Source organism: Aythya ferina (genome assembly GCF_964211825.1).
Source record: "Aythya ferina genome assembly, chromosome: 5".
Classification (NCBI taxonomy): domain Eukaryota; kingdom Metazoa; phylum Chordata; class Aves; order Anseriformes; family Anatidae; genus Aythya; species Aythya ferina.
Window position 1 is genome coordinate 60,257,010 of NC_140301.1, and position 288,358 is coordinate 60,545,367.

The following is a 288,358-nucleotide window of genomic DNA, read 5'->3' on the forward strand; positions in this document are numbered from 1 at the left end:
CTGGTTTTCCTGCTGGAGCACATCCGAATCTCTCTTTTTTTTTGATTCACATAGATGCTGCTTGGGGCAGGCAATCTTACCTTTCTCCCCAGTGCTGGACTGGCCACGTTGCTGTGAGCACACTGAGCAGTCCCTTGGCGGTGGCAGTGTTGCTGCTAATCATGGTGTGGCAGCTCTGACTACAGATCACCGAGCTTCCGAAGGGCTGAGACTACCAACTAGCTCTGTCCCAGGAGAAGGAGGAATTTACATAAAACGAATGTAAACAAATAACTTTCTCCATTCAGACATGTTTCAACAAGGACGAGACAAATCATCTCTAGGGAAATAACTATCAAAATGCTGAAAAAACCCTGTGGTTGTTACAAATAGAAGTGTCTCGCAGTAACAACATGAACCCTAAGGTCTCTTTTACATACACTTTTTGAATTACTATCTTGTGATAGCAGTCTTCGAGGGATGAACAAGCTCTGAAAGTATCCAGAAACAATTTTCTTGCAGACTTTGATTTCGCATATATTTTCCTCTGGCTCCACATTTCAATAGTGCTGATGCTGTATTGAGCCAACCATTCTTTTCCCCATCATTGAGAGAGACCTTTGTCATGGATTTTAATACTGATCCCTTCCAGTCATTTGTACATACGATAAATATTTAAATGACCTTCATGATCATTGTGCTAAGTCAATGATTCCAAAAAGTATTTTATTTGCTTAAAAATATTTGATATATTCACAAGCAGAATCACTGCCTAAATTTACAATCATAATCGTAACAAAAAATTGTAAGAAAAACAGTACAAAATAAACAGCACTGAAAAACCAGTGTTGTGATGAAACATCCAGACTATCACACCAGGCAGACAAACATACCAAACAAAACCTTCAGACAGTGACTGTCAAGCTTTAAAATGTATCTGTCCCTGAAGAATCCGAATCCCCGTGTATGCTGCTCGTACTTTGTGTTGGGTTATCTGTATTCATGGAAGGCAGCTTCACCGACACCTTTGCTGCAGAAACGTGTGAATTTAAATGTGGGACATCTTCTCCTAAAAAAAAAAAAAAGAGCAGAACAAAACCAAATTATTTGCAGTCTACAACAGGTACAACTTTACTGAGTCCTCTCCGTATTGCATCACTTCAGGGAAATACAAAGAGACAGACATCTGCTGCCCGCAGCTTTGGGGCATTTCAGCATGTGATAGTTCAGTCACCTCAGTTCTCTGTATCAGAGAATAAAGGGATGAATATCTGGACATACACAGAATGTGCTGTATTTATATACACATATATTGTATGTACACACACACATATACATACATGATCTCCAGTAGGCACGGAACAACTTCAAACATGTATACGGCTCCCCACAGGAAAAACAAAACAAAACAAAACAAATGAGATCTGCAGACACTAAGAGAATCTCTAAAATCCATCGATATCTGTCTCTCTGTTTGCATCAAACCTTAGAAAACAGTAAGGCTGTTCAATACCACACAGCTTTATACAATCCTAAAAGGCAAAGCAACCTAGGTTGAAGTTATTGGCTACACGTCCCATGAAGAAAAACACCCTGTGAATGTTTCGGCTGCCCAAAACACAAGTAAGAAGCTGTTTTAGCTTTTCCCAGCTCCAGCCCATTTCCCTGACTGCTTATGGAGGACACCAGAGGTGGGAAGGCAGAATGGTGACAGGCAAAAGCTCCTGCATTTAGCCACGGGAAGGAGACGAGGTGCATCAACCCTTAGGGCTGAAGGAGCAAGACGTAAATCAGGCTAGAGAAAAGGTACAAAGCAGGGCAGGAATAATGGCACTGGATGAATAGCATAGCATTCACAGAGCTACAGGAAGAGTATTTGGAGATTTCAGGTATCCTTGGGATATTTATTTTAAATGCAGCAGCTACAAGCAAAACATACACACACAAGTCAGTGTAAAACAGCAAAGGCTCTCCTGGTGTTTGTTCTTATTCCAGTAAGCCATAACAATTCTCCCTTCCTCTATGATAGGCTAGGTAATTAAAACACTATTTTCTCAATGAAAAAAAGTTCTTTCACCCCAGTTAATTATCTACTCTGTCACTGTAGTAGTAATCGGCTTTCATCTGACTTGTAGCGAAGCACGCTTCAAATGACTAATTAAAACAACAAAACCCCACTGCAAAAATAAAGTTTCATTGGGTGTTTTTCATGCTCGAGCAGCTGCCAACAGCCTAGGAAGTCAAACACGAATGAAGCCAAAGATGGTAAAGCCAGTCCACGGTGCACCCTGTGCCAGCATGGGGAGGCTCTGCAGAGGTAGCAGGAGCACCAGAGTATTTTTGTGTCCCCTGAGAGCCACCACGCCACCTCCTTGCCTCGGTGACTTACGCACTTTGCAAGAAGCAACATCCAAAGTTTCACTGCCTAGCCTCGCTTTATGGACTGCCTTCTTCATTACCAGCCCGAAACCCTCCCCAGAGTTTGTGTTGGCATGGGCCCGAGCAAATTAACACACGGGCAGTGAGAAGCCACGAGGAGCTCAGCATCTTCTGAACGTTACTCCAAAGCACATTTACGGTAACACCCCAAAGATGTGCAAGGAACGTATGTGTTTTGCTTTTCCAGAAGTCATTCCATGAGCTTAGTCTGTAACCACGCAAAAATAGGTTATTCAGACCAGGAACAGAAGAAAAGCAAAGGGTTTATTTGGTCAGACGTGAAGCTGACACACAGTAAAAGACGTGGATGTGTAATGCCCAAGGAAGCTCTGTAAATCATCCTAGACGCTAAAGCAACCCTCTGACACTATATGGAGTTTGATGCTTTCAAAGCTTGACTTCGTTCATAATTTCCAGTCATGTCACATTCCATGAGGTCATTGTTTCAACAGCTGTTTTCAGGTTTATGGAAAAAAAAAAAAGGGGTGGGAGGTATAAGAAGAATATTTCCTTATCCCAAGGCTCAGTAGGAACTTCACGAGCATTTGATTCTGGGGTGCTGAAAGACCGTATCATATCAGTCTACATTCTTCTTAACACGTACTCTACTCCGTTTTACAGATATAGTATAGTTCCATTTTTTGATAGATATAAAATGCTAGAAGGACAGAGAAATCAACAGAGTATTTCCATCTGCTTGCTCAACTGAAAAATCAACAGGTCCCACGTTATCCAAACACCCTTAAAGATAAGCTTAAAAAAATACCCAAAGCAAACACTTCCCTTTCTCTAAAGGAAGAAATCTGAAGTATTTGACTTTGTAAGATACACGCAAAAAATACGCAACTTTCAGCACTTTAACTATAAAAAATGATGGGTATCCCATTTCAGCTACTCAACAGCCTCTACTCCATGACTGTAACTTTCCAGGACAGAAAGCTGCTAGTCCTACGCTCTACGTGGGCTCAAAGATGCAACTATGACGTTACTTTCATGTGCACTTTATCATCGTCACCTCTCACTTAATCTACCCTCTGGCATGCACAGCGCAAACGTTTTAAAAAACACTTCCATATATACATAGAGATGTCTCTGTGAAGAAATACACAAACGCTAGCACACTTTTAAATGCTCATATTTATGTTTACGTACGTGTTTTTAAGCATGCATATGTACTGATGTCTGTAGTGGGCTTTTGCTGTACATCAGTGATAGTTTGCACAACCTTTGGCCAGCCCCTTCTTTTAATACCGTGATATTTTATTTTATTTCCCCCCCCCCATCAGAGAGCAGCTCATAACCAATACGAAGTCGGTTTCCTCTTACACACTGAACTTTTCACAGCCGCAGATATGCAAATAGCAATGGTTATAATCTCCTGATATGCCATAAAAATCGCACGGAAAATTCCTCTGCTTACAAAGCAAAGCAAGGCACGGGCAATCTTCACAGCTTTTTCCTCTTTGGAAGCTCTGGAAATACTCAATATAATTCTGTAATCACATACGTCGATGTAGTTATAAAAATTTTCCTTGTTAAAATCCAATAAGTGGAACGCGGGACCTAAGGTGCCCTCCGTTCCTCCAAATTCCCCGTCACCATCTAATAGGATACATTCGTATAAACTGTGAAAGCCAACACCCCTCCTGAGTGCACGAGGGTCTTCGGCTGGTGGAAACTCAGCGGTGACTGGAAACATCTTGGTGACCCTGGGATGGAAAAGGTCAGGTTTCAGATTAGGGATTTGTCCCGGGCTCGGCAATCTATAACAAACTCGTGTACGGTACTAAATTTCCAGATCTTTGTTTAACAGAAACATAAAAATTAATGGTGTGTCAACCATCCGGTGACCTGTGAAGGGAGTTTTTCCTCTACGACGTACCGTCACCCAGCGAGCATGCGATGTGCAAGTGCACCGTGAATGCGTGCCAAATGGAAAAGGAACTGAAACACACCGAAGGGAGGCTTGGTTACCAACACCATATGGCAACAATAAGAACAAAGAAAAATGTTTAAATCTTTCTCTTTAAATTTTTCTATTTGGCAAAATAAAAAGACTAAACAAGTCTGACTTTTAAGCCAAATAAAAACCATGTGCTTTAACTCCTTAAGGTCGGTGTCCATGCGTTGAATAAAACTTCCAATTTTAATCTGTCGGGAGGTAAAGCAGACCCTTATCTCATAGACGATGAGTGCTATCTTCACAGACAATGAATAGTGAGGACCAGGACCCGGGTTATTGTTTCGGTATAAAACCGGAGCTGTAATTACTGTAATTACCTGCATATGACTTCCTGACATTTATAAACAACCAGCACCCCCCAGAACCCTCCCTCTACTCTCTATCTGATGTAAAAACTGAAGCAGCTAACTTCTAGAGCAAGAATAAACTTCCAAGCACATGAAAAAAGGCAACGAGAATGCAGCACTCTCATTCCTTTAACAGCGCGGGGTAATCTCAATGGCTTGTTTCTTCTTCTGCCAGCTTCCAGCTGCTTCACTTTGTTTATTACCGACTTCAAAGTTTCAGATGCTGTCCTGTCCCGACAAATAACTTCCTCCAGATGGCATTATCTCAAGTGTTCAGGGACAGCGGAGCACCTGCAGATCTATAATTCAGCATCTCAAAACCTCCAATTAAGTGCCTTAATATTTTTTTTTCCTCTGTCATTCCCCCCCCTTTTGCTTTTTCCCTATAAAAAAAAGTTCTACATCTGAGATATAGTTGCAAAGACAGAGTTGTCAGAAATTCTTTACAGTAATGACTGGTAAGTAGAAGAATATCTACGAGCCCAAAGATAACTGAACCACTACAAGTAGAAACACTTTATCTGCTCCTCTTACCTGTAATTCAAGATGTGAGATATGTACTGGGGACCACAGTGTGTCCCCAGTCTATTTCTCCATGGATTTCTGTAGGGTAGCAAAAAACCCCACCAACACACTCATTTTCATACCTGCTCATAGAAGTAAACTACCAAGAATATCAACACAAGAAGCTGGATCTTCTGCAAAATCCAAATTATTCCAGCCTTGCTGGGCTGACGTATATTGACAAGAAACACCCATATTTTGATGAAAGCAATTCAGAAGGCTAAAGTGAAAGAGAAAACACACTGCAGTGTCAGTCATGTTACTAATTATAAGGAGCAGTATTTCCAGTCCAGACTCAGGTCTAGCTAGACCCCGTATATTGGCTTCATAACTCAGGGTTTCTGGAATTTAATGGTTTACACAGTTGAAACCTGGTATGGTAAGGGACTGCTCACACGGCCTCAAGATGGCAAAGAATACAACATTCTCAGAAATGAGTACGACCATCAACAGTTTCTCAAATAACCCGGTCGTTTGGACAAAATTATTCTCCATTCATTAGACACAATAGGTCCTCCGCTCTTCCAGCCCTGGCCCGCTTCCACCTTGAAGTCATATGCATATTTCTGTTATTATGGAGATGTCCTTCCTCAGCTCTGCCAGAAACGAAGCGAAAATGTTTAAGCACGTGTGCTTTTTAGGGCAGGGACTCTTCTCGTTGTGTAAGCACATTGCTTACACAAGGCCCTCGGCTGCAGGTCAGACCGCTGGCTCCTGCTAGGACTGAAACACAAAAAGCAAGAGCACAAGATGCTCTGCAAGGGCAGGCGACTCTGTTCTCTATCCCCCAAACAGCCTATCCCCAGCTTAACCAGCTTCATGACAAACAGGAAAGACTCTAGGCAAACTTAGGCCAAATTTCCAGGGCTGAGTTACATGAAAGGGATAGATTTACAACTCAAAGCCATCAGTTATTCTACAAAAATGGACTGACATCTGTAGGGCCGGAGCCAAAAATGTCTGGATCTAAAAGCACGAGTTGACTGCTTGAGCTGAAAAAACACAGTTTCATTCTCAGAGGCTTCAGCCAAGTCATAAACCCCATAAGTGGGCTACAGCCACCAGAGGAGACAGAAAAATATATAGTATGAGTTCAGTCGAAGTTTTGACCTAAACTTGGCAAATTCCATCTTCACATGGTGTAATGTACTTACAGAAACCGTGTGTACTAACGCACAGAGAATAAACACGCACACACACACAGGCTTTTCTTTTTTTTTGTTTGTTTGTTTAAGCCGTAATGTATATCCTAGCCACAAACATTGCTGAAAAGAAAATAAATCAGATCCCGAGTCAGTAAAGGAGGGTGGGACCCAGGCTAAGCAGCTAACAAATATTTCAAAGCAGAATACTTGAAAATGGTTTTTCCTCCTCTCAAGTCTGAGTTCAAGGTTCAGTGGTTTTCCAAAACATGTTATATTCCCACCACCAGCAACACTAAACAGAACAAAAACTAGAAATACATAAAATAAACTAGAACCAGATTTTTCAAAATCCTAATACAGTTGCAAGAGACCGGTAGGGAAGGGCAGACAGAAAGCAGCTCCAAAAACATCTAGGAATGAGATTGCAGAGTTTACTAAATAAATATTTCCTTTTGGTGACTAAAATCTCCTCTACTCCCTGAGATCTGGCATCGTTTGCTCTGCAGAATATCTCATTGTTTAACAATGAGGTTCCCCAGCCATATCTCTTGCTGTTGCTTCCCAGCAAACCACTTCCAAAAGCTGTGTAACGATCTTTCAATATAGCTACAACATTATTAATATGAAGAAGAAATATTAAAAGTCATCTTCAATGGTCCGTATGGAAGCCTGTGTTTTTTTGGACGTGCGAGCAGCTGGAAAGAAATCATCATTTGGGAACTTTTTAGCCTTGCTGCTTCTTGATGGCAACCATTTTCTTGTGGAAGAAGGAGAGGAGGGGGCTGCAGTAAACCTTGAAGCAGCAGGTATCCAAAAAATTGTAATTATTCAGAAGTAAAAGAGACAATGAACAAACAGGAGAAGGAGCCAGCCCATCACTGGTCCAGAGTCTTTGAAAAATCACTAGGAAAACACGTAGCTTGTGCAAGGCTGTGGGGGGAGAGCAATCTCTAAACCCACAAGAGAACCTAGGTAACAGCTGGTGGAGTTGGGAAAATCTGACAAGTGATAATTAAAAAACAAATATCTCCTAGATACTATTTTTTTTTCTACTTTCTGCAAAATCTAACAGGCAAGTGGAAGGGAAGGCAATTTTAAACTATGGTGATATAGAACTAATATATTTAGCTCCATTATTCACACCTTCATGTTTGGGGATCCAAAATGCCAGGTGCTGAAGCAAATTAAAGAAGCCCAAAAGAAAACAGACTTATATGATCGATAGCAGGAACGCAGAGCAAATTGTAAAATGAACTTACGCAGACCTCCCTCAGGATGCAGAATCATCCACTACAGTCCTAGCAGTAGGCCTGGCTCCCCTGAGACCTCCTATCTTTACATATTAATTGCAGTAATACTGCCAGCAATACTGCCTCCAGCTTATCTACATCATACCACAGCGCTAGACATAATAGCATTCAGAGCCTACATGGGGAGTGGCAAGGGAAAAAACCAAAGCACCTATTTAATTCTTGAAAGTTACACATCTTGTTTTTATTTTAAAATAATTAAGCAGTAATTTACATGTGCAATTGGAGCTGAACAAACAAATGCAATCATGTTTCACCATAAATCAGGGCTGCAGCGGGTTTGAAAACGAGCATCTTCCAGGATAATGAACGATGGGTGTCCCAGGGAGGGAATTCCCTAAGTAAATGAAGTTCCCTTATAGGTTTTCATAGTGGCCAGAACACTTTTTGGGTTCCTCCAGAGCCTGTTTCTGCCTCAGAAGTTTTGTTCAGATCAATTTGGCCTAGGCAGGAGGTCACCAGCAGTAGGATGGCTCTCACACAGCCTTTGCCATGCGGTGTCCGTAGCACTCGGGATGTGTGTTCGAGGCAAATGACGATCCCTACTTATCAGACAGGTTCCCTACATCGCAGGTCAAGACCGAGCATGTTCTCTGCCGTGGTGTTTGCACTGCATCTGCTTACTAAACATGGCACGCTCCATTAACTCCTCAGCTACGTGACTATTAAAACAATTGTTAGGAATGTAAGAGAACAACTTTCGGTGAATGTGGGAGAAGTCACAAGCTGCTTTCTGTCACTTGAAACGTGATGGGAGCCCTTGATGTGCTCTCTCTCTCACACAGACAAGAGGGTTTCCTGGGCAGGAGGTTACATCCCCTGCAGCCACAGCAGCAACGCACACCCGGGTCACAATGCAGGCTCTGGGATGGACATCAGGAAGAAAAGAGAGAAGTTTCTGTACCACACGGCCCCCCAGGCTCTGCTGCAGGGCAGAATTTCCTCACTGCAAGTCACTCTCCACAGGTAGTGCAGTCACTAAATGCATCCTTATCATAAAAACTTATAAAAGATACACACAGAACAAAAACCTGTTCAAATAACAACCTTTTTTTTTTTTTTTCTAGATGACCACTTCATCTCGTTGTAGTTCTCTATCCTGAACACTTCCACATTCACACAACCTCATGCATTTGTTTTGGTGATTTTCACTTTCAAAGTCATGGGATTCTCCATATGGAAACAGTTTGCCATTACTGTACTATCCTTACAAAAATGTGCCTTATTAAAAAACCTATACCTACAGCACAATTAATCCAGTTTGGTAATTGCACCTTTTAAAAAGATCATTCCCCCTCCCCATGAAAACAAAGCAAAGCAAGGCAGAACCAATCCAGCCCTATACAGTTAGCATTTCTCTGATTTATTTCAATAAACACTGCAACATCTCTACACACACATTTCCAGCATGCATGTTGACAAAGTCAAAGTTAAAAGACCTCCTTTCGAGCCATTTGTTAAACAGCAGAAGATGGCCACTGAAGATCTTACTATTTATGCCTATCAATTAACTTGGAAAGAAGTATTGGCAATAAGCAATTCTAGGAAGTCTAAGGAGGTAAATAATTTTTCTATAGCTCAAAAAGAATACCATACTAACCTACATAAGTAGGCATACTTTAAAATAATAAAAATATTAAATGTCTTTACTGGAAGATCTGCTGGGAGACACTTAACACACAAATGTCCAGACCCTGTTCTTACAAAGACCATCTAAGCCTTCTCTTGAAATGAATACCAACACGATGACGGGTAACACTGCCTCTACAACCTTGTGCCCTGGACCAGAGACTTGGAAACGTCTGACAGCAAATACCTCTTTTTTTTACAGTGCTACTTTGACATTTGTTAAAGTCTAAAATGTTTAAACTTTGTGCAATAGAAATGAGCATTCTTCCTAAAAGAAAAAAAACAAAGGTGGGGAGAAAAGGAGAGGAGAGGGAAACAAAAACCCAAGCACCTGTTACATGGGAAAGGACAAAAACAAAACCCCTTGGAACATGTGGGAGACTCTGACTGTTCAGGGTTGGAACTAGATGATCTTTAAGGTCCCTTCCAACCTGAGCCATTCTGATTCTATAAAAGAGCTCACAAATAGCTCTAAATCGATAAAGTCATTGAACTGCAGAAACACACTGCTCTACAGCTAGGCAGCCTACTTAGCATACTCCTTAACCCTTCATGCACTTTACTACTTATTTTAAATGACACCCTTCCATCTCTGCTAACTGCTGTTAGAAGCAGGGAAAACACTGCTGATGCTCCCAGCAGCACCGTGCCTCTCGCAGATTTCTGCACTGCCCGAAGGTCCCAACAGCAGCAGTGAAACCAAGGACTGCTGCGAGAGACCCAGATGCTGCTCTGCACAGATCCCTGAGCAGCAGCAGTCCGGCAGGTTGGCTTCTCACCTGGGCAGATGTCCTTCACCTCCAAAACTGCACACACACAAAACTTGAAACTTCGAAGAAGCTGGCTGTGCTACCTGGTGGTGGTAATTCTTTTCCCTGCCCAGCGCCAACTTCCTTCAGAAAGCATTGCTCTCTCTGACAGTCGCTTTTCCCAGTCCAAAGTGGTGGTGCCAAACTTGGCTCGCACTCAGTTCACCAACAGCTTTCTTCACTGCTTTGGGCCGCGTGATTAATATAGCTCGTAAGCAGCCTGAATGAAATTCATTTATCAATTGTCTGGGTTTAAATATTCCTGGCCACGATCTGGAGTGGAAAGGAATGCGTAGGGAAAGCAAGGAGGAGTGTGTGGGAGCGGTTTCCTTGCAGAGGTGCAGGATGTTGTGTGCACCACGATTAGTGCAGGTGAGCAGCACAGGTGCTTGGTCTGTGCATGGTGCTAGAGCACACGCTGCACCTCCTGAATCCACGACTTGTACAGTGTTTGTAGGAAGAGCAATTGTGGAAATTACCCTTAGAAAGCAACTTCTGGCAATGACATAAAAGCAGTTATTTGAACACTCCCCATCTGCCACAATCACACACACTGTGCAGCAGTACAAAACGCACAAAGGTACAAAAACTCCTGAAAAGCTCTGCAGGCCTCGAGTTGAGATGAGCTCACACACAACACACAATTCCACAAAACAGTAGCTGAAGCCTGGGACTTACAAGATTTGCAGGTGAAGAATTAGGATCTAACTTAGTTACATATGTACCTCATGTGCGTGCAAGGCTATACAAAATGTTAATACTGAAGAAGATCATGTATGAGTCATTTTGGTCCATAAGTAGATTTTAAAGGATCTTATGGAATTTAACATCTCTCCAGTAACTTACTTGAAGCCAATTCATTCATATCACATATGTATTACACACATACCTCAACACTCCTAGGTGTAGGAACACTTACTCTGCAAGTACCAAATACATCAGTCTGCTTTCCTGCAGCTTCTGCACACAATCATGGAAGGATCGGAAATTTTAAACACATTATCCATTATTTTCTTTCTTTCTTTCCCTCTCTTAAACATGGGCTATCACGAAAGAACCGATTCCAGAATACACTTAAAATTCTCTACATAGACAAGTTTGGGAACACATTTCCCCTCATGACCATTCTGTCACTAAGAGCTATATGGCTGCACTGCCTGCACAAGAGCAGAAAAGAACATCTACATTAGAGAACAACATTTCAATGTCACTGTTATTTGATATATATATATATATATTTAATCTTTAAGGTCTCTGAGAACAGGGCAGTCTCCTACGACACGGGAAGCCTGGCAGAAAGGGGCCTGGATCACACCTGGAGCCCCTCATGGTTCTGTAATGCAAACTGCAGCACAGTTTTGCTGCCCAGGTTACAGTGAGTTCTCCAGCCCTTCCCTGCTCCTTCAGGAGAGAAATAAACAAGTTAATGCAGACTCAGTGTTCACTGCTCTGTATTTTCAGGGAACTGCTTTGAAAGTGAGTACAGTAGTAGCCAAGGTGCAGCATTATTCATACAACCTACATTTATCATGCCCAGAAAGTTTCCTGTCTACTGCTGGAAATGTATTCTAAATCTGATAAGAAAAATCCCCATTAAGAATCATTTGCTTGTTTAATTTTCACTTATTGAGCTTTAATGTACCATAAAAGTAAGTAATAACAACAGTGCCTTAAATAAATATCGCTTGTCTTGTACTCATTAATGTTTTAGAAGAGCACGTAACTGCCTCTAGATACAGGAAGCCGCTGGAAAATAAAAACTAACCAATCATATAAACCAAAGTAAGAGCTTTAAAGAATTTTTTGTCGAGGCCTGAGTTCAACAAAAATGTATTCTGTTCACTGTACACACGACACCGATGGGAATAAGAGCCAGTTCAAGTTCTAAGTTACCATTACTTGGGTAATAGCTTCAAGCTGCAAGGCACAGCTGTATAGGCCCAGCCAGACAGGCTATCACAGCAATGCTTTGATAGCATGGGGCCCTTAAGTGTCAGGATATAGAAAAGGCAGCAGTTGTTGGCTGTGAAAACAGTCTGATACAAACCAGATGGGGACTTACTTGATGGGCAACACAAAGGAAAACAATTGGCTCATTCAACAAAGTCAGGCCACTGCCCCAGAGAATTAACAGAAGACAATAACAGTCAACCAGAGTTGATGCAAACAAGAAACAGCCATGTGGTTATGGTTTAAGGAATTGTTTCTCCTCAGACTAAACATAAAGTTTTGATTTCTAATTCTTATATTCATTAATTTCAGTCCAGTTTACAAGCACCCTCTTCCTCCAAAGCCGTCCGTGTAATTCATTTATGTAGCACCAGCCTTCACACACCTACTTAAACAGAAAAAAATTACATGACAAAGAAGGCTGTATTAATCTAATGTTTCCTGAAGAATGCCAAGACCTCAGACAACTTTCTGAACTGTGTCAAACAACATTGCAGATGAACAGCACACAGCGTGTTATTAGACACACTAACTCTGAGACATTTGCATGAATACAGCAGTATATTTACCGATTCGTTCCGATTTTAAATGAATAAAGCCCACTCGGTCACATGCTGAGTTACTGGCATACAGATGTCTTCCAGTTTTGTGCAGAGTTCTGTGTTTTTATTTATTTTACTTTCTCAGAAGTAAACTTCAGATCAATTATGTTACCACATAACAGTCTTGTTTGTCAGGCTACAGTGGAAAGTCTATTAAAAAAGCTATTATCAAGCTTTTTTGGAAACAATCACAAGTTTAAAAAACAGCTATTTCAGCCATAACTCAAAAAATCCCCAACCCTTTCAGTTTGAGAAGCATGTTTGTAGAAGATTATGGTCCAAAATCTTAATTGCTCTTGCTGTTTTATTACAGGAAATATAAAAGTGACATGTGCAAAGGTATTTTGATTACAAATTACTTACAGAGATTGCACAATAAGTCAGACCTCTAAGGGCCTTCTGCAATTTCACTCTCAGACTGAAAACATCTGAACTTTCTTTTCATACACTTCAAAATGCTCGCTCTGGCAAGCTCTGTGCTGCAGTGCTCAATATGTAAGGTTGGACAGCACATCCTCGGGGTACCCAAGCAAGCGTACCTACAAAATGTGGTGACGAACAATGTCCTGGATGCCTTAAATCCCATCGTCCTGGGATCCGTCAGCCTCCGTGCACCACCACACATCTCCTGAGTTCCACTACTGCTGGAGATGGCTTGATTCATGGATTTCTGAGCAGTGTTGGATGAAGTAAACATCTTCTAAATATACCACTCTGGCCTACAACGGGTATGCATGGAGACGACTCTTCTCTATTAGTGCTTCACTTCCCATGCAGACTGGCAAAAAGAGCTGAGTTAAAGAGCTGAGTGTATGGCTCTCGTTTAACAGCCAACTCTGGATAGACAGAGCTAGGGAGTTTGTCCTAAAAGGGAGGAAAGGACTTACTGAATTAACAGAGTACGGGGTCAGGGGCTCGCTGTTGTCCTGAGTGGTTCTAACTTCTAGCTGCTGGGGAGCTCGAGCCCGTGAGCACGGTTTTATTTCAGAAAAGACTGTAGGTAGAAAAGGACATTTTTCCTTCAGTTTCCTGCCGTAAGCACGGAGCCAACACTCTAACAAAGCCGTTGTGTGCTGCGCTCTGTCTGAGCTCAGACATCTCTCCAGCAGGACCACGAGGCTCCTTTCCAAAAGCACAGCCAAATTCTTGAACCCTCCGATGAAGGGGCGGGTTGTCACATCGTAGCAGAGAGGATTTCGCCTGCAGTGCTGCTATTATTCATTTTGCACATCATATATATCGGGGTCAGAACGCATTCTTTTTACGTACAGCTGAAACTTTGGCCTGAGTCCCTTCGTTAGGCCCTCTCCAGATTAGGAACCCCAGGAACAGAGCAGCCTTTATCAGCCCCTAACCACAGAGATACCGACTGTCTTAGCCTCGCGTTTAAAAGCAGATGAGAGAGGAGCAAAAATCTCTCTAAATCCCACGTCTGCCTGCACAGGCAAACCCCAATGCTTCTATAGCTCTTGTAAAAATGGTTTTAGACAGCGTTAGTCAGAGAACGCCTCCACAAAGGGCTGTATGCAAAGGCCAGCTGGAGCAGGGGGAGGCACGACTGGCCGTCCATTAACGTGAGGACTCTCAACAGGAAACTCTTTCCCCCCTCTTTTCTTTCTTTTTTTTTTTTAAAAAAACAACTCAGGAAGGAAGCTTCATCTTCAGAAACAAGCGTTCCCTGTGTAATCTCGCTGCTTGCATGCCTCTAGGATCGGTTCCAATTACCGAAAGCAGCAACATGCACTTTAAAGAAGCTAATCGTGTATTTACACTGTAACACAAGCGAGTAAATATTTCCCATTTATTAATTGTGATTTACATAACAGCGCACAATGGCAGCTGTTAAGTAAATAAAACAATTTTCTCAAGATCTGTAATTACGGTTTTAGGGTTATAAAAACAAACTGGAAAAAAAAAACAAAAAACACACACACCAAAAAACAACAGAAATGAAGCAACTGCCAGCAAATTCCATGCCTCGTACGTCCACTGAAGATATGGTGGCCTGACCAGGGACAGAAACTGCAGCTGTTGTGCTGTCTTTAAACCAAACACAGCTCTGCCCAAGTCTTGCAATAGGTGCAGTGCAGAAAACGAGGCCACAGTATGCAGCGCTGAGATGATTGCTGTACTGTAACAACAGAGGTAGGATGCAGATCAGCAGGTCGCACCAGATTAAGCCTAACCTGCTTTGAATGCATAATTTTGACCCAAACCGTAAATGTAATTCTACCTGACTCTGTGTGGCCTGAGAGATGCACATTTTCATTCTTTGCTTATGGTTGATGATGGATTATTTTGCATTACAGACGCGTGCCTATCTGCCACTAAAGAAGAAAGTGTTAATAGAAAGTCAAAGTCATGCTGTACACAAAGAGAAACAGGCACCTCCCTGCAGCTAAAGCGTTGGGGAAAAACACATTTTACAGAACTGCTACGAATTTTGTGTCACACTCAGCGACTTGCACTCAAGTTGTTTAGAAGCGTGCTTAAAAACAGCTCTTCCTGCTTTAAAAGCAAAGCAGAAGCTTTACATTAGAGAAGAAAAACAGTCTCCAAGTGACAAGAGATACACAAAGGTTCTAAATCTAAATTAAGATTTTGAAGGTGTACTTTTTTTTTTTTTTTCCTGAAAGACAGCATTCATGATGAGAACCAGAACACAGTAGCCCACAGACAAAATGTAACCCATCCCCGTTATTTACTACCGTTCCTTGCAAATGCAGCCACCGAAAGCATACTTGAAACAGGTATTTCAGGGACGAGAAACTCTGCTATTTTACTTTCAAAATGAGTTTTATGGAAGATAAAAAGTGCTTTAGCCAAGCCTTACATCTGCACATATTCAACCCTTATAAAATGGAGTCCCACATGCAATCTCGGCAGAGAGCAACAGGTCACACATTACATCTTCAATCTTCACTCACCAGTCCTTACCCCATTTTGAAGAAGAAAGCTACTTTGGCAGACTGCATTTTCTCCCAGTCAGCATGTTATCAAAGAGGAGCAGTGCAATTATTTATATAGTATTCCTGATTCGGAAAACTTCCTAAATAACATTTACTCTAGGGCCTGTTGCCTTACTTGAAAGCTTCCTCTACTCCTAATTCTAAGCAATTAACCTTGACATGGCCTATCTTAACGTGGGCACTGCAAAGATTTCATATTCCATTATGGGCAGTCTTTGTATCACTGTATGGAGAAGAAGGTGATAGAAAAGCCTGGCCTCTGTTCAATGCATAGAATAGGTCTGCTTACTCCTAAAGGATCCACAGAAATGAGTAAAATAAAATACGTAGGTAACTACACTGTTCATGAACATGAGAATTGCCTGTAAGTCAAGCCCTCTCACAATATAATAAGCAGTAAAATTAAAAAAATAATAATGTTACGATTTGACTGTGGACACCAATCATCTAAATATCCATCTTTATTGGCTAGTTTGGTTTTATTAAGAACAACTTCACAGCTATGCCTTGCCTCAGCTAGCAGGGGAAAAATTTACAAAGCATTAAAAAAGAAAAAAGAAACAAGTTTAATGGCTGAGAATGACAGCGTTTGTAAATCCCTCATTCCCTTTATAAAAGAGGTTTGCAGGCAAAGACTGTGGATTATTCATCGCTCGCATTAAGCTACCTCCACACGCTGTATGTACCGTTGTCCTGGTAATTTCTCCTCTACCCAGGCGTTCCTCACACAAACAGCTGGCTCCTTCTGATTTTGATGGAGTGCTTTAAAAAGCTGAACCGAGAGCCTTTGAAGAACAGGTAGAGCTGAAGGGTGTCCAGCTGCCCCTGCCCAAGGCTCAGCACAGCCAGGAAAGCAGAAGCTGTTCATCCTGGTGCTTTTCTCTCAGATGCTTACAAGCCACGAAATTATAAAGGGCAATATCTGCTTCCTCTGCCAACCAGAAAAATAAAACAAACCCTTTGTACTGAGGACTGAAAGCCTACGTTTCTCCTATTACTGTGCTGTAAATGTTTCTTCGAGCTGAAATACGTGCTTGTAATGCTCTTTGTCTTCTTCTGTCACCATTCAGTATCCACACAATGTGTCACCAGCCTTAAAGACTTCCTGGCCTGATACCAGTGCCTTCTAAAAAAGAAATGCAACTTCCACACTACAAAGGAAACGTGAGATAAGAGGCTTTCTGAAATGCCTGCTAACCCAGTCCAGGATGGTCATCCTAAGGGATCCTATAGTGAAACCCACCGAGTGAACCAACTGGGAGTCGGTCTAGCTGAGATGGCTGGGAAGGGTGCTAAGGGCTGCTCAGCCGATCACATTACCACAAAGAGGATGTGTAAAGGGACTTCAGGCCCTATACAACTGAGCAGCACATTCAGGAGAGACTGTTCTGACACCTGTCACGACCTGCTGCAACACACACGGCACACAGAGCAGCTCAGGATGCTCACCTCCCAGCCACACACCAGGTCCTTCTTATAAACCATGGCACAGGGCTGTGGAACCACTAATTTGCGAGAAACTTCTCCCTGCAGAGAAGAGCTAACTGGAAACAGCCCTCAGGCTGATGTAAGCATGAAGTACGTGGGGAGTCTCTGTCCTTAGGTGGCTTGCCCGAGCCCATTAATTTTTTGTGTGTGTCCCCCCTTTATATAAGCAATGTTTGCATGAAAGGGGAAAGCAGGTCAGCCCAGGCGGCTTGCTACCATCTGCTTTTATTCAGAGCTACTCAAGATCAGTGCCAGTGGGATCGGTGCCCATTTAGGAGGTTTATTGTGTGTGTTTATTTTTTGTTCTTTACAATGAAGGCAACAGCAATTACTGTAAGTTTGTAAAAGTGCATACAAATCATAATACACAATACAAAGCTGCTTCAGTCAGATCCCAGCGTGTTTACACATCCTCCACAGGCTGTGAGAAAGGCAGCTTTGGCACAACTATTTGGATAGCCTGGTGAGGAGTGTGTTAGTGTCCAGGAGATCTGAGCCTGTATCAAAGCCATACCTTGCCTGCAATACACAGCACCTCTGATGGATTCACCAGCACATGAGAAATACACAAAAGAAAAGAGCACCGCATTTTAGTTTTGGTGCTTAGCTCCTGGCTGGATGAGCATCAGGGAAATTAGCAACGCTGCGGTAACCTACTTATATGAAATCCCTCTTTGCCACCAGACAGGCTTACAGTAGGTGGATTTGCAGAACTAGAAAGTGGAACTGGTTAAAAAAAAAAAGAAAAAGAAAAAAAAGAAAATCAAAAGGTAGAATGCCAAAGTGGAAATAGCAATTTCTAGCTCTCGGCTGGTATGTTACAATTCTCTTAAGAGTGGATATGCAGCAGCAAGAGGTTCTCTCCTCTTGCTGACGACTCCGCCTAGAATCTGCCCTGCCACTGGAACAAGATATAAAAAACAACCAAAGAATAAACAAACTTTTAAAATTATTTTTTCTAAAGGAAAAACAGAGAGAAATCCACATTGCAGGGATAAAGCAGGGGGTGGGTGTCACATATAGCTTAACAGAGCTGCCTGCCAGTGTGGACTACTTTGGTTCCAGCAGGTAGCCACAAGAGTTTAAAAAGCAAATGCAACTATAAATCTACAAAATTTAAAAACAAAACTAAACTAAAACTAAACTAAAAAAAAAATAAATCAGTAAAATTGGAAGGAAAGTCCTTCACATTATTAAGAAACACTTTAGAACAGAAGATCCAAAGAATCCTCTGGTGTCTCTGCCAGGAGATGCAGACAGCTACACCAGGTATCATATGATATTTTGAGGCAAAAAGGACATACAAACTCCAGAAGGTGCACAAGGATGCTCGATGTAGTATTTCCATGCATTTTTCAGGTTCCCAGTATGAAAAAGGGACCAGTCCAGCATTACTAGCACACCATAACCCCATGTATGAATCAAGTACCAAGCTTATTTGTGTTACTGCCCCGAATTTCATGTTTATAATATATAAAATGTGCTTTGAGGGTTACCACATGTCACTGGATTAGATCACCTGCACTTTTTTAAAATCTAAGCTTAGGGAGAGAATCAGATGAAAATTCCTAAATATTCAACTTGAGCCCCAGTAAACGTGAAAAAAGACAAGTAAAAATCCAAGTATTTCACAGTCTCCAGAGGAAGAAACCCTTTAATTAGTGACGATGTCCGTATGAACGAGTTTTTCTTTCTCTTTCTGCTGAAAAAAAAACAACTGGTGCTGGAATTTAAGTGAAAATTTCTAGTGCTGTGTACAGACCAAAGGAGGGACTTAGCCTCAGCACAAGGCCAGAAGTGCCTTGGCAATACTTGGTAGTGAGGCAGTGCTGTCTCCCTCTGTGCCACTTAAGGAGGCATGCAGTAAGAGGAGAACTCTCAGAAATAATTTCAACTTCTGAGAAGCTGAAGGAAATTGTGAAGTGACCAAAAACCTAATGCATGCAAATCAAAAATGAAAAGGGCCAGTTAAATACATGATGTGCAAAGGATCACAGAGGAGAGGAGAGCATCTTCTTCTTGAGCATGTCAACCTCTAGCAGATCCTCATCCTGCAAGGCAGTATGAGACTGCTTGGCTCAGTTTTCTGTAGTATAAACTTTTTTTTTTTGATTTTCTGTTTTTCTCTCTGATTATTTGTATTTCAATTAATTAAGATGCCTTTTGTCTGAAAAATAGTTGAGGTAATCACTGGGGAAAAAAAAAAGCAAACAGGTATAAATGACACATAACAGATAAATAATATTTACAAAACCTGAGCAATTCTAATCTACTGTTCAAAACACTCTAAGAGCCAAATACTGACTTATGGTAATTCAAACTAGAGACTCTGAAGTTTGTGACTGAGAATTTTACATGGGGATATTATGCAAAATGCATTCGTATTACAGAGATGCACATTTCTAATGCATATAACAGCTATGAAGAAAAAGCTAACACCGCATGAAGAAAAAGCAAATGAGCCCTGTTTGAGAACTGGTGTTTCTGAGCACTTGGATCACCTAAAAGCTACTTAGAAAAAAGGCAGAGTTTCTGTGGGAAACACTGCTCTGTGTTTCCTGACTTGCTTGAATGTAAAATGTATTAACTGAATTATGTCAATGAGCCATCTGATAGCATGGGGAGGTAACTGCATGGGAAAGCCAGAGTCAAAATAATCCAGAAATGAGAGTTCTGAAGAAGCATAGAGAAAAAAAAAATAATCATGTAGAACTCTACAGCACAAACATTTGCTTGTCAAATGGCATAATTATATCTAATTGATTTCATGACTTCAATTTCCAGGTTTCTCCCTCAGAAATTAGTCCAATTCAAGGAACAACGTAGGCTACACAAACTAATCCTACCTGTCAGGTTGTGGTGGTGTTCTGCCTACAGTGTGAAAGAACAGCTCTATTTTGCTTCACTAGCTGCATTTTCAGGGTGCTTTGGACAATCTTTAGCAAAAGTCTTGAAAGAGATTCAGTCCAAAAAAAGAAACAGCAGGATATTACAGAGAAAGTAAACTTTCAATAGAATAGTTGTTAGGGGTTTGACCAAAACAGTTCCAGTTCCAAGAAAAAAAATAAAGACCTTTAGCCTTATCCTAATCTTCTTCCTTCCTATTGAAGCATCTGTTAGATATTTGCCTCATGCCACAGTAGTTTTAAGGAAAAAAAATAACCCCAAAGCTAACTCAGAGCAATTTCTGGCTGAAGAAGAGAGAAAAATATTTAGTTATATCTATTTTTTCAATCCAACATTATGTCAATGAGAACAAAGTAGCAGCCCATTTTTAAAACCAAGCAAAGATTCTGGAAGTTTGGTTGCTTTGTTGTTTTCTTTTTTTTGTTTGTTTGTTTTAACATATATATATACAGAGAGAGATTATTTTAAGGGCTTCTTGCCCTCTTTTTCATTTATTGCACGGATCATCTCCTCTCACAAGCAATTGTGCAATCTCTCTGTGGCAATAAAGCCAATTGCTCAGTCTTCCAATATTACTTTCCCATGTACTTATGGCTGCTTGAATATAATGCACTAGCTAGAGATAAAAAGGAATTATTATCATGGAGTTATGCTCTCTAGGTACATTTTGAGAGTCTGTGCTATAGAAAAAATAATTAAGTGAAGAACATCTACACTTCTTGGTTCTGAGCTGCTCATATTAAAGTTTAAAAATGCTCTGCAGTCAAGCATTGTCACCTGTTCTTTCATTTTAATTTAAGAATTCTGAATTATGCTAATGCAAACCTTAGAAATGCTTGTATTCTGGAGATATGTACATTCACCAACCACAACAATTATTATCATATTAAATTTATGAAGATATATGAAAGACTGGTATAAAGATTAAAGGGTATTATAAAGCCAAAAATACATATGCATGTAGATTATACACTACAAATATATGTTTTCAAACCACTGTCTCCACTATGTCTAGAGAAGGCACACATTTCAATTAATAATACATTCAGGCTTTATTTTCAGTTGTAACTTTCAGGAGACATTACCCTTTCAGGCATGATATTGTAACAGTCCTACTGAACTTCAACTTTCATTAAAGGACATCAATCAACTTTCTTTCAGTAAAAACACATGTTCGCTGCAAACCACAAAAAATTCTTGTACAACAAAAGAAAGTTCTATCGTATATACATTTATGACCGTAGACAAAAGATAAATCAAGCCTTGTCATGTATTTATCGATTAAATAAAGCAAGGGATAATTTACATCCCATTTTAAGTCCAAAACAATTTCTCTTTTCCTCACAACACCCTGAATTCGCACTTCGTATCAGGGCTCCAGATTTTCTGATCTCTACTATTGATAAAACCACTTATCCTTGAAACTCTGAAAAAAAATACCTAAATGATTCTGCCTCTGGAATGCTTCTCCGTTTTCAGGCAAGTACTCATTGTCCCTTGCTATCTCAGTAAAGACAACTATTTGACATGAAGTTTAACAAACAGGGTGCTTTGATCTTACAGTAACAGATGTGCTTAATTTTCAAACGTATTTACTTAAACCCATGTACTCTTATCAAGTTGCAAGTTTTGTCTTTCAAATGATTCTTACTAATTTTTACCCTCCACCTTTTGACTAAGTTCAACGTGGTAAAGCTTACAGGCAAGACCTTCTGCTTAAAGTTGACAGACAGTTGTTTCCATTTGCAAATCCTCTAGACTTTTATTGGCTCATTAAATATGTATACTATGAATGAGATTTAAATTATCCTTGTATATAAATCATCTTTTTTTTCTTTCGAGTTCCTCTCAAAGAAAATTGACTACTGCCATCTTGTGGCCAAACATTTTCATCTGACGATCTTGTACTGTGTTTAATTACCTTGTTTTACACTCCAGGTAATATTTTATTTTAAGATAAATACTCTAGAAAGCAACAGATTTGATAAAAATATTTTATTTCAACTCCAGCTGTCTCCAATGCTTTACTCGATGATACAGACTGGACGTGCTGCCTTGTTAAGACTTTGAGCCAAAGTTGTGGTGTGAAAGCCTGAAGTACTGTGAGAAAGATTACTTCGCCCTTCTTCCTCCTCTCTGACGCTTACTAGGAAGTAGTGGGGTAGAAGAAAAAGAGGAAGACATAACTATAACCACTAGTGAGGAAGACTGCTTTTAATGTTGGGTAAGGTCAATCCTAGGAGGCAGACCTGGCACATAATTTCCTTTTTTGCAATACAGAGGTGATACTCAATTTATTGGAAATTCACTTCCCTCAGACAATTCTGATTTTCTGAACTGTAAAGATGTAGTATGGAAAGAGCCATTGAAACACTTTCCACCAATATTAAAAAAATGAGGTTTTATTTTCATTAATAATTTTATTAATAAATTATATTTATTTTCATTTAACAAATTAAATTTCTATTTACCCACCTTAAAAAACACATTGATAAATGTCTCTACAACAAAAGTTGTACATGCACTAAGGTATGCCACCTCTGTAAGCTTTTCCACTAATTGTGCATGGAAGCTAAGTTTTACATTACTCATACCTTTCTTCTTTATATGTAAACCATGGTTTTGAAATTAGGTTCCAAGTGCCATGACCATAACATTGGCCGAGGGCTTTTCTTACCACTTTTAGATAGCTGAAGCATAATAATTCAGTCAGAATTATAATTCAATTAGATGTTGTTTTGTTTGTTTGTTTGTTTGTTTTAAAGAGAAAAAAAACACACAGAATGGAAGTTCAAAGAATTATTTTTAAAAGGGCTTGCATGAAGAATTTGTCTATGTTATGGTGGAGCAATTATAATTCACATATTGTACACACGCATATTTTTAGATTCCTGTTCTTAGCACTTGCAATTAAAATTGCTATTTCTCATTCTATCACCTCCACAAACTTATTATCTGCTAACATAATTAAGTAGTGCAGTCATATGCATAGTTCATGTTATTCCAACACTACCTTGAACTACAATAAACAAAAAAATTCTCTGCCTCCCATGCAGTATCATTAATACTTTTATCAAACACTGTTAAATAATCTCTAAAAATAGAATGGTTATGCATAGATAGTGGTTTTCTTTTGTGACAGATACATCTGTTACACACTAGCTTGAAACCCATCTTAACCCAGGCCATTTTAACACTGAAAATCTCAATTTTCTCACCTGTGCATGATCCTAATACTTTGTATTGTCTTTCAATTCTCCTCTAGTACCCCTGCATTTTCTCACGCGTGTGAACTACTGCCATCTATCACCACATTATGAGTATTTAGTTTGCAGAACAGCAATTAATGATTCAGTTGACTACATAATATGCACATTGTGAAGCTCTTGACAAATAAAAATTTAAATAAATCCTTAATTGGAAGGATTTTGATGACATATACAGACAGATGCATTTCCGACCTTTTTGGTGCACCCCAGCAATTACCAAAAGTATGTACGCAGATTTGTACTGCATACAAACATTCAGAAATTTGGGAATTTCACAGTAATAAAAACAAAATTTTTAAAATCAGAACTTTAGTATACATGAGTATACAACAACATTTAGAAGTTAAGTGCTTAACTGAAAGAACTGTGTTAGGTTATTGACAATTTACCTTCTTGCTGCATCTCTTCAGACTTCCTTCTCACATGAATTACTCGGGGTCTCACAACTTGTGCATCTCTTTGGCTCTCCTCCTACATATCATACATTAAAATCGTGTCAGAAACCTGATTTTTAATTTAAAAGCACAGTAAAACTATGTGAGGCTTCAAGAAACATTCAAAGAGGTTTTTAAAGATTCATTAAAGGTTATGCACTTGTGCAGCTTCCCTTCAGCTTCAAAAGAATTCAGATCTGAATTAGCTTATTGCAACTCTACTTCCTCTCAACTAACATCCTGGCAGAAGTAGGTATGGCAAAGCGCCATTTAGACCTGAAGACACAGAAGACCTTTAACTCCTACTAGAAGAACGTGGCAGAAAGAACTGAAGATTTCCCTGGCTTTCTTCCATACCCAGGACTTCTCCATGGGTATTATCCTACTGAACAAAAAGGGGAATAAATAACTAAACATTTCAGCACACGTTAGAAAATGCATGCCTAGTTTAAAATGTATTTCCCTGACAATGTTTTTAAACTAATTTTCCTCTCTTTCTTAAATTTTCATGAGGATCTATGTCTGCATCAATGCCTATGGGAAAGCAGTTAATTAGACCCAACAAACACACTGCATGTTGAACAGAGAGACAGCACATTGGCCAAAAATGCTTGTTGTCTTGTGTGCTAACTGTCTGGAACAGTAATTGTGACCCAAGAACATTCCACCACACACACATAGGAAAGATGGAAAGCCCAAAACAGAGTTGTCCTGATTTTGGCTGGGATATAGTTTCTTTTCTTTGTAGAAGCTCATATGATTCTGTAAGACTTAGAACGATGCATGGAGACTTAGAAAACTTAGGCATTCTCTAGCACAGCCAAAATTGATTTAATCAGTTATTCTGTTGATTCCATAAATGAATATAAGTTTTTTAATGGAAATTCTTAAAAAAGATTATATATTTTTTTGCCTATCATAGGGCATTTGGAATCTATGGATAGAATTGCTGTTTGACTTCTGGGAAAACTATACGCCCTGAGAAGCAACAGCATGGGTATTATCTTGAAGACCTGATGACAAAGTACCAGCAGTATTTTGCTCCCCCACACATAAAAAGGAAGGAAAGTATACTTTAGTTCTGCAAGAGAAACTCTCCACAATGAAAGTCAGCCAAAAATACAGATGAAAAGAAGAAAATATATGTCTGTCACACAATAAACATGATGCCAACCATGCAATCAGGGCTTCCTGACAACCATCTCCTATAAGGGGCATCTCAACAGTAATGATAATGCTTGTCATGTACTCAGTGACAGTTTAAGCCAGTGTTGCAGAAATCAGGAGGAACAAAAAGGTAAGCCATTCACTCACTCTCTTCCTCACTGGCTGCATGGCCAAGTTAACACTCGGCACAGCAATGAGCTAAGGTTGGCCAAATTAAGTATACATGCACCTGAGATCAAGCTAGCTTCTCAAGGCACTGTGTGCGTGGATGGACTGGTGAGGACTGGCACAAACTCAGGCACCTCTACAGAACATGATGCTGACCTACTCTGTTCACAATTTGAAGCTGACAAGATTAGAAAGATTTAAGATGATTTTCTGAAAGCAGACAGGTCTAGCCATAAGTCTCATGGAAATGTGCTGGAAGGCCATCAATGCTACAGAACATTAAATGTAAGCAGAGAAGTATACCCATGAGAGTCCATTTGTAATGTCATTTGGTGTTTTTGTTGTGTTTTTTTTTTTTTTTCTTTTTGTTTGTCTCTTTGTAATTTGTGTCTTTTTTTTTTTTTTTAATAAGACAAGCCAAAAAAAAAAAATTTAAACTTAACTGAGGTGCAAGCAGAAGTTGAGAGATAACACAGATTCTTAACCTACAATTATGCATTCCTGGAGGATTTAAAAAAAAAAAAAAAAAAAACACAACAAACACAACATGTCTTTTGAAATACCAAAAATGAAAGCTAATGAGAATACCAAAGTGACAATCCCACTCAAAAAATGTTGATTGTAGAAAAACATTCCAACTTGTACAAGAACATTATGAAAATGTTTTGCAACCGACTTTCTAATAATGAATAGGGGACTTTCAATGATTTAGATTTACCATCTTTGAAATGTTTAGCTACACAATTAGGATTATCAACATTCATAACCCTCCCATGAGCACAAAATGATTTATCTAGAACAGGAGGAGCCCAGCTTCCTCCAAGTCATTCTCTTGCTTCTTAGAGTAAGATCATAGGGGTAAACGGCCACAAGCAGCAGTTCATTCCTATACTGTTAAACAATAAAGGCCTGAAGGGGTCAAACCAAAGATGCATTTAGTCTGGCATTCTGTCTAACAGTGGCTAAAAGCACATATAAATCTCACAAAAGTCCAGTGCCAGAAATGGAAGAGCAGCTAAGGAATTTGGGTAGATAAGAAAATTCCAGTATGACTAAAGTCATTCGTTTTGGAGTGACCACACAGACTTCCCTCCTCGTGACTAGAAAGAATTTATTTGCTCCTGCCCCACAAGAAAACACAATGCTCTTTCTATTGATCAGAATCTGGCCCAGACACCTGTGACACGGAGCAAACAAGTGGTACATGTATGGCTGCTCCACACTGCTGCCCAGAACCTCTCTGAAATTAAGATCCCGTTCAGGGTAGGTTACAAAAACCCACCCAGGCTTTGCCATAATAAATCCTAACGTCCACAAGGTGCCTTCCCAGTTAAATCAGAACAAAGCTCTACAGAACTCAAGGCCCAGCTGGACGCCACCTGAAATATTTTCTCTAGCCTCTCTGCAAACACTACTAAAAGCCTAGTTTTGCTCCTAAATGGATTGGTCTTCTTGCTTCGTGCATAGCCGATAGAATCTTAGTTCAAAGAAAGCAAAACAATGCCTAGAGATGAAAAACAAATTGTGAAATGACTGATGTCAGAGTCAATAACTTGGGAGGAAATCTTTTAAGAAGTTTAAAGTGATTATCACCTTAAAACATTTCATAGAATGACTCATTCTGAACGCCTGAGTACCTCTTGTTTCAAATTGCTTTCAAATTACCTGCTACCAAGTTTTGTTTCTTTTTTTGGAGAAGGATGCACAGATCTAGTGGAGGGTCTCATGAAGCACGGCTTTGTCCCATGCAGGCAGATATTTACTCTGGTTATCACTTATAGGTAGACACATCATAGGATAGCTAAAAATCTAGCCCATGAAAAAATGTGATTTAGAGTCTTACGTGAGGAACACCCACATACAGGAAGAATATATTTTATTTGGGGGAAAACAACAAAACAAAACCACACACACAAAGTTTGGGGATTTGTTTGTTTGGTTTGGAGGAAGGGTGAGTTTTTTATGCCAGCAGGCAAAAAAGAAAAAGAACACAAACACAAAACCCCACCACACTAAGGGTTAGGTGCAAAAATAGGTTTCTAAAGATGAGATATACACATATATACATGTACATAAATTTGTATGTAACATGGGTCATCTTACACACGGTACATTACCATTTGCCTGTACCCTGGCACACAAAAATCAATTATATCAGCTAATTCTTCAGAGTATGTGATGCAGATGTCACTGGGTTCTTCATCATAACTACTGGTACTAAAAGAAGGAAACACACCCTTTACACTCCCTGCCCCTGTTATTTTTGGCTAGTGAAAGGATAGCAAGGATACAAACTTCACCTCAACAGCCACTGATGTTTAACAGAATCCAGTCTCGTCCGTGAACAATCATTCGAAGAAATAAAATAATCTGATGACCTCAAAGCGAAAGAGGTATATACCATTTAAAAACCTCTTTCAAGATGCAACACATCCCATCAGATGACATATTTAAGAACTGCTCAGAAACCAATGGCACAATACAGATCTATCCTCAAAAACAACAACAACAAAACAACAACATAAGATTGATAAATATAAGATATTTTGGGCTATTCTTAATACAGAATATCAGGTAAGGACAGAATGCATCCAGGAACATACCAACCATGGTAAATGTATTATTACTTTTAAACACACTGTGAAGCTTAACACATTAAAGAGCTCGTTTGTACTTTTTTGCCACTTACTATTTAAATTTACCCTTAGTGAGAAAACCATCATCTCTAGGTAACAGCACATATTAATAAAGTAGCAAAGGACTAACTTTACAGATTTCAAGCAGAGATCAACAGGATCTTTCTCTACCTTCAAGTATCCTAAGGTACATCACCATTACTGCCTACCGAACCCTGCTCCTACTATTATAGCCAAAGCTCCTGAAATGCTAAAATCATTGGTTTACAATGCTAAAAATGCTAAAAACATTGGTTTACATGCTGAACCTCTGCTATTACTTCCTTTCCTGTATATTGCACATGTTATTTTTCTATATTTGAAGTACTGTGCCCCTCCACCATTGGCGTAGCCTGTCTGAACTGAGTATGTATACTCCTAGGTCCTGTGAGACTGGTGAAGCAGTGAAGAAGTATGGCAAAGGTAAAAAAGGGATCTGAGCCTAACAGAAAACATATTGCTGGATTCTGTCACAGTAAAATCATTTTTTATTACACACGTGTACCTCACATACAGCTTCCCAGCTGAAGGTGTCACTTCAAACACATCAGTTCTGTGATGTCAGTATTCACACTAAACATGAAAATTAAACATTTATTTTCCTAGGTTTCATTTTGCACTTTCTGACTAGTGATGAAAAGATTATTTGAGTTTACCTGGGAGGGACCCTTTGAGAGAGATGTCACACTGAAGTCTGGTTGGGCTGCTTGCAGAACACGTTTTGAAATGGGTTGCGATTCCAGTTCAGCCATAAGCATTGGACCATGACTTGTATCAGCATCTCCAAGAGTTTCTGCTGAGAGAGAAAAATAAGTAAGAAAAAAAATCCTTGATGAGCTGGAGCAATAATCTCCCAGACAGCTCATGTGACAGGATGTGGATTCTTTTCAACAATGGACATGCACTGTCAAAGAGAATGATTCCCTCCTTACATGGTGCTTCGTATATCCCTCTAATTGTCCTTGTGGGGTAAAAAGAAGAAGGAAATGCATCTCTGTGGAGATCAGAAGAAAAAAATCAGCCTCATCACCTGTAGATTTCTAACATGGCAAGCATTTATTGTAGCTTCAGAGATGTAAAGTTCATGATACCATTATAGGCTTAATGCACTTTACCACACATATTAGAAAGAGATTGGAAAGGCTTCTTCATGAAAATGTTTCACTCTGCTCACTCTGCTGTGTGGATGAAAAGAAACCTGTATATACGTTTTTTTAAAGGGGTAATTTTCTGTATAATCTTGCATTCAGCATGCTTTCACAGCCTGCAAGTGTGTAAAGCATCTTTATGAGAAATATACTGACAGATCATGAACTAACTTTACCCTTCTGCTATCATACAGAGCCAAAGAAAGAATTCTAAATCTAATTAACTACAATTATTGCTTAATTAACTGTAATTATTGTTCATTTTAAATACTACATGTGTCACTTCTCATTTGCATGTTGGTTTTTTATATCCATAACTTCAAGCACTAAAAACAAGGATTTAAAAATGAAAGTTTGCTCATCAAGATGCTGTTACACATCTACATAAGCAACACCTTAAACATCCTACAAAGGGATGTTATGTTTCTATGATACAATAAAGAGGGTGAAAACCTGAAAATAGTCATACACGTACGGTCCCATACAATCCCTAGAATTCTTACAAGATGTGTCTGCAAGTAAGTGATTCATTATGACAGAGAAACTACACTGCAAGGCTCTATGTACAGAGATATACACCCTGAAATATATGAACTTTTATATCAGTACAACGATTACTTCATTTCATCCCTAAAAACAATTCTCAAATGAAATGTTGGACTTGCACCCTAATTGTTGTGGCTGTTGGGACATAGCACTTAGTTCTGACTTGCATTAGACTGAAGGACGTGCAACTTGACAAACCACTGAATGGATACAGAACATTTGGAAGAAAAGAATAAACAATCACTAAGTTTTTTTTTAGAATCTATGTAAATGTCCCAGAGAAGAAATCATAGAATTGTGAAATGGTTTGGGTTGGAAGGAACCTTGAAGGATCACCTAGTTCCAACCCCCTGCCATGGGCAGAGACACTTCCCACTAGACCAAGTTGCCCAAAGCCCCAGCCAGGCCTTAAACGCTTCAAGGGATGGGGCATCCACAACTTATCTGGGCAACCTGTTCCAGTGCCTCACCACTGTCTGAATAAAGAATTTCTTCCTTATACCTAATCTAAAGTTACTCTCTTTCAGTTTAAAGCCATTGTCCCTTGTCCCCTCATTACACTCTCTGATAAAGAGTCCTTCTCCAACTTTCTTGTAGGCCCCCTTAGGTACTGGAAGGCCACTACAAGATCTCTCAGGAGCCTTCACTTCTGAAATAACAGTCCAATCATACCTGCAGTTTGGGCAAGCTGCCCTGGTGACAGAGAACGGAAATCCTGGTATGGTCTGTTCTCAGAGGTCTGAGCAGCTGCATGGTCCATATTAACTGCGTGCCCCATTAGGATTCTCTCTTCTGCTCTGGTCAGCCTAGGTCTTTGACCTTCACTGAGCTCCCCAGCACTGTCATCAGAATCCTGCATAGAACAGCAACATCAGAACAGCAGGTAGACAAAAAAATTAGAAAAAATAATAAAAAAATTATTCCAAAACCAGGCAAACTTAAGTCTATGCAACTAGCATTGAATAAAGGAAGCTAAAACTGAAAAGCTATCGTCTAATTGGCTTTGAAAGCAAGATGTACATTTATTAACACTGGACTGAAAAGAATTGGAGCTGAAGAACACCACTTATTTTGTTAGCTGTGTCCCAAAGTAATAAGAACCTAAGTTATATTTTGGCACAGAAGTCTTTAGCATTACAGATACGTCCGTTGTTGACTGCCTGTAACACTGGAAGCACATAAAAGCTATTGCATGCCTTTGCATAGCATGTCAGAGAAAAACTTTAAAATATGTTTGGATGGCACATAAATGCAGATGGTTCTCTGGCTTCTGACTTTCACAGCTGAAAACAACAAAATAAAACAACAAAAAAACAGTTAACTTGCTTCTATACAGGAAAAAAAAAGATGGCTAACTACACATACACACATGGAATCATTCCAATGCAATACTAGTAACATCTACAAGAGATTCTCTTATACACAGGAAGGTGTGCTTGCACACACCTTGCCAGAATCTGTGGAGGAATTTATTAGTGTCTTGTATGGACAGACTGAACAGTCTGTGGCTATGGGAAAGCCAAAAACCAAATCAGAGATGCTTTTTTAATTGGCAGTGCTGATGAGAAAATGCCATTACAATTACAGTTAGGCTCAGAGTTGACGCTGCAGAAATCTATTCTCTAAGTTCATCCACCAGAGCTCATTAAGCAAAATGAAGACAGACAAACGAACAGTTAAGGAGGCGAGTGAAGTCAGTAATTATTTAAACTAAACTGACCAAGACAGAAGGAAGAAACTGCATATGCACCAGTAAAATCACAAAAGGCAAGATCTGTCCTAAACAAAGGTGCTCATGAACTGTGTTGCTGTATTCAAAATTCACTTCCTTTAAACATTCCTCCAGCTATGTCAGTTAGGATAGACACTCAATCCAAACCACTACTTTCCACATAGAAAATACCTAGATGTGTTACAATGACATTTGCCCTTTGTGATGTAGATGTATTTTTTCTGTTAGTCTGATTTTTTCTGCCAACCACATATGAATATTTTGCGGTTTTGCTCCAAGATCGGTATCAACAGCATATGCAAAAGAGCACGAAAACATTTGCTGATGGTTATTCTTCATAACAGCTGTACAAATGTATTAGGCAGGTAAGTGCAGTGAACTGCCAAACATACCAACTACATCGCTGAAGTGATAAAACACTTCCCTGATGTTCAAAAGGACAAATCTGATATACTGAAACAGTCACATACACACCTAGAAAACAAGGTATGTGTGACACTATGTACAGCTAAGTTATTTGTAGAGACATGTAACCTTCAGTGGTTTCAGAAGTTTTACATGAGAAGAGACAATATAAGTGGAGTCACTTCACAGAATCACAAAATTTCTAGGTTGGAAGAGACCTCAAGATCATCGAGTCCAACCTCTGACCTAACGCTAACAGTCCTCCGCTAAACCATATCCCTAAGCTCTATTAGTGATTCAACTACATTTCTCTGAAGGCAGCATCCATACATTCTCACTAGGGATTTACTGCATCTTTTCTGCATTTTGAGTCTCTAGGATATTTCCCAAAATTGCAGAATCACAGACCGGCTGAGGCTGGAGGCCAACCCCTGCTCAAGCAGGACCACCAGAGCTGGTTGCCCATGACTGTGCCCAGCCGGCTTTTGAAGACGTCCAAGGACAGAGACGGAGCCGTCTCTCTGGGCAGCCCGTGCACAGCACCAAAATGTTTCCTGATGTTCAGAGGAAACCCCCCCAGGTTTTACTTTGTGCCTGCTGCCTCTTGCCATCGTCTTGCCGTCCTGTATAGAGGATGTAACAGTCTGCAATGAATCAAGCAGATGGAAGATAATTTACAGGTTTTGTTCTTGAGTCCCACTCGAGTGTGCAGCACAGGACAGCCACTGGCAAAATCTTTGGTTCATGTAAGAGAAAGAAAGATGCAAGTCTACAGCTCTGGCTGAGGCATCCTCAGCACTGTCAGGCACTTGCGGACACAGGGTTGGGCACTGGACATCTTTCATACCCAAAGTGTGAAATATCACCTCCAGACAGCAAACATTTTTCTGCTGCAATTGAGCCTTCAAACCCACAAATCTCAGCAGCAAGTACCACACGAATCTTTACACTGTGGCAGTGGGTAGGCAGCACCTGCAGGATTTGATGCTCTTTTAACCTTTGCTGAGCTGCTGATCTTCAAACCGATCTTACAGCTGCTGAATTTCCCTCCCCAGAATTGCAAGCGGCTGTTGTTTGTTGTTATACTTTTATTTTACTTAAAGTAAAATAAAGTAAAATAATTTTATTTAACCGCTTCTTCTGCTCAGTGGGCACTGGTCCTGGTGATGCCATGGCCATGTCACAGGGGACAGAATGTTGGCGGTGGCCATGTCACAGGGGGAGCGGCTATAAAAGGGCCGCAGCAGGCCAGGCCGGCCAGTCCAGCCGAGGAGCAGCCAGATGAGTTGGGGCTGAGAAGGGAGAGGAGAGGCCCTTCAGGGCAATGAAGGGCGGCCGCTCCCCTCCAGCTGGTTTTTTATTATTACAGATAGAATCCTGGAAAACGACAGAGCAAGACCATGGCTACAGCCTTCTTCCAGCACTCCGCTGGAGACATGTCAACATTCAACAGGACGGATCCCTGGACTCCATGGCCACTTGCTAAGGAAGGTCAACACCCAGTCCCTTCCCACATTGTGCCGCTGGCACCAGCCCCACTGATGTCAGGCCACATCACAGTGGGGCTGGTGACATGGTGGGCCCAGGAGACGCCTGGTAGTAGACATGGCGGTTCTCTTGTTGCCCGTTCTTGTTTCTCTGCTAGCCTCAGCGCTGGACACGGAGGCGAGCCCATGACACGACAACATTCTACAGGAGAGATCCTTGGACTCCATGGCCACATGATAAGGAAGGTCAACACCCAGTCCCTTCCCACATTGTGCCGCTGGCACCAGCCCCACTGATGTCACGGCCACATCACAGTGGGGCTGGTGACATGGTGGGCCCAGGAGACGCCTGGTATTACACATGGGCAGTTCTCTTGTTGCCTAGCCTCAGCACTGGACACAGACGCGAGCCCATGACACGTCAACATTTGACAGGACAGATCCTTGGACTCCATGGCCACATGCTGAGGAAGGTCAACTCCCAATCTTCCCACATTGTGCTGCTGGCACAGGCCCTGGTGATGTCAGGCCACATCACAGTGGGGCTGGTGACAGGGTGGGCCCAGGAGACGCCTGGTATTAGACATGGTGGTTCTCTTGTTGCCCATACTTGCTTCTCTGCCAGCCTCAGCGCTGGACACGGACACGAGCCCATGACACGACAACGTTCTACAGGAGAGATCCCTGGACTCCATGGCCACATGCTGAGGAAGGTCAACACCCAGTTCCTTCCCACATTGTGCTGCTGGCACCAGCCCCACTGATGTCACGGCCACATCACAGTGGGGCTGGTGACAGGGTGGGCCCGGGAGGGGGGTGGCACAACACACAGGGGTTCGCTTTTTAGTGCTTTTGCTTCTCTGCTAGCCTCAGTGCTGGACATGGACACGAGCCCATGACACCACGCTCCTGGCCGCCTCTCCTTGACGCACCACTGGAGACACATCAATATCCTACAGGACAGTCCTACAGAGGAGCAGATGGTGCCATCAGCTGCGGACAACAATTCTGCAACACCCCATACTTGCTATATGAACTTGTCTATTTGTAACCTGTTCTTAATAAAAGAATTTTTCTTAATAAAATGTAATTTTGAGAACCACTATGAATTGTGATGAAGTATCTTTTAGCTGTTTCCTGCTGATTTCCTGTATGCTGTTCTCCCACAAAGATCAATGGAAACTTAATACCCATTGTTCAGCCATGAGGACATATTTACACTTCAATCCCTTGTATGCACAAAATATTAAACTGTTCCTACACATGTCTAGAATTAATTTCTTTGGGAAGAACTCAAAAAGCTAAAACATTCTATCTTGAAAATAAAATGAAACTGGAAAGCTAACCCACAAAAGGTATTGTTATCCCTTCACAGAATCACAGAATTTCTAGGTTGGAAGAGACCTCAAGATCACTGAGTCCAACCTCTGACCTAACACTAACAGTACCCACTAAACAATATTCCTAAGCTCTACATCTAAACGTCTTTTAAAGACCTCCAGGGATGGTGACTCCACCACTTCCCTGGGCAGCCTGTTCCAATGCCTCACAACCCTTTTGGTAAAGAAGTTCTTCCTAACATCCAACCTAAACATCCCCTGGCGCAACTTTAACCCGTTCCCCCTCGTCCTGTCACCAGGCACGTGGGAGAACAGACCAACCCCCACCTCCCTACAGCCTCCTTTAAGGTACCTATAGAGAGCAATAAGGTCGCCCCTGAGCCTCCTCTTCTCCAGGCTGAACAAGCCCAGCTCCCTCAGCCGCTCCTCGTAGGACTTCTTCTCCAGGCCCCTCACCAGCTTCGTCGCCCTTCTCTGCACCCGCTCCAGCACCTCCATGTCCTTCTTGTAGCGAGGGGCCCAAAACTGAACACAGTACTCGAGGTGCGGCCTCACCAGAGTCGAGTACAGGGGGACAATCACTTCCCTAGCCCTGCTGGCCACACTGCTTCTTATACAAGCCAGGATGCTGTTGGCCTTCTTGGCCACCTGAGCACACTGCTGGCTCATATTCAGCCGACTATCAACCAATACTCCCAGGTCTTTCTCCGCCAGGCAGCTCTCCAACCACTCATCTCCCAGCCTGTAGCTCTGCTTGGGGTTATTGCGCCCCAGGTGCAGGACCTGGCACTTGGCCTTGTTGAACTTCATGCAGTTGACCTCAGCCCATCGGTCCAGCCTTTTCAGATCCTCCTGCAGAGCCTTCCTACCCTCGAGCAGATCGACACACACACCTAACTTGGTGTCATCTGCGAATGATTTCCATCAGGGATTGGGGTGTATGAACTTAACAGTAAGGATAAGCTTGAAACTTCATGAACTTAAGATTTTGTCCGCTTTTGAGTACAATAGTTTCCTTCAATCTTCACATGCTTGTGTTTCGCTTCTGTGTTGCAAGAAAAAGGACAGTAAATTACCTCCAAATAGTGCATTCGTCCTTGTGCAGCAACAGGTGCTTGATTTAATTTGGCTAAAAGGGTCAGGACAGGATCCCTGTGATAGCCTTTATGGTGTCTTCTCACCACCTGCCCTTCGCTGGGAGGATCATAATCCTAAAACAAAGAAACAAAATCCACATAATCCTTGATCCTGAACTTTTTTTTGTAGGAATCTGCATCATTCTTACTTAAGTTCACAATTAAGCTTTTTCTTTACAAAGGAAGTTGTTACAGTTTCCACATTCAGAACCTGTGTCATGATGATCCAGGCATCTAAAAGTAAGCAAAGTGACACACTGCTTTCTTCTTTTACTCAAGAGACACGCAAAGTCTTTAAAAAGCTTTATACCTAAGATTGCAATACTTTGTGAAGGACAAGATCTTTTAAGTCTTCAAGTCCAGAGAACAGTTAAAAAAGTGGTGAATACTTTGACTTCTGAACCTTCCAAGACAAAGCACTACACCATCAGACATCAGATAAAAAAACAGATGTTTTAAGCAGCTTTAACTAACTCAGTCTCAGCTAATCTACTTTAATAAATTAAGCACACAAGCAATTAAAAGATGGCTCAAAACTGAAGCAGTAGAGCATAACCATGTTATACTCTGGTTTAAGTTGTCCTGAAGTTAAAAGCACTAGAAATTAAAATGCATATTAGCTCTCTCTCACCTACAGAATATAAACCTTTCAACTTTTTTTTTTTTTTCTTTTAGAAATTAGTTTGTATAATGTGTTTTTTCTTTTCTTAGGAGCTATGAAATTCTAATGATATTTGTAAGTGTACAGTTTAAAAGTGTAAATTTAAGTTGTAAGTTTGTAAGTGAAAATGCTTAAAGGTCTTCCAATTTACAAAGCTGCTCAAGGCAGACTACCACATGAAATCCATTCCCATCAGACATTTCCTTACCATTTCATTGGCATCTTGTAAAGTACTCATTAAGCTCTCAGTGATATTTGGAAGAGGCAGTCCTCCTTCTGTTAAGGTTGAAAAATATTTTAAGTTAGAAATATTAAAAAATATACTATTTGTATGAAAGAAAGCTAATGCCACTTTCTTCAATCATTGCAACACAGTGCTTTAGTAAATTTGGAAATTGTTGCTACCGGATCTGTAGTGTAAAAAAAGACGTCCAGCTTCCAGAAAATCACTCTTACACTATGCTTTCAATAACAATTTAGTACCACATGGGACTTATGCAAGACAGTTGAAATTATTTTCAATGTTGATTTTATGACTTAGCAGCAGATTTAATCTTTTTTTCATTAGTAAGTTGGTTCATTTCGTTTTTTTGTTGAAAAAGAACAATGTCATCTCTTAAGTTCATCCAAAAACATGAAGTGAAAATTAAAGGTCAGGTTTGTAGTTTTATCTGATCATGTATGAAACGTAATTCCAGTAGACTGGATGAGAATTGTATAAAGAAAAAAATCAAATAATAATAATAATAATAGCCAAATTCCACAAATCTGTTTCATTAGTTACCTCTTGCAGCCAGCATCTGGCCATAGCTGAACACGACCTCCCCTTCTGAGATGGGTCTGTCTGCAGTTTCTGTTTCGGTGAGGGTAAGACTACTTTCCTGTGTGGACTGCTCAGAACTAACTGTAGATGCAGCTGATGGAACCTGTGGTTCACAAGGAAGCGATTCCAAGGGCCTTGGTGATGACTGCCAAGATGGAATAATCAAGGCTTCTGGTTCCTCATCATTAGCCACTGACATCTCACTAAAATGTAAGAATATACACCGTGAACACACCAAAAAGCACTGAACATTACAGAGTAAAAACTTAAATTAATACTGAAAAGAAATTAATTTGCAAGTATTATTTTCAAATGGAAGAGCGCAGCACTTTACAATCTAGTCCAAGAATCAACATGCCTAAATAACATTAACGAATTTCTAGCCATAAATAAAAATTACCACGTGCATTCTATTGAGGCAATAGAAAAGATAAGATGCTAGTAATACAGCTTTAAATTGTCACTACATTTATTACTGATGTGTAACACCATCAGTTTCATGTTTAGAATGACAGTGTATAATGACATCCACATTCTGAGAAAAGTCCTGATTTTACATTTTTCCCAAAATATAAGTTAAGTATTTCAGAAAAAAAATGCTGGTTTATCTCAATGCCTCCTTAAATATATTTTGAGTAGTTCTGTCTACTGGCTTTTTGAGGATATATTTATTTCTTAATAAACAAGAAAACCACGTAGCCTGTTAAACTCACACAGCCCTGGGATGGAGTGGTTCTTCAGCTACAGGACTGGGTTTCTCTTCTTCCAAAGGAAGCTCTGCATCATCCCATGGGTTTGGAAGCTTTGGTTTCCCCATTTTTGCAGCTTCAGAGACCCCCTCTGAGGCAGGAGAGCTTGGCGTGGCTATTCTAGGAGGTGTATTGATAGGAGTGATCACAGGTGTGCCAACAAGACTAGCAGCAGCTGGAATATCAGTTCCTGCATGTGTGAAGCCAAATTGCAGATCAGAAAGGAAAGCAGGAAGTAGCACTTGTAATATTTGTGGTATCTGTTTGATAGTTATGGAGATGAGACTAGATTAAAACTAGCTTCTTTTAAGTATGGTGGTGGCATTTGAAAGAGCTATAATAAAATCTCAATTGTTTACTTCCTTTAATAAGGGAAACTGCTTTGCATTTTAAAAACTAAGCTGCTTTACTTGGAGAGTGTAAATTTGGCTCAAATAACACTAGGAACACAGGAAGGAGCAAAAGACAGCTATTTTTCTAATGTGAAAGGTGGGGGGACTAGGGGAGTGGAAATCATACAGTGTAGCAATGTGCATTATGTTTGAAAACAGAACTGTTATCAGATAGATGTTTGCTTTTTATACAAATTAGCTCATAATTTTTGTATTACATGAGTCCCCACTTGAATCATAGCCTCAAGAATGTTTATCCTGAGAGATAACATGTCTTTGAAGAAGAAAATTAAAGGCAGTAGATTAAAGCATATTTGCTCCTTCTAAAGTTCAATTGTTATTTTCACTACCTGCTTCTTTCATTTTTTCTTGTCCATGAACATCTCCGCCAATTTCTGTAATAGATGGAGAAGACTCCGGAGTTTTGACTGGAGGCAATTCTTTTTCTGAAGGTGGGGTTTGTGGTGGTGTGGCCTGGGGTGTTGGCAATGGAGTAGGCACAAGAGACTCCTGTGGGAAAAAAAGAAATAATAATTAAAAAAAAAAGTAATGAAATTGTTATCTCCATGCAAAACTCCCATCTTCCAAGTATCCCCAGAGTTAGCAGTGGGTGAGGGAGGGGAAAGGAAGGGAGAGAGGGAGAGAGAGAGAGAGAAGTTATCACAAAACAGGAACAGTCATTGCTTGTAAATTATCTTATAAATATCTTAAGTAAATTATCTTATATGACTTTTAAGAAAGCATTTGATACAATGTTCAGTAAGAAAATACATCCTTACATGGACAAAATTGAATTAATATATTTACCACAAGAAAAATCAGTTAAAGGTAAGATTACAAACAATGCAACAGCCAAAATTGTGAAGCACTAAAATAAGCAAGGGAAGAGTCGTGATGTTCTTTTTTTTTTTTTTTTTTAAAAATAAATAAATAAAATAAAATAAATAAAAAACGACGGTGATGGAGATGAATCTGACAAGCAAGTATGCTGTTGGTTCTCATTCCGCCTGCTATGGAGGAACCTGATGGATCTCTCCAGTTTTTTTCCAGTCCTGTTTTCTGGTATTTCATAAAGAAAATGAGATAATCAGGCTAAGGACGGTTTCCAGGCTAGTTTCTGAAGAATAAACCCTGAAACTGAATATTTTTATTAACAACTCTTATGGGAAATGAAACATGCTAACACATTTAGCAGTTCACACACAAACACATGAAATCATGAACTCTGAAGAACCTGGTAGCTAGACTGAAGTTCTAGATAAACAAACTTCACAGTAAAAAATGGGTAGATCACGAACACACAACTACATATTCAAGAACTTCTGTTATAAACTAAGAATAAATGGAAAAAGGGGAAGAGAATAATTATGAATGTACAAGTTAGCCAAAGGATAACCGTTAGAAAGACTGTTTCTAACTAATACTTTCCATCAGACTGTTGGAAAGACTTTAAAAAAATAAAAATGAAAAAAAGAAGGCTACCTGAGATTGCAATAAAGGCAGGCACCCATCACTACTACAGCACAAGGCACTAAGGCAACCCCATCTTGCATACTATATTATTATTAAAAATGTGTATTAGCATATGAGTTACTCATTATCAAGACCAATCTAAAATGGAAAACACAGAAGCATTGCCCATCAGTAAGAGCTGAAAAACAAAATCCATATGGATGACTGTTTTATTTAACCTAATCAAAGGCCAAAAAGGACAAAACTAATCACTAGAAGTAAGTAAATGAATATATATAGTAAAGAGAAAACAACCATTTCACTTAGAGGACATTTCAGTTTAAGTTGGTACCAAAACAGGAAGACTTAAAAGGGCCATTAATTAATTAAGAATGGTAATGAGGGGGGAGAGGTTTCTAAGTATCAGAAGAACAAGATCCAAAGAACAGCCCTCTTTAATCCATAATGGATTGAGGAAGAGCCCTTTGAATGCAGACCTTATACAACACTGGATTGTAGCACAGCCATGCTGTTATCAAAATAAGAGACAGCTGTCATTTATCAAAAGGAACACAGAAAATTATTCTGTATTACAGGAAGCTCTACTAATCATTTAAGTGCTTACTAAAAACTACTGAACTTAAACATTAGAAAGAATTAAAACTTATTTTTACACATATTCACTACAGGCTGCCAGCCCGTAAGACCACAAATATCAATCAGATCAGTTTATTTTTTACTCTTGCAACTTTGCAAGAAAGTAACATAGCTATGTTATATTCAACAAAGTAAGGAAGGTTTTGTCTTGTTGCTTGTTGGGGTATGATACGGAACAATCAGAAAATGCAAATCAGCTTCAGTCTTTTTTTTGGCCATATTAGAATCACCATCCTACCAAGAAACTACCCCTTAGGAGATGGTTTAGTGGGTGACATTGGTAGTAGGGTGATGGTTGGAGCAGATGATCTTGGAGGTCTTTTCCAACCCTTATGATTCTATGAACTTCAGTAGGAGAATTTAAATAAAACACTCTTACCGTTGTAATTGCTGTACTTGGAACAATATTTGTAGCAGCAACTGCTTTCTGAGCCTGCCTGTTACCCAGCATGGTCTCAATTGTCTCGCTGAGAGCTTCGTTTACAAAATGGCTAATCATTTCTGAGTCCACTGGTACACCAGCATCAACAAAGAGTTGAAAACCTCCACCACCTGCAACTTGAACTGGAAATGAAGGAACACAAAGCACACACACAGGCCTCAGTTTTTAAACTTGTGTACTATACCGCAGCCATGCATTATATCCCCTATGAACTTTTAAACATTCCTCTGAAGAAAGTGATTTTTGTACTTTAGAGACAAAAGAAACAACAGTAGAGAATCAAATCAGGGTCACAAAAGAAGCCAGTGAATAGCAGTGACATCATAGGAAAAATGCATTTATCTCTCGTTATCACATTTTTATAAGATTTATTTTCTCTCATTATCACATTTTTATAAGATTATCACTTTTTTTTGGATTTATCTATTAAAAAAAAAGAAAAGCAAAGAAGCATTACAGGATTAGCAAAATGCAATGCACATGCAAAATCTAATTTAGATGGCCAATTTTTGCACAATTATTTGTGCATTTTGTGTGTTTTATGTTGTTGTTTTGCTTTTTAATTTCAGTGGCCTTATAACACTTGCTCAGTCTCAAATTAAAGCATGCTCTTTTGTATAATAAGAGTTTCACTGGTACAGCATAATCTGCTCTTGAGCACAGCTATCTAGAGAACTTGTTAAAATTAGCCTATGCTTGAGAAAATCCATCCTCTGAGAACATTAACTCCTACTTACCAATGTCAGAGGTTACACTCTCGCTGTCTTCCCCCTCTGATGTGCTAACACTGGGCACTGTTTCTTTTTGAACTGGGTACATCTCACTGATAATTTTTGCCATTATTTCTTGTTCCACCCTACGAAAATAAAATGTGTATAACTATCAGTAACCATCAAGACACCTAAAAGGATAGAAAACAGTATTCTTGTCACAAAATATAAGGAAGTTCAAAGAAAAGAGGAGAAGGGAAGAGAGGGGAGGAAAAAAGGGAAAGTATTCTTACAGATTTGTTCCTTCTTTCATACATATTCTCCTGATATTTTGTTACACTGCAACTCACCAATTTATCAACCTGTTTTCTATAGTTTCTCTCCTTTCAATCAGTTTATCCAAAACATCAGAAGACTGCTGAGGAGCAGAAGCCACTGGAGGAAACACAGGACCACTGTATGTTGGCGAGGCAACTTTAAAATGTCCATTAAGCTCTAGAAGAGGCTCAGTGAATTCTGGAATTTCATCCCTCTCCTCTTCCTGATCCTAAAAATAATTAGTAAATTAAATTATAATATATTTTTAGAAGACAATGTCACTGAGGTAACCATCAGATTTTGTTTCTCAAGAAATAGTTGTGTGCATATCACAGAACACAAACTACGTTTTCCCTTCTTATTATGTTGCAGTTAATTGACACGATTCTAAACCTAGCAAATCAGGGTATAAGAACTGCTGGGTAAAATAACATGATTTGCCTTTTATTTCCCACACAGGGCAGGGAGCCAATGGTAATATTAATATGGGATTAATTAACTCATGACATAACTCTGGGGTTTTTTTGAAATACATATTTGAGAAATACACCTCCTTAAAAAAAAAAAAAAAAAAAAAAAAAGAGCTTAGGAAACTTTTTACAGTTACTTGCTGAATTAGTGGGTTTTGTTGCTGGGTTTTGTTGTTTGGGTTTGCTTTTAAAAATTAAACTTTCTGGCCTTCTGGCTGAAAGATACCTTGCCAGAAGTGTGCAGAACAAGCGTGCAGTCATTCAAAGCTCTAATAAAGTTGCCATCACCAAAGCCAGACATTAATAATTTATACGTATGTTCCCTTTATGTTTATAGTTAAACTAACTTAGATTGCTAAAAAGTTAGACGACATTTCTGGGCAACAAATTCACCAGAGATGTTTTGAATTTAACCTTAATGTACGACTCTGTGCTCATTAAATTGTATTTCCCCAGATATCACCTTCCTTCTTCCTCCTGTGTGCACAGAAAGCATTAAGTCCCAAAAAGCACAGTCACCAACCCATCATATTGTACTGAGTGTCCCCTGATGTATGAGAACCTGTATCCATCTCTCATAAAATTAGAAGCAAACATCTCAGAAACTAAAATAATTCTCTATGAAGATTGGGCATGCTAAAAGGAGATGAAGAGCTGAGCCCCAAATTATGAGTGAAAAGCATATTATGGTGCATAAAAAGGCTCACTGTAAATCTACATTTATTAAGAATGATCTCCAACACACAAAGGAAAGAAAGGTTTTCTTTTTTTCTACAAAATAAATTTACTTTTAACCAATAAAAAATTAAATGAAGTACTTAATATGAAAAAGAAAGGAGAGAAGAGAAAAAAATGACTAACAGTTTCCTCTCTTTCCCCAATCCAGCATTAAAATGCTTCTCTCCTACCTTAACATACTTTAAAACTGAAAGGTCAGACAGATTTCCATGACAAGTATTACAACAAATAGCTACTGGAGAGCTTCTGGATCTTTAACGAGTTTAGAGAGTAATATTTTTTTCATATAAAAGCTGTAACTTACAAAGCAGACAAAACAGAGTATGTATATTTGGAGAATCGCAAACAAAGATCTCACAGTCATTCTGTGCATTCATTCAGAAAGAAGACAGTAAAGTTAAACTCAGAATGGCACTGGATGACTTGCAAGCAGATAAGCAGTTCATTCTGTTAGCATGTATGTATTCATAACCATAACTCATTCTGACAGCAAACGTAAAGATGTCTTTGCCCAGTGTTTCATTATGCATTTTCTTCTGACTGCACTACTCCATAAATTTTCTTTGATGCTGCCTATTTAATATAATCTTTTCTGAAAGTATGCAAGATGCAAACATCTGGATTAAATAAACCAAGTACATACAATAAATCTTGCGTATAATTAGTAACTTCTGACAAACTTTCGCAGTTCTCCTGCATTTCTAAATTATGAGCATAAAATATGCTATGTTTAATGGCATACAAATCCAAAAGAAGGTTATATTTACATGGGGGTGATATATGATCTCTGCTGAAATTTTTAAAAAATGAAAGAAATCAGCATTTAATTATAGAGATTGAACATGCACATATATCACCTTGTAGACCAATCCTGAATAATCTGCACTCAAGTCTGCATTTTAACTCCCCGGAGACCGTTGAAAATATCTATCACAATTCCCAATCAAAATATGGCATAAATTAGAAAGTCTTTCAGATACGATTAGAATATTAATCACTATACTTTCTCACAAAGTATCAAGCTTAAATGATATTTCCCAAATTACATTCAGATAATTAAAACAAATGTTTGAGATGATTAGGTAGTATAGAATAATTTAGTTCTGTTACCAAGCATGTATACGTGTAGTCCCTTATAAAAGTTATCCAAAACTTAGTCACGGATTTCTAAAGCAAGTCTCCCAGCAAGGTGAGATTGCATTGCAGGTGCCATCTGTGAAATTCTACCTGAAGAGTTACATGTCTGAATAATCACAATCGCACTGTCCCACAGAGCATTTATTGAAAACCAGGGTTAAGGTGAATATGTTTACTCTGATCCATCCCTGGAGGTGTTTAAGACTAGGTTGGATGAGGCTGTGGGCAACCTGATCTAGTGGGTGGCATCCCTGCCTATGGTGGGGGGTTGGAACTGGATGATCTTTAAGGTCCCTTCCAAGGTGAGCTGTTCCATGATTCTATGATCTCTGCAGGGTACGCATTTTGGGGTGGTATTCAAGCAAAAATACTGAGAAACAAGTCCCTGCCTTGCAATTAGGGAATGTTTAGAAAGAGCAGGATGTCTGCCTGACATAAAAGCCTTGTAAACTTGTTAAAGTTATTGCCAGTTGTGGCTGCTCATGCTTTGGAGACTAGACTCAATGGATGTGTAAGTCTATTTGGGGCTTGTATTAACTGAACAAGTTGGAATAAGACAGTGTCCATGCAAGGGTTGGCGTTATGAAATCTTTTCTGTGCAGACAGTCTGAAGAACTCCTGTAGGTACAACTTGATTGATTGATTAAAAACAAAGAAGCATGTAAAGCAAACCTGTAACAACCCTTTTTGCTTTATTCCACAGATGAATTGTCTTATTATGAAATAAGAGGACCCAACTCAACTGTTTTGGAAAATGTAATTCTGCATCTTTAGATGCAGTTGTCAAAGTTGCAATGGGAGAACAGCACACATCCATCATTGCTTCCTGTGGCAGAACTTGCATTTTACGAGTTGGGACACAGTGCATCTGCCTACAAGAACCAAGCACCCCTTACCAGGGCTATTGCAGGAGAGGAATCAGCCCCAGTGTCCAGGTGTGAAACCCAGCCACTGGAACGACCCTCCAGAGATGCTTTAAGGCTCCATGGGGATGATCTAGGAGAGTAGGGAGAAGGATAATTCCTGAAGGATGTAGGGAAGAATATTTTGGGACAGTACAAAACCTCTTGCGCGTTGTTTACCAGAAGGAACCAGAAAGGGGCTTTCCATTATGTGTGAATATAAGGAGGTCAAAGTACCAGCAACTGGAGTCAGCCCCCAGGGCCTGTGAGTGCTTCTGGTGCCAGCAGTGAGCACCAGCAAGTACCAAGCCAAAACAGCCACCAAGCAGGACAAACAGTTTGGGAACCAGGTAATGCAGGTGTGTGCACACATTAGAGGAGTTACAGTCAGTCCACCCTGAGCTGCTAGAAAGGGGAACGGGATCAGCCCGGTGGTGCTGCCTGAGTGCTGATCTGTGCAGCCACCCGTGTGTGCTTGGATACGTGCACTTGTGTATCACGCACCTGTGTTTGGGCGTGTGCCTATTGGCAATACATGATCAGTCTCTTTCCTGGCTGGACATGGGAACAGGCGCTGCAGAAGCCTTCCTTTTCTCAGGCTGTCCCACTTGGCATCCCCTAACAATTGGTATTTCAGCACCTAAGCAGCTCTTGGATGTGTGTACCTTCTGGTTGGAAAAGTAAAGCAAAGCTTAGGAAAGGGAAATGCCTGGGCCAAGGTCCTAAAGCTTTTCTGTGACATCCATCATTGTAAAAAAATAAATAAATAATAAAAATTCATGCAAATATACACTCTCTACCATTCTAACAGAATTAAGCTTCCATAAAGAGGGAGGGGAGGAGACAACAGGAAGTTATTTTCCCACATAGCACTTTGTGTGCATTCTTTCATGCATCTGAATCGAAGTTATTGTTATAAAATATATTGTTATATATTGTTATAAATCCATTGTTGTATCTTTTGATGTCTTAAGTACTCCTGCCACTCCAGAGGTTGATTTTATGTTTCCACATTGTCTGTATGGGCATAGGCCAAACATGTTTCACTTGGAACGTTTTTCAGTATTGTGGTTAAAATATATCCCATTGCCAAAAATAAAAGTTAAAAGCAATCCAGGAGAAAAATGAAAAAATAAAGAACAAATAACTGTTATTCACATTAAAAAACTGTGTGGGACTTGCGCCCAGCAAGAGGACGAGAGGCAGTGGGCACAAACTGAAGCACAGGAGGTCCCGGCTCAATATGAGGGGCACTTCTTTACTGTGAGGTGACAGCACTGGGACAGGCTGCCCAGAGAGGTTGGGCAGTCTCCTTCTCTGGAGATATTCAAAACCTGCCTGGAAGCTATCCTGCACAATGTGCTCTGTGTGATCCTGCTGGGCAGGGGGGTTGGACCACATGATCTTCAGAAGTCCCTTCCAACCCCAGCTGTTCTGTGATTCTGTGATTTCTTAAAGATCTTTTCTGTGCTAAAAAGAGAAACTTGTCCAAATAGATTCAGTTCCTCCCTTCCAATAATATAGGTAATGTTGGAATAAAAAAAAAAATAAGTCATTTCCCCACTTTGGAAAGAAAAACTACACCTTTAAAATGTTCTAACTAACTGACAAGTTTAAATGATAAATTAATATTTAAAATAAAATCAGCTGTATTCACCTGTAGGCTACAGAGTTAATATTTAATGTATGCTCTAATCCTGGGGTCAGGAGCACATAGAACAGGTTTAAACAACAAAAACAACTGGGGTACATTTTGACTAGAACAGGACAAGTCTATCTCACCAGAAAGAGGAAAAATCACTTCAGTTGGGTACTAGCGAAAGACCAAATTTTCAAGCTCCTGACGACTTGACTTAGACTTAAACACAGCAGGAGACAAAAGCTGCTATCTTCCACAGAGGCAAGATAATACACAAGAGCTGGGTAAGAGCATCTTGCTGCCTTCTGAGGCAGCCTTTCTCAGCTACCATGGAGTTTCTGCTTGTGCTCTTAATCCAGAGAAGTGAAATACAGCCTGGTTCACCAAACTCGAGTGTTTGTCAGCTCCCACTCTGACTGACAAGCAGAGTACTTGTTACCTAAAAAGACTGAACTGTAAAAGAGTATCTCCAATAAATCCATGTCATCGTATTCAAGAAACATCAATGCTGTTAAATACGCACAGACATCCTAACAAGACAGGACATCAAGCAAAACAAAATCTTGTCATCTCTTAATGGGCCCAATGAGGTAAGTAGTACATGTTATATATGTGTATCACTTAAAAAAGGCATTAAAATAATTTCTGACTGAAATGAGATATTATACTACAGCATTTTAGGACCTCCAAAACACATACACATTGTTTTATACTAAAATTTTCTAAAATGGGAACCTCAGAAAATGCTTTCGCATTTTAAAAGTTTCCATCATCTCACTTAAAATCTCTAAGAGCCTCTTATATATGTATTGCACTTAGAGCTTGAAACCGTGAAATCAAAGTGCTATAATCACCAGTGATTTTAGAGGACTACTTCTATTTCTAGTGCATTCTAACACATATAAATAAAAGTTAATTTTAATTTTTACTGTAATTTTTTCAAAGGTCCTTCACTAACATACAGGAATTTGTGATATTATTTATAGCACTGTGAACAGTTCAGTATTGCTCACAATGGGTATTTTTAAAGTTGCTCATAAAGCAAACTAATTTTCTAAACTGTATTTTCCATTATGACAGAATAATATAAAGCAAACAGAAAAACATTTAAAAGGAAAGGACATCTTTGCAATATAATTACCTGCATACCATCGGTAACATCAATTAAATTTGTTCCTGGAAACTTTGCGTCTTCTTCCTCACTATGTAAATCTTCTGCAGTCTTAAAAAGACAGATGGAAATTATTAAGTATCTCATGTTGGCGGAAAAGAAAGAAATGCATTAGCAGGAAAAACTTCATGCCGAGAATGCAGTTAAATTGTCAGTCTTGTCAACAGCCTGAATCCAGGAAAAGTGCTTTATCTATCTTAAAAGTTACGAGAAATTTCTTTGCATAGCATAAAGAGAGCTTATTATAGCTCCTTGTTGTATGCTGACAACTAAACCTTACTGGTACTGAATCTAATGGAGTATCTCACCATCAAAAGCTCTAGGGCAATACCTTTAAATCTTAGTAAAAAAAATTAAATCAGTAACACAAACTACTGCAAAACATAGCATGCAAAAATCTGAAAGTGTCTTAAGCAATTTGCTTATGTACAATTTTTACAGTGTACATTAATAATTAAATTTAAAAATAATCATCGTTATTTTTGCCACTAGTCTCTGTGTTATCCTGTGAATAGCACGACCACAGGACTCCGGAGGACCGAGCTCCTTAAGCCAAAATGGCATCTGAGACACAGAGAAAGCAGAAGGTACAATAACTAAGCAACCAGTACATCTCCATGCTTTCTTCGATTCACACTGTCCAGTCTGTGCGATGGACAAGACAGATGTCCACTGGAAATGTGCCACCCTGCAAATACGTGCCTTAGTTTACAACCTTATCTTGCAAAACACAGAAATAAATATTTTAGTTGAACAAAAGCCTTCGTTATTGCTTAGATTATATTTAAAACACTTTAGAAAAGGTATGTGGAAAGAGAACTGAGGGAAGCAGCCAGCTCCATGGCCTAACCATGTTGTGTCACCCATCCACACATAGAAGAATACCAATGACAGGCTACACATGCATGTCACTAACCACTCAAATATGGCCAAGGAACAGACAGAGGAATGAAAAACATCCTCAGTCTTTATGCGAAAACACTGAAGCCAGTATAAGAAGGACATTACATTGGCCAATAAGCAATTACAGCTCTTAACAAGGCACAGGTTTTCACAATAGCGATTATTTAATCTTGGAAGAGCATCTTGCTACAGTTCTTCATTTTCTTAAACAAATCCCTCACGCTAAATGCTTCAAAAATAACTGCTCCATCTTTCCTGGAACTGGAATTTCCTAATTTCTCTACCTAAAACAAAATATGAGATAATGTTGTAGAAATTTAACATAATTGATTGATTTTTCTTTTTTTAACAAAATTCAACTCACACACTCATTTAGACCAATCAATACCTGGATTACAGCATCAACAGGAGGAAGTGCAGGTTCGGAGCCTGGAGGTACATGGTCTACACTGCCACTGCCACTTGAAATACTGTCAATATCTACATTTGGTAACACCTAGGACAGAACAAATAACCAGTCTGAAAAACTATGTCTTAGCTCAGCTACTATTGTCGAACTTTTTATATTCTTCCACTTCTTTTGTATTATATCTTCCCCTTGCTACTAAGTCACAAAAACCAAAACCAACAACCTAGCCCCAGAAATATTATCTTTTTTTTGTCATGCTACCTGATTCCTTCTGTTATGTAATTCCCTGATGCATGTCTTGCATGTTATGACAGATAAATATAATTATTCATATAGCATGTGTGTTTGCCATGCAATCTATTTCATTTGATCTACAAGCTGCTGTGTAAGGATGGTTGTTGGCTTCATGTTGTCATATATCTGGTATGATAAGATAAAGGGATAATTCTATTACAATGTATCTTGCAATAAAGGCATGTCCATTACAGCATCAACACTTCTTTTTTGGAGAACAAAAATATAAATGATAAATACTTGATTAATTCTTTAGGGGAGTGTGGGGGGTAAATCACTGTACCCATTGAAGAACAACAGGAAAAAGGTATGTGAGTGGAATCCCGTGATACGGTAAGGGGACAAACCCATGCTCTACCTGTGTTTAGCTTTAGTTCTATGTATCATTGTATCATTTGTACCTGAAAGGTGCAGGTAGGCATGTATATATTCTCTATAATTTGAATCCAAGATACTCAACATGTAAGAAACATGAACTTTCTTGACAACAGACTTATGTGAAAATAAGAAAAGACAGGTAAGGACTTCAATGGTTGATTAATCAGGAGTGAAATTCTTGGGTTGAATATCATGCTTGAGAAGGAAGTCTTAAAGGTCAAACCACCCTTCCAAGAAAATTGTCATTTATATTAATACTTTTTTATTCAAAGTTTGTTCTGGCTAGAAAGTCTTATTAAAAAAAAAAAAAGTGAAATATGACATGACATAGAACTATTTTACAAACACATAGCTGACTTACAAAAGAAACAGTTATTCTATTTTGGTTAAATCGTTGTTAAGATGTGACAACTTGTTGGTCCCTCCATTCTGCACATTTCAAATGCTTACAGAAAAATCAGCCACTGATGTCAGAGTAAGTTACTGGTGGATGAGACTGTCTTTATTTAGCACTTATTTATTAAAATAAACAAATAACCATCACTCTTGATACATACCTGCACAGACAACTGAGGTGGATCCTTTTTCTCTGATCTCATCTCTATCACAGCTATGTTTGGTTTTTTTATCTCAACTGGAGGCTTTGGTGGTACTTGAGGAAGAGATGTCATAACTGTAACAGGATGGGGTTTACCTATAACTACTCCAGCAGGCTGCAAGGAGATGTCACTAATTTGGGTTTGACCTAAGAAAAGTTTTAAAAAATGTTTATATATATTTATAAATAAAAATCTCTAAAACAAAATGTAAATTAATAAACTAAGTAAAATTAAATTGTCAGTGTTTTACATGAAACAGACTAAGATCTCATGCACAATTACAGAACAAGCCTGTATTTTACCCATTACCACTGACTAACGCACTATGCTTCACCAAGTAAATTTATGACTTTCTGAGCAAAAACTGTAAACTTGCCACAGCCATTTTTTGCAGCTATTCAGTTTACTTGACTTGGGTGACACCTATTGCTGAAAATAAGAATAACTACACTGTTTTTGTCAGTCAAAAATTACATACCTTGCTCCTCCTCCCCTCACATTTTGTTAACTATATTCAAAATACAATTACACTTAGGTTAGTATCTATCAAATTTTGATTTGAGACTCCCTTTTTTATTTAATAACTATCATCTTTAAATGCTAACGTAATAGTAACCTTTCTTGAAATAAGGCCTGTAAAGAGGTTCTACTGGAAGTCCAAAAATACAGAAGCCGTGAAAATTAATTAGTGTGTTTTGGCAGAAATTGTTGAGCTGAAGTCATGGTAAATGTTGAATTCAAGCCCTAATGATTCAGTTCCTACTTACACAGATAACAAACTTAAAGCCAGAATATGAGCCCTAGAAATTGAAAGCATACTGAGGAAAGTATCTACAGCTATACAAATAATATACACCTCAGCCAGGGTGTAGCCAGATATCCAGCATGAAGAATTAAAAGAACCAGCACATTTCAAATGTTCTCCCACAAACATTTCCCACAAGAAAGGCAGATGTAAATCTCACTATATTTGCCCTCACTCAGGACAAATCACTGACTTGAGAAGATGGAAGTTGCATTTCCACAAAATAGCACATGTTAACCTACACACATCCCTTTTACAGGTTATTTGCTCTTACCTAGTGGAATAGCCATAGGAATTAGGTGACCTTCAAGTGGACCACAGGCAGCTGCTACATCTTTATTTGGACTAAAAAGATATTGATTTTCTTGAGAAAGTGCATATAAAGGATGCTGGGTTTTGGGACTGGTCACTACCTTCTGTGCATGAGAACAAGTCTGCGTTCTTGCTGACTTTACCTTTGTACCTGTAACAACAGCCAGATAATTTGCACAGATCAATGCATGTCCGAACACAGTAACATCACACACTACTAAAATAACCCTTCAGCTGAAACGGCTCCAAATTTTTGCTGTGGAATATGGAGGGAATGAGGGTGCAAGACTAGAAGGGCAGAATCTAATGGTGCTATGTCAGATATCTTAGTATTGACAGTAGTAAATGAGTTAAAATTATAATTTTTGAGTAGCTAAATCTGTTTTAGATAGATAGATATAAAATATCTTAGACCTTTGTTGTTACTAATCATCACCCTTCGTGTATAAATGACCAGTTAACACATCAATAAACACTTTTTAGCTTTGTTCATACTTAATAGATTTCTAATTAATTGAATAATAAAAGTCAATATTTAGGGATAATAAAGATCGATAACGTGACTTTTAAGAACACAGACACAGAATTAAGCCAATCCACCCAAAAGAGTGGCCTTTTAGTGCACAAAGATTATGGGTTATAAGCGTACAAACAAGAACAGCAACTTGTAACTCGTCAATCAGAAAATGCAGATTAGAAACAAGTGTCACTGAGAAAGGTTTTAAGGTCATGTTGGATAAGCAAGGCAACGAGAAATCACAATACAATATTGTGGTCAAGTGGATAAACGTAGTCCTCAGATATCTCATCAAGACAGAAGTAAGGTGGAGCACATGACTTCCATCTGTGACAACACGGCATTCAGTTTTAACCCTGTATCTCTGTAAATATTTAAATAGATTGGGCATTAAAAGACCTTTTTTTTTTTTTTAGGGAAATCAACTGGAAACTGAAGTAGCTGTAAACTGAATCCAAACGCTCACTACAAATCAGGTACTAAATTTAAAGTGTCCCATTTACTTTTGAACTGTAAGGTTACTTCTAGCCACGGGAAGAAGTAATTAAGGGCAGAATTTCTCATGTCTTTAAATGATGCACACATGCCTTTCTTCAAGCATAGATTAGCCAGAAAAATCATTCCTTAGTCAAAGACAAATTACTGGACTCAGTAACATAAATAGATACAGTTCAGTGGCTTGTGATTTAGGAGAGGTCGTACTACATGATCTAACAGTCTCCCCTGGCCTTGAACTTTTGAGTAAAAACAGAAATTGGCAACGTATCTGTAATACCGCCAACTTGTAAAAACAAGGTTCTCACAGTAAGAATGATTAAGTACTGTATACACGCAGCACCTCATTTTAATTGCTTTCAACTTTTCATTTCCCCCTGAAAAGTTTATTTGCACTGGGCAGAAACTAGACATTTAATTAAACTTAGTTTTAAAAAAGTGGTGTTTACATATATTTATTAGTTTGAATTATGCAAGAAAACAACTCCAGCTTTTTTTTTTTCCCCTCTAAGAAATTCTCCCTTGCTCATTAAAGTGTGAATAGCTGGATTTTTTTCCTAACTTTCCAGAAGAAGCCAAGCACTACAGCACTAGTCACTACAGTTTATTTGCAAAGAAAATGGTTGAGAAAGTTATAAAATGACTGAAAAGAGGCTCTCCAGATGGCCATTTCAGTCTTAAATAAACATCCTTATTCTAACAGTAATTTAAAACAAGCTCAGTGGACTGCTCTAACAAAAAAGAGTCATTTAATAAGTCTGGATCTTCCAGCCAATCAAGCTCAAGGCCAACTACTTGCAGTTATTTTAAAGCCTTTTATCACCTGGTGTATCAAGGCTAGGAAGGGAATCTCTGGGTGCAATTCCATGAAGACAGAAACTAACCATGTCTAATACATGCAAGGTTTCTTAAAGAACCTCATGCTTTAAAGTGCTTACTCAATTTTGTTTCATTTTATTTACACTCCTATTATAGAGGAGTAGGGATCTGTTTCTAATTTTATTAGTTATACTTTCCTGCCGTAACTGCCTCTTTCAGAATAGCAGTCCACACAAACATCCAACAATTTTGTTATCATGAGACTCATGTAGAACACTGCAGTATTACTTTTCCCTTTTATCAGCAAGATGCAGGAGAGCACAAAAGTTAAGCAACCCGACCAACTGTCATATAAAAGTCAAAGACAAGCACTGCTGGTATCAAAACAAAGACTGACCTCAGCCTTAAGCCATCAAAGTTAGAAAATTTGGAAATAGGTTAAATATTCATAGGAGCACTATTGTTGTAAATTATATGCCAAAAGAAATTCCAGCTTCTTCCTTTCTTCCCTTAGATAAGGATACAAGGGTGCCTTATTTTGCATCTTGACAGCAAATAAAATAAATGCAGTTTTCTGTAACTGCAGTCTGATGTGAAATGGAGAAGTGATTTTTATGATGGGTTTATTATTGCAAACACACGTGTGGCTGCACCACTGTAGTATGACTTAATGACTTGGAACAGTATTACTTTGGGTAAAGGCTATCCAGAGTTCATTCTGTTTTCAAGCAAATACCTTTTAAACTGTATTTGCCACATTCAGGAGACCTGGAAGATTAAATGCAGCATGGATCCAGTAGGTAGTTTTCTCTTTCATTTACTATTTGCCTCCAACAGAAAACAAGCTAAAACACAGCAACAGCTTATTACAACTGCATGCAATTTGTACCTTTAAATTTCATCGCCACTACCAAATTAAATATGCCAGCAGTAGGACATCCTTAGTGTCAAAAGATCAAATGAACTTCTTAGCATAATTGGATTTATGCGGGGGTGTAGGCAGGGATGTGGGGACAACACCCAACACACTTGTCCTGTCTCTTTACGAGGTATTGTTTCTGAAATGATGAGATTGGGCTCCCTGGAAAGGTTGTGACCTCCAAAAGACAAGAACGCTATAAATCAAGATGAAAAATGTCATCTAGGACTCAGCAAAAGTAGAACTGCTGATTCAATATTTTTAAAGGAGTGTCTGTTCTCAGTCCAAATCTTTGAGGTCACTGTAGTGTAGCATTAGCTATGAGGTTACTAAGTGCTTAGTAACACACGTTTTATTCAAAAATGTATGCACAGAATAAACTAAATTACAGGTGTGCAGCACTGCCAGTAGAGTCAAAAGGAGTGATATATCATACTGATCCTTCAAATGAGCACCGTGTCATTTCCAAAAACAAGGCAGATCTTTCAAGAGAGGTCAAATCAAAAATACAAGCAACAGGACTAGTAGTTTTCATACACTGAGTTTTCCCTATTTTAAAATAAATGAAGTTTTCAGAAGTCTTTTTGATCTTTACCAAGACTACACAACACGTTTTCAAGGGAGTTTTGAGAACTGCAAATACTTTCTACCAATAACACTTCTTCTTCATGGATCACAACTGAATTATACAGCAGTCATAAGAGTGCCAGGAAATCACCTAAAGACTACACTGTGCTTAACAATAGATTCTTGTACTATTCTGAGGATTTGACACTACGGATGTACACCATAACTGAAAAAAATAATAGCAGTGCTAGTCTCCAGAGACTTAAATTCAATGTTTTATACCACACATTTTTATGACCTAAAAACATGGTCTCGTTAAGTGGCTGCCTTTGTCATATTAATGTCTTATTTCATACAGCATATAATATTTTGACAGTTATAATGAAAACACTATTTTTTAAAAAATGTGACAGTAAAGACTGCATCAAGTGTATTTTTCCTGCATGAGTGCCATCAGCACGAGAACAAGAAGTGAATAGGAAAGCTAACAAATACTGCACTCTTTTTCCACTGATGCTCACCCTATAATCTTAATTGTGCCCACCATCACTTTAACTGCCTCTTACATTTAATACAATATTTCCCTTGATGATGATCCCTTATCATGTAATTTGCTTGCTCTCTGATGCGGGAAGAAGAAACTAAAAATCTTTTTTTTTTTTTCCTTCTGCATTCCACTGCTGTTTTCTTTGCTGAGATTTTCTAATCCTTGCTGTTTTGTTGGTATCTTGCAATCTTTTTTACCTCCTAACAATGTGTTAGGATTGTAATCTCTTTTTTTTTTCCATCTCCTAACAACTTTCAATAAAGGAATATCTTGACTATACTCTTTTCTGTACAGATACAGAGAAGAAGAGTAGTTACTCTCCATTGCTTCAGTCATAATGAAAATAACAGTACAACCACTTCAGAAAATTCACTGATTAAACTTCATCCTTCATAACAAGCACTCTAGTTATTAACAGTAACAGTAGTAATGACCTCTAAGTCTCCCCTTAATCCTACACATTAGTTTTTCTGATGGATCTATTACAGATTAATCTTAATCACTGTATTAAGAAACAGTATGTTTTGAAAAGATAACTGGAAAATAAAACAGATCCCATTAAAACAGACAAATTTAAGATGTACAATTTCAAACTGTTAATGATTTGTGAAAGACTCAACAAAAATTACTGAGAAAATTCCAAAAAGATATCAACTGTTTTAAAACCGAAATAAAGACTATTTTTATTGAATGGATGAATCTTACTAGAGGATGCATTCAATTCTACTAACTTAACATAAAGTTTATCTACATTTACCTGTGACAGATACAATTTCATTTCTTTTAATTTAAATATTCCTAACAGGTTTATAAATTAGAATCTTCTGATCTTAACACTTTGTACATAACTAATGAATAAAATTCATTATCAACTAATAACCTTCATCAATTAAACAACAAGTTAGTACAAAAAAAGTTATACTCTGTATTTACATCTGACGAGTAACAAAGGAAGAGTTCTCTCTATTTAGTGAGCTGAAACAATGCTTCTAATTAACATCTTTCAATGTTTTCAGGTTAATAGATGTCATCTTCATCCCAAACAATTTCAATTTGCATTTTTCAATTCACATATTAGAGGTGGAAAAAGCAATATCAGGCTTCTTTAATTTTCCAAATCTCCAAAATTTTCTTAACTCTGAATAAGTCAAGCCAATTAAATGACAAGAGTGGATAAACCTTACACAAGGAATACACATCCCTCACTAACCTTTATCAAAAGCTGGGTTAGTCTTTCAACACACTCAACTTCCAGGCCCTCATGTAATTACTTTCAGCAATTCAGTTTAAGACTTGTGCAATAATAAATATATTTCTAAACTTAGTGAACACAGTAGTGTAAGCATGAATTGGACAATCCAAAATAAGCGAGGTACATGGCAAACCAATCTGAAGACCTGCTGTTACTGTTTAGTTTTGAAAGAGGTATCTTATAACCCTACTGCAATTGCTTAAGCATTAAATTGAAGAGCAAGGAAACATAAAGAACGAGCAGAGAAACACAAGGAATATAAGGAATTCCTAATAGAAAAAAAATGGGAAGGAACACATTGTTGACATTTAGGAATCACTTACCTCTAACACACTCTATCACTTTGGGTCTTTGAATTTTAGACTTGGGAGAGGGAGAGTTGAATCTCAGATACGGTGCTTTTTTAAGTGTGCTACGATGGCCTTGGTAAACTGGTTTTCCATAAACTTGGCTGAGATACTCTTCATTTTGTACCACTGCACTTTGACCAACAGGTTCCTATCACAAAAAAAAAAAAAAGTGTTTACAGTTCTTAATGTATGAAAATTTGAAAACAAGAGTAGTGCTACTAAAGTCTAGGGATAAAAAAAGAAAGAAGCTTTGCAAAATGACATTGCATGCACACATTGAAACTTCTGTATACAGAACACCAACAGCCAGATGAAATAGCAGGTTCTGGATAATCCAAATTTGTAACATAACAATGAATTTTACATTGTTATGCAAGGACAAATCTGGCAAGAAAAAAAAAAATGTACAGGACCATTGTTTTCATTTAAAATTACTAGTCACACAAACATTTTTTTCACACACATTCTACAACCTAAAGCAAAGCAGTCATTACCAAAAAGGAAGTAATTATTTGGGAACTCACATCTGCCCTTTTTTCCTTCCTCTGCAAACTTTCAGAAGAAAAGTAAGTTCTAAAACTCTGTTTGCTCATCTTATCTTCTGCTTGCTTCTGCAATGGCTTAGCTACAGATAAAAGCTTCTTTGTTGAGCATCCTTGAATTTTCTGAGGTTTTGATTTACTTTCTTTATTGGTCTTCATAGCCTTCATGTTCGGGGCTCTCCTGATCCATGGGACCTTTTGATCATATTTCACTTGCTCCATATCATTTCTTACCATTTCAGCCTAAAGATAAAACAAACATAGCAAAAGGAGATTTTATCTTCAAGGCTATCAGAGGAGTTTGTGGATAACTTTGAAGATCTAAGAAGTGGCCTGTTTTTTTATGTTAGCGAGCAACTGCGACCAAGTGATTTTCATTAAGCAATGAATGTTTTTGAATAGAGGCAAATATTGTGTTATAGCAAACTACACACCAGTAATTATAAGCAGTTTTCTCATGTTTTTAAGCTGTGAATGAATCATACTTAATTATCAACATGAAAGAACAATGTGAGATGTAAAAGCATGATGCAAGAAACCTGAACTGATTTTTTCCCCAGCCATACCTGGATTTCTGCACTGATTGCCTTAATCCACTCATCCACAGTCTTTCTGATACGAATCTCCTCCGACATATCTCTGAAATAAAAGAAGGAAATATTTTAGGACAGTGCTTCTTAAATTGCACTGATCCATTCCTAGGAATGTAGCGGAACATGTTCCTTTTCTACAAACATGATAGAAACAAAAACCCAGAACACAGAGAAAGTAGGATTATGCATGTCTACAGTCTCCAAAAGACACTGAGCATACTTTACCTGAACTTCCTAAGCCTAAATCTGTTCTTACATGATGCCACCTACAAAAATTCTCCTGTTGATACATACTAACATTATTACAAAGATCTACGAACAAGTGGAAGCCACATGTCAGTTCCTATTTTGATCAGAAGTTGGTAAAACAGGACTACAAAAACATTTCTACTCAAAAGATAAAAAGCAGATGACAAAGATTATCACTTCTTCTAAAAGATAATTATAGCAGATATCATATCTGAAAGATCTTTACATGAAGAGTCACCTTCCTCAATATTTCAGTTGGAAAACTATGATTGATTGAAATACATGTATTTAACACAACTGACTACCAATTGACAAGCAAAAGTTCAAAAAACAAAAGATCTTCTGTGTGATGACTAATTCTTTAACATTTACAGGCTTACGAAGCCTCTTCAGCTTTGAATGATGACGTTATTCTTTTGTCTTCCTATTACTGCAAATTGTCTACAAAAAGCTAAGTGAGTTTTTTAGTCCCTGCTACTGACAGCTGAACAGTTTGTCCAGTTGTCAGTCTGAGAATTCAGCTTCAAGTTCCAGAGCACAGAACATCCAAAGAAGTAACAGGTACCTATCAAAAAAAATTAAATTCACATCACAAGGTTCAAAAAACATTTCAAGTTTAAGAGTAGCACATTATGACTCCTAAGAAGAGTCAATCAATACATACTTTCTTTCCCCCAGAGAACTGCACTAGTTCTTCAATAAATGGCATTCAAAAATTTGTAAGAGAGGTAATAAAAGGTGAGCATGTGGAATGAATAGTCACACAAAGCTTTGAATAATAGGGTCTAACCTGTTCGTTGTCAAGGCATTAATAAACGAATACATGGCATCCCCATCTTTTGCGCGAATAATGGCTTCCAAATTTTCTTCAAGAACTTTTTTACTGCTTTGAACTCCTCTCAAAATCCTTTCAGCATCCCTCAGTAGAGATTTTGGTGCTTTAACATTTTGAAGGATGGACGGTTTAATGAGCTGACGATGTTCAGGAAGATCAGATGCAATGGCAGGTTTTTTTGACTGAAATTGAAACAGAACCACTACCTTTTAATCAGAGCTTTTAATTCAGTTTGCTACACACTGATCAGAATTCTTATTAATCCATTATCTGTTCAAGTCCCAGCAGATGAGATACTGTCCACGTGTACTATCAGCAGCTTCAATTACTCAAGAATGTCCAGTAGATTGCAAATACATTTAACAGTCAAGTGGGATGAGAACTAAAAGGTCTCAGATGCTGATCTATAACATAGAAACTAGGAGAAGCAATGCAAACAAAGTATGTGAAAAGGTGGCACTTTGGATATATGCAGGAGGTACTACATGGAAATCTATCCACATAATAGTAAAGTATAATTAAAAACATAGTAAAAAACAGAAGTCTGCTAAATATATGCACTCATTTGGCATTGCTGCCCCAGGAAGCACCAGGCAATATATCTAAGTTTTAAGAGCAAACCACCACACCTCAGCATTCACTATTATCCTCTCTCCATTTGTTTTTTAATTTTCATAAGAAACAATGAAGCAACTATCAGCTTTTTACTTATGTATTCTTATGAATTTCATCTCAGTAATACAGATACACATTCAACCTTAAAATGATGTAGACTTGCATATTAGACCCAGAGCATGAAATGGCAATTATATTAGCAATATTAGCATTCCACACCATGCCTGTTCGAGGAGGGAATTTTCTGACTTCTACATCATTCCCTCAAGATAGTTCATGAGGGCTGAATAAGACAAGACAATGAACAAGTTACATCTTACTTTGAGTAATGTAATCTGTACATAATAGCAACTGTTTAAAAAAAAAAAAAAAAAAAGATATGCAATTGTTACCATAGCGTTATCTCATTGCAAGCATATTCAAAACAGATTCAGTACTATACTCTTAAAAAAATAAATTCAAAGTATACCTTAATAAGATCATTCATGTCTGATTTCCATAAATCTGCTTCCTAAAAAGACAGAAGAGATACTGAAATGTATGTAAAAGACAGAGCTGTCAAGGTAAAATCTAGAGTGGATATCCAATCAATTTAAATGGGCACAATGAATTTCTTGTGAACATTTAAACCTCACTAAACACTTCTTTTGGGTTAGAGCACCACCTTCTGATCCATCTCCACCTATCTCACTTACCTCAGACCTTCCAGTTGCTCACGGTAAGTTAGTGGTCATTCATCCCAAGCATTTATTTTGTAACTCTACAGATCTCAAGCAATGAAAAGTCATTAGCTAAGTACCTAGTTGACTCAACACTACATTTGTTGAAGTCATCTTTGTCTTCCTAGTGACATTTTTTCTAAAAGAAAGAAAAAAATTGAAACCATTTACATCCCCTCTTTCTTACCCACCTTTCCTTTTCCTGTCTCACCCTGTTCTTTGCCTATACTAGGGTATGTTATTCAACTGAAGTTTTTAGGAGTAGTGACATGCAGATATTTGTGATGTAAAAGGGGCAAATGACATTGGCTCTCTTACTAATAAGAAAAGTTAAAAATGCCATCCACTAACATGTTACAAAAATCTGTGAAATGGGGTATCAACTGTATCAACTATACTGTAAGACACGATGAGATTAAGCTATGTTTTCTGAAGATACAGCAACGTTTTACATAAAGAAATGGCAAAAAGAGAAAGGAATCTGCTTAAATCATCCCTAATGCTAAAGTACATGAGTAGAACATCAAGCTTTCCCAAATGGAGCTGTTACATCAGCTCTAGCTCTAACATCAGAGGAAGAGAACCATCAGAAAACAAGCACTGAAAATATCCAAATACCTTTGAAGAAAATGAATAAATCTTTTTTTTTTTTTCCCCACTATCTTATATATGGTAGAATGAGTAAGTGCCTCTACAGTACACCATTACCCAGGCTCAAATCCCTTCCACATAAAAACAAAACAAAACAAACAAAAAAAACACTATTTCATGCTATTGTGAACAGATGTCAGTCTTGTAAGTTTTTCTCATCAATTTTTATTCCCCTTATTCAAACTCTGGGACATTCTAACACAATGTACTTTACCTGTACAATGTTGTGCATTTGTTCTCTTAACTGGCCAAGATCTTCAAGTAAATCTTCTGTTTTTTTCACCGTTTTCTCAATCGAACTGCAGTTTTGGAAGGGTCTTTCAAAAGCAGGGCATGAGTCTACATGCAAAGCTGTAGGCCTGATAGGAGAAATACTCGTTATTGTAAGTTTCATGGCTCCTCGCATAGCCCAAAAAAATACGTGACTGACACTGCACATGAACTTACCAAACCTTTATGCAAAACAGAATTTGCTTTTTCATCTTAGGTTACAGACAGGTTACCGAGTTCTCTGTTTATTGCTTAACACCTTGAGCTGTATGCTTGCATTTTGAACAGTGAAACTACATTTAAAATTCAGATCTAGCAGAGCAGCATTTTATCTTTGAAAACCTGTCCATTTGAAACAATTCATATATTTGTTCATACCATCATAAGGCAGTACATCTTTAGGTATTTCTCATTATATTACTGAAATCATGACATCCAACTATTGCCTGAAGAAAAATGTGTTTCAGACTTGATAGCTAAGAAAATTTCTTAACCTATTCTAAAGCTTGGAAACTGATGCTGCTCCTTCCCAATAAAGTATTCTCATACAGCTCCCATAAATAGACAGCTTAGAGTCTCACTGACAAGAGAATTCTGCATAGCCAGCTTCCTCACACTAGCCCCAAGCCACTGGGATAGAAGAAATATGTTCAGAAGGCAGAAAAGCACTCCAAGGGATACCTACTCACCTCTGAGAATGGTGTTACAACCTGCCCACCAACTAGCTTTCATCTGCTTTCAGTATGACAGAAACGCAAAAGCATCACAGAAATGCTTGGGCTCCGGTGTTTTACTTCAAGCATAGCTTTATCAGACTCAAGAACCACCCCAGTGATTCAGTTACATCATCAATCTCGTTAAAATTAACAAACAAAAAAAATCTTCCTCATTTTAGGGTTGTTGCAGTTATTTACCTGTCTACCATGGAATGCCAGCCCGTTTGATCATTGTTTAACGTTGCCCTCTCAGAAGGATCCCTTTGTCTTACTAGAGTTTCTTGAGGATTCAGAATATGCTCAAGAAGTCTCCCTCCACCTACAGCAGAAGAAAAAGTTATGTGTACCGTTAAGTTTGTTCAATACATATAATACTTTCTTTTCATAGAATCACAGAATAGTTTGGATTGGAAAGAACCTTAAATATCATCTAATTCCAGCCCCACTGCCATGGGCAGGGACGCCTTCCACTAGATCAGCTTGTTCAAAGCTCCATCCAACCTGGCCTTGAGCACTTCCAGGGATGGGGCAGTCACAGCTTCTCCGGGCAGCCTGTTCCACTGTCTGACCACTCTCCTAGTAAAGAATTTCTTCCTTACAGATGTAATCTAAATCTCCCATTTTAATTTAAAACCATTACATCTTGTACTATCACTACACTCCCTGACAGCTTTCCTGTAGGCCCTCTTTAGGTACTGGAAGGATGCTCTAAGGTCTTCCCTTCTCCAGATTGAACAACCCCAGCTCCCTCAGCCTGTCTTCATAGGAGAGGTGCTCCAGCCCTTTGATCAACTTTTTCTTTTCCTTTCCAAATATTTAATTATTCTGTAACACCCAACAAGGATAGTAAAAATAACGTTGCTTTTTTTTTTTTTTTTTTTTAATAAATGCTTACTTTAGATATGATAAATCACATAAAAACATTCACACAGATCTATCTTACTGTGCTTGCTTTATATTAGCAGGGTCAAAAAACAGATAAATGAGACCATGACAAGCAATTAACAGAGTCACAGAGGTACATTTTGTCCATAGGGTCACAGATTTGTTCTTCTTCCTTCACCTGGCTTCATTTATTCTTGGGCCCAGAGAACAAAGTGACAGCATTGAAAAAAGACAGACAGAAGCAGCAATCTAAGAAAAATCTGATGAGGACACCAACCAGCATTTTGTCAGTGATGTTACAAGTACAATGCCTGGATCTTTTAAATGGCCTTCTTCTGTCTTAGATCCTCAAGCAATTCTCCTAAACACCAACTAAAAAGGTGCTTTACTTTTTGATGAAATGTTCAAAACCAAGTTTCACACCACTAAATTGATCTCAATTAGTAAAAGAAAATGACTCATTTTGCTTTGCACATACTATTTTAATTACTGTAACCCAGAGACCCTGTGGATGCATTTGTGTGAAAAAAAAAGTAAATTAAGCTGGTGATAACGAAATTCTTGAGTAGCTTTCCCATTTTACATTATTTTATATCATCTTCTTTAAACCTGACAATGAATAGTTATTGTCTTTAACTTTTCAGGTCACAGTATATTTCGGTGACAAATTCTGTCTAAAGCTATAGGATAGCACGGTACTGTCATTAAATCTTTAGTTGGTTATGAGTAGCTGACATTTCCAACATGAACCTTTCCCAAACGCACTTTCCAATATTCTGAGTGTAAGCATCTAAGTGCTAGCAACACAACACCTCAAAAGAGGGAGGAACACACAGAATAAACCCCAGACCATACTGTTCATGCCAGTGAAGGACAGGAGTAACTTACTCACCATACCTTCATGTGTGGATTTGGGAACATTTTCCTTTTCTGTTATAGGGTTTTCTTTCCTTGAGATTTTCACATTTTTTGATACAGGTTCTGGAACATAACTCCGAGGAACTGGTGTCTTTAGAGGAGATTTTTGTGTATGAATGCCACTACTCTGGAATTGACTTGAATAGGCTTCAGAGGGGGGAAAAATATATATAGTTATGTAAACATGTTAAGAATTCTCTTAACATGAAAACAAATTTGGAGAAAAAATGCATGCCAACATTAAGAAATTTTCACAGAAATGCAAAGTAATTTTTTATCTAGTTCTGTAATAAACAGGAAAAAAATGTCGTATTTCCAAGTACTATCATAAAAGGATCAAAGCAAGAAAAAAAACACTAATACTATGAGCTAGCTCAATACAAGCTTCTACAAAGTTTACTTCTCAGAAAAGTTATTTTGTGTAAATCTAGGCCTCACAAACAAAATCAAATTGGTGCAGACTATGCAGTTAGAAAGCACCAAACTCTCTCTTTAATTTAAACTGGAACATTTTCAGAATAAGTGTTTTATGATATATACTATATTATGCTGTGAAATCAATTATACAGAAGAAATGTTTACTACTCTCTGCTAGTGCAGTGTGTAATATAATATTAACTGAAATAAAATCAATGCAAAACTAACACTGACATTAAGATATTAAGAATTTGTCTTCACCTGGGACAGGTGGACCTCTGGTAGAAAATAAATTCTTCTGACATGAAGATACATCACTGTTAGTAAGCAATTGCTGTTCTGCCTTCTCAGGTTGTTTTGTCACGAGACTGGAAGATGGTAGGTGAATTTGCTGTAAGCCACCCATGTTGACTGCAGAGCTAATGAGATGAGACTAAAAGAAAAGATTTATAATGAATTTCTTATACATACATTAGTTTCTCAAAACTCTAAACATGAGCACTTGTCATGTAATCATATTAATCAGATTTTGAAGAAATCAGATCAGATTTAGAAGAAATTAATCAGATTTAGAAGAAAAAAAAAAAGCATTTACAGCAGTCACAGAACACAGATATGGTTGCATATCTCTTCCTTTCAAAGAAGCATGCAAGACTGTCCAAAGAAACAAACTGTAGTTATCCTTAGATTTTTAGTCTGACCAGCTAGTTATTAAATGAAAGTTCCCTCAATTAGCAAAGGTCTAACCAATTTCTTAGCGAAATGTTCTCATTCCCGCAATTTTTGCATTAACTTTCTGCAGACAGAAGCATTACTGGGGGTGAGGGGTGCAGGGAGAGGCAGCAGCAATCTCGAACTGGTAGATTTCAGATTTTCCAGAACCAGAAATAAACTTTTCTTCAAAAAGCTTGTGGCTTATGCACTGGCCTCTGGATCATTCTTTCTTTCTAAAACTAAGATCTAAATCAAATTTTAAAAACAAATGGTTATAATATTAACACTGAGATATGGAAGAAATGATTAAGCAAAAGCTTTTGCCACCTTACATAGATACCTGAATATTCATTTGTTGTTCCTGTAACTTTTCCAAATGCTGGATCCGTTGCTGCATTAAAGTATTCATTTGTTTTTCAAGCTCACCAACTCTTTCATGGCACTGGGGATTCTCATACTGAGTCGTCATATTTGTTTGCCGTTCAACAACACGCTGCAGGTGTCTGTCAGTCTCCTGTAGTTTATGAAGTAATGCTGAAACCGAGTTAACTTTTGCTTCTAAATCATTTTGAACCTATGGAAAACAAACAAACAAACAAACAAAAAACACCTTACTGTACAAGAGGTGCAAGCGTGAAGAGAGCAAAACACCCTTCCCATCATCACGGATGGATTTGCTTCCCAAAAGACACAAAAAAATACCAGTTGGCCTTAATGTCTGGTGGCTTAGCAGTACTACTAAATTCTTCTAAAGGATAAATTAAATGGTCTCTGTCCATAGTCAGCCAAAACCCGCTTGGTCAAATCCAAGTTAGCTTTCTCTGCTGTAATGGTAAGTCTGAAATCACTAGCACAGAAAATATTCAGTTTTCTTTGGTTCTGCCATCAATCACTTCAACCTTCCTTAGAAGATCTATTATTTCAAAGTGGGCAAAGAACTAATATTGCCACAAGCTACTTACTTTGAGAAGCGGAGCTGTGGTAGCAATGGCAGCAGCAGTTGCTGCTGCGATGGTTGTTGCAGAATCAGCTTCCTTGTGTGTTGGCCTGGTGTCTTGAGTAACAGTTTCCTTTCTTTCAGTGGAAGCATTTCCTAAGAGCTGTACCTTCACCTCCTTAAATACAGGAGTATTCTGAGTTCTGTAAAAATAAACAAGTTCCTATAAAAAGCATTGAAAGCAATGAGAAAGCATCAAAATGCCCTCCAAGCAAATGGTTTCCTACATTTAGCACTGGAATCACTACATATATAAGCATTTCTCCTTCATTTCCTTCTTCTTGATATCCAAGAAAAAACAAATTTTCTGATGTTTTAGTATGGCACAAGAAATTTCTTGGGGTTATGTTATGGTTTATAGTATAAAAAGCACTTTCATGTGATGACTGCAACCACAACGAAGGATGTGTTTACAGGTTATATTTTGTGTAGTCTTCCCAAATAATTTTTGAGTTTGAAGATTTCCAGCCTATGGATAAACAGCATATATTCTTATAGGTCTTTAAAAACCTCCTATATGAGTTTGGTACTAGATGGCTTATCCGTTGGAACAAATCTTGCCTGGCTCTTGTATCATGAAAACATTAATTCAAGTAGTTTAAAGACATTACAAAGATATGCAAAATAAAAAAGATATTTCGTGACCCTTGATTGACAAAATAAACTGAAAACACCTTCATAGACAGAAAAATGCTAACAGAGAAAAATAAATGATATATAATAAATAATATAATAAAATAAATAATAATTCTTCCTTACCAGCTATATATATTTTGGAAGAAACTGAGGAAGTATGTACTGTACACACAAAAATAGAACAACACAGACTTACTTTTGCTTTAATACTGCTCTCAAAGCCTCCTTCTGTCCAGTAGCATACTGAGAAATAAAAACATCATCTGTGTGGAAGGACAAAAAAACATTTTGTTAGGTTAACTGACACAAAGCATCTATTGTAGAAGTAGACACAAAGTGTTTTTGAAGTAACAGGTAGGCAGTAAGCTTCAGGTAACATTTTTACATGGTATCAAATGTCGTTATCACTAAAACACATTTTGTTATGCTCTGAAAATGACAATGACGTTACCTTAACTTTGTAAAATGTTAAAGAGATTGCTATATAAAAGGCAGCTAGAGCTCAGACTACCCATTTAGTAAAATGCTGCAAATTTCAACTTGAAATTAATGTAATTAAAACGGTATTTTAGAACTGTGAATGTGTTTTCTCATAGTTGTCATGAATAACAACAAAATATTTTAATAGCTATTAATCATGCTACAAAGTTTGCAGTCTCTCCTGCATCTACTGTTCATTGAGCAGAGGTACTGACCCAAGATGCAGCAGGTTCACAGTTTCATTCCTGCTAATTAGCCATGCTGATAAGCCAGCCAGTTGCTACCTCTGCAAGTCACAGAAGAGGAAACTAAAGTACTGCTTCTTGGCCTTATACAGACGTAACAATTCTTGTTCCTTTTCTCTACCCAGCCACGGATATCCAAGAAACCAAAGGGAACTTTCCCTTATCCAAGGGAAAGGCATCAACAATGCGATTTCCTAGGCAGCTAAAAATATACTCTTTATAGTGTAGGTTGCTTGCAGAACACATACATTTGTAGTTGCAACATTTAAAAATGTAAATTACAATTACCTCCATTTTTAGCAAAGACACCTCTGAATATTTGCACTCAAAATTTTCTATACTGAAGAATATCCAAGATAAAATTAAAGCTTGTTTTCCCTCTAATCAATCTACCTATGAAAAAAGGGCTGTCTCAGTATAGCAACTTGTCTTACCTTTAGGGCTTCTGCTATCTTCCAGCAGCACTGAACAATTTTCTTGTACTGCAGCTTCTTTAGGATAACCCTTCAAAACAAGAAGAGCAGAAAAGCACACATCAAAGCCTGTGGTAACAGGGTAACAGTAGCCAAAATTTTACAAGCAGATGGAATTTCTGAATACCTAAGTATAAGGAATTCCACAGTAGTAACACATGGTCATGAAACAAGATACGTTAAGGCTTACCTCCACCACAGAACCACGTGGGCTTTGTAGTCAAGAACTCACAAGACATTTTAGGAACAAAAAGTACAAACACAATGAATGTATGTATTCTGAGTGCTGATTTAAAAAAAAAAAAAGAAAAAGTATTGTTCTCATTTATAGCCAAAGTAATAGCGAAATTACAAATATTCAGGCTTTGTACCTGATGTACCTAATCTCAAATAATTCCGAACTGGCCATGCTCATAGAATTAAGCTCATGTGCCACTATGGAACTGAAGGGACAGAGATGAATTTCCTTGAAGTGGAAACCATCAATAATCAGAGTCACCAAGGAGTCAGAAAGCTAAATTAGAAAGGTAAAAATCTCTTCCTTAACCATGTTTGATGGTGTTGCATTTTAAAACACTACTGCACCATCCTTTTGAGAACTTTCATTCATCTTACTAAGTCTACTGAGCCATGAGGGGACTTTGCTGCAATCTTTTCACATTGCAGACTCATTTTATCCTCAGGCATGCTCATTACTGAATGGAAGCCCTCTAGACAAGTCTACACGGCATGGAAGACACAATAAATGAATCAAAGAAAAGTTAATCTTTTAATTATAAGCATTAAAGAGTTCCAAATAAACTGATGTCTATTTCAATACCTATGATACGAAGAGGAAAACAAAACAACACCAACGAAACAAGAAGCTTTAGGTTTTTCTAACAAATATTGTGCAATGTGCAACAGCATTTTCAAAGGAGGAATTGCACTAACATTTAAAACTATACCTGGGTATTAACTATGCAACAGGTAGCAGTGCAGTAAATAAATCTCCTCCAAACACTTCAGCAGGAAGATCTGCTAAGCTTTTACAGAAGCTGCAACTTTTTGAGAAAAACACTGTTCTCTTACTCCAAGATTGCAGGAAGCTACAGTAACTTTTCTTACCATTTGTGATACAAACAGGGGCTCTGCAGCAGTTTCTACTGAAGGTAGATGTTCTGGGTGTCCTTTAGCACTTTGGACTCCTAAAATAAAAGCAATTTTATTGTAGTTACCATGATTTTGAATGCATTCTCATTGTCTCTTAACTCAAATCTCAAGCTCTTCTCTGTGTCGTTGAATATCCAAATACAATGACTTTCCTAACACAAATGACCACAGTCATCAACCTGAAACTTCCAAATGTTAACAGATTCTGTGAAACTGGACTATAGGCTTGTTCTACAGTACATTAAAAACTCATTGAAGAAACAGAGCATCTGAAAAATCAACAATGTCTAGTGAAAAATCAAGTCTAAGAATCATAGGAACACAGAAAATTACTTGTTTAGAGAGACAGTAATACTTATATGGCACATCTTACAGAATGACACTGAGTACGGTACACATTTTACTATTGTCAGACTAATCTGCCTTCCTAGCACTATGAAACTAACACCTGTTGAAGCTGTTTGAGCCCTGATCCTCAAAAACTTACAAAAATCCCTTTCTAAACTCCAAAGACTGTAATTTACAAAGACTGTAATTGATTTTTTAAAAGTCAATAAATAAATACAAGGAATAGTGTAGCTGGCTAGATAAGCAGCACTGCATGTGTCAGTTTTGAATTTGAAGAGCACGTGGTACACCACTACAGCTTTTTATATGCTGGGAATACGACATCTTAACTGTAAAATTTGTGACAAAGAAAAGGTACAAAGATTATTTTATTAAAAATAAATAAATAGTTAATGCTACCACAAATAGTTTTTTAAAAGTTACAGCAAAGGATATACTTTTTCATTTTGTTTACATTGTCTACACAAGACTCGTCGGTAAAGACACTTGATCTAGTGGTTAAGTTGTTGAGTTTCACTAAGTTTCCTATATAAGTCCCTGCATACAGATAGTTTTATCCTCTGATGCTAGCTACCACCTTTCCTGCCTAACATATTTTGAAATGTGATGCTCTGATGGCCATGATTTTTTTCTGATTAGACAGACTCTGAACACGGGGTCAGGACTGGAGTTCAGTTCATGGAGCTCTGACCCTGCAGGAGTCACCCTCCACAGGGAAAACACAGTTATAGCTATAAAAGCTAGAGAAAGCAAACACAACCTCTGAAAAAGCGCTGCAAAAATCACAGAATCATTTAGGTTGGAAGAGACCTCCGCGATCACTTAGCCCAACCTCGAAGTGCTGATGTCGACAGGATGAGAAGACGAAATAACTTCCTAAATTATAAAGCGCCATATAACTGGAACCAACGCGGTATGATCCTACCGGGAAGCTACCACACCCGTACCTCGTGCGGCGCTGCCGGCCAGGACATCAGCCGGCCTGCCGCACGGAGCCCGGCCGGGCAGCGAGGCCGGGGGGCCTCTCCCCAGAGCCGCACGGGCGGCGGGGCCGGCAGAAGCCGCTCCGCGAAGCTTCTTCAGAGCGACGGCCACTGCCTGACGGCGGCCGCCGGCCCCCAGGGGCTGCTCGCGGTGGACGCTGGTGGAGCGGACGAGGACGTCGCCGGCCGTGAGGCTGCCCGAGGAGTCTTGGCTGATGCTGGAGTCGCTTTCCCCGTCCATCAGGCTCCCGCAGCGCGGCTCTCGGCGTTTTGCGCCTGGGAATAAAAGGTTAAAAAAAGGATCCGGGCACAACCCCTCAGGGCAGGGCCGGGCCTAGGCCGCGGCCTGCACCCGGTTACCATGGCAACAGCGCCCGGTGCTGCCACTTCCGGCGCTGGGGGGCCGGGAAGGTAAAGCTGGCGGTGGGGGGGGGTCGCGCTCGCAGATTCGCCACGCCTGGTGGCGAATCGGCGGATCCCGCGCCTCTCCCTCCCCTCCCCGCGTGGCCGGCTCGTGGCGGGCGGGTGAGTGCGCGCGCGGGCGGCGGGAAGGGGGGAGCGCTGTGGTGAGGGGACGGGGGGGGGGCGCGGGAATGGGGTCTCTATAAGGGCTCCGGCGCTGTTTGTGGGGTTTTTGCCCCGTTTTGTGCCGTTTCCAGGCGTGTTGAGGCGCCTCCGTGGTGTTGTGCGCTTAGAGCGGGGAGAGGACAAAATAAAAATGAAATTAAAGCCTCGTGTGTGTGGTGCTCGCCGTTGGGTCTCGCCCTCAGTAAAACCCCAGAATCGTGAAGGGTGGAAAAGATAAAACCTTCAGGATCATCTCATCCAGCCTTCCTCCTCTGCCAATGTCACCCGCAGCACCACGTCCTGCCGTTCCCAGCAGTGCTCAGCTCCCAGCGACAAGGTTGAGGGGGAAATAAAAATAAAAATCACAACGCTGGGCTTGTTTAGTTTCCATGGGAAGAGTCCTGTTGACTCAAGATTAGGTAATTGGCACAAATGTTCATTACGTGAGTGGGGAAAGAAAGCACAAGTTCCTCAGTGGAGTTTGCAGCGTGTGTCTCGTGTAGGAACGGCTGGGTGTAAATGGAGGCAGGCTCCTCAGCTGTACATAATGATAATTTTTGGTTATTATCGCTTAGGAGTTGTGTTTGTGAGCCCTCTGCTTCCAAAAGTCTGCAGATACAGCTGGGGAAATCATGTTCTCACCTGTACACAATTTTAGGAGAGCTCTGATATTTGTATTTCTGGCTCCTGGTAGATGATTGACCCATACTTAGCAATCCTTAAACTAACCGCTGCTTTTGTTTAATGAAGTACCTTTACCTTTTTAAAGAGAAGCTGTGACTACCTGGTGATTTCAAGTCTCCATGGCAGCAGCAGAAAGAAATATTAGGAGCGCTTTCCAGGTTCTCAAACAGGGCGGGGAGTTGGGGTTGGGCTTTCACAGAGAATAGGTTTGAACAGGCTGAACCCCAAGTTCTCCTTAATTGTTAATTAGGCTCAGAGAGTCTTATTTTCAAAGTACATCTCTCTTGTACGTAAAAACATGTCTGGAGGAGCACCAGGGCCCTTTGAGAAGGAAGACCCCCCAGCTATTGCTGCTTTCCCCATGATCCAAAGCACATGGACCAGGAGGCCCCCTGACACCATCACCCACTGCCCTTCAGAGCTGTCTGCTTCCTTTGGTGTCAGGTGTTGAAAGGTGCAATGGTGAATTTTGAAATTGCATTTATCCTAGAGGAAAGTAAGGCAGACTGTGTGGGCTTAAACCCAAGGTGTGCTGGAGCTGTTTGAGCAGCTAGGTAAGGAGCTGGGTCCTGTGCCAGTTCTGTTCTGGGCTCTGGGATCACTTTTTTGGTGTTTCACAGGGCACTACAGTCATATAATTCCACTGTCTGCAGTGTAGAAAGTGTAAAATACCTGTAGAGGGACTAGTGCTTCAGACATTTAAAACCAGATAGTGCCATTGGGCTGCTTCGAATCGGAGCTATTTCCCAAGTGTGACAGCTTGGTGGAACTTCAAGCTTGCCAAAGCAGTGACAGAAGAACAAAAGATCAGGTTTGTTATAAACAGACAGTGAAGCAATACACAGTGTGAGAAAACGGCACTGACAGGAGCTGAAGCTTTTTGCTCTCTGTGTTTGGGAGAGGACAAAAGTCTTCTCTGTTCTCAGTGTGTTTTATTTGCCTGTTTAATAATCTCCTTAAAGTGACTTGGCAGAATTGTCTGTTTTTTTGTTTGTTTTTCATTTCTTGTAACAGACTGGGAAATGAGAGTGGAGATGCTATCCATTTTCACTAGTTGTCCCAGAGGATAATCGCGTCCTCTTCTCTTAAAACAAGTTAGAGCTTACATTAACCCAAGTAATGCTTTGTTTCTTCTCAGTAACCTTATTTTGCAGGTTCTTTTTTTAAAAGAATAGCCTGTGTAGTTTATCTACCCATGGTAAATCGTGGTCATGGGGACAGGTATCTTAAATGCAAAATTCATGCATGTTCCTTATCTTCAGTCTCTGAATTCTATCACCACACACTTCCTATGTAGTGATAAAGTGGAATTTTAACAGGCAAATATCATAATTATTCTGCTACTGGGAGGAGGAGGGAGAATGCATACTTGCAAGAGCTCCATAGTGCTGCTTAGTTGCTTGGTTTTCTTTCTCTTGTAGAAGTTTTGTCTTTTTGTTCTTGTTCAGAAGGCTGCTTACCCTCTCCCTTCCCCCCCTACCCCTGCCGAGGGACTGGAATAGTTTAAGCTTTCTAAAACATGGATGTCTGGCTCAAAATTTGACAAAGCATAACGCAAGAATAATTACAAGTTGCCCTTGCTACAGGGCTGGATGAACTCTTCACAATTTACACTTTGGTACTATTTTTATTTCCACTGGCTATAGTGAATAAAACTGAAGGAGCTTGTTCTCTTCAAGGTATAACATTAACTTGTGCTATCATCTGCAAAAGGTCCTGGGTAATATGTAAAATAAAGGAAAAAATGACTAGGTTTCACTGTTCTAGGAAGCCTGGAGGTTCATTTTCAAGCCTTAACTTGTTTACGGTGTCGAATTAGGAATGTGAGCCTTCCTTCAGGATGCTTGCTTAAATTCTTGCATCCCTGGCTGCTCACTCTTCCATTTATATTTGTTTGTTTGTTTTCCTTTAAGGTTGTTCTCACTCCTTTGTGATTTCTTGCATTTAACTTGCTGTATAAAAGACTGGCACATTCACTGTGGTTGAAGGGTTTGGTGAGAATGCAGCTGCACAGCAGCAGTGTGTCTGCTTCTCTGATCCACACTGACCGATTCAGAGTTGTTACTTTTTTATACTTTTTCTTACAGTTTTTACAAATGGCATCTAAAGTCACTGAAATTACAAGGCTAGATAATGTTAGGGCTTGCTTTTCCACCACTCTGCTTTTACTTTGTGTCTGAAAACATTTACGATTTTTTCTCTTCCCTCCATAGTCACTTTAACAGTTTGAAATGCTTAAAAAGTGTTTAAAGGACAGCAGTTCGAGGTAGATCTCTGAAGATTTAGTATCCGGAATTATCTGGGATGTTCTTTTAATTGCATACATTTCAAATAGATAACTTTCCTTCAAGTGGGTGGCTTGAGTTTGCTAGCAACTTTGCCTGTAAATACATTTTGGGAATGTATAAATTTCCATTCTGTTGTAAGATGTTGCAGTCGGGATGTGTGCTTTTGTGCTGAGCTCAACTTGTGTCTTCAGAACAGGTGACTGAATCACAGGCAGCAGAATATGGCTGGACAAATATCAGAAACGGATCAGATCAAGCAGGTAAGATGCTGTATTCACGAGCAGTGGCTTTGAAGATCTTGCGTTGCTTTGTCCCATAGAGTAAAAGCAACAGGGCCTGGAGAAGGAGAAAAGGATCTTTCAGTTGTCTTCTGAGATGAGATTTGTTCTGTAACAACCAACATTTAAACGTCTGACCACTGACGCTGTGTAACATCTGGTTTATTTGAGCACTAACAGCATTTTGTGCCGAATCTAATGACTGACAGTAACATCTTCTAGTGACTTGTCATTTAAATCTTAATGTCACCAGATGGCTCATGAAACTGTGTCTAAGACAAATTGATGTAGATTTTTAACACTCATTGTGTGTTCAATTTTTATTTATAGTTCAAGGAGTTCCTGGGAACATACAATAAAATCACAGAGAACTGCTTCCTAGATTGTGTAAAGGATTTCACTAGTAGAGAAGTTAGACCAGAAGAGGTATGTGAATGTTTCCTATGTTTTTAATTACCTTTTGGTAGAATTTCTGTTCTATGTTCAAATTTCAAAAGTAATTTAGAAGGTTTTGGTCTTTCAACCAGCTAAAAAGCTAGCTAGCAGTCTTTGGAGGAGTATAGGTGTTGTGGCACGCAGCTTCCAAGTGAGAAAGGAAGTGTGCTAGTGGAAGGAAAGGAAATAGTTTGTCTGTAGCTTTGGTTCTGTAAACACGTCCAAAGGTGATAACAGATATTTCTTTGCACCCTAACAGTCTGCTGTAAAAAAAAAAAAAAAAAAAAAAAAAAACCAAACAAATAAATAAAGACAAAACAAACAAAAAAGCCAAATGCTTTCCATGTGTTGCATCATCAGCTACACGCAAATAACGAACCAGGGCCTCTTTAGGTTTTGTCCTTCTCTTTGGTGTATATACACAGAGGAAACTGTGAGCAGTGGCTGCTTCATGCAGCTCTGTGTATTTTATCCTCTGAGCTATCAGAGGAAGTTCTTGTGCAGATGGGTGATAGCTTTAGGGGCATGGAAGTTGCATGCCTCTGCAGTCTGCACCCGGTTCCCCACAGGCAGAATCCTACCTGCGTTTGCTGCATTGTAGAGTCAAAGAAACACAGGCCTGTGAAACCCTGGCTGCTTAATCCAGTTCTCTGCATTGCAGGGAGCTCTGTCGTACAGTCACTTGCAAAAATGATTAGAAACTCATCTGAAAAGATGAGTTGCCTATTTTTATTTATTTATTTATTTATTTTTACCTTTTCTCTCCTGTTGGGAGGCTGTTCCAGCATTTCCTAATTAAGTTGGTTACAAGTCTAATAACCAGTTTAACAACTGCCCCTCAGTGCAGGCAAAAATCACATCTCCTTCCAGCTTTTGTTTTGCTGCACTAAGCAAAGCTCTCCTAGCTTTCCAAGACCGATTTCTTGTTACCCTGATCTCAGTGTCTGCTTTAGTGGAATTTTTCTTGATTATGGGTGGTCAGAGTAATTCTGAGCAAGGTCTTGTCAGTGGCTTTTACAAGCACATTTGGAACTGGTTTGAACTGTACCAGACCTGGCAGAAGTGTTAGGGGCACAACCTCTTTATTTTTTTGAGGGATGACATTTGATTTCTAGCAGAAGATTGTAGTTCTTTCTTTTGCTAAAGAGTTACTAATATTTCTTTGAAAAATAAGGGTTCGTATTGTCTTTTGTTAAAGACTTGGATTCAAAACCAAAGAATGCTCATTGGAGAGGAATTAATTGTAAAGGTTGTTTAGCTCATCCAAAAAAAAAAAAAGAAAATCTTAGCCTCTGATCGTCTGTTTTTTGCTTCCCCTTCTATGATCTGCAAAGGAGCAGTGTTTGGCTGTAGAAGAGCCATCTGTTTAAAAGTGGAGGCTAGGAAGAAATATTCGGGAGGGGAGCTTGTTCCATACTTATCTGTTACGGATTTTCTTGCAAAGCATCTGGCTGTGGCCCCTGCTGGAAACAGCAGACTCGTCTAGATGGGTCACTAGTCTGATCTAATCCCAATTTCCGATTTCGAGTTGTAGTTTCTTATTAAATAGTTAAGACAAATACCACCATGAATTTCCTTTGAGATTCTGCATTTGTTAAAGCAGCTCCTGACCTCTTTCCTTACAGCAGTCCCCAGTGCAAGTCCAGACTTCCCCAGGCACTGTATCACAAATACCACGCCCTCGGGAAGATGTGGCTTGGGGTAGTTCCAGAATTCAGCAGCGTTTGGTTTCCTACTCAGACTTAACTCCTGCTTAACAGGTTTTGCTGTAACTGGTGCCAGGTCGGGCAGAGAGAGAAGAGTGGAACTGAGAGGGTGCTCAGGTTCTTTGTCTTGTTCACTTCCAGCCCTTCTGCTTTTCACATCCCTTTATACTGAGCAGAATCAAAGCAATTTCTGGTTTTCTAGTAAGCATGCAAAGATGTTGTCTTTCCTTCTTATCTGAGTTTGTTGACTTTTACAGTGATAGCAAGGTTTGGAACCATGACACAGAATATCTGATTGGTAGAACTGGAGCTCAGAAATAGATTTCTTAACTTTTTCTCTACAATTACAGAAAAGGGAATAAATATATAACAGTACCTGTGGAATAGGCCTTGTTATTTCTGTCCCTGTCCAGCCTGATGGCTGACAGAGCTTCAGAGGGTTCCTGGTTGCTTCTTGTGAAGGTTAACCAAGCAGGTACAAGAAGAAGGGTAGAGCTAAAAGAAACAAGGTCAAAAAAAGGTTAAACTGAGCTAACACACTGCACCATAGTTGGCTGTCAAAAATAGGTGTTTGTGAAAACAAATTCAGAAAAAGGGAAAACAAGAGAAAAATAGATCTAGTATTTACTGCAGAATGTTTTATGTACTTCAGTTTCACAAGAGCTGTCCGAGGGTAAAATGGTAATATCTCCTAGTTCTAAGATGTTTTATTAAGAATGAATATTAAAAGATGTTTCAGGCATTCCTTGAAAGCTAAACCTAATATTTTCTACAGCACAGAGAGACTGTGACCTATTAAGTCCTCAGCTTGAGACTAAACACAGGTTAGGTGACTGCATCTCATGTCTTACATCCCTGTAGATGATTATATTCTGGGTCCTGTTTAGGGAGGTGGTTGACTTACTGTTTGAAGCTTGCTGTTTTCCTTTTCCTCCAGATGACTTGCTCAGACCACTGCCTACAGAAGTATTTAAAAATGACACAGAGGATCTCCATGAGATTCCAGGAGTATCATATTCAGCAGAACGAAGCTCTGGCAGCTAAAGCAGGACTGCTTGGCCAACCTCGTTAGACAAGAGCCCTCTGTTCAGACTTTGTATGCAGTGCCAGTGTTCATTGGGCAGGAACACATTTTGGATTTTCTACTGTCAAGGTGCATGTCCAGCAACTCCGAAGAGAGTTCTAGATGCTGTTTGGAAAGTGGAAGCCATGAAGGGTCACACATGAAGTTAGCGAGTGTTGGCTGGCAATGGAGTCTGCTTCTGAGGTCCTTCTCACTCTACAATGGCATAATACTGATACAGCCTCTTTCAGGGCCTGCAGGCTGGTATGTTTAAATTTGGGGGGGTTGGGAAAGTTGGATTTCTTCTGTTAGGACTGATTCAGAGGCAAAATAAAAGTGTAATATGGAAATGCACTTTTTTATTTAATTCAAGTAAAATGGATGAACCCGTATGGTATGGTTGTATGTATGTTCTTTCCAAAGATACTTCTTAGGATACTGCTTGAGAGCCACGTTTTGTTTGCAGTCTTATTCCTCATCCTCTCTTAGAGTCTCGTTCGTTTGTTGCTGCTGACAGATAACCAGATTGATAACTTCATTTCAGCAGGGAGGTATTTGTGGATGCGTTGTATCTCTTAACTCAGGAAGAACTTCACTTGTTTCATTACCAGCCACCCTCTCAGAGCCCTGTGATCATTCGGAGCCTCCTGGAGCGCTGGCTGCTGATTATCAGAGCATGGAGCTGAGGGTTATTGCAAACAGCAGTCAACTGCTGCAGCTAATGAGCTCAGGTAGGCAGGGATGCTTTGCCAGCGTATCCCTAGGTTATGTTTGCCTCGTGTTTTACCAGGTCATTCCTTCACAAGTGAAATGAGTGTGTCATTAGCAGCACCTGTGCCCAAGGCAGCTCCTGTGCTCTCCTTGTTTCCCTCTGGGAAGCCTGGGGGTCCTGTAAAACTGGCTTCGTTGCCTGATATAAGTATGAATCGCTCCGAGCACTGAGCTTGCTGGCAGGTTGCTCCTCTCTGGTGGCATTCACGCAACTGAAGTACAAGATAAGCACGGGATGGTGCCTCTCTTGCTGCTGGATGGGTACAGAGAAGTTTGTGAAGACTGTCCTGATAATGTGGCTTTGGTTTGGAAAAAACTGTGCTCTGCTGAAAGGCTCCTGATAGCTGAGATTCTGTAGTCACTGTTAGTACAGTCGGATGACAGCTCATTCCTGTTTCATTATCAAATAGCTGCGTTCTGGAGTACAGAACAGAGGAAAAAATAGAGTGCACTTTCGTCAGTAACCACTGTAACATCCTGATAGCTAGCGCACACATTTTGCTTCAGTTCTCGCGAATAAAACACAGTAACAAATGGAACTGGATGTCAGAATTAGCATGTACATTGAGATATCAAGCAATGAAGACTGAAACAGAACCTGGCAGCTGATGTAAAATAGCTCTTCTATAGGCAACAGCAAGGAACAGAAATGGCAGGAGGCCTGCCTGCGTGCCTTTTTGTTGTTGTTGGCTTGTCTCTAGCTTTTGAATTCCATCAGCAGTTTGAAAACATAATTTCCTGCCTTGCCTCTTTTTGAATTTTTTTTTTCTTTACTACTATAACTCTCAGCTGCCCAGGCTGTGGATTACTGGGCGCTGACTGCAGCACAGTACACCTGCCCCTTCCACTGGACACTGCTCATCTTGCTGCTGTTCAAAGCTGCTCCAGCTCTCCACGGAGATCTGTCTGTATGCCTTTCAAAGGTGGAGGAAACAAATATGCTCGTATATTCTCACTGACGTGTTTTGTAGTATCCACATCACTGCTTTTTCCTACATAGCCCATGCCTTGTTACCTTGGAGATGGCTAACAGCTAATTCTAAAATGGTAAAGGCTGAAAAATAGCCCAAATAAGGCAGCAAGACTGGAAGGTCCAGGTTTTTTTCAAAGGAATAACAGACTAATAACGTCCAGATTGTTTGCTACACTTCGATGATAAACGTTATGGCCCTTAGAAGCAATGCATCCATATTAAATATTTAAGGCTTTTCTTTGAATGTCTAACAAAAAGACTTTTTAAGGTAATATAATTGAAAATATTCCATTTTCTCCTTGCATTTTAGTGTGGAAAGAGAACACTTAATTGGAAGAGTGATTTAAGAGTTTTAAGTTATGGGACTGGAGGATGTTCGTGTCTTTGGGGCAAATTTCCTTGAGGCTGAAGTGAGGAGGATTAAAAAATACATATTTTTTCCCTCATGTTTCAGGTTTTGGGGGTAGGAAGATGTGTAAATATTTGTTAAGACAGATTTATCGTACTAAAGGTTAGGCAAGTATTAGAGAGACTTAGTTAATAAATTACTTTCAGGCTCCCCAGTTTCCTTGGACTCCAGTTTTCAAGCCACCTTAACCCACTGTTATCCAGGGAAAACATACATTCTTAAAATCTATTCAGGCACCAGTTCTCCCTGCCTCTCCCTCCCCATGCTCTGTAAGCAAACAAGGGATTAAAGTGTCGCTGATTGAACGTTTTGTTGATAGCTGCTACCCTGAAATGATCCTGCCTGGATAAAAGCTCTGACTGCAGCAGGAGCAGCATGGTTATACTGACGAGGGTTTCTTTAGTGGATGTCGCAGTGTTCCCACATCTTCAATCCAGGTCTCTGCACCCAAGAATGATGATACAAATATATTTCAGCTTGGAAATAAAGTGCATCAATGTAACTAAGCCCCTGGGGTGGTGCACACAGAGCAACAGTGAAAATGTTCTTAAAAGGTTACTTTGTTTTGCTGAACTTTGACTTCCCTTTGCTTCCTTGGTGAGGCAGCATTACCTGACAAACAGCTTAACTGATGTTATTCGGAAAATGGTGTCCTGTAAGCCTTCGTCACCTGGGTTTGGGGATTGGGAATGATCCACAGCACTGAAAGAGTCGCTCTGTGTTTTAGTGCCTCGCATGCATTTTATTAATATTGCATTATGCATGTATTTATTAGCGTGTATTAGCAAAGGGCTGTAGCTGTTCTTTCCTCCTCAGTACCAGGTTGCTGCCAGTGCTCTGTCCTCAAAAAAACTGCGAAGGCAAAATCAGTATTTCAGGAGTGCCTGGATAGATACCCACTGAGAAGGCTGGGAATGTCTACAAAGGCAAGCTAGGTTAAAATTTTTACTCATAATCAACAGTTTATTGTTTAAGGGATCAAGTCCTGCCCCACCTCCTTCATCACGTCTAGCAGGTCAGAACCTCATAGCCTGAAGATGAGCTGCTGCAATGGTTACAGATTTGCTAACTCAAAGCCTTATCTTTAGATTCAACCATGTGTTAGTCTTTAAAGGATAGAATTAAATTGAAGTACAATTAGCTAATGGTTCATTTAAATTACGTTTGGTATTGTACATCCCAAGCCTCTCTTAAAGAGGAAGATAGCCAAAGGTACAAACATAAGGCTAGATTTCTAGCAGTTGTCCCTTTTGGTTTTCACAAAATGCCCACTGAATTGCAATACACTTCTGTGTGTAAAGTGTATCAGTAGTCACATATCTAACTGCCTGGCTTCTGATAGCACCGCTGTTTATCTTGTACCTAAATGTAGTAGGATTCTGCCAGCAAGATTATCTTGTGTGTATTTTGGGGGTTTGCCTACTGCGTATGGATGATAGATGCAGGTTTTTCAGCTATCCCAGTGATTAAGTGCAATGAGCAGAGATCCCATTTCTGCTGGTGGGAACCTAATCCACACGTTTTCTCTCCCAGCAGAGTATTCAAACCTCCATGACATAGCTTAATTGCGTATATTCTCCATTCTTCCTCTGGAAGAGCTTCAGCTCTGCACAGGATAGCGCGTGCACAGCCTAAATCAGAATAATTATGATAAAAAGAGACTACAGCATAGTATGGTTCCTACCTGAGTTCCTAAATGAAAGGCAACAATAGTAAAGGTAAGGTGTGGCGTGGAGGGTAAGTGAATCACCTTGCTGAAGCATGTTAGTTTAAGTGCAGGAATGGAAACAATCCTGATGCAAAGAGGAGAAAGGATGAAAAATGGAGTGGTGCCGAGGAGGGAGTACTAAGAAAGCTGTGACAAAAGGAGCGCCGGAGTGGAGGTGGGAGGGGACAGAAGGCAACAGCTGAGTAGCCTGCCTAAAAGGGGGTTGATGAGACTGGGCTGGTGAATGGACACTCTTTGGAGGTGACATTCATTGCAGCATAGAACACAGGTCCTTCCTCTTTAGAGGAGCGTTGAACCAAAAGGCTAGAAAATCATGCAATTACTGGTCAGCCCACAGAGAGTGGAACAATTTCAACAGGAAAGGTCAAATAAGAGCCTTGCTGCAGAATGCCCTGTGCATCAGCGGTGCTGGCAGAGTGATCAGATCAATCATCTGGAAGATTATAATAGAGGGTCCTTGAGTTCTTTCAGGGATGGGAGCAAAGTCCTAATTTCTGTAACCCCCACTGAGTGCTTGAGCTCTTAGCTGGAAGGGAGGCAAAGGATGCAAAAGCAATCTTTTGTAAGAAAAGTGAGGGCTAAACAATAATGCCAGGAGGAGTGCGACTGTGACTTCAGTGCAAGGAGGCATTCCTCTCTACTCTTAAATACTGAAACTTGGACTTGGAGAACTGGAGCTTAAGCAACAAGCATTTTCTCAGCGTTTTCTGTTAGCTACATTAGAAAGTCAGCACACAGTACCCAAATGATCTCATTCAAATCTTGGGGAGTCCATTCAGTTCGGCTCCCAATTTCTTGAACAAGTCTGGCCCAATTTGGAAATGTGACACTTAAATTACACCTTGCTTGTACCCAGAATTTTAAGATAGCATCAAAAGGATTCTAAATTGTTATAGTTTTACTAAATATTACAATTAAATATATATATATATTTCACCTGAGGAACATACTTAGACTTTTGGTGTTTGGTTCTTCTTTCGTTAAATAGAGCAGGCAGCATTCAACATTCAAGCTTCTGTAGTTCAGGACTAGGACTGTAAAATGATGGTCCGCTGTTTGCTCAAGATGTCTCAAATATAGAAACAGGTGCAACTGAAAGACACAAGAAACACACTAATTGGTCTTTAAAAAGTCAACATTTTCAAAAAATACAGAATAATTCAGTTGGAAGGGACCTGCAACAATCATCAGGTCCAACTGTCTGACCACTTCAGGGCTAACCAAAAGTTAAAGTGTGTTATTGAGGGCATTGTCCAAAGGTCCTTTGAACCCTGACACCCACAGTGTATCAACCACCTCCAGGACACCTGTTCCAGTGCTTGACTACCCTCATGGATAACAGGACACAATGCTTGAACTGACAGTGGCTGGGTTTTTTATTATTATTCTGTAACTTGGGTCCTCTCTAAAGGAATGGGAGAGGAGTGCTGAGGGAGCTGGGCTTACTATGTAAGTATTTACTAAGGTAGCATACTTGCTATACTGTAATTTTGTCATGTAAGGTGAAGGGGAGATGATTATTTCGATTTTAAATAAAGCAGAAATCCAGTAGGTGGCTATTTCTCTGTTTGACAGATCCTGCCCTTACTGGGGTGTGGGATTAAAGACCCATTCTCCTCACTTTCTGCCCAAGCACGTGATAGATTTGTGTGCACTGTGACTCCAGGGACACTCCAGGAGCCACAGCTGACAGGATTTCAAGCCTCCTCAGCCGCAGGGTGCACTGTAACCACCTTATCGGTAAGGAAAGGGGCGTTGGCCGCCTCTCTGACCGTGTTTGCACAGCAGGGCCTGCTTATCTCTTCAGGAAAAAGCGCCTCTGCCCTGCGGGAAGCAGGCGGGAGGTTGCAGTGCGATGGCGGGCTCTCCCGCCCGCCTCAGGACAGCTTGATCTCGGGGGCGGTGGTTGAAGCCACCTTAGACATGGTTTAAGTCACTTCAGACGCTGCATCTGAGCTCCTGCACCTCCATTTGGGCCTTGAAACACTGCCCAAGCAGGGGCTGAGGTGGTGGCGAGGCTGAGGGAAGGGCGGGAGCCCCGCTGGTAACTGGCCCCTCACGCGTGTGGAGCCTGAGGCGCTGCAGGCCAGCAGGGCCTCCCCGTGCAGGGGAAAGGTCCTGCAGTCAGTGTGTGAGGAAAATCATAATAAAAATACATTCCTACAGCTTTTTATTGCCTTCAGGAGATGTAGGGAGGAGGGCAGAGAAATGCTGCAGGTGACAGAGTGCGGCGGCCTCGCCCTGAGGTGGAGCAGGGAAAGGCAGCGCAGACGGAGCCACTGGGTGTACAGGGCAATAAACTGAAAGGGAAAAGAATGAACAGTGTAATAAATAACAGTTTTAAGAGACTGGGCCTGACGTGGGCAGACAGAGATGATCAGAGGTTGCACTATGAAAAGCTGCACCCCACGTGGTGAGATAGTTCCCCCCCCACACTCCTCTGTGCCAAGTGTAAGCAGAAGGAATCAAGCTTTTTTTCATCTCTTTTTCTTCTTCAAAAATAACTTTAAACCTTACCAATCCCTAGAGGAAGTAATTTTCACAAAATGAATGACCATCAAGAGATACGGTTTTAAGCTGGCCATAGATGTAAACAAGTGGCTTGTTAAAAAAAAGAAATAATCACCCTTGTGCGAAACAAACAATGTATTTCATACGAATTCCACATCTTGCCCCTCCTTATGTAACTGGCATAGCTGGCAGGATCGTGGCAAATTAGGTCAAGCTGTACCCAGATGAGGGATTAGAAACAGTGGTTTAGAAATAGCTGAAGAAACTGACAGGGCTGGAATGGAAATATTGCTGGGCTACTCTGAAAACCAGGGAAATAGAGAGACGGAGCCAATAGCACATAATAATCGTGTCTATTGAGAACAAGGCTCACAATGTGAGTTAGGCAAATGCACTGCTGATAAACATCCTGCAGGTTTTCACAGCTGTAATGGAGCGCTAGTGCTGATTTTCTTTGCTGGCAAACAACGAAATATAGAGAAAGTAACAGTCACAATAGTTGCTTTTTTGTCAAAATGTGTGAGCTGTATTGGTAAATTAAAGCCAAATACTGTAAAACCAAGACCCTTTTTCACCCTCAAAAGCTATTACTATAGGACAAGCAACAGCGTAATGGTAGTACTATTATAAATAGCAGGCAGTTGGAGACCTAAAGCTGAACCAACCAGCACAGTCCCACTCCAGAACAGAAAGTAGGATCTCTGAAAACGGGAAGCAGCAGGAATAGGGGTGAGATAATTCAAAACACAGAGGAAGCCAGCAAAGTCCTATTCTTAGAAAGGTTGAGAAGTGGTCTGCTTTCATAATTAAGATTGTCTTATCATTTCAGTTTTCTTTAAACGACAGTGCAGTGAGTATTCGTCATCAGGCTGTAGGGAGACAACATGGTATAATGACAGATTTTCCCCAAATTTGAGGGCAACAGCTTGGTAGGAGTGTGAGCTAATTATAAAAAGTTTTTTTTTTTTTTTTTTTTTCCCCCTAAGCCCTGGAATTAAAATGAGTCAGTTTCTGGCAACATCCCCATTGGTTACACTGCTCTGTCGTGTTTTACATCTTCAGAGGTAGTCTTTATCCTGCACTTTGTAGCAAATAATAAAATTCCAAGTACAGAGAACTAAAAATAACCAAGGTTTTAGTGCACAGTATCTGCAAAACACAAGGGCACAGTGAAATAAACAGCTCAACATACTTTTAACACACTCGTTTTCTGTTTCAACCTGTGAATCAGTCTTCTAGTCCAACTGTCAGTTTTGTTTCAAGTGATCAAACCAAACATGCTCTTGAAAAAGAGCACAACAGCATTTCTTAGACTTACTTCTTAGACTTTACTGCTGTAAAAGATTCCAGTAAATGCTGCCCAGAAAACCCATTTGACCACCTCAGATATCCAAGAACATTTTTAACAGAGAAAAGAACATTTCATTAGAATTTAACATTGACTTTTCTGTGTGAAATGCCATCTTCTTGACAAAGCTATTTGGAGAAAGAAGGCACTCTCAAGTGGATAGCCTAACTGAGACACGAGCTGAGAATCCAAACATTCCACTTCTCCTTCCAGCTCTACACCAAAGCCATTCTGTGCAATTCTGGTGTCCCTTACCATGTAAAATAAGAATATGAACCCGCTTCAAAAACTGCTGTCTACATTAATCTATTACTATGTATTAAAATAAATTAAGAATCTCAGTCGAACTTGTACAAAATACCTCAAAGTGAGCAAGTGATTTCACTTTCTCCTCTACTGCCATCCTTCAAATTAAAGGTCTTTGCTGCTCCCTGTGAAAGTCAAATGCATTATGTTTCATGAATATACACGCTTTTATTCACTCCTGCTTTTACTTCCAGTTATTACCGTAAGTCTGTAAGACTTCTGTTGAAACAATGCTTTGTTATTTTGTTACGACATCTTTGAACAGATCAGGCAGAAGCAAAGTGATTAAGTGGGTTCTCAAACACAAGCAGTCCGATGGAGGAACCAGAAACAAGGAGATTAAACTGGGTGTTGCCTAACTTACACCTTAGAGATAAAATAAAAACTCATTAGTATACGTATAGTTGGACACACTTTCATGAAAAGAAAGAACTCGAGTAAAGTAGCAAACCTTTTTTTGCCCTTTTTCCTTGCATGCAGAATTTTTGTTTTCTAACTTTCAAATTATCTACTGATACAATCTAAAGTAATAAGCCTGCCAGAAATCTGGTAGTTATTCATATCAGCTGTAGGTGGTAGGGGAAGGTCTGAATTTTCTTAGAGACCTTTATAGCAGTTGTAAGTGTTTGATCCCTTAATCCTTTGCAATTTTGCTACCTCCTAACTAAGCCTGAAATAGCGTGTATCATTTTGTCAAAAACTGCACATTAGGAGGCAGAACAGGGAAGACTGCCAAGAGGGTGCTTTATTTTTGATTGTTCCTGCAAACATGATATGTAATCTCTTGTTTAAAAAAAAATCCCAATTCAGTGTAATCATAATTACTGTGTCCTCAACAGTATGAACTTTAACTCAAGGCATTGGAAAGCACTTTGGAGTTTGCTTTATGGCAACAAAACAGAAATGAATGGATTATAACAGTTAGAAATAAAAGACCTGTTAGGGTCTTGTTGATTTCAATTTTAGAGCAGCATAGTCCCATATTATAATCTGTTTTTCCCTATAGTTTATGACATTAAAAAATATCACTTTAAACATCTACTGAATAATCATGGCTAACTGATATACTTCTTGCCAAAAAGACAGAACTAGGAAACCAGAGACACGTGAGAGGTTTTGCTGGTAAACTCATCCATCTTTTCTTGCTGGTTAACTTTCTCTCAGGATAATAATGTCAATTGTTATTCCAGGGCTCTGATTAGTACTACTGTGAGGTAAGCAAGTGGAAACAGGGAATGGGGAAGAGTTTTCTTTATATGAAGCAGCAGCAATCAGTTAGACTGGATTTCCATGTCTCATGGAAATCTTCCATGCGCTATTTTAAACATTCTTAAGAGATAAGGAGAAGCAGTAAGTGTACATACAGTGAATATCAATGCCAAAACGGAGGTGGCTGAGAGCTCATCCATCATTTATGCATGTTGACTGTGTGTATATATCTGTTTAAACCTTCATACAGTATGTAGACAGAGGTTAGATATCTGCATAAAACATATATTAGTCTTGTTTCGCTGAATTTAAAATTTACTTCTATAAATACCAATCATGGAAGATAATCTGATAGACCGTGACCCTGTTATTTCCTTTAAAATGAGTATTGCTATTTTATTCACAGCTACTAGGAGGTTAACAGTGAAAGCTAACTCTGAAAAAAAGCCTTTACAACAATTCATGGAGAATAATTTCCCTATTTAGATAAGTCTGGACATTTACAAGAACAATCGTTTAAATAAAAATAGAATTTAAAGCCTATGTTTAAAACATAGCCTTTATTAATGCTGTCTAGTGAGCTCCATATTTATCTTACATTGAAATAGTTCTGCTTTGCTTAAGAAAAGACAGAAAAAGTGCAGTTACAAGAGTACTTTTTCTTTAATTTTCTGCGAAAATGGAAGGAATCGGAATCACAAGTTGACAAATGTTGTAAAATGAGATTTCAAGAAACATCAATTTTAGTAATGCTACTCCATCACTAGTGTTTCGTTCTGACTTTCTGCTGTGTGAACCAGAATATCCTGATATACAGTCTAGAGCATCTATGTTATTACTCTACAGCATATTAAACACAGAAAAAGGGGTTAAGAACCCCTTCCAATGTACAAACATGAATAAAAAAATTGATAAAAAATCACTTTTATACATAATGTATATGCAAACTGCTTTAAATACATGGTTTTGGAAGAGTTATTTACAAAATGTATCTGTCTGTGGGACAATCCACAGACAAAGCAGACACAGTTGCTTTACTTTATTGTTGCATCTCAACTTTGGGAGATATAAATTCATTCGGCAGTATAGCAAACACAAGAACTTGTGACAAAGTATCTTAAGGGCAACCCAAAAAATTTTGTTCCTCAAAACAAGGTTAAGTACTAGGACTGCCAAAGTTTCCAAATAAAGTCATAGTTTAATCCAGATGCCCGCTTACAGATCTATATTGTAGAGGACACATCGACGGACCCACTTTTAATACAGGCATGGCCACTGGATAAAACCTCCTGTAAGAGCCATAACTGATAGGTATGTTTTATCGAAAGAGTGAACTAACCTAGATTTTTTTTTCCAATTTTATTAATATTTTAAAAAATACATAAAAATACAACATCCAATGTCTGAATAAATATATTTAACAAGTTGCAAGATACCTTATTTTACACAAAAATTTCAGCTTTAGAAATCTTGTTAAATAACTTCATCGTTGTTATATATTTCATTTTTTGTCTTTTTGTAACAAAATAAAAACTCTGAAATTACATAGAAAAAAGACAAAATATTTTTGTCAAGGGATAAGATAGTCCACTGAAAACCTATTCACAATTCCACTGTAAACATTAATAAACATTAAAATATTTGCATAATTGTGTGCTCAAAAATCCTATAAAAAGTGGAAGACTTATTACAACTGTAGTTTTCAGTCAACTACACTTCCTTTCACAATTTATTTTGTCCCATTTACATCTTTAAAACTGGGCACATTGCTGAACACATACTTTGGCAGTTCTGTATAGCAAGTGCTTCCACAAAGAGGAACTACTCACCAAGAGTCAATATACAGCTCGGTGAAAGTGCAGCAGTTTCTCAGTTCATTTTGATAATATTCTGATGTCTACTTGGTGCACTTGCTCTTCTAAGATTTCCCTAGAACACCTGAATGCTTCATTGGACATAACTTTTCAAATTTGATAAGTGCCCTTTCTCTGCATTAACAAAAAAACAAAACAAAAACAAACACAATGACAAGCATGTCACATTGTGCCTACAAACCTTCAGTTATCAATGAGCTTAATTTCTCTGAACAGTAAATTAAAAAACAAACAAACAAACAACAAAAAAAAGGAGGGTAGGAGGGTAGAACAGATATAGTCCAGCAGTGGAAGTGTGTACAGGATATACTTGGCAATGTCAAACCAGTTGAGTGCTTTCTGTGGTTGAATTTCAGGATTTAAGTCCATGGCAGCAAGTTGCTGGCAAGGCAGAGAAATGTGTATCACCTGCATTCTACAGCAAGCACATTTTGGGGAGGAGAAGACGACGATGGACTCATTCCAGTGTCTGACGAAGCAGATGACATGGACGCTCCTGTATGAGACACTGAATATACAGAACATATCAGCATCAGACTGTCCAAGTACGTATCATAATGAAGGTTTCTGTAGTTATTATATTAAAAAGACCTCAAAGATTTTGCACATCACAGAAACTGATATACTCAGACCATACTTGCAACTAGGAAGTCCAAATTCCCAATGGACAATTATAAAAAAAAAAAAAAAATCAGTGTTTTTGTTACGTTCGAGTTCTGAAAAGCCACAGATACTCTTTCTAAATACATATATATGAACAGAATAAGCATATAACACTTTTTTTCCCCCAAAAAAACAATACTGTCAAACTTCAGTTGCTTCAGATTGTGTATTTGCAAGAAAATGAACATCTCAGGGGAAGCAAAAAGCAAATTTGAAAGTTACCTTCTCTGTCTTTCTTTTTTAATCGCTTTCTTCTCCTGTCTATGGTTGCTACTTCTGACTTCAGAGACATGTAGTACTTTCTGATTTCCTGTAGTTTTTCTTGTAAGAAAGAGATCCTTTCAGCGCTGCTCATATTGTCCAGTTCATCTTAAAAGCGAGAAGAAAAGGAAGAAAAGCTTCATTAAGGTGATCTTAGAAAAATGAATGCAGCTTTCAGAGTATACAAGACGCAGTGTGAAAGATAACACTTCCGTAACACTACACCAAAAAGGCCTGTGACTGATTTAGAATACGGGAATTCACATATTCTTCTTTCAGAAAAAAAATATTCTTGTAAATTCCCTCTAATCCAAGCTCCTTAAATCAGGCAGATAACACTAATAAGAATCATGCTGCCCATGAGGAAAGGCTACACTGTAGATATTTAACTATCCTTCCTAGATGCACTCTTAATGAAAGATCTTTCTTTCTTCTTCTTATCAGTGAAAGAAGGAAGAGTGGCACTCAAAAAAATGTCTTTATCTTCCTTAGTTTTAGGCCTTTTTAAAAAAATGACAAGTGAGAAAAAGAAAAGAAACGCATGATAAAATACACCAAGTAATCTCTTATCATCCTGTTCATCCAATCGCTACCTGTTCAGATTACAATCTCAATTTTAGCAGCATTGACTCCTGAACTTTAATATTTTGATCATGGCACCAAAAACTACATTCAGACTACATTCACTTTTTGGGGGAGTATGAAAGAGTTAGGACTGCAGCGTACAGACGCTTCATAACCCCAAAATTTACTGAACATTACTTAAAATCATCTGGGATCAACAAGCAGAGGAATATGTGCATGTGTAAAAATCACATTTCTGTCTACTTTAAAAAAAGAAGCTGGAAAGCACAGAAATAATAGTGAATGTAGCTAAGGAATTCAAGCATTCACTCTGAAGACTTTGCTGAAGCTTTTCTAAAATATTGAAGATCCTACACCTCAAAATTTATGCTTCACAGTTTAAGAAAAAAAAAATAAAAACTAAAAAAACTAAAAAAAAAAAAAACCAACAACAACAACAACAAAAACAACTTACTGAGTTGAAAACTCCATTTGTGTACTCTAGGAGAAGCATTCTGGTGGTGGTGCTTCTCTCTGTGTTTATCCTTCTCTCCATCTTTGATGTGAGGTGACATCACTCTTGCAGGTGATCGAGAAATCTTCTGTGGTTTGGATGAGTTCATGTGTTTCACAGGAGTACATTTACTGGAACTGTCCAGGACAGGAAGGTCTTCACTGTCACTGCTTTGTCCTGCAGTAAGAGAAATATACTTGACTTCAAAACAAACACTGACATTTTTAAAATGTTATATAAATTACAAAAAGGATTAAGAAAGAACTGCTCCTCCTTGCTCGGAAAATTCCAAAATACACACAGGAAAATTTGAATCATCAGATACAACATGGGCTGAACTCTCAAGTAAACTGATCTTTAATGCAGAAGAGTCAAGGGCTGACCAGGCCCTTTAGTTAAGGAGTAATAATCATTTTTTGCTACAGAATTAATAAGGAACAATGATAAGCTATCCTAAGCCACATATTTTGGGGTTCAAATATAAAGCAGACGCTAGAACTCCTTTTTTAAAGATTAAGACTGTATTAATACAGATAGAACACTTGTGAAACACGACTAATAGCATAAAAGCTTTAACAAGAAACAGAACATTTCAAGCTATAGCATATGCAAACATTTTAGATTCATGAAATACTTTCTATGTTCTACATTAGCTGGAAAATTTCTGAATATTCTATGTCAGATAATTAACCATTTTAGTTTGATATTCAAAATAAAAAATAGTAATAAAAACAACAACAACAACAACAAAAAAAACCACAAAGCTTTCACAAGGCCCAAATATATTGACTCATTCTATTTGGCTTCTTCAAATTTTGATCAAGGTAACAATGATTACCAAAATTGAGGTATGGAAACATAAGTTCCAGTTAACAGAAATATTCTGTCTGTAACAATGAAAGCAGGGGGCCCTATACATGTCTGTATGACAGCACACCCTTCCCCACCACCCCCCTCAGGAATGTACCTGTTCCATTCTTTTCATTTTTGGCTGCAGCACTTGATCGCTTTGGAGTACGCTTTTGTTTTTTTGCCAGTGTTCCACTACTGCTGTCACTGGGTCTTTTTTGACCTACGTGAGGGGAAAAGGAATAAAAATGCACCTCAAATATTTCTGCTACAAACGAAATCTTTTTATAAGCAAGAAAGAAATGTAAAGCTAGAAGACAAAACAAAGCAGTCAATTTTAGCAAAGCAATACCAGACCTAAGATGACTTCAGAAACCATTAAACTGCCTTTCAGAGGCAATGCTCACCCTTCTCTCCGATGTCTCTTTCTTGCACCGCTATGCTACAATTGCTTGACGTGGTACTGGCCTCAAACCCGTTAGCAGACTCGCTTTCGCAGAGCCCCTCTTGAGATTCCTCTGCCACGCTGTCGACTTCAATAGTCATGTCACTCTCACTCTTGATGCTGCGGGACTCATCCTGACTGAGAGTAAGAGGTGAGGCCACTGAAAAGCTTGGCTGGGCAGCAGGGGGTAAGGCAGACGGATTTGAATTTGAAGTATTTGGGTCTGGCTTTTCTGATATTGTGTCTTCGCTACTGCTCTTCTCCTTTTCATCCAAGTCATCCAAGTCTACTTCGTGACAGAGCAAAGTTTCCGGACCAATCTGAGGCATTGCATCATCCTCATCTTTTAAGGGAACGTTATCGTTTTCCTCAGATGGACATTCAAAGTTCTCATTCCTCATCTCTTGACCATGCTGAACTGATTCTGCCACCAGGGATGGCATTTCTTCATTCTCAGTTCTGAGAGACTCTTCAGCGTTCAGCCCTCTACATTCCTCTGCCCCGGTACATTCATTGGTCCTCTCATCAGATACAATATTTGGGACTTCCATCTCACTCTCCCGTCGATTCCTTTTCTCAGGTGATGCCTGCTCTGAAGTTTTCCTTTTCAAAAGCTTCTTATCTTTTGTAGAAGGTTCCATTTCACTTTCAGTAGTGCTGGAAATCTCTTTACAGTCCAAGGAAGACATGTCTAATCTTTCACTTTCTGTAAGAGATTCATTTGCCACATCTTCCTGACTTCCTGGTGAAATCTTTGCATTCTCTAAACAGGAATCTTTTGTCTTGCTCCTTCTCCCTTTTCCTTTAGGTGATTTTTCAGCTTCTCTCTTGATTTCTTCCATTTGTTCTGATTTATTTCCAAAAATCTGAACAATTTGTTCACTTTCTTCAACTTCCAGTTTCAGTGTTTCCAATGGCTGCACTTGACTCCTGTCATTTTCTCTCAGTGCATGAGGGATCTTTGGGCTTTCCTCATCTAGCTTCTCATCATTTAGTTTTTCATTTTTTTCCAGTTCTGAAGTTTCTGGAGAAAATTCTTCATTCAAATTCTTCTCAGATGACTCATCTGCTTCACTGTCAGATGAGCCAGAGTCTGCAAAAATAAAAATAAAAAAAAACAGAAGGGAAAATCACCCTAAATCATCAATTACCATTACTTTTGTCAACTACACAAAAACGTTTACAAGAATTCCATGCTACTAAAATCGATTTACAATAAACAGTTCCAAATTTCAATAACAAACAAAATGTGTATTAATGAATACACTTACTACAGTTCTTATTGTTACTAAAAACCCCTATTAACTACTGTAACAGCAGCAGTCCTATTCCCCAAATTATCCAGTATGAACAAATCAGTTTAGCAAAAATGATTTTACATATTCCAACCACCTGTTTATCTACCTGTAGATATCATCACCCAATCTGACATCAGCAAAACCAAGCAACCAACAACCAAACCAAAACTTTTTTTCACGTTCACCCCTCCAACCAGGGGAAAAAAAAACAAAACAAAACACCTCTCCCACACCACAATATGGACAGTCCATTGCTGAACTGTTGTACCAATCACATACCATTTAAAATGCAAGCACTATTATGTTACCAGATTTTTTCAAGGGACCTGTACTAAAAGGTGTTGATTTCACTTCAGATCTTTCTCACAGAGGCTTAGAAATATCAAAAATATCGTTGTAATTTGTATATATTTAACTCTACTGGATGATGCAGTACTGAGGCTGAGGACTTAATTACCATTATAAAAACTAATATTATACCACTAGATTTGGTCTGTTCAGGATTAAGACTGAAAGGCTGTGGCTAAAGAAGATAGGGTGACTTGCACTGTCATTCCTATGCCATAGCTTGCCTGTGAGCAAATTGTGCTCTTCAGCAGTTTCAGTTCAACTACTTCCTCAGTAAAATTCATGAGGGAAACCAAAAATAAATAAATAAATAGAAACCTCTTTTCAAAAAAGGTACTAAAAAACCTGAAAAACATACACAGGACTGAGATCACTCACCGTTTGATCCTCTATCAGAATCAAACATTCCTGAGCTACGTCTCGTCTGCCTGCGAGGTGTTGCTAAAATCAAAATCAAAAATATTAATTTTTATAGAGTAAAATCTGCACTGAATTTTTTTGTTGTTGTTTTACTGCTTGCACGCTGACTGGTTAAGTAGGACTTCAAAGCTGCTGAAAGCACTCTGTTCCCTGAAGTTGTCATGTTAATGCACTGCATTACATCACTGTTTACATGCACTTCCATGCCAGAACAAGAGTGCATCAGATGTACCTTCTGTTCCATTTGGCAATGGTGAGGAATCTGACAAGTTGTTCCGTGCACTTCTGGCTCCTGATTTACCTTCGCTATTAGGTGTTTTGGATAAAGATGTGTTTGATGGAAGAGTAGATTTCAGAGGCGGCCGCCCTCGCTTTGATTTTTGTTTCTCCTCCTCTTTCTTCTCATCCTTTTCACTGTCTTCTTTATTCTGAGGGAGAGAATTGGGTATTTATTAACGTGAAACCTTTTCTTATTTAACCCTATACATCAGTTAAAAAGCTAGACTACGGACTAAATAATCTTTTTTTAAAATTAAGAACAATCATAATCATAAAGTATGGTACTATAAGAAACTTATTGAAATAATCAATATTACTTTTGTTCTTTTCTTCTGTTTTCTCTTTGGTCCTCCTTTGTCCACAGGCCAGATAATCCGATCAGCTTTCACCCATTCATCATACCTGAAAAAACAAAACAACATACTTTTACTACGGCATATAAAAACTTGTTTGCAATATGATATTTAAAAGACTGAATTACAGAAAATATTTATTAAGGAGAGGTAGAAAAGTAGAGCATATATTTACAAATACAAGCAGTATTTTGGCATTAGAAAGATTAAGTTTCTAATAAATTTGATTATTAATATTCTATTTTTTTCTTCTAATAATAATTTCTAATTTGGCTTCTAAGATTTTAAGAAAATTTGTGAACAGAGGCATGGGGGAAATGTTGGTACAAAGCTCCACATCTCTTGCTTGCAAAGCACGACAAGTCAGGAAAATGAGACAGCTACACAATTTCTGAATAATGTCACATGATATACCAGATGTTGCTGAGGCATGATTTGGTGAAAACAGATAAAATATACCTTTTTTCACTGAGTTTTTAAATTATAGCAACAAACAGAAAGATTCTGAAAAGCGTAAAATATACTGCTAGTGCTTATCAAAATTTCCTGAGTTATTATCAAGGCAAAGAGAAACATGTACATATCTGGGGGAATACCACTCTCTCCTCCCGCCCAAACTTAACGTTGCCTCAAAAATATATTTGCTTAATTTACTTAAAAACTTACGGATTTTATCAATTCTCAAGTTATACAACAGAAGTGTTTTATTTTTATTTTTTTAAATATCACTTGTGATATGTTTGCCTGTATAATCACAATGCTCTTAAAAAAACAAAACAAAACAGCAGTTTCTACAGCAGTATCAGCGTGGCTGCCAAGAGAAGCTTTTGATGATTTTTTTCCTGTAGTTCTCTGTTGCTTAGCTCTCTCCTACCCTCTCTACATGTAACAACCGTTCTTTATAATCACAGTTAACACTGAACGCAAGAATAAATTTTGTTGCCAAAATCTCAGTGCTTGATAATCTTCTAATTGCAGACATTTTCACTGTTCCCAGTGACTCTTATTTAAAAGTCTGATGCTGCTAACGCTAGCTGACACAATAAATTACAGGGATACTCCTGTGAGGAGAGAGGATTACTCACTTCAAGCAGGATGGAAACTTGGAAACATACAAGTCTATTCTGAGATTTCAATGCAACAGCGTCATACCATGAACAAAATTACTACCATTGAAAAATAGAAGAGTCAGATCCTGTTACCATGTTGATAATTCAACTCAGAGGCAAGTCACCGACGATCTTCTCCAGAACAAGAACTGTTTTGGAAGTAATAATCTTTTTAACGAATCAAGAAATGAAATTCAATGTGTTCTCACCTTACATTCCAACCGTAGTAATGAACTAAATATAAAACTTCTCCATCGTCAATTTCAGTGCTTTTAATACTGGCTTCATAAATTTTTTGAGTCTTTCCACGTCCGTATTTTACTTTTACTTTGGTTCCAGTCAGGCAGGGTTCTGCGTCCTCCTCATCCTCTTCACCTTCTGATTCTCCTTTGTTCTCCATTTCCTCCCTGCAGTAAAGTATATTCAAAATACCCACTAATTAGTCACAATCAAAATTTTAACATTTAACTAGCAGAGCCAAGCTTTTTTGCATCCTGCTCTACTTTTAAAACATACTTGCTTTTGACACACTACTTTGTAAAAATTTCGTTTTCATCTACACTTTGATTAATAGATTATAGCTTACTAACAGCATACGGAAGTTTGGATGGCCAAACATGATGTCCTCTCATGGATATGAACACCATTCTACTGCAACAAATCTTGATTACAGCAGTTTTTAACCAAATTTAGGTGTCTACACAGCTTTTATTAGCTACATCTACATCTTATTAGTTATATCCAATATTTAAACACAATATCAAAACATTGTTCCAACAATCAGTCTAACCCATTTTTAGGGTGAACTTAGAATAATGTAAAAGTTAAACTAAAAAAAAGTCCCCAGGAAGGAAAATACTGAAAGACTACGGATTTCTTTTAATACAATATTTTTGCTGGCCCTCAGTGAAAGATGAACTATCCTGTTGGGGCAAACAGTTGAAAGAAAAACAAAGCTGACAAGCACCACCCGTATCACTTAAAAGAAAACTATTTTTGATGTCTTAGTCATTTGACATACCCCTACAACCTGCTACACACCCACACTGTGCCTGCACATTTGAGGCATTTTTGCATGCTATGCTCTACTCCAATATTTTTCTTTGGGCTGCACAGTAACATTTTCTTTAAAATAACTGTTGCTTCCATTCCTCAAACCTCTTTAGCAGAAAAGATGCAATATCCCTGCTTGTAACTCAACAAATCCTATTAATTAGCAACTGTGTCCCACACAGCTTGGCCACATGGATCAGCAAAACAAAGCAGGAAAAACAGCTCAAACAATTAAAATCCTACCCTTGACCACAGACAGAAGTTGTTAGATAGAAGACATCTACTCTGGTAAAAACTCAGACACCCGGTCATAGCTTGTTTTTAACCAGGAATGTAAATCCAATTCAAGCTGTCAAACTTGGTCTCCAGGTGCAATTTTCCCTTGGGTGGTGGTTTTACCCTGCTGGGCAGCCAAACTCCACTACAGCTGCTCTCTCACTCCCCCTCAGAAGAGGGGAAGAATTTGATTAAAGGGTAAAGGAAGAGGGGAAAAAAAAAAACCTAGCAAAGGCCATGAAGAAGCACAGAGAGAGGAAAAAAATAATTCTCTACTTCCCAGAATAAGTGATATTTGGCCATGGCCTGGGACACAGGGACTCAACAGGCGTAGTGGTTGTTTGGGGGGACAGAAGTCTTCGTAACGAGAGCCTCTCCTCTCCTTCCCCTTTCCCACCTTCTGCTGCTGTGTGACATCACGTGGCATGGAACATCCCTTCGGTTGGTTTCGGTGAGCTGTCCTGGTGATGTTCCCTCCCCACCTCTTGCCCACCCCGGGTTGGAGGGAGCCCTGATGCGGTGCCAGTACTGCTCAGCAGCAGACACAACCCTGGTGTGATCCCAGTGCTGTTCTAGCTACAGGTGCAGAGCACAGCACTGCAGGGGCTGCTGCAGGGAATGTTAACTCCACCCCAGCCAGAGCCGGTAGCCCTCAGCACATGGTTTGTTTCCTCTGCTGTCTCCTCACCCATCCACTACTCAGTCACTCAGTCACTGCCTGCCACGTATCTCTATCCCATTCTTTTCAACCTACCTTTAGGTTTCATTCAAACTCTTTTTTCCTCTGCCTTCTTGGCAGATCCTCTCCTACCTACAATACATTTAAGTAACAACAAAACTATGCAAGCTGTAGGTTCAGTGGTCAGCATTAAGCACAGAAGAGGGGCTTTTTTCCATCTGTATTTTAACTGCCCAGTTGCTCACCACCCATATAGCTGCCTGCTCTACTTGGCACCTACACGTACTAGTGTGATAAAGCACAAAGACAACCTTGGCAGGACTTTCACGGAAATGGAAGTGAAAAATACTGCCAGCCGTCTCCCAGAAAAAAGGTCACTCCTTCAAGTATAGTAAACTCTCCGAGCTTGAAATAGTATTTTCTTTTTCCTGTCTGGCTGAGCGAATTAAGGTCTCTGATTTCCACATCTTAGAAACTGGTCAGATCTCCCGCTCTGTGGATACTCTTGCTTGGAGTATGGCTCTATCAGGACACATATATACTTCTAAGAAGGTGCTACAAATTCATTCTTACCTCTCCCTCTGCCTCTCTTCCTCTTCATCTGACTCTTTATCAGACTCTTCCTGTTTTTTAATTTTTTTCTCTTTTTGCTTTGGTGTAGTTTTTCTCCCTAGTGGAGTTTCATTTTCTTTCTTTTCTGCATTCTCAAGTGTTTCCTCTATATCTTTGTTTTCCTTGTTACTGTCTTTTAATTTATCTTGTGTTTTATCCTCTTCACTCTCTCTTTTAGCAGGCGTTGCATCACGGGCAAGTCTTCTTCGTCCCTAGAACAGAAACAAAATTAGAAGTTTTTAAAAGGTACTTTGAGTAGCTGGACAACTGCTGTCTGGCACTGTGACGGGTCCTTGGGGGGGGTCTAGTACAGATTAACAATTTTACTACTAGAACTATCTTTGATAAAGACATTGCATAGTAACCAGAACATTTAAAATACGTTATGAATGCAAGGTTAGTTATTTGGAGGCAATCCAAAGACAACAGTAATGAAGGCACTATAATTATGATTCACAGTAAAACGGTAAATACTTTGAAATCATTCATAAACAGACAGTTGTTGACTGGATTAATAAAGTAATAAAATATATGATCAAGTAATACTTAGTTATTAACAAATTAACATCAACAACAAACAATTAAAAAAATAACTTTGATTCCTTCATCATCTCAAGAACCAATTTTCTCCAAAAAGTTTGTCAAGGTAAAACAAAAAAACAAAGCTAGTGTCATGCCAGGAACTTCATCAAGGCTGATACGGTTTGGAAAAAACACGTTAGATAGAATACAGAATGTAAATCTAAACTTATGTTTACAGAACGTCTTTCAACTAGTGATTTAAAGGCCATATCCTTGTTTGAAAAATTGATTTACAAGAGGTACTTCAGTAGGATTACATTTTAGTTAACAGGATGCTTACAACTTTAACAATTTTAAAAGTTGCATTTTCTTGTCCTTTAGTCACAGTTCTCTTCTAAAGAGCACATAATGACTTTTTAAAAGAACCAACGGGAGTGCTACAGCACCCTAATTCAGTCATATTCAAATACCTTTAAAGTACTCTTGTATTCTTGATCAGGTCCAGTTTCTACCAGCTGATGGGTCACAGCTCTTATCTATGTAACTACTAACACAACCCTCACCTATACAGCATTCAAAGACAGAGGAAGACAAAAAACAACAAAATCTTCCCTCTCCTCTTTTGTCTCTGTACTGTAAAATTGCATGTTTTCTTCAATTAAAAGAGATATCGTGATAAAAATCAACTCAAAGAAACGGGACTTCCTTTGATTCTTTAGGCTGTAGCAGTCCCTCAATATCCTTGCTTCCTGATGCACAGCTCTGAATTCCATGCGCCTGGGGAAATTCCCACCCACAACCAGGATTGTCCTGCTGGGTTTCCCTGTTCTGATGATATACAGCTCTCAGTAGCTCTCAAACTATCCCCGAATAGAAACACGGCTGACATCAACACGGCCTTAGCAAATCCCATAGATGGCTTAGAACACAAAGAAATAACGAAAACCGATTCTATTCACAGGTAGAATGTAATTAACAACTGAACACCAACTCTTCGTTCACTGAACACTGTCCTACGCTCTCATACAAGCACATTAATTCAAATGTACAGTTGCTCCACAAGGGAAAACTCATTATGTAAACTGTTCAGTATACAAAGGGGTTTTGTTAAGTACTAAATAGAAATCAGTTCGAACTACTTACCCTTGGGGATCTTAGTTCTATTTCTTCTTTTTCACTCTCACTGCTGGAATAATTTTCTTCTGCTTCTTTTTTTACTTCTGTTGGAGGCATTTTTTGCTCCTCTTTCACACTTTCCTCCATTGGTTCCTCGTGTTTCTGTATGTCTTCTACGACTTTTGGTTCATTGTGATGGATGGTCCTGAACTGAATGTTTGCCGAACGGCAGTACTCTTCAAAACCATAAAGATACCTATAGGTAGAAAGAAAGTTTTGTTTACATGTTTCACCTTGTGTTTTTTAATTCATTGGAGTAAAAAAAAAAAAAAAAAAAAAAAAAAAAAAAGCTCTTTTTCTGCTTGTAGGGAAAAGCAGGAGTAGTAACTTCAGGAAACAAAAATGCCAGAGGAGGTTCTGAAATGAAACAGTTCTGCACACAAGTCAAGCAGCAAAAAGGAAAACTCTGCATGTACACACAGGTGCTTCTCACACATTTAACTTCATCTCTGTCCAATTAAGAACTCATGACAGTAAAGCTTACGAATATGTACACTGTTTTGCAAACGTACACTGACAGCTAAGATCAGCCCAGTATTATAATACGGGCATACAAACAAGTTACCACATGGTAACAAATTGTCGTGCATCAGCTTGTCCTCTGGTAACTGCCTGTGTACACACTCTAATCCAGCTACAGGTGAGAGAAGTATGAACTAGCTTATCCCTCAAAGAATAAGTATGTAAATCACAACACACCATCATGTGTTCATACAACATCATTACCTCCACTGTAATAAATAAATATGTGCAACATTTCTATTTTTTTTTTTTATCATACATACTCTTCTCTGTAAATTCAGACCTTAAATATGTGCCCGGTTCAAATCCCACTGAAGACAGTCTAAATATTTTCATCAACATTAATGTGAGTTGAGTCATTAGCCATCCCTATTCAATCAGCCAAATTTTCCTAGGTTCGAGTCAAGAGAACCTCATTCTTCCCTTTTGCTCAAAAACCCCAATCATTTCTTGCTCAAACTTTCAGGAGAATAAATAATTAAAATTATCTTTATTTAGAAAACGAGACTGAAAAATGTAATTCCTGAAAGGTTTCCGTTTCAACAGTTATAACCTTACTGAAAACTAGAGGTCAGAATAAGAAGTGTTATGCATTTTCAATCACAGTAGTAATTTTGCTACTCAATACCGTCACATCACCATAGCAATGTACATCGGTTATGCTCTAAAGCTATTATTCCACAGATGCCACACAAAGATGACATTTAAACATGCTGCCTGAAACACATCTTCCTCTACCAACATTTGTGAGGAAGTTAAAGAAACTGGTATAAAATTCTGCTCACAGCATGCAGAATCTACAGGCTTCTTCAAAGAGCATGCGACTGAGATCAATAACCACAAATTGCAAAGCTGAGTTTGCCAAAACCTTTTTGCTCCTAAATAACTGTTATATTCTGAAATGGCAGCATCACCTGCTGAAAATAAACGCTTCTTGATAAGAAAATGAGCAGGATTCTACTGTATTACAGCAACAAGAACTTATCCAGTCCTGACCACTCCTCCTTTTCTCTGTCATTTCAATCCTTGGCACTGGAAAACGCTCAAAACTCCTCATTAACTGAAGAATGTCAACTACTGTTTCATTAAACTAGCAAAAAGTGCTTAAATATTGTACAAGTAATTAAAAAAAACAACAACTAAGAATGTTTTCACCATTATACAATAGGAGAACTTACTTTCTATAAGCAGTTTTTACATTGTAGGAAGCAGCCGAGTTCAAAATAGGAATGCCAAGGTCCATATAAATTTGCTTCCATACAGCTCCGCTCTCAATCTTTGGTGGGGGGAAAAAGAAAAAAAAAAAAAAAAGCTAAGTTTTCAGTTTTTGTTTACCAAGAACATTAAGGAATGACACTTAACAAAGACACAGTTCACGATCTTTAAGAAGGATGAGACATGTTTAGTTTAGGAAACATCTGACACTTACATTGTCACACCCACCCTGCTGATATACCAGTCTAAATAGTTTGAAGAGATTAAGGTCCTTGTAGCCCAGAACAGGTGGTTTGTTGATAGGAGTACCTAAATAAAACAAAGATAGAAACAAAATGTTATCACACAGAACAGAAAACTGCTTTTTCCATTCATACAGCACCCACTTGATTACCTGGATACACACTCTTCACGCTTGACACCTCTCTACATTTTAACATCTCTCTTTAATAGTTCTGTATGTTGCAGTTCAGTAGTTTCCAACCCCTCTTTTGGATACATCACATATTTCTGACTGTTTTATTAGCATACTGCCACCAGCTGCTTGATAACTACGATTTCTTGATCTCCTTTCCAGTTCTGTGCGATAATCCCTATCCAACTGGCTGCATCCCACTGTTCCTCTCCTGAGGGTGGGGGCAGGCAGAATTGCAGCAAGCTCTGCAGAGTGCCTGATAAATGCTGGAATACAGCAACGTGTGAAGACAGTAACTCAAAACACTGTGGTCTGAAAGGAATGGGAAAGAAGCAGAAATGCTGAACTACGAAAAGAGACTCAGGCAGAACGTGAAACAGCACAGTCCTAACAGGACATGAATATCTGGGACAATTCTGAGTCAAATTCTTTCCTTTTCTCAGATGAGTGGGAATTATATAAAAAATAATAATTTCAAAAGGAGAAACCAAGTGACTGGGGAAAGCAGCTGCCTATGTAGATAGTATTCATCCCAGCAAGGAGGAACATCAAACCTCTTTCCTGCTGCTTGTCATTTTCCTTCATCTTCATGCAATTGTATTTGGAATCTTGAAAATAACTTCATTTGGGAATACTGGCATGGTTATATGAATCAAAATATTCTTAATGAGAGAAGAGAACGTAGAACAAATCTGGTGGGAACACATGTTGCTATAAGAGCAGGAGGGAAAAAGGTCAGGGAGAAAGACCCTGTCCTGAAGAAGACGTGCACATTGCTCAATCAACATGCTAGCTTAAAGAACAGTTTCTACACTGGAACTTCAAATTCAGTGCACAAATGCTTTCTTCTTTCTCCTCTGCAGATCACTGGCATCATCTCTCTACTTGGTTTGTAGTAGGTTTGGTAAGTGTTTAAGAAAGGGAGCAGGGAAGAAAGAAAACAGAAAAGGGGGAAGAACCAGTCTACCAGAAGTATAGATTTTACACCACCAACAGTTTTCTTCTTATTATTATTATTTTTCCTGAAATAACCTGTCTTGGAAGAATAACAGGCTGTCTCTAAAAACACTGGTTCTACACAAATGGCCTCACAATGCTGTACTGCAGTATACTCTGCCATAATACATGATCTGTGATAAGCACCTGGCAATATTGAACAGACTTGGAACTCTTCCTTTGTTATTGAGTGGTTGAGAAGAGACCTCATCCATAGGGATGCAGAGCCTCTTTAACAAAGTTAACTTGATGTTTTATTTTCACTTTAAAACCCAAGAAAATGTTGTACTTTAAAAGGAAATAAAGGAGAAATATTCTGACACTACATGCATCCCACTGTAGTGTCAGTCCCATCACAACTTCAGATATGAACAGCTTATGTAACAGTTCTCCCAAGTCAGCAGGTACATCCTGCTCTCTGCCTATACACTGCATGTGTACTACCAATGGATGTCTTACCCCACGACTTTAACTGCTCCAATTTATAACAGTCTCACCTAATTCTGTAAAGAAAAGCATTTAAAATACACTGTTTTCTTGTTCTAGTTACTGGACAAAGCAGAGTTTTGTTTCTTCAGGTGAGGATCATGATTAAGACAGTTCTGCAAGGAGCTGAAGATGGCACATCTCCTATTATCTGCTGGTTGAATTTCATCATCCGTGAATAGCTGCCTCAGGTTCCAGCCTGAGATTAACAGCAGCAGAGTTCCCAGCCGTGGCTGTCACAACAAGAAATCAACCAAGAGTTCATTTAACAGCGATTGTTAACACAAAAAAGGTTTTGTAAAAGCAAAACAAAACCAGAACACCTCAGGGAGGATTTCTGTTTCCTTTGTGCACTGTGCTTCAAAGTATTTGAAGTAGATCTACCACATGTGAAAATGGGGAAAAGTGTTTTTCCTTGACCAGACTGCCTCTTACTCTTGGTTCACTGATATAAGAATATGCTTATAACAACATCCATTACATTTCAAGATACTTTTAAAGCTATCAGAAAAAATGGACTAAAGGTTGTTGTTTGTTTGTTTTAAATAATTAATTTGCTATTACCTCTGTCTTCCATAAACTTATAAAGCTGTTGGAGGAAGTTGTCCCTCTCTTCAGGATCAAGCTCTTCCTCGGGCTGTGAAAACAAATGCAGTCATAATGAAAACAAAGCATGCAAAGTAACAATTTATTTGTACAAAAGCAAAATGGCAAAAACTAAATCAAAACCACTTTCCACTTGGCCCTATACCGATGCAATGGCGAAACATCCAGAAGACAAAATCTCCTCAGGAGACTGAAGCACGTACCTCAAGAGGAGAAAAAGGAAGTGCAGGTCAGAGAAAACCTCAATCCATGACAGAAAGAGCACAAGTGTGATCCTCAAAATGAAAATATAGCTAATATCTGATTCTAATACAGACAAGATCTCTTATTTACAGGACTGGAGCAGTTCACAGGAATGCTACTTTTTTTTTTTTCAAGCTCATATTTGGAAACACATTTACAGTCACTTCCACAATTTCCTGACCATGTATCTTCTATAATTTAGTATTATAAACACCTGAATCTTATCTTTAAAACATAAATCCTCAAAGAGAGAAACTCTTACAAACTTTATAGGAAGTAACCTAAACTGTGTAATAGAGATTTTATTCTTTGCAGGTGAAAATAAAGTAAATTTGGGGATGGGAGGGAAGGAGGGAAGACAGAAGGCAAGACGAAATAATTTCTACTTATCTATATAAACTTAACAGCATTCTGAAATTCTAGCAGAGGCCAAAAAAAAAAAAATTTTTTCCCTGCAACACTTTACGCATGCCACATTCTTCCTGCCAGCCTGGCAATCACAGGGATTGCTGGTGAGGCAGTTTGCTCAGGGAAGACTGCAGCTGTCTGAAAGGAAAGACATACAGTACGTGTCAAAAATCTTACCATTACATTATTAAAAATAACAGCAAAGTCACACGCAGTTCCAGAAGGAAACCAGAACAGTAACTTCAGTTTCAGCCTTCTCTGCATTCAATAAACTTGAAGCTTCGAGGCAGGAAGATATGCAGTGAAATGTAAATGTATATGCTACTGCCTTGTTAACCAGAAAGCGATCTGCCAAGCATCATGAATTTCAGCCCTCTCTGCTTCAGCGAATTCTAAGCTTCAAAGCCCAACAGGGATCACCTGTAGTCAGGCAGAGACAGTATCTGTTTCTCATTTTCCCATTTCTTCTTGTGAAATAATTTGAGGAAATTAAATGAAGAATCAGAACATTGTACAGGATCGTCTCCCATTTACTCATGCTGTGTATTATACAAATTACATAAAGAGAAACAGTTATCTCAAAAATTATGTTCTTCCAGGTTAAGCAATGAATTATTGCTATAGAAACCACAGCTTTTTTTTTCCTCTTAACAATCTAGACTGTGAACCAACTTCACGATCGAGAAATTTCTAACAGCTACTGTAATGTTTACTGACTGAAGTCAATACAACTCACACCACACTAACTCAATCTAAATAACAGTAAACATTCAGAAATATTTCTGAATACTTGAACTCGAACCATTTCTTTTACGTGGGCATAATGCCAAACCAGAGCTGTAGGTCAGAACAGCAGAAATGGAGGTTAGGAATAGCATTCTTGCAGACAGAGCGTTAACCATTTCACTGACACCACGAATTTTCACCTGAAGAAGAACAAAAAGGGAAAGATGAAAAGCTTTTGCATCCTTATAGAAGCAACAGCAAACTTGCCTGCAGTATTCATTCACCTATGTGAGACATCCTGACTGCTGCACCTCCTTCTCTCTGGTGACAGCATGAGCGAGGCTGGCACCCCTTGACCCGGAGAGTCTGACTCGTGCCTGGTGCCCACGCCAGGGAAGACACCGACTCCTCCTGAGAGGTGACTTGAATATGACCTGAACGCTATCCCCAGAGGAATAAATCATACTTTTTTCCGTAGTGACCAAAATTTGTTATTTAAGAAAAAGAGAAAGAGATGAGAAACTCACCAGAGAGATCAACCCTTCACATACATTATTATTGCAACATTGAGACACACGGATTTTATTTTTTTTAAAAAGAGATCATTTTTTCATCAAGGTCATCTATTTCCTATTTGTACCTGGACACAGGACCTCCCAGGGGGAGGTCCACTTTGTGTTTCCAGCAAGCACTGGGGTGACACTGCTCCCCTCCCAAACTCACTTCTGTATCCAGGCACTTATCCCCATTTTAGGTTGGGCATAAGAAAGTTCACAGTGATGATTCTTCAAAATCAGTTTTCTTTAGAGCATTCTGACTCTCCATTTTATTTTTTCCCTATATAGATGTTGCAAAAAAGGGAGACACTACCCAAAGGTAAGTGCAAGTGAGGCAAAACAGTATGAAATTTTTAAGTGGCAGGAGTTCAAAACGAGACCTTTTTGTTGTTCATCCAATATCTGTAACTAAATGCAATGTGAAAAAATTTGTTTTGTTTCGGGGCAAGGCACATTTGAATTTCATTAAAAATAAATCAGAATGACCTTTTTCGGTAATAATTAAAAAACCGAACTATTTTTAGGGTGCTTGAGATGTTGATCTTCCTTTCTCACTAGCAGATCGCATCAGTTAGAGAATACTGTAAACACTGAAAAATGAGAGCAGCAATAAAAACAGGATCTCTGTATAATGGATTTCCCATTTCCATTTCATATGACCTTCCAAGTAATACTAACAGCACTCATAAGTATCTTGTAAAAGTATTTGGTGGTTCTTGTTATCAAAGTAAGCACAACATAAAACCCACTGAAACTTGCAGAAAACTTGTAATTGGTTTTGCTTCATTTGCTTTCAAGCCCCTTTATTTACCAGGAGCTTTCCCTCTATTTTTAGTGTCATTTTAAAAAAGAATATAGCTCTATTACCCTGACTCATCATTTACTCTCCAGGAAGCTGTTAAATCTTCTGTGGATGCTAACCTGTGGAGCTGAGTGGGAGCAGAAAGGAAGAACCAGTTTGTTTTACAAAACAAAGAACAAATCCCTACCTACATGATATGCTCAATCACCACTGAGCCGAGGTACCAGGGACAGATCTTTCTTTTATGTTATTAATGGCTGACAATGCCATAAACTCGTCTGAAAGAAATGCAGTCGAAGAGGGAGAACAATGTGTGCAGGATCTGGAGTTCAGAAGAATACACCACCAAGATAAGGTGTCAGAATTAGCGTAATTGTGTTGTTTCAGAGTATTTAATTGCGTTTGTCACTTACATATTTGCTTTCTAACACTTGAGTTGGAACGCTAATTAAGGAAATGAAAAGAATTAAACTGACTGCAACAAGTTAAAAGCTTTATACCATGAGATGATGAGAGAAGTCTTAAAGCGTTCATTTCTACCAGGAAGAACCAAGAATCCAACCATCCTCAGCAGCAGCTCTCCTAGGAGCTGCACCTCAGCTCGTAACCTCTTCACTCCCCTTTGAAGAATATTCTGAGAATGGCTGTGAGCACAAAACTGGGAGCGAGAAATTCTTTTTTAAGAACATTTGCTCATGGTATCACACAGGCCGTGCTTCACAGTAGCCAAACTCCTACACATGCCCGTTTCAATTTTTATTTTTATTTTTTTTAAATGCACGGACCACTTCTTTCCAAAGGCCAGACTTTGTTAACTTTGAAGATTTTCTTACACACACATAGGTTGCAGCAGAAATGCACAAGTCAGGTAAGGCGTTACCTGGTCTCTCAAAGTCACTGAAGAGAGACGACTACATGGGAAGCAAGAACTAATTAGAAGTGTGAGTATTTTAACTAACAGGTGACCACCACTGGTCATTTGGAGGAATCTCAAGACCCCTAAAACACACCATGGATTTCATACACTCATCCTTCTTTTACGAACTTAGTGCTAATGAAATATATGGTAACGATTATCGTGAGAAGTCAGATCCTTGCTTATTTATTTGCAGAATGGCTACACTGGAAGGTATAGCAAGGCATTTTCCTTGCTCAAAAATGTAAAGCAATTCTGACTGCTGTTGTGATAGAAGAACCCTAAATGCTTTACGTTAATGCACACTATTAAACCTACTACGCACGTGTCTGTCAGGTGACAGTCAAAATGAAGAATGAACGAAAATTCCCCTAACCACACACACGGAGGTGCTACAACTCGTTTTTTTTTTCAATGGCAAGAGAAGCCTGGAGATAAACTAGCTAGATTATTTTTTTTCTGACGATGTTCGGGATGTTCAATTAGGAGGGGATAATGTGAAAGAAGAAAAAACTGCTACTGAAGTGACAAGTTGGAAGAGCCTTTCCAGGAAGGAACCAGTTCTACCAGTAAGACAGAAATCCCCTTTCCCAGCTTGTGCTGTTATGAGATACAGTTTTGAAACTTGCAAAATTCAAACTCTGAAGAACAAATTCCTCCTTACTTTCATTCTGATCTTATGTAAATACGTCTATTAAGAACTAGTACTGAAAATGTATTTCAAATAACTGTAGGCTGAAACCTTGATTCCTTCAGAAACGGAAAGGCCTACAACAGGAAGACTGAGAGGACCAAATGTTGCCTACATATTACCTTGTAAAATGGCTAGCTAGTATTTAATTACTTAATCCCCAGAAACAAATAGGTGTAATTTCTTCCCTGACAGAACAACTTAAGTAGAAACAAATACAGTAATATATGTAATAGGACTTATAATAAAAATCAAGTAATACTCCAAAAGCTTCTATTTCCATGTGGAGATATTGGAATTCAGATTTTTTCCTTCCTTCTAACTGCAGTGTATTATTTGACTGCCAAATGTGCCCTGAAAACACAGCGATCCCTCTTATTCTGCCATGTTGAAAACTGGATAAAAACCAAGATATACCCAGATTCTTATCTGGAGTCAACCCAATAGAGTGATTTTTAAAAAACTTTTGTTTGATGAAGTTTTTTTTCTACAGTACCTCCTCATTTTTCATCTTTTGTGACAAAAGCAACATCTGTTCTGTTACTCAAACCTCACATTGTGAATCAAAAGCAATCCTGAGTTGCATCATATGTTGCAATTATTGCCAAAAATCCAGCCATTTGAACATGCTGAGCAACTCACTGTAATACAACCCTTGTTAAAGCCAATGATGAGCAATTTTCACGTTTTCCTCCGTCACAGTCAACTCTGGGCCACCCAAGTCAGTTACTAGCAATTAGGATTGGCATCTCACCACCATCACCATATTGTTCCCATTCCTCAGAATAAGAAAGACATCACAGAAAACCACGTAAACCCTGAAAATAATAATTCTAATCGTGCTAATTCTACCATACTCTGCATATTTCATGGAAGGCAGCATAATTAGAAAGACAGTCTCTGTCAAAACAAAGTTACAGATTTTAACCCAGCTACTGGAAAAATAGTAGGATCTATTATCACCAGCTACAGCAGGTCTCTGCTCCATTACCATTATAAAAGATTCTACTCCAGAAAAGCAGGATCCCTTCCATTCTCACAATTAGGCTCTTCTGCCTGACTTTATGCTCTCATTATATATTAAGTAGGCCTGGGTCCGTTTGATTGATGTGATGAAGGCCTATCATGGCTGGTCAGCAGCAGGCCAAGCCTTGACAGCAAAGCTGCTGTGTATTTCAGACAGTGGGAGCGCAGGGCGTGGAGGAAAAAGGAGCATTTTTGAAAATCTCCGTCACATCTTCAGCTACATAGCACCTTGCAGTTCTAAAACAAAAGGTTTGCTGAGAGTGTTCTGGCAGAGGATGGACAGAAGCTGTTTTGACCTTGATAATAAAGGAGAAACTTTACAGAAGGTAAATGCAAAACGTGAGTAATTCAGCATTTTCTGTGAAATACAGGCAAGGCAATATCATTCATTTGACAATTCTCTTTGCAACTGATATCACTGCCCTTCTAAGGGAAAAGAAAAAAGGAAATTATGACAAATTCTTGAAATGATCTTTAACTGCAGTATCTAGCTTGGCCCACGATTAAAATAAGATTATGTATAGTAACAGTTGAATCAGGAATTTGATTGAACGGGCCAGAATGACAGTTCTGCTCTTACAATCTATAAAGATTAATATCTATCCCCTGCTACATGGCTTCAGCATGAAGATGCTCACCTTATTTTTCTATCTCTGCCTGTCACCTGGAATTAATGGATTCCACAGCTTTTCCTATCAGCACACCTACCTGCCTGGAATCCTTTGCTTCACTACTTTACGTTTAGATTATTCCTTAAAAATATCCTTATTTCTTTTATAGAAATGCCTTTTTTTTTTTTTTTTTTTTTTTAAGAAAAGCCACCAAGCTTCCCCTCCCCCTTCTTTGTTTGAAACACACAGCACTTTTATGCAATAGCCATGAAAAATGATTTTAAAAACAAGTACGAGAAAACCAGTATAGCAATCCCTGATTTTTAGTGCCTGATATTCTGCAATTTTAGCCAACGTTAATACAAACAGACCAGTACAGACTGCAACAGTTCACACCCTGCAAAATGTGGCCTATTCAGTCCTTTTCACTGCAAACAGAGGAAAAAACCCAAAGGTTTTTTACATTCTACACACATTTAGCCTTACATTTATCTAACCAGACCAGCATTTTCATATAGACATCCACTCCATTTTGCAGAACACTGTTATTAAGGCATAAAATTAACACCAAAAATAGATTCTTATTGTCTTTTTTTTAACGTGGAATGATCTACCCTGGTTGCATGCTCCACCAGACAGTTCACAGATCAGAAAGCTGTAAAATCTACCTCAAACCCCCATTCTCAACGAAAATGTTAACATCACCGATTAAAACACAACGTCCTTACCTATGAGCTGCATTCTTTCAAATGTAAAAATGCTTTTATTTCCTTTCTATCTAATCTGCCCAGTGCCTGGACATAATTTCAGCCTGCCTTCCAAATATTTCCTTGCTTTCTCTCGCACTGCACGGCATCCGCAGTTACACGGCATTACTTACATTCTCTTCCATATAAAAAAAAAAAAAAAAGAAAAAAATCAGACATTACATGAAAGGGAAAAAAAAAAAAAAAAGAAAAAAAAAAGAAAGAGACAGCCCATTTCAAAGCATCTGGCAAGCCTCCCCTGGCAGGCGGCCAAGCCTCGGCTAAATCTTCCCTCTCCGGGCGAGCATGCTCACTGGAAACCAACAGAGTGTTGCTGAGGCAACACCGTAGGCAGCCTCCAAGTATGAACAGCCATTCTGTTTTCGCTGTGACAAACCGCATACTACAGGGGAAGTGAAAGGGAAACGATATCTGACCTTCCTCGGAAGACAAACTTCGCCGTGTTTTTTGCGAGAAAAGGACCAAACGTTGCCAAGTGCGCTGTGAAAATTACCAAAAAAAAAAAAGCACCACAAAAAAACGCACCCAAACGCAACCAAGGATGCCCTGCCCCCTCACCACACGCTTTATTTCTAAATTTAACATTGAGGTTAAAAACAGGTAGCAGAAATAAAAGGAAAATATGCAAATACATTTTGTTGACATGAAACCGTCATCAGAAAGGAGCAACTCAAAATATTCCAACACAGAAAAACATTTTACCATAAGTTTCAATTGAACATTAACCAGAATATTCATCCACTTTGTCCCATTCCTAACCTGTAATATAACCTGTAATGTCGAGGAGAAAACCCACTGTGACTCACTCACTAAGGTAAGTACTGCACTGATTTCAGTGTCTTAGAAAGCAAATAGCTTTACCAGCCATTACGCACTCCCTCACTCTTTGTCAAGCTTCTATTTTTGCATCAATAGTTTAATTCAGCCTTTTATCAAACTAATTTTCAGAAACAAGCTACTTTTTATGTAAACTACATATGAACTACAGAAGAAAAAAATACAAAGCTACTTTTATTTACAACTAAGATTACTACTATTTGGTTCAGCATCAATTTCTTCATGTTTCTCTTTCACCCAGATTCTTTCTATCACTCTTCTCCACTTTTAACTTTTTATTTCTTTACTTTACGTACTTCTTTACCTACCAGATAATAGCAGGAAATCTACCACTGTTCACAAGTACCAACAAAGAGGATGGGAGTAAAGGGAAGATGAACAGGTCTAAAAACATGTTGAAGTGAGTAAGTCTGAGGGTAAAATGTTGGACGCACACATTACTCTATTATCTTTGAGGAATGACTGAAATTGTCCAGACTTACCGTTACTTCTTCATTTTTCTCTTCTCTTTTTATTTCCTCCTCATCAGTTTCTGCCGTAGCTCCTTCTTCATCACTGCTAGAGGATTCCATAATTTCACTTATGTCCATTTTCCAGTTCCGAGGAACAGTCTTTGTGTTGAGAAACGTGCTTGCTTCCTGTAGCCCTACAGAAGAAAGGGCCCTGTTTTTACCTCATCCGAAGTATTCATAGTCACAAAGCATTTTTAAGTTTCATGTTCTTGTACATTTCAATGTTAACTTAAACCAAATGATGAAGTAGGTACTTCAGTTTTAAACAATCAGTCTACATGCTTTATATTTCAAGACAGTCAAATTTTAAAAATCAAGTGCCAGTAAATCAAGGAGCTTAGATTGAGAATATCCATCTGTATTTTCAAGGCATATGTCCTCACGAACACTAGTAAGATTTACACCTGTTTATTTACAGAGCAAAGACAATCACCTATACTTATTCACATATGTTCTGTGCAACTGTGAAGCTGTTCTATTTCTGTATGAAAGTAACAAATACTGGAATAAAGCTACGGGAAAAAAAAAAAAAAAAATCACAGCTAAAGTACCATAAATTTCTTTGTTGTTTTCAGAAGTTATTCATGTCATAAAGTTTAGACATACACATATTTTGTTTAAGAGAACTGTGTTGGAACAGAGAAAAAAATAGTAAGGAAGTGATGATATGAGGAAAGGTCGAACTTGTACAATGGGAATACCCCAAATTATTTAATGAAGAAGAATCAGAAGAGCATCCAAAAGAGTGACATACTGCAATGAGCCATTCACAATATTTCTGGAGAAGAAAATATTTAACAATGTATTTTAACAGCTGCTGATAAATAGTAGCCTTCACAAACTTGTCGGCACCCTTCTCGAAACCATTTTTACATTTCATTCTTCAATGTCCCTCACAGCCAACTATGTTCTGCATTAAAAAAAAAAAAAACAAAACAACACAATCCTTTCTCCAATTTACCTTAAACTTCTGGCTGCTCTGAAGTTCCTGTACTCTGAAATAGTTATTAAGATATATAGGAAATCTTAATCAAACCACCTCACACTGTCCTCCTTGAATTATGTTAAATCATTACTTGTAAAGGAGCTGTTCCACACCTTGACCCAAAATGGAGGAACTGTTGGTGGCAGTTTTTTGGTTGTTGTTTTTTTTTTTGTTGTTGTTGTTTTTTTTTTAAATACATGTTTTAAGTTTTTTTCCTTAAAAAATGTTACATTTTGAGGTGCAACTGGAATGAATAGCTCTACAATTTTTAGAATGATGTATATTAAGGTGAGAATCTGGCCTTTTACAAACTCACTAAAAACATGAATATTGTAGTCACATCATCCAAGCATTCAGAAAAATCAACCTCTGTAATTATACTCTTAAACATTAATCACAGGCTATTCACAGAGGCTATTCTAATAAAGTTTACACCTTGATGCCTGGGTATTTTTCACAGAAAGACAAAGTGTTTTGAGCTATAGCACAAAACTGTGGTTTTAGGAGAGGTAACTAAATATTCCATTGTTTAATGACATTTCAAATACTGTACCTTCAAAATATTCTCTTCAATTTGCATGAATTTGCAGCAGAACAAAAGAAGAAAGTCAAATCAAGTAACACTTTTACTAGTTGCTCTATTAATATGGCAGCTGTATCCACAGTTTCTCTAATTTGTCACATTTAAAATTGTTTACGAAATATCCAAGAGCATTCATCTCAAAACAACACACGGTTACTAATTTGCAAAAGGTAAATTACTATTGTATGAGGTTTTTTTTTGTTTTTGTTTTTGTTTTTTTTTTTTTTTATAATCTAGAATTTATTCTAATTTACCTTTTTTAGGGGAGGACTCGGATTTTGGTAAGTTTAGAGCATCTAATTCTTTGATGTCTTTTCTTGCTACTGAGTAACTGAAAAAAGAAGAAGGTTCAGTTATTTTCATAACAGTAAAGCAAACACAGTAAAACAAGTGTTTGACTTAGAGAAACAGCAATCTCTAAAAATTATTAAAATTTATTATTTGCTTTCAAGCTCCTTTCTAACAACTAAATGCGTAGGGCATTTGTCATTGCAAGCCAAAATATAAGATTCAAAACCAGGACAGTTTCCAGCATTCCTCTGAAATTCAGAGGCTAAAAGAACTCTCATAATTAAAATTAAGAAAAGTTCATAAAGTTTCTGTATCTAAAGAAAAAAGAAAGAAGCACAAATTTGCAGTTAAAATACCCGACACGGGCTGAAAACACTTTCCAAATTTAAAATACTCACACCATTCAACTGTTGCTACCCAAAATAGCAATTGAGTTAAAAGGCAACAAACCCTCAATTTTCAAAATGCATTTCTAATAGCACAAAAGAACAGTGAAGCCAAACTCACAGTGAAGCCAAACTCATGAATCTGCACTGATACATGGTTGACGTTTGTTTTTAAATTACAGACGTGCTTCCATAGCAAAATATATGGCAGCTGCTCTGTTCCAAAGTTATAATAAATATTCAGTTACTGAATTACTATAGAAATGCTAACCAACCTGCAAGGAAAGACTTACAAGTGAGTTATTATAATAACATTTTTTTTCTTCTTTCATTATATTCAGAAAAACTGGAGTAAAACCTCAGGAATTGGAGGCCGCCATTTTCTGAAGTTAAAGCCATAATACTATGGGGAAAAGAGTAAAACAGAGCAAGGCTGCTTATTTTTCCAGTAACACTCTACCTTTGGCATTTAAGGAACCATACGAATCTAGAAGGCTGATGATGTAAGTCTACATTAAGAGACAAGACTGAAGAAAGCCTTCAGCTACCTGCAACATGTTTCACTAACCAAAAATTCACATTCTAGTCAACATCAAGACTACTAAAAATCACAACCTGTTCACTTTGAAAAAGAGAAAGAGGGGGACAGGTGGCCTTCACCAAGGATGTTAGTTACAATATGTTGAGACAGATGCATTAGAAACGCTTTAAAAAGATGACAACAAATAAGGGGAAACAGCTTTGAAAAACAGATTTGGTATTCTTTTGAATATGTTATTCCTTAAGTAACATGCATCCCTCTCTTTCTCTCCTCCTTCCACCCACCTTTTTTTTGGAGGGTGGGGTGGGTGGATGGAGAGGGAACGTGAAAGGTAAGATTAAAAGGACCTTTCTTTCTTTTCCCTAAACTTTTGGTGCAGATTCTATAAACATTTTAATTAAACAGTTACTTTACATTCCCTTCTTTAAAAAAAAAATCATGGATTAACCACTTTTTGATTTTTTCCATTTAAATAGCAATGTGTATCTGGGCATTCAAGGTAATAGGACAATCAGATATTGAAACTACTACAATAGGGGCCTGTAAAGTTGTAATAACTAATTGTTAGAACCAAAGCACACACTTTGCAAATACATTATAGAATGGGAAACACTTAATGTTAACAGCTGTTTTTTTGAATTTGTTGATTTTAAAGACACCAAAACTGTACCAATCTGTAATACAAATGCAATGTAAAGGGTAAGATGGGGAACATAGAAGAAATGAGTTGGAAATGACTACGAATGACAAGGGTTAACAAAAAAAAATGTATTTCAATTCTCTTAAATTGAAATCAGTCATTAACCAGGTATATTTCTCAAAACATGCAATACTTCTAGCCCTTAAGTGGTAAGCCATTTGCTTGCACTTTTCAGTAAGAAACAGCAACAGTCTACAAGCAACAACGTATAAAATTGCACCCTTTTGGAAATTTTGGAAAAATGTTAACATCTTCAAAAGGAATGTCTTATAAAAAAAAATAAAAAATTGGTAAGTCTAATAAAAGTTAGCTATTACTTACAATTTGGAATCTGCAAAGGATCGAACTAAACACTGGTCCTTTTTCACAGTGACGTCATCATTACAGCTGGGAGATACAACCTGAAGTTTCAAATAAAACACTTTTTTTAAGCAAAAAAAAAAACACACACCAAAAAACCTTATCTTGAAAAGAATGACAGCAGGAAAATAGCTGTTTTCCTGTTTCTTCTATCATAGTTCCCATATCTGAGAAAAGAAACATACTTCAATATGCATTACTAAAGCCAACAATAACAAATTTCAAGAAGCAGTTTATCTCAAACTATTTATTTACTCTGCTTGTCATGTACAAGCTAGAATAGTTTACTATTTCAGTTGTAAACTCCAAAAGTACTCTACAGGGGTGACATCATGGAATCCTGTTCATGCACTCAGCTTTTTTCTCCCGTTTGTATAAAAACTGTTTAAAGCATCTATTTAAAATGGAAAGTCACAAACCCACTTATTTTATACCAGCGTCTGATCTTTAGCACTCAAACTGAGAGCTAAGTATCTTTTTTTTCTTTTTCAGGTGTGAATAATGTTAACCAGCACAGATTTCATTGTTTCACAGCAGTATCATCTCCAGATGTCTAAAAATGTGATAAAAATGCATTTGCAGTATTTGTACTACCACAAACACGTTTACATTCTATTCTAGGCCATGTATGGACAAAAACCATGAAATGCAGATTGATCTACCAGGATTCCGTGGAAGCTGTGCCACCTCATTCCAACACGGCAGAAATTCATCCCCAAACCACAAAAAGACATTACTGGTTCTCACCAAGCAAAGAACACAGCAGGTACACAGCTTCTAAGTAACTTAATCCCTAGCTGGAACCATGTGAAGTTAAAATCTGCCATTAGTGAAGGGATATACAGCAACCAGAACACTTATAACACCACCACATTTCACATTTTTAACTGTGGTATAGTTGGCTAAGGCAGTGTCAGCTACTCACCCTCCATTACACTGTAATGTTCTTTAAAGGAAAAGAAGACAACTAGCCAGTGATTAGTTCATTACCTTTTGATCTTAGATTTACGTAGGGATTAAAATGTTAAACTAAGTTGGAAGATGGCTATAAGCCAAGCCCTTTCCAGCTAAGGAAAACAAGATTGAAAATAAAGGACTATGGTTTACTCAATTAAGTAAATGAAATCTGTAAAAGCTAGTGAACAAAACCTGCCTATCTGTTTAATATTCCAAGTACCTTTTTATTTAAAATAAACACATCCCTGATGGATGACAGAAGATGCATATTCAGCTTGTCTAATAAACTGAATACTAAAGCTGTCTAATAAAAGTTTACTAAAGAAATCAACTTTTAATATACATCTATAAACTTTTTTGTGCTTGTAAACAATCTGCAAAGTGTCTGTCTTTACAGTACAAGCCTAGTCTCTCAAAATTATTCAAAATATATTTAATATTAGTAATAGCAATGAACAGCTGTATCCTACATTGACTACTATTTTTATTTGACTGTCAATCTCTAGAGCTAGAAAAACTGGAGATTCACATAAATTTAAGCATGAAAGGAACTAATACTTAAACTGAAAGTCTAAGGAAAAAGGCAATCATTAAACACGAAAAGATAAAAATTCCACTGCACTTAAAACTCATAAAACTAGTTGCTCTTTAACTGCCTGGGAGCACAAGTCCTAAGTTACTCTATTTTTAGTAGAAAAATATCTTTGCATACCAATCATTTTATGTTCAGTTTTGAAAGACTTAAGAGCCACTAAACTGTAAGTTATACACAGATGATCATCTTTACTCTCCTACTGTTCACAGATACTGCAGAATATTCAGATTTTTAGAGAATACGAGCAGCAGAGCTTAGCCTGACTGCATTCACAACTTTGCTACGAAAGTTGTGAATTCTGCAAACTTTCCTATCCAGGAAAAGCACTATAAGAACAACGCAACAAGTCAGATGTCATTCTTGTAAAAATAAAATAAATTAAGTAGTATGACATCAGAGATGTCAATGCTTTAAATCACTTACCAATGCTGGATACCAGTCTGACTTCTCAGAATTACAAGTCACAGTCACAACTTTGCCAAGCAATTCATCATTGAGACGCCTTTTATCTTCATCCTCTTCTTCACTACTTTCTTCTTCCTTTTCATCTTCAGTACTGAATTATTAAAACACACAGTATTTTAAAGTTTTCAACTGAAGTTCACATTTGAGAGCAAATACAGCTTACAGCCAGATCTTACTTGCTCTTCTGCAAAGCTTCACAAACATAATTTTAAGAGCTGAAATTGCTTGAAATATTCTTGAATATTAAGTGATCTTAGAGGAATTTGGTAGAAAATCTTTCCAAGTAGTAGCATTTTGCAAGAGCAGATGTTGGAATTGGAGGCATGAATCAGGTTTGATTGTGTATAGATATGAAACAAAGAGAAATAGTCTCTACCCTTAAAATTTAAAAGCATCTTTTTTCCTACTTTGTGCAGTATAAAGAAGGTTAAAAAATCCTATGTATCTTGACAAAAAATTCCTATTATATGAAAGAAGTATAAACATTCTGAAGGCTACTACAAGGGAAAAAACATCAATTCTCTGTTACTGCTAAGATATGAACACATCTAAATGAACTGAATTAAGTCCATAACCTGTGCATGCAGATTGCACGATACAGCTTTCAGACCATTACAGCTTCAATGGTACCACTACAGTTTTAGCAAAGGACTCCAAAAGAAAGGAAAGCAACAGAGCACTATCAAAACTCACACAGGAATAGAAGATCTCCTTCCTCTATTGGATTTCTTCCCAATAACTGGAGTTCCAAAGTGCTCTGGGTTGGTTAGTGGTAGCTGGTCAAGTGTCTACATGGAAAAAGAAAAAATAATTTGCCATTTCTTATTATATCAAAAAGCAAGCTTGTACTACTTCAATGTATGTTCATCGCCTTACCTCACTTTCTGCAAAGTGCCTTTCTCCCTTCAAGCATAATGAAGTTCGTCTCAAGGTCCTTTCATCACCATCATCAAAAACTAGAATGAAGTCAAGGAAACACAACGGCAGATGATGATCAGATCTCTTTCCCAAGCTGACAAAACAAGTCAGCTACTATTTATGTCACAATTTAGAATATTCTCTAAAACATGATTTCAAAGACCTTCATTTTAATGTTTCTTTGGTTCACAAACAAAAGGAAGGGTGGTATTCAAGATTCAGTCTCAGAACATATAACATTTTCACAAAGAAGTTCAATTTTCACAAAGTCAGTTCAAAGTAAGGCTTCTGGAGGCAACAGTCTCAGTCTAATTTAGACGTCCTACTTATCAATACGTTGCACCTCTTCATACCATAGCCACTGGCTGCACAACAGTTACTATTATCTAACAATCTTCCTTAATCTATCCATTTATTTCATACCTTCTTCATTTGAATTATCTATCTTCCTACAAACAACTCATCAAAAAGACAAATCAATGAGAAGAATTACAAGTGTGACAGTTTTTGCTACACTGTCAGTAATGTGCTACCAACAGCCTGAGAGTACGAGAAACTTGCAACCGCAGGTCTGACCGATTTAGAAGGAATACAGAAAGAAAAGTCAGACAAACATGAGTTTTAACAGATAAGGATAAGTCAAAAGGAAGTTCCATCAATTTATAATGTTCAGCTGAAGAAGTCTAGGATACAATGAGTTTATTACAAGCTTTGGCCAAGAAATGTCTACTCTTTAGTAGGTTTAAATAAAACATTTTCACAAAGATTTCCTTTAAGAGAAGAAAATATAATAGTCCCCCCATTCCCTCCACCTCTATCCCAAAATATTATTTTAAAGATTTTTAAATGGTTCGGTACCTGCAATCTTTAGTCAGCAATGATATTCCTTCTAACTAAAGTAAGTCACAGAAAGAGTTTGTATTTTAAGATGCACAAGGTATTTTGGCAGTCCTACATCCCTCGGTTCTGGTTCAGACCCCTCTGTCTGAGCCACACAAACAAGGAGAGCTGAGACCAGGTGGCTGCAGTCTGCCATTTCAGTAAGGTAAAAGTTTATTTGTCCGGGTCAAAGTGCGGAATACAATTCTATATTTAAACTACTCGAAACATGCTTTGTTCAGTAGTGAACCTTTTTTTGAAAAAAAGTAAAGTTTTAAAGATTGTTGTGTTTATCAATACAATAACTTTGACTTACTTCCACTAAAAAAAAAAAAAAAGAAAAAAAGAAAAAAAAGAAAAACCATGGTCTAGCAGGAATATGGAATACACAGGTATTGTTAGCAGGAACAGTTCGGTTACAGCAAGAAAAACAATTTGTCAAAAAAATTAATAGAATAGCCACTTTCTCATAATCTTAGATTAAACCCTTACACTGGAATAATGCTACAGTAATAATTATAGAAAAAGGTGTGAGTACAGATTCGGTTACACTTACAGCTTATCTTAGCTTCAAGGTTCCTACCTCTTCGGAGTAGAGATACTGCTGTGCCATGTTCCACTACCAAATAATCTTAATGGCTTCAACCATAAAATAGTAAACATGAAGCAATTAACTTTTCCCCCTCCAAAACGCTAATATTTAAAAATAACAACAGATAGCTATAAGCCTAATTAGCTATACTAGTCAATAATCTTTTCAAAAACTTTAAAATTAAGCAACCATGAAGACCTGTCAACCAAGTGTCAATACACTACTCTCAAAATCCTCTAGTTTGGTTTACAGCTTCAGGAAACCACCGCCGATACACTTTGCACTAAAAGGGAAAACAAAACGAGGCCTTCCCCTCAAAAATATTTTATGGACCCTGCAGTGCTTGGCATTTCTCATTGGTCTAAAGAGGTTGAAAAGCAGATTATCATTATCCTTTACCAAACACATTCTGAACTTCAGTCAAAGGACTCATAAATTTTCAGAAATTTTAGGGGACAAAAGTCTGGGGATTAGAAACAAGTTACTTTATTGGAAACCGCAAACAGAGACTGATACATGACAGCGAAGAAAAAAAAAAAAAATCCGCCTAGTTTCTCCCCACTTCCAGAAGCTCTATTTAATTAAAACTAGTATAGTATACGAAGAAATCAAGCAAACCTTTCATAAACTGGAACAATTTTCAAAAACAAGGAAAAGGCATGAGAGGGCACTACTATTTTTCATGTTTCAAAGCCATGCTTATTAATTGCTTCAAGGACAAAAGGAAACTTTCTTTGACCAGACAAGATTTTCTTTGATACCTAAGAAATTTCTACAGCAATTTCTGTTGTGGACATACGCAACAGCATTTGCAGCTGATAGCATAGTTGGACAACTCAGAGGAAGGCAATATCCTTGCAGAACAACAACGTACATTATAGAAAAGCATAAAGAGGCAAAAATTTCCTTAGCGAAATTAGCCATCGTGTTTTATATGATGTCAACAGAGGAAGGATGGGATGATTTTTCTAAAAAAAAAAAAACAACATCAAAATATCATTTAGTTGCATTTCTAAAGTGAGGCAAAACAAGTCTCACAAATTAACTGCGATAAACAAAATATTTTGTAATTGTAGCTACTTTAAACTTCACTCCCTTTCAGCGAAAAGTATTTAAGTCTTACTTAAAAGGTAACCAGAACCATGTCGATGTTGTTAGCACCTTTAATATATATACACCTTTCCAAAACTAAGTAAAGGCCTTGTGGTTTCCATCTCATTTGCTATTTATGAAAACTCTACTTCGCAAGATGTGCTGCTCATATTGCTGCCACCCTTTGCACGACATTTTAAAGCAAGTCCGAGGGGCTTGTCTTTTCAACAGACAAGATGGTATATTAGGGATTTCATGAATAGGTGAGACAGCAGAGTGGTTTTGGCTATTCAGTACGTTGACAGTCTGACAGCAGTCATGGTAGAACTTAATGCACTCAGGATATGGTATAAGCTGCAAATTCCTTCCACTGTTAACCACACCCAGAAGTAAAAGTGCTTAACTCTAGTTAAAATGCTTAGTACTAACAAAGACAAATTATAAAATTGATAAATTAATGTTGAACAACCTGTATTAATTGTATAATTATATATATTGTACAATATATATAATCTATTATACAATATGTATATTGTATAATAATACAATTAATTGTATTAGTATTACTGCTTTTTCATTTCCCAAACAAGTTGTTGTTGTAACTCCAAATTCTCTGAAATTCTACAACTTGTACTCCCTAAGGAAGACTTTACTGAACAGAATCAGTTGTGTAAAGGAAGGAAAGAAATGGGGATGGAAGACAGGGAGGTATCTCTCCATACACATGTAATGTAGTCATCAGAGGACGTGTTTACAGGGCCTTATTTATCGTAGAAGAGGAACTTACAGTCCTGTCCTTCCAAAGAAGCAAGTCAGAAAAAGCAGAAGCCCTTTACGTACCACTGTTGCCTAACCTCAGTGGGCACGTACTTGTGGTGATGGGGTGCAGCAGCAGATACGTCTGGAGAGAGAACGACAAGCACGAGCAGGAACCTAAGCCTGCTACTGAAGAGTCAGTCTAACAAAGTAGAAATGACAGGAGGTGAAGCTGGATAGAGGCCTTTCTTCCAATATGTGTTATTTAATGAAGAGCTCCGACAGAAGGAAAAAAAAAGATGACTAAGCAGCACGGCCTGGAGAAACTGTCTCTGTTATAACGTTTGTTCTAGTTCCATTCCCAAGATGCCCTATGTGGAGTTGAATATGCTCCATATAGAACATGTAAACAGGGAAACAAAATGGAAAATGCAAACTTTCACTGCATCCTTGTCAATAACAACAGGAAATGAACAGCAATCTTTTTTTTTTTTTCTACTTGTGGAAGCCTAGGCAAGCCAAAGCTGTGACAGAGTAATGAAACTCTCCACTGAGAATCAATGCAATACTTCCAAAGTGCTAGTAATTTGTGAGCTATCTGAGATGCTACCCATGAAGGCATCCACAACCCCGTGAAAGCTTTGTAGCTTTTTGTTTTTCAAGCGTGCAAACAATATGGGAAGTACCAGGATGAATATTTCTCAGTTGATTAAAAACTGAGTACCTCCAAAATGCTTTAAAGTGCAACTTTCCACACCCTCTGGACGAGCTCTGTAGAAGGCCTGTATGTGCCTACATATGCCATTAACAAAAATAATATTAATCTTTTTCTCACAAAGATACTGTCTCAACATCTGTTCTCATTTACTTAAAGAGAGAGAAAAAGCAGAACAAAGCAGGAGACTAGTGATAACATCCTCATAAGAGTTACAATATTACTCGTACATAGAGTGATCACTCTTACCAGAACAAGGCAGTCTTGTAATAGACGAGAGAATATGGAGAACAACCCTCAAGGCTGCATCTGCTTGCTGACTTCAAATCCAACAAGTTCTGGTACTGTTGTTGCCCAAAGGAGGAGAGGTTCTATACAGCATAGCAAGTACTTTTATCTCGTTTCCCCCCTCCCACTGAAAAATCTTTAAGTCTCCCAAGACAACAAAGATGCACACCAACAAGTGGAAATTGTTCCTGTGTCGCTGTGCACACTTGGTTATTTTTAACAATGACAAAATAATACTTTGTGAGCTACCAGAGATGCTATCCATGAATGCATCCATAAACCTTTGAAAGCTTTGTAGTTTTTGTTTTTCAACTGTCGAAACAATATAGGAAGTTCCAGGATTCAGGCAATACTTGTTGAATGACCTTGGAGCCAGGGATTACGCTAATCAATGATTCATCTTTGTAACAAGACGCTGCAGAGTGTTGTGCTACCGTAGAGACTACAGAATTCAGTGTTTTGTTTGTTGTTTTTTTTTTTTTTAAAGAAAACTATTTTAAATGAGCTTCAGTTTGTTTGCAGAAATGTATAGAAATGACTGAACACACCGAAGAACGAACTTGGAGAGCACTCATATAAAACTATGTCCTCACAAAAGCCTACTGCCTGAAACTGTTTCTTATTTCCTGAGATGTTACAGTAATCTTACTATTGTAACATAGAAAGAGATTTTGAAAAAATCTACCTCCTGAACATGCCTGAGTACAAAACGTGGTGCTGCTATTCTTCTTTCAGCTTCTTCAGAAAGCAAGGAACGCAGTTTTCTATGTGCCCATAATCCATGATATGCCCCATATCCAGGTAAATATGGGATTTCTTCCAAATCCACCCAAGCAACATTTTGGAGATAAAAAGAGTAAACTCACGGGAGGTGAGGGAAGTCCAGAGCACCGGCTAGGTGGGGACAACCGGACAGTTCCCCTGCCACACTCGTCATTTAGGATTCCGGGATGACACACACACAGCCAGAGGATGAAGTGATGCTTCTGGGATGTAGTACTCAACAGGATGCAGGGAAGGCAAACTGGTCGAACCAGCCACACAAACACGACCAGCGCCGCGCACATACTACGAGAAGCGTGCTGTGCTGTTGATGTTACAAAAAGACAAACTGGCAGGGATAAAATCAACTGTCTGTCGTGGCTCTGAGAGCTTTTCTAATCCTTCATAAAGGAATTAGGGAAGTTAGGAGCTTCAAGTTGTAGTGGAGACAGGACCAAGTGAATTTTTCATTTAAGCAGAAATATCCCCACTCAAGAACAGGTGAGGAAAATACGACAGACAGATAGCTCCTGTTACTCCTGCTACTGAAAGTCCTGGGACATCACAGTTCATTTTATGAAAAACATTTTCAGATCTGTCAACTGGAATTTTAAAAACCCACAGAACATATTTAGCACCTGTCATCTCCGTCACCTGCCCTCCTAAGTGTGATACCCCTGGGTGACACAGCCTGTGGCTCACGCTGTGCTTCATTTCCCCAGCAACTCGTGCCACCCCACACCTCGCTTGCACAAGGACGAGCATCAGGTGCCCAAAACTCCTCCCAGCACACTCACTCAGCCGACAGCATTCCCTGCGAACCCTGCAGCGACCACAGGCCAGGAGGAAGCCACCACCACCACCACAGGAGCCTGGAGAGCGGCAGCAGGAGGAGCTGAGGGCTCGTGGAGGTCTCAGAAGCGGTGCCCAGCCCACAGCACAGCCAAAGCTGGGTTGTGGTGATGTACAATACAGAACCAAAGCCAAAGAGGAAAACCCTTTTGGCTTTTCCTCTCATGGGGCATTGAAAAGAACGAGAGAAATGATTTACTATTTATAATAAAATATTCTGTCATTTCAGGTTAATTTTAAAACAAAAAAAGACATCATACATGAAAGCCTGAAAACCATAGTTCTCAAAGACAAAAAAAAATCGTGTTCTCTTGCACTCTGACGTATAAGCCCTACTGTGGACAGCAAGGTCTGCTAGAAACTGCAAATACCCCTCAATATTTTTAATTTCCTATTTCCCTTTCATTTCAAGGGAAAAATAATAGTTAGCTACACCTTTTCTCTTTCTTCAGAAGAACTTTTCCATGCCTTTGTCTCTCAAAAGACAAGGCACAAGGCTTGTACGTATACAATGTATTTGGTCTGTTTTTTTTACTTCCATTTAAAGTTGCAGGTATGGTTAAATTACACATCCTCAACAACAGATCTAAGCACACGCACGTTGCTGGCCTTAGCCTTGTCAAAAGAAAGATGATACTTGTTTTGATGAGACAAGAAAAAAAGGGTTGATTTAACAGCAGCTCTTCAGATGCTTCCTGAAAATACTGTTTTGTACTTTTATATAAAAACCACATTGCTTTCCCCTCTGAAAAGTTTTATAAAAGTACTTCCTTAAAGAACATATACACAGGGGTTTCTGTTTTCTGAAATTATGGTAACAATTCTAAGATTCCAGAGAAGGTTACGGATGGAAAATATAACCATGTACTATGTTAGGTGTGGCCCATTTTCTTTCTTTCCTTTTTTTTTTTTTTTTTTTTTTAAAAGTTATTTCAGACATTATTGCAGTATTTACTTGCAGCATTTTACAATTTAACAGAGAATCAGGTTGAATTACTGCTTGCTGAGCGTACAATCTAACATGGCTCCACTGAAAACAGATCTGATGGACTGTTCTAATGCTGTATAATTATCACCTAGTAAAATATTCAGCACTTCAAAAGCATCAAGGCAGCACTTCAAATTTTTTAAGTAAGTTCATTTAAAATAATTAAGTTTGAAAAGATTAAAACATCCAACCAAGCCATTTGTTGCTCACAGAACTTAAACTGCTATTAGTGTCATCCCTCTTTACATTCTGTTGAGCAGACGAGAGGGCAGAGACGTGTGATGGAGTTCTCCAGACATTGCTAAACTTTCACTCCAAAAAGCTTTTGTTCCTCTACCTGCTTATACTTCTTTACCTGCTTAAGCTCTTAAAGAGCTGACTTTTGAAGGTATTTCCACATCACAGTTGAAAACTTCAGTGACTAAATGGCTACAGAAACACCATTACTATGCAATAAGAGGTGAAATAATTCCACGGCAGCTAGCAAGGAAAGAAAACGTTGATGTATTTTGGACAGAACACTAGTAATAGACAGGAGATCTACAGTTAAAATAGACTTATCGACATTGTGTCTCTGTTGTTATTGGTGACAAAGTAGCCGACCACAGCAAATTATTTATTTATTTATTAACGAGTATTTATTACTGATTTCTCTATCCTCATCAGACTACTTTTAAATCACTGCGAACAAGATGCTACATAAAACAGAAAATAAATAGCACAGGAAAAGCGCTACTTAAAAGCAAGCTTTCCCTTGTGCTTTCCAACTCAAGCCTGACCACATTCAAGAAAACATTCTCGAACTGGAAAAGCTGTTTAATCCACTTCCTTTCAGCTTTTAGCTTTGACTGAATCAGTCAATAAGACTGCCAAGTAGTATGGCCACCATCTATTAAGAAGGAACCAATTCAACTCTGTTTACTTGACAGCAACATAAACACACACTCAATATCTATCCAAAGCTTTCTACAAGGATACAATGGGAGAAACAGCCTAAAAATAAGGCTCATTTTTCACACCTCAATGTTTCCGTACTCAAGCTAGAGCATTTCCCCAACTTTAAAAGTTCAAGTAACCACGTTATTAAGATACAAACTTCATAAACTGCTTCATCTGGACATTACCTCGGCTTTTAATACCTATAAACCTGCAACCACATACTGCTCATAAAAATGTTCTTAACATCTAAATACAATTCCAGTGTGTTACAATTGTATTTTTATAGTCAAAGGTATATGTGCTCTATGTGCCATATTACAGTACTGCATGTTAACTTACCATAGAATTACTTAAATCCCCTTCCACTCCTAACAGTTCCAAATTTTGACAAAGTCCTAGCAGTCTTAATACATTTGCATATGGAAAACATAAGACCTTATTTTCTCTATTCTAGCTGTCAAAAGATATTTCTCCAGCGGAAAAAAAAAGGATAATAAATCAAGCCGTGCTTTTGAGTTTCCGAGGAACTGCAGTTAATAAATGTATAAGGTAAAAATCACGACATGCATGATTTATCTGTTATTGTAGAGTGTTCAAAAACTTGTTAAATCTAAACAACAATCCACTAAAACAAGGCAAAATATGTATTCACACTTCAAATTATCCACTCATCAAGTAAAGATTTTTGACAGAAGCGTTCTGCTCAAAAGAAAAAAGGAAACAGACAAAAACCCATCCCCCAAAACAGGGGATTTGAAATTCACCTGTCAAATGAAAAATAATTAAATTTATCTGACTTCTTAAATCAATTAAAAAATAATTTTTAATCACTGAAGTGGGAATGTGGTTGGTTTACTGATTTAAATTTTCCAGGTCAAATTCAGATTTAGGAAAAAAAACAACTATCAAAAACTAAAATAAGGAAAGTTTTCAAAACGGAAATGCTAATTCATTAACCATAGAAGTATTAGTGCAAGAAAGGTGTTTCTTATCTCTTCTGCACCTGCATGGCAAAAGTCTCAGACTTGCACAGAAAAGGTCCAATGTTCTTCACCAAGTATGTTACATCATAGGGCAAGGCCAATCAGGTTTAAAAACTGCACTCCAAAATAAGCCTGCCTTTTCCCCCTGACCTGACACACACTACAATTTTAAAGCTAAATCTAGAATTTTATAGCAGTGGTATATAGTTGAAGGAAATTTACAGAATCACAGCATGGCTGAGGTTGGCTGGGACCTCTGGAGGTCTTCTGGTCCCACCCTGTGCTCAAACAGGGCCACCCAAAGAATGGGTTCCCAGGACCCCACATCCAGGAGGCTTTTGAAGATCTCCAAGGAGGAGATTCCACAACCTCTCTAAGCAACCTGTGCCAGTGCTCTGTCACCTGCACAGTAAAGAAGTGCTTCCTGATATTTGAGATAATGACATATGATGATATGAATATGCAAAGAGCAGTGGGGTTTTGTCAACTGATAAGTGGACTGGCTTACATTTAAAGTGTGCAATAATAATAATCACGTTGCGATAAATCCTTCCGAATTACTTCTATTGATATTGTGAGTCTTATCCTGATCCCATCAGACTATGTAGTCTCGCCTACTGCAATGGAAAAGTTGGACTACTGAAAATACCTGCCTTCTAACTTAAGGAAAAAAAAAAAAAGGCTACTGAATCAAAATAATCAACACGTCATGCTGTATGGGATGCCTCAGCAGGGTACTGAAGAATATAAAGTAAAACCTGAATACATTCTATATATAACGCAGCTAGTAAGAAGAAACAAATACCAATTTAAATTTACAAGTACCTATCTCAAAAGCTGTGGACAAAATTAGAATGTACAGTGTTTCCTCTCAGCCGGGTACTTCCAAAACTATTTGATTCAATTACTGGGGTTTTAAATACTTGCTTATCTAGGATTATTACTTGAGTGCTGCTGGCTGTTGTCTTTCTACTTTTAAAGCTATTGCAGAAAAATCTAGATATCGTAACGAACAATTCTAATTATGGAAAATAATGAAGTTTCTCTTGCAATAAATCCACATTCAATTTTGAAATTTCACGGACCAGGCATTCTGGAGGTTTGTTTCCATAACTGAGAAACGCATGAGCATTCAGCACAAAAGGCAACGCTGTTTTCTATTTTACTTTAGATATACTCATTACTTGTTAATGATTTAAACCAATGGTTAATTTCAAGTTAAAAAAGAATGTCGTCACTTTTCTATTAAAGGCAATTCCTTAAAAGAAAATAAAAATCCTTTCTTCTGTTTTTTTCGTACAAAACGTGACCCTCAACTCTACACAAAATGGAGAAATCCCTTCAGAACACATAGAAGCTACTGGTAGTACTAATGTTTTTCACGTTTATGAGATTGCATCCAGTGAAAGAATGCTTGCATGTCAGTCATCTATTACATGTCACGAGTTTTCAGCTAGAACTGGATTTTTTACATTTATGTCTTAAAATCTGCAAAAACTCTCTCAAATTCTAGTGAGTGAAACCAGCTTCAGTATACAGACATTGTGCCAAATAGCACTTGACTGCTGAGCTCTGCAATTATCTCTGCAACAGCCTCCTTCCCCATCAAATAATTACTATTCTATTTTAAAAGGAAAAGCACAACAAGACCTGGAAGACAAAGTCCCTTCCAAAATCTCAGCTTTTACGACACAAGATATAATTACTTACATTATTATCTATAATTAGAAATACATTGTTCAAAGATTAGAGGCCATAAATGAAAACATGTGGCTACTCACCTACAGTATACCAACTCGCATCTGTCAACTTGCTGATAACAGCTTCTTGGAAGGATCCGTCAGGCATTTTTGTTTCAACCATTGCACCGACCTGCAGAAAGGAGTATCTCAAGGTTACGTATAATCTCTAACTCAAATAATGGAGGTAAAACTCATGTAAGCATGAATTCTTCCACTAAGCTGGTTTGTTTGTTTAAGATGCATTTTAGCTGTATGTTACTCTGTGAAATGTAGTCATATGGCTGGTAGGAACAAAGGTTCCTAGGCATAAAAGCTGAACTCTAAGTAGACAGTAAAGCAGTAAGGAACTTGGAACATCTACTTTCAGCGTGACTTTCAAGATATAATAGAAAGCTAATTGGAAATAAATATTCAACTATTCAATCAAAGTAACTGGTACTTTATTATTGATGTGCATACAATCATCACTGATTTTTATAGTTTAAAACACTTATACCGTTCTCTCTAAATTCAAACATGTTTATTCACTGTTGTACCATCAGCTAGATCAGAATCTAAGGATCAGCCTACAACATGTGTTAGTGTTCTTGCATTAGCTACAAAGAAAAATACAAAAAAGGTGATCTATAAGGAGCTCTACATGCAGTCGCTGCTCTATAATATAGCTGTTCTGGTAGAAAACTGTTTGGTATCATAAGAATACACATCAACATGTATTTTTTATATAAAATACATTAACTACTTTAAAAACGCTTTTAGAACAATCCTATTTACTATTATCTAGCAGGCTTGAATTCAGCTTCATGGAATCAAGATCTCCATTACTTACCAGAAGTTTAGAAAAAACAGCCTGTGTGATACTGTTTGCGTATGAAATATTCTACAAAGAAGCGTTAACAGCCTCCAAACATTATCAGAGTTGATGCTAACAGTTCAGAATCAATCTGATTGAAAGTAGTGGGCCACCTCCTGTTGATTTCAATTCTGTAGATCAGGTACCCAGATAAACACCATCAAAACTTTCAATTTTACGAATCAACTTCGTTGATTAAGAAAAAAAAAAAAGGCATGCAGTATACATACTCTTAGAGGTCCTTTCACTTGATCATCTTGCACTAACTGAGTTGAGTTATCCCCCTTCAGAACCACCTGAAAGATATCCATAAACTTTTTAATACGTATCTTATTTTTAATGGTAGATAAGAAGCAAATGAAAGGGTAATAATAATTAGGAAAATAAGATCTTTATCAATCAAACGTACTCAAACATTATTGAACGCAAAACCTTTGGCGTGGCTGATTTTACTCACAGGAAGCCCCAAGTATCACACTTAACACTCAACTTGAAACATCATAATTCAAGAAAATCAAACACCAGGTGTATCAAGTTTTTGATGCAAGTTTGAATATCAATGCAATCCAGGGTATACCTGGAACCGGGTCTGCAGGCCACAAGATTAATGGGCTTTTTCTCTCTCTCTAATTGTAGCACTTCATTAACAACACATTGTTTGAGTACTGAACTGCAACCAAAATACAAAGCTCTCTATATTAAAACATATCAAAAATAAAAAAAAAATCTTTGAACTGACCACAATACCACCACCTCTGCTATCTCAAACAAGAGAAAGTTTCTATGGTAAAGATGTGAACCAGTAAAAGTATAATTAAAATAAGGATCAGCTACACTGCAAGTAAGGCATGTTTTTTGATTTAAAATCCTGTGTTTTGAGAGAGTAACACTGATGACACAGAATGAGCATAAGCCTATGCAATTTGAATCCCTAAGTTTGCAGAGACTTGGATTTAGAAACATTAAAGACAAATATTTAATGGTAATTGTTATTAACTGCTTCTCTGCCCTTTTCTGCAGCAAAAAGAGCTACTTAAGTGTCAAACATGTTTTAATCAAAAATTCCTACTTCTTTTCAGGATCCAAAAATTCAAGGAACTTCCTTTCTACCTATAAAGATGCCCAGTTTTATAGCTCCCTCATCATTCAACCACAGGCTACATGGCAGCTGCATACTAACATGCAGTTTGTAGTAATATGAATTCCAAACAATAACACAGCTCATGCCGTTTTTACTTTTTTTTTTTTTTTTTTTTTTTTTTTATCAGCACTGAGATAAATACAGGTAGTTCTGCTACTCAGGAAGAGACTGCTGGACTGTTTGGACTTGGGAAGTACGCCGGGGTGTGCCCACACACTCTTAATTACAATATCAGGCTTAGCTTGCTAAAACTTCAATTGTTATTTTACAACTGAGATACAGTGACAAGAATTTCCACCAAGTCCTATACTTACAAGTCTTTCCATGGAGCAATAAAGCATATTAAATACTTTAAAAGCTATAGAGTAAAAGAAACTCACACCCATGAACAGTCTAAATGCTCAGATCAAAGAAATAGATACAAAAATCAAGGATATCACACAAGGAAGGGGAACACATTGCTTCCTACAGAGCATCTCGTTAACACCGATTTCAAAGAACATTGCAAATTTCTAGAAGTACTCATTAAGAACAGGGGAAAAGACTGAAATATCTGAATAGTTTTTTTTAAAATTAGACTTCTTTTCATGATTTAAGAAGAAAAAATGATACGATCTATATATGTAACTGAAGAGACTGATAGCTTGTTCTACTTGATCTAAGCATTAAAGCACGTGAAAACTTAGATGTGTTCTAAAAAGCTTTCAACTCTATTTGGTAAGTTTTATTGGGTCGCTAGTGCCTTATTTACATATCCTGGACAGTAGACTAGAAAGTACGAAGTGGGAAGAATTTGAGAGAACAAAGTACAAGCACAACTTCTATATTTACTTTGCATCCTTAACTTCTATTTAACTAGGTTTTATTCTTGTTTTCCCACATTAGCATTAACAATAGTACTACAACATCAAAATAATGACTTTCTGTTTTGGTTGTTTTGGCATAAGACCTGTAAATGTAAATGAGTACTAAGTGCCAGTTCTAGACTGGCATAGGAGCTCAGCTACAGCTAAAGGAAACTACTTCAAAGGCGGTAGCAAGGTGCTCAAAGCTAACAAAGTATCATCCTGAACACTTCTAAAACCTGACCTAAAACACTAACCATTGCCATATTTTTCATTCTAACCTTGATTTATTTTGGCATTGTCTCTTAAGTAAAACTGACAATGTCAGCTGGAAGGAAATGTAATTTTTGCTTCTGAAGAGTCTGCTCTGTCTCTCATTACACATGTAAAGCCATAAGCCTCTATTCGTAACATCAAAACTGATTGCTGTGAAACTGATGCATTCAAAACAGAAGACAACCGTGATCAGGAAGTAAGTAGCACAAATAGGTAATTTCTAAGCCCGTTCCTGCTGAAACAGGAGTGAGCTCAAAAATTTGGAAACAAACAAACAAACAAAAAAACAAAAGGAAAAAAAAAACAACACATGAAAATCATAACTGCACCAGCATTTAAGTGTTCTTAAAATTCATATACTAGATTGATGAACATTTCCTAATCTTCAGGATTTTGATCTTTTCTAATAACCCTTTCAACACAGTGTTTTAATAACACCACCAAGAAGCACAGCATACTACCTTGACTTTCACAAGCCTTTTCACTGTCTTAATCTTTGCCTCACAGAAGGCACCACGGTACTTGGCACTGACATCAGTTCCCACTGTCAGGTAGGCAGGCTCATCCGCTGCCTATTAAGAAACAAAAAATAGGAAGAAAGTTTAGCTCTTAATTATTTTTACAGCTATAGCACCAGATATTTGATTTTTCATCTCAACTTTGAGACTTATTGATCCTTAAGTGATAAACAACGTCAGCAATCAGGCTGCTCTTCCCATAATAATTAAAAGAAAACAACAAAAAACAACAAACAAACAAGTTACAGGAAGTTTTGTTTCACATAGTGTCGCCGACCCGTGAATCTGTCAGCCTAATAACTCTCCTAAAAATATCTTTGAGACTTTTAAATTGGTATTTCAAACATCTTCTTAAAAAACAGGGTAATAATGTATAAGAATGACAATTAATTCAAGTTACTCTCGTACAACATACAAAAGGAAAATACTTCAGCTGCAGACCTGCAGTACAAAAGATAGCTGCACTTTTCTCAGCTATAAGCAATTCAACGACACAGATTATTTAAAGCATTTGAGACTGTTATCATCCCAATACCTACAATTAAGTCTGTACCATTCTATATATAGGACTTTTTTTTTCCTCCTGTGGACTAAAAGGAGGCCTCTAGAGAAATTCGCTCTGCTCTTTCAAACAGTTGTTAGCTGTTATTCTTTTTCCTTTTAGACGCCTTTATGAAAGTTCAGCCGCTTCTGCGTTTTGAGAGGAATATTTGTCAATGTGTTTTTTTTTTGTCTTAATCTGGGTTTATTACTTAACGTTTCGCTTTACGGTGCTTGTAGCAACAGATCGGCAAGGACAAAACCCCCGTGCTGAACACGTCCACCGAGACAGGAAATCAGCGTGGAATATTAAGACGCTGCTTTGTTGTTGTTGTCTAATTGCTATTATTTCTGAAACTCGGAAGCCAGGAAAAGTTTTTTCCCTCTTTTTGCGAGTTATCCTGTTAAGTTAAGGCTACGTAGGATGAGAAAAAAAAAAAAAACACCGGCAACAGCAGAAGAGAGGACAAAAGCTGTGGTTTTGCGAACTTGCAACAGCAGCGGCTGCTGCTACAGGAAGCGTTTCGAGGCAGGAGCCCGAAGGACAACAACTCTGAGGCACGGTGCGGACCCTCAGCTCGGGGCTCCCTCCTCAGCTCGGCGAGAGAGGCAGAAGCGAAGCGAAAACCTCCAGAGGAGGAGGAGGAGGAGGAGGAGGGAGCCCGTGAGGCAGCTCACCTTCATCTTCGGCCGTTACGTGAGGGCTTCCAGCTCCGGGACTCCTCTCGGCCGCGGCCAGGGGAAGGGCTGCAAGACAACGAGAGCGGCTGAGGGGCGGGGGGGCTGCCCGTGAGGGGGCGGCGGGGGAAAAAAAAAAGGGGAAAAAAAGGGGGAAAAAAGCGTCCCGGGGCCGCTCGGTGTGTCACGGCGCCATTGCTCCCGCTCCCGGAACCGCACGGGGAGGCTGTGGGGGGGGGAACCGGGGGGGACCGAGGGGGAACCGGGGGGGACCCGGGGCCCCGCCGCCGCCTTCCCCGCCCCTCCCAAGTTTGGGCGCCGCCGCCTCCAAGCTTCGGGATCCTTGTGGGGGGGGGGCAGCAACGGGCGGCCCCCACCTCCGAGCCCCCCCCTCCCTCCCTCCCTCTCTCTCTCTATGGGGACGGAGCGGTGGAGTTGTGCCCGCCCGCCCGCCCCGGTTTCGCTCCGTACCTGGAAAGTGGGAGCGAAGTGGGCAGCGCCCGCCTCAGCTCGGCTCGGTTTGGCTCGGCTCGGCTCGGCTCTGCCCGGCTCGGCTCGGCTCGGCTCGGCCCCGCCGCGACGACGCCGACACCGCCCCCCCCCGCCCCCCCTACCCGTGAGCGGCGGCGCTGAGCGCGGCCCCGCTCCGCCCCCCCCGGCCCGCCCGCCCGGACTGGCAGCGGCCGGGCAGCGCCGAGCCCAATAACAAGCTGTTGAGCAGAATCCGGCCTGCTCGAGCTCCCATTGGTCCCTTCCTCACGCCCCCCGGGGCTCTGCCCCGCCCGGATTGGGCGCCGCGGACGGCGCTCCGATTGGTCGCAGTGAGGACGGCGAAGGGTATTGGTCAAGCGTCGACGCAGGTAGAGGCACGCGGACTTTTGATTGGCTCTCCGACAGGGAGCGACGCGATTGGTGGCGGTTAAAGTGAAGTCACCGAGCCCCCCGCGGCTGATTGGCGGGAAGCGGAGCCGGATGCGCCTCCGAGCGCGACGATTGGCTGCGACCGGGAGGCGAGGAACAGCGGCGGCGCGACGCGATTGGCTGGAGCCGCCTCCGCGAGCCGCGCAGGGGCGGGGGAACGAGGAGAAGGGCGGGGCGGGAAGGAGGAGGGGGGGGGAGGCTGCGGCGGGCGCGGCGCGGCGCGCATGCGCAGCGGCGCCGGGGCTGCCGGCGCCATTTTGTGCGCGGCTCCTGCCCATTTTAGGCGGCCGCGGGGCGGGGGGGAGGCGGCGGCGCCGCGGGGCCGGGCCCGGCTCGGCCCTCACATGGCGGCCGCGGGGCCCCCTCAGCGCCCTGGGGCCTCGTCACGGAGCGGTTTCGGCGTCTCCTCGGCGGTTTGGCGGTGAAGCAGGGAGGCTACCGGGGAAGGGAAGCGGCGGTGGTGGCGGTGGTGCTGCCTCTGGTGGCGGCCGCCGGGCTGTGAGGCGGCTGCAGGTAGGGGGCGGTTGGGGGGGGGGGAAGGGGGCGGTGTGGGGGTAATTGGTCGTTACCGGGGTCTGCACCGCCACAGGCTGGCGGCTCCCGGTGCCGGTTACTGACAGGAACCAGCTCCACGCGGCCGTGCTCGTGTTTTAATGGTCTTGGCCCTGTGTGTGAAGCCTGGTTTGTGCTCTGATTGAGCGCAGATCCGTTATTTTTCCTCACATTAAAGAAAATCTATCTGATTTCAGTAGCTTTTTCAGCTACATCCGTACCTTAGGCTTATTTAAAGCAGCAGTGATAGCATCTATCAGTATCATCTATCGTAATTACAAAGCCTGTTTTGCCAATGCTGCAATAAATGGATTGTTAGCTTATCTGTATCTTCCGTGTGAGATCTGATTTAAAGATTATTTTATTTTTAAACTAAATTTGGTATTCTAGGAAGCAGCAGGCAAAGAGACAGTTCTCTACTGAGCTTAAGTGGCACTTAATACAGGTAAGCCCTAAATCTCTAGTAAGGGTTAATGCATGCAAAGAATGCTTAGAATTGACTACAGATCATGTCTAACATGTTAGAAGCATAGCTCTGGATTTCTGGTGTGTGGATCCTGGTTGTAAAGATGCTTGAAGACATGCACAAGTTAGAGGAAGGCTTGGGGCGTTTCTTTTAATGCTGAGGGAGTTTTGATTTTTGTGGTGTGGTTCCAGCTGATGCAGTGAATAATCTGAAGAGCAGTCAATTATTTAGAATACATTAAACTTAACTCTGCTGGTAGCAAAACTTTGAGACTTTATTTTGAATGTAAACGTACGGTATCTCTGTGGATTGTATTAGCTGAATCATGACTTCAGACTGTAAGATTTTGGAGCAACGGTTTATATCTCTGTATTAAGTACAGTACCACTCAATAAATAAACTTGTGACAAAACTAATCAGTCTTGTTTCTGATTTCTAGCAGAAAAACTCTGTCCACCTGGGTGTATCTGTTGCAGCTGGCGTGCCTAGGAAGCTCTTGGCACATCATCCATCTAACTACTGTGAGCAAGCTTTTTTTCTATATAGTTAGTCATCAGAGGAGGTGACTTGTTCTTTTATGGCATTTAAAGCACCTAAGAATGTCTAGCTAGGCAGCACACCAGAGAGCATAAACATTCACACGCAGCTTGGGGATGATGTCTGGTATAATGGAATGAAAAAGCTGCACTTTTGGCACGCTGGAGACAACTCCTATTTTTGGTTTAAAGTAACTTTTCATTGAAACGTGAACTTCCGAACTCAGAGCAGGACTATGATATTGAGGTTTTGCATCTAAAAGTATGTCAGTGTGAACTAGCCCTTGAGAATTAAATATAGCCTGGCTATACCGTATCCTTGCAGTTGTGCCCCTTCCCCCCACCGTGTGATCTCTTACAGGGAAACAGTTGACAGGAGTGGAAAAAATGAGCAGCAGTTTTCTGGTGCGAGCCACTTTAACTTTACAAAGCTAACACTTGCTTTTGAGTTATAGTATGAAACAATCAGTAGGAGTTTTTATCTAATCTCTCTGTAAATAGACGCGATAAAAGAAATAAAAATATTTAACACCATTGTTCAAAGCAGGGGCACTTGTATGATGTGTGCTTTGTTAGCACCAAAGGCCTTGTGGGACAGAATAATCACCTTCTGGGTGTGTGTTTTGTGCTTAGTTTGTGCAAAACAACACTGAGGCATCAAGATACCCTAAATTCATAACTGGTCTTGATGGCTCAGTCCTATAAGTAAATTAGAAAAGTTAATGTACTTCAAATTTCCTTGGTGTCATAGTTGCAGAATTCACAGGGAAGTTGTTCAGCCTTGCATATATGCGGCATTCAATAGGAAAAAGCAAACGCAGTAATTTGTCTTGCAATTTCCTTAGTACTATGAGTAGCATCTTAATATATTTTTTTTTGAGTGTGGATTCCTTAGGAAAAGAGAGTATAATGAGAAGAGATTTCTGGGATAAGTAAGGTGTTTTAATTCTCTTCAGTAGTCAGACACTGCTCTCGATGTACTGCATTTACATATAATTAGAAACTCAATATGTATACAATCACGGCCAAAACATTCAAGGAGTATTAAAAATACTGATTCTTGTTCTAAATTGAGCTTCTCTGTATATAATGAAACACTATGTTACTTTGTTCAACTTCACAGATGTTCAGGGACTGCCAGCTTCTTTTACTTTTTGTTTCTAGTGTTTAGTTCTTCTTTTTTAGATGCCCTTCCCCTTGGTGTTTCTGTGCTGCCAGTAAATAGGCGATATTTTTCCAGCAGTGGTTGAGCAAGCATCTGCCTTGTGGTTCAGAACCTGTCTGTGTGGAACTGCTGAATTTCTGCACAAATGAAGGTCAAATGTGTGCTCTGACTCTGGAACTGGCTCAAAAGAGTGTGTCAAGGAGTTCTGGAGTACTTAGTATACTTTTATAAGGGGAAAAAAAGGGGGGAGGGAGAGGAACAAACCCCACAGAAAAGCGATGACACCAGAAAGATCAGTTCTTAATAGCTGCATCATAAAAATGAAAGGTCAAACCTTTCCTACTCATGGAAAAAGTTGTGCTTTACTGCTCTCAGCAGCAAGTTCCTTCATGTTTATAGATATAAATAGAGATAGGTAGATTAAAAAGTGTATATTATATTAAAAAAAAAAATAAACTATTACCAACTGCTTTGCTACCCCAGCACTGGCACTTTCTTGTTCTCATACCCAAAAAAAATGGGTATGCAGTGATCCAAACAGAAATGTGCATGCTGTCTTTGAATGCTTAGTTGTGAGTGTTGTTGGAGAAAGCGTAGCAACCCTTCAACCTGAATTAGTGCATTACATTCCCCAAATCTGACTGGTGGGTTCTTGAACCTGTTGGAGGTGTGTTTTGCACCAGTACAGTAAGTTCTGGATGTGAATAATCATGAAAATACTTCTAACGTAGCGTTTTGTATGAGGGGAGAGGGAAAAAAAATCTGAGTCAGCTTTCCTGTTAGCTCTGACCCAGCTGTAGTACTCGCTTTGCAGTTTCTCCTTCCAGGAGAAACAGGAGTAAAATGCTGCTATGTGCTCAGCTTGTCAGAGTGTATCTTGTTAGTGGCTTCAGGGATCTCCAGGGAGAAGCGGCCCCGCTCTTCCTGAATAAACTACATCCAGACTCTGTTGTGCTTGTGGCTGCACTTTGTAACTACAGCCCTGCGTGCTATAAGATGTGTGCAGAAACTAGTGACACATCGGCTGGTCTGCTATTAGCAGCGTAGTACCAAGAGAAGAAGTTTGAGTTCTCAACTGATGGAGCTGCTGCTTTCATCCTAGAAGCTGAAGACCTGTGCAGCAGCTGCCGTTTCAGTGTGGCGGAGAGCTTTGGTTGCCATCACCTGGATCCCAGTGATCAGTCTGTCCTCCAAAACTTGAAGTAAGTGCTTGAGATCAAGCATGGGTTCAGTTACTGCTCTGGGTGGTAACATTACTTCACGTGGCTGCTGAAGGAGAATGTTCCTACGTACATTTTCACAGGCTAACTGGTAATTTAAATGCCAGGAGTAAAGGTGAAAGATTAGATCTAGCTGTCATTCACGCGTAATCAAACTTTGTTTCAGCCTTCCATATAACTTGTTTGCAACAGACACAGCTTGGTACTAGAAATGTATCCTGTGTGTATATCCACATGGCCTATGCCAGTGCATCAACCATTTTAGCACAGTAAACCGAATGAACACAGAGTTAAAATAAAACTAATTGATTACCAAAGCATCTCTACTGCATGCAGCTTTTTCTTTGCCTGGGCTCCAATATGTAGGCTCTATTGTTGGTCTAAACAGTTTACCTGTGCAATTTTTGATCTTTCAAAGTGAGAAGAGACGTTCTCTATGGGATTGGAAGAGTTGTTCTCTGTAAATATAGTCAGTCACTAGTCTACGGAGAAAATATGGTTTTAGTGTTCCTGAAATAAACTCAAGTTGAAAACTCCTTAAACTTGCATGTGAAACTCTACATGCTCCTAACACTAATACTTCCTAACAGAGTCAAATCTTGTTTATAAATAGTAGAGCTTGAGTAGCTTCCCATCTAAATCAAACATACAGGGTGAGACTTGAATGCAAAAACTGCTCTGGGGAATTGTAGTTACATAATTTAAACTTTAACATTTAAATGAGTTTGCATGCTGTGTTTGAAGAATCTTACTGCAATCTTCCAAATAAGTTAAATTTCTGGTAGATTATACTCCTCCTCAAATACTGAACTTCTGGTACCTGCTTGGGAGCAACTACAGATTCACTTCTTCAGCTTTTGGTGAAACCAAATTGGGAGCAAACATACACTGAGTGGGTGTCTGTTGTTCATATTGTTCGTATCTAAGATGTTGACTGATGCTGAAGTTGGAGAGCTAAAATCAGTTCTTTTTCTTTCGGTAAAGAGAAGTAACTCCAGCTGAATTATTTTTCTCAATACCTGTGTTAGAATATTGAGGACAGTGGTTTTTTTGCTCTCAAAGTAATTTTCAGAGTGATTTGTCACAGCCAGTCTGAAGTAGGAGTCCTCCTTGCTCATGCTACCTGTTGCCAGTTTATATCCTGACAGGCTTTTTTTCCTTCTGCAGAAGGACTCGTTTAAGAAGCATGAGAGGAAATAAAACTTAAAAGCTGTGTTTTCACATGCACAGGCTTCTTCTTGCTCTGTTTGGATTTTTACTAAGACATGTTTCCATACTTGCAGAGGAAGAAAATACTGTTCTAATACTGAAGGTGAGTCCTCAGACATGGTCTACCCACCCGCACAGGTGCCCCCTCCAAGCCTGTTGACTAAAATGGGGGGATTTTCAGATGCAGGGTGTCAAGCACCATCACCCAGCTGGCTCAGGGCTAGGGCTGCACGCTCTCTCCTTGTCACTGTTCCAGAAAGCAATGTGTATGCCACTATTAGTATGCAGCCCAGCAGAAAGAAGCAAAACTACTTGTGCAAGCAGGGATATTCAGCAAAAGAAAGCCTGTGAGGGCAGTAGTTATGCCCTTTCTTCTAGGGCTTTTACTTGTCCAAATTAGTTTAATCACTTCTGGTTAATTTACTTTTCAGCCTCAGCTAACAAGAGTGCAGTTCGTCAGTATTGATTCTTTTCTAAAAGCATTAACGCCCTCAGTCTTTTGAATTAAATGTTATTAGCTGTAAGTAGCTGCTGTTAGTGAGAATCGCTTTGGCCAGTGATTACCTTCTGATTTTCCTCCTGCTTAGGCCTTTTTTCCAAAGCGACTCTTTCCCTTTGTGTATTTTGCTTGAAGGATATTATTAGTGGTAGTTAATTTCCAAGTGGTGAGGGAATTAGCTGACCAGCCAGCACTGTGTTAGCACAGTTAAGCTGTGAATTAATTGCAAGATCACACTGTTTGCAGGAGGCTGGTACCTGCAGGGGTAAGCTTTCTCCTGTCAGGAGCTGCAGTTCTGCTGTGCATGCTGCCACCCCATTAGTTAAAACCAGCACAGTGTAAACAGAATCGCTGAAATGAGCTGTGTTGTGTTGAGTTACAGAACTGTCAAGGAACAGAATTTGTGACTTCTTGTGAGTTTAATTAGTTTGGGTCAATGAAATGTGTCTTATTAGTGTGGTAGTGGTCTCCTCCTTGTGAGCAGCAAAATGGGTACAAACTGGTGTGAGAATAGAAAGGAACATTTGGGCTGGGTGGAATGGTTGCTTGTTAAACTGGAACTTTCCTACTGGAAACAAATCAAGCTATGCTTTCATCCAGCTTCCCGAGTCAGTATTTCAGATTTCTTCTATTCCTGATGCATTGAGAAATGGGCATGGGGGAAAAAATGCTTCCTAAAGTGGTGATCTTTTTAGTGTGGAAATGCATGGAATGAGAGCTGAGACTGAGCTTTATGTAAGCATGCTGTTAAAGTCACCTCACACTTCCTCTGCTGCTGTTGGAACCTGTTAACGTAGTCTCCTTCCTACCCCCAAACAATGAACACAGCAGATTCCTGCTTTTTTGAAAGCTCTGCGAATAAAACTTTAAAAAGCTTCCTGGAGTTAATTTAACCATTGCTTTTGGTGTGTGTGTGCATGTTCAGAATGTATCAGCTTCTGGGTGGATTCACTGTTAAGTTAACCTACCCTTAGGTAATAGAATGGTTTGGGTTGGAAGGGGTCTTAAATATGAGCTGATTCCACCCTCCCGTGGGGACATTTTCAATCTGTTGCTGAAAGCGAAAGTGACTCTGAATGCATGCATCTGGGGCTTGCAGGCTATACACGTCCTATCAAATGATGTCTAACTTTACACAATAAACAAAACTTCTTTCTAAATTTTTACTTGTCTTGTCTTGTGGCAACCAAAATGTGTTGTTTTTTTTTTTTTTTTTTTTGGTGGGTAGTTCTTATATTGTCTTTAGGGGAAACTTCAGGGGATTCCTCTTTTTCTTCTGTATCTGATTATATGCACATGTTTGGACTATAAACTATGCCTGGCTGCTGCCTGCTTTATTCTAGTTGTCCATTTTTGGTTGGCACAGCAATTTGTAAGAACCGTTTTTAAACAACTGTTTCAGAGTCCTTTAATAGCAGCGTACTGAAGATGAAGAGCACTGCATGGTGGTTTAGCCCTCCTGGAAATGGGAGACTTGGTCTGAACTCGGTTGTAGGTCTGGTGTTCTCAAATACTAACATGTATTTATTGGATAGACAGCAAGGCTACACCCCTACCTCTTCTGCAGCGTGGTTTCTGCAGCTCTGTAATTGGGCATAAGTAGATGATCATCTAATATGGAAAGTTAGGAGCAGTTAATGTCTCAGAATAGCTCCCAATTTGTAGGTAAAAGTAACTTCCTTGCTGTACGTAACTTGAAAAACTGGTGGGTGGAGGAAAAACTAGTCCTTGTCTTAGAGACAACTGAAAGGAAGCAAGGGGGAGCAAACACTCCTTACTGAATTTTTGGTGGTGGTACAGCCTCAAAATTGTCATGACAACTACACCTATTTTTCTCTTCAGTATCTCGAAGTTCTGCATGATTTGGGTGACTGCAAAATAATGTACGTTATTTTGCTTTCCTGCTGATAAATGCTTAAGCTATGTTGTGGAAATCATTGTTTTGTGTCCTGTTGTATGGTTACAGTTCTGTCTTAAGGAGGAGACTTGCAGTATCACCTATGTAGTTAGACCAAAGCTCCTTCCTTAAGGGTGACTTGGACTGCAGAGCCAAATAGCATCTCAAGCGTTACTGTGTCAGTAACTTGGGACTTTTAACCTTAGGCCAGCACGCTATTTTTGGTTATGAGAAGTAACAAGCGACCTGATGCTTGGCACGCTCCTGATCCGCATGGAATTAATTGTTTCAAGTGCTTTTCTTCTGAGTCAACACCAACTATGGCATAGTAAGAGGTATTAGGGAGATACCCTCATGTATATCTATCTGCCAACCTGGATTTTATGGATGGGTTATGTCTGAGATGTTCGAACAGCTCAATCTTACCTTGCTTTAATCAGTAATATCAGTCACCTTTAATGAAGATATTACCCAAAACACTTTTTATGGCCACGTAAATCAGTACAAAACTGGAATTTGATTACCCTGATGGTACAGCTTAGATCTGATTTTTGAACACTGCAAGTGAATTTGCCTATCTAAAATCTGTTTTGGTGCAGTCATGGAGATAAATGTAAACTGGATGGATTACTTTTAAACTTGTCACCTGCAGTCCCCTTCATTTCCTCAAGCAAGGCCTCTGTACGTGGACTCGCTGACTAACCGATTGTAACAGGGAATGTGACGTACCCAGTTGTACTAAATATCAGAGCAGTGATTCATCAGGTGCTGAACAACTATCAGTGGGTGTGTGAGACGTGAGAGGCAGGATTATACTGCACATCCGTTCTTGTTCATTGCTAGATCTATGTATTTCTTAAACCTTCCTGTGGTGGAAGGATGACTTTAAGCTAAGAGATGAGTTGCTCTGTACAGTCTCTTTTCTGTTGTGCTGTTAGGGCATGTGCTTTGGGTCTCGAGCAACAGTATTTGCCATGAATACTCTGAAGTTGTGTTCCAGCATGGCAAGAACTACAGTTATGCATTCCAAGTGCGGATCTGACTTTCTGCTCTATTATGTATTCCCATAAATGGCCAGAGCCCAGACCAAGAAGGTTACTTGTTAAGCCCACAGCAAGAAATGCTGCCATGGTGTGGGCTAATTAGGCTCTTCTGCTAAATTCAGAACTGAAACTTCCCAGTACTCCTGGCAGAAACATTCAAAATGAGTGCTAAGAATCACCTCTTGCTTATTTAAGCCTGTGATTCAGAAATTTACCTTACCATGGACGCATTTTTTAGCCTTGCAGTGTACTTCTGCATTGCAATGTTAAACTCAAAATCAACCATTTTCAGGCCTCTCACGGAGTGTCTATAACACAGCCAGATACTTGTTTTTTCCAGGCCTGTATTTAAGAAATGGCCCCTACTAAAGGGAAGTTTTTTTTCTGTTGAGATTTTTATACTCTCTCTTTTTCTGTAACAAATTTGTTACAGATTTTTTTACTGTAACGAATTTATTTCTGTAACAAATCCTTGTGTATGTGATGATCTTGCATCTAGTTTTAGCCCTTCTCAAGCTTAGCTCCAACCAAATGATTTGCCTCAGCTCTGTATGTTTAGAAATAAGACCTGGTCTTCATTTAAGCAAAGTTTAACAATGCTGTGCTGTCCTACAGCATTTGCAAGTTTTTATGTAGTTGGTGTTGCCATTTTCTTCTCTTGGAAGACTTCTTCCTCTGCTCAACTTACTGTTTGACACAGCAACAACACTAATTCTTAGCAGCAGAATCCACAAAGGCTGGCATTTAGCCTATCAGCTGTAGACTAAACTAGTGAAAAGTGATACTGCACAAATGTATATAATTGTGTTCTCAAGTAACATGCTTCAAATTAATAAGGTATTAAAGTGCAGTGTTGTCTCACTGGCTATCCCAGCGGGCACTTCTGCAGCTAGGTGAAGGCTACAGCAGTAGCTGTAATGAGTTTGCAATAGTTTTTCTGCTGAAATGAGGATCCTTCTAGCCTAGAAATGAGTTCTGAAGTTCCACAAGCCTTATTGCTCAAAGGTAGCAATTCTTAATGCATTGGAAGCCTGCTAGGTTTCTCCTGTTTTCCTTTTAAATGTTAAGGAAAATTGTATTACTAAAACAGTGTGTTCAGTAATTACTTCTCCTTCTTATTTTTACTGCTTCTGAATAAATGCTAATATACTTCCCCCAAAAAGATCCTTCTAATTCTTGCCTTATCTTTTCCCCATCTGGGGCCAATAAAAATAAGAGGAGTGGCTTTTTTCCTTGCTAGAGCTGAAGGTCAGTTCTCTGTGATAACTTAAAACCTGACAGTAACACTCAGCTTGGAATTGTTTAACTGAACGTTGCCATGACAGGTAAGTTCACTGGAAACATGTAAGCTCTTAAATTGCTTCTCATTGGGCTTTTCTACACAACAAGCAACAAACCAGAGCATGCTTTGTCAAAGGAACTTCTGTTCTCTGATAAGTATCCACTCTGAAACTTGAGTAGGAAAGTGGCTGTGTTCCTGCCTGTATCTTAACATGGTGAAATATTTTTTTCATGCAGGACTGATATTGTTCTTCTCACTTAAAACAGAAACTGAACTTGTATGGCTGCTGTACTTCCTCGGCCTAGTTCTGAATGGCTCTTACTAAAAGGATTAGAGGGACACCTGTAGCCATGTAAGGATGGCTTTTAATTTCCATTCAGCAATACTTCAGGTGCAGAATAAAGACAGCCTGAAGAGAATCAAGGAGTCCTGTTACATATGGTGAGTGGAAGCTCAGCCCTCAGCAAATGCTTTAGACTGCTGATTAGTTCCCTAACTGGCTCTCACTGACTCAAAGAGCTGAATCAGCAGCAAGCTTCAGTAGTAAATTCCAGCTGAATGCAATACAGAACTAAGCCCTGACTCAGTGTAACAACTGCACTGTTGCCTCAGGAGACAATGCTGACTGAAGCTATCCATCATGCTCATCATTCATGTCCGTGCAGGGAGGCCTGACAGTTCTAGCAGAGTTTGAAAGCTGTGCCTGGCAGAAGCAAAAGTTCATGCAGCTTGACTGCAGCAAACATAAGCTGAGATGGTCATTCTGCACTGATGCAGACCCATCTATCTCCATTTTCTTTCCCTTGCCAAAAAAAAAAAAAAACAACTAGCTGTATCCTATAATTCCTTTAGAAAAGAGAAAGCAGAAGCACAGAAAGATAAAAACTAGGAGGAAACATTTTAATAGGCTTGTCATTACTAATATGTAGTACTGAAGCTGAGGCATTTGATTTGTTAGCGAAGTGTGCATTTTTGGATTAAACATGACCTCTGAATTTTAATTTAATGTATAAGACTTGCATTTAGAGTTTTAAAGTGGTGAATAGGCCTTGTCTTTGAAAACTTTGAAGTGACTAGACTAGATACTGCCTCTTTTCCTAGGAAAGAGGAGGGGTGTGGGAAATGGGCAGGAAAGCTTGTTTTCAGTTCCCGGGAAAGTTAACTATTGCTTCAGAACTGATTTAAGTAACCATAGCTGAATAAAGCTGTGAAAACTTGAACTGAACTTTTTTTTTTGTTATTCCAGTTACACAGCTTAGTAGATCTCAGCCTTACAACTTAACACAAGCACTGGTGTTCAAGTGCTTCACATTGTTTATTTTTCCTAGTGTGGTCTTAACACTTCAGATTAAAGCTTTTTCTCCCCCTGCGTTTCTGTTTGTTATACAGGCTGTTTGAAGTTGTCAGCTGGGTATATCACTAAAACTGGCAGCTTTTTTTTTTTTTTTTTTTTTACAGCTAGGTATGTTGTCTCCTGCCAAGCAGAATCAGGGACTATGGTGACAGATGAACTTGATTAACCAAGATCATGACTTGCAGGATTAACCAAGTTCTGCTGTTTGCTAAACTAGGTAATGTAAGCAGGAGACTCATCAGATTTCTAAGCAGATGACTTTTTCAGTACCTAGCCTAGCTCAAAACTTTGAAGTAAGAGGAAGCAACACCAACCTGATAACATCTTTCCTTCTAGTGGCTGTTTTGAAGTACTGTACAGTTTGGAATACAGTTGCCTCTTGATAACGCTGACCTACACTATATTGAAATAACAGCTAGCAGACAGTAAAATGGAAAATTTATTATTAGTGCAAGTTGGTCACTCAGGTTTTTCCAGCAAGTACACAGTAGCATCCCATGCTTAATACATTATAAACAAACTTGTACTAAGTTTAAAAAAAAAAAAGAAGTTGAACTTGTCCTGAAGTAACAATGTGTTACATATTGTCATCGTCTGATTCATCTTCCTCTTTCAAAGATTCCTATTTAAAACAAATTGATGAAAAGAATAGTTTAATGGCTGTTCTACAGCTTGCCTGGAATAAGCAAAGGGAGTTGTGCTGTCGCTTTACAATCCTCTCAATCTGTACAAAGGTTGGTATTCAGCAGGCTAGTTCCTATTTTTAGGAGTTTAACACTGAGCACCATTACCACTTCTAGAACAAATATAAAGCTGTTAAATGCTGGGGGGCTAGCTATCTCCAGCTGCTTGTCTTTTAATAAGTCATGTTGACTGCAATAACTTTACCTTTCCTACTCACGCCATTATTGAAGAGGAATATATTTACTTCTGAAAGAGAAATAACTGTGCAAACCTCCTGAAGTATAGTTTTTAAAAGAGTTCTCTAGATTACACTGCAAAAGTCTCAATTCTCTCTTCAGAATATCAGCTACTACATAAGTGATGCATGACTCTACATTTTCCAGCCATCACAATGCTGGCATCCTACTGTGGATTGATTCCATTCCAGCTTTGGCTAGTGGAACCCTGAGATGGCAACAATGTTACTGTCAACAATGATACAACAAAAGATGTTGTATCTTACCTTGGCGTACTTTTCTGCTTCTTCCCTTATGTCTTTGGGAACAATTTCATGTTTTCCACCGGTTACTGCAAATAAAAAGAGGTGCAGTTGAAGCAGAATTCATATAGAAACCTTGATGTACAGAAAGAAGTTAAAAAGCAAATATTTTACTTCGGTTACAGGAACTTAGATTTTTGGTGTTTATAGAAATTTAGAAATCCATTACCTTCTCCAACCCAGCTGAGTTCCAACTCAAAAGCTTTATCTTTAACTTCATCGTGAACTATGTAGATTCTGTAAAGAAGTAATATTAGAACAGATTTGTCAACACGTCAAATATACTCTCTTCCTTTCACAGATTTCTTGTTCTGTTGAAATAACTGTTCTTACAGTTAATACATGCTCTGCTTTCTCCCTCACCCTTCCCTTATGTGCATCCCCCACAAAAACAAGAGCACATCAGAGTATTCTAGGGTTGTTAGTATAATAGGATGTTAAATAACTTGCATTTTAGCTGTATTAATCTAGTTGAGATGCTTAAGTTATCTTAAACAGGACAGCGGGCCCTTTATAGAAAGTGATATTTAGAATTCAGATACTGCAGAACCATGGCAGCATCGTCTGTTCCTGCTGGATCAGTCCCAGCAGCATCATATATTTCTCCTGTAAATCTTAGTTTACACTTAAGACTAAATCTGAACATCATCATATCTTGTATCTAATTAGCAACCTGTACATTGAGCTCTCCATCCTGACTGCCATGCTTACAGCAAATGCTAACTTCAGGCTTTGTTTATTGAGAAAGCAGTGCTCCTTAGCTTGTTTCAGAGAGCATGAAGCCAAAAGCTGAATGAAACCAGCTATTTCCATCGTCACAGAAAGCTGGGAGACGAGGGAAGAAGTAAGGATGCCTCCAGTGACACAATAACTACTTCTAATCAAAGTTTGATAAAAGTATTGTGAAACAAATATATAGGAGAACAAAGTTAACGTGGGTGTCCAAGGAAATACTGTATGCTTACCTTCTTGACACCCCTGTGTCGCTGTCAGACTGCACTTAATGATAACCTACATGATCCACCTACACCCTTTCTTAGGTGTTACACTGCTTACAAGCTTTATGCAATAAAGTGTACTACCATGAGCTCTTGAAGAAATCATTACTTTGGACTCTGGCAAGTACTTTGGGATTTAAAAAAATTATTAAATTGTTTGGTATCTTGCTAAATGCTACTAGGGACTAGCTTTAAGCTAGAAGAAAACTCAACTGTACCTAGAATTGCTGTTAAGTTTTGAGCTGAGGCTGAATTAAAGAACAGAAGGCTTCTGAGCACTTGAAAATCTGTGCCTCTTTTGTACGGTTTTAGAATCAGTCCTTGTTAGGTTTCAAGAAGAGTCCACACATTCTTTCCTTTTGCTGCTACCACGATGGCCTCTGACATAACCTGCAATAAACTCACAGGCTGCAACACAAACGATGGAAACATTTGTTCCTTCCTTATAACCTTCTAAGTAATAGCCATAAAACACCTGAGATCAGTATCAGATGTGACAAGCACAGACATGTCTCTGGAAAACATTAAGCGTTGTAGGTAGCTGAGGGATACTTGTATTTGTTTGAAAATGATAATTTACAAAGTATTTTCAAGATTACTACTGGCCAATTCGTGCACTACCTAGCACGTTTTCCTGGTCTCTTTTCTCCCCTTACTAGTATGTGATTTGCACCATGCCGCTCAGTCAGCATGCTATACTCTGAGTTCGTGGAATGGCATTAGCAAGTTCAGGTGATGTCACTGATGCATCATCTTAAATTGCATCAGTAAACAAACTGCCCTGTAGGTTAGCAAGTTCAGTAATTCCCGCATCTTCATGTGGTATGAACCTCATCAGTGAAATGAAAACAGCTATACCCCGTAAACCTCTTTAAACAAGGAGTTTACCGTGTTTCTTTTTCAAGCGCTTGAATCTTTTAGGAAAATAAGAAGGCTACGTCAGAGACCTCAGTTTCATTTTTGGCCTGCTACTTCATGTCTGAAGCCCCAGGTGATTGAACAATCTGCACAACACAGTATGCACCTCTTCAGGACCAGGACACTGAGTTTCTCCCAGCTGTCACTTAGTTTATATATTTTAAAACCAGTGACTATGTTCAGACAGTTTAAGCTTTAACCCACTGCTGCTACAAAACTGCACCTATAACGAGTAGCAGAGATAACAAGCATATTTTTTGCATCCTTTGTCATTTTGCAGTATTTGGGTAGCATGTCCCACTTCACAAGAGGAAAAATAGTAATATACTAGAGTCAACGTGAGCACGCATCTAAGAGAAGTGAAACCTGGTACTACATTTAAAAGGAACAGTCTCAGTTTGAAACCGTAGCAAGTTCAGCAGTACCAATTTTTGTCAACTTGGAAAAACAGGTTGGAGACTTACATTTTCGCAACCTCTTTAACAACATCACGGCAGGTCATTTCCTTCATCTGTGGGCAAAAAAATACACAGCTTAAGAGAACGTCCAGTTTTTCATTTCCACAAGGCCAGAAAATGAGTGCGCACATACCTAATGGGCCTGCTGTTATTCTCTACAAGTGCATCTTTCACTTTTGTTCAACCTACTACATGCAAGCCATTCTTCCAGTGAATAATTTTATACTTGAATGTTCCTTAAATAAAATGTGAGTGTGAAAGACTCCCCACTTTAAAGTACTTACCATCGGGGAGCTTAGAAACTGAACAGCTACCTGTAACATCATCAAAGCTTGACTCATTCTTAGATGCTTTCTGATAAACTACTGTAAAATACCCACATGTACAGTATGGAGGAGGCACTATATTTTCACATGCAACATCCACACTCTTTCTAGGTAGCACACTAATACTTTAGCTCTTACCAACATACTGTTGCAAGCAAGTCTGACTTGTAAGTGATGCCCAAGGAGGGGAATACTGGTAGGGTGTTAACAACCAACTGCATGGCTGAGCAAGGTATCAGCAACTCATTTTGTATTTTGTCACTGCTACCTCTCAGTCTTCTGACAGCTTCATAGTTAATCAGAATAAAGTCTCATCCCAATTTCTGTGACAAACGCATATTCTGCAGATCAAATCTCTTACCAGTCAACTCTTTTGGACCACTGTATTTCATTAATGCAAGTTTGTTTCAAAGTTATTTCCTTTCTCAATGTTTCATTTGCACCAACCAAATAAACATCAGCTGTTGATCTATCACTCACAAAAACGCCCCTGGTGTTTTTAATTGAAACCAATGGGCCCTCAGACACAGGATACGGACCAATTCGTTACACATTTTACTGACACTTTCCCTAGCATAAAGTGATTTTCAAGTTCAAAGTTATTTCTGTCTTTTCCCATTATTTACACTGAGCTCAGAGTAAAACGCACTACTTATGTAGTTTACCATCTCTGTCAGACTTTCAAAAAGTTTTCAAAGCTCCTGTACAGAAGTTAGTTTTGAGACATGGGTGAAGGACGTAAGACGACATCAGTTTTTTGTTCACGTTGAAGCTCGCTGCACTTTCTAGGGGTAAAGCACACGCCTGAGTAAGCAGCGGGCAGGGAAAAAGGAACATGCCTGGTCAGACGGACGTGCCATCATATTTGCATTCCAAGAAGTTTCCTAAACAGACATTCATTGTGCCAGCCCTTACGCTTGTGACACTCAATCTGTAACGCAGCCGCTGACACTCTGCTATTTACAAGTACAATTTGCGTTACACGAACATTTAAATGACCACGTGTGTTTATGCGTATGAACTTGGCAGTGAACCAGGAAAACCCAAAGGTCTGTTACCATCATGCACATTTACAAGTCAAAACTTGGAGGTTCAGTTAATCTTTTGCCATGATCCTTTTCCCATCCTAGATAACATTAACTCTACAGACAATAATAGGAAACACCATAATGGTTTATCACAGGGGTTAATTACAATTATGTCTATATACTAAAAGATTTTAAATAGTATCTGGAGATGTTTGAGAAGCACTGTAGAAGAGACGAAAAGATTCAAATCCTCTCCATGTGATCACAGGTTTTCCTGCAGCTGAAGATTAGGAAGCGCTTGCGTAACACGCAATAGGTGTGATCCCTGCAGTGTTTTTCACTTGCAGCGTAAGCTGCACACAAGGGTTTCGCATGCTGCGTCCCCTCCCAGATACAGCCTTTGCTCCACAGTACCTGTAAGGCGGGTTTTAAGGTTTTGCCTACATGCATGCCTCTAACTTCCCACCCATAGTCATTTCTTCCATGGGTGAGAGTCTTAGTCAATAGGCAAATCACCCCACACAAGCTCGTGCGCATCTGTCTTCCCACTTCAGTTTTGTCACTCGATCAGAAATTCATCTTAGCAAAATTAACTCTGCCCTGGGAACCTGCCCAGTTTACAGTTAACAAAAAGCATCAGCATGCAAGACTGCGCTTGGTTCACACTGCTCTGACAGGATCACACGCCTTACTGAAGGCATTCTGCAAACAAGCCATTGAATAAATCAACGCAGTTGTGCTGTGTGGCACACCACTCTTCCTTGTGCTACACTTCATAGGAAACACTAATTAGCTGCACGAATATCAAGCAATAAAGGTTTTGAAAATCCCAGCACTGCAGAGAAATTTTTTTAGTAAATTATCTATTACTCAGCATATTATCTTTATGTCAGTTTGCACACGTGGAAATTGAAAGAATGATTTCTCAGATGCCATGATTCCAGTATCAAGATCAGATCATCCTATAGGACTCCAACCTTTACTTTGGTGTTAAAGCACCTGTCCACATTCAAGATCGAATGAATCGTGTCTAGGAATATTTTCAATTTTCCTGTAATTTTTCAGAAATGGACTATTCTTAAGACTGTAACAACCAGATGAACTTGAATTTTTCAATGAACAGCTGTGATGTACTTTTGTAGATCAAAACTATAAATAACACTCAAAAATTACAGTAAGAATTAATAAGAATTACAACAAACAGGCCAAGAGCAGAACTGTCCCATGCTGTCTCTGGTTCCAAGCGATTCAAATACTACAACCCAAGAGGAGGACAGAAGTCTTCCAGGGTTCCAACCTAACTCTAAGTCATCTTAAGGCACACTGATACATTTTGGTCAGCTTCTCTCCATGGACCAGTTTCACGTAGCTAACTGTCTACACGCTCATTCAGAAGGCTATGAAACAGCTTCTCAGCGTGCATCCGCAGAACTTTCTTGTAGCACTTCACAAAATTAATTACAGTATTGCACAAGCAAGAAATGCTGAACAGAAACTGCCCTTTTTGTTGTCCATGACAGCACGCCACATAGTTTATTCCCTCTAGCATTCACAGCACTAAAGTCCTCTTCATCAGATATAACAGATGTTTTGGGGAGTGTATTACAGTCAGCAACAACAAGCAGCTAGAGGAAAGGAGAAGAAAAAGGAAGAAAAGGAGAAAAAACAGAAAGGGATAAGAGACAGTACCTCAAGATCAGCTAGCTGGGAAACACTGTCTTAGCTGGCAAGGATTTTCTTTTTCTTCATTAACATTTTCAAGTCATAATATTCCAGGGGTTGCTCAGTATTCTGCAGTTTCATTCACTGTCCTTAATGAGACCAGCTTTTTTCAACTTTTTAAAGAAAAAGATCATCTAAAACCTTTGGGAAAAAAATAGATACACCACCCTGTACAATGCTGCCCTAAGGCTTTCATTCACAACTAGAAAACTTTATTGTGTTTTTATATGAATTCAATGAGTGTTTGCTGGCATGCATGGCAGTGTATGGTCATGCTTCCTATTTAAAAAATGTGGACTCCCTATGGACTACCCGTTGCCCAGGGGCAAGACTTCAGAAATATTATAATTGAGGCCAAAACGATCTACAAGATACTTCTTCTGCTTCTCTTGTATCCTGCATATGTTAGGCATCCAGAAAAGTAATAAGGTAGGAATATTTGCCTTGAAATGACAGAATAGAACTAGAACATCATACCTGAAGTTTTTCAATTTCTGTTTTTGCAGCCTGCCTGGCTTTACCAATGGCACACCCCCAATAACCCTATAGAAAAAAAAAAAAAAAAAGTTTAGTTAAATACTATGTCCTCTACAGTTATTATCATTACATATGTACCCCCCAACCCCACTCCCATAATAATAAGGCAAATACACCATAAACCTTGGTATTCTGTTTCAAGTAAGATTTCTAAACTGGAGAACAGAATCCAATTACTAGATTAAATACTGCCACCATTGACAGAAAATTGCTCAGTAGTTGCTCTGGGCAGAAACAAGTCTGTTCAATTTGTTGCAACAGATCATCTACTGTAATTAAAAAGAAAAGCAAACTAGAGAAGTTCCACGGTGTGTGTGTGTGGGGGGAAAAATCAAACACAAAAACCCCACCTACCATGAAAATACATTGAAGTGTAAGCACGTAAAATTGAGCACTTTTGTTCCTCTCAAGAGTTACACTATTAGACATATTGAAATTAAAAAAAAAAAAAAAAAAAAAAAGTACCATCCTGTGTGTAACACAAAGCTGAAGAGACAAAGAGAAGTACCCATTTTGATTTGACTTGCTGTTAGCAGCCAGCATCAGAGCAGCAGCCCTTGTTTATCTAAACCTCTCTCATACACAAAGTATTTTGTGAATGGGGCATCACTACAATACTCATTTTTTTGGGGGTAACGTGTGGGGATTTTCATTGGATATAACCAGGTAGAATGAGCTACCAAATTTCTGAGAGACAAGCTTTAAAAAATGAGTTTCATGGAGACTGTGCTACTTCCAATAAATAGACAGTGTCTGTTTAACAAAGGCATGCAAAAGAAAAAAAAACACAACAGCTCTGTTCATCTTAGGCAGCGATCCACTGGAGATCTTCCCAGGGGAAGAGAGCAACAATTAAGAGCACTTCTGGAATGGCACTTACTGGTTTCCAAATTAGGAGCTTTTAAAGGGGGAACTTACACTAAGATGGAAATATTTCTGACACACTCACGTATGAAACTCCCGATGGATCAATCATGTACAGCTGTGCACCATCATCGTTATCATAGGACCCCAACATGAAACTGATTGAGAAAAAAGGGAAATTAGAGACATTTCTTCTACCAACGCACACAACTATGAAGACTAAACCACATTTCCTACATTCTTCTTGGTGCCTAACTCCCTCTGTTCTGCTCCATTCTATTAAGTGAACAGCTTAGGGTGATCACGACACCAAAGTGCATGCAATTTGCAGGAAACATTTTACTTGATCTGTAACTAGACAGCAGATCTCAGCCTATCAGTCCTTTTGTGCTGTAGCTGCATGGCAGCTCTAACCTCTTTATCTCTGAGGGTAAGCAGGATGATCACAGAGGAAAGTTCTGCTTTCAGGACTGCCCCAGATTTAACTCTTTAAACTGCCTCAGCTTTAAAACTGAAGGACAGACAAGTGATCCACCTAGAAGCTTGGTGTTCCCTCATATGAACACGAATTTTATCCCATAAATTTTTCCACACATACAAAAAAGGAGGGATCTGTTTACAAAATGACTCCTAGGTTACTAACACCAAGTTTGAAAAAGACTTCGGCTGGTCTAACTAGTTCCAGCAGGTGTGAAACAAGATCCTTACAAACATTTTCAAAAGACTTACCTGCAACCGAAAGGTCTGACGGCGCTGTACAGAGTGTATGCGTGCACGTACATGGCCACTCTGTCCGCAAGATGCTAAGTGGAAACAAAAATTAACGTCTTTATTTGAAGGAATAAGTAAGCCTCAAGCAGCAGAATTTAATTCTCAGAGCCAAGACAAAGAAAACAAAGAACCCTACAGAAGCTGTGCCCATTTCTTACCTTCAGTGGGATATCATAGCCGTAGTTAGATCTAAAGTTGGAAGCCTCTTCTCTGGCTATGTCTGCCAAAGAGCGAGCATCGGCCAGAAGTCCTGCTACTGCCTGAAATGAGAACGCCGATCAGCTAGCCCAAACATTTCTTACAGAAAACTTTTGAGAAGTCTAATCACGTGACTTAACTAAGATCTTTACTGAATTCTACGTATTAGTTATTACAGCTGAGTTCAATCAAGCCATGTCAAGATGATTAGATTCTAACACAGTATAGAATTTTTCTCTAGGAAAAATTAATAACTAAAATTATCTTCATTTTAAGTAGTGTCTTCTGATTTGCCAGGACTATATTAATCCAAGCAATATTTCATATTTCATATGAAGTATTGATATTGATATTCATATTTCATACGAAGTATTCGTAACGTGAGTATTAACTGCCAACATGTCATGTATTATACATGACATATAGTTTGGTGTAATACTTCACATAACACTTCACAAGACATCCATAGCAATGTCCTTTCTTTGTCCCCGTTTTGTATGACAGCCTAGATTAGAAAAAAAATCCAGTTCTCTCCCCGATACCGGTGACATCACCAGTAAATACAGCTTCGTGTATTTTTGTCACCCAGCTGCCACTACCTGGTGTCATCCTGACATCACTGGTACGGATTAGCCAGTAATTGGTGTCAGCCTTGACAGAATTCAGCTGACTCTCAGACCATTAAGAAGGAAAAGAATCTTGCACTCAAGTGCTATTGCAGCATTTTCCCTCTTAACACACCTCTTTTCTTTACTACATAAAAAAAACAGATTTATGTTCATATTCGAGTTTGAGCAACTGGACTGCTGAAAAAAACTTCCAAGGAATTTTTAACAGCCTCAAAACATGTACAAGTTTTCTATTTTACATTTAGAACTTTGTGTGCGTGCAATCAAGAATAAATTACAGGAAAATAGTCAAAAACTCTATAGCATTTTTATGTAGACACAAATCTTAGCATAACTTAATATCTTCATTAGTGATTCTCAGGTGTATCTATTTCTCCTTTTGAGCAGGAAGTCCCTTTCCGATTATGAGAAATTAAATTGTAACTCACCATTCCAACGTGTCGGTCAACATTGAAGAGACGTTTATTGGAACCCTCCTCGTACAGCTTGGACAGAACCAGTTTCTCTACCCCAAAGACGACGCCATCCTTGCATCTTATCCCAATTGCTGTACTGAAAGACAAGAGAAATGGAAGTCTCACACAGAACCAAACCGTAGTGTAACTAGTGATGAATTCACAAAATACTAAAGCTACAACATAATTTCCACAGAAGTAGATCTGTTACAACCCCACAACTGAAGACAACAAGGGGGAGGAGGGGGAAAACAGCAGACTAAGCACATCAGTATTTCCTCAGAGGAAGGTAGAGCTGGCTGACAAGTCCCCACTCAAACGTTTCACTGATCCTTATTTGGCACTCGGGTGAGCCAGCCCATGCCTCGCTAATCCATCAGCTTCTTGTTGCTACCTCGCAGTTGGGGTTTTTGCCTCACAGCTTTCCCTTGCATGTACTTGAAGGAAGACAGACGCTCCCAGAGAAGCTGAAGTAGCTTTCAGAGAACTTGTATGTCCTCAAGTTCTTGATGAATGCAAAGAAGGCATCAAAAATTAATGAGGCTTTGAGCACGTCAGGCTTTCAGTGACTCAGTTTGCATCCAGATTTTGCCCCAAAGCATAGGATTTTATTGCCTTAACACAGATGAGCAATTTTACTGTCTTCTTTTGCATTCTGCACAAGATGCCCACTCCTACCAAACTGCAAAGCAAGCACAAGCTGTTATTCTACTTTTATGCCTAATTTGATGCCTTGTAAAACGAAGCTAAGGACATTGTTGCTTAAAATGACATTAAAATTAGTTCCATCTGCAATGCCATCATGCTTGGCTAATCCAATTACATCGCTTTAATAACGGCCATCCAACAAGCAGCAATGCAGGCAGTGGTATCTTACCTACTGTTCTCCACAGCTTTCATTGCATATTCAACCTGAAACACTCTGCCATCAGGAGAAAACGTCGAAGCTGACAGGTCATACTGAGGAAGAAAACGCGGTACTCAGCAAAAGGGTGTTATTACAGCATCCCGTTATTTTCAGAGCAGGTCTATTTAAAAACATAAGACTGACACTTGTGGGACATTTGTGGGGATTAAATATTATCAGGAGGGTACTCCATGCAGTGCAGTGCAGGAATCACAGAATCAATAGGGTTGAAAGGGACATCCAGGATCATCTGGTCCATTCCCCTACCACCAATGTCACCCCCTAACCCATGTCCCCAAGCACCAGGCCCAACCTTCCCCTGAACACCCCCAGGGACGGTGACTCCCCCACCTCCCTGGGCAACCCGTCCCAACGCCTGCCTGCTCTCTGAGCAGAAATGTCTCCTCATTTCCCACCTCAACCTCCCCTGGCACAACTTGAGGCCATTCCCTGGTCCCATCACCGGTTACCTGTGAGCAGAGGCCGACCCCCAGCTCCCCACCCCTTCCAGGTACCTGCAGAGAGCACCGAGCTCTGCCCTGAGCCCCCTCTTCCCCCGGCCTTGCTCTCCCCGTCCCCGCGGGCCCCAAACCCGGGCCCGGCCCCACAGCCGCTGTGGGAGCCGCGGGCCCAGCCGTGACTCAGCACAGCCCCATCCCCTCGCTCCCCGCTCCCCTCGCAGCCTCCCCGGGGCCGCGCAGCCTCCTCCTCCCGCCGCCCCCTCCCGGTCCCGGTCCCCGTCCCCCCCTCCCCTCACCCCGGTGCCGATGGAGCTCATGGCGGCACCACAGCCCGACCGAGCCCCCTCACGCTCCCCACCGCCCAACAAGCCGCGCTCCCATTGGCCAAAACTACGGCCTGGAGGAAGGCTGGGCGGGAGGGGCGGCGCGGCGACGTCATTCCGAGGCAGCGCGCATGCGCCTGTGCGGCGGTGAAGGGCAGGCGGTGGGAGGCGCTCCCCCAGCGCCCGGCTAGCTCAGTCGGTAGAGCATGGGACTCTTAATCCCAGGGTCGTGGGTTCGAGCCCCACGTTGGGCGGCGGCTTTTTGCCTCCCCTTCATCGAGGTCAGGGTGTGTGTAATTATGTTAATTATCGCAGTGAGTGCTGCGTTACAGCAAAAGGGAGAGGATGGGAAGCTGCTCAGGCCCCTGCTCCAGCCACCAGTTGCTCCTGCAGGTGCAGCACCCAGCAGTGTCCTGCCAACAGCGCCCAGCCAGGCTACAGCAAAGCCTCAAGAATGGCATCAAGTAAAGCTCTGAGAACCTCTGGATTTTTTCAGCATAACTGCTGCAGTCAGACACGCTTTATGAACTCAAGAAGACTCCTGGTATCCCAAATACTTGCTGAAAGCTAGGTCCAGGTGGAGCAAATTCACATACTCCATAGTTCTTCCCTCACAAAGCTGTCGCCCCTGAGTTTCCGTGCCAGAAGCCGAAAATCCTGAAGTCTTCCAGCCAGCCATGCAGGCATCAGCCTTGGGAGCAGGGTTAGGGCAGAGCTGCACACCGCACAGCAGGGCCTGCTACTTGTGTGCAACCCAGCAGCACTTGGTGTCGATGCAGGAGAGAGAGAAAGGAGTGGGTAAGCTGGAACAAGAGCAGTTAGAGCGAAGGTACTGAACCCATAAGAAAATGAGGGGAAACACTGGTATTTCAAGAATCTGCTCAGCAACAAGCACCCCCAAGGATATTAAACCATTAAACCACTGGAGGTTTACAGAAGCAAGCAAGAAAAGAACTCTGAGAAATAAAAGACTGCAAATACCTCACAGTATGGGAATGCAGGCAGCTATCGATAGTGTTTAACCCACCGGCCTGAGTCCAGGCTGTGGCCTGAGAGGTAAAACCCCACAGTGCATTTTGAAGAACCCATTTCTGTCACAGCAGACTCTTACTGTCCACAAGTTGCCACGGAAAAAACTCCTGTGCATGGTGATCACAACCTGCTTCACCTGGGAACCCAGTGCTTGGACCGGAGGCTCTCATGTCAGTTCAAAGAGGCACCGGCCAGGCCCCATCGTGCTCTGAGGGCTGAGAAATCACCGCTAAAAAACAGCTTCGTCCCGGGAATGTAAAACAAGCACTGAGACCTGCTCACGGCGACGTCTGTTTATTTTCCTGCTTCCTGTACGACAGCCAAGCAGCTCATCTGAAGTAGGAAGAAGGAGATTTAAAGATACAGCTGCCAACACCACTGGAAAGAAATCCTTTGTTCTAATGCTTATCGGACTGTTACCAACCAGTAAAATCTCCCCCGTGACAGATTGTAACACTTTAAGCAGTGATTCCTTTTTTTTTTTTTCTTTAATTTCAAAAACAGGAGATGTTTCTTTTTATCTTAACTACCGTGTGTCAAATAACCCCACATGCTAAAATAAAACATCTGAAACAGAACGGCAAAGTCATGCAGAAGCTTATTTAAATGCTGCCTCTTGTTCAGGTTCACCACCAGAATATTTCTTTTAACATATGCTTAAATTTTAGAAATGTGCTATGAGAACCCCAGCAGGTAGTTAGCAGGCATCATGGGGAAATCAGCTACAACAAGCATCTTTCCCAAATACGGTGTTTATGTCAAAATGTACATCATTTCCTGGAGCAATTAACTCTGTAGTGCATTTTCATTTAATACATATTGTTGCAGTACAATGAGGTTTTAATATTTCTGATGGGAGAAAGGAGGGCAAAGGAGTGACTCCTGAACTGGGCATTTCAGTAACAGGTTCAAGATTTCCTCATACGCCTGTTCATCATTCTTACACGGTTCAATCCTTCCTTGGAGGAGAGGCACTGGGGGAGCTGTTAGCTGAGAATTACAGGCAGAAGAGTTCTCTGCTAAAACTCTGCAAGCAGGACTCTCTGTGCAGGGGAAATATTGTTCCAGCACCTTTGCTAAGCAGCCCCAAACCAGTTCCTAACAGTCCTCACAGGTGATTCAAGGGTGGAATACTTCGTACAGAATGTGGCAGAAAAGCTTTGACAGGTGTTTCCCAATGGAGCCTGTCCGTTATTCTTCTGAGCAAACTTTAAATCAAAATATCTTAAAACAAATCTCAACCATGTCATTTACTGTACAAACAGAACTCAGTAAGCTACACCTCATCACTACACATTTTTTCAGAAGAGGACAGAATAGCGTAGTAGTTGCCAAAGTTAATTTTCTGAACAACAACCGGACATGGTTTTAAATACAGCGTTAGTACGTAGCATGCTACTACCCAAAACCATCCACATTGGTCATACTGAAGTGTTACATAAATTACTTAATACAAAAAAAAAAGAGTTCCCAATGTGTGTGTGCGTGTGTGTACTTGAAATAGATGAGGAGAATCCTTGCGCAGCACTTAGGTGCTTATTTCTCAGTGGAGAAAGCCCTCTTCATCAGCGGTGGGGGAGCTTTTCCAACATCAAACATCATTTCCAGTGGAGGATTATTGAGACAGCACCAGTCAGGTATGCGGCCCGTCTGGCTGTAATACTCTTTGGACACAGAGCGGCTCCCAAGGATGTCCTGAAGCGCTCCAAAAATGGCCCCTACATTGAGAAAAAAAAAAAAAAAAAAGCATTTATTTGTTGTACTGAATTTCTTTTCCTACTTCTCATCACAAATCTTATTTATTTTGGACAAAGCTGAAAAAAATAAAGGAATGAAAGGCTCTAGTCACTTTCCTTTTTAGTAGCCCAGCCAGTATCAAATTGCTTCCAATAATGTCCTTTGAAACTAAGTGAAAACAACAAAAAAAAAAATAGTTTCTGCTGAGAACAAACTGGCCCAGTTGACCCCCTTCTTATAATAAGCCTTCTACAAGTTTTGATGTTAAGCACTTCAAACAAACCCTCATGCGTTTAAGGAGATTTCCTCTCCCAAAAAAGGATGCAGCACAAGAAATTCCCCCAAGCTGTGAGAAGATTTAGAGCACAGCGGCTGATTAGCACTGTCAGTGAAAGTGTCAGAGAACTTGGTGCATATAAATCATTCCTGTTTGCTAATCCTAAAATGAGACTCAAAAAGTTTTGAAACTAAAATATGATAAACACGTACCAAAAGTATACGGATATAAGATCAAAATGAGTTCCTCATACATAACAGATGGTCTCAGCTTACTAACCAGAAGTTTAGAGAAGCAAGAATTCTTTCCAGTCTGAAAATCCTCCTGGAAAGAGTTGCTAGCAATGCAAAGCCCTTCTTGACCATGCTTTTTTCCCTGTCCTGTCTGTATTGCATCCAAACTCCACTGCACAGTTGAAGCACTTGTTATTGGCACCCTGGAGCTTCAGAGGCAGGTTAAGAGCCCTGCCACAGCTGGCAGCTCCTCGTTTTTCAAACAAGATCTTCGTGCAGGCTGCAGGTCTCTCTCTGCTCTCCCTAATTTCTTCACTGGTGCCACCCCATGGCAGTAGCCATGCACTGCACTCGAGTCAACTCAGCGCTGGTTCAAATTGCACCGTCACCTGCTTAAAGCTCCCACAAACCTCGGTGCCATTCTGCCCTCCAAGTGTCCCCGAGGGAGCTGCAGTCTGCACGATTTCTTCCAGGAGGGCAGAACAATTCCACAGAGCTCAGGTGCAGCTCACTTTCAATAGTTCACCTAAATTTTACTGCCCTTTATTCATGACAAATCCCACCCGGGAGGTTTGTTTATCCATTTTGTACCTGTGCTTAACAATCATTTTCGTTCTTACCTCCCAGCCACGCCACGCAGTTAGGTTTGGCAGGCGGAGTGTGAATTCTGAAGGTTTTAGTGGCGAGCGCTTCTTTGTATTTTGGTTTCTCTACCAGGTACCTGATTTCAGCCATGAGTCTGTGCAGGAATCCTGGCAACATGGCAGTGCCGCCAATAACAACCAAGTTCTCTGCCAGCTGCTTCCTGGTGTCTATTGGACACTAAAGCAAAAGAGAATTAAAACAAAAAACACATTAAAAAAACCCACAACACTCATTGAAATTGCATGTGTAAGCATTCAAAGGTGTCTTAGTAATTCAGCTAGATTTCCTATGCATTTCAATCACTATTTTCTATTACTTCTCTGAAAAACAATCTACATCATTTTCTACCCAGACTTTCCAAAAAAAACAGGCTCAAGGACCTGCCCAGCTGAGGCTTGCATGAGCGTGCCGTGAGTCACTGTAAAGCCCTGTAGCTGAGACGGGCCAGGACAAGAGAGGACAGAGGTATCGGTGACTGATTCCCCTGAGTTCTGGGAGAAGATCTGCCAGAAGAGACACACAAAACCTCAACCAGTGCTCTTGGAGAGAAAAGCGTTAAACGTGAGCTTGACTCTTTTTAGCTTCATACAGGAAAAAGATGCTACAGAAGCCTCCGTGGCAGAAAAGCTAGAGCTTGCCTTTGTATCAGTTAATCCAACACGAAGACACAAAGGCACAAGAAAACCAAGCTTTGTCAGTTCTGCCCTTCAACAAGCAGATTTGTACAGTCCCTTTGAAAAAAATCCATTGCCAGAGCTCTGTGCTCCTCTTGTCCAGCAGAAGAAACTGGACACTTTTTGACATTTTTAAAATTTAACATTTGTCTTTGAAAGCCAAAGAACGATGCAAGGTAAAGGCCTGGAGGTAGAGAGGGGAGGGAACAGATCCAGGAACGGATCTTGTTAAACGTCAGGAGCTGTAACTGAAATGGTTGTCATGCCATCAAAGTCTGTCACTCTCCAGTAAAATAAGTCTCAGCGAACTAATTTAAATGACATTAGTAACTACAGGAAGGAAATGAAATTTACAACGCATCATAATGAAAATTTCCATTTATTTTGGTTTTCTAATCATTTTTTTCTTAAATCTAGTTAGAAATAAAGTGTTTGTATATGCTGAGAAAACTTTCCATAATATTTCTAAAATACTGCCTGTAACAGAGATGCCCAAATTCACTTTATTCTATCCAGGTAAATAAGCAGTCTGCAGGAAGTCTAACTGTGAGCAAAACACCTTGAAAAACGAAGAAATAGAATACCTGTTACTTTGGTTCAAGCAGTGTAATTCTTGTACCAACAAGGCATTAGCTACTCCTTTGTCTGTATGCATATAGGTATGTACAGAGCTTCACCACCAAAATAAACGCAAGCTAGGTTCTCCCTTTTGCTGAGGAACAAGCACTGCATTGCTTCTTTTCTCGACTGAAAGCTGTTCTAAATAAATTGCTGTACACCCAGGAGTACGAAAACAATCACAGAGCGGATGACACACCGTGCCTTGCTGCCCCACAGTAATTCATCATGTGGCAGAACCCGAGGAGTCACGCTGTGCTGAGATTTTGAAACCAACTGTAACCTGCAGTCAGGGGGGCATCACACTAAAAAGAAACATCTCTAAGAGCAGGTTCCCTAACTCTGGAGACGCTGGAGCAATTGTTTAGAAGATAAAGATACCTGAATGAGCGAATCTAAGATCAAAGTGGCAACAGATGTCTCTTCATTATCCTGTTCAAACAGTATTTCCACAACTGAGTCTCTGTTGAAAGGACAGGAAATGAGTGTTAATGAGAAGCAATGCTACACCATGAGCTAACAGCAGGGCTGGAAATAACTACAGACTTCCTGCCGACAGCACATCACAGCTTCTTCTGTCATGCAGCGCATGCACCAGGCAGTGCCAAAGGGGAGGCAACAGTCTCATTCACTCCACTTAAACCTGTCTCGCCATCATGCTTTCATGCTCCATTTCTGTTTTCCCCCACCCCTCTCATCTGCTGGCTCATCTTCAGTTGTGAGCTCTTTGGGAAGCAGAAAGTGCTTCCCAAATGCAAGTGCTTCATTACAATTCAGTTTTATAAAGATTTATGTGCTCTCAGAGTCAAAACAATGTCCTCCTAAAGACAAACGCTTCACTACAGTATTTCTCACCTGATGGGGCCAACTACATGGAGAATCTTTTCTCCGTCTAAAGGATAGTCCACATCTGGAGGTGGCGGAGGACGCTAGAAATAAAAACACGAGCATTGTTTTAAAGGCCAAAATGGCTACGTCCACTTCAAAAGACCAGGATAAGTTTCATTCTCCACCCACCTCAGCACTGCCATCAATGTTGAACTTGGCTGCTTGGATCTTCAGCCCACGCTGGAGATCACTCACAAAACAAGTGCGAACTTTGTAAAAGAAAACAAGGGGCAGAAGAGAGACTTTGTTGGAACCTTTCATCAATAAAACAGACAATGCTGCTCAACTTAGAGAACACATTTTAGGCTCTGCTGGTAGAAAACAAAACAAAACAAAAAAGCAAACAAACAAAAAACACAACACAAGCCTCTACACTTCCATCTGAATTCAGATGTATCTAGATCATAAATTTGAATGAAACTGACACCAGAACTATGTAAGAACAGGCAAGATTTCTTTCTCAAACAAGCTACTTAAGATTTGAAGACAAAAGATGCTATTAATCATGTTTTCGGTTACCACAAGGTGGCAGAGATTGAATTCCACTGTCAAACACACCATTCCTGGTCTTGCACTATGGCTTCAAATATGACATAGTTTTTTTTGTTTTAAACCATCATTGATCATGTATTTTTCCTAATGCAACTGTTCAGCTTCCTAAGAAATCCAGAAGTTTTTTTTTTCTCTAAGCAGCACTGACAGACCACGATTTTATTTGTATGCCTACTACTATTAATTTGTGCTATATTAAAAGAATACAATGCATATAATAATAATAATATGCATATAATAAGAATCTTCTTCATAAATGGTTGACACAGAGAAACAACCCTTAATACACAAGCAATCCTAATTTCAACCCTAACACATTATTATCTGATTCTAAGAGATTCCATCAAAACCAGAACCAATCAGGAAACTGTGTTCCAAGTCCAGGAATTAGAAAAGGAGCTTCCATTTGACAAAGCACCAGCTGTATTTCAGTTATTTTACATTTCACTGATGGATTTCTTCCTAATTTGGTCCAGAAGATAGATATTAGTTATCACCTTCTGCAATTATAACTATTTTTATATCACATGAAACATTACATAGGAGCCCATTTAAGTTCTGCCTAAAGAGATATCTTATTTTCTTTTGATGTAAATGTAGTCCTCAACTCCTCCTGCCTACTTATTAACATATCAAGATGTCTTTTATACACACTTGATTTTTTTTTTTGCAAAGTTAATCTTGAGGCAAATAGACCCTTTGTTAATTTCTACACAAAATCAGTTTAAAACATTCATATTTCATGATATTAAAATTACTTAAATGTTGCATTTACAAGCAAAACATTTCTACGATGGGAATTTTTGAAATTAGATCTGCTAACTTTGTACCATGTGCAGTGCAGGCTGTACACATTCATACACAAAGTGTTGGTAGTTAAAAAAAAAAAAAAAAAAAAAAAAAAAAAGCAACACCAAGTTAACCTGACCTGCTGATCATAGAATATATAATTGTGTTAACACTCCTACTGCACTACTCCACCAAAATATGAGCTCTCTGGACAACACAAAGGCTAAACCTGAAAGAGGATTTCAACGTGGTTTTCTGTTCGCTTTCAAAGAGGGAGAACAAGGCAAGTCCTTTTGGTAGGTAAGAAATACAATAAACAGAGAAGCCAAAATAAGTACCTGAATACAAAGTTCTGCGTGCTTGTTATTACCATTCTCTCCTCTGCTGCACAATTTAATAAACTAGAGCTTCACAAAATAGAAAGTTTTACCTTTTATATCTTCTACTATGTCTTCTGGAACGGAGCCTGCAGCAAGAACAGAAAAATCAGTTAGAACAAAAATTTTTCAAGTAGAAAGAGAATTTAACAAACTAACTTTGAGTTACGTTTATGACAGTTCCACTTGGACAGCAGCCTTTAAAGATTTCTAAGTAGAAGAATATAATGAACAGAAAAAGTTGGCCTACTCTCAAAAGAGACTGAAAAAACACCACAGACCTTTTATCTGGGCTTTCATTTAAACTTAGTGTTATGAGTAGCTTACTAGAGAAGTAATATACTCATTTAATATGGAAAGAAATCATAAGAGATGATCATGTAAGATACGATGAATACTATATGCATATCTTTTAATTCACTGTCAGTATTAATCCCCTTTCCCCAGTGCAAGCTCACAGCACTTACACTGCAGCAAACAGACCTTACCCATCACAGACGGAAGGCTTTGTCCTTTGGCTAATCCTGTATCAACTGTGCACTGTTCCAACAACTGATATTCCAGCTCCCTAGAACATTGCAAATTAAGTTAGGTAAAGGCAGCTATTAACTCGGGACAATTCTCTGTATTATGCTTAAGGGACACTATTGACTCCCTTCAGCTAGATTCTTTTAAATACAGGCTGAAGTAGATCAGGTTTCCACAACTTTTACTACATCAACAAAAGCCACAAAGTGGTAACTTAAAAATGGAATACTGGCATAGCAGCAGCTATGATTTAAGTAATGTTCAGTAGGAATCTTTGGTCATTGATCAAAGGGTAACTTCCACAAATCAATCAACAGTAGCCTGGGATGTGTAACGGTGAACTTACTTGTGGATAGCCTTTCCTCCCAACGGCAGAGAACCCCAGCAGCTCAGAATTGGAATTCCCTCATATATCTACACGAAGATCAGGAAATTCTCCTTTTTTGGCACAAGTTTTCAGTCTGCTGGAACTGCTGCTTCTCCCCAACATTTTCTTACATTAGCTACCTTTCTCCAAAACTAAATACTAATATATAAAAAATAGAGTCATAAACCACCTAAGAATCCCATACCACCTTTCCCAAACTTCAGTGGAACACAGACTTAACACGTCAGCTGTGAAAAGATTCCCCAAGTCATGATATCTTATAACTAAAAGCTGCATTGGCCAATCTGTTTGTATTATTTTTTATTACACTTGAAAGCCTATAAAATAGCAGCTTGTCATAATAGCTTTACTGCTGAAAATTTTCGTTCTGTATTATTAAAGGATACAGGCAGCACCAAGCTTTCTTTATATCCGCAGTCCAGCACCATGGCAGAATTGATCCCAAGTGTCAGGAGAGACATCAGATGACTTGGAGCAAACAATACAGAAGGTACCTACATGGAAACCAAGAGGGCAATTGACAGGAGAGGGAAAAATACAACATAAAACACCTAAAGCAATGATGCTTTCCCTAAATGTTATATTAAAATCAAAATCCAAGCAATTGTATCTTGAGATATAAATTTTTAGTTTAGTTTTTAAGGTCGTGTAGTAATTAACAAATTACAACAGGATAGTAAGATCTATATTCATCTATTTCATGGTACATACAAGGCACTTCAGTAATATTTTATCTTGGAATGGACTCATAAGGAAAGTGTTAATTATGGAATTAATCTTAAGTCATAGTTCAGATTTCCTATTGTCATTTGAAAAGAAATTAAAGAAACAAACATGACTACTTGAAATGCTGCATAAAGATTTGAAGATGTGATTAAAGGTGACAGAAAAACCATGAAAGCGTGCCCTACAACATTCTGTGCACACAATCTCCCAGAAGAAACGATTTAAAATGCTTTTCCCAAAGCTACGTGGAAACTCAAGTCATGATTACATAAGAATTACTTTCTTCCCCTAGAATTCTACAAAACGAATTTCCTAGACTGTGACTGTTCCTTTACTGAATATCATGCCTTGAAGCATGAATTAAAGAAGCAATTTCAATAAAGCCTGCATTAAAGGGCAACATTACTGGTGCTTGGCCCAGAGACAAGTTATAATATTGACCGTGTATTAAAATGCCACTCTTATGCGTTGCACCAGATGGAAGTATTAACCAGAGAGAATTAACCTCACTTCAGTATTAACTGGCTTCTTAACATGCTACAAAGCCTCTCCATCAAAATATAATTCTCCAAGTCATGAGTCACTTTAGACAACCAAGTCTGCGTGCATTTGCTTTATTGGGGACATTTTTTTTTCCCCAGAAAGGGATTTGAGACAGAAGGACTGGGACAAAAACACATACAAGTATTTCAGTGAATTCAAGTCAGAAAATTGTATCCATCACGGGAAAGAATGATGCAGAATTTCAACTTCAGCTATTGAATTGTGTTGTGGAATCGTCGTGGAGGAGCACTGCAGACAAACTACTTTTACTGCTTTTTATAGAAGAATTTCAACTTTTGTTCTATTTGAATTGGAAAAGTTATGGAACCACCTTCCAATACATTTTACTTTAGAACTAAACAAGAGTTAGGTTCGGATTTTTCTTGACTCTATCAAAAAGACTCATTAAGCTGAGGAGATAATGAATTTCAGGTAAGCTCTCATTTCTAAATGAGTACAGCCAAAGATCATGTGCTAGACAAAGATATTGACTCTGATAAAAGTCATGGGATTTGATGACAGAGCACTAAGAAGTGTTTAAATATAAATTCTGGCTTCCGGCAGGGCTCAATAGAAATTATTGGATCTGTCTGGAACAGCATGATGTGAGCTGTATTTTCATACAAGCCAGAGAAACCTTTCATATTCTTAATAGCTGCTGGTTTTTGCAGCCTTTTTAAGGTGCTTTAGTTTGATCTCCAAGCTTCACCTCCCCAGATGACCATCAGATTTTTTTCATCTTCTTTATCTCTCTCTCATTCTTCTGGCGTTATTTCCATGTCTTTGTCCACATACGGTAGTGATCATCAGTAAGATTTCTACTGTAAAGTGCTACACTTAGCACATACAGTAGTTTAGTGAAACACATACCTCAAAATGCTTGAAAAGGACTCTTGTGAGTGTGTCTCTGAAGTGTGAAGGGCAGAGGACAGATTCTATGATCACAACACGACGGTCTCTGGGATTCACCAGCAGATGTCTGAAAAAGGCAAGATGTGTAAAACAAAACTGGCAAGTTTATGCGCATATTACAAGCCCTACCTTTATATTCCGTTCTGCTGAAAATCATAATTTGCATTTAGATAGCATTTTCCATGGCAGATCTAAAAGTCTTGTTCCCAAATTTAAAGTATAAAAAACAAATTCCCAATAGAAAGTTAGGAAATCAAGTTGTAGAAAGCATGTAATAGAGCTCTCTGCCAGCAGCCTGTAGCTATAAAGGTTATGCATTTCTAAAGCAACATAAAGAAATGCAAAAATAGGCATGCACAGTAGTCATTAATGGCTTGTCCAGTGTTATACAGTATAGCCATAAAAGAGAGGGTACAAATGTCCTGATTTCAATTACAAATCAATAATAAGGGATACAAAAAAGTACCCAACACTGGAGGTCTGAGGCACAGACATTAAGTACTCATTTGCTGCATGAGCTGCATAAAAGTACAGACTGGAGATAAAGAGAAAATTACCAGCTCCGAATTCATTATTCACTGATACTAAAAATACAATAAAAACATGTATTAATCAGGCAAGAGTGTCCTATATGTTAAGATTTCTCCTTAAAACCATGGTGATGTGGCAATGAGTTCTGCACTGATGTAGGATGAGCTTCCGTCTTACCAAAATCAGTACAACTCCTCAGGTAATGACTTCCCCATCTACTCCTTTATGAGTTCCACAGTTAAAAGGCAAATTACCAAACATATTTTATTTCTAGAGAGAAACTGATGCTGCAGACCCCTAACTCTTTGTAATATAACCCAAATCTCAGCACCACTAAATTTCTCTGACAAGAATACAACCACAAAGCTACCTGCAAGATCTTATATTTTCCTACTCAACTAGACAGAAATCTATAGTGACACCTGAATACCTCTAGATGCACTCAGAAAAAAGCTGCAGAAGGCATGAATAATTAACATCCACATTTCCCTTACCTGAAATACAACATATGAATAAATTCCTTCAGATATGAATATAGCTCTTCTGTATTAATATTATACTGGACAACTTTGATAGGCTGCGAAGAAAAGAAATATCCATCGTCAGCATAAATATTAGACATAGATATATTTCTTTTGATATGATCAACCATACATCTGAATATATATAAACTGATACATATAAAGAAATACTCACTCTTGCCTGTTTTGCTGTATGTACTTAACAATGCACCTCACAATTCACCCTGTAACTAAACTCTGGAGTTTATTCAAACTCATTTTTCATACTGGTAACTTATCTCAACATTACTTTTCCAAAGCTGCCATTCTCTACTAAAAAAGAGCACAGGCAAAGAAATGTCTCAATAAATGCCCAAAATAAGACACATGAGCAATGAGTACCAACTTACACATATTGGTATCACACTTACTTGTATCTAGTTACAATATTTAATAGCAGCTGTTATAATGAAAAATATCTGATGATGAACAGAAGACATACCTGAAAATTCCCCCTGAAAATTATAGCATACTAAACATTGCAAAACTAAAATAGTTTACCTTAGGGACATCAGGTTTCTTTATTTCACTAGGAATAATGCATCTTGGTCCTGTTTCTCCTGCAAAACCACACCTAAAAGAAAACATGGAAAACTTTATCATTGGAAGTCACTATTAGCAGACAAGCCTATGCACCGAAGAGTAATTAATTAGGAGAAGTTTTGTAACTGCAAGGAGGTTTTACATATGACTTTTCTATCTAGTTATTTTGAACGAGAATGATCGTATACCTCTTTATTGACTCCCTCTCAGCTGCATTAAGTGAAATACCTGTAAGGACTGTAAAGCTCAACTTTGATGTGCCTCCTAATTTCCACTGAATATAACTTTTTGTTGACAACAATCCCCTACAACCTTCCTTGCCACCTATTAAATTTCCAGAGTACCTTCCTGTGTCCTCCATATCAGCCCAGTTTTCACTGAAGCTCTCAGTAAACACAGGCAGCACCAAGTCATCATGTCCTCTTTAAATCCTCACTTTTTGTGATGTTAATTGAATCTCAGGATGGTTTGGGTTGTAAAGGACCTTACAGTCCCCTGCCATGGGCAGGGACCCCTCCTGCCAGCCCAGGCTGCCCCCAGCCCCATCCAGCCGGGCCTTGGGCACTGCCAGGGATGGGGCAGCCACAGCTCCTCGGGGCAGCCTGCACCAGGGCCTCAATGCCCTCAAAGTAAAGAATTTCTTCCAAATAGCTAATCTACAATCCCCTCCTTCGCCCTGCTGGCTGCACATTTGGCAGAAACAGAAGACAGACTTGATGACCGCAATCGTAAGGGTCCTGCAGCCCATTTCACTGCTGACCAGCACTGGCCCATGGACACTTTTTTCCAGCTTGTTTTATACTTTGCAATGCACTCCCTTTACAGGTATCCTGGGTGATTTTAGGCACTACCACCTCCTGATGGCTGGTCACCACTGCAGGACTCCTGACAAAACACAAGAACTCAGCATCCAATTTAGATACAGCACAACAATACAAATAGTAACAACTCCCAAATGAAATTCTTGGAAACCTATTTGGTTTTCATAAATGGATTACACCTTAAAATACATAGGCAGCATGGATTGTAGAAACCATATAAAAAACAAAAGAAAATCAAGATTTGATTAAGTACAAATGTCAGAAGAAACAATAGTAGAAAACACTAGTAGAAAGCTAGAAACTGCTGGAATTCAAGTACTTTTAATACAAAAGTCCCAGTGTGTGCATAGGGTTGCATTTACCTGTCACCCTAGTAACTTCTGAACTTTCTGTTAATTTCAGTCATACTTAAAAACAACAGGTAACTCACAGGTAATGAAATTACCACCACTTCTGTAAGAACAAAGGATGGAAACAGACCCTAAGAACATGCTATTCAAGGGAAATGCTTTTGTATGAGAATATGGGATAAAAGTACAAAAGCACCCCAAATTTGGGAAAAGCCTGTGATCAGTGACATGACAAAGCCACAGGAGGCCACTCAGGGAGTTACTTGTCTCCACCTGGGCTGGGTTTTATTAAATCCTTTCCACAACCAGTGACCTCCAGGTAACAAAGCCAGGCCTCAAGCATGTAATTATACAAACATTTCAAAAAAAAAAGCAAGTACAACGTAATACAAAAACACGTCTGGGGATGAAACCCTGCTCCTACAAGTGTACCTCATCGGGGGGGGTGAGACAGCACCAGGATTTTGAGCAGGTAAATGCCCCAAAAGAACAAAGACAAGGGTCTATTAAGAGATGGTTTTGTTGCAATGTAATGTTTTTTGTTTGTTTGTGTGTTGTTTTTTCTTCCTTTTGTGCAAGGCTCCTGAAACCTCAGGGCCACTTGCAGCCTCTTCTGGCCCGGGACACGGGGGGTGGCTCTGCAACACCCGTGTGCGACGTCGCTTTTTTAATTTTTTTAACCCAAAACACGAGATCGGAAAGCAATGCTGTGGTCGGCTTTACACAAAGCAAACCGCCATAGGAAGGGGGTGGAAGGAAAAAAAAAAAAAAAAAACACACCAAGCTCATTATTTACTGATTATTTCTCCCGACAGCGGGCACCGGAAGCAACCGCCCGGCGCCAGGACCGCCCTGCTGTCGCGACATGGCCTCCCCGGCGAGTCGCGACAGAAGCGGGGAGGGGGGGACACTCACTTGGTGAAAGCCTCGCCCAGGTCTATCACCACGGCGGTCTTCTCCCCGCCGCTGCCCAGCCCCTCGTAGAGCGGCATGGCGGCTTCCCCTCGCCTCCCACAGCCTCGCAATGGCGGAGCCTCCTTCCTTCCTGCCTCCCTGTCTCCTTCCTGCCTCCTTCCTTCCTTTCTCCCTCCCTCTCCACACCGGGGCCGTCCTTCTCCCCGCCGCTCCGCCCCGCAGCCCTGCCCGGCCGGCCATGGGGGTGTCAGTCCCGGGTAGAGGAGGCTGAGGAGGACGCCTCATGGCGGCTCCCTCATGGGGAGCTGCGGGACAGGAGGAGGGCAGGAGAAAGCTGAGGATCACGGAGTTGTTTGGGGTGGAAGGGATCTTAAGGATACGTAGATCCATCCCTCCTGCCATAGGCAGGGATAAATGAAGGAAATTATAGGAAGCTATCACTTAGGAGGCTATTAGGATGGCATGTAAATGTACCGAAGTGCTAGGTGTAACCCTTTAGGATACAATAAGCCTTGATCTCCAACAGAAATCAGAGGTCTGTCATGGAAAAACAACGGCAAAAATCAAATAAACAAAAAATCGCCATACCTCCTCACTGCTGTAACAGACCTGTCATGGAAAACAAACAAACAAAAAAACAAACCACAACCAAACAAGCAAAAACATAAACTACACCTCTTTACTCCAAGAGAATGATAATTAGGAAGTGAAGATAAGAACTCGCAAATATACCAAAGGTAGAAATACCAAACCCCACCATGCTACCCCATGCATCCAGGACTGGGTTGCCTCTGCCTGGTGGCCGCAGGTGGTGAGCCCTGGTGGGAGTTAATTGATAAGACCCAAGTGCTAAAAGTTTAATTTGATTTACTTCTATTTTAGTTATTTTCATGAAAGTATATTGTGCCAGTGCAGTTAGGGTTTGCCTACATCAGCTTTTTATTTATGTATTTATTTTAAGGGGTGAATTACTGTTCAGACTCAATCGTAGAGCCACATCAGCATTTTGCAGAGTTTGTGAAAACACTCTGTTGCCTCAAGTCCTCACAAAATAACAAGCCACTGAAACCAAGATCTTACTCAGTTTTAGAGAATATAGAAATGTATATTTTGTATGTGTGCAAGTTTGTATATGATCATATATAATAAAATACTTTGACATAGTACGGAGGCTTTAACTCCGTCAAGGTTAAGAAATGATAAGTTGTTCTAAATAATCCTAAATCTTTGTGTTGTAGGTAGATGCCAGCTCTGCAGTAGGTAAGCTTGGTCACCACTTTCTGTTTACAAGCTACTTGACGTCTCTGAAATATGCAGCCTTGCTTTGATGGTCTTGGCATTTCTGGTTAGTAAGAGCCGTGTCATGAAAGCCTCTTAGTGTGAGTTTGTGTGAATGGGTTCTGTAGGTACCTACCGGTGTGGATGGAGGAGCTGTTACCCAGAAACAGACCAAAGAGAGGAAAGATACATGCTGAAAGGCAATATGTGAGTCTGCAAGAAGTAATACAGGACACCAAGAGTTTGCTGCATCTGCCCAAGGTCCCCAGCACACACTGACATCAGCAGCAGCTTGTGTAAATCCACCAGCATCCACAAAGGCTGCGCTGTGCTGAGAGAGACAGCAGGATTATCTGTACACCCAAAGAAAGAAGGTGTCCTTTGACAAGCTGTCATTTTCTGGATAAACAGCTGGGCCTTCCAACTGTTGATCCAGCTGGAAACCTATGAGAGCAAGTGTGCAAGTGAGTGAAGTTTGTCATTAGTTAACTACTAATAGTCATAACAGCGTGGCACTATAAATAGAGCTTAATTAATAAAAGGTGTTCTAATGAATATTGGTTGTGATATATGACTTCCTGTGACTTGATTCCTTTTCTGGGAAAAGGGAATTTATAACAGATGTTGGCTAGTGTGATGCAAATCTGGGATCACTTGAGAAAGAGATTCCTAAGGTAACGTTTATCCCACTACCATCAACAACCTCCTTTCCCCTACCCATTAGCTCCTTTCCCCACAATAACCAGATTTGTAAAATCAGCTGCTCTTCAGGCATTTTTATACATGCCCAGGAGCGTCGGCATGATCACAACCCCAAAAGATCTGTCATAGGGTATTTGTACCAAATGAATGCGTGGGACCCATTTCATTTTTCAGGAAAATGAAATAAATATTTTTTTTTAAATAGTGAAAAACTATGAACTGGTGGGTTGTGGTTTTGCTCATGCCAGATAGGCAAGCAAAAGAGACTGAAGTGTGTATATGCAGCAAGGGCACTCAATGAAGTGAGATTTCAGCGTAGGCTGTTGTCACAGTGAACTCAAGGGCTTGTACTAGCGTGCTCTGTAGCCCCAAACGCAAGCTATGTGAGCTGTGAGCTGCTGTTAGTTTCTAGATGCTTTTCATGTACTTTGCCGGAGTGCTGTTTGTCCCACATCCACCCTTTCTATTTAAGATCTGTGAAGGTGGAGCTGTGTGGTAGAGTTGGACGATAAACGGGAATGATGTGAGACACCAAAAGATGTGTCAGCAAAAGATGCTGCCACCATCTGCTCTATCGCCTGAGCAAACCTCAGCACTGGCCCGTTGTTGGACTAGCAGCTCTGCAAATCCCTGAGCTCTTCTGCTCCTGTCACAGCCCTGGCACCTGCCCCCCTTCTGGCTGCCCTAAATGTAACTGGGTCACAAAGTGGAGTTGGAAATATGGAGCTGAGAAGGTCCATGTGTGTGGAGAAGGACTGGAAACTTAAGGAGCTGAAGTACTTGGAGCGTCCTGGAAGGGTTCTGTATATTTTGAGGAAACACAAGGAATACAGGCACTGCAGAGGGAGTGCAAGAAAGGTGTAAAGAAGGGGAACTCTACAGTGACAAACCCAGGGGAAACTCCTCGCAAAGCCTGTATATTCCTCATAAAGTCTGTATATCTTTTGTTCAAACTCTGTCCCATAATTCAGTATAAGCCCCTGCACTCTTCATACGACCATTTTGATATCCTGTCGGCTGCTTCTTCTTGGCAAGGAAAACTGAGGAAAAGGAACAAGCTTGCAGTGGTGATGTGGGATGCGGGAACAGCAAAGGGACCAGCACACAACCAGTGGGCTCTTGGAGTAGGAGGAAGCACTGCCAAGGCAGCAGAGGAGGATGCCAACACATTAAAAAATAAACAAACAAAACCCTGTAGCAATTAAATGCTCCAAGACCCGATTCAAATTGCCTTCTGATTTTGTGTGTTTTTATGTTATTAACATTCTTCTTATTATATTTTATAGTTACATTATATGCCCTTCCAAAATATGGAAATGCAGCTGACCTTTAAAGCATATGCAAACAGCCTTGCCTGCAAATATGTTTAAATGTCATTCTCACAACAGAGCCTTAGCTCTACCGTGTCTGAGCAATACCCCAGTGTACCAAGAAGCCACGTTCAGTTAGAATTATCCCTGACTGAACTGGGCATTTTATGCCAGATGCTTTTCTCTCTTCGGGTTTCCTGTCAGGAAAATGATCCTGGAATTCCCAAGCTCATGTACTGAGTGCTGCCTGCTGCCCCGGGTTCTTCTGAGGACAGTGGGAGGAAGCCCGCGAGGTTGCTGGGCCTGTTGAGAATGCGCTCATGCTGATGTGTGAATTTTCATTCTTTTAAATTCCGTATAATGCTCCTGAATATCTCTGTGACAGGGATCTTCTAAAGATGTAACCTAAAATACTTAATGTTGAGGCTCTTGAAATACTTGAAGTCTAAAACTGGGACTAAAAAATTAAATAATACGTGGTTAATTTAATGACTGATGTCCAATCTGAGCATGATGTTTTCATGACCATTTTTAGCCCCATATCTCACCTGTTTATGGTGTATTACTGTGTCATAATTATGCCTACAACATGTCTATGTTCTATATTCAATGTTTTATGTAAAAAAAAAATATTACTTAGATATGTTTTAGAGGTCACAGGCTCTACTTGAAATATATAGCCCATTGCTTTCTCCTAAACACATTATCGCTGGGTTAGGAAAGATCAGAGCTTGCTGCTAATCACATCACTGCCTTTATAGCCCATTGGAAATCTTTCCTTAAATTACATTAATCAATCACAGTTAACACGAGCTCTGAAATGCAAGCTGCAGCTTAGAAGTGGCTTAATTTAATGGATGGTCTTCCCAGAGCCTAGCAGTTATTGATAATAGAAGCCAGAGAGCCTAGAAGTGTGCCAGTGTTTCATAACAAAATCTATCCACATCGTGCTGGTTTAATCAAGGAAGCTGCTTGCATAATAATGTGGAAAGCACGCTCGCTATCCCGAATATGTAACTGTTGAAGAAACAGATGGTGATGCTGGCCCATAAGAATCAGGCTATAAATACATTCAAGATAACAATATAAATGAAAATAATTATTCACAATCTAAGGAGATGGTAGGACAATTAAGCCTGCTGCTAAGCAGGAGGTTGAGGGGAGGAAAACACAGGATCTCCTTAACGCAGTAAGATGATGTTCCCTGAATGCAGCCGGCTCCTATAACTCTTGTTAAGTAGTGGTATGCTCTGGCATGCAGGGAAGAGCTTGCATAAATATATAAAAATACAAGGAATGAATTGTAGCCTATTGAAATCAGTGAAAATTCTCCAGTTCATATCAAGTATATAAGACACTTCTTTTGGCTAGTGGAGTGCTTTTCATTTTTTTAAGACTGTTAGTATTCAAGCCATTGGCAGAAATAATCTTTTTGAATATCTTGCAGACAAGTTATTGTCACAAGCAGCACTGGGCACTCGTCTGCGGGGAGCGGTGGTGAAAGCGAAGCTGGTGCCTCAAGGTGGCAGCTCAAGAACTGCCCTGGAGGATTAAACGGGAGCAGTTTTCATAAAGAAAATGACTTTTCTGTATGAGTCCTGAAACACGGCAGCTCTTGGATGAATTAATCCCCACAGTGCCCTTGCAAACATTGCAGGCATAAAGGAATGTGTCCTCCAGCGTAAACACTGCAGGCCCAAATGGGTAGAGCACGGAGGCACCTTGCCCAACTAATATTCTGCTGCCTTTAGTGCAGAAATGCCTATCTGGACCCCCGCAGAGACTCAGATTTCAGTAAACCCCTATGCATGTTTCATTGGCAAAGCATAATTTTTTCTTGGGCACAAAATAAACAGTCCTTTGTGTCCCCACGTTGGATGGCTTTGTTTGTGTGCTTGCCTTTAAGCCTTCTTAATCCTTATATACCAGCTAACTGAGTCACGTACCCATTTTTTTCTCAAAGAATCACATAGTTGCATACTTAGGGGCAGCTTTAAGCACAGTATAAAAGCAATTGCTCAGAGATACAGTCTAGTTCCTGGAGCTCACAGTTCCTCACCTTCTCCCAGCACAACTCATGGAAATCCACGTATCTGTTTTCCAAAGAGGGAAAGAGGAAGAAATCCCACAGTCTTTCTACCGCTTGGTGCTTTGTGAACAGCTGGAACTGGTTCCTGCTGTAGGATTTCATCTTAATTGTTTTTAATATTAATTTCCAATAAAAATATAAATATATATTTTGCTCATAACCACCCAAAAAGTTGTCTGCATTGCTCTAAAAATCCCCCCAGTGGAGGAATAATGAAAACACTGATGGTGTCTGGATTGAAACTGTTGTTTCCCAATAAAAAGCAGCCGGCCTCCCACCCAGGCACCCTGACACCATCAGCCTGCCCATGGCAAAGCCCCTGTTCCTCCTTGGGGTTGCCCACTCCAGCCCTTCTGAGTTATTTTAGTAAGGGCTGTACCCCAAGGGATGGGGTGGCAGGGCTGAAACGTGGGCTGCAGGATCCTGGGGATCCAGGTGCTCGGTTTAACCTCAAGTTCTGGGAAGCAAAACAAAACTTAAGTTTTCAAAGTGACTCCGTTTAAGATTATCAAGAAGCAGGGAGTTTAATGTCAGAACACTGCTTAGGGTTAGCTTGCTTTGGGGTGGCGTGTCAATTGCTTTTTTTATTATCAGCCTAATTTCATAGTGGAGTATGTAGGACGGGGGAAAAAAATATCCAAGTGCTACAGGGAATTGACAGATGGTTCACGTTTTAGCTGAGGCTCCAATATGCATGGGGACGGCTTCTTCAGCACTTTATTTCTGGGAAAATTGTAACAGGCAGTGCACTAACTGCATTGATTTTGTTAAAGGGTATGGAGAAGAGTGAGGGTTGTACAACATTCAGTTATGGCCATGAGCACTGGTCCTCCTGGGCTGTATTCCCAGAGCAACTGAGACTGATTCCAGCGACCTTGGACAAGTCAGCAAAATCGTGGTTCTGCCCTTAAAAGTGACTGGGTAAAAATGGCACTCTCCTACTCAGCAGATCTGAGCGCTGTGTGTGCTCCAAGTCACATCTGCTGACTTTAGTGACAAAAATAAGTTTTTTTATGGCTTTCCTGCTCTCTGAGCACTGCAGAATCGCAAGAGCTGGGAAAGCAGAAGCTGGATCCTGAGCCTTCCTGTAGGATGGATTGCTAAAAATTACAGTCAGCAGTGGGGCTGCTCTGGCATTGCTTGGCCTTGCACAGCTTTTGTTAGTGCCAGTGGTGATGAATGTGGAAGAAAGGGATCTAAGGGGATCCTGTTGATTCAGTTCTGATTGCAGATCACATTTACTGGGTTTGCAGTTTAAGGTAAAAAATAATAATAATAATAATAATAAAATCTGTTCATCTGTAAGATGATCACATTTCAAATAGAACCATTGGTTGGCCATAAACTTCCTCATGTTTTTCAAAGTGGGCTTGTTTTACACATACCTCCCTGCCTGTAAGATGTGGATACTGTTCTCACTTTCACACCAGCCTGATTTAGACTCACTGTTGCGCTGTTCCAGTGACTCCTGTTTAATGGGCAGAGTAGGTCCCCTTAAACAGGTGCTGCCAGCTGATATAAAGGTGGATGGTGAAGTAGAAATACAGACGGAGGTGTGCGCTGCTTTGTGTGCTGAATGTCCCCAATATTCAATTTGGGAACATTGTTCAGCAGAGAAATTAGTGTTAACTATTTTAAAATTGCCTTTACCTTCTGTGGCATGTCCTGACATACTTAGGATACCTGGCAGAGTCTCACCACAGATGTCAGGAGCTGCGTTGTAAGATGCGGTAAGCTGCTGTCAGGACAAATGATGTTTCGGTTCATGTTGTACATACACATACAAAATGTGCCTTCATGTAAATTTTGAGGTGACCCAGTCTGTTAACTAGGACATGTTATTTGTACTTCTGGGGCTGAGCAATAAGGCTGCAACAGGGATGTCATCTTCTGAAGAAATCTGCTGCATTGTGTTATTGCTTCCTACAGCAGGGGTTGCTATTATAATACCATGCAGATCTTACAGGGGACTCTGACAAAAACTACGTATTGCCATTTCCATTTTACAGAAGGAGAAATGAAGGCAGAGAGCAACAAAGGTGAGTTTTGAAAGTCATCTAACAATTCAGAGCCAGGGATGGGACAGGAGTCCCGTGCTATTTTTATAGCTGTGCTACCCGCATGGAAGAACAAAACAGCTTCCATCCCTCTGAATTTCACCTGAGCCTGTGGGAAATCGTTCAAGGGTGAGACCAATAAATAGAGGCTGGAACTGAAGTGTCTCTAACCAGAGCACTGGTAAGAAGGGGAAGGAATGGAAATTTCTTAACTTGCTTTGAAGTTGGGTGGGTTTTGCTTGGTTGCGTGTATGCTCTGCAGCATACTGAGCTGAGCTAAAAACCAGCATTTCCAATTAATAAACCATAGAAATGAATAACAAAGCAGTGCTCCTTGTTGATTTCTGAGCTGAATTCTGCCTGTTCCATCGTGCATCCTTCCATCACGTTTCAGTCTGCAGAATTTTTGTTGATCGTGCAGAAACACATGATTTTGGCAGGTTATGCAGGGTAGAGAAACTTGCAGTGTATGGGGAATTTGCAATTTCAGATGGGGGAAAAACAGCTATTTTGGTTACAGTGTTTATCAGTGAGATATTTAACCTTGGCAGTACACAGTGATGGTCTGGGTGCAGAGTTGGTTACCCAGAGAAATGACGAGGGGAAAGCAAAAACCTCTCCAGTCTGGTAAGAACTTTAGAGAACAGCAGAGCATCAGCTACACATGCTTTACAATTTTAAAATTGCCCCCATAACTTTAAAGGTTAGAAGAAAAGTGGAACTGGTTGAATATAAACCCCTCATTTGCACTTACAGGTTCACACCAAGGGTGAATTTTGTACCTACTGAAGCCAAGTCTCTGGCTACAGCCTGGTGGCCTCCTAGCCAGCAGCTCTGCTGTCTGCGAGGGGCATCTCCCCCTCCCCGTACACGGGTGACTGAGCTGCCTGTGATCAATCCCTGAACCACCACAACGTGCACTGCTGCGTTTTAAAAGAAGCCCTCATTGATTTCAGCTTGCTGTAAGGTCTTGCTACATGGGTAACTCCAGAGCTGGTGCCCCCTCCGTGTCTGAGCCATCCCCTCTGCTGAAGCAGAGCCCTCAGCCAAAACGAGATGAGGAGAATGAAGATAAACCTGCAGAAAGTTTTGGGTCCCTAATCTGGTGTTGAATGGTGTTTAAAATGGCCACAAGAATGCAAAACTTATCCTTTTTTTTTTTTTTTTTAATGAAAGATTTTGCAGCACTAGAAATATTAATTCATGAATAGCTTTCCAGATTTTACGATTCATAGCTGGAAAGCCAGAAGTGACTGTTCCAATCACTTTGTGTGACCGTTTACTCCACCAAACCGAGCTCTGGAGTTCCTTTTGATGCCTTTTTGCAATGGCTGCCTTTACTGCTGATCCAGGCATTTTTACACTTTATTTTCAACTTATGCAGAGGTTAGCAATATTACTCTGAAAGAAATTGCCCTGACCTACAACAAATCTGTCTCTTAAAGTTTAAATACTGGATGCAGAATGCTTAGCAAAATGAATTGGGTTGCTTCCAGTTTGGTTGAATTCCAGTAGAAAACACTGTGTAAAATTAGATAGGTAAAGCACTGGGGGAGTGTAGCAAAGAGAAGAAACCACTGATATAAATGGTAGTTTCAGGAGCACAACACAGAGGAAAAAACAACTGTCAAACAAACAAAAACAGAGCATTTATTGGTGAGGAATAGCTCAGTTTTCCTTCATCAGTTATTTATTTGGAGAGCCAAGTGTTTGGCAGGTGCAAGCAGGTGAAATCTCACTCCCACCTGAAAAATGAAGCCTCATTTTATAGATTATTATGAGTGGAAGCACAGAAGAATTTGCTCATTTGCTTCATGTTCATAGCAAAGTCAAGATTTTGACTTTCCTTGTCATCTCCTGCATTATTTCTTTATTCCCTCCTAGCTATCCCCCCCCCCCCCCCCCCAGCCTCTCTGCCCCAGCCCTTTCCTCCTCTGGAAGATTATTTTTCGTCTCTCCTCACCTGCCCCTGCCCAACGAGAAGGGTTTGCACCTGCTGCAGCACCGCTTCCAATGACTCATTGCCCAGGAGCATATAAAATCCTGGGAGTGCAGCTGGGTCCTTGTGGTGCCCCTGATGCTTAGCTGAGGGGAAGGGGAGAAGCTGCTTTCTTCATTTTTTGGAGACAAGGTATGAAATTGTTAGTTGCAGTAATTCTCTGCTATTTGATGAAGAGAGGGTGTGTACCTTGGGAGCTGGTGGTGTAAAGGTTTTCTATTTCTGATGATGGTTCGGCTGCAGGGATCCCTGTGGAAAAAACATCTGGGAAGAAGAAAGCAGGAGTAAAATTGTTTTGTTTTGTTTTTCCTCCCTAGCCAAATAGGTGTTCAAAACAACAACAAAAAATGAAACAAGCCCTTTCTAATATGTGTATAGGTGAGGTATTGTTTTCTTTAAAAAAAAAAAAAAAAAACACTCTGCAGAGAGAGTGTTAGGGGAAGGTGACCTCTGAAGCTGAAGATAGTGGAGGAGCATCTCTAATGGGTGGAAAAGTGCTAACAGCACTGCAGGCCTTGCTTTTAGGTTTTCTTGCAAGCCTCCTGCAAAGAGAGGGCACCTGCCTGGTTGGGTTTGGACCCTGGCTCTTGTAGAGGAGTTGGAAATCAAGCCAGTGCTTGGTTTGTGTAGGGTGTGGAGCACTGGGCTGGATGCGAACTCCCTTCAGCAAGGAGTGAATAGCAGGTGGGCAGTGGGTGACCTCCCTCAAGCAGCCTTAAGGGGTGCAGGCAGCCCTAGGACACGGTCTTGTGTTGCAAGCCCTAAATAATTTTTGATTTTGACCCTAAAATTTTGATTTCCCAAAGCAGTCATAGAATGCCTTAAGCTGGAAGGGACCTTAAAAATCACAAATATCTAGTTCCAACCAGGGGGAAGGGATGCTACCCAGGGCTGGAGCATCCCCAACCTCTCTGGGCAGCCTCTCCCAGTACCTCCCCATTCTCTGAGCGAAAAACTTGCTATTTTCCCCTTTATTTCCTCCAGCCCTCACTCCGGGCGGGGTGCAGCTGCCCTTTGGGGAAGGGGCTGGGGACCCCCCCGGGCTTCAGCACGACGGCTGCGCGGCTCGGTGCTGGCAGGGCCGGGCCTGCCTGCATCCATCCCTCCCTCCCTGCCTCCATCCATCCCTCCTTCCATCCTCCTCCTCCTCCCCAAGCGGGGGCGGTGTCGCGGCCGCGCCGCCCCGCCCCGGCCCCGTGCGGCCCCGGGATGCTGCGGGGGAGCGCGGCCAGGAGCCGGGGGACCGGGCGGAGCTGCTCCGGTGAGCCCCGGGACATTGTGGAGGGGGGTGGCTGTGATTTTTGGGGTGGGAGGGTGATGGAGGGTGGCTAAAAAAAATAAACAAAACCCCCTTTGTTCTAGGGGAGGGGGTGGGAGGTTCACTGTGTTCATTCATTTTAATTATTTTAATTGATTGGCGTTGTCTTGCACCCGTTTTGTTGGGGGGGGGGCAGCGGGGCAGCAGCACCCTGCTATGGAAAACCCAAATTGGGGCTCGGGGGTGGTTCAGTCGTCGTTGTGGGGGGGTGTGTACCCCCCTGCTGTGCTCTTGGGGCTGCTCGGGGGGTCTCCAGGGAGCCCCGGTGGGGGGCAGCTGGGGCGGGGGGATCTGCGCTGCCCTGCGGCTATGGCGGGGACAATGGGACGGGGCCGCAGCGAGCGGCTGTGCTGGGTGGCATCGGGGCTTGAGCCACCCTGAACCCTGTTCCCTCACCGAAAAGCTAGATCAGCCCTAAAAATGGCCTGATGAGGTTTACTTGGTGTTTAAAATCCTCACCTGCAGAGAGTTGCGGTCTATTGTGTGGGCTCGCTGGGCACTGAAATCTCCGAGTGTTTCTTGCTTGTTGGAACCCCAGTGCTACCTCCCTGTGCCCGGTGAATCCAGAGAATGACATCTCTGTGCCTTTGCTGTTTGAAAACTGTTCCACCCTTTGGGCTTCCCCTTAAAACAGCCCTCCTCCAGGTCCTTTTAATCGCTCAGCAATTCTGCACACCTCTGACTTGTGCGGTGCTGGGGACCTGGCGCGGGTCAGAAGCCCTGAAGAAGTGCACAGCTTTTTGCTCTCAAATCCAAGCAGGGACTGACATAGGTGGTCTGTGCCCTTCTGAACAAAGCCATCGCTTAATGGCCGGGGGGAATAATGCCTGAACCATGTCTCTCACTTCTCAAAGAGCTGCTGCTGGAACACAAATGCTCCGAGTGGAGGTAATGTATTATGTATTAAGGTGCCTCGCTAGGGCTGGCAGCAAGCTGGCTGTACTGAATAATCTCAATTCTTTGCTTATAGCAATGTGTCCTCAAAGCTAGAGGAAGATGTGTGCCCTTCTGAGTGATACACAGTTGTGCCTGTGGTTTTTGCTCACCCAGCTTGGGCTGTGTTAGTGGCTGGCATGGGGTGGTTATTGCTGGGGTTTTGTGGTGAGCTGCTGGAGGTGGCTGAGGTCTGTTTATCTGAAGTATGTGCTCTAAGAGCACCGGTCTGCAATTCACTTGATTCAACTGGATGAGGACAATGTAAGAGGAAATGAAGGCATTTTTCTCAGCTTGTGCTCAAAAGTAGGAGTTGGAGCTCTGCGGTGTTGGATCATTTATCTGCTGGCTTTTGCATTCAGCACAAGCAGTATGGCTTGGATAGCATACATTAGCACTCCAGTAACATACCACTCGATTGCTGGTGGTTACTTGACTTGGACACTTTGGCTAAATCTTTGCATTAAAAGATTTTCAGTGTTTTTGTCCAATTTCCCATACCAATTGGTGGAAGAATTGCAGGGCAGAGCATGCTTACGACTGTTCAACTGGTCAAAGCTGGCATATCCAAGCGTGTACTGGAGGTGCAAAAGGCTGTGTTCTGCACAGGCTGGGCAGTGATGTGTCTGGAGCTGACCTGTTAATCTTCTGTGCTCTGCTATGTGATGTATGCAGCCTCTTCAGCTTTGGAGTACAAGTGTTCTCTCTGTGTGGGAGAGGGATTGCTAGAACAGGGTTATTAATTCAAGTGACTTAAAAGGCTGATCCTCTTCTCTTGCTGGTTCAACAATTTGGCAAGTTCTGGCTATATTTTCCTGACAGCAGAAAATAACAGCAAATGGTTTTCTTGGGTGTTACATCAAGTAAACTGGACAAAACAGTGGAAAACTGTCTGAGGGAATGGCTGCATGCAGCTGGGTGGAGAGGGAAGTTTAATCCATTGCAGTGTGCATTCATGGATTGCTGCTCCATGTCAGGAGCAGCTATTGAACTAGATGAATCTGTGCTTGTCCCCTTCAAGCCTGCTTTTGGAGTGATAATAACAGGTTGAGGTTCCTCCTGAGCTCGCTTGTGTCAGGCTTCCTGAGGGCTGACTCTACAAATGGGTCTCTAAACTTGATGGAGGGGAGCTGATGGTTTAATAGCTACTGCTAAGGCTAATTGTATGGAGAAAGGAAGCAGCCTGCTTCAGGAAGATCTAGCTGGGTCTGTGAGGCTTGTCACCATGTGAAGCATTTGTATTTATTGTCCCCCAGCTTGGTGACTAGCCAACAATAGCAGGCAGTTCTTTGTCTGAGCATCTCTGAAAGATGCCCTCCAGTTCCAGCGCTTTTTTTAGCCTAGCAGCCCTTTGTGCTTCTTTCCAGCTCACCAGGAGTTAAAAAAAAAAATAAAAAAATTCTGTGCTAAAGGTGAAGCTGCTTGGCTCTCTGCAGCTGTGCTGCCTCTGCAGACAGGGGGATGGCATCTCCTGGGATATGCTTTGTGCAGGGAAGTAGCTGGTTGGTGTCTCCTGCCCCCTGGGTGTGCTTCCTACTTGGAGTGAAGATTAGTTTTCCCCAGAGCCTGACCACTGCTTGATAGCTGTCCTCCAGGGCTTTAGCTTGGAGAATGCCAGGTGAAATCTGGGGATGAAGAGCTCCTGCAGCATGAAATACTGGGTTATCCCCAGCTTCAAGCTAGAAATGAAATACCTTAAGCCCACGATAGCAGAGGTGCTGGGTCAAAGCAGCATGCTCCAGCTTGCTTTCTCTTGGTTAGAGCAGGCTGATGGTACAGCCAGACAGGAGGAGAGATGTGTAGTCCAACAGCTTGGGTAACAGGCTGCTGAACACCTCTGTTCAGCTGCTAAATCCTGGATCACTTGTATCAAGTGGGAGTACTACAGCAAGGTGTTAAACTCTGTTTAAGTAGATAGCTAGGTCACTACTGTTCATACACTGTAATCCAGCCTCTTCCTAAAGTTAAGTAGATCTTAAGCTCTGACTAATCTTCTTTGAAGCATGAACTTGTGCCATTATCCTGCAGCAAGCTCTGTGCCACGGTCTCTGGATCTTATTGAGTGCAGAGGTCTAGGTTAGCTTAGATCTAGATGTTGTGGATTTCCTGAGCAAATAACTTTCCACTGCTATCTCTCCCCTCTACAAATGCAGTGCTTTTCAGCCTGGGAGAAGCTGCATGAGGCTGTCTGAAGTTCCCCAGGAATTGTGCTGTCAGGCTTGTACTGAGCGCTATCCATGTAGTGGGTAAAAAAAAAAACACCCCTTGATATTTCAGTGTCTGATCTCAGCTGTCACTTGCTAAAGGGGTGTGAGGTGAATATCACTTAAATTCATACAGTGAGGCTGATGCATGTTACTGAGCACTACTCATTTGCAGAATATATTCTGAGTTCTTTTGAATTATGAAAGCATGTAAAGGACTAACATGGAAGAATTGCTGAATACTATCAGTTTTCAACTATATTCCCCTCAGGGTGGAGGAGATGGATGGGTGGCCACCCATTCTCTGGGGAAAAGAGCTGCTGAAAAAGCGGGAGGCATCTGTGCTGTTGCTGGTGGGACAGCTTCTTGGTGGCTTCTGCTTGGAGCCTGAGCACCTGGTGCATGTGTGTGGCCTCTGACAGCAATTTACTCCAGCAGCTCCAACTCCTGATGAACAGGGCTGTGAGGAGAATGGGGGAAAAATGTCTCTGCCTAGGAGGCTCAATCAGATAAAGTATGCAGTAGTTGACTCCAATGAGCTGTTTTGGCTGGTAATGCTGAGGTTATTGCATGTGCTACAGCCAGGTGTATGGATTGTAAGGTGCATACCCCTTGTGGGGGCCTTCAGCTGGAGGAATCTGTGGAGTAAGAGGAACGCTCCCTGATGGGAATGCACAAAGAGCTGAGTGACCTATTATTATAAGCTTTCTAGTATCCTGGTTGTGTCTAGCTGATTGGATACATACAATAACTCCTTCCACAAGAAGAGACAAATATACATGAACAGCAGGACTCCGGGTCTTTGTGTCAGATGCATTAGCACAAACGTGGTATTTCTGAAGTCCTTCACCCTGTGGCAGAGGCTGCCTCTTGCACAGCATCACCAGGTTGTGTGACAGGGTATGGAGGGATGATGCACCCTTGTGTAACAAAGCAGTGCCAGGCAGCTTGCTACTGCACTGTGTGCACAAATGTAAATAATATTTACCTACATTTTGGGTGTGGAGGAGTATAGCAAGCTGGGGAAGATGACTCATCCTGGTGTCCATGAGCAAAGGTAACCTTTGCCTAGTTCCATGAGGACCGAGGGTGGTTCTGACAGCCACAGCTTTTCCTCACTAGTATCCCTTATCCCCCCTGCAGCTTGAAGGGAAGAGTAGTTCTTACAGGCAGGATTTTCCATAACAGGTCAGCCCTGACAAGCCTCACATCTCCTTTCTAGACTTGGTGAAGGACAAACATCATCAATGGTTACTTGCAAGTCTGATGCCTGCTGGGTGGAGCATAGCATTCCATGGGGGCAAGAGCTTGGCAAGGTCTGGATCCTCAATTTGAGATTTTGGTTTTGTCTACTTAAGACCTTGAATTGGTAGAATTAGGAAGGTATTAGAATTGGTAGGGTTAGGAAGAATAAAATTAGACATGGGGATCCATCGATTGGAATGTGTGGGAGGGATCTGCACAGAACTGGCCATGGACTTCCATAACCTTCTATTGACCCCATGCCCTGAGTAACCAGATGATTTTTCAAACATGAACATGTGTAATCTGGGTTTCTTTTCTCCCCTTTCTAGGTCTTGCTTTTTGGACTTGTCAGCCTTGTGGACTTCTGCACACACATCTGTTCAGCGATGAGTAGATCAATAGGATTTAACATCTGTGTGGTCACCTGCTGCATCTTGCTCCTGTCCTCCAGGCCACCATGCCTTGCCTCTCCGCTCCCAGAGGAGAGCGATGTGACAAAGGTCCAGCATGGCCTGTGGGCAGGGAATGGGGTAGAAGACGAATGGACAAGCATGCCAAACTTAAATAACCTGGGCCCTTCTGAGCAAACTGCCTCTGAAGAGCCGTCAGGAGTGTCAGCAAAGCCATCTGGGATGCCCTTAGATGAAGCCTTCACTGCAGGAGGAGAAATGCAGCCTGTAAGCCCAAGCCATGTCTTCCTTGGCAGCCAGAGCCTGGGTGTTAGCACCCCTGCTGGGGCAGTGGCTGCTGAGGAAGAGAAGGAGCTCAGCCCTACAAAATCAGAGCTGGATGAAAGCGGAGAGTTCAAGGCCATGCTGACCACAGCTGTGACCACGCTGAACCCCTCTGTCCAGGAGGAATCTGTCAGCGGCCCCATCAGCAAGGCCACCACAGAGGACTGTGAGGTAGGGCAGGGCTCTGCCAGCCTCTTGGCAAACCCCCTCTCTGTGACAGCAGCAGCAGAGGAGGGGACAGCAGAGAGCAGCCTGCACCCCTCAGCTGCACCCCAACCCCACAGTGAGCGGATGCCTACGCTGCACCCCAGCACTCCCAGCCTGGAGATGGTGAGTGACCACCTCATCCCAACCCCACAGGCCTCAAGTGCAAGCTCTGAGGTAGGAACACTAAAAGTAACCACAGGGAGCACTATGAGGCTGCTGTCTGCACGAGGAACCACTGCTGCGAGCCACCCGCTTGTGACCACTGAGGCCTCTCCACATCTGGAGGCAGATGTGGGTGCTGGGCAAGGAGAGCTGCCCACCACAGCTAGCACCATCACCGGCCACCCTACCAGCTCCATGCTGCCTGACTGGGATGACACAAAACCGGGGAATATAAGTCAAGGGGGAAGCATGCAGTATGAGGAGGTGGGAGAGGACCGAGTGGCAATGGAAGCATCCCAAACCCCCCTGGGAAGTGAGGAGGAGGATGTGGTGAGAGTGGTGCCATCCCCAGCATCTGCCCCACCAACTCCAGGGCTTGCCAAGGAGAGCAATTGCACAGCTCCAGCAGTGCATGGGGATGGTGAGCTGGTCACTTCCACAGCCAGCAGCGATGTTCCCCTCACAGTGGACTTGCCAGGTGTAGATACTGCTGGTCTGAACTCTCTGGAAAACATAAATGTGGTCACAGCAGAGGAGAAGAGCATCCCTCCATCGCAGCCAGAGGCTGTTGTGATGACAGACGCATCTGATCTCTCTTCTACTCCGGAAAGCTCAATGAAAGGTAAAAACCTGCTTGTTAACAGGCACTTGCTTCTAAGTGTAGGTTTAGGAGGGATGCTCCTGTGAGTCTGTGCTTCCTTTCATCGAGATAAAAGCAAAGAAAGGTGTGATCTTCCTACTTGCAGCAGAGGTGGGACACGCCTTTAGGGGAAAGGCTGTGAACTTCTGTTTGGTGGTAACAGCTTGAATGGGTAACTTGCATCCATCGCCTACTCCTGCTGTAGGGTGTTTCTGTACCCAGAGCACAGGCTGGCATGGTCACTTGGGTGCTACACTGCCCCGAGCGATGTGAAGCCACTGCTCTGAGCTGCCTGCTCTCCTCCTCACGCTGAGAGGACAGCTTTAGCATCAAACAGGCAAGCTGGGCCTCAAAAGGCTGTGGTAGCTGGGGATGAAAGATATGTCTGAAGTTCCTGGTTGTCTCCTTGCCCTTGAGCAAAGCTGTGGCCAGGCTCTGACCCTACAGTGCTTGTGCTGCCCTACCTACATACATGGCACCTTCAGCCCACTGACAACACTTCCACTTGTGTTTAAAACGCTGGGGAAAATGTTTGGGCAGTTGTGGGGCAGCAACATTTCTAGGCTGGTGAGGGATGTGAGCTGTGGCTTAGGACTCTGTTTTAATTGCTAGACACTTCTAAACTTGCCTTTTTGGTTGCAGGGGCAAAGGGGAGGGCAAGGGCAAGCTTCCCCTTGCTGCATCCAGCAAATATAGCTCTTGCTGTAAAAGATGGAAAGCTAATTGCATGCTGGTGCTGAAAATAGACCAATTAATTTCTAGATTAATTTATAACCACTTGACTTGTCAGCAGGTTCCCCTGTGCTATTCCCAGGTGTTGGGGAAACAGCAGTTATCAATAAGACTTGTGTAGTGAAAATAAACCCTTCCACAAAGCTGGAGTTTAGCTCTAAGAACTGGCCACCAAAAGTACCCTTCTGGCAGCCTTGCTTGCTTTGAGGGGTGTTTCACCATGGGCCTGTGGTGCTGTATTCAACAGTAGGTCCACTTGTCCCTAAGGGCTGGCTAACCAAGTGGACATACTCTGCTGCTTTCCCTTCTGTTATACAGGGGGTCTCTTCTGTTTCTACACTGTAAAACAGCTACACCTGCTGCTTGCACCATGGCTTGGTAAATGTTAATGTATGGGGTTGATCCTTCAAGTGTTAATTCTGTTGCTGCCTGATCACAAACCAGCAGCTGTCCTATGAGCTGGTGCTGATGCTTGTTCTTGCTGTAGGTGCTACTCAGGAGGTGACAACTGCTGCCCAGGAGGCTGATGCTGCTCTGGCTGTGACGCTGGCACCCGCTGCTCCCCAGGGAACAGGAGCTGCAAGCCTGCCCCAGGAAACCAGTGGGGAGGACACCCAGATGCCAACTGCTCCTGGTGCCACCCAGATGCTGACAGCAGCTGGCAGCTCCACAGCAAAGCCTCCTGATGTGGAAGGTAGGGTTCTGCTTCCTGCTCTGCAGGCTTGTTTCCCCCACAAGACACAACACTACATCTGGAATCAGTATCGATGCTTAGACACTGAAATCTTAACACACAGCATCCAGACTCAAACTTGCTTTTTTCCTAGCTTTCTGCAGGCTGCATCTAGCCTTGGGCTGCTGCTGAGTTTTGACTGTGCAGATCCATCATGTTGATATACACCAGCAGAGCAGAATTTTTGCTCCAAATAACAGTGAAGTAGAGATCTTAGAAATACCAAGCAAAACCTCCACATCTATTCTTGCTAACAAGTTGACTTTTAGCCTTAATCATTTAAGCCAGCTCCTATTTGTGGAGGGATTACTTCTGGTTTGATGCTCAATCTAAAGGAGCAAAGAAGTTTAAGGCTGGAATATGAAGTGGTATAAGGGGGTTTTCTTGTGAGGATCTAGCTCACACTGAGCAATAATGAGTTCTTGATTCTGTTGTGTTCAGGGTTGATGTAACTCATACAGACATAATTTAAGTAGTTATATTCCTCCAGCTGCTGCTTACTAGCTTGGTGTCACCTTGAGAGGTATGTGTAGGAGCCCTGACAGGAGTGTAGCAAGGGTTCCCTTGGCACAAAGCTGACTTTGAGATCAGTTCTGTTGTAGTCCCACTGCAGTGAAACAGCTGCTGGGCAACTTTTCTGGTAGTTCTTATAGTGCAGAGCATCAAAGGAAGAAATTCATTTGCAATGTATCCCTTACAGTAGGGTTGCTCTGCAGGGGAGAGAAGGCTCCTCCAGCAATTACCACTAATTTGCTTCTGGGACTTAAGAATTAACTGAATTTGTGATTCTTTGTGGTAAACATGTAGATCTGTCACTGGTTCTGAACTCACCCAGTGTCTCAGTGCTCTGACCCTGCTGTGGGTTGGTGTCTGGCAGTCCTCAAAGCAATGGGAGTAATTCCTAGCTGAGCTCTCACTGAGGGGGAACCTCCTGAGCTGGCTGTCCTGGAGGAAAAGCTTTCATTACAGTAAAGTCACTTAAACGTATCAAAAGATGCAAGTATTTGAGCTGCGAAGCTTTCATTAAGGGGCTTGTTCTTAAATGGTGATTTTAATAGTGTTGTGCCAAAATGCTGCTGCTTCTTGTCCCATGTAGACTTTGCAGATGTGATCCTGGTCACCAGCGAGACGACTGCTTCAGCTCCTGGCGGGCCGTCTGCTACACAGCCTGGATATACAGAAGGACCATCCAGCAGAACCATGGTCCTGGTAACTCCAGCATCAGTGGCCTCTTCTGTCAGGAGGACAGCTCTTCCAGCTGTGAGGAAGATCAGCACGGCTGTAACCTACGGGCTGGACCGGCTGGAGTCAGAAGGTACTGCTGCTCCCCAGCCAAAAAGGCAGGAGGCTTCGTGTGGGGAGGCACGCTTCCCCTGACAGCATGGGCTCCCCAGTCGGTCTGTCTGGCACACGGTTATGTGCGTATGTTGCTGTTCCTAATAAAGTTGTTGGACAACCTGTCCCCTTTCCAGGTGGTACAGGAGGCTAGCAGTGAGCAGTGTTGTGGAAGATGTCTGAAATTCAGGTGGTTGTGGTGGGAGGGGTGGGCTTTTCCTTGGAGGGGGAGCTGCAGTGGGGTCTGGGTCTGTGCACCACTAACTGCTGGTGTGTGCAGAATCTCTGTACCAGGCAGGCAGTCACAGAAACACGTTCAGACAGTTGGAGAGGCCCTGCCAGACTGCTGAAGCCCTCACCCCAGATGGGGGTGCTCAGCAGGAGATGGATGCCTGTGTTCACCATACCAGAGCAAGTGGTACAATATCTGTGGTCTTCATGTATCTGTGCTAGGAGGGGTAAAGAATGCAGCCCCTTTGAGATATTTTCCCATCTTGGCACTGCCTGCTAAGCTGTTCTCCTACCCCTGGCTCCTCTAGTTGTACCTCACCCCTTGGTCTCCCTTCTCTTAAACTACTTTTGCCTGCTGCTGGGTTTGGAGTCTCTGCTCCCTGTCTGCTGGCCTTCAGGTGCTTGGAACTCAGTGATGCAAATTCTTTCTCGATGGGTATTTGACAGACAGGTTTTTGAAGTGATTTCTACTCTGGAGCCTGTCTGCAACTCAGGCCTGATATTTCTTCAGCTCATTTTTAACTTTCCTGTAGGGAATTGCTTCACTTGTGCTTCTTGCTCTTTCTCCTACTTAAACTCTTCTCTGCTTGCTCATCCATCTACAATTTTGCACTCCAGTGTCTGGGCTGACACCACCTGGCAGGGATTAATCTTTCTGCCTGTTTTGCTCCCCTTCCTTTATCTTGACCTTCTCCTGCCTTCATATTTTACTGCAAAGGTTGGCAGCCCTCCAGGGGTGGCATGCCAGATGGTATTTTTCCTCTGAATAGAGGTAGGGTGCCACAGACAACAGCTAATCAGCATCTTTTCTCCATGTGAAGCGATAACTTTAACTCCTGGTAAGTTTAGAGGGCAGCAGAAGCAGGGAGCCCTCCCTGCTGCATGTGTGAGATGCTGCAGCTCCTGCCCTTTGTCAGGCTTGCTTTGACTCCTTCCAGGAATTACAGCGTATGCTCCATGCCCTGATGAATCTTCCTTGCATCCAGCAATGCAGGGATGTGTCCCTGATGGTGGCAACAGGGGGAGAGGGAGGTGTGATGAAAATGTGATCTTTGGGCTGGGAAATAAGGTCCCTGCTTAGCCAGGGCTGTGTGATTCAGGAAGCTAAACAGTTTGAGTCCTCTGGGATCTCCTGTGGAAGCCTGGTTTTCTGCACTAGAAGATAAGAGGATTTCTGTTTTAACTGCACACTGGTCCTCCTGTTAATGAGGCTTTCTGCATAGCCTTAAAAAAAAAAGCCTTCCCATACATAGGACTAACTTTTTTTTGCATTCCTGCTAAGCTTTCTTATGCAGCTGCAGGCCTGCTTACTCTGCTCTTGAATATGCCCCCAGCCCCTCTGAGGGCAGGTGCAGGCTGTGGCTAGGACCAGCTTTCCTAAATGAGGGCTCTAACTGGAGCCTGTGGGTTTCTTGGCTCTGAGGCAAGGCTCTGCAGGTACCTGTCATCCAAGGTATGTGGTGCTCTTTGGCATGCTGTGTGTTTTTTGACAACTGGCACAGCTTTTTGTGGTCTAAAACTCTTCATAACAACCTGGACTTTAGTGCAGTGAGCCAGAACTTTCTCTGGTGTCAGGGATCATCACCAATCTACGTCCTGTAAAATGGGACAAATACCACTTGGGGACAGGCTTTCTGCCTGGGGATGCTGCTGCTCCAATTAAGTACAGAGGAAACTTTGGAGCTGCAACTGTTTTTTCTAATATTTCTTTTTTCTAATGGCGATTAGTGGATACCTCCCTCACATGGTGGAGTGGTGTATGGAAGTTTGGTTTTTCTTTTTGATCCTTTCTGAATTTCAGTACCTAGTGCTTACTCAAATATCTATGTGCTGCCACAGATGAGATGCTTGGGAGTGCTTTCCTATGGAGCTCCAGCCCAGGCTCTTGGATGTGAGGTTGGACACCACTGCAGGTGTACAGTGGAGTCCCCAGGGACAGACTCTGACCCTCTGCAGGGAGGCTGTGCCTTGCTGACCTGTGGAAGAAGTGCAAGGAGCTGAGTGAGATCAGCTGGCCTCCCAGCCCTCAGTGGGGCTGGCTGCTTTGCCTGGTTCATCATTAAATATGGACTCCTGCTGTGCAGCTAGTGTGGTTTCTTGGGGACCATCTGTGCTAAACTGCCTGCAGTTAATTGCCTCAGTATATTCACCTGCCTGGCTTGGATGCAAAACTGCTTTTTTATTTTTAAAAAAAAAAACAACTCAAGTTGCACAGACAAACATGAGGTGCTTTGAATAGCTTTCTAGATGAGCTTATCCTCATCTCTAGTGGACTCTGGAGAGATTAGTTGAGTACCAAACGTCTTCCTACCTTGACTGTGCGGTGAGACTGGTTTTACTTGCCCTTCTTAGCCAAGGAAATCCTATAAAGGGATTACAAGGTATGGGAACAGGACACAGCAGAGGATGAGCCTTACTTGTCTGGGAGACTTAATTCTATGTTTTGTTCCTGTGCCCAGAACTTGAGCATCTCTCTGGGAAGCTTAACATTGTAGCTTTCTCTGTGGGGCTGTTAGGGTCCAAAGAGAAAATCTAGCTTAACTTGCCTATTCAGGACCACTGTGTAAACCTCCCAACACACTTCTTGAAATGGCTCTTTTAAAATGAACTATTTTACTTCAGGACTAGATTCCTTGGCCATAACATCAGCCCTGTGCAGGGATGCTGTACTCCTTCAGCATGGCAGCACTTGGCAGATATAACTTCCCCAAGTGGCAAGCAGTCTGTCACAGTCTCTGTTCTGCAAGGTCCTTGCAGTGTTTAGCTGAAGCCCTTGAGGGACAGAGCACAACATCAGCTGGCTCCCCTCAACTCATCAAGCAGCTTCTGTCACTGGTTCATGCAGGATGTGACTTGGAGATGCATTGGAGCAAAGCAGAAGATCCTAGGAGAACTTTGTAGGTCATGTTATCCTGTGCTAACCCTAAACCAGCAGGTACAGAACTGGCCTGGTGCTAAGAGTGATGACTTGCCCATCACAACCTGCATCCAAAAAACAGTTCAGTGTGGACAGCTTGCAGCACTGCTGCCTGTGGCTGTTGGTGAGGGTGGGTTTTCTTGCATGCTGCCACCTTGCTTAGGCAGCTGGGGGTGGTGGTTGTGAAGCAAGATGTGCAGGGCTGAAGGAGGCAATATCTTGATATTCATCAGACTGCAAGGTTTAATATCTTTGAGATGCAGACATGTCAGTGCTGGGTTGCCTTCCTAGGCTGCTTCTCTTTTAACTTGCAAGTTCTTCAGCTGTTAGACTCCTGCATGTTAGACCAACCCTTGCCACATCTAAATTTAACAGTGAAAACCAGCCCAAGTTCAGTTCTGCCCACTCCCTGCAGATGAATAAGCTCCAGCTTGGCCCACCCCAGTATTAACTGGGGATTTAGAGGCTGTTTACTTGTGTCTCTCCCTCCATCCCAAAAACACCACAATCTGGTTCTTACTATATTCTTTTGGGGGGTTTTAAGGGTAATTAAAAAGAAGGGTCTGTTTTTGGCAGGCTCATATGCCCATTGCGTTTTTCATGCACTCCTTCAAAAAAAAAATTCCAGATGACTACAGCAGTGTGTAAGCCCTCAGCTGGTTTCAGTTCAGTCATCTAGGCTGCTTCAAGTATAGCTGCTGGGGTTGAGCTGCTTTCACAGTTCAGCTTTTCACGTAGGCTGCTGGATGGGGAAGATACTTGTAGAAGATGCTCTACTTAGTGCCTGTTGTATGGTGTCAGGAACATCTCTGAAAATAGGCAACTTAAATTTTCTGTTCTGGAGGGAGGAGAATGTAGTCATAGCTCTTGAATAGAGGTGCTCCTGATTAATCAGGCTGGCTCTCACCATGTAGCTGGCAAAGTCCTTGTCAATAGTGTGGAGGCATGATCCCAGGGCTGGGAAGGCATGCTGAGAAACTAAGGTTCAGCCAAGAGCTGTGTTGGGTGAGTCTGAGTGTTTAAGTATGGAGATGAAGTTCAGCTGTGAGTCAAGGCTGAGTAACTGCCTCAGGGTGGAATTTCACCTTGCTTTTCTTGGCAAATAAATTGAGCATGGTTCCTAACACCAGTTTGTGCTGGTGTGAAAGTGCAAGAAGCAGTAGGGTTGGGTCTGTTGTACAGAGTCACTTGCTGGTGGTAGCCACCAGAGGAGCCAGGTACAGGCTCAGGAACCTGTCTTGAGCAATGGGGAGGCTGCACTCCTGGGTGTTGTAACATAACTTAAGGGAAGTGTTTCCCTCAGACTGCTCTAAAAGCTTTCTGACCTCTATAGGAAAACACAAAACACCAGTCAGTTGGTAGACTTTTTTTTTTTTTGGATCAACCATCTAACAAGTACCAGGTCCCTGCTGTGTAGGACAGCCCACAGTGTTCCCTGTGAGCTGCTGTATGCCTGCCTAATGCAAAGTCCCTCAGCTGTACTGAGACAAGGGGCTGGACCTGCCTTTGATATTAGCAAATCCAGTGTCCTGCACTTGTAGGGAACCCCTTTGCTGAATCTTGGCTGCAGGTTTAATTCTTATGCTTTGACTACAATAAAGGCTGCTCCAGAACAGGGTCAGTATGAAGCTTTAGGTTTTGACCTTATATTCATGACATTGTAATGATGTCCCCTTGGTCTCTGGGTTTCAGTGTTTCCTGTCACACTTCGCTCTGATCTATGTACCTGTATTTATCCTTCCAGCATACAGTGGGGCTTAGCTAATTTCAGTGAGCTCTCCTATTCTTCCCCTTTCTCTACCTATTTTTGGCAGTTCTGTGCTTCCACTTGGTCTTATTCCTGTGCAGAGACATCCAAGCTGTGCATAATACTTAAAAGTGAAGGCAGTAGTTGCCTTTATTTGGGAAAACACTTCAGAACTTGTAGCTTACATCTTTTTTTCCTTAAACTTTATTCTTTAAACTTCATTCTTCTTACTTCTGAGCTGTGTTGCAGTACATGGAACCATTTTTTGGATGTGAAGAATAATTCTTAATGAAAATTAAGGCTTTGAGTGGATCACCATTGTGTGGATTAAGACATGCCTCATTAAATTTCTGCAACCCCATTAAAAATTTAAATGAGTTTGCAGGGGTGTAAATAAGAAGGGTACTTAGCCCAGCATGTTAACTAGCCTGATACGATCATTTGGGTATCAACTACATTGGCAAGAATTTGAAGATTTAAGAGAAAGCACATGCAAGATGAACTAGTAACTAAATATTTAGTACATACTTCCTATTGCTTCTAGTATATTCTTACTAAGTAAGAACTGTCCCTTTGGTGCAGGTTGACCTTGATGTCTTTCATGGTAGATGATAGTTCATCCCTGATTCTCCTTTGTAGTGAAAAATTGGGGAGGAAAAAAGCTGTGACAGCTTTTTATATCAAAACCAAGCCTTTTAATATTTACCCCAAGTACATTGTTTGACTGAAGCACCAGCAATAATCAAATCTGGTGATGTTTTGTTTCATGAAATCAAGGGGTGTAGAGGGTGATCAAGCCCTTAAAGTCAGAAACTTTCAGGTAAGCAGCTAAGAGGATGTTAGGCTAGTTGAAGGATAGCTAGAAGAGGAGCAAGGAAACTCCTGCTGCATGAGGCCTTGTTGGTGACTCCCTGCAGAGAGAGGCAGACATGGGCCCAGCTGTCCTGCTCTGCTGCAGGTGTGCTGGCAGCTCTAGTTTAGCTAAAACCACAAAAAACACATCTCTTCTTAAGTGACTGGGTATGCTAAAGGAGATGCACTTTATGGCTTTGTACTTCCAAGTACAAGAAGTTTGTATCTGCTGTGCTGCTTATTTTTTAAGAGCAACTCCTGTATGAATTGCTAGGAGTGGTTTAATGTCACTGCTTTTTCTCAGATGTCTGGGAGCTAGCACGTCTGTCCAGCTCTCTGGCAGAAAATAAGCTGCATGCTGTCTCCTTTTGAGGAGGAAAGAGTCTTTGTTATTGTGTTTGCTCTGGTATGTTTGGAGGCGTGATCCTGGTTGCCACTGTTCTGCCTCCTGCTGCTTAGATGGCCTGGTTCAGTCTGATCCTCTCTGCTTGCTGTTCTGGCCAGGCTATGCTTGAAACTTTTTAACTTTATCTGACTTCTTATTTTGTCCAAGAAAATTAGAGTTCACTTAAACACCAGCTAAATGTTGTAGCTTTCCCATGCTTATCTTTCAGCTAGAACAAAAATGACGAACCCCCTACAGTGGCTATTGAATGGTAGTTGGAGTGTGTGGGTGAAAGTTTTTTAATTAGTTCTTGTTTTCTAATCTGGGGATTAGTTCACCCTCACAGCTTTGGGGAGGCAGATTCAGGTAAGGAGGTGTACGGCAGTTTCTTTTGAGGGCTTTGCAAGGATCACTTCTATCAAATTTCTCTCTGGAGCCACTGATGCTTGGGGTCCATCAGCACATGTAGGAGGCTTGCTCATGAGGCTTCTCTGTGGAGCTTTGGGCATCAGGTGCAAGGCAAACCATGCTGAACTGCTTTAGCTCTCTCAAAACCTCTCTGACAGTTTATAGCCTCTGTCAGGATAATCCTAGAGCTTCATGTTCAGTGGCGTGAAGCTCTGACTAGAAATGAGTGGAGTGGGCTTGCAGTCATCCTACCTTATGGCATTGGATAGGAATTGAGGTAACTGGTATCCTGGAGGCTGTGGCCCATAATAACAGATCCACCCTCAGTCCATGTCCTAGATCCGTCTGTGATGGATCCATGCTGATTGCATCCATGGATTTGCCTAGAAAATGAAGCTTTAACAGCCCAAGAGTAAAGAAGGCATTTAATAAGTAGTGTAGTTGAATTAGAGACTTCTAAAGAGGCACCATCAAAACTTTCAGTGTGATTAACATTTCTGCTTGAGACCTCTTTGGGGTAGGGGAATGCCATGTTCACAGCTCTTTTCACTATAAAAGCATTTTGTTGAGAGAAGTAAACTCTCTATTTGTCTTCCTCTGGTCTATCCACTTACAGGTCACAGTAGTTAAATCTGGACTGATTCACATACCCTCATTTGATTAAAATTTGATAAACCACCTTTTTTAACTGGTTGGCAGCTCAGCAACTGCCTACCCCAGACTAGAGGAGCTGTACTGCAGTGAACTAGTGAGCTAACTTGTTAGTCAGTACTGTTTATTCTGCAGTATTCATCTTTTTTCTCTAAAATAGCACTGCGTTGCTAAATCTACTCCTTAGCCTGGCTCAGTGTGAAAGCAATTTTGTGGTGAATGCTGCTGGAAATACAGCTTTTAGGAACGATCATTTCTGATCTTAATGCAGAAGCAGACCCATGGTCCCTGCTGCACATTTTTGCCTTTTTTTCCCCTCAAGAGCTCTTTTTTCCCCTCAAGAGCTTCTTCAGTGAAGCCTCAGCTTCACTGCAATGAGATGAACCAGGACTGAATACAAGTGTGAATTGCCTCAGATTTGGGTGGGGGTAGGTTAGGATCAGAATCCAATCTCTCCTTTTACTGTTTTAGCAATGTCATAGGGCCCTCTGCTGGGGACCAGTTTCTGCAGAGTGGTTTTTGGCAAGTGACGAAGACATTCTGGAGCTCAAAAAAAAAACACCACAAGTTCAGCGCTGCTGCCCTGTTGCCTCTCCAAGATGTAGCAAGAACAGAAAAACTTGGAATGTTTACTCTCCTCTTGAAACTTAGGATAGTAGTAGGGTTAGTGCCCTGCCTTGTGAGATAGAATCTCATTCAACATATGTGTTCTTCCCAGTATTCCCTTTCCTCATCTGTACAGCAGGCCAGGTGTTGAATTCCTCCTGTGAACACCTCTTCTACAGAAAAACATGGCTACAGTCATGTAATGAGTCTGCAGGCACCCTAGGCAGCTTTATGTGGGAAGTAGTTCAGCTAAACCCATCTATCAGGACAAAACCCCTGCAGATTTGTGCCCAGTGCACCCCTGGGCACTCATACCCAGCTCAGGAAGCTGTCTGGGCAAGGGCAGAGCCCATCTTCTGCCAGCCCTCCCCTTCCATGCTGGGTTCTGTCACAACTGATTGCTCTTGGCAGCATTTTGGAAATATCAGATGGTGACATTATTACTGATCACAGGAAAGCAACAGATTAATGATGAAAGTTCTCCTAGAAAGGTCTTTGTGGATTGATAGTCAGCTGTGATCATAAAAGCAGTGCAGAAAATGAGCTGTATTCCAACACTGCAAGTACATGGGCAGAAAAGAGCTGGTGGAGACTTTTTAGTGCCTCTTCCTTTTCTGGCAAGAGAAGGTAGTCATGGGCCTTCCTAACCCTATCCTTATTTACACAGCTCTGCTTCCTATGTTGTGTGTGTGACCAAGGCCCAGTGCTGCTGTGTGGGTGGGAGTGGATGAGGGCAGAAAATGAGTTGTGGGGTGTGTGCCACCTTTGTCTCTGGGGCAGTTGCAGATGTCAAAGCAGCCCCTGGGTTCCCTGATGTGTGTTGTTCTCAGGTACCTCATGCAGGTAGGTGTTAGGTCTCCTTCAGCTCTCTGCAGCAGTCACTCAGCTCTTGGGCTGCTTTGCTTGGTGTTGGCACAGGAGGGGGCTCCGCATGCTCCACCTTCTTGAGAAGTTATGCAAGAAGTGGGCTCACAGCTAGAAACCAATTAGCATTGGCTTCTGATTAATCACAACATAGTTGGCACTCATTAGATGCTCTTAGGCACTCAGACCCTGTGGTGTTGGGTAACAGATAAAACTGCAGCCTAAGAGACTCTTAATGTTTGGTGAGAGTGTTGCTGCTCAGGGAATAGTAAGATATTTCTCCTGTGCATGAAATCTGACAAATAATGAGTTCTAAAGTCTTCTAAGGAATAAAAGCATTTGTAAACGTTAATGGAAAATATCTGAACATCCATCTTCAGTGCTGGTATCTTCACCTCAAAGCCCCGCTCACTACAGTGGGGTTATGATAAGGGTGCTTCTGTTCCAGCTTGTTACATGGTGTTATACTTTTTAAAAAAAAAAAAAAAAAAAAAACTCTGTCAGTGCCTTTGTAGCCTGTTTCCACTGCTGGGAGGGCTGCTGGTACATTCCACTGCCTTGCTGATGGTGTCTGTCAGCAGCTTGGGCTTACAGCAACTGTCCTGTGCTATTACTACTGAATAACGTGGATCTACTCCTGCTTTGGGGGAGCGTGGCTTTCTGCAGCTGTATGAAGACTGTAAAGAAGTACAAAGCTTGGCTGAAGCCATCTGTGGAGAATGGAGGGGCTGTTCCCCCTTGGAAGGGCCAGGAGGAAGAACTGGCCCAATGCTCCCCTTGTCATAGGATAGGTCCTGGGTCCCCACCCTTCTTTACCTAGGGGTTGTGCGGGCACAAAGGACTTCTTGCTACTGCAGGCTAGCCAATCCCATGCTGTGGATTTTATCAGGGATGCTAATGAATCAGCCCTGACCCCACAATAAAGCCCAGCCATTGTTGTTTTGCTGTTTCTGCACACTATTAATAAAGGTATTTTTCACCAAACAGTCGTAAAAAATTTTTATTGTCTCAAATTTGTTTTCTTGGTGCTCTCTTACACCTTCTCCACAACCAAGCACTTCAATGCCTGTTACAGGTTTGTCAGGTCCTCTAAAGCCAAAATCTTTGTCAGATGAAGCTGGAAACTCATTTTTATGGGGATTCCTGCTGCTTAGGTTGCACTGTTATCACAGCAGGGAGGTGTTAAATTTCTTGATTTTTTTTTTTTCCCCTCTCTGTGTCAAGGAAGGAAAAAATGAGCCCCTGTTACAGAATACATTGCTTATTTAGTCTGTCAGGGTGGCAAATTTTACATTGAATTACACATTTACAAATTTACATCTTGAAGATGAGACTAATTCTCTCCTAACTGATTTATACCTTCTCCTTAATCCAGGAGAAACTGTGGGCATCTTGGACTGTGTTTTGGTGCTGAAGCCCTGGGCTCACAGGGAGAGGAGATAGGATATCATCTCTCCAGGGCTTTGTTAGATTCACGTTGTGTGTCACAAGTAAAAGTTAGAATTTGATGCAAGCAAAGAAAGTATGAGTTGCTGTGTGTGGTGTGCATGTCTGCTGTAGTGGGCAAGGGGCCACCTGTGACTAGTGCCAGGTGTTCAGAAGAGCTCATACACCTGCTTTGTACCCAAGTGCCTGGGTTGGATAGACTCATGCAGCCAGGAAAAACATACTTGCATTTTTTTTTTGTCAGAATTAGTGCCTTGACTGTGAGATACATTTCATTGTACGTTTATCTTGCTTCCTTTGCAAGAAGAACCTTAGCCAAGAGTTGCAAATATACACAAGCACAATACACAAAGTAATTCACAAGGGGTTGAATGTGAAGGTGGAAACCCACGTGCCTTCTGAATCTGCTGGCCTTTCTGGTTTTGGTCCTTTCAGTCTCTTGTTAACTTTGAGGCAGCTGCTGAGGGCTCTGAATGTCCAAGGAGGGTGGTTTAGGAGAAACGTAATGTTGTAAAAAGGCTCTGGTCTGAGGCATAAACCTGCAGCTTTTGGGGTTCAGCTTTGTGGTGTGTGCACCCTTTCCTATCCCACAGTACTGTTGGGTGCTATGTCTGTGCCTGCCAGGTTCCTGGTGTGCCTCTGCACCTGAAATCTTGACATTTGTGAAGTTTGCCTTTCTTTAGAAGCATTAATTCCTATTTGTGACCACCAAGTGGTGCTCTGTGCTGTACCTTGCAGGAAGGCAAGCTGTTAGCATTTTGGGATGGGGGGTTAAAAAGCTGTTTTCAGGCATGTGAACGAGCTATAGAGAAGAAAAAGAAGCGAGTCAAGAGCCCTTTTTTCCTCCTTGCCGTGGCTGTGCTGTGAGGGTTATGCGTTATTCTCATCCTTATGCTGTGGCTGTGGGATGATTGATGTGGCTGGGTGATTTAGATGTGATAAGCAGCCTTGGCACTTCGATTCAGGCGTTCAGCTTAACTGCCTGCTAGGGTTTGGAGGTGCAGAGATGGATATCTGCTCCTTCAAAATTAGCTCCTGGCAGGTGCCTCCAATTAGCTTGCTAAAATCACAAGAACCTTCTGAAAACATTGTTCCAAGATAGTTTTTCAGAGATAAAATCTGATCCCTGTTTTCTCTTGACTGCTTTTTCATCCAGTCCATCTAGGGAAAGTGTGTTCGTGGTCCCGTTCTCCAGTGTGCTGGCTGTTTAGCATCTTTGCTATTGAAGTTTGGAAATCTTTTGTTTATAGCTGTGTTGCTCTCAACAGAGGCAAAAGACCTACTTTAAGTCATCTTTGCAGGTTTCCTACAAGCGCTCTGGTTGCTGTTCTTGTGTGTACAGAGGCTGTGTGTTTTGTATGGAAACATGCAGCTTGAGAGAGAAAATTCCGACGTTGGTTTGAAATGATGGGCACATTATAAGACAAAAGCTGTCTGTAAAATGTAATGGGAATTTAAGTGGCGAACTACATCCCTGCAGCCTCCATTAGATGCTCTGCATGGTGTAATTGTTTACAGGAGCGATCATTCCTTTCCAAATACCAAAAGACATGCTGTAGCAGAATGATGCAGCGGAATTCAAGTAGCAGCTCATTTGTATGAAATGCAGGGCTAAAACTGAAAGGTGGCAAGAGGAATTGTCCTGTCTGGTGAGCTGGAAAAAAACATGCAGTGCTTTAAAGCAAATTTTTTATTGGAAGGAAAGGAAATGCTATGTAACAGCACTGTGAACTCCTTGATTTTATGATGTACATTGATTTCTCTAGGTGTCCTGATCTCTGAAATAAAGGCCATCTCCCCCCGTTAATTAGTAAGCTGGATAGCCACCAATTAAATAGATCCCCCCAAGTTCCCTAGTTATTTTCTTGGTTATTTTGGGGAGCAGCCTTGCTGGAGTGCCACTGCATCCCAGAGCAGAAGGGAAAAGGGTGAAACATCACACAATTGATAAGGTGCAGATTGCTTTACTTACAACAGGTTCGACACATCCAGCCCCTGGGGTGTCCCACCCAAGCTGCTCCAACGTATTGCTCTAACTTATTGCACCCCTTTGGCCGTGTCATTAGTTGTTAATTTGGTCTTCGCCCCCCTCCCCAGCTAAACCAGCTCCTCAGCTGCTGGGTGATGGCTCTCCAAGGTTGGGTGCTCCAGGAATTTTTTGTTAAAGGGCTGAGCAGAGCACTGTGTAAATTAGGTAAAGTGCATGAACGTTATGCATTATTTTTTAGCTTTGAAAAATTAACCGCTGAAAATTCAATTATGTCATTATTCCAGGCGCTGTTTTTTCACAGTGGGTGGTTCCGTTAGTAGCTATTAAATAGCTTGGACAGAACTTGTGGCTTCAGAAGTTTTTGAGACTTTATAACTAAAAGGGAAGGCACAACATTGCCTCTGAAGAGGTGGTAGCAGCAGGCTGTCTCGGTGCTCGTTGATAGAGATGTAAGAACCTTCTGCCTTGTGGGACCTTTCCTGATGCTATTTTTGTCTTTCTCTGTCCAGAGGGTGAGGAAGAGGAAGAGGATGAAGAGGAGGAGGAAGAAGAAGAGGAGGAAGAAGAAGATGAAGAGGACAAAGACATAGATTCGATGGATGAAAGCTTGGAAGGTGACACAGAGCTGCCGGGTTTCACGCTTCCAGGCGAGACCTCCCAGGAGCCCATAGCTGGCCTGGAAAACCCTGCGGCCCAGCTGGCTGGGGTGTCCTACCAGGTTCCCGATACCATCGAGTGGGAGCAGCAGAACCAGGGTCTGGGTAAGAGGAAAAGTCCCTTCTTCCCTTATCCTCATGGTGGACATGTCTCTTGCTCTTCACTTTGCATGGGACATCCTGTTGTGTTGATGGCCTCATGGGTTGGCCTTCAAGCTCTGTCGCTAAACACAGAGCAGGAGCATTTCTGAGGAAACCCCGTCCCCCAGTGACGAACTGGGATGGGTCCCAGGTGATGTGCCCTGAGGTTTTAGTTCGGGGAGAGCCTTTCTGAATACTCCAGACCTGTTCCTTCATTCCCAGAGCTTAGTGTTGTGTGGCTCTGAGGGTGGAAAAATAAATACTGCTCAGGTGAGACTCCTGGGGAAATTTCAGCGCCCTTTGCCTGAGTTGGGTTGGTGCAGGCATATGAGTCCTGTGAGGATGAAGCAAATAGAGTGGTTGCTAATCAGCCCATTGCTAGTTCAGCAGCATTCTTTTATGTGCCATTTTTCTGACATTTCTTCAGTGTTGTATGCCCAGGCATGGGACCCCGTGGTGGTTAAGCAAGACAGACCTACAAGGCCTGTATAAAGCTTTATGTAGTTTATTCCCACTGTATGTATAGACCCTGTGCTTTATGGCTGGACTAATTTATTCTGCCTAGAATTAGCTGATTCCTGTTTGCATGTGTGCTGTCCATCTGACGTGAGTCAAAGCTGGTGTGGGACAAGGTAGAATTAGCCCAGTTTGGGTACTTGGGAAGGGTACTGGGATCATTTTGTAGCAAATTCAATTTCCAAGCCACACTCCATCAAAAGCAGGGGGAACCTTTCAGGTGAATCAGTGGGAGCTGAACCACGTCTGTAGGGAAAGTCTCTGTGTGACTAGTAGTGATCTAGCTGTTTTGAGAGGCTCATCAAACACAGAAACCCCAAAACTCTTATATGTTGAGTTATATCAACTGTCACCTCCCCTGGATTTATAAATGTGACATGACCTGATGTTTCTCCCTATGTAGTCCTATTTCCAGCCAGCTTGAGTGATATTGGCTTCCTTTGAAATGAATCAAAGAACGTATTTCAAGAGCCCTGTGGGAGCGTTGCCCTTTGTGGGCTGAGTTTGCATCAAGTCTGGTATCTCCCTGTCCCACTAACTCTTGCCTGAAAAGCATTGTTTTGGGTGGTTCATGTCAGATCTGCTTCACATGTCCCATTGTGCCACCAGGCTGGACAGGAGCTGTGTCAGGGGAATAATTCTAATATTTAGTGGCTCTCTGGCCGGCTTTGGCAAGCTGGATTAGAGAGATACGTGACAGTGCTGGGAGGAAAAGCACAGGAAACACGGGGTTATGATGCCCATCAGGTACCTTCGTAATGAGGCAGGAGAATAAGCAGCGGCCAGAGGCTGAAGGTACCCTGGTGTGCAACAAACCTCCCTGCCTGGGGAGGCTTTAATAACTATGCACAGAAAATAAGTGGTGCTGGGCTGTGAAACAACATGTAGCTTTAACACTCCTTGTGTTGTTATTTGTTAGGAGGGGTCCTTATCCTAGAGCAGGATGCTCCTTACGGTATCTTTTTCTGAACGTATGGGACCCAGTTCTGTTTCTGATGTTTATTATTACTGCATCCTGCAGCCTTCATCCTCTACCACTTTTTCTCTTTCTTAGACCTTGGCAAGGTTGTCTTTCCAAAAATTTCAGACTTCGAATGCGTTGACTGTGCAGCAAAACACAAGGTTTTTGTCCCTCACATGTATTTTATGTACCCTCATGCAAATTGGAGGAGCCTGCTGTGAGGTCTGTCACGTTAGTTCAGCTGCAAAGCGCCAAAGCCCAGGCACCTGAAGGACTGGGCAGGTGTGAATTTCTGCTTTCTGTGTAAGTGCCTCACTGAGTTATGCATCACTGCTTCCAAATAGTTTGGCTTGCCTTCATTTTGAAGCTGTTGCAGTCTGTGCATACTGCCATGAGGGAGGGGGTGAGCAGAGCTCATCCTCAGGGGCTGGGTGGGACTTCTGTGCTGAGATGGTGTGGAGAAAGGAGGGGGAGCAGTGGGATCACTCTATACTTTGACTCACCTCTCTTATTCTACTAGGTAAACACTTTCATAAAGAGCCATTTATTCTTTTTCTGGCTAGATGACCTAAACGTCTTTTTGATATCGGCTCCTTCCCCATCTAGAGTGTGCTTATGTGCTCATCTTCCCCATCTACAGTGCTCCTAAGAAGAAGGGAAATTATCTGTGCTTTAGACAGAGGCACAAAGAAAACCAAGGACTTGCATCAGCTCACCTGGAAAACCCAAGGCCACGCAAGGAACTGAACCCAGGTGTTCACAGTGCCCTATGCTGGGAGTGGATGGGGAGCAGGAGATACCAACAAGGCTGGAGCATCTCCACGGCAGATGTGAGCGGTGCTGGGCTCCTTCTCCCCTCTTCCCACTTGTGCCAAGTGGGTTTTTTTTTCTTAGGTCCCTTGTCCAGGGTGAGTGTGCACAGCCAGGGCTGGTGCTCTGTGTGTACCTGGTCCTGGCTGCATGCTTCTTTATGATGCACATTAGCAGGGGTGCTCAGAAAGGAGAACAGACAGGATGGAAAAAAATATATAGCTTGTGCCAGCAGGAGGTGGATTGTTAAGAAGAAAAGAAATACCCCAAACCTGACAAGAGGCCAAAAGAGCTGCCCACATCGTTCTGCTGGAGTGTGTGGAGAGACCAGGCGTACTGTGAAGGGCTTGTAAAACTTCAGATGTGCTGGACACGTGCATAGACTCTTTGAAACCCTTTTTCTCTAAGTGCTTTTCTTCCAAAGGTAGCTCTTTGAAATCCATTTCCTTTAAGTGCTTTTCTTCTACAGCTAAAATTAACTTGACTTTCATTTTAAGACAGCTTCATAACCACTGTACATCCCTAGTCACAGCTCTGGAGAAGGGAGGACTGCAGTTTTGAATCCATCTGGGCCAGGGCACGCTGCACCTGCCTGTCTCAGCCCACGGTGAGTCTTGGGAGTGGGCAGGGAGGTGCAGAGCTCTTCCCTGGGATCCACAAGCAGTGCTGAGGAGTGAAGAATTTCCCATTCTGCGCAAATGAAATATGGCTTAGAGGGGAGGTTATTCTGCTTAACCTGGGATATGGCACAGTAAGGGAAGTCCTGAAGAAAGGTAACAGTACCCAGCGAGGTACAAGGTAAGGGTACACCAGAGGAGACAGGGCAATGCAGTTCTGTGACCAGGACAACGTGGATTTGTATACTTCATTTTGCAGATTATTGACTCAATATCTTGCAACAGATCCTGTGAAGTTACTGCAGTCTGCTTTATTAATGACTGGTTTCTCTAGGAGATAACTGAAGATGTTTCTGCTGGAGTAAATTACAGTACACACACTGCAGTGAATTTTTCTACCCCTGTGTTTGTTTCTGTCACTGTTCTGCTAAATGGAGAAGAGGAATGGGTTTGTTTCTTCTGGATTCTCTTTTTTCTTTTGCTCCCTAAACATCAAACTTTTACAGTTGGCATCTTCCATCGTTTAAATGCTTTGCACATACATCCTTCTCCTGGGGTGCATCTCTTCTCTGGCCTTCAGAATTTTGAGATTTAACTCTAAAATCCATAGCACAGAAGAGTCCAGAAGTATCGGAGTAGCTATACTCAGGTCAGTTATTATTGAGTTTACTTTGATAGCTGACATGCCGAAAACCCCTAGAGAATGAGTGACTTGATCCACAGACAGCTTGGCAAAGCAAGAGACAGTTTGGATTTTTGTAGTGGTCAATGAAAAAATGCCAGAGAAAGAGGATCATTAAAAATGTCAATTCTGGGAAGTCAGATGGTCCTACATTAACTCCAGCTGAGCAAAAACAATTTATATCCACCAGTGATGAGGCTGTCAGTTTTACAGTACATCAGTTGACTCTCTAAATGGCAATATTTAGACCAAAAAAATAGAAGCTGATCCTCCAAACGCTGCTCTGATGGCCTGTGTCTCTGGAGAAGGAAGGTCTGAATATGCTTTGGGATCTCTGTTGGTGTCCTGTTCAAATGCTTTGTCTCCAGATATTGCTAGCAAAGGACATGTTGGCAGTACTTTGGGATCCCTCTGAGATGACCTGTCTGCTTTTTTGATTCGTACCTGGGTGGCATGTAGCAGGTGAACACAAACTGTTTGGAGAACTATCAGAGGGGCAGGAAAACTGGGCTTTCTGGGAATGAATAAAAAATTATCATTTTTTGGTCCACAATCAGGTAGGGGGAGGAGGACTGGGGCAATTTGCTAATCCTCTAACTTTGCTGCTTTGGGGCTTAAAGTGAGTTTGCTTTGTGCATTCAAAACATATGGAGTTGTTTGGAGCAACACTGGGATTTGCTTCTTGAGGCTTACAGGGTTGTGACTTTTTGAATACATGGCTCACATCATCTACGTAAAGGGTTATGGTGGAATTTGGTTCTTAAAGATGTTGACTGAAACCCAGCAGTTGCTTATCCTAAGCCACCACTAATATGAGGTAACAGTAAACAGAGGAGAAATGGATTTGAACCAAAAACATTAACAGAGGAACCTGTTGTTGTGCTCAAAATCTTGTTTTATGGGCAGAGAGAAGGCATATCTCATCTATACCTAAAACCAAGAATTTACTGCTAATATAATTGAAATCTTAACTATCTAATTATTATTAGACTAGATATAGCTATTATAACAGGAAAAAAAAGAGGAAATAATTGTGTTAGTACAACTGCTGTACCTACACTTCTTGGTTTCTGTGCCTTTTCCTGGTGTTATGCTCACCCTTCCCTCGCATCTGTTAGCATTAAGGTCAGTGGCTTCATTCTGGGGTTACTGGTGGGCTCGTTAGCGTGGGGTCAGCAATCTCTGCAGTCCTTTGCCTGGAGGAATATAATGTTCATGTTGATAGTTCCTTCTTCCTCAGTCTAGGATACACTTAAAGTCATTTTTATGCGTTTACTGACACAATTTTTCATCTTGCCCTTTCTTTATTGATCTGCAGCTCCATATTACATCTCAGTTAGCTATTTATGGTGGCTTTTATGTATTTTAGATACTCTTTATGTTCTCTTTTTTTATCCTAAAACATTTTTGTCCGGGTCTATATTTCTTTAGCTGACCATTGACGTGTTGCTTATGGACAGGGGGACTCCAGTGCCAGCACTCCCCTGTCTTATGGCAGAACTCAGCACTGTATCTCCATTACCTGAGGATTTTTTTTCATGCCTGGCATGTGTTTTCCCATATGGAACTGTTATGTTAGAGTCCTAAAACCATTCAGTACTACACAAAAATAAACAAAAGTAAAACATAATAGCCATAGGCACCATTGGGTAGAAAAAAAATGCTGCTGCAGCTAAATCAAGAAAAGCAAAGCTGTAGGTAGGTCAAGGAAATTTCAGACAGCCTGACAAGCCTCCATCCTGAGGCCTTACAACCTCATAGCAAGGCAACAGCAGTACCACGTTACAGGGCTATGTGATCGTGCTGCAGCTCACGAGAAGTCCCATGAGTTGCTAGATACCACAGCATCTGTTACTGGTTTCCATCTGCCCATGTAGATATTGTACACGGAGGAGTTTGGACCATTGCTGTAGATGGGAAATTAAACATATTAAAAAAAATCAGCAGAGTTATAGAAGTTATGAAGTGTGTCAACATCATTCTCAACATGCAGTTTCCAGAATATACACCCAGTCTTTGTTTTGTGTACTTGTGTGTGTGATCTTGGTTTATACGATAATGGAAAGCCATAAAACTGTCTCCGTTATGCAAGTGCCTTGTCGCTACCTAATAAACACACACTATTGGAAGCACGTGTATTTTTTTTTAAGGAATAAACATATTTGCAGCTCTGACTAACAGAAAATAGCTGTGTTGCAGATCTGTGGCTGCAAATTATACTACATAAACCATGCAACCTATATCACTTTGATTAGTGGTGGTAAGGCAGAACAGCAGCAGCAGAGTAGCGGAAGATGGTAAAATTTTGAAATGACATTTTTACAGGAAGCTGGGATTAATGCTTTTGTGGGCAAAAATAGCCAGCATTAGGCAGACAGAATCTGAGACTCACAAGTTAGTGTGTTCTTTAATTGCTGCCCCAAATGGATCTATTTTAAGCACTCTTACAGCTCGTGTTATTGGAATATCAGAGGGCCTTTTAATCTTTAATGCATTTATCTTCTTAATTACCCTGGGGAGGTTATCCACCTCTTACAGGTGCCAAGGAAAAACATGGAGAGGCCAAGTGACCCCAGCGGTTTCACAGGGAGCCTTTAGCAGAGCAGGGATTTGTGTCGGGTGCAGGAAGAAATGCCTGGGCATCGCCGTTCTCCGGCTGATGTGCCTGAGGAAGGACTTTGCACCTGCATTTCTCCCTGGATAAAGTACAAGGGATCACACATGGGAGAAAATACACTGGTAAGACGGAGCCACCATTCCAACAGAAGGGACCGAGCACACAGAAGTCCCAGATGAGAGTGGCTGACAGGAGCCAGGATAAGCAGCAGCTGCAATTCGTGGTGTGTTTGTTCAAAGCGTGGCTGCTCGCAGCAGTCCTGCCCTTTTAGCTTTGCCCCATGTGTGTTTATGGATGTTTTGTTGCGCACAGCATTGGCCACGCGAGGTCTGTCTTCCAGACGGCTGCAGACTTAAATGAGCAGTCTCGGCGATAGAGATGATTATTTTTACTGTCTTCCTGGGTGCTTCAAGTAATTTATACGGTTCCATATGCTCCTCACTAGCTTCTCTTCCCTCTCCAGATCGGTAATAAAGCTCCCATCGTCAGCCTGTGCATGAATCTCTGGTTTCTGTTCCTCGTAAGGATGTGCGCTGTTTGGAATTACTTCGTTTTAACTGTTTTAAGAGTTTGCTCATGGTTTTACCTCAGTCCTACAGCAGGCTAATATTCAATCAGGCTTGCCTTGTCAAGGGAAATTTTGCATCCAAATATCTCTCAGCAACAGCGATCCTCTTTCCTGGCTTGTTGTGACATACGCTTTTATAATGACAGAGCAGCTCCCAAAAGAGAATAATTCACATCAGTCAGCCTTTTCTTGTTGTCAAATTTCGTCCTGAAGTGCTTTAAGGATCGTGTCTGCTGCGTTTTTACATCTGGCACAAGGCTGCTGTGCCACCGCCAATGCAGCCTGCGTGTTTTAAAGGTGAGGAGCTGGCAGTGCCACGCTCTTCCTATTGGGAGCTCTTCTGACATTGTCCTCAGAGCAGAAATAAAGACCAAGAGAAGGCGGTAGCAATGAGTGGAACAGAAGATATGAGACTTGGTCACTCATACCCAGCTCTGGAAGCAAACAGCTGTCAGAAACAGGTGAAATAAAGCTTGCGGTAAAAGAAAGTGTGCCTGCAGTTTATCAAAAGGAAGGGGAAGGCAGCAGGGGCCTTTCTACACAAACTTCTAGCAGGAAACTTCAAGCTGATATTTTAGCCCTGACGTTTTTGCTGGCATATGTTGAGAAACAGCAGCACTGTCACCTCCTCTGATACATCACTTTGAAACAGCAGCCCTGCCATGAGCCTCTAGTTAAAACCATCTGAGGGTAAGATTAGCTAAGCCTACTCGTTATCAGTCCTCAAGTACTGCCCCCAGGAGCTGGGGGCAGGTGTAGAGGGCATTATTTTTTTGGCTCTGCCATCCTCCTCGCCCAAAGTGTGGGATCCCACCAGCAGCTGAACGTTTTGACCTTCTCCAGCTGTCTGGCTCCATCCATCCATTAGTGGCAGTCTTACAATTTGGATGTGTCTGCCTTGAAGCATGGCTCGGCACTTACTACTCCAGGTAATTTATCTGAATTTTTAATTTTCTGCCTGAATTAAGGGGTAAGGTCCATTAGCCAGTGCACTGCTCTGTGCTGCAGAGGCTGGAGCAGCCCAGCACCACCTGTGCGTGCACGGTGCTGTCAGCTGCTTTGGCACAGTCTGTCCATCCTGCTGTCTGTCAGCCCTGCTGTAACAGAAACCCAAGTGTCTCGGCTGTCTTTTTAATCTGCAGTAATCCCGTTCCTTCTCAAGTCTGCACTTTCGGTGTGTCACATTTCAGCGTGCCTTGCCTCGCCCTCTATCCTCCGGCTTTTATATGTCAGAAATCCGAGCTCTGTTCAGGCAGAGGAGATGGCGTTCAGCCCCCTCTCCCACTGGGCTGCAGCAGTCACTTAGCTTGATCGAAGAAAAAAAGGCAGGCTAGCAGCTCTCCCTGGGTCAGAGTTATTAATTTGTGCTTGATGTGCTCATCTAGGTGGCCTTCGCCTCATGAAACGAGACTTGTCCTTACGTTGGAGAAGTCAGATTTATTTTCTAGTAGCGATACATATATACTACAGTGCAAAAAATCTGTTTTCATGACATTTCAGCCCTCAAAAAAAAAAATAAATGGAGAGAGGGAATGTAAAGCTTCGTTGGCCTTGAATTTCCTCTCCTCTTCTGGGGATTTGCGTCAGAGCCTGATCTTTTGGGTTAAAACGTAGCTTCCGATCGCAGAGTGATAAGAGAAAAATGGAGGAAAAGAGCTCGTTGTGACTAGTACCAGGAAGAGTGATGGTAATTTATTGAGAAGATGGTTTTAAAATATTCCTTTCTAATGAGAAAGTAGATATGTTCTCTCTCCGCTTGGGCAGTGCAAGCCACAGATGACTGATGCTAAACTTGCCTCCCCGCTGGTGTTTGCTCAAATTAAGATGACTTGAGGATCAAAGGAGATCTAAGTTCCTTCCTGGAAGGATGCTCTCTTGATAAACATATAAATCCTGCCCTGCCTGAGAGCGAGTTAGGGACACGTACTGGAAATAAGTAAAGTGCTTGGATTTTGACTGACAATAAAATAATTACCTCAAACTGCAAGCAATTGGTGTTTTGCAAAAATGCTGTGTATCAGCATTAATCACCAAGAGGGGTCGATACGGTGAGAATTACTGGAGGCTTTTGCTTCCTTTTATTTTTTTTTGCCTTGTGTTTGAATAACTCTAATCACAGCCTCATCCAAGCCTGGGATGTAATAAAGGGTTTCAGCAGAGCTGTTCCCAATAACCTATCATTTCTTTTAATATACTGGCAATGCCATCAGTGCCTGAGGATTTATTAATGTGAAGCGAGCCCAGGAGCTCTCCCAATTTTCTCCATTTTGTTCCTTTTCTAGGCTGCTTCCCCCACACCTCCCCTGCTTCCCACTGACTGCACAGGCCAGTTTTGCAGTTTTGCACGCCTGGGGTCGTGATGTTCTTTCTGTGGTGTGCTCAGGGATGGATCTAACACCCATGGGGGATCTCAGAGGGCTCTGGGTCACCTCCCTCTCCCCACACCACCCGTATGGCCTGGCAGGTGACAGCCTGCCAGGAAAATACCTTCCTCTTGGGTATTTCTTCTATCTGGAAAACGTGGCTAAATGCAGTTTCTTTTTATTTTTTTTGGCTGTAGGGAGTGTTGTGTAGAGGATTGAGTGAAGCATTGGAGTGAAAGGAGAGCCTTGATGAAGAGATGTGCTCTCCCGTAGCTGGAACACATTTCTGGGGATGCTATTTATGAGGGGTGGGTTTCACTTGGTTGTAAATAATATGCTGCTGATTTAGGAGATGTTCTGGGGCTTATTGGGGCAGGGATATAGTCCTCCAATAGGTATCTGCTGCCTAGAGCTGGCGTCCCCAGACCTGAATCACCTGCTGCAGGGAACGCACGCTTCAGTGGTGCTAACTGACAGCAGCAATGAGTAGTTATTAAGCACTGAGTAGTCACTAATGTGTGGGCTCTGAAGATGGATATGAGGGTTTAAAAAGCCAGTGGAACTCATAATTCTTCATGTATTCTGAATCTGCTTCAAGGCATCCGTTACGGCGCTCGCTCTCGTATCCCATTCTGAAGACAGCAACACTGGGACAGAGAAAAACCGTGTCATGGGCTCGGTATTTCTGTGCACGACCCTGTGGTTCTGCAGGCAGGTAACAAGGGAGATTTACAAATGAGGCATGCATGCTCCAGAGCCCGGCTGGAACCTGTTTTGCTCCTCATGACCTGATGGTCATTTGCCTTTTCTTTCCCTTCTCTGCTTTGTGGTGCTTAAACCCAGGCTCTGCTAACGGGGTCCTCAAGGGCTGGAGCTTTCCAGGCCCTGGGTAGCGATGCAGAGCTTCTCTCCTGAGTCACCTTGAGCTTGGGATGGGTGGGTGTGAACACTCAAAGTAAATATCCCTGCTGAATCACGGAAGAAAACAGGATTTATTTATGCCTGGGTGAGGAGGAAAGCCTAGAGAACGTTTCCAAAACAGATCCTTGAGAAACTTTTAGGGACAGTCAAATTCCAGGGGGGGGGAAATTTAAGCTGAGAGTTATTTTTATTGTTAGTCCTATCACTGTAACAGTGAGTTGGGATGGTCATCTAGAGACTGGGTTGGCAGGGAGTAGAAATTAAAGCAAATCCTCTGCTCCAGATCCTCTTGAGAGAACCCTGGCCTGGTGGGATGGGGGGGAAAAAGGAGCAGAGGGCAGAATAACAGCCATCATTCTGACCATAAATAATCTGTGTCGTTCTACCCATCTAGATGGGGATGTAGTAAAGCTGGAAAAGGTACATGGAAGAAGAACTAAAAGGCAACCAAAAGGATAGCCTGCTCTCCTCTGCTTAATTTCAGAAAGAAGTAGTACCACTTCTTTCTTATGTGACCTTGAGCAAATCCCTTACTTCTCCTTTTCCTGAGTCCTGGCATCCATAAACAGGCTGGTATCAGTGCTTCTCTGTGGTTTGTTCATTCAGGTTCTTTAGAGCAGATACTGTCTCTCTTTATGAGTTTATAGAGCATTTATTACATGAATATAGCATCTCAGGTGGGCATTCAGCACTTACAACGATAGGAATAATTCACCAGAAATTCCTTTGTTTTCTCTCTGTATTATTTTTGGCTGATAAACAAAAATATTGATAGCTGCTGAGACAAAAGTGTGTACTGAAGCTGGCTGAAGAGGCAACGTGATCAGCAGTAAATGGCCACGGGCTGGAGAGTGAGCCAGGGAGGTGTCCCTGTGAGTTTGCCCTGCTTTTGTGCTGTCTGGTGAGCGTTCAGGGATGGGTTATGTCGTGAAGCTGATCCAGTACAGCCGCTCTCATGTGCTTTTCCTTCAGCACAAGCTTTGCCCTGAAGCCCTTAGCCTTGTTCCAAGGACAGAAACCCCAGCAACCAGCTGGTTTTGCTCGCTGCAGGGAGATGTGACTCAGTAACCCAAGGCACCTCCCTAGGCTCTTGTTGTGCAGTGTCTTTCAGGTTCACAGAGCTCCACATAAAGCATTGTTATTCGGAAATCAGAGGCGTGAGCCTGTTGATAATTTAGCTCAGGGGCCAGACGTGCAGCAGAGTACAGACATCAGTGCGAGTTCATGTCGTCCCCTTCCCTTGCTGAGGACTCATTTTTGTATTTGGCTGCTCTGCCTGCAGTGCTTGTGACTGTCGGGCTGAACTAATTCCCCTCGCAGCACAGCCAGGATCATAACTTGAGTCCTCAAAGCAGAAAAGATTGTGCACTAGCACAGAAAGTAGTGGCCTTTCCAGCAAGGCACCAGGTAGGCTTTCTCTTCTCTGTTTCACAGTCTCATTCTCTGTCATGGATATTTGGATGGAAATTTTCTTGTATGCATAAAATGCCTGTGGGTTCCCATAGCTGCCTAGGTTGTGGGTCCAGAAGCTTGTCCTGTGACGTGTGGTCTGTCAGCTCTTGGCTTTAGTGGATCTGTTTGTTATCTCTTAGAAAATGGCTTTTTCAGTAAATTTCTCAGTAAATGTACAGATTTATAAATCGGGATGTTGTGATGAACTGGTTTGAGTCAACAGTTCACCTGGTCTGTCGATCAAACCTCTAACTGGGTTTGATCAGTAATTGCCTGAATCTGTCAAGCAATTCACAGCATTACAGGACAAGGCCAGTAATTTATCTTTCATGTGTAGAATTACATTTCAGAAGTGCTCAGTGGTTTTACTCTTTCTGTACCTACAATGATTTGCAGATTTTAGGTGATCCAGAGAGGTTTTGCTCATGCTGTGGAAAAGGAAATCTTTCCCCAAGAAATTCCCTGTGCATATTGTTTGCTGTTTTAAATGAAGAAAAAAAAAAAAAAAAGAAAAAGAAAAAGAAAATGCAGTCCAGAGCTCTCCTGACCAAGGGGCTGTGATACTTACAAAACAGCCAGAAGAAAATTCTGTCTCCTAACCTGTTTTTTTTGGCTTTGTGTATTTCTGAAATGTGCTGTTGGATAATAATTTCCTTCTGAGGGAAGGCTATTAGCATTGACTTTGAGATTAGAGCTTGCTCACTGACTTACTTGCAGGATTTTGCGAGACTTTTTGGAAGATAAGCGAGCAGCCCCCTGCTTGAAGCCTGATGAAATGCCTGTGTCTTTCTCCAGGCTGATTACTTTTAGCATGTAATGTGGAGATTTATCTGCACACCGGGAGACACAGACTCCTGGCAAAAGTCTTTTAATATTTCGTTGTGCCTTTCCCTGCTGCTGCTTCTTGTCTTTTTTGACCTTTGTTTCCTCCTCTCCCCTTGGTGGGCATTGCTGTGACCTTACAACCTTCCAGCCCAGGGGTGAGAGTTTCCTGCAGTGAGTTCAGACAAAGATCTCTCTGCTTGCTCAGGGAATGAGTTGAGTCTCTGCGTGTGATGGAGCACATGAGCCGGACACATCCCATCATCTGACAAGGACCTGGTGGTCTCAGGAGGAGTGTGTGCCCCACAGCTAGGAGGGAAGCCCCCTTTGAGCTCTGCCCCTCTTCATGTCTCACCTGGTGAGCACGAAGCACTGGATCAGCACGGGCCGAATGAGACCTGCCTGCTGCAGGGGGCCACAGAGGAGGAGGGAGCCTTGATCAGCCCCTGATACACCTGTCAGGTGAACAGCAAACTTTGTTCCACTTCATGTTGAGCTGCACAGAGTGGCCATCAGCGTTTGGACAACAACCATTTGCTGCTGCTTTGAAAGCAGATTAAGTTGTGAGCTTTATCCAGATAATTTCATGAAGGTTCTCGCATGTCAAATCGCTTCCTTGTTATTTGAACAGATGATGGCAGCAAAATCAGGAGTTATTCAGGAATGTTCATTTTCCAAAATGTCTTCTTAGAGCCTCATCTCATTGCTGTCCTCATCAGAGAGTGGTCTCTGCCCAGCTCCAATCAGGGTAATGCCCTTTCAGTGTAAGTAAATTGTTAGAGATTATCTTAATCTGCTTGGAGAAACACCAGATCCATTAATTTCTGAGCAGAAGGATTGGGGCAGAAAATGCCATAAAGCATCCTCTGACAACTATGATTTTGTGTTGAGGCATTTTGAAGACCAAGGACACAACCATCAATGTAAACAGCACAGGAGCATCCTATCCTGTTTGCTGTATCCCTGTCCTCCTGGGCAGATTTCTCTTGTGAAAGGCTGGCATGGGTAAGACCAGGGGAGCTGGTGTGCTCTGCAGATAGCATTGCTCTTAAAATTGCATCTCTTTTTGTTATGAAACACATCTTGATGCTCTGAGAGATGTTTTCTGGGGAGCTGGGTGGGTTTGCCACCATTCAGGCTGAGCTCTCCAGAGGGAGCACCAGTGACTGTGTGCCACAGCAGCAAACCCCAAGGAGACTGGAGTCACCCAGACTTTTATCTAACCTCTCAGCTGGGCAGGAACAGTGCTCTGTGCCATTACTGAAATGAGTGGAAAATGCAGATAACAGACAATCTGAGGATGAATTAACCCTTTCACTTGTAGGAGCATGCAGAGCTGGCTGGGAGGTGATGATAAGTTTTCAAGGTTCATCAGGTGATGAACCTTGCAAACTTCAACAGGATTTTGGGACATACATTTCTCCGCAGAGCTTCACCCATAACTGGCTAAAGGTGCGAGGCCAGAAGGATGTGGAGGTAGGGCTGGTGCTTGGTCTGGAGTTTATTGTCTCCAACCAGGGCACCTCTGTGTGCTATAGGTGCAGTCTGGGGGGGAACCAGGAGGTGCAGGCCCTGTTCCACTGTCCTCCACAGTGCTGAGGCCTGCCAGAAGGGCCTTCCACCATCAGCCCCCTGGAACCAGGCCTGCATGTTTGGAGGTTGAATTTGGCCTCATGCTGGTTCAAAACACCAAATAAAAAAAAGCTGCAGCCTCCCAAGGTGTATACCTTAAAGTCGCCAGTGCAGCCAGAAATGAAAATTGCTCCTTTCCCTCAATGCACTCTCTTTCAGAGAATTTTTAGTGTGAACATATTTGAGATCAGACATCTCCCCACCATGAAAAGGGAGCTGCCTTCTCCAGCTTTATCTACCAAATATATTTGGGGCTCCTTCATTTGGATAACCCGTCATCAAGGCTGTCACGTTCTGCCTCCCAGCAGAGTTTTCATCTGTCAGGCTGGCTTTATCGTCAGCCGGCACAGGCTGAGTGAAACCATTTTGGTGATTGTCATCGTGTGTGTGAGTCATTATTACAGAGAAATACCCACTGACTTTGAGCACTCGTTGCCTCGCGTGGCCCAACTTGCAATAAGAAGCTTTGCTATTAGCTGGATGGGAATTGTCATCTAGGTAATTTTGTTATGACAGTAAAAAAGGGCTTTGGGTGAGACTGGCAGAGCTCAGCACTGGTCTGAACCTCTTGGTGTTGAAGTAGAAATTCCTCTTCTCAGCTGGAACAGGATTACAGCTGTGCTCGAGATATTTGCAGATTTTGGCCCTGCTTTCTCCGTTGGCCTTGGGTCTTCCTGCCTCCTTTTGGCTGTAGATATCCAAATCCTGTATTTGGATCCATCAGGTCTGCACTCCCAGTCAGTAGATGAAGATATCAGTGCTTGCCTATGTTAGAGAACTGTTGTGAGTGCAATTAATAGAGCTGCAAAGCTGAAAAGTGGTGGAAGAGCTAAATACCATAACGTAATGAGACCTCATTCACAGTAAATGGTATGAAAAATGATTTCTTGCAAAGAACAACGACTTGCTATGGCTTCTTAGTTTAATTGTAGATGCTTGATTCTAATTTGTTGTTTGTCTTTTCCATGTTAATGAAGTTTTAGACATAATTACTGTGCTGATGGCAAGTGCGTTATCATTTTCTAAACGAGGTTTCCAGGCTTGTTCTGGTCAGTGCTATAGCAGATGTTGCCACAGTCAGGAAGATGATCCCCAAGCCCCATTCACAGGCATATTGCAGACAGTTTAGAAACATAGGATCAGAAAATCATCTAGGCTGGGAAAGACCTTCAAGATCACCAAGTATGACCATCAGCATGACCTACCAAGTCCCATCACTAGGCCCTGTCCCTCAGTGCCACCACCTCACATCTCTTAAATACCTCCAGGGATGGGGACTCCTCCATTTCCCTGGACAGCCTGTCCCAGTGCTTGACCACCCTCTCCATGAAGAAATTATTTCTAATACCCAATCTAAACCTCCCCTGGCGCAACTTGAGACTGTTTCCTCATTTTGCTTGATCAAGGCTAGGTTTGACTCCCACTGGTGGGGATGGGAAAGTTTCATCATTTCTGGGCTTCTCTCCGTGGGGTGGCAAAAGGCAATTTTGCCACACCACTGAGAAGCTTTGGTGTGATGAGAGGGAGGGGTCTCAGCTCACTGACCTGAGATGCTGGTGACCACCTCACTTCTCTGTGTTGGGCAGCCATCCCATCCCATTCTCCTCTGCTGGCAAGCTCCATCTCAGAGCTACTTTGAGGTGTGGTCAACGCAACGAAGAGAGCCTTGTTGCTCTGGGAATGAGAAGCCTTTCATTTTCTGGTCTTGCGTGTCCATGGTCCCTTTGTCCCTGGAGCAACAATTTAGCTTTACCTTTCTCCATACCTCTTCTTCCTGTCCTGGTGCTTGCAGGATGTACTTACAGAAGTCAGTGCTGTTCTGTGCTGTTCCTTTTTTTTTTTTTTTTTTTTTTTTTTTTAATGGCTGAATAAGCAAATCTGCTTGTTTTTTTACTAAGAGAGTTTCTGCTTCTGCGTCCTAGCACTGAGACTGTCTGAGCCTGTTACAGACATCTGTACGTGGCTTTTCATTGCCCGTTAGGGAACGTGGATGCAACTCTCAGAAATACCATGGGAAACCCGCAACAAGGAGATGCTTTACAAATATCATCAGGGTTCAGCACATCTCATGGGCCACAGGCACGTGCTCACTTTCAGGACAGATATTCCAGTGCAGAGTGTGAGGGTATGATCCTCAATGTCAGGATATATAATGAATTAGCAATTTATTTCCCTCCAACCTCCCCAAATGGGGCAAACCTTCACTCCTTTCCATACTCTCAGCTCCTGCTTTTTGGAGAGCAAGCTGAGGGCCCAGGAGATGGCACACAATGTGTCTGAAGCAGGATAAATCTGCTCTCAGTTATCCCAACCCAGGCTTGTTTCACAGGCAGCCTGTGAAACACGGCAGGCCTGACAAGGTGTGAGGGCTGCCAGAGCATTAACTGCAGGCAGGCATCAGCGCCGTGCCTGCAGCAAGCAGCAGTGCCTGCCAGTGACAGCTCCAACTGCCCTCGTTTGGGGATGCTGAGCGTTGTGGTGCAGGGAAAGGGGCATGGATGTGTGGGTTTCTGCAGGCATGTCCCTGCTGAAAGCCTCGAGCAGGTCCTGCAGCTGGTGCTTGGATCCATTTTGGCTTTTCCAATCAATCACTGGATGTCCTGGAGCTGCTTGTTTTGAGACAGCAAAACTGAAAGCATCGCTCGTCTCACCATGGGGAGAGAAACCCTGCCCCTTGGTAGTAATGCCATCAGTAAGGCTCTAGGACACAAAATCACAAAATGGGATAGAGGAGCTGTGTCCTGCCCTTATCCCAGCCATTTCCTCCTGTTTCAAACACCACGGTGTTTTCTGCTCAGCTTACACCTGGTGTATTTACACCTCATTTGTGGTGTTGCAGCAATTGCAGTTGGCTCAGAAGTGGGCTTAGAAATTGTGACCGTACCTAGGGCTTGTTCCTTTTCCTGCTTTCCTGGGATGATGTCTGATCTTCTCTTGCATGCACCTAATTTCAGAATGGTCACATCCCTCAGCACCTCTGTGGACTTTACCACTGAGGAGACCTGTCCCATGGCCAGCCCAGCTTGGAGAAGAACAGGGCAAGGCCTTCTCCTCTTGTGCTCCTTGGCAGCCTGGTAGGACCTCTCCGCAGGAGTGTTTGGTGACAGTCAGAGTCACCATGTCCCCACAGCCCTGTGAGTTGTCTCCCTTTACTGCTGTGTCCTCTCGGGACAGTTTTGAGTTTGCATTCACCAGCAAAGCACACCACGAGCAGGAGCCCTGGCCGAGGGGTGCTGCCTGCTTTTCCCTTGCGCCCTCAGCTCATGCTGGCCCGAGAAGCAGCAGAGAGGTGCAACAGCTCCGTGCTGCAGGGTGGTGTTTGAGACATGGCAGTGCCTAGGTTTGCTTGTTCTGCGCTATAATTTACTTTGAAAAATTGCTTGAAAACGTAATACTGACATGTGGCGTTGCTAGATATTTCATCTCGGTGGCGATTAGCGACAGCAAAGCTGAAGGCTTTGGCACCATCTCTGCATATCAGGAGGCTGCTGAGCAAGACGTTCCTTTTTGTTAGAGCTTGAGATGCTCCTTTGTGTTGTTTATGATTTGGATCAGAAGTTTTTAAATTTTTGTACAGTTGTAGCACTACATTATATATTTTTTCTCTCTTTTGCACCTTGTGATTCTCCTGTCGCATTCAAAGAGAAATCGTTTGGAGAGATTAAGTGATTGCTGAGTCTCTGCAGGTATGAGTTGCCCATCAAGACTCCAAGCAAAAAGTAATTTAAAAAGTCAGCCTTTACTTGACTCGATTATTTATTTGTCCCCTTTTAAATGACTTGTGAATTTTACCGTAAGTGGAGATGGATATTGACCATTTGGGACTGAATATATAAGGTATATATAAGACCGTATACATATGGTCTTCAGCCAGGGTCATGTTGACCTTAGTGGACAGCAGGTAAGGCCCTATGTGCATTAAATGAAGCACTGTCTTTTCGTGGACCCTTCATTTCACCAGGTAGGAAGTTCGTGCACAGATTGATGAGTAGCAGCTGTGTGTCACCTCCTCTCTGCAGCTGGGCTTCTCCTGGTGCCACGCACAATTCTTAGGTTACTGCAGGTATCACTGGACACCACAGGCAAACACCTGGACAGGGCACATCCCCTGATTGAAATGATGCAGCTCTGCTGAAGTTAGTGGAGTTTCACCACTTAGGAGAAGGCCGAGTGTGGTCTGTTACCCCCTCCTGGAGCAGGAGTGAGGACAGGTTCCATTTCTGTATTAAGCACTGTCACAGGTAACATGAGTAGAGCCACTTTCTGAGCAGCAGAGCTCTTCTCTCTTCGGTCCTATATTTATAAGACAATTTGCTTCTCCCTGCAAGCATTTGTTAAAAACTTCCCTGCACGTTCTGCGTTCAAGAGTAAGCACTACCGTGTTCTGTCTGAGTGCATGCTAATGAGAGCAGGGAAAGGTCAATACATTTGTTTTTCCTTAGCACCTGAGATACTTTGATACTCAAACTAATGGCCTCCTAAAGAGCATTTGTTTCTGAATAACACGGTCTTACTGTGATTTATGTGGTAGATTTATTTGTGTTGTATTAGCTTCCAAACCCTAAAACATCCCACACCAAGACGGCGATATTACAGTAAAGACCATTAAAATATGTAAGAAGAAGAGTCTGACACAAGCAAGAGAAACAGAAAAGACAAACTAAACATTATCTGGTATGCCCGTAATATTCCCATGGTAAGGATGGGAAATGGAGTAGCAGAGATTAATTTACTTGCCTGCGGTTATACAAGAAGTCAATTGCAAGGCTATCGAACCGGTGTCCAAGCCAGGAACCTTAAGCCCCTTTTTGGCTATTTGCAGCCCAGGAGCGTTGCATCGCGGTGAGAATCAGTTTGGTTCTCGATGCACAAAGAATTTGCAATCAGATTTTTTTTGTTGTTGTTAGCAAATGTTGGCAAATACATCTTCCTCTTGTGACTAGCACTGCACACTGCTCGGTCTGCTGATGTTCCGTAGTATTTGCATGAACATGAGTCTCTGAGATAATCAGATTTTATTTCGAGCATCTAATCGATGCTCAGGGCTTTGTGGTTTAATTACTAGAATAATTGTTTGCTGAAAACAGGGTTCGATATCTATTTTTTCCTTTGAAAGTCAACTCCATCATTTTTATTTCCAGCCATTTAGTACTTTATTGATCTTTATGTCATTTCATGACAAGCGCTGCATCTTTCCAGCCAAAATAAGAAAAATACATCCTCTGTCTTAAATACAAAAATGGAAAGTACCCCATTTCAGTATTGCTTGCTGCGGGCAGATCACTCATACAGCGTCCCCAGGAAAAATGATTTTGAAAAGTACATTGGCTCTAAAAGGAAGGAAAAAAAAAAAAAAACAAGCCAAGATTTTTTTTCAGGACCTGGTGAGTATGAGACTTAAACTGAGGTACAGAGAGAAATTTTGCTGTTTAACTGCTCATCCTTTAAGATAGTTAAGGACGTGTGAGGAAGACATGGGAGTTTATGTGGCTTGCATTTCGAGAAGGCTGAAGTGAACGGGTGGAATGAGGAGCAGCATGGCCAAAAGACCTCTCCTCTCCGTAGACAGGAGGAACACGTGGCCTCAGCTCAAGGTTTTGAAGGTACTCAGCCCAATAACAGTGCCTGTTCTGCTGCTGTCCCGCAGTAGCAGAGGGATGCTGTGAGAGCAGAGGGAAGATGCGTGGGGCTCTCTCCAGCTGCAGCATCTCTGGCTTTTTCGCTCCCCCCATCACAGCCACCTGACATTCAGTTTTACTTTGCAAAAACAGACTGTTGCATGGGAACTGTGAAAGTTACCTTGGTCAATTCAAAGTTTGCCTGGCAGCAGTTTATTTTTTTTTTTTCCAGAAAAAAATAAATGATAACTGTTGATTTGACTCTTTGATTGTCTGCCTTTCAAGTCTTTTTAAATCGGGCATGGAGAGAAATGCATTCATCAAATTTCCCATCAAGTAGAAATAGTTTTTCTTCTGGAATTAAAAATATGCTGCCTCCCAGCAAAATGCCATTTTCTGTATTATTTATTTGTGCTAGTAAGTAAATTGGTCTTTGTGTTTCCTAAGGAAAAGGAGCTGGTGCAGTCTTGTGCCATTAAGTTGTCAGAGCTGAGCAGACGAAGCACGGAGCATTTTTGCAAAATTGTTCTCTGTAGCCTCATTTAGCAGAAAGTTTTACCTGAAAGAGATGAAGTCTGTAAGGTAATAGGACAGATTGCCTGGTGTCTCCAGACTGATTTAAAGCAATCAATCTTTTCTTTATTTTTATACTTCCTGCACAGGAACGAGGTGCGGAGCTTGGGGTTTGTGTGTGCCTCTGGGTATGTCAGGGAGGGAGGAGAGCTCCCTACAGCAAGCTGCGGGCTCTGGCACATGCCACGGAGGTGTTGCAGGTTCTTTAGAGGACTGTAACATCCCATTTCTCAAAGTCTTAAGGTTAAGGACAAGGTTTGCTCCTTCTCCCCACCACCCGTTCTTAGCCCTGGCTGGGAGCAGCACCAAACCCCAGCCATTTGGTGACGAGGAAGAACAGGGTGATGAGCAGACCTGGAACAGCTGAATACATTTGTTTTAGAGAAAAAAGTGCTGGTAGAGTTGTGCTGAGCTGCTTTGGCTTCAGGGCGCAGTGAATTCCTCCCCTGCAGTGACACACACCGGTACATATTTTAAATGCCCACGTCCTTGCAAATATGCCAAGCTGGTCGTTTTGTTCTCTACAGCATCTGCTGCAGCGGGGGTCTTGTTCTGAGATGTCTTACCTGGGTTGTGAGCTGATAAAAAAGAGCTGGGTGAGGGAGGGAGGCCCGCGCTCTGTCTTCAGACAGAGGTGAAAGCAATTACCAGGAGCTGTTGGAGCAAAATTGTTTCATGCCCTGACAGAATACAAGTGGCTGATATTTTCTGATATCTCAGAATTAAACTTTGTGCAGGTCTCCCAGCCTGTTGCATCTGAGGAGGTACAGATGTAATTGTCAGGTCCGAATTTTGTTGTAAGCCATGCAGGCGTTCCTCAGGCCTTTTCACTGCCCTTTGGGGCACATGTAGGAACTCGAGTGCCACATTTTCAGGACTGGTCTCTGTGGTCACGATGGAAAATCGTTGAAAGAGAAGGTGCTGGATGTGCAGATCAGTGTCACCATGCAGTTCTGGGATGAAAATGTAAACTCTGGATCTGAAAATGCAGTGGGGTGTGCCGGGCAGAGGGATAATGTGCTGCTTTGTCATGGAAAAACAGAGTCGCTTTAGATGATTAAAAAAAGGAGTATGAATAAAACAAGCTGATAAAATGGAAGCTAAAGTGACAAGATAAAATAGCAGGGCCTCCAAGAGAGGAAGGGAGAGCTGGAACTGGTGGTGTGAGGGCACAAATTATTGATCGCAGTCATCACCAGAAGGTGCAGTTTTTGCATTTTCTTATCTGGAGAGGGGAGGGAATGAATGAATGAACAGCATCATTAAGCAGCCTTATCATTGCGTTGGAGTGGATAATTAGGCAGCGAGGATTACTACAAGTTGACAAAGCATGCAGCCCGGAGGCCTTGTGCTCCTGATTTCTGCGGGCAGCGGTGAGGGAAGCAGAAAAAGGCTCTGGTGAGGTCTGGCAGTGTGTTACAGCGGGTGGAAACACAGAGCCTGGCCCTGGCACCCTGCAGCCTTCGGGTCTGAGGTTCAGAAGGCCTGACCAACAGAGAAGGATGTATTTGAAGGTGAGCAGTCCTCCGAATAGCAGAAAGAAGTGAGTTTGTGAGCAAAGGCCACCCATAAGATTGAGGACAAGAGAGCCCAGCTATTAGCTGTACCGATGGACCCACTTTTTTCCATGGTGGGGATGTGTGGTAGCCACAGGAGTCTCTGCAGAGGACGCGTTTTGTGTGTTTTTCCCAGATCTCCCATCTCCTTTTGGACATCCTCTCTCCTTTTGGGTTGGAACAAGTTATGTGGAACAAGGCCCCTTCTTGCAGGGCTCTGCTCTGCAGGGCTGTCAGGTGAGGGTGCTGAGAGATCCCAGGGCACAGCACCGCCAGGTCAGGCTCTTCCCTGGGAGGAAAGCATCAGGCTGTGGTTGAGACTTGCAGTGAATATGTTCTGTCATACTAAACCAATTTTATTTTTTTTCAGTCAGAAGTGACAAATACTGGATTTTTGCTTGAAGTGAATCATGCAAATTCTTCGCTGCTGGAGGACCTTTGCAGCTGAACTTGCAAGCAGCTTCCAGACCTCTCCCTCTATGATGCTTTGTTGTAAATTATATCTGATCACTCTCTTTATATATTTATACTTTATATTTATATTTATTTATATCAGTAGTTTGGTTAAGCTCACTAAATCTAGTCTTATAGGGGATGCAAAGCTGTGGGATGCAGAGGGAAGTTGAGGGACGGTAACGCACACTCAGAAATATCCTGAAGGTGAATAATCTGTAGTCTTAAACTGCTCGTTTTTTCCTCTGAAACCACAGCTTAAATCAGTGGGAGGAAGCCCCGGAGGTGCAGGTGAGGCACAAGGAGCTGCAGCCCCCTCCAGGGAGTCAAGACAGGGGATGAGGTGGGAAGAGGTGCTAGTAGCTGATGGGTGAGGTGTGGTGCATTTACCTGAGATGTCCTGCTGCAGGCCACTTGCTGAAGGATGGCTAGAAGATGTGTACTAGAGCAGAGAAACTCACCCCGGGCCACCTGGACCTTTGGGTTTCTGATGCAGAAACCAGAGCCATCTCCTGCAAGGGCTGGTTTGGATTTGTAGCATCTTAAAGTCCAGGGGTGAAAGGAGTTGTTGGACCTCATTTAGTGAGCATAACTTCCCTGCTGTTGGCACCGTGGCTTCTTAATAGCTGTCTGCAGGCTTTTGAGGGGTAAAAATGAATAAAAATAGCCCCGTGCAACTGTCTGAACTCATCCCGGGCTGCTCTGATGCCAGTTCCAGACGTGCTCTGTGTTTGGCACAGGCATTTCACCCCCTGTGCAGCTCACTGCTCAGACTTTTTTTTTTTACTCAGATTACCTTTGTCGGTGATCTGAAGCTGTACGTTATTTAAAATTCATTCACAGAGATGCAGACATTATATAAATCACTGAGAAAAGGTCAGATTATGCACATCGTTTTCAGAAGGGCTCCACACTGGTCTAATTCAACTCCCTGTGAAACCCAGGGCTCAAAATTCAGCTGAGACAGTTTGTACTGATCATGATCCTTAAAATGCCACAGGATAGGGCTGGCACTGCAGGCCCATGTTAGTAATTTCACACCCCGAGGCTGTTGCCGTTTGTTCAGGACATTCAGTGTCTGGGGAAGGAAAAAAAAAGGGGGGGGGGGGGTGTGATGAAAAACACATGGAATGGAGTATTGTTACTGATTATTTGCCTGGCCTCATTGGCAAGTCTCTTGGTGTTCTTGGAGAGTGTTTTGTTTCTCTGAGATGATGCCATCCGCAGTGTTCCTCTTCCAAGGCTAAGTTCAGAATATTAATTATGTATAATTATCCCTAATGAGAGGCTGCAGTCCAGATTTAACTGATGGTAGCCATTTAGCATAGATATCAAGCCTAACTTGAAAAAGTGCCTTATTTCCTCCCCACACTTAGCGTCCTCATGTATGGGAATAATTGGAACAGAAAGTGCTCGGTTTTAATGGCACCGTGCTTTGTCATTTCCTCAAAGGTGTTAAAACAATTCTGTGCTTTAGTAGCACTGCGAGTGTTTGTAACGTGCTCAATGTAATGCTCACTGACTTGTCACAAGATCCAGCCAGCCAGCCCGGTGCTTTAGGCTGATTCCCGAAGGCATCTGACACGTGCTCTATCCTGCTGAAAAGGAGGTTGGTTTTAATAACAAGCAATTGTATAAATAGCACGTTTGGGTTCGTACCGTAGCATCCGTCAGTCCCAACAGATGTGCTGCTGTTGTTCTGTGGAGCAGAGGGGAATGAAGCCAGAGCTTGCGTTTGGTGAAAGCAAGGAGTAGAGTGTCATTAGATCATCCCCTGGTGGAAATAGCAGCCCTACACGTGAACTGTCAGAAATACTCGGAGCTAATTGCTGCTTTAGAGGCTCTGTTGTTGTTCAGCTATGAGAAAGCAGGAGGGCTGCTGATGAGATCACCGATCTGACACAGTTACGGTGAAAGGCACAAAAACAGGCTCTGTGCTTAGCTTGAGCCGGGGCCAGGTGGGCATCGTGGCAGCTTTAGGTGGCTCTGTGCACACACCAAGGGTACACGTGTAGCTGTCCATACGTGTGCATGGAGGATATCAGTCAGGAGCTTCCGAACATGCGGTGCAGTTTTGAAGCTGTGGTTGTTGCTGTGTGCCCCTGAGCCACTGTCGCTGCTCCTGGGAGCCTGGAATACAGCACAACAGCATCGTTAAAAAAGGAGAGTCATCAGAAGGCTCTTTGGTAAGAGTTTTGGGATGGTTTCCTTTGGTTTGGGGTATTTGTGGCACCATGGGTTAGTCCATGCAAGTCAGGACAACTGGTAGGAAGAGTTGGTCAGATAAGTCCACTTGTCCTCTTCTAGTGCTGTGGGTGTCCAAGTATGTCTCCTTGGTAGTTTTTTTTTCCCCTTAGTTACCTTCAGAGCTAGGTGACTTTGTGTGTATGCTCCTCTGCCTGTTTCACGCTTTTTTTTCACCTCTAGATAATTTAGGATCCTCTGGTTGGAAAGTGTCAAGCTACTGACAGTTAAAAAAGGGAGTGTTCAAGTTCCTTCAAACTTGTTCAAATTCATAGTTTGGTTCAGTGGTGCTGATGTCTGGGCCGAGTCTTATTACTTCCTTACGGCTGTGCTGCTCAATATTGTGTCAGAGACATAAAAAGGTAATTTGCTGACGGCCTTGGAGCTGCACCCTCACAGCCGTGCTGTCACGGCAGAAGGATGGCTACCCTGAGTGGCACACCAACAGGCAGGCTCCAACGCTGCTAACAAAAGCTCTGAAGAGAGCTTCTGTAAGAAAGCAAGCTTGGAAATGGGTCTCCAGCCATAAACAGCGTGTGACGTTTGGGATCTGATGTACCCTGGGAGAAATAACCCTCAGAAAGACATTGGTGCTGCCGAGATCCCCCCTTGTGCCTGTAGCAATGTCCTCCTGGAGCACCAAGGATCCTTCCTTAGGGCTTAAAGCACAGTTGCTGAGCCCTGATACCTTCAGCTCTTTGCTTGAAACAAGAGCTGGTATCTTAAATGCTGAGCATTTGGTCCTCCGTGCTGTGCAGGCAAATGCAGAGCTGCTGCTGGAATCACTGCCAAGCGCCTGCAGTTCTCTGAGATCAGCTTAATATTTCATCCCCAAGTAGATGTCATTAAAGGCGTTTAATTCTCGGGTACCATATTTCACGGGTCTCAAACTGACTGTTAGAGCTGAAAGTCTCCGTGATGGCAGCACATTTTTTCCTTGGTTTAGTAGTGTAGCACCTCCAGTGCTCTCCCAGTCCTCAGGTGGTACCTGGTGACTTCCCCAAGCAGGCAGTCGCTGCTTCCAGAAGAGGAAGGGAATAAAAAACAGGGAATAATACTTATTTTAGGCATTTCTACAGGCTTATGTCTAACAGAGAGAGCAATATCTACACAGAGCTGGCCAATGAAGGGTCTGGCCATGCCATAAAGTGATCTCCTTATTAACCATCCCAGTATGTGTATGGGAAGTACTGGTTGGAAACCCCCAACCTGAAATCCCATTTCCTGGATCCCAATTCCTCTTTTAATCACTCTGAAGATGTGAACTGCACAGGCAAAAGCAAGCTTCTTGCCTGCCAACTCACATAAAGAGTTTCTCTTGTTGATTTGCTGCATTTGCTCTTTTTCATGAACAAAAGAGGAAATCTAATGAAAAATGTTATCAGCTTGTCAAGTTAATTAGTGTCTATTTCAATGCTTTCATTATCATTTGTTACTAATTAATATAAGTAACATGATTACAGCTTTTTTGTCTTATTTTTCAGTGAGAAGCTGGATGGAGAAGCTGAAAGATAAGGTAAGAGGCTCAGTGTTTCTCTCAATGACTTTAAAAGCAAAGCCATTTTCACTTGCAGGAATAAATAAGCTCTTGCCAGCACAGTTCATTATCTCTACAAAGATGAGTGAGAAGGGGCTTAACATTTTCTCTGGGAGACAATGAACCAGATGCTGCTGCTGCGTGTACTGGTGTAAATCCACAGCACATCCCTGATGAGTAGCAGCTAGGAGCAGGACAGGGGACAGGGGTGTTTGAGGGACCTCTCTGCACCAGAAGGTCACTTTGCACTACCAAAGTTACATTTTTTATTGCCCTCTAATTTGCCTCCACCCCTTTTCTTTAAGACCAAGTCTTGGCTGTGCATTGCCGCTGGGTCTCCTGCCCTCATGCAGGAGGAGCTGCAAACTCCTGGAATGACAAAGAGTGAACACAGGAAGACTGAAAAGATACCAGCTCCTGATCTTTTCTCCCTGACATTACAGAGCGGTGGTACGTGGAATCAGGACTTGTACCAGGCACAGACTCTGATAGATTTTCAGGCTCTGCTACCCTAGGGCAAATATTAACATTTGGAAATGGTTGTGAAACCTTCCAAATGCTATGTTGACGATGGCAAAGCAGTGAAGCTAGAAATGAGGTGACAGGAGTGTTTCTAGACAAGAACATTTTGTAATTCAGCGGGGCTTAGAAACTCTTGAATAGGACCAGAGTTAATATAGAAAAAAAAACAACAAACTCAAGGAATGATGACTCGATAGGAAACTTCAGCCCCTGAAAACACACGGCTAAGTTTGAGCAGATTGTCACCCAGCAAGCAAAGACCTCCAGTGTCACCCCCAAAAAATTTCAGCAGCACCAAGTCTGAAAAGAGAGCAGGGCTCTGGGCATCTGTTTCCAGGACTGGGGAGTGGAAGGGTTGAGGAGGGTTTCTGCCCAGCCCTTGTTGAGTTGGTTTTCTGCCTGCAATAGGAAGGAGGCATGTCTAGCACCATCTTTGCTCAAAGCAGAGCATCTTGGCCTGGGATTCAGCCAGAGCGAACGTTGAAAGGACAGAGAATGGTTTTCCTGGTGAAGGTAACAAGCAGACACCAAGACGGGGTGCATGCAGCCTGCATGCGTGTCACCCGCTCACTTCGGGCCTACATGGCCGGCACCACACAGGCTTGGGGGCATCGGGTGTCTTCTCACTGAAGCCAGAGCTTTCACTTCGTCCCTTTTGGCATCTTTTTGGTCACCTCTTTCTTTCCCCATGAGCTGGGTGCATGTTCCACTCACCAGAAGAGTTGTTCTGTAGGGCCTGAACCTCTTGCAGCGTTGGTATAACCAGGGATCTGTTGGAGTCCTCTGACCAGAGAGACATCTCCCTCCTGTAGGGTATGGCAGACACCTGGAGGCGGATCTTTCACCTTGCTCATTTTCCTTAATCATGTTTTTCTCTTACAAAAGCCCAACAAAACCTACTCACATCACTCACAGATTAGCCTGCTCACCCCGATTCCTCATCTTCCTTGTTGAGAGGGGACGGTGTGGTCAGTGTGGGACCAGGAGCACGGGGCAGTGAGCTGATAAATATCTCCTGTCCCCTGAAAACGCTGTGCAAATGTTGTCTTGGGAATAGAAAATAAAGGACATGAGGTTCCTCTGAAGTCCTCTATTGCTGTTATCTCAATGTCCAGCAAAGCCAGGAAGGTTATGGTGATGGATTGGGGATCCTAAAAGCATCCCTAGGGTCTGTAAAGAAATGTTCTCTTCCCCATGGGCAAGGGGTAAAAAAAATGGCTTTGGAGCTGCCTGTGAAATGAGATTTTGTATCAAGCAAGTGCAAAAGCCCTCAAAGCTTGGGCTACGTGACGCGAAAGGGCTGGGAGGACGGGCCCTGCACCTGGCTCACATCGCAGGCATTTGGGGTATAAACCAATGGCCCAGCTGTGGGGGAAATGCTGCAAAAGGGGCATCTGCCGGCCAGGCTTGGGAAGGGCTCACGGGCAGACAGGAGAATTCACCGTGTTAAAAGCAGCGATTTCTGGTACGGAAACTCAACTGGGCAGCAGCTAAAAAGGCGCTGCCAGCCTCCCCTCACCGCCTGTGCCAGCAGCAAAGTTCCAGAAATAGCACAACCCACGCTGCGCTAATTAGGTCACCCAATTAAGGCACCTTAATTGCCTCATGGAGATGCAGCCTTTTAGCTGTGTTCTCCCTAACCTCCTTTTTGGGGACTGGGGTGCCACACACAGCTCCCCCCAGCATCACGGGGAAGCTGCGGGATGCAGCCGAAGGCCTGAGCCCTCCAGCTTTGCAGTGCAGGCACAAAGATGTTACTATTTAAAGAGCCGAGCTCTGGAGGGGTTTGTGAAGGCAGAACAGCCCTTGTTTTCATCTGTGTCTGTCCCAGGTGAGAGCAGGTATTTTCATTCTCCAGATAAGCCTGTGAAGCTAGGGCAGCACGCACTGCCTGCCTTTGTTTTTCCCACTCAGCGGATTATGGAAGAAAAGCAATTACAGCGTCAGCATGTGTTGTTAGGTCGTCTTGCAGTTTGGGAATGCAGATGAACACAGTTGCGAGCACTGGACTGAGTCTTGCTAAGAGGTGCCTGGTAATCCTCTGGATCGCGCATCTGTCCCTCGGCAGGTGTAAAATCTGATTTGGGGTGTGTAGGAGGAGAAGGGTAAAGCCTCAGAGAACGCCGCTGCTGCAGCGTGAATGAAGGCAGCACTGAGCAATTTGGCACTTTAGAGCTTGGCTTAATTTTCATTTAAACAGTAAAGTAATGATCACGTGGGGATATTTTTGGAAGGATTTTAAATGTTTACAAATTATTTGTGCTATATATATATTTATTGACATTTTAAACTCTTGGCAATGCAAACGTATGGATCATAACTACTGCATTAAGGCTGATTTGCATCTGCTCTGCGACAAGACCAGCTGCAGGCATGAGTGCCCCCCCACAGCCTTGTCCTGCTCAAAGTGACCCCTTCCCATGCAAAACAAAGTTGTTTGGTTCACAGATTTTGAGTATGAAGCCAAGGGGGCTCCGGCAGGTCCTGGAGCACTCACTCTCCCATGAAAGGTATCTCTGGGGAGCATGGAAGCTCCATAAATCTCAGGGTATATTTAGCAGTTTGGTTGTGGTTAGGCAAGTTCTAGCAATAAGAGCTGGCCAGGAAGACACTGCTAAGTGTATCTGCAGACACGTCACCCCGGCACTCGCAGCTCCATGCCAAAGGGGGCAAATGCTGAGCTCTCAGCTGTTGGAAAGAAGTATTTGCTAGAAAAAGCAGAGCATGAGTGAGCAGTTGTGGTAGCCATTCAGGTCCTGCTGTGGGGCTGGTTTGAGGCTTTTTTTGGAATCCTGGGAGTAGATCCCATCCTATGCGGGTGGGAGAAGGACACAAATACAGTGAAGTCTGATGAAAGCGTAGGATTGTGTTGCAGTCATAGAATCTTTAAGGTTGGTAAAGACCTCCAAGATCAGCAGGTCCAACCATATTTTCCACCTGGATTGGTGGAAAATACCTCTGAAAGGATGCTGTTGTGATTGTTGCTCTGCTTATTTCTTTCCAACACAGGCAGGATACATGTCGGGGATGCTGGTTCCTGTAGGAGTCGGGATAGCTGGAGCCCTCTTCATCCTCGGAGCACTCTACAGCATTAAGATTATGAATCGCCGGAGGAGAAATGGCTCGAAGAGGCATAAAAGAAAGGTAGAGCAACTGCAAACAAAAACCACCGACCTGTTCCCACCACTCTCCAGTTAACTTTCGGTTGTAATGTAAGAGCCAACTGGTTATGGAGAGTGGTTTCTCTGGGTTGAAGTGCACTGGACTTCTCAGTTGGAGTACTGGGGGAGGGATCCAGACACTGCTCATTTCAGTTTGCATATTGAGCTCTTTAATGTTTCTTTTCTTCCCCTAGCAGAGGGAATTTAACAGCATGCAAGACCGAGTAATGCTCTTAGCTGACAGCTCCGAAGATGAATTTTGAATCGAACTGCAGTGCCCTTGTGATATCCAGTGACTTTTAAAAGGAGGGAGGGGGAGGAAAAGAAGGAAGGACTTTCTGCTGCATCGCTGCTCTCAGCCACCCTGAACACCGAGCAGTGGTTGGTACCACCCCGGCGAACCAGGCATGCTATGCTCTACGTGCACCACGCAGTGATGTTTGTTTTGGTACCGTAGTGAGATTTCACATTCGCACCCGGCGCCTCATTCAGATCCGCAGTGCATCTTGTTACAGCGGGAGCTGATCTATACGGATGATTATTCTCCTATTACCCCGGTGTACTATTTCGGTCCTTGGCTGGCAGTAATCTAATCATAACAATTGCTCTCACCTAACCTGGGAATGGAAATCTTTGCTGTGAATGACTTCTGTCCAATTTGTTAATTTTAAATGTTACATTACCTGAGCTAGAGTTCATTAGTGCTGAGATTAGCTGCTCTGCTTAATTAATGAGTTATCCACTTGAACTGTATCCCTCATCACCTGAGAAGTGCCCAAGTACCGTGTTGTCGATACAGTTTGAAGCACATTTCTACGCTCTGTTCCCTGATTCCCGCCCCTTCTTTTACAAGCCCTCCCTTCAGCTCTGCTCCACGCTTCTTGGAAACACACGGGAATGGCCTCAACACTTGATTCACGACAAAAATCTTAGTCCATTTTCAACCAGCACTGTCTGTTACAGCACAATAAATACCAGCGCTCACGTACTGACGGGTAGTCTTGCATGGATCTCTTAGCTTTTGTTCAGTGTGCAGGTAGGTAAAAGGAAAGACGGGGCAGAGGTTTCCTCAGCCTCTGCCCCCTGTTTGTAGGTACTAGTGATTGCTTCACCCCTAACCCAAGGCTTCGTTCACACAGCAGTGGAAGCAGAGCGTCTGCCTCCTTTCCCAACTGCGAGTTGCGTTTTCAGCCCCTGAAAGCTTTGTGAAACCTTTGAGAGAGCTGGTGGGTCTTGTCTCTGTGCCACCAAAAGCAGGAAGGCACTGAAAGTGGCTGAGTTGCCGAGGTGCCAAGGGACTCATGGCTGATGGGGGGATAGTTGGAAAGCAGCGGCTGCCCTGGCTGGAGGATCTGGTTGAGGTGCGAACTTGGGGGAAGAGATGAAGCTGTAGGATGGATGGCTGCAGAGGGCTGTGGAGGTGAAGCACGGGGTGAGGGCGAGCCTCCGTGCTGCTGGCACCAGGGTGCAGAGGGGGACAGCCATTTCCTGGCCTTCCAGGAACAGAGCAGAGGAAGGTAATGGTGCTTTGCACAGTCAAAATAGCTAAAAACAAAGGGCTGCATTTCTTTCACTCTCTTGCCGGTTGTGCAATGACTCTTTAATCTTACATTTATGCAAAATATTCATGTTTCCAAGGTGGAAATCACTGTTCTGTGGGGAACCATCCTTCACACAAGGAACAGCGGCTGTCACCAGAGGAGACTTGATTAAAGAAAAAAGGTCAGCCAGCATGTGTGCTGAGACAAGTCCCGCCGAGTCTTGGAGGAGGTGTAAGTGTGTCTGAGGAGCACCCACGCAGGGCTTCATCCTTTGTAAAGGTGAAGAGGCCTGTCAGGTTGCAAAGACAGATGTAGGTGAGGGTAAGCAAACGTCTTGTGGGTTTGGGTGGTAGAGACAACACTCAGAAGACCAGACCAGAAGAGCCTTAAGCTCACTTCTCTCTTCAGAGGGTCAGGGTCTCGTGGGCATTAACTCATCAGATGGATGTTCGGCTCTAGACAAGCAACACTCTTCAGAGCCCAGGGCCTTCCCTGTAGGCCTTCTCCTCACATCCAGGGAGAAGGCCAAGTAGGACAGCCTATATTCCAAATGCTGCTACCAATGCTAGTCTTCCAGCCCAGGAGCTATGCGAGGCCCTCACGTCCATCCCACTGAGTGCGTGGGGAGCAGGTTGGGGGAGGCAGAGGACAAAGCTGTCCCTCAGCACACCGAGCTGTCTCCATTCCCCTATCCCTCTAGGACAGGCTCTCCCAGCCAGGGCTCCCTTCTCCTCTCTCCCTTCTCATTCCTGAAAATTCATCAGCAGGATTTTGCCTTGCAAAAAGCAGCCCGGATCTCCTGACAGCCGCTGACTGGCAGCCCACCGTTCAGTCCAAGTGCCCCAGTCCAAAGCTGAAACCTCTTCTATCACAGGTCCAGGCTAACAACTTTCCTTCTGGACTGATCTCTTCTTGTTTCCTTCTCATTTCTAAATCTCTTAGAGCCTGGAGATGGTTGGGAGGTGTTAACAGCCCAGTTAGCATTGCTTGTTGTCCCGTCTTGGCAGCTGGGGTTTGGGGAACCAGGAAACATTTTCCCTTGGGCTTTTTGATGACATGTCCCTGACAGGGGTTGTGAGGTGGAGTGACTGGTCGTCCCTTCCACTCTGCTTGAGATCATGTCCAGAAAAGCTCCTGAGGTACAGCACCAAGCAGACAAGACCACGTAGGCAGCTGCAAGGTGCTTTGAGGAGCGTGGCCAGGCAGCCTGGGAGGGTGCATGGTGGCTACGGGCACTACCCTGCCTGTGTGAGGGGGTCTGTCATGGAGCTGGGCAGGCCGAGGCCTCTGCATGCCTGAAGGAGAGACCTGAGCTAAATGCTGGGAAAGAGGAGCTGCTGGTAATGCTGCCAAATAGCACCACTGAGATCTGAACAGCTGGAGATCAGCTTGGTGCAGCAGCAGCCTGTGAAGGGCGGCCTCCTCTCACTTTCCTGCTAAGGGTAACGTGTGTGAGGCTTGTGATAACCGCACATGTTGCGTTCGTGGCCGACAAGACGCCCGGCTCCTGGCCAGCGAGGAGGAGGGATGGCTGAGTGAGGCACTGATCTGAATGCAAACACCGCAGCCGTGGCAGAGCTCTTTGGGCGGGTTGTCAAACTGATGGATGGGAAAGGCTGCTGGGGAGGCACCGCGGCCTTTCGTTGTGCTAATAAATCCTCAGCTCGGGGAACGCTAACTTTCCACAGTGGCAATCAGTTTCACTCTCTCTCTTCTCCCTCCCCAACGTAACAAATTGAAATTAAAGGCAGTGCTGTCTGTCAGAGGGACAAAGGTGGTGTCTGGGTGCATTGGCCGGCTGTCCTGGTGTCTCTGAGAGCGAGGACATGGTGTGGGGGGCCGTGAAGCTGGACATCAGCAGTGCCATGGGTAGGCAAGTTGGAGCTAAGTGGGATGTCCAGCCAAATGCACAGCTCTTGGCTCTGCAGTCTGTGCTGGAGCCCAGTTTGTGGGCTGGGAGGGCTGCCCAAAAGCTTTGCTTATGGTCCAGCTTCACTCGCAGGCCTGGCTGTGGCTCTGAACACTGCTGTGCCATGGCATCGCTCCCAGGTTTGTTATCCAAGGGCATGGTGCCTTGGTTGGGAGCTGCTGCCCTCACAAGTTTTCTGTTTGCCAACTTTATGGGCAGCTCAGCAGTGCAGAGAGCTCCCAACCAACATCCATTTGAAGTACAGGTGTTTATAATAGTTACTTTTGGTTAGGCATCTGCCCCAGAGGCTGGATGCTCCCCACATCTTCCAGTTCAGTTCTCCTTGGAGTGGAGGCAAGAGGGACAGCCAAAACCAGCCGCAGGTGCCAGTGAAACATGTAGGAGCTTTTGGAGTACAGACAGGGTTTTCTGCAGTGCCCCTGACGTCAGTGAAATTTCTGCAGGTCCTTAAAGCACAAACATCTCCCAGCTCTTTCTCCTCTCATCCAAGGCCAGTAGACTTTGGACCAGGCTTTTAAAAATATTCTATACGCAGTTCCTGGGGTTACATTCATTTGCCTGAAATTGTCAGGTTGCTGATGGGGCAGGGAGAGGGTTTCAGGTGGGAGCTGAAGCCTCTGGTCTCATAAAGCACTACTGTTTAATTTATACCTCTGCATTTCTAAAATAAACAGCCAAACAAGCAGAATCTTTTGAAAAAAATAGAGTACAAAGCAAATCAGCAGAGAAGTGCCCTCTGGCCCTGCATGCTCCGTGCTGGGCGACCCACGAGATGCTGAACACAGAGGTGGGTCACGGCACTCCTAATGCAGCCTGAGCCCTGCACTAAGGCACAGCTGCAACGCCGACTGTGCTGCAGCAATAACCATCTCCTGACTTGGCACAAGACGAGCAGCTTGCCTCTGTTTCCCTGTGGATGCCCAGTTTGGGATTTCCTGATAGCACAAGCCAGAATTTGTTGTAGGCGTTGCGCCACCCCTTCAGCATGTCCAGCCCCATCTCCAGCAGGAGGAACCAGCCTGCCTGGGGTGCAGATCTTGCCCTGAAGTGGTCCTGCACCCCACAGCTGCTGGTTTTTTAAAGGTGTCTCCAAGGCCAGATGTTCACCCTAGGTGAGGTTCCTTTGGACTGCACTGCTTCCATAGAGTGATATTAGCAGTCCTTGTGCTTTCTTGTGGTTTTCTATTTCGGACGAGACCAACTCCTCATACTGTAACTATGGAATGTAGCACTTTGTTAAATTAAAACATTGGAAAATAAAAAGCTGTCCATCATAGCTGACTTTAAGCACCGTGTCTCCCTGATCTGTGGTTCATTGCATGTGCTGTCTCTCAGGTAAAGCTGTAAAGTGATTGCTTGGAGACCCAAATGTTACATTTCTTCTTCCACGTTTGATGCAAGGTGTAATGCTGGGCTTGCAGTGGGGTACACTGAGGAGTGTCAGCCTGGGATGTTTTGGGTAGGACGTTTACCTGGAGGTAGGTGTCGGCTTTAGGCTACAATGAGTAACACCCCAAATTCCTCTGGCTGGATTTCCAGTAGCTGTAATGGGACCCAACACTGACATGTGTATGATGTAGATCTTTACATATAGCCAGAAGTTTCTTTGTCCATATCAGGACACTTTTTCCTGCCTGGTTTGACCCATGAACAAAGGTCAGTGCACAAATCTTTCAAAACCTCAGTGATATGGTATGGTTGAGCCTGGAGTTTCAGATGTAGGTGCTGTGAATGGCTCAGAGAAGCACAGTCTGACTGCAGATGAATGTAGTCTCATGCACCTCCACGTATGTGCCATCCGAGCAGAAGCATCAGAAAAGCTTGAGAGAACTTGTGGAGCGAAGCATGTGTATTTTCTGTAATGAAAAATGGTTTGTACAAAACAAGAAACTCCCAGGGAGACGTCCACGTGGGGATTGAACCAGCCCAGTCTTTGTTAATTGGTAGCTGCCAGAAGCAATCTGTGTATTCATGAAGCTGTTTGCTGCATTGCTGACTTTTTCCGATGAAAAAACAAAACCTGCCGAAAGAAGATAAACAATGACAATGTTCTTTTTTATTTATTTTTTTCCTATAGGTTTATTCCCTAAGGGAATGACTCTGCGATCACACTGCCTTGCTGTGAGCCTCTGTCTGTCTATCCATTAGGTGTCCTCCTAATGCCCCTGACTGCTGGCCAAACCACGGATTTTAGGGGACAGGTCATTTTAAAACAGCCCCCTTATTTCTCCCCCCCCCAAAACCATGTGTAGAGCCATTCTGAGGCCACAGAAAAAAATATGTTAACAAGGTTATATGTGCTCTGGTGGAGGGGACGAGCTGGACCTCCCCTGCACTGCTGGTGTGGGCTCCCCGGGGCTGAGCAAAGCCCAAGGTCACGCTGGAATGGGTCTAAGTCAATCACGAGCATGTGGTCGGCTGTGAGGCCACGATCGATGCAGAGCAGCATGGACAGCCCAGCCTGGGGGTGTTTAAATCCATGTGTTTTGGAAGGACAAAGCAAAAGGCATCGCCTGCCTGCTCTGCTGGTGAACCCTCTCGTGGGCTTGGGAGCCCCGTGATGCTCTCCCAGGGGTACGGGGGCAGCACAGCCGCTGTCTGCAAGGAAAGGGTTTGGGTCTGAGCTGGTTTTCCTCCAAATTCAGTGCTCGGGGGACAGATCCAGGGGGAGCTGGGTCAGGCCAACGTGGTGGCTCCTTTCCATGGGTGTTCACAGCTTTTGCTTGCAGCATCCTCATAGCAGAGCCCACGAGCTTGGCAGGAAAATATATTTCCAGGGGTTTTGGAAAGGGACTGACAGGTGGGAGTTCACTCAAGATGAATTTTCCAGGTTTTACATGCAGAATGGGACTGCATTCATTCAAAATGTCTGGAGCTGCAGGGGCTGCAGTCATTGAGGATCGTTGCTAATGAATTCATTTTCACCTGAAGCAAAGAAAACGGAGTTGGGCTACAAGGAAAAAGCTGATATTAACAGAGTTTTGCTGCACTTCAATTTTTTCAATTTTTTCTTTAACAGAGAACAGATTGGTAATATGGTAAAAAAAAAAAAAAAAAAAAAAAAAAAAAAAAGGTTAAAAACAACAACAACAGCAATGCAAAAAATGTGCCCCTATTCATGTAAATTAAGAAATAAATCACAAATTTCTGCAGGAAAATTAAAACAGCTGCTATTACACAAGCAAAGTCTAGATGATGAGATCATTTGCCAGGGTCAGGGTGTAATTTAGACCTGGGATTTTGCAGTCAAAATATTTATTACTGGGTTTAATCATACATGAAACGTGGAAGCTGAAAATCCTTATTTTGAATAACTGATTGACTAGAATTTTTATTATTTTAGTTATTTTTCTAAGTTTCATTGCTACTGGTCGCTATGCCCTTTAAAATTCATTTATTTGCCTCTGGAGATTGTGCCCATGGGTTTTGCTTTTTCCTTGCCTGGGTCTGGAGGAGCCAGCCCCAGAAAAGGGTCCGTGAGCCCCCTCAACCCTCCTCGTGAGGGCATCTTCCAGGCTGCTCCCAGCACAGCCGCCTTTGGTCCACTCATGTTGGGCATCACAGAGGCTCTTTGAGGCCACAGTGGCCACCACCACCCCACCTTTTGCCCCTGGCCCTATAAAAGAGGCCCCCCTACAGCTGGCCCATCACTTGCTCAGCTACTCGGTCCTCTGAGAGCCTCTGAGGCAGGAGGAAGGCTAGAGAAAGGAGCAAGGCGAGTGGCAGCCCTCCTCGGTGTGAGGCCCACAGACATGTATCAGAGATATCACTGGCACCGCGGCGATACGAGGAACAGGCCGGCCCCTCAGCCATACAGCAGCAGGGGGCCTGGGCCTAAGTGTTTAAGTGATTATAGGTGGCTAATTTCTTATATTAAGAATGAGTTTCTGTATCTGAGTAATTGGTAATGACAGGTATGGAGAAGGCTGAGGTACTTAGCACCTTCTTTGCCTTCGTCTGCACCAGTAGATGGGCTTCCCACGTCTTTCATTTCCCTGAACCCATAGATGGAGGCTGGGGGATCAAAGTCCCTCCCACTGTAAGTGAAGAGCACATTTGAGACCAGCTGATGAATCTAAACAGGTACAGGTCTGTGGGACCTGATGACATGAATCCCAGGGTCCTGAGGGAACTGGCTGATGGAGTTGCCAAGCCTCTCTCCATCATAGCTGAAAAGTCCTGGCAGTCAGGCGATGCTCATGGTGAGTGGGAAAATGGAAACGTCATGCCCCTACTCTTCAACAATTAAAACCAAGAATTGGACAAAGAGCACTCTGCAACAGTTAAAACAATTAGGACACATTCCTTCTCAGCAAGAGTGGTCAGGCATTGGGACGGGTTGACCAGGGAGGTGGTGGAGTCACTGTCCCTGGGGGTGTTCAAGGGAAGGTTGAATGTGGTGCTTGGGGACATGGTTTAGGGGTGACATTGGTGGTAGGGGGGTGGTTGGACCAGATGAAGGTCTTGAAGGTATTTTCCAACCTTATTTTTTCTATGATTCTATGACTTACCCTGCATTTATGTGCACTTAGCCAAATTCAGGGCCTCTGATGTATTTTTTTTTTTTAGATTATTTACATTTTGTGTTTTTAATACTGAAAAATAGCAAATGATTCTTTTCCAATCCACCGCCTGATTGCTTTTCCGTTTCACTCCAGCCAGGTTAAATCTCACTTGGATACAGACTGAAACTTGACTGTAGTAAAATGCATCACGTCAGGGCTCCGGTGAGAGAAGGCTGTGCTGGGTACATAAAACTTTTCTGTGGGCATGCATGTCTCTGGCTTCTCTGACCCATGTGTTTGGGTGGGCTACATCAAAATTGGTGGCTGAGGGCTGTTCGGACGTGTCTTCAAGGAACAATCCTATCTGTAAGAGGCAAGTGAAGCTTGTCTGTAGGCAGTGCAGGATAAAAGCACTTTGCAACCTGCCTTGCCAAGTGTAATTGTTTTTAAAGCCAAGCTTAATCTAAAGAATGACATTTAATCTCCTCTATGGGGGGTAATATACTCAGGTGCTAAATGGGTTTCTGGATGAGGCTGCTTTACAGCCCCAGAGTGCTAAGGGAGGAATAATGATGGGGATGGCACATCCGTGTGCTGTCACACCAGGCCTGTTGGTGTGCTGCTGAAGCAGCCGTGCTTCCCACAGCACTGGGACGAGGCAGCAACCACTGCTGTCTGCACAGGGACCTTTGGGGTGAGCTCCTGGGGCAGAGCGGCTCCACCAGGATGAGGTGCACAGACACAGAAGTGGCTGGGGCTGAGCCTGCAGGTGGGAAATGGGTTGCAGAGAAGGTGCCAGTGTGGATATCGGTGCATAAATCAGTGGTGCGGGATCTGCAGGCACAGGGAGAGATGAGGACAGGACAAATCTGGGGTAGTGAGGACATGCTGGTGCTGTCTCTGTCAGGAGAGAAGGGATGGAGACAGGAGAACCAGCAATGCAGGAGGCTGGAGGGGATGTCCAGGAACAGCCCAAGAAGCTGAAGGCAACCAACATCCCAGTAGGTGACCAAAATAGGCCAGAAATATCTCAAATAAATAATAAGGCTAAAAGGCAAATGCCTTTTCCCCACACACTGGAACAGGAAGAGGAAGCTGCTTAAAGCCTTGCTTCACCTGCATGAAAAGAAAGCTGCTCTGTCTGTAGTGACACCCTGGGAGGTGCTGTCACACGAGTGTCACCATCACCGTCCCTGTAACCTTGGGGAGTCCGGCTGTGACACATCGCTGAGCTCTGTGGGTGGGACAAGGCCGTGGAACAGGCGGTGGCCCTGGTGCCACATGGTTGGAAAAATAAATAAATAAGTAAACAAATAAATAAGTAAACAAACAAACAAACAAACAAATAAATAAATGTAAATATATTATATATACTACTAATAAAGCAAAACAATAATAATAATAATAGCAACAACAATAATAATAAATCTAGTAGAAGTAACCCAAGTCCATCCTTCTACCCAGAAAAGCAGTGAATTGCTAAATGCTCGGTAGTGGTGGATGCTCTAAAGACATCCCTCTAAAACTGAAACTGAGGAATGTGGTTTAATAGCATTAAAAACAGAAGGGTAGTAAAGGGATTTGGCTGCATGCAAGCTGTACAGTATCTATTTAAAATGAGTTTTTAATTGGATATTTGTTTTGCAGTCAGTTTACTGGGATTAAAAATACGTGGTATTGCCCTGAAACAGTGAAATGATCACTTTGTGTGTAGGAAGGAGATGAGGCAGTGGAAACTCTAAGCCAAAAGTAACATATATTTTTGGATGGCCAAGCATGGACTTTCATGAGAAAGGAAACAAGAAAAGCATCCTCCTATTTACCATTTACCTTCCAGCAAAGCAAAATGCACTGAGCCACGCTGCTGATTGCCTGGATTTTGCAAGTGAACTTGAACACTGCACGTGCTGCCTGATGTCACCAATTAATCAAAGTCTGGGCTCACCAAACCCAGGACACTGGAATGGAGCAGCAGTGTTTTTGGTGGTGCTGGGAAACATTTGTGTGTCCGTGTGTGTGCAGGAGGCACTGCTAGTGCGAGGTGCCTGGAGGCCAGAACAGCACAGCCGACTGGTATGGGGGGAGCTAACGTTAAGCGAGGCTAAAAGCCAAGCCAGCTTGCACCCAGATTCATTGTATGTTGGTTTAGTAGACAGAGAGGATGTGTCCTTGACAGTAGCAATGCCTGACAGCAATTTGGATCAAGGCAGAGCATCCTGGCAGGTCCTGCTCTGCCCGGGAGGAGGGAACCCAGTTTGGGAATGGTGAGTTTTCCAGGGGCTGTCTCTGCTTCCCAGAGAGCAGCGGGCTGGAAGCACTGCAGGCTGCTGTTCACATACTGGAGAGGCTCCAGCAAATTCATTTCACCAGCTTCATGCCTCAGTTTCCCCTCTTTAGGTGGGAGAGTGGCTCACACGTGGAGCTCTGACAGTCACTGCTGCAGGGCAGGCATTGCGCCTCAGTGGAAACAGCGTTGTGAGACAGAATGGCTTTTCTCCAGGGTTTGCTTCTTCTTCTCTGATATATTGAGGTGTCCAACGAACACTCTGAGCAGAGATTAACTTTCTTTTTGCCTGAAGCTCATGTCCAGCTCATCAGGGACAGCGAGAGGTGCAGAGAGCAGCACCTCCCGTCCCACACCTCCCACGCAGCCTTTCCTCCTCTGAGAGGAGCTGAAGCAACAGATGAGACTTGGGCACGGCAGAGCCCGCAATAATTTCTCCAAGTCCCTTTGCCTGTCTGGTTCCACTCTGTGGATCATTTAGCGTGAAGAAAGCAATTTTTTTGCTTTTGATACTGGAAGCAGCCAGGAGGGTAATTGGAGCCTGGAAGGAGCGGTAGCTATCAAGCAATCTCAGCCCTTGCAGACCTCTGATGCTCTGTAAAACTCAAAGGGGAGTTACAATTACTGCCTGGTGCCCTGCGCGATGATTTATCTTGGAGCCACATGGAAGCAAAATCTCTCTGATCTGTTTTGTTGTGGCTTTTCTTTTTTTTTTTTTTTTTTTTTTTTTTCCCCGTACCTGATCAGGATGCGTTATATCTCAGATTAAAGGGACTTTTCTTTCAAACGCTGCAAGGAAAAGCTGTGTGCGGCTTTTGATTATCCTGCCCTTTAAAATAATACCCCTGATGAGATGGAAGTTGTTGTAAGTGCTGGTGTCCTGAGCAGCTGGAAGCTGAACTGGGATTGTCTGATAAAGGATGACAAAAGGACCAGGTTCAATGGATCTTTTTAAGCCCTTTTCATCGGAGATGATGATTCGGAAGCTGGGGACTGACCTGGGATGCCGGAGACGAATATTCAGTTCTTCACGTGGCTGTGGATGCTGCGTGAGCTGCATTGACCCTCTCTAAGCTCAGGTCTCCAGCTTTTGCTCTCTGTAGACTCCTTCCAACACATCAGGGGGTTTGGTGAATGACGGAGGGTAACTTCAGTAGCCCTGCAGTGATGTCCTGGAGCAGCTCTGCAGGCAGGTGCTGCACGCCCCATGGCTGGACGTCGAGGTGCACCTGCCCAAGGAATGGCACCACGCTTCACCTCGGAGCCAAAATAGCATTAATCCACTGGAAACAGCCAAGCCGCTCTAAACTTGACATTTTCTGTCCTTTTCATGTGGTATAACAGCACATCACAGGCTGCACGGGAAAACCCTCTCAGCAAGTGGTGGTTCCAGTGCTGGGAGGATCGTGCCCGTGATGTCTCTGCCTGATGCTCCCCCCAGCTCCTCTCTCCTACCAGCTGCTTTTCAGGGGAAAGATTGAGGCTGAACAAAATCTATCCTCCCACTGCTTCAAGGCAAGTGGGACCCTTTTCTTTGCTCAAAAGCACAACTTTCAGATTTGCTGGGTCTTGCTTAGGGAGGGAGAGCTTGGATCTGCCCTTGACTTCTCCACCTCGCTCCACAGCAGCTCCTGGCTGGGGATCCCAGCCCTGCTGTGGATGTGGCTGATCTGGGACCCATTGAGGTGATGGGGAGGCAGTGGGCACAGCTGTCCTCTGCAGGAGGAGAAACTGGGGAATTCTTGCCTGGATGACAGAGAAAACCCTTCAGCCCTGGGTGGACACATTGGCACGCAGATCTACCTGGTGGCTAAACAGCGCCTCAGCTCCACCATTTGATGGCAACCCATCGGCTGCCCCCCGTTTTGGACCTTTTTGCTCCATTGTTCCCCCAGAGAGGTTCTGGTTTGGGATGGGGACACTGCTGCAGGACACCAGCAAAGAGCTGCCATGGCTCGAGGCAGCCACAGGTGCCATTCACACTGCCCTTGCAGCACATCTCTCCACTGGGGGTGACTCTGGGGCCTGAATCATTAATTTAATGCTTTATTTAAAAGCACAGAGTCCTTAAAGGGGAAGAAAAAATGGCTGCAAGTGCAAAGATCTGCTTGACACAGACGAAAAGAGGCATCTGGCTGCCCATAAAGAACATGCTGTCCGCTGGTAGAGCCTATAGATCAAATGCTGCTGTGACCCACCCTGCTCTGACAGCTGATAAGCCCTGAGAGCATGCATATTAATTCTTTAAAATAAATATTCTTGCTCCTTCTCTGAAGGCAATTGGATTTTTGCCCTGGACTGTGACAGAAGGAGGATGTGCTCTGCCTGCAGCTCCTTGCAGAAGGCTGCCTGGGCAGGAGGGTGACGCAGCAGGGGCTGCAGGCACAGGCTGGGCACAGACCTCACTTGTGTCTGGCCACAAGAAGTCGCATGGCCACCAACTGGCAGCTGCCTGGTTGCCCTCCCACACGTGTCCAGGTATATCTCAGCCCCCATCCCACTTGTGCCTTTTTTCAGAAAAAAATTGAAGTTCACCAGAGCTAAGGCTCCTTGGCTCCTTCACACTTCATTAACCAGCACAGCTCCGTCAGCTATGATGGAGAGGACACAATTCTCACTAGCAGAGACCCAGCTGGGTGTTACTGTCCCAGTTGCTTTAGGGAAAGATTGTTCTGCCCTCAGCTGTGGCTGGTTAAGAGCAGGGTGCTTGAAGAAAGGCAGGACTTCAGGACTGATGTAGCCAGTGCTTGGTCCTCCCTGGAGAAGACTTAAAGCTGAGCTCTCCATTTCCAGATTAATAAAGGTGGATTTTCAAATTCCCTTTTTTAAGCCCATGTTAAGCTCTTCACAAAACAGTCTCTATTTCAAGCCTGACAAAGTGTCTTCGTGCTGGCTGTTTGGCCCACCAAAAATATTTAAAAACCAAAAGAAGACAACTTTCTCCAGCCCCTGAATTGCAAACTTAAAAAAAATAAAACAAACAAACAAACAAACGAAAAACTCAGGGGAAGAACATCTTTTAATTTTGATTTGAGCTCATCCTCTCTCCTGTTACGAATCCCAGCTGTTCCTGCGGACACAAGAGCAAGGCCCATCACCACGAAGGCTGAAAGCAGCTGAAGTTCTCCACAGACCTGCTCTGGGTGCAGGACCTGCTGCTTTCAGAAGCCCTCCCAGGATCAGGAGAGCCCCAAGTCCTGAGCAGTAAGGCACAAGCTTTCTCTGAAGCTAGTGAGTAGTAATGTGACCTTATGTAGATGTATCTATGAAACACCCATGCAGCTTTCTGTCTTACTCAGGGAATTTTTGGACAGCCTCTATTTTCTATGAAAAAAAAAAAAAAAGAAAGAAAAAAAAAAAAAAAAAAAGAAGAAAAATCTGGTTTATGCACTATAAGTAGTAAATAAACTTTTTAATGAGGAATTTTTCCCACTTTTAACTTTCTTTTCTGTACAGGGTTGAGAACTTTGCACTAGGCACATGCAAACTTGCCAGCACTGATCAACAAAAAGAGCAATAACGCGAGGGGGGAGCAGCTTTTGGTCTTGGGATCCCATGTAATGCTTTCCTGGGGAGCTGCAGCGTGGCAGTGCTGCTAAATATTACAGATGGCTCTCCGCTGATGAAGCTGCAGCTCCACATCAAAAATTAGTATCTCTCTCCTAAGCTGTCAAGATCCATGCACGCATGTGCTGGCACGGTGACTTAATGAAATAGCTGGCTTAACTAAGCGTGTTTAGGGACTGATCCAAAGCCTGTTTGAAGCAGTGCATCTCCCGCATGCATGTGAATCATCTCTGCTGGCACTTCCAAGCTTTATGGCCAGCAGCAAGAGGAAGGGCATCTGGTAGTCTCTGCAGCCAGGCAGCAGGGCTCAGATCGTGCTATTTAAATCAGAATGTCTCATGTGCAGGGCCCAGGGGCTCCTCGGTGATTAAGCTGCTAGTGCTATTAACCATGAAAGGCTGCTCTGCTTGGGTACCTCGCCTGAGCTGCACTCTGGTAACAGCCAGGTAACAAACTTCTTTATCACCAGGTGTAAATAGGCTCTGTGTTGTTGGCCGTCCTCTTGTCTTCACTGCTCGTGGCAGATGTGCCAATCCATCCTGCCTACACCCTTGAATAAATGCTCCTGAGAGTGGAAACAAAATAAAAGCTGATTTCATGTTTTCTGAAATTAACAGTGGCTTTCGTGTACACCTTCCTTGGTGGTGATCTGGTTAGTGGTCTCTGGCGATTTCTGGCTTAATAGGCCTAGAAGGGAAAACGTTGGGAGTTGAGCCTTAGATTGATATTTCTGAAGGAAAAAAAGCAGGCCTGGAATCAAAATGGTGTGAGCAAGCGCTTTCACTCCAGCCCCTCAAATTCTCATCACACGGCCCTCAAAGGCTGCCCTGTTCTGCATGCAGATTGACATCTCTCTGTAATTGCCTTGGGTGGAGACCGAGTGTAAAATGCTCCAGCTGGGGGAATTTCAGCCTTAGTGCTTTACCTGGTCACAGGGCTGCTGCTCCATGGGGCAGATGCAGCCTGTGGGGAGGACAACATGAAGTTTTTGAGGACAAGAGCTGTTGCTTGTCTCTCTCCCCTGGGGAAGGGAAAGCTGTGGGCTGGAGAAAATCCTTGTCCACTGCTCCACTCCAGCTGGAGTTGGTCTTCATCTTCACTGGGGAGGCAGACAGTGGCAGCTTCTCAGACCAAGCTCGCACCAAGCATTTCACTGGCAGTGCTCCTCTGTTTCCAAGTGCATGCTCTGTCTTTCTGCCTCTCCCTGCATTTTTGGAGGTCCTGTGTCCTTCGAGGTCTCCCCATCCTGGTGTGAATTCCTGGGAGTTGAGGTTTCTCTGCTGGTTTGGAGGTAAGGGAGCCAGCACGTGCCAGGGCTGTCTGCCTCTGGAGAGCTTCAGGAGTACAAGGTGGTCTTATGGCCAGTTGCCAGTGTCTTGAGATTTCCACTTGGGGTAATTTGGTAATTGGGGTAATGTTATCTTGAAGAGGAAGAAGAGATTATATTTTCCAGGGAAACTCATAGAAAAATTCAGTTTAGCCAGGGCTGTGAATGGCTGGGCTGGCAGGAGTCCCAGGGGAGGTGAAAGTAGCAGTGAGTGGGCAATATTGTCGTGTAGGGGAGCATTGAGAAGATGTGGTCAGTGATCCAGGCGCTGTTTCTGAAAATCACCATACCATTTGAAAGCCACAGCTCTATTAGACTTAGTGGTGTGTCTGGAACACAAGTCCTGTGAGGAATGGCTGCAAAGAAGGCTGGCTTGTAGAGTGGACGTGTTGTAACTTCAAATCACCACTGTGGAGCCTAAATGTGATTATCATAGTAAGACAGGGTAGGCAACAACTCTTTACATCAGATTGTTTCCTGGAAGCTGCAATAATATTCTTGATGATTTTCTTTAGAATGGCTGGAGACAGTCTTTTTTCCTGCTGAGGTTTCACCATGATAACTTCAATAAGTTCATGGCATTACTCCTGATTGCTTTTGGTTAAGTAAAAGGAGACTTGGCTGCAGCACTACCAGCATGTTTCTGTTAAACAGCCTTAGGGCTCTGGTCAATTCATAATGGAAAGGAATGCCATTATCTGTATTTTATAGATGGAGACAGTCACGTTTTGGTGCAAATCTTGTTAAATATCCAGTCCAGTGGTAAAGCTGTAGGCTACATCACTTAACACACATATGAAGATTGAGAATATCAAACTGGTGTATACGAAGTAGCATTTCTGCGTTAAAGTTTAAGGGGCTGTAGCAGTTAAATCAAAGATCAGCTTTATTCAAATGCACAGTAACTGGAGCAGGCATAAAATTGCAAACAGGTTTTCAGAAATGTTGTCCAGGGGTGGTTACGTGCTGTGATGATTGATGGATTGAATTCTAAATACTCCCTTTGGGTTTACTATAAGCTGCTCGCACTTATTATAGTTCTACTATATTTAATTTTGTTATCAAGTTAATTGTGTTTTCCCTAAGAGCTGCAGCAGCCTGCTGTGTATTACAGTGTCTCTGCCAATGAACTGCTCCACTTATTGACTAATAACTGGCTGTAAGAATTTCCTTTATAAATGCAGTCTCCTTAAATGTTTCTGATAACACAGTCTGCATAAAAATCTTTCTGGCTCCTTATTCAGTCCGCCTTACTCTGAGCACTGCAATATTTTGAATTACTTAAAGGTTTATTGCCCCTTTGTCATACTTACTATCAGTATCTGAACTCTAAATATAAAAATTACAGGTTTGAGAAAGCCATTGTAACTGCTTCCAAACCTCCCTGGCGCAAGGGAACCTTGAAACAAAGACTGAGAAAGATGGGCTTTGTCAGACCGTGTGGTGCTGCTGGGGAAGAAGTGTGAGCCTTCTGTTTTCAGCCTCTGTCGGAGTTTCAGTAATGTTTTTGGGGCATTTCTGAATGTTTGACCAAGTAATTCACAACTTTAATGCAGTGTTTATACCACCCACCCCACTGTGAGTGGCTGGTTGGGAATGATGCCCCTAAAACCCTCACGTTTTGAGCAAAACGTACTCAATTGCTGGGAAAGAAGATCACATTGGGTTCCTGCTGGAGGAATTCAGCCTGTTGCCTCGAGTATCTCACTCAACTGTGACTTACACAGTCAGCCTTAGTTCATTTTCTTGTGCTGGTAGATATTTTGATGTTAATTGGAGAGATACCACAAACTCCCTCCTTGTGCTTTGCTTTAATATGGTTCTTTCCTTCCTTATTGCTTGTGAGTTCTGTCATTCCCCAAACAGTGCTGGGATGTTTTCTTTTGGTTGTATGCTAAATGCTTCAAATCTGCACATACGGTCCCTGTGGAGGGTTCTGTTTGGCAGCTTCTGTTGGAGAAGTAAGAGGAGCAATAAGCTGGTGCTGGCCACCATCTGTAGGGAATTAACCTTCCCCTCTCTTTAGAGGAGTAGTTGTCATTTGTGTGCTTACCCACTGACAATTTGTAGACAAAGCCTTTCAGTTCAGATCAGAACACACCAAAGTCAGGCTTTAGCTATTACAAGGTGCTCTCTGACTTCAGCAAAAGCTACTGACAGTCACAGAAGATTTCTGAGCCTCCGTGTCAACTGTTTTGTTCTTGTCTTAGATTTTCTCCCTCCCCTGTTGTTTTCTTCCTCCCGGACCGCAACACTTCAGAAGTGAGACCTGTCTGGACTCCTGCATTTGGCTTCTCCAAGTAAGATTTTATTCTGTGGTACGTTTTGATTGGTTTGGTTTCAATCCCAAATGAGGGTGGGGTAAAGAACTCATTCTTCTGAGAAATGGATAAACTCACTGTGAAAAGGAGGGAGCCAATCTGCCACCACTGTACTTACTTCTCCTAGGTGGATGGAGGACTGAACCCATGCTGCTGGTGAGTGCCCAGATTTTTGCTTAGAGACTTTTTTTTTTTTTTTTTTTTTTTTTTTTTTTTTTTTTTTTTTTTTTGTGCCCCAACGAACATTTTCTTATTGTACAGAACAGCTCTAAGAGAGAAGACCAGCCAAGACTCGTGTCACTATCCTGGTGGTTGGGATGATTTGGACATGGGATACGGATGTGTAAGTCCCCACATCAAATCAAAGAGATTATTTACATATGCAAGCCCAATTTAACAAGCCTGTTGTCCAATCTTGGTATGGATTTATTGTATGTTAAGAGCAATACATTAATCCCAGACAGAAAAGGGTTGCTCTCAGTAACATGCTTCAGCTTTTGGCTAGCCGTGCAGAGGTCAGGCAGTTGGACAGGATGATCTTTGTAGGGCCCTTCCAGCTGAACTATTCTATTTTATTCCTTAAATTCAGTCCTGTCTTATACCTTGCCCTTCTGACTGGTGGAGGGCCTTTCATTTGTCCTTACATGATGTGTACTGTAAAGGCATTAACTGAAGCTTGCTCAGCTACTGTATGCAGCCATAGGTTAAGTCGTGCTAATTGGAGTGAGCAAAGCACTGAACAAAGCGTCTGCTCCTTCCAAGAGCCAGGCTGGCTCGCTCTCTGCCCAGCCTTGCATTGTACGTCTGGTTTCTGAGCATCCTTCTCTCAGTAGTGACCCTTGCAGCTCCACACTCAGGATTTTCTGTGGCAAGGAGTGAGGTACTGGTGTGTCCCTGAGGAGCCAGATCCCAGTCTAGGGATGAGACTTAATGACAGGTTGTAGCAAAAAAATACCTTCTGCTGGCTGTGTCACATCTTTCTGGGTGCCAGTTTCTGGCATGATCTTGTGCTCTTTCCTCCTCTTGCCACCCCATATTCCAGGTAAGAGGCACGGCATCACATTCATGCCTTGTTGTCTGCATGTCACCCAATGCAGACAAAACAGAGCAGCTCCTGCCTGCAGCGTGACAAGGGGGCTTTGATCATTCCCACAAAATTGGGGTTAAAATGGAGCTCAAAGCCTCCTCTCTTCCCTTGTGCTGTCTTCACCAGGGCTATGGCTGTCTCGTATTTGACGTTGTACCTTTGGCTGCTGGTTTTGATCACCAGATGCTGCCGTTCAGCCCCTGCTCGCAGTGCATCCCACAGACTGGAACGGGCATTTGCTGGCTGGGGATGCTAACTCTGCTTCATGGGTCGGCTGCTGAGGGCCTCGGCAGTGGCTGGTGCAAGTGAATTTCTTCTTGGGCAACACAAATTGTCAGCTAGACAAGGGTCTTTGTGGAGCTGGTCTGGAGACTGGAGATCTGGTGGTCGCTCCTGCCCTCCATCCCCTGCTCACACATTGCCCTTGGCTGCCCAGGCAGCTGGAGGGGCTAGCTTACTCCTTGTGGGTCAGGAATGAAATTCTGCAGTGAAAGTAAATCATTCTCTGCCCCTGCTGCTGGCAAACTCTGCCTTCTAACCTGTAGGTTAGAAAGCTTCTAATGCTTTTGGATGTAATGGGGTGGAGGGTCTGCCTCCCTTTGCTGTAGGATTGAGTTGAGAGTTAGCACCTCTGGATGATGGGGTACCTCCTGGTGATGCCCTGGGTAAGAAGCATTGGAGATGTTTAAAGGAGAAATGTTTGTTTATTTATTTATTTATTATTATTTTTTGTTATTTTTACAGGTAGCTAGCAGTGATGCTTTGTACTCTTACCACCTGTATCACATTGGAGATCAGGCTAGAGGGGTATTTGCCTACAGGGAAACCTGATTAACCTTGGCTGTGCCATGCTTTAGACCTACAGGATCCACAAGCTACTTACAAAGGAGAATACACTTTTAACAGGGTTTAATAAGCTGAGGTTCTATATAAAAGTTTCCCCCCCAAACAGTGGGAGTAACTGTCTATTTGGACGAGTCACTTCAGTATTCTCCATCAGGAGAAATTTCAGAGGCAGGATATCTTCTAAAAAGCATGCAGCAGCTCCGGCAGCCTGTGAGGCTGATGGTGATGCATGTGGATGGGTGAAGTCTTCTGGCCTCTGCCACATGCTATGGATGCATCTTTGTTTTCCATCTGGGGAAGCCAGAGACAAAAGGACTGAAAATTTGGCCTAAAGTCATGCTGGCAGCGAGACGTTTCTTCTGAGCCACAAGTCATGGAAATTGTTGTGTTGCTTTCAGAGATTTTTGTTTGGAAATGTTTTTGTTTAATCTTCTTTCAAGCGCTTATTCGGCTCTGATCCTAAAAGGTAGAAATCTATTTGTGGCTGTCACCAAAGCGCCTTCTCCTCGGGGTGGTAAACATGCAAAGCAAGAACAAATGGCAAATAAAGGATCTTCAGATATTGAGGTGATAAAATATTAGATAATGTTCAAAGATAGTAAACACAGAGCAATATGTTGTTACCAGACATTCACAAGGATGAGCTCTTAAGTTAGCAGCAGCAATTCAGAAAAGAGGTCTTCAAATGGTAGCAACATCTCTGAAACACTTCCAGGCTCTGCAGCGCTCAAAAATCAGAACAGCATGGGAGGGATTATTAGGCAGGAATAAACAAATCAGAAAATATCTTTGGGCTTTTCTGCACGTTGACAGCGTGGCTGCGTTTTGCATTGTGTGCAGTTCTGCTCCCCTGCCTCGGAAAGGACAGGCAGAGCTAGGGAAAGGCACAGCGAAGGACATCAGAGATGACTAAAGATATGGAACAAGATCTGTGCTACAGGGGAAAAACTCTTCAGCTCGGGACAGCGATGAACATGGGGTGAATATGATGGAGGTTTGTAAAGGCAGCAGTAGCACGGAGATGAACTGTTAAAGACTCTTCTCATAGTGAAGAGACTAAGGGGCACTAGTGAGTGATCTGGTGGGAGGCTTTAAAGAAATAAAAATGAATTTCTTCTCACAATGTGCATATTTATGCAATAATACGTTGCTTTAGGACTTTGTTTATGGAAAAGCCTACAGGCATTCACAAAAATGAGGGAAGAAAAGTCATTTAAGATACAGCTAAGCAGTCCTGGAAAAATGTCATGCCACTTGTCTTAGGCGTTTGGACAGGCTGGGACAGAACAGCCTCTGGAGCTGGCTTTCTCTGTTGATTACAGGAGGAATACAAAGATTTGGTTCAGTCTAGATGTGTACATTTTGGACAGCTAACGGAAGATGTGATGATAATTCTCACCATCTCTGACAAATTCGCCTTGGAAATGACTTGGCCGATGCTCGTAGGAAGAAAAATTCTCTCAGCTACAAGGCGAAGAGCTCAACCCTGATCAAACAAGGCAGCAAGAAGCTGAGCTTTTTTTGGCCTAATCCTGGCAAAGCACAGGGACAGCAGTCAGTGCCCTGAACAGAGGTGAAGGAGACCCAGAGGGGAGCAGGATGAGATGGGGTGGCTCCAGGGGCAAGAGGGGAGAAAACAGACTGAAAACAGACTGAAAACAGAACTTGGGCAAATTCCTTCAACAACTGGGGCTGTTGTCTCTGCATCTACTTCCCCACCTCTGAAAGGAGGGCAGCAATGCTTTTTGATGTTAGCAGTGTGTTGAGAAGATCAAGTCAAAAAAGTGACTTTTGCACTTTGCAAAGCTCCCAGTTTCTCCTGTGATCAGTGTCCTAGAAAAGCCCCATGGGGAATTATTCACTTTCAGCTCGGTGCAGAGGTTTGGTGCTGTGTGGAGAGTAAGGTCTCAGCTCTCACATACACCACGTGTGGAAAAATAGTGACTTGGTGTCTTGTCAGCACCTCCGGGAGATAAGAGACCTGCAGGAAAAATGGAGTGCTGGTGTGTCGTGGAGGATGGAGCCAGAGGGATAGGTACAGGCTGGTCTTGAGGGTGTGCTGCTTACCAAGACGTGTGGTAGAGACAAGAGTGGGGATGGCTCTGAGTCCACATCAAGGTGTATGGCAAGGGTGTAGGAGGAAGAGCCATGCTCTGAACTAGGCATAAATAATGCAGCTTTTGGAAGTGGAGCACCTGCGCTGGGGATTTGTCAGAGCCATTTTGTAACAGCTGGGGTGGGTGTGGGGCACGGATTTAACAGGTGGATAAAGCACATCCAGCACAGCCCTGATGCCTGGTATTTCGGAACTTTTTAGCGCTTGACTTTGTGACCTCAGCAGTAATGGATGGGTTCTCAATGTAATAAATTGAGAGGTAACAACAGAAAGGTGAGGCACATGGCATCACCTTGAAATGGAAACATTTGATTTATACCACGGCGAAATAGCTAGCAGGGAGGCAGCTTATTACAAACAAAGGAAAAGGACTGGAAGGCCTTATCCTTCGTGTAGAGTGCCAGGGACTACTCGTTACTGCTCTAACTTTCAACACTGAAATACTCACGGCCTTGGGATTAGCAAGCTTATTTTTCCTAGATGTTATGCTAACAAATATGTCAGTTCCATGTTACGCTTCCAGCAGAAACCCAGTGCAGCTCTGGCTGAGATGGGAGCAGGTTTCCTGCCCTGCAGCGTGACTTTTGTCAAATACCATTGGGGTATCGTACAACAAAAGCCCTTCTCTGGGGCCAGTGGGCTCTGACACTTTCTCAATGAGGTCTGTGCCACACCAAGTATCACTTTTGTCTTTAAACGCCAATGTTACCAACAGCATTCGATGTGATGCAAGGATTTATTATTTGAAGCAGAAAAGTAACACCACCAGACACCGAAAGCAGTCATGGCAAGTTGCAGTACTTTGGAAAACAGAAGAAAGTGCTATGATTTAAAAATAATTTATTTATCTAAAGACAGTAACAGCTGGCTCTGGTCCTGATGGAAGGTTTAATAATTTATGTGATGAATAGTGAATATTTCTGACGTTATCCAGGTCAGTATTTCAATATGATAGTTTGTTCTGGCTGCAGACTATGTTGGTCTGTGCTGATATTTGACAAGCCTGTTAGATATATGAGCCGCACTCCGATCATGTAGATACCAAAGACCATATTTAAATGACTGCAATGCATTATAGGGGGTTGTTAAAGGAAGAACTCGATCACCATTTTCCTTCTGACCCTATTGGATCGCATTTTATCATAGCTTGCATAATAAAACTGAACTAACTAGAACTGGAATTGGGTATTGTGGTGAAGAGGGAGTAAGAATTACTTTTTTTTTTTTTTTTTTTAACATCACAGCATCTAGGACCATTTTGCTGGTGCTCTGGGGCTGGATGGACTCTCTGTTGTGGGGTGGCTGTCATTTTAGGTACAGGGTGGTTACAGATGGAGCTGATCTTCCAGCTGGGAGAAAAACTGGATGCGACGACCTCCTGAGATGCTGTTTCAGGTGCAGCTTTCAATGGCTTCAGGACCTGGGAACCCTGGGGACAGCCTCTGGCTCTGGAGGGGCACACCTGGATCAGGTCAGTCCCCAATTCATCAGCGTTGGCTCCAGGCAGAATATATTCAGGGCTCTGGAAGGGATATCCCTGCCTGTGCTTATTGGTGCCAGGCAGCCTGTCTCATTTTCTGCTGCATTTTATACATTTTATGCATTGTTTGACCAACATAGGCCAAACAGGCCAGGAGGCTTCATTATAAATAAGGATGTCAGGATGAAAGGATTGCCCAGCAGTCTGGAAAGCTCTTTGATGCGATGTCATTGAGAAGAGGAGAATGGCACAGGTACACTGGGATCTTCCCTCCAACAGCTGAAGCACTAAAATTAAAATAGCAGCCAGTTAGGTGATTCTGTAGGAAGAAATGTGAATTTTGAAATGGCCATGGAAGCAGAAAAAAAATAACAGCAGAAAAGTTTGGGTAGCATGAGGTGTCTCTGCAGATGCAGAAATAAATCTCCCAATAGCAGAGCTCAAGCAGAAAGGTCAGAGGCAGCCATAAAACATGTGGTGCCATCTGGGACAACCTGGATTTGATGAGAAAACTGGCCGCAGAAGGGATCTGCCATCTCTCTCAAGCTTTCTCCTTGGACAGGGTGATAAATTTTCAAAAAGGCAGAGCCATGTTAGGTGTTGGAAAACAGCACTGGGACAGCTCTGCCTTTGGTACGAAGTAATGGCTGAAAAATTGCACCAGCAGAGGGAGCGGGACACCAGATTTCTTTCTTACAAATGCACCCAATCTGAGGAGTTTCCTCAAATGTTAAAAACCATACTCTGCCCTCCGATCACTTACAGAAAGTGTTAGTTGATGAAGCTTGCTCCCACAGCTACGAACTAGCTGCCAAGGTGGGAAATGTGAAGTCTCAAATTATGCATTGCAGAAAATATTGTGGAGAGGACTCAGAATGGTTTAGGGAAGGGTCAGCCCCTTCCAGATTATCTCCTATCACGAGCAATCCTAGACTTGGGGCATATGATAGAAATACACCTGAATACTCTGGTGACGGGGCTGCATTACATGAGGAGACCTGGGCAGGGAGGCTGTCAAGGTGCTCACATGCTTTGCAGGCTCTTTGGCTGTGATGCAGTGTTTCTACAGGGACAGGTCTGTGAGGTCCCTATGGAGAGGGGTCGGGGCCGTCAGCTCTGCTTGGTGATGTGACAAAGTCAGGGTGCTGGCGCTGGGCAGGGAGGACTGCAATCTGCTTGACTTAGCCCAGCACGGCAAGCAGATGGAAAGAAAAGCTAAAACCAACTCACCTTCACACGTGGTTCACGCCCTAAGAACCTCATTCCCAAAAGCAAAAAGGTTCAGCTTGCATCTGTACCTCCCCAGACTGCTGTACCCAGCATCCCGAGGCAAGCAGGGAAAGCAGAAATCAGCTGAGGTCCACTCCCAGGTCTGGGGCAGCTTGCTCTCTTCACGTAATGATGTTTCTAACTGGATGGCATATTTTAAAGGGAGTTGTTCACACAGAAACACGCACGCTTAGCCAACCTGAGTGCTTGCCATTGGCCTCTGCTGAGTTGTGCTGCTCTGTAACCTCCCAGGTGCAATTCAGACAACTCAAGGCATGCAGTCAGCAAATCTGTCATGCTTGGGACGATGCAAGAGCCTGCTCTTCTGGCTCCTGGAAGCGTGCATGACTCAGGATGAAGTGTCGCTGCCCTTAGAGGCATCGGGATGACTTTCTTTTTTTTCCAAATCAATTTGCACAGGGACCAATTACGTAGTGATGACACTGAGGGCTTCGTAGAAACCTTTAGAGATATCTGGGATGTGCTACGATACACTGCATGGTGGCCTGCTGCCAGCACAGAAGCGTACCGTATCCTTGGGTCCCCTGTCAGCCCTCTGTGTTCTCAGACAACACCAGATGATGATGTTCAGGTCACCGAACTGAGCCCTGATCCACATTAAGAACGAGCTTTTGCCTTCTGGAGTGAAAGTGCAACGTGTGTGATGGGAAACCGGTCACGAAGGGTCCCTGGGGAGCAGCTGCGAGCTCTTCCCCAGGAGCTGGCTCTGCAGAGTCCCAGGGGCGCATTGAGCTGTGTCACCCAGCTGCTCAGTCCTCAGGAGGTGATCAGCAAGGCGACACCTCTCTTTAGGCACCAAGTATAGATTCAGCGAGGGCATCAACAGGAGCTGAGGCTCCATTTATCCTCCCACAGGAGCTGGGAAGCCCAAAGGGGCACGACTCATCTCGCTGCAGGGGTTGTCACATTGTTTATTTAAATTCCTTGTGTTTCGGGGCGAACCTGGGGAGGAGCTCACCTTCTCCAGCACGAGATATGTCAGAAGGAAGGAGGCAGAGGACAAGATCTTTCTTTTTGGCTCAGCTGGCCACAACGGGGAGAAGCCTAAAGGAATTGGCTTGACACAGGCAGGGAGAAGGGTGGGAAGGAGAAGCTGAGGACAGGCTCGACAGCTGCTGCTCAGGTACATTAGGTATCCCTGGGGAACTTTTAGGGGTTATAGAGCTGATCTGAAGCCACCACAATCTGTACGGCGATGCCACATGAATAAGCCTCGTTCCATCAGCATCTTTTCTATGCATACAGAGAGCAAGTCTCTGCCACCAGGAGGTAGTAGAGATTTTAAAGTTTTTGCATGTCACTTTTTGTGAACTCTCTTATCTCCTCAAAACACCATCTGGGAACCTTCATAGGTGCAGATGTACTGAAAGGGCCAGGACTTTTATCATCCACAAGAAAGCTGTTTTGTAAGGCTGCCCAGGGTTGCAGATTTCTTTTGTGAGTTGCACAGACTGCTGCTTGTTGTGGGTCTCGCTGTGCTTCCTGCTGATGTCAAAAGCAATTGAAAAAGATGGCACAGAAGATTGCAGGACAGAGGAAATTTCAGACACTGAATCATAAGCTCAGTATTGACCTGGCTGCCAGCCATCCTCTTCCATGGCAGTGCCTCAGCGTGCTCACTTCCTAGTGGCACCAGCCCTAATTCCAGGGATGGGGAGAAGTACCCAAAATCTTACCAGACGTTCTTTCAATCAGTGTGGCTCTCATCACAGCTGATTTCTGAGTCACACTGTAGAAATCAAATTCCTCCGTGCCTCCCAAACACTGCAAAAAGATTGTTCAGAAATCAAATCCTGGCTTGAGTGGGAAGGGCAGGAAAGTGGTTCCTTGGAAATAGCAATATAGATTTATTTAAAAACAAACAAACCATTAAAAAACAATGTCTTTACAAACAGATGTTTCCTTTCCCAGTCCTACCACTGCAGTCAGCCTGGAAGCTGAATGTCTCGCTGTACTCTCTCTGCCCTGCTTCTCACTGCCCCCAACAAAGCTCTTCTGTGGGTCTAAATGCCCACAGCTCTCTTGAGAACAGCAGAAGAACCTGGTTGTGGCTATTCATAAGAGATCACTGATCATTCTCAGACCTTGCAGAAGAGGTTGAATTTGGAAATGTAGAGCAAACCAGCCCATCAGCTGCTGTAAATGAGCTGTAATGTACTGTAATGAGCTTAGCTGTCAAAGAAACAAGGCAAAAAGCAGTATTTTGCAAAAATGAGTCTTTTCTTGGCATCTTGACCCGTGGTCCATGATGTAGAACACAGCACCCGTGTGCTATTTGCATTTGTATGGAGTCTTGTAACTGAGAGTAGTTGAGAATGAGCAGGGGTGACGTGGATGGTCCTTAGGGAGCAAATACCTGCAACAGCCAGTTGCAATTTCAACAGCCTCCCCTCTTCCCCAAAATGCTGGGGGCCACCAAGGTGAGAAACAGCTCTGCAGAAGGGGACCTGGGAGTCCTGGTGGACACCACGTTGAACATTATTCAGCAATGTGTCCTTGCTACTAAGAAGGCCGGTGGTATTCTTGGCTGTATTTGGCAAAATATCTCCAGCAGGTCAGGAGAGGCGATCCTTCCCCTCTGGTCAACACTGGTGAGTGCTGGGTCCAGTTCTGGGCCCCCCAGTACAGGAGTGACCTGGGCATGCTGGAGAGAGCCCAACGAAGGGCCTGGAGCTGCCCTGCTGTGAGGAGAGGCTGAGGGAGCTGGGGCTGCTCAGCCTGGAGAGGAGGCGGCTTGGGGGGATCCTATCAATGTCCATAAATACCTGATGGGAGGGTGTAAAGAGGAGCCAGGTTCTGTTTTGTGGTGCTCAGTGCCAAGATAAGAGGCACTGGGCACAAACTGGAGCAGGTTAGAGGTTCCATCCAACCACCAGGAAGCATTTCTGCCCAGAGGCTGTGGAGTCTCCTCCATGGAGAGCTCCAAACAGCCTGGATGTGGTGTTAGGCACCCTGATCGGGGTGGCCCTGCTAGAGCAGGGGGTAGGACAGATGCCTCCACAGGTCCCTTCCAGCCTGTGATTCTGCGTGACTCTGAGAGGCTCTTCCCTGTTTCCCCTCTCTTTGCAACAAACATCAATATATTGACAGTGTTCCTGCTAAATAAACGTTTCCAGGAAATGATTGAGAGCATGGGCTCCGAGGAGTAACTGCCTCCCTTCGATATTTGCAAACAAAAGTAATGACTGCTGTGAAAGCTCTTTCCTTGCTAGCTCTGGTTATAATCATTGTACAGAGCTGGGGGCTTGCATTTTTGTACATCCTGGGAGCACGCGCTACCTCCCGCTGCCTCTTAGTGCCCCAAGTGAGTCAGAGCTGGTCCCCTTCCAGGAGTGAAAGCCACAGCCAAGATCGGGATCAAGAAGGCAGTACTGTTTTCTAGCACACGTTATCACTGTTACAGTGTCTGCACAGACACATCTCACTTACTGGCCTCCTCTTTATTCACATTTTCTGTTTTGTTCAGTTCTTGTCTTTGCTACTCACTCCCATTTCTCATTCTTGTTCTTCAGCTTTCCTTTTATTCTGCTGGCAGCTTTCTTCTCCATCCTTAATACCATCTTTGCGTCTTAGTTTCACAAAGAATTAATTGTTGCTTGTCCTGCTTCCCTTCAATGAAATCAACTGGCATTAAAAAAACTGCCTAGCTCATGGCCAAATCAAAACCTTTTAATATTTGGTGATGCTCTGAAATATTTTGGAACTGGCCCACAAATTTTGTTCCAAGCTGGAAGCTCCCCAGCTTGCAAACAGAGGGGAAAAGCTCTTAAAACCAGGCTTCCAGCTTCAGGCGTATTTACACTAAATGGTTTCATATTGTCAATGAGTCCTTTCTGACCTTGATGTCAACACCGAGACGAGTCCATTCCTCATCCCTCGTGGGTGTGAGGCTGAGTGAGGAAGAACTGGACAGGCTCCAGTGACTTCTGTGGCCACACCACTTAAGAAAATTAGAGGACAGACTCATGCTACAGACCTTCTGTCCCCTATCTATGGGGCCAGCTTCTTCCCATTTATGCTGGTTTTACACCAGCACAACCTCAGGGACTTGTCGGAGAGGAGCACTGGGCCCATAACTCGCAAAGTAATTTTATTGTAATGACAGAAGTTATATTTGCCACGACTTTTTAAAGATTTGTGTTAAGTTGCAGTCCAAGCTGAATGGACACGTTCTTGTTAAAAAAAAGCCAACAGGATATTGGAATGAAAACGATTAATTTGGAATGGTCAACTTGCAATTAATTTTTCATTTAAAAGAGTCATTTTCCTTTAAACATTCCTCAGTGCGTTGCAGTTTTTTTTCATTTTTTTCAGATGTTCACCAGTTCATAGGTGAGCTGCGCTCAGAACGTAACAGGCATGGACAGACCAAAGCTGCCTGTGTTTTTTGTAGCTCACGGCTGATACCAGCTGGGGCCAGAACCTCCTCAAACAGCTGAGGCAGCAGGATTGGTGCTAACCTCTGTGTGTGGATGGAGATCACCCCTTTCTCTTGCTTCGGGTGGGCTGGGGAGGTGCGTGGAGATGGAAGAAGTGGGGATGGAGAAGGGACCTGGCTTGGGAAGCAGGTGGCAATCCCCAAAGCCTGTTGTTGATCTGCTTTAGGCAGATCTCTCCAACTCCAAGCATTTTTGCTGTCTCTCTTACCCCTTGTCTTTCCCTAAAACCATCGGGATATATTCGATGTGGGGACCTACTAAGCTTTGATCACTGTTGGGTCTTTAGGGTATCCTGCAACGTAAGGATCTGAAAAGGAAGAGATGATGGTTCTTGTCTCATGGAGAAAGCAGCAGACCTGACGTGGTCGAAAAGCAGGCAGATAAGGCAAGGTCTGCTTCTTCAGGCTCTGCTCGTGTGAGGATACTCACTATTTCATGAGTCTTCACAGTTCCAGCACCATCTCAAGGGATTTGAAAGACAGCTGTGAAATATGCCCAGAACCTTGTTCCTTTCTATTTGAGGCTGTCTGGGAAAGCTGTGAGCAGCAAAAAAAAAAAAAAAAAAAAAAAAAAAAGACACTGAGACTGTCTGTCTGCAGACTCAGCAAGATGATCAGGAGACATCTACATTGTTCTCTCACTTGAGATGTTATTTTTGCAAACATATGGCCTGGAGCTAAATATGGTGGGGTTTTGTTTGTTTGATTGTTTGTTTTGTGTTTCTTTGAAAAAACACGGCCAAATTCTGTGGCCATTAACGGTGTAAGCCTTTTTCTTTCTCTAGAGAAGGATTTCTATTTGTACAGAGTGGGGGAAATTCAACCTGCACAACACCAAGCTTCAAGTTAAATTGCTGCTTTTAAAGTTCTTTCTTGGATTTTAGGCACAGAGTGGTAAAAGTACACATCTCTCTGCAAAATCACTTTGGCATATTTCTGCATCTAGAAACTCTGATGGGCCTGTTAACTTGAAAAGATGAAACAAATAAGTTCCCATGTGTCCCTAATCATTTAAGTGCCTATTTTTTTTTTCCTCTTTCTTTTTTTTTTTTTTTCTTTTTCTTGGTAATAAATGGTAGTTCATACATCTTACTCAGCTGGGCTTCCTCTGCACTCCTTTAAATGTAACTTGAAAAAAGCCTAATTGCAGAAAAAGCAATCTGCTTTATTTTTTCTTAAAAGAAAAATCATCAGCGTAGTAGGAATTCAGAAACGATACAAAGCTGCAACTCATTATAAGCTTTCAAAGAGACAGAGGGTACCACTGTGCATCTATTGCATAGAGTGGTGTTGGAAGGCAACCACAGTCAGGAGCAATTTCAAGAATAGCTTTGCTTATATTATCATCTAGTGATGCTTAAACATGCACAGCATGTCCTTGAAAGACTCAGGATAAAAAGAAGAGAGGAGATGAAAAATTAAGCCAGAACTAAGGCATTTGGAAAGAATTTGAAGCTTAGAGTTGTTTCTGGGCATATTAGTTTAACCTTCAAATGAACCAGTCATTTTTTTTCCTTCTCAGCAAACTAACAATTTTAAGTCCCCAAATTTGACTTTGAAGCTGAAATCAATGCTGGTAATGTTCTCATAACACCAACTCCCACTGGAGGTGAAATAGGGAAGGGGGGAGTTTGTGGTTTATTCAGAGATTCCACACACCACACCATGCAAGTGATTTTTGCATGAACTGTGCTTCCTTAACTAGGACAGCGAATTCTAATTTTGCAGAAGGGGTTAGAGCCTTACCAGCTCCATCTGACCCAGCACCTCTCAGAGCCAACTAATACACACGGTCTGGCTCTCAGCCATTTCTGTCCCATGGTCTGTGAAATCCTGGAGAGGTGCAAGCTACATAAAACCATCTAGAGATCAGAACTAAAACAAAAATGTCTGTTTTCAGTAGGTGTAAATTTGCCATGCAAGAGTCTTGTGCATCTGTTGGACAAATAAGAAAAACAAATCCATGAACTGGAAAGCACTAAAAGTCAATCTTGTTTCATATAACTAGCCTAAAAGGGAATGAAGAAGCTGTGAAATGAGCTATGTCTTGAAGTCCTGAGTTATAGGTATTTGATTTTCACTGATTTGTAACTGCCCTTAGTATTACCTAGCAGCTCAGCAGGAGACAAGAAATCAAGATCAAAAGACTATTTAATACCTTAAGTGCCTTTATTATATCTTCATTCATACACATGAAAACGTTGATCTTCAAAGCACTGTATGAACACTAACCAGCTAATGACTCCCCATGCAAAGTCACAGCACCGGCTATTTTTAATGCATCTCTTATTTGTTTGTGCTCATGAAAGGCTGTTTCATGCTATCAGCTTATTTAGCCAAGCATGGAAAGGAGAAGAATTAATGTGAAGAGGGGAAGAAGCAATGGATAGGAAATGGCTTGACGAGGTTCCCTGTACACCAGTTAATGGAAGTGGACAGAAAAGGAGCTGGTAAAGTATAAAAGCCACAAAACAATGGAAGGGATGGAAAAAAAAAAAAAAAAAGTGGGCTGATTACTAGATAAAAATACATCTTGGAAGAAGAAAGGCTGGATACTAATGGTCTTTTCAGTCTAGCAGAGAGCAGCATAACAAGGACCAGTAGCAGGAAAAGTCAAGTAATTCAATGCCTGATTTTTACCAATGAAAGAATTAACCTTTGGAATGAGTCACAAAATCAAACGATGGACTTCTCATCTCTTTTTTTTTTTTTTTTTTTTTTCAAATGCGGGAAAAGATTTAGAGGATATCTTATGGATAGACCTTAGTTCGAGCACAACCAGCTTCAGTGGCCTCCTGCTCTTCATGGACAGAGGGCAGATACCCACTCTCCTCTGAACCTTCCTAGAGCATGGCATAGGACAGCTGCCTCCGAGTGACACGCAAAAACAGTCACAGGCTTCTCTGGAAGGACACGGACAACACGTGGCGGTGAAAGCTTCCCACCCCTCACAGTCCTTTGGGGTCAAATTTGGCCTCTGTTCCCTTCCTGACATCTGCGTGCAGCCCCTGGGGAGGCCGAGCTGATACGGTGCCGTGCTAGGAACACGTGCACGATGCTTTGCGCTCCTGCCTGCCACGTGTAGCTCGTGCTGTTGTGTACCACAACACCCAAACACCTGATGGAGACCGACCCATGCTGAGTGCCTGTAGGCAGGAGGAAAGGTTGAGACCTGCCTGTGGACAGGGTTTTTCCCCCTGCAGTTGGAGACCCACGGGTTCATGGTCTACCATTTCACGTTGTCTTTCTCAAGGACATTAAGGCTGGGGCTACCACCACATGGGACCACCCTGGAAGATGGAGTAAACCCCTCAGCTCCACACACAGCAGTGTCCCTTGGGTGCCCCATGCTCCCCGAGGTCTGCAGGTGTTTTCTGTCCGAGGTCCTCACAGGCTTTGGGGTGCAGGCTGCAGTGGCCAGATCTGCCCTGAGGCACCAGCCTCAAGCTCTCCATCCCAAACCCTGTGTCAGAAGTTGCCGTGCTGGGACCACCGCCCCCATCTCGGGAAGGATTTTTGGGGTGATAACAGGAACAAGGTGACACCAGGGCGTCACACAAACCAGCTCCCAGACCCCCACCGTGCCGAACCCCCTTCAGCGCGCTGTCCCCCACACCCCGAGCTGCATCTCTCGAGGATCCCCGGCACTTTTTATGCCCGTGCCCTTAAAAACCCAGCTGCGGCACAGCCTCCCCCGGCCCCAAAGCAGGGCTGAGGCGGAACAGGGCGGGCAGGGCCGGCGGGGAGAGGCCGGGCTGGGCGCTGCGGAGCCCGTCCTGCACCAGGCGGCACCGCCACAAGCTGCGGCGGCCGTGCCCGCGCCGCCTTCCTCCTCCTCCTCCTCTTCTTTCCTCCTCCTCCTCCTCGTCTTTCTCTCTCCTCCTCCTCAGCGCCCTGCTCGGCTTCTCTCGGCTCCTCTCGCCGTCCCGCCCGGCCGCCCCGCCGCGGCTCCCTCCCTCTTATGGATGGGAAGGCAGCACCCAACGGCGTGGCCACCATCGAGGACAGGATCTTACGGATCACGGGCTACTATGGATATTACCCGGGCTACTCCAGCCAGAAAAGTAAGGCTGGCCCTCCCTGCCTCTCCCCTGTGCGTGTGTGTGTCTGTGTGTGTGTGTCAGGGGGAGCGCCAGAGCCCCCCACAAAATGTCCCCCGCAGCGGGGGCGCCTGGCGGCTCCCTCCCTCCCCTTCCCCGCTGTCCCCTCAGGGGAGGCGGCCGAGCCGGGGGCTCTGCGGCCGGCTTCTCCCGGGGCTAGTGGGCGACCAGATATCGGGGTTCGCCCCCTCAGCCCCCCAAGTGGCCCCCCAGGAGCTGGGGGAGCCCCTCCGGGCTTTGTGTGTGTGTGGCCGGGGGGGGACGAGCCGGGGTTTCGCCTCACAACTTCGCTGCCCGCGGCGCCATCCTGCAGCCAGCGCTCGGGAGGGGTGCGGGGTTCTCCTGCTCTCTGTAGTTTCCCTATTTTTTCCCTTCTTCTTTTGGGTTTTTTATCCACCCCCCCTCACACCCAGCAGCCCTGCAAACCCCAGCAGTGAGGTTTGGCTCGCTGAGGGCTCAGCAAAGTTTCGGTGCCTGTGGGGTCCCCCCCCTCTGGCCCTTTCAACCTAAAAACTCCGAATATCCACCTTCTTCCCTCAAAAATCCCCAAACTAATCGGATTTTTCCAGAAAGGTGGGGACTTAGTGAGAGTTTTGTCTTTATGCCATCTTAATGCGAAACGTTTACGGCTTATGCTTTTGGTGTTTTGTGGGTTTTTGTTGTTTTTTGTCTTTTTTTTTTTATTCTGTCTTAAAAGGAGCCGCTGAGATTAAAGCGGGCGGTCCTCGCAGAGATCCGCTATTTTCGCTTTTGAAGTTTTTAATTAGGAACAGCGGGGTACCGGCGGCGGGGAGAGAGCCTCCGTGGGTTTCTGTGAGCTGGTGGATGTCCCGGAGCTCTGTGGGGCTGCTTGGCGGTGAAAGTTAGGCTAGTGAAAGAAATGGCTCGTTTTTACCACCGAGGAAATGGATGCGCTAGGGTTTCATGGTCTGAGAGTTACTGGGCAGTTTGCAGAAGCCAAACGGCTAAAAAAAATGGAAAACAGAAGGGAAATGCAGGCAAGGGAGGGAAAGGGGGAAAAAAAAAGATGGAAAACAAGCCAGGTGAGGTAAGCACTGAGGAGCGGGCTTTCCTCTGCGTATTAACCCCCCCCTTGGGATCCGGGCAGGGAGCTGCTTTCCAGAACAGTGCGGTGCTCTCCGGCACGGCTACGAGGAGCCCAAACGAGGTAAAGAAGCTGCTCGGCTCAGACAAGCATGTCTGAGGGCTGGTTGTGTAAAAGGGAAGAAAGCTGTGTGTCTGAAAAATAACCTAACGTTCCTTTGTGTAAGGGCCAGGTGGAAAAGCAAGCGGTCGAGCCCCGAGGTGTTGCTCAGCTGGTCGGCGGCGTGCTGGCAGCACGGCAGGCGTGGGGATCCTTCGGCGAGGTCAGGCGGTCTGGCTGCAGGCAGAGAAGTTGGGAAGGAGCTGAAAGCAATCCGCAGGAATAGATGCGAGGCTGTCCAGTGCCTGTTTGAAGGCTGAGCCAGGTGGGACCGGTGTCCTGCAGCAGCTCCAGGGGAGCTCTCTAGCGTGATTTACCCGTGAAAGATGAAGGAAGCAGCCTCATACTTTGTCATGAGTTTGCTTCGGTGGCAGAATGCAATTTTTCAGTCTGCAGCAGCACTCCCACTCTCGATCCCAATGCAGACTTGATTTCAGTGTTGGCAGAGTAACTGGCTCTGCATGGGGGCAGCGGGGGGGACTGCCCAGGCACAGACAAGCTTTCTCGGTCCAGGAGCGGGTTCTGCAGATGCTACAAATTGAATCTGCTGGAAATTAGATAAAGCATGCCTGGAGAGGTGAAAGCTCACTAAAGTGCTGACTCCTGAGATTTTATAGCACATCTTGTAGCCTTTTGTACCATTGTGGAAGACTGGATGCTGACAGGGGTGCCTGTGTGTTGGGGGGGAGATCAGTATCTCAGGTCTTGCTCTTTTGAAGGAAAAAAAAAAGCCAAATTTGTGGTCGTCATCCTTAAAGAGAAAAACTGGAAGTGTGAAATGTGCTAAGGTAAATGAAAATTATGTGTTCCTTCTAAACCACAAACACTTTAAAGCAGTCTCGTAAGTTTTGGAGCCATTATCACATTGTTTTTGGAGTACTTGCAGTTGGTAAATGACTAACTTATCCTCATGTTTGGTTGGGTCTAATGTCTTCCTAAGGTATCCTCATGGCTGTGTTTTGTTGGGTCTAAGGTCTTAAGATTTTCACAAAGATGCTCTACCCTATCTGGGGAAAAAACAGGCATCTTTCAGGCATCACGAGCCTCTTGGCACTGAAGCAGTGAGGGTCACTAGGCGCTGCTGTAGGTCCTGGCTCAGAGGTTTTACTCTGATCCTGTGTCTAGGCTGAAGTAGAGCCTTCAAGGGGTGTTGCTTCAAAGTCCTTTGGAGAGTTCTTCTCTCAGCCAGCTCTGTACAACCTCTGTCAAAATGTAAACACTCATGGGAAGTCTGCACAGCTCTGCACGTACCTGAGAGCTGCTGACCTGCCACGTGCCCAGACCTCTAGCACGTGGCATCAGTCTCTGCCACTCTCGCTAGCTCCTGTCCAGGTCTGAAAGGTGCCTGGGGAAGAGGGCAGCTGAGGATGAGCTGTTGGCCCCAGGGTGGATTTACTCTGTCTACTTTGCTGCTATCCCCCAGGTCTCATCAGGGAGCTGGCCAGGCAGCAGATGGGGATGTTGGTTGGATGATGATGTCCTGCAGCTGCTCCTCACCTTTGCTGAGGCTCCTTTTTGTCCCCAGCCTGCTGTGTCCAGCTAGGGACAGGGAGAGAAGGTGAAGGCTGGGGCTGGGCAGCTGCTGGGAGTTCTGGAAAATGTCACATACACTAAAAAAAATCAGGGCTCAATGAATTGTGCTGGTGATTTACATCCCTCCTTTAGCAGATTGGCATACATGTCTTGGTTCAACAGGAGAATGAGCCCAGGGTTCTGTGTGAAGGTGAAGGACTGGTCACAAATGGCCCAGAAATGCAATGCCAAAGGTCTGTAGTGTCCAACAGCTGCCTTTACAAAGAACGGGAGTATTTTCTAGAGACTTTTGCTTCTGTATTTGTGTGCACTAACCTACTTCAGCCTTGGGCTTGTGCATGTGATGATGATTCTTTCGTTAATTTTGTCAGGCACTTTCATCATTTTATTTACCCTTAAAAGCTGTTAGAGAAGGAAAACGGCGTCTTACTTCTCTGTAACCCATCTCATTAAACAGAAGCATGGATTTTGCTCTGGTATTTGCATCCACATATAACGCAAAAAAAACGTACCTTACATAGTAAGACATGAGTGTTGGAGCAAGAGGTGATGTTTTGTGGTTTTTGTTTCCCCCACCGACTTGTTTCAGAGATGACAAGGGCCCTTCCTGATCCCCGTTACCTTCTGTCTTTGGATGCATGGCTTGGTCCTTCAATTCCTACGTGTATAATGTACAGAGTGTGTTTGAAGTCTCTGGCTCCTGTAGGAAAGAAGAGTTTATGGAATAACTTTGAGGAAACCCCGTGACATCTTGCCTCTCTTCCAGTGAGTTTCCTGAAAATTACTCCACATTTCCCATGGCATCAAGGTCAGCTCTGCGCTGGTGCAGAACAGAGGCTCCAGTTTCTGTGCCTTCCCCTGAGCTAAAGCTGCTCCAGCCAAAGTTTCCCTCTCATCTCCATCAGCTTCACCAAGTCCACCTCCAAGTCGGACGGTTTCTGCCTGCCTGATATCTTTCCTGGTGGAGCTCTTTTCACAATCCACGAAGTTTTGTGTCCTGTCCTGGCCGTCAGCACTGCAGAGCTGTTGCTTTGCAGCCCCATTTTCTCTGGCCCAAACGCAGGTGGCGTGACGGTGCTGAAGGTGCAGTGCCTGTGCTTGCTCCCCTAGCTCTTCATGGGAGCCATCACCTCATCGTGCTGTGCTTGGAGAGCTTGCATTAACACACAAAGCTTCTTTCCTTCCATCTGTCTCTTCTCCTTTGGATCTGGAGGGGTTGATTCCCACCCCAGGAGGCCCTCAACACCAGCCTCCAGCAGGCACTTAGGTTGAAACCAGGTTTGTACGTTCCCCCACGCTGTACTCCAAGCCCACTTTCTTCTCTCCTCCGACCTGCCTCGATCCAGGGCAAGGTGCTGGCAGCAGGACTGGGGTCTTGTGCCCTAACACAAGCACAGTTGCTGTAGAGAATGAGCTTTGTGTTTTCTTACTCCGCTGGAGCAGCTCGAGCGAGGTTTTGTGGTTTAATTTGATGAGTTGAGCCTCAAGTCATCAGTGAACTTAAGCGGCTGCTTAAGTGTGAACTTGCACTAAGCCACTGGGCTTTGACAAAGTGTTCAAAGCGAAATCCATGCTTAATTGCTTGGCTTAATAACACTGGGATTACAGGCACGACGAGCTGGCATCAGAGGCTTGACAACTCCGCTTTCCTGCTCCCCGAGCAGAGCACAAGGCCGGGGAGGGGAAATCTACCTCCAGAACACGGGAGGGAATTTTCTTCTGGCTGTTCGAGCAGCTGTGCCAGCAGCTCTGCTGCAGTACGGATCACATGGCAGAGTGAGATCTCTCTGCACGCTGAGCACCGTGCCCTCCTGGCGGCTCGTCCCTTCCAGCGAGGGGAACCGAGGGGGAACCAAGGCAAGTGTGAGTTAAAGAAGTCTCCGGGCTATTTCAGCCCGTACCCGGGTTTGCATCTCAAGTCTTTAAAACCCACGCCTAGCTGGAAAAAGCTTCATTTCAGAGCCCTTCCCTTTCATGCTGGGCAGGGATTTCCCGGATGAGATTTATTCCCAGCTCTTCTTTGAGGGAGGGCGTGCTGCAGAGGGGGCTGGATTGCAAACTCTAGATTTAACTCTTTTCTTTTAGCTTTCTCCCACCTGCCAGCGTTGAGGGCACAAAGCAGAGGTCACAGCACAGGATGTCCTGGTGTAGTCTCTTCCTCCTCGCAGAGTCGTCTGTCCAAGCAAAACTATGGCTGTGTATCAGCACCAGTAGCAATAACCCATAAAATAATTTATTTCGGCAGAAATCATGTTGTAAATACTCCTTTGCCCACTAACTTGGGAAGATGACCAGGGAAAGGTAGGAGGGAAGAGTTATTGGAGCTGGAACAGCTTGCTGGCACACGTACAAATGGGTCTGGACAGCCCACGAATAAATTAAGGCTGGAAATTAGCAGAAGGCTTGGATCGATGGCCAAAAAGTCTCTCCCAGTCTTCTGCACCTAAATAAGAATTATTTCCCAAGCGTTAAAGATTTCTCATAAATAAGTTTGCCAGGATTTTGAGAATAAAAACAACAACTTGTATTTGGCAGGGGAAGTTGAGACAGTAAAGTGGGGGAGAGGGATGTTAATTTGCTGGAGATGGCACAGAACAAGACAACGTTTGATGGAGAGATCTCTTCCTCTGCTGGTGACTGAACAGCAGCTCTGGTGCTGAACCTGGCCTGGTGCTGAGGCTGGGTACAGGTGATTTCAGTACCTGGACAGGTTTGTGTGTGCTCTCTGTCTGTTTTTCTGTCCCTCTGCCCTCCTGGGCTCGCCAAGCTTGGCCGCTTAGGCAGACAAGCACAGCTCTGGCCTTGGCGAAATGTTGTACAAATAATATTACAAATAGTTCTGAGCGAGCTTTTGTCTTAATCCTGCTGAAACACCTTTGCTATTAGGTGTTTTAGGACGTTTGCAATCATTTCTTCTGCACATTTGGAAATGGATGGGCTTTTGTTCAACTCCCTGCGTGGCCGTTCACCCGTGAAAGTGAATTCGTGGTTGAACATCGGGTGGCCGGCGTTTTTTTCACACAGACCTGCTGCTGGGTGATCGCCGGGAGGAATAATGAAAACGCCTGCCAAAAAATCACCGCATCTCTGTGGCAAACGTGCAAACAGAGCTTGGGGGGCAAGAAGCGAAGTGCTTAACCGGCTGGTTAAATTATTCACCGGAGGTAAGTGGGCCAGCTCTGCTTTGTGAGAGTCAGCCGTTGTTTTTTTTCTTGCGGTGAGGTGAAGAAGGACTCCCTGGTGGCCAATGTTTTGGGCCGGCCACAGCACGAAGATGAGATCTGCAGCGTCGTGCCTTGCTGACAGCCAGGGTATGGCTTGCACGGCGATGGCAGAGCCACTGCGAGCGTCCTCGGAGCTGTGAGTGACGGCGGTGAATTTATTCAGAGGCATGCGGCGTGTGTTCAGGGCTCCCAGTATGCCTGCCCTGCAAAGAAGGCCTTTCTGCTCTAAAAGCTCTAAAAACATTGATTCTTCCTAGACTTCACCTGCAAATACTGCTGATAAAACAGACCTGCCCTTTCCTGCTTTGGGCTGGCTGGCCTGGGTGAGGTGTAGTGGAGTGAGGCAGTGAGAGATGTCCCTGCTGCCCTTCTGTGGAGGCCATGGGGAGCTGTTTTGCTCCTCCTCTGGTTCATTTAGGAGCTAAGGCGAAGGAGCAAGGTTAATTTTTAGGGTGGAAGGTGCTTTTTCCTGCTGCTTCTGGTGGTCCCAAAGCTCTGCTGTCTCACAGGTGTCCAGGCTGTTCTGTCTGGTGCAGAAAGAGCTCCCAAGCCTGCTTGGAGTCTCCTTCAGTTTCCAGTTTCCCTTTTTGGACAGGAAGAGGAGCAGCAAGCACCATTTGTGGGTAAATGGGACTCCGCCAACCCACTGCTGGACCAGCCATCAGCCCAGCAATGATCTCTCCATCCAGAACAAGAAAGAAATTGTAGCACGAGGCCAACCTGACGACAGCTCCACGTTTTCTTCTGTTCTGTCCCGTTCCAAGCACTCAGTGCTTGCGTTACGACGAAATTCACGACTGGGCAGTGGCACCGAGGCAGCATTGCTGGAGCAACTGCCTGCTGAAGCAAGATACAGCGCGGCGATCTCTCATCCTGCAGAGACAAAGCCTTCCAGGGGACGTTTTTGCTAAGGGCTAACACACACCTTTATTATCAATGACTTAGTTGGAGGTGCTGCACACCTCGCTGAGAAACAATTCCCTACCGGGGGCTGATTTTTTTTCTGTGACTGACAGGGACACGACTCTGCAGGCCCGTTACAGCTGACGGGCTCCGTGCCCATGGATGGCTGAGGACGGTTCTGAAACCACGTGCTGCTGTGCCTGGGTAAGATAAGCAAAAAGCAGGGCTGGAACACATGTTCTCTGTCGGAGCGCTCGGAGACTGAGAAGTGATTGCGGTGCCTCGCCCGGTGATTTATGTTCAGCATCTCCTAGTGCAGTTGTTACGACCCTTTTATGCATCTAAAATCTCGGAGTTTTTTTTTTTTTTTTTTCTTAGACCAAGCTCGCCACGTGGAATTTGCAGCCCGGGAGCTGTGTGGGAGCGGGTTGGGGTTTTCCTTTGCGGCGCCAGAAATAAGCTGTTGTGCGGTGCTTTGCAGGGGCCACGCTTTGTAGCAGCTCGTGTGCAAGTGGGATGCTTCCCAGCGCCCTGCCAGAGGAAATTCGTCAGCGCTGACAGCGTGGATGGTAGGAAGGTGAACTCTTTGTGGTGCTCCCATACTGTGGCTTGCACCTGAAACTACCTGAGGAGGAGTGGGTCTGCGTATGAGAACACTCTCAGTCAATTCTCAGCGAGGCTGATAACACAGGGAGTAGGTGGGAAAGGATTGAGCTCAGTGTGTACCTGGAAGGTGGAAGAGGAGAACACATCTGGTGAAGTTTCCTGGTTTTCTATCATTTATTACGTCTTTTCAGGGCAGGATGCGATGGGAAAAGGAAAAAGAAAAAAGTGGGGAGTTAGATAGGAAGAAAACCTTAAACGTTTTGAGAATATTTCTGAGGAAAGAGTTCAGGCTGGAGGAGTGCCACTGAAGAAGTGCTGTTCACAAAGGCGATGAGGGTCCCCTCCAAGGGCTGTCAGCTCTCAGGTGCGAGCAAAACCAGCTCAGGGACTCCTCACTTGGGTTTTCCTGTGCAGCCTGTTTGTTGCCACGCATTCAGTGCTGGAAAGGAGGTTAATTTGATGAAATCAGGACAGCTTCATTTCTAGGTAGGGTCTGCGCAGCGCCTTTGTGCACATCTGCTTTGAAGTGAGTTCAGAGCAACCCTTCCGAGTGTCCCTGTGAAGACGGCGGCCTCAGCCACGGGCCTGGAGAAGTCTGCTGGAGGAAAAGGAGTGCGTGCATGGGCAAGAGGGCTCGCTTAACCCTGCGTCTTCTCACCGTGCACGGATGCAGCAGTGGCTGTGCTGAGGACCACAATTTCCAAGGCAGGCACCTGGAAATATCACTGCTGGGAGTGTGTGCTTTAACTGCCGTGCCCTCCAGTTCTGTAGGTGCAGCTTTTAGAGTCACTCCTTCGCAAACGCGCCCCTTGCTTATTGTTGTTGTAAAATATTTATAGAGTGTAGTGAAGTTTCACTGCGCTTTGTGGGACTGGGACGTTCCTTGATGCTTAAGGATGCAAGCAGAATGGCAAGCACAGGTCGCAGATTTATCCCGCGTAGAGGAACGGAGAGTAGAAGAAATCCATCAGCACCACGCTGCACGTCGCTACAGGTGTGGCTTTTGGTCTCTTGCTTGAGCTGGGGTCTCAGATTTGCCATGCAAATAATAGTAAGGGGCAGACACAGTTGTCTGGGTTCAGATTTACTTTAATGCCAGAGCTGTTCCAAAATAGGGGGTGTTGATGACCGAGGATGCTCTTGGTTTAGTTGTAGACAAAAGGGTGGTTGTGTTTTGTTTTTAAAGTGTTTTCAGGTGAGTGCAGCTCTGGAGAACACCATCAGGGTCCTGATCGTTTCCTCTGCTTATGTTTTTCCTGGGGTGAAGCAGTCCTAATGCTGTCACCTGGCAAGATCACATGAGAGCAGGAAAACCCTATGGTGGTTTAATGACAGCCCTTGGTCTCTCTCCGCGGCTGGTGAGGCTGAGAAAACCAACTCACTCCGTTTTGTCCCTGTTCCCCTCTGCGGGAGGTGGACAGGCACTGCAGTTCAGAGCAGGCTGGGGTTGTCTGAATAACCAAACACCCTTCATGCACGTGAGGAGGAGATTCACAGCCCTTCACGTGCAGGTTATGGTCATTATCTCCTGCTGCATTCGGGTATTTGGAAGCAGGGCCAGAGGGACAAACACAGGGGAGGTTGAAGTGAGTGTGTAGATGCTGCTCTGCTGCTGCACTCACACTTTCTCCTTGTATTTCAGTGGCTTAAGCCATTCTCCTTGGTCCTGCCATTCCCTTTTCATGCTGTCAGCCTCCTGTCTCTGCGGCAGCAGGCTGGGCTGGTGGAAGGGAAGATCTAAAAGGAAACACATTCGGTGCCTTTGATGTGCGCAGCCTTTTTTATAGGCTACGAACAAAAAATTGCCTGTGTATTCCCAAACTGGAGGATACGTGATCGCTGCTCCCAGCCTCCCTCTGAGAGCAGGCTTTGACATCACTCATACTCTATAATTTATGGTATTTTCGTGGCAGGCTGTTAAGGTCTGGAAGAGAGCAAAAAGGGACGATTTTAAAGCAGAGAGAATAGCCCCGTGCCTTGTGGTCGGTCCGTGAGAGAGCAGAGCCCTGCTCTTCAGGGTTGCTGCCGGGTCTCTTTTGATTCTTTTGATCACAGAAGCACTTTTTCGAAATGCTGGTGTTTTGCCTAATGTAAGCACTTGCTCCTTGTCAAACACATCCGCGTGAGCCCTGTTAGGACTTTGCACCTCGCTCCTGGGGTGTTTTAAAAGCAGATTACAGAACGTCTTGTAACTCGTCAGCTGTGGAGTTCTTTAACCGGGTTTCTTAAGGAAACAAGGCTTACGTGAGCATGATGTCTTTGTCCCTGCCCCCTCTCTCTTGATGACTTTTAAATCTATTGAGCAAACTTAACGGGAGCTGGGGAGCATGAAAGGCAAAGGTGCCCTGATGGCCCTCGTGAAAATGGGTGGCCAGCTAGAAGAAGGGAGGCCTCGTGGTTCTCCCACAGTGGGAAAGCTGTAGAATTAGCTCGCTCCTGAAGAAGTGTACAGCTTAAAATTTTGTGGGTCTCATCGGTGGTGCATTCGATTCACATTCAGCTTCAGGCAGAGGTCAGCAGGAGATGTGCAAAGAAGCATGTGATGCAGTTTCCTGGTACGTTTCCATCCTTCATTGATCTGTGCCTTTGGAGTTTTTCAGTGCCTGTGTATTTTAGTACCCTCTGATGGGTATTTCTTCCATGAATTTGTCTAATTATATTTTAGACACCGAAGAATCCAGCCAGAAGACACAAAGCTGTAGGGACGCAGCTTTGTCTGTTTTGCTGCTGCTCTCTGCTGCTGCTCGTTCTTTGGATGAGGTTCTTCAGCTGGTGGGTGAGGGTGGCTCTGATGAAGCCCTGGAGCCAGGTCTTTCCCTTCCCCTAAATATCTCTGAAGACAGATAAAAAGAAAAACAAAGCATGGGGCTGTTAGGGGTGATAAGCATCCCGTGAAGCTAACACATCCCATACTCTGCAATTCCACCCAGCACACAGATAAGGTGCTGACCTGGGAGGAGAAACCTGCAGTCTTCTGTTTGCCTGCTTCTCCGGGCTGTACAGGGATGCCAGGAGTCTCGTAGGATAGACCTCCCTGTGTTTGGGACTTGGAGATGATGCAGTAAAAACAACAAAATGTTTCTACAGGACAGTTTCATATTTTTTTCCCCCTGAAATTCAGTGAATAAAACTGATTTCCAGTGCCACGCTATTGGTAAAGACCTGTAGAGCATCCCAGATGGTGATTGTGAACCCTTTGCAGTTTTAAAAAATGGAGAGAATGTAGTTATTTTATTAAGGCTACAGAAAATGTTATAAAATATTCATAATGATCATCTCTTCTTATTTGAAATAATAAATCCAAGGTTAATTTCGTACTTGCAGAGAACCGCTGGCTGACTATTAGCCCTCTATTTCTCTCCTGGTGTAATGTAGAAATAATGCTTAATATTTTATCTACTTTGCAGGGCTGTTATTAGGCTCACAAATATGTCATGCTGCCTTGGGAACGAAAAGTAGGCTTCTCCCCTCTCCTGCAGGTTAGGGAAGAAGAGAGCTCCGCAGTCATTTTCAGATGTTTTGGCTCCTTAGGAGCAAAGAAAACATTTCTGCACAAAAGGAGTCCCCAAAAGCATGAAGTTTCTCTGTTCTTGGAGTGAATCTAGTACTGCTTGTTACCCTTAGCTTTAAGGAAGCGCTGAAGAAATGCCACCAGTGCTGGTTAGTTAAAGGCTAAGTTCCTAGAAATTATTTTTGTCACCCATGCTGTGCATGGGGTTGAGTTGCCAGTTAGCGCCCTTCCTGACCTGTGCTGGAAATCAGAATTTGACATCGTGGTGACTGCACCGAACAAGGAGAAATGCCTCGGGGGGGTTATAAATAGGATTTAAATCAACTTTCCTTTGGTTGCATTTTATTATTCTGCTGGATGTTTATTTCCCAGAGAAATGAACACTGGTTTTAATATCGCCGTGTAGCGACAACATGAAGCCTTTTTAGTTGCTGCTGCACAAAGTATTGTAAAGTCTGACATCCCTTTGAAGAGCTGCTCTTAGCCAATGCTGCTATTTTTATTTTTGAGTTGTTCACTGCTAGAATATATTTTTTTTGTCCTCACATGCCCCAAATTTTCGAACCACTTTCAGATCAGCTTACAACAAATCAATTGAGCTCTTGCTCCTCATGTTTTTTCCCCACTCTTATTAACTTTTACTGGACTCTGCCTTCGAAAATCTAGTGGAAGGATGGCTTTGATTGTTTTTTTTTGCTTCCCCTTGAACTCTCAACGTAGCCTTTAGAGAAATATCTGCCAGAAGCACTGACCTACAAAATCTATTAGGCTCTCCCCACTGGAATGAAGCTCATTTATGTAATGCTGCTGGATTAGATGACTCGGCTCTGCTTCATAGGTAAAATACGGAGGTCCTGCTTTCATAAGCATAAGCACAAAGAGGTGTCTGATAATGAGATCATGTTTGCAAATCAATGGCAGGTGACTTACGGAGTTATCTCCTGTTTTTTACCTTGCAGGTTTGGAGAGATTCCTTGAGGGCAGGGACCTTTGGAGCAGGTTTACCACCCAGGTGCTGTCAGCTGGGTTCTCTGGGCTGGCTCCTGACCTCCAGGAGCACGTAGAAAGCTCCATGCTGAGAGCCCTGATAGGAGGGCACTGAGGAAAAGAGGTGCTGGAAGTCACTGCTGACGCAAACTTGGTTATCCCATTTCTGTGCTGCTAAAGCTCAAGGAGTAAGGGAGGGCTGCGTGTGCCGAGGGAGAGGGCTGGGCTGGAGCTCTATCAGCTCTATCAGGTAGTGATCCTGTGCTGGTGGGTACTAAAAGTCACTCTTAACAGCTGGGCAGCAAATTAGAGCTGACTCTCTCTGCTTTGGCAGAGGCTGCAGGGAAGTCTGGATGGCCTGGGATCCACACCAGTCTCAAGACACGTCTGAAGCGCTTTGCTGCTGTTATTTTCCTGCGCCAAGATCAGAAGCAGATACTGGAGCAGTTTGTAGGGGAAGTCCTAGGGGTCTGGTGATTGATGCAGAAGGGCAGCGCTGGCAGTTAATGAGTTTGCTTTGTTGGCAGAGCCAAAGGCCCTACAGGGGCTGGCTTTAACTTCTTGCCCTGGATGTTTAGTCTTTGGGTAGAGGAGAATTCGCCCTGCTTGTGCTCCAAGCCGTGTGGATGTGAGGCAACTCCCAGTTAGAAAACACAGTGCTGGGGCAGCACTGCCCAGTGCAAGCTCTAATAAGCCCTGCGGCTTCCCAGTTTCAGACATAAACTGGGTTTGTGCTGTACGTGGTGAGCTCTGAACGGGGCTGTGGCTTGCTGGTGTCTTGCTGCAGCTGGCTTGGGGCAAGTACCTGGAATTTCTGTAATGCTCTGAAAGAACAGGGTAAGGAGCTGGGGTGTCAGCATTTACCAGCTTCTTCATTGAATGTTGCAAGCAATACTTGTCACTAGAAGGAAGGAAAAGTTGTAAGTTAACTGAGATTGTTTTTAGCATGTTGGTTGTAGTGTGGCAGAGAGGGATGCTAAGAAAAGGGAAGTCATTTTCAGGGCATGCCCTGAGGGAAATATTTCTTCCCTCAGTTTCTAAACAGACTAAGGATTTAATGTAAGGGCAATCATGATGATTAGGCTTATTATAAAGTCAGACGCATAAACAGGTGAGTGGAAGCACAGCAGCAGGTGACTTCTTGGGTTTTATTTGGTGATCTCCTGATTTTGATTGTTAAGGAGGTAATTAGTGACTTATTAACTTATTCACACTCTATTTTTCTTAAGTATGCCCTTAATGTGAAGCGTAGCTCAGTATTAAATGCTCTAACTCCTTGTCCTCTGCTAGATCTTCTGGTGAGGGAGATGCAAAGGCATCTGTATCTTCCATCAGAGCATAAAAACGGGGGAAAAGAAATGTTAGGTGTTGTGTGGATCAGGTGAGAAGGGAAGCAGCCCTTAAACTTGAACCAGCCCTTGCCTGGAATGGATGCATGGGATGAGCAGAGGAGGTTTGGGGTTTCCTTCCTCAGCTACTCCTGGGGATTTTGGCCCTGGACGCAGTTCACTCAGGCCTCCGTGCCCTTTGGATGGATGAAGATAAAAGCACCGCAGTGCTTACAGTCTTCACTACAGGAGTTTATGAAGAGGCCAATGTTGTGTCCAGCTGCTTTTCAACACTTGATGTAAGTGAGCAAGGAGCTGCTCAGAGCTGGATTAATCGGGGATGCAATCTTTGGTGCAAAACTTTGCCTCTCAGGATGGGGAAAAGGCTGCCTTAATCCTTCTCCCACAGCACTTATTCTAACAGCTCTGCATGCCTGGGTTTCATTGCGGGGAGAAAGTTTCTAATTGCCTTTGGCTTCTTTGCAAGCCCTCATCTTTATCTTTGTGAAGGGAGACCTGCAAACTGCGAATCCTTTCAGTGCCCTCCCCTGAGGAGCATTGGCATTTCTCAAGTGGGCTGGGGGACGTGTCCCAGACACATTAATAAAGCTCCACATCATGAACTATGAGAAGGAGCTAACGGAATATATTATGCCTGCTCTTTCTCTGACCTTCCATAATTGCCTCTGATTATCCTATTACAGCAAAACATTTTAAAGTAATTGTGGAGATCGGATGCAAGTGTGGAACCGCAAAGGTAGACCTGAAACTTTGCAAAATCGTGGACAGGCATCTAAATAGTGAATCAGTCTGCTATGATCTTCCTTCTCAAGTGGGATGCTGCCCAGACTGGAGGATGTTTTGTTCCTCAGCTGAAGGTACCTGATGAAGAGTGGCAGAACCTGCCATGGTCTTGATGTTTTTACCATTGATCTAGATTTTGGGGCCAGGAGAAGATTTGCTTGGGTGAACTGTTTGGGATTTGGTCATTTTTATAAAATTTCATGGGCTGAGCCTTGATCATCTCAGAGGATGGCAGAACTGGAAGAGGTATGGAGAAATAGCTGCTCTATCTGTCCTAATGAGTATTCCTCGTGGATACTTACCTAACCCCTTGTAAAAACATCCTTCCTTCCAGCCTGTTCCAGTGCTTTGTTTAAACGTTATTTCCTTATGGCTAAATGTTTTTTTTTCCATGGTTCAGACCTAGTATTTGTCCTAGTTACTTCTTGCATGAAAACCAGACTGGTCTCCTCCTCTCCAGCAAAGTACTACAAATCTGATGGCCTTTGTCTCATTTCCCTTTATCTTCACAAACCGAAGTCTTCCACTTACTCTGGGTAAAGTCATACTTTCTAGAAATTTGTTCATCTTCTTTTTTTCTGGACTCACTCCAGCGAGCACACACCTCTCTTAAAATCTGATTCCTCGAACTGGACACAGGTTTTCAGCTAAGGTCTCACCAGCACAGCCTGGCAGAAGAGAACCCTTCATTTCCATAGCGTGCCGTGAGTTATCTGCCTCATTTCCACGTCTGAATCGTTGGCCAGAATATAGCACAGGTGAGGCAGCTTCACCTTGGGGTTTCCTCTCACCTCCCAATCCTCTTCTAGCTATGGCTATTAACCAAGCTGTGCCTGTACAACTGCTTCCCTGCTCTAGGTGGGAACAACCTTTCACTTTTTGTTGGTAGGAATCCATAGTTAACGCTGTTCTGTTTAACAGAGCCACTGGTAGCAGCTCCAGGTCTGGCTCAGGAGCACTTTTCCACCCAGTGAAGGTTTCCCTGTCTTGCCACGCCGGGCAGCATCAGCAGCCTTACTGCCATCAAAGTCTGTAATGTCTCCTGTCCTCTATTCCCAAACCTGTTACTCTGTCACAGAAACAACATCAGACTGATGTGATTTAGTCCTGACGAAGCCCTGATGGTCATTCTCCTTGGTTTCTTATGTGTAGTCTGTTTTGATTATTTGGTCTGCTGTTTTTATGGGAACTGAGCACAGGCTGCCTGCTATCTCCAGCTGCTCACATATATTCTTTCCATTTAAGTTTTCTTTTCCACTCTTTCAGAATTTCTTTTACCTTCCAAGGGTTATCAAAGATTCCTGTAGCAGTAACTAAGATCCCTGAACTGACAGTGTTTTTTTTGCAGGGTACACCAGACCAAATTGTTGTTGATACGAGACGAATCCCTGTAGATACAGAAGCTCCAGACAAACCTTGGGTCATTGCCATCTCGTTATTCTTTAGAATATACTGTTCCACAGAGCACTGACTGCTGAGACACTCATAAAATGCATTTCATTACTCTATTAACGACTTTAAATGTATATGTTATGATGAGTTTCTCATTTTTGCCTGCATTTTAGCTGATCGAGGGCAGAACGGAGCAGATAACGAGGAACACGATGTTGGCCAACTTGTCAGTGACTTTGAAATTATCTTTGTAACTGATTTTGTGATATTTCTCTCCGGTATTTTGCCAGCATTTTGCGAGTGAAGTCATCTCGACATATTGCTCACAGATGGTGACATTCTCAGATGTGGTGTGTGACAAGCCAAGGTTCAGGTACCATTTGGAGTCAGGCTTGAGCGCTCTGTAGACATGGCCCTGCCCTTTGCACAGGTTGAAAAAATGATCTAACAACTTACAGGAGGCCAAATGAGTAGTGAAGCAGAACTGGTTAAATACCAGAAGAGTGGTATTGAATGGTCCCATTAAACTAATAAATTTAGGAGATTGCTTGCAATTGTCCAATCCAGGCCATCTGGACTGCTGCCTTCTGTGCTGTGGTGCCAAGAAGTCAGGAATATCCTTTAAAAAACAAGAGTTGGGTCCGCCAGCCAAACATCTCCTACTTCAGCTCACCCCAGGAAAAGGCTCCTGGGTTGGACCGAGAGCTGCAGCTGTATCCCTGGGAGAGGCCTGAGGGGTGAAGGGGCTGGGATCCAAACCCAACATCTAGCCCGTGTCTCAAAGATTGGAATGATCTTTGAGTGGACTGTAAGGGCATCTTCTGAACAAGGAGCTGACTGGGGTAAGGATGGAGCAGGGAGCTGGCCTCTCTGCCATAGCATGTATTGATTCCTGCCTTGTGTAGGAGAATCTCCTTTCCAGCCCACTAGAAATGGTAGCAAGAGGGTTTTTTTTTTTTCTGTTTATTTTTTTTTCTTCCCTTTTTCTTTTCTCGTTTCTCTCTCCTGTCTCTCGCATCTTTCCTGTCTTGGACGAATTTTTTCCATTTAGCTATCTAGGGAGGAGGGCCAAAAAAGCTGAACTCTTCATTGCTTGCTTGCTGCACACCACATCCCATCTTTGTAAGTCGCGATCATACCAATTTCTCACAATTTCTGAAAATCACTTTTTGAGCTCCTAAACATCAGCGTGTCTCTTACCTTAAAGCTTTTTCTTCTAGTGCTCTGTACCCATCCTGTGAAGGGCTGTAATCCTGCTGGCCTGGCTTGGTTTAAGCACCAAACCCCTCCTACAAGTCCATGTGGTGTGACAACTCACCCGTCTTTAAACCCCTCTTCCTATCTCTTCGGAGACCATGGCAGCGTGTGTTTTATTTATTTATTTATCATTTTAATCATTTTAAAAGTTAGAAGTTAACTTTTTGGATGTAGTTATGGGGCTTTGGGCACTGGTGTCTGAGAAAGGCTTCTGATTAACTGGAGTCTTAGTCCAGTGGGGCCCAGCACAGCATCTTCCAAAAGCCTGTTGAGCACAGGGTCCTCGTCTAGCAGAGCTGGTAGGGGATGCTGTAGGAAACGAAACAGGACGTGAACAAAGTGACCCCTTTCTGTCACCCCTCCCAGCTCTAGGCTATCAATCACTTCTGAATATTTGAACTTTTTAATATATTTTTAGCATCTTTGACAACCCCTGGCAAGCAAGTGCCACAATCTCACTTTGTGTTACATGGAGAAGCTGCCCTAAGTCAACTGTCTGCTACCAGTCTTCTTGAGAACCATCTAGTTTGGGTGTTAGCACGAGCCCTGGAGGTTGAGGTTTTGCTGCTGGCGACAAACCCTTTGTGACTGCCCCAACAGCTGGAGCTGGCGGGCACGAAGCACTGGCTGCATCACGGGGAATGGAGAAGCAGCTAACGAAAGGAAAAAGCTCGCTCATGTTGCGTGGCTGCAGAGGTACCGATGTGCTGGCAGACTTGGTGGGGGCTTGGTTGTTCAGCTCTAATTAAGGTTCCAGAGTTGGAGTCCTGACTCGGACAAAGCTACTGAAATTAATGGGGATTTTGTCTTGAGTCAGGTCGATGGAATTGAGCCCTCAGTTGTTTTTTTTTTTTGTTTTTTTTTTTTTTTCCCATTGCTGCGTTTTGTCTCGTGTGAATCTGCTTGCGAATGTGCTCTACTTGCTGGTGCATAAAGTGAGCTAACTTGGATCTTGCACTGCTTTGCAGGAACTTTACGGGTGCTGTCTCTGAAACTGTTTCCCTTGCCTTGTTGAGTGGCGATTTCTGCAGATCTCAGCTTGCAGACCACGAGGAATCAGTTCTGCTCTTGGGACGTGTTCAGGTTTTGTTTGCCCTGTTGTAGAGTGTTTGCCTGTTGAAGGTTTCTTTGTTTTTGTAGAAAAGTAAACAGCTGACTAATAACCTTGAAGTTTATATAGCATTTCACAGTGATAGCAGCACTGTTAATTTAGCAATCACAGAAGACAGCACTGTTGTGTGAAATTAGAGAAGATTGTTTCTTTGTTAGCTGCTTTTATCTGGAAAAGGAGGAAAGCCTGCTCTATTTGTTTTTTCTGGAGCAGCAATATGTTCTCATCATAAACATGCCGTGTAACATTAATTATTAATCACAAGGCTTAAATATAGAAATAAATATAGGGTAGTAATCTTGTGCCTAGATAAATCTGGACTCTCTCCATCAAAAAAAAAAAAAATACGGCTTTACACCAGGGTATATATACTTTGTGTAAGGGAGATCAAAATGAGATCACTGAATATTTAGGTGCTCTGTCTGTGTTGGACAATTCTTCTGTCTCGATGCTTTTTGGAAGACTGCTGGAGTCTATTTATAGCACAGCTTTTCAGCATCTGACCCATGAGCTCCCGTGGACAGCCAGTGGGTTCTTATTTATTTATTTTGATAAAGGCAGGATACAGAGCGTGCGCTCAAGTTCAAAATACCAGAGGTGTAAAGGCTCAACCCCTACCACTTCTGGTGCTTACCTGCTCACAGGTACCTGTGTGCCATCACAGAGAAGTAATCCTACTCTGCCGGGAAGCATCCCAGGAAGGAATCCGTCCAGCCAAGAGCATGGGAAGGACTTCTGAAGGTGCTGAGCATCACCCAGCAGTATCGCAGGTCACCACGCTTGTGTAATACTTCCCTTGGTGTCAATCTGGGAGCTGTGAATTGTGATCTCTGCTCGCCTGCAGCTGCTGGTGGCATCCTTAGAGTGTGGAGATGCTTTAACTAGTGAGCTGTGTAGCTGGTGGACCTTGACCAAGCTTGCCTGGCAGCAGGATCAGCTGCTTCTGTGTACGTGTTGTTAATGCCTCCTGATTTGCAGGCGTCTGGAAGGCCAGCAGGGGCACTTAAATTACCTAATCTGACCTCCTTTTGATTTTTCTATTACATTACATACAAATACACCCACTTACAAATTACGTTTAATACATAAAAACATGTCAGATGCATTACGTGCTGTTAATGCCTGTGTTGAAGCCATGGTATAGCAGGCTGTTGCTTATTCTTTAAGCCACGACAAATCCTGGGAGAGTCAGGGTAATCTCTAGCTGCAGCTGGACTCGGGGTCCCTGCCTTTTAGGGAGGGGAGAGTTTGCCACTCTGCCTCTGCGGGGATGTGGAGTCCTGTCTGAACACAGGATGGTCAGTCCCTGCTCAGGGGAAAGGCATTTCGGGCTCAAAGTGGTTATCCATGGATATTGATTGATTAAAAAGGGAGTACAGTTGTTATTAATCATGTGAGCAAACACAAGCCTTTTTTTTTTTTTATCATGCACAGCCTTGTTCTACCACCTTGTCCTTGGTGTATGTCCTAACTCGGGCTCGTGTCAGTGGAGCTTGCCTGCAAGTCATCTTTTAGCAATTAGATTTGACCATAATTAGGTGCTGTAGTTGACAGACTGTATCTCTGAATGAAGCTTTTATTGTCATATTCGAAAAGTAAAGAAGTGCCAGCCTTTATCAGCAATTCTTCTCTTCCCTTTACCAGCACAATTCAAGAATAACAATGGAAATGAGGGGAGATATTTCCAACTGCTTTACCTCAGTGGAAACCCACAGGGTTTACTGGAATTGTTGGAGATGTCCTGGTGCAGCCAAGAAGGATCTGGCCAATTTGTTTTTTTTCTTCTTTTTTCCTATGTGTTCCAGTCAGTGCATCATAACCCAGAAATGACTGAAACAAGGAGAAAAATGTAACATCCTAGAATACCATGCAGGTTGGCTGACTTTCATTTGCTGTTTCACTGACCTTGACCAATACACATTCTTCTTCCACCCCCAGTTATTTGAGCTTTTCCTGCCCTTAATGCACTCGTGTTTTTGTAGGAGGGATGTGTGTGTGCTGCCCAGATGCTCAGCAGGAGCAAACCTGCCCCGCTGGAGTCGCAACGCTGAGGGTATGAAAAACCTCCATCCATCGAGATTTTCACCCCATGTCTGATCACAATGAAAAAAAAACACCCGAGGAGATTCCTGAAGCTTTTCTGTGGCTGTTCTGTCTTTGATCAGTATAAATCCAGCCTTGTCAGAGTGTCACATTCTGCCAATTTAGCTTACTGCCTCCCACATCCAAGAATAATATAAGAATAATGCAAGAATAACCCCAAGAATC

General features: G+C 42.3%; 7 protein-coding genes and 3 long non-coding RNA genes across 39 annotated transcripts in view; 5 read left to right on the plus strand and 5 right to left on the minus strand.

The window, feature by feature from the left end:
* Positions 1-687: 687 nt before the first annotated feature.
* Positions 688-70,714, minus strand: KIAA0586 (the record flags this gene model as incomplete). Of its 10 annotated transcripts, none has more annotated exons than XM_084519964.1 (31): positions 688-1,048; positions 23,760-23,841; positions 28,471-28,607; positions 30,181-30,361; positions 35,549-35,683; positions 36,478-36,545; positions 37,054-37,295; positions 37,806-38,031; positions 38,584-38,743; positions 40,722-40,906; positions 41,522-41,640; positions 41,845-42,041; positions 47,840-47,920; positions 49,161-49,268; positions 50,411-50,598; positions 51,532-51,720; positions 57,009-57,183; positions 57,560-57,820; positions 58,144-58,216; positions 59,210-59,436; positions 60,339-60,380; positions 61,454-61,598; positions 62,424-62,544; positions 64,008-64,175; positions 64,707-64,878; positions 65,500-65,733; positions 66,122-66,299; positions 66,989-67,055; positions 67,952-68,021; positions 69,098-69,177; positions 70,438-70,714. In XM_084519964.1, the coding sequence occupies 31 exons, from the start codon at positions 70,712-70,714 to the stop codon at positions 906-908; spliced, it is 4,731 nt and encodes a 1,576-aa protein (XP_084376090.1). In that variant the 3' UTR covers positions 688-905. The 10 variants fall into 10 exon arrangements, with proteins under 10 accessions (XP_084376090.1, XP_084376088.1, XP_084376097.1 ...); XM_084519962.1 differs by having other exon boundaries at positions 28,471-28,610; XM_084519971.1 differs by lacking the exon at positions 70,438-70,714 and adding an exon at positions 70,323-70,342 and having other exon boundaries at positions 28,471-28,610.
* TIMM9 (translocase of inner mitochondrial membrane 9) lies at positions 70,497-77,886 on the plus strand. 4 transcript variants are annotated; one of them, XM_084519977.1, is made up of 4 exons: positions 70,497-70,762; positions 74,204-74,272; positions 74,621-74,716; positions 77,369-77,886. In XM_084519977.1, exons 2-4 carry the CDS (start codon positions 74,234-74,236, stop codon positions 77,501-77,503), a joined length of 270 nt encoding a protein of 89 aa, XP_084376103.1. In that variant the 5' UTR covers positions 70,497-70,762; positions 74,204-74,233; the 3' UTR covers positions 77,504-77,886. The 4 variants fall into 4 exon arrangements, with proteins under 4 accessions (XP_084376103.1, XP_084376105.1, XP_084376102.1 ...); XM_084519979.1 differs by having other exon boundaries at positions 70,521-70,762; positions 74,209-74,272; XM_084519976.1 differs by lacking the exon at positions 70,497-70,762 and adding an exon at positions 70,808-70,998.
* LOC311437114 lies at positions 75,829-77,424 on the minus strand. The gene is made up of 2 exons (XR_014693302.1): positions 77,336-77,424; positions 75,829-76,884 (listed from the first exon to the last, which is right to left on the minus strand). It is a non-coding gene; the product is annotated as an uncharacterized lncRNA (long non-coding RNA).
* A 10,261-nt stretch (positions 77,887-88,147) lies between the features above and the next one.
* Positions 88,148-135,204, minus strand: ARID4A (AT-rich interaction domain 4A). 4 transcript variants are annotated; one of them, XM_084519974.1, is made up of 25 exons: positions 135,073-135,204; positions 134,602-134,670; positions 133,327-133,437; positions 130,834-130,899; positions 129,790-129,880; positions 119,121-119,200; positions 118,938-119,032; positions 118,203-118,335; positions 116,189-116,268; positions 114,204-114,280; positions 112,352-112,515; positions 104,244-104,316; positions 101,997-102,091; positions 101,746-101,843; positions 100,013-100,241; positions 98,309-98,559; positions 95,937-96,134; positions 94,583-94,667; positions 94,288-94,414; positions 93,945-94,007; positions 91,883-93,013; positions 91,594-91,698; positions 90,588-90,803; positions 89,510-89,656; positions 88,148-89,132 (listed from the first exon to the last, which is right to left on the minus strand). In XM_084519974.1, the coding sequence occupies exons 2-25, from the start codon at positions 134,605-134,607 to the stop codon at positions 89,029-89,031; spliced, it is 3,825 nt and encodes a 1,274-aa protein (XP_084376100.1). In that variant the 5' UTR covers positions 134,608-134,670; positions 135,073-135,204; the 3' UTR covers positions 88,148-89,028. The 4 variants fall into 4 exon arrangements, with proteins under 4 accessions (XP_084376100.1, XP_084376098.1, XP_084376101.1 ...); XM_084519972.1 differs by having other exon boundaries at positions 94,219-94,414; XM_084519975.1 differs by lacking the exon at positions 93,945-94,007.
* Positions 135,205-135,764: 560 nt separating this feature from the next.
* LOC311437612 lies at positions 135,765-147,205 on the plus strand. 4 transcript variants are annotated; one of them, XR_014693587.1, is made up of 7 exons: positions 135,765-136,035; positions 136,465-136,519; positions 136,980-137,061; positions 139,344-139,443; positions 140,629-140,773; positions 145,628-145,832; positions 146,850-147,205. It is a non-coding gene; the product is annotated as an uncharacterized lncRNA (long non-coding RNA). The 4 variants fall into 4 exon arrangements; XR_014693586.1 differs by having other exon boundaries at positions 145,628-147,205; XR_014693588.1 differs by having other exon boundaries at positions 145,658-147,205.
* On the minus strand, positions 147,167-158,677 carry PSMA3 (proteasome 20S subunit alpha 3). Its single transcript, XM_084521058.1, has 11 exons — positions 158,536-158,677; positions 157,749-157,831; positions 156,845-156,968; positions 155,748-155,849; positions 155,548-155,621; positions 154,904-154,976; positions 153,895-153,960; positions 150,348-150,394; positions 148,137-148,204; positions 147,932-147,996; positions 147,167-147,367 (listed from the first exon to the last, which is right to left on the minus strand). The coding sequence occupies exons 1-11, from the start codon at positions 158,554-158,556 to the stop codon at positions 147,323-147,325; spliced, it is 768 nt and encodes a 255-aa protein (XP_084377184.1). The 5' UTR covers positions 158,557-158,677; the 3' UTR covers positions 147,167-147,322.
* A 1,195-nt stretch (positions 158,678-159,872) lies between these two features.
* Positions 159,873-173,375, minus strand: ACTR10 (actin related protein 10). The gene is made up of 13 exons (XM_084521057.1): positions 173,202-173,375; positions 171,074-171,146; positions 170,507-170,589; positions 169,440-169,548; positions 167,687-167,794; positions 167,259-167,326; positions 166,873-166,952; positions 166,438-166,473; positions 164,796-164,875; positions 164,634-164,707; positions 164,160-164,241; positions 162,462-162,663; positions 159,873-161,312 (listed from the first exon to the last, which is right to left on the minus strand). The coding sequence occupies exons 1-13, from the start codon at positions 173,276-173,278 to the stop codon at positions 161,131-161,133; spliced, it is 1,254 nt and encodes a 417-aa protein (XP_084377183.1). The 5' UTR covers positions 173,279-173,375; the 3' UTR covers positions 159,873-161,130.
* Positions 173,376-182,674: 9,299 nt separating this feature from the next.
* ARMH4 (armadillo like helical domain containing 4) lies at positions 182,675-236,386 on the plus strand. 10 transcript variants are annotated; one of them, XM_084520457.1, is made up of 9 exons: positions 182,703-182,768; positions 188,666-190,061; positions 191,299-191,505; positions 192,641-192,859; positions 205,486-205,737; positions 231,663-231,694; positions 232,646-232,750; positions 235,247-235,381; positions 235,593-236,386. In XM_084520457.1, the coding sequence occupies exons 2-9, from the start codon at positions 188,723-188,725 to the stop codon at positions 235,659-235,661; spliced, it is 2,358 nt and encodes a 785-aa protein (XP_084376583.1). In that variant the 5' UTR covers positions 182,703-182,768; positions 188,666-188,722; the 3' UTR covers positions 235,662-236,386. The 10 variants fall into 10 exon arrangements, with proteins under 10 accessions (XP_084376578.1, XP_084376583.1, XP_084376584.1 ...); XM_084520458.1 differs by lacking the exon at positions 182,703-182,768 and adding an exon at positions 183,823-183,897; XM_084520454.1 differs by lacking the exon at positions 182,703-182,768 and adding an exon at positions 184,774-184,842.
* Positions 236,387-250,239: 13,853 nt separating this feature from the next.
* LOC311438181 lies at positions 250,240-255,114 on the plus strand. Its single transcript, XR_014693968.1, has 4 exons — positions 250,240-250,516; positions 252,763-252,852; positions 253,135-253,216; positions 254,705-255,114. It is a non-coding gene; the product is annotated as an uncharacterized lncRNA (long non-coding RNA).
* A 12,804-nt stretch (positions 255,115-267,918) lies between these two features.
* Positions 267,919-288,358, plus strand: part of SLC35F4 (solute carrier family 35 member F4) — a 101,575-nt gene continuing 81,135 nt past the window's right edge. For 2 of the 3 annotated variants that reach the window (XM_084521059.1, XM_084521075.1), the window contains exon 1: positions 267,919-268,194. In XM_084521059.1, coding sequence (XP_084377185.1) covers positions 268,092-268,194 — 103 coding nt within the window. In that variant the 5' untranslated portion in view covers positions 267,919-268,091. Of the gene's footprint in view, positions 268,195-269,338; positions 269,399-288,358 lie in introns of all 3 variants that reach the window. The other variant, XM_084521070.1, reaches the window with a different exon arrangement.

Bases quoted from the DNA above. Each gene is read 5' to 3' on its own strand.
- ARMH4 (XM_084520451.1), top strand. From the start codon at position 188,339: ATGGTTACTTGCAAGTCTGATGCCTGCTGGGTGGAGCATAGCATTCCA. The intron at 188,408-188,665 runs GTCTGGATCCTC...TCCCCTTTCTAG, and splicing joins GGGGGCAAGAGCTTGGCAAG to GTCTTGCTTTTTGGACTTGT. The intron at 232,751-235,246 runs GTAACAAGCAGA...TTTCCAACACAG, and splicing joins GAATGGTTTTCCTGGTGAAG to GCAGGATACATGTCGGGGAT.
- TIMM9 (XM_084519977.1), top strand. From the start codon at position 74,234: ATGGCTGGACAAATATCAGAAACGGATCAGATCAAGCAG. The intron at 74,273-74,620 runs GTAAGATGCTGT...TTTTATTTATAG, and splicing joins AAACGGATCAGATCAAGCAG to TTCAAGGAGTTCCTGGGAAC. The intron at 74,717-77,368 runs GTATGTGAATGT...CTTTTCCTCCAG, and splicing joins GAGAAGTTAGACCAGAAGAG to ATGACTTGCTCAGACCACTG.
- PSMA3 (XM_084521058.1), bottom strand. From the start codon at position 158,556: ATGAGCTCCATCGGCACCGGG. The intron at 156,969-157,748 runs GTAAGATACCAC...CTTGTCTTTCAG, and splicing joins AAAGCTGTGGAGAACAGTAG to TACAGCAATTGGGATAAGAT. The intron at 155,850-156,844 runs GTGAGTTACAAT...TTCTCATTTCAG, and splicing joins TTGACCGACACGTTGGAATG to GCAGTAGCAGGACTTCTGGC.
- ARID4A (XM_084519972.1), bottom strand. The intron at 130,900-133,326 runs GTAGTATGCTGT...GATATCTTTCAG, and splicing joins AAAGGCTTGTGAAAGTCAAG to GTGGTTCTGAAGGGGGATAA. The intron at 89,133-89,509 runs GTAACTTTCAAA...CTGTATATTCAG, and splicing joins AAAAAAGAAAGACAGAGAAG to TGTCTCATACAGGAGCGTCC.
- ACTR10 (XM_084521057.1), bottom strand. From the start codon at position 173,278: ATGCCGCTCTACGAGGGGCTGGGCAGCGGCGGGGAGAAGACCGCCGTG. The intron at 167,795-169,439 runs GTATGTGTTTCA...GTTTCCATGTAG, and splicing joins TCCTTTTCAAGCATTTTGAG to GTACCTTCTGTATTGTTTGC. The intron at 164,242-164,633 runs GTGAGAAATACT...TCCTTTCAACAG, and splicing joins CATGTAGTTGGCCCCATCAG to AGACTCAGTTGTGGAAATAC.